This window comes from Mercenaria mercenaria, chromosome 13 (genome assembly GCF_021730395.1).
Source record: "Mercenaria mercenaria strain notata chromosome 13, MADL_Memer_1, whole genome shotgun sequence".
NCBI classification, from domain to species: domain Eukaryota; kingdom Metazoa; phylum Mollusca; class Bivalvia; order Venerida; family Veneridae; genus Mercenaria; species Mercenaria mercenaria.
Genome location: NC_069373.1, coordinates 29,600,252 through 29,843,525, shown reverse-complemented (window position 1 = coordinate 29,843,525; position 243,274 = coordinate 29,600,252). Strand labels below are relative to the sequence as shown.

The 243,274-nt window shown below is 36.3% G+C and overlaps 8 protein-coding genes, 2 long non-coding RNA genes and 1 other non-coding gene across 15 annotated transcripts; 6 read left to right on the top strand and 5 right to left on the bottom strand.

The window, feature by feature from the left end:
- The first annotated feature begins 19,930 nt into the window (after positions 1–19,930).
- On the top strand, positions 19,931–33,218 carry LOC123529052 (cilia- and flagella-associated protein HOATZ-like). 2 transcript variants are annotated; one of them, XM_045309242.2, is made up of 4 exons: positions 19,931–20,143; positions 26,478–26,516; positions 30,665–30,798; positions 31,728–33,218. In XM_045309242.2, the coding sequence occupies exons 1-4, from the start codon at positions 19,963–19,965 to the stop codon at positions 31,893–31,895; spliced, it is 522 nt and encodes a 173-aa protein (XP_045165177.2). In that variant the 5' UTR covers positions 19,931–19,962; the 3' UTR covers positions 31,896–33,218. The 2 variants fall into 2 exon arrangements, with proteins under 2 accessions (XP_045165177.2, XP_045165178.2); XM_045309243.2 differs by having other exon boundaries at positions 19,938–19,990.
- Positions 33,219–47,252: 14,034 nt separating this feature from the next.
- Positions 47,253–51,365, bottom strand: LOC123529053 (polyubiquitin-C). The gene is made up of 3 exons (XM_053521407.1): positions 51,208–51,365; positions 48,789–49,704; positions 47,253–48,405 (listed from the first exon to the last, which is right to left on the bottom strand). The coding sequence occupies exons 2-3, from the start codon at positions 49,696–49,698 to the stop codon at positions 47,486–47,488; spliced, it is 1,830 nt and encodes a 609-aa protein (XP_053377382.1). The 5' UTR covers positions 49,699–49,704; positions 51,208–51,365; the 3' UTR covers positions 47,253–47,485.
- On the top strand, positions 50,470–80,071 carry LOC123530455 (fibrillin-2-like). Its single transcript, XM_053520797.1, has 10 exons — positions 50,470–50,502; positions 59,718–59,878; positions 60,390–60,402; positions 62,250–62,398; positions 63,001–63,137; positions 64,712–66,495; positions 66,707–66,836; positions 68,038–74,576; positions 77,284–77,384; positions 78,284–80,071. The coding sequence occupies exons 1-10, from the start codon at positions 50,470–50,472 to the stop codon at positions 78,435–78,437; spliced, it is 9,201 nt and encodes a 3,066-aa protein (XP_053376772.1). The 3' UTR covers positions 78,438–80,071.
- A 5,722-nt stretch (positions 80,072–85,793) lies between these two features.
- On the top strand, positions 85,794–99,137 carry LOC123530456 (neurogenic locus notch homolog protein 2-like). Of its 3 annotated transcripts, none has more exons than XM_053521404.1 (11): positions 85,794–86,561; positions 89,521–89,675; positions 89,886–90,018; positions 90,641–90,792; positions 92,420–92,556; positions 92,776–92,898; positions 93,195–93,533; positions 93,853–96,522; positions 97,299–97,420; positions 97,883–97,983; positions 98,193–99,137. In XM_053521404.1, the coding sequence occupies exons 1-11, from the start codon at positions 86,508–86,510 to the stop codon at positions 98,368–98,370; spliced, it is 4,164 nt and encodes a 1,387-aa protein (XP_053377379.1). In that variant the 5' UTR covers positions 85,794–86,507; the 3' UTR covers positions 98,371–99,137. The 3 variants fall into 3 exon arrangements, with proteins under 3 accessions (XP_053377379.1, XP_053377381.1, XP_053377380.1); XM_053521406.1 differs by having other exon boundaries at positions 85,824–86,561; positions 93,853–94,503; XM_053521405.1 differs by lacking the exons at positions 85,794–86,561; positions 89,521–89,675; positions 89,886–90,018 and having other exon boundaries at positions 90,682–90,815.
- A 2,639-nt stretch (positions 99,138–101,776) lies between these two features.
- On the bottom strand, positions 101,777–120,881 carry LOC123529055 (ankyrin repeat, PH and SEC7 domain containing protein secG-like). 2 transcript variants are annotated; one of them, XM_045309247.2, is made up of 5 exons: positions 120,820–120,881; positions 115,739–115,974; positions 110,791–110,984; positions 109,619–109,747; positions 101,777–108,834 (listed from the first exon to the last, which is right to left on the bottom strand). In XM_045309247.2, the coding sequence occupies exons 2-5, from the start codon at positions 115,932–115,934 to the stop codon at positions 108,628–108,630; spliced, it is 726 nt and encodes a 241-aa protein (XP_045165182.1). In that variant the 5' UTR covers positions 115,935–115,974; positions 120,820–120,881; the 3' UTR covers positions 101,777–108,627. The 2 variants fall into 2 exon arrangements, with proteins under 2 accessions (XP_045165182.1, XP_045165181.1); XM_045309246.2 differs by lacking the exon at positions 120,820–120,881 and adding an exon at positions 116,450–116,839.
- LOC123529056 (uncharacterized) lies at positions 120,859–148,016 on the top strand. Its single transcript, XM_053521403.1, has 10 exons — positions 120,859–121,014; positions 132,543–132,660; positions 132,888–133,555; positions 133,899–133,976; positions 135,590–135,727; positions 137,761–137,869; positions 139,313–139,398; positions 140,179–140,398; positions 143,304–144,335; positions 146,082–148,016. The coding sequence occupies exons 1-10, from the start codon at positions 120,976–120,978 to the stop codon at positions 146,129–146,131; spliced, it is 2,538 nt and encodes an 845-aa protein (XP_053377378.1). The 5' UTR covers positions 120,859–120,975; the 3' UTR covers positions 146,132–148,016.
- Trnaa-ugc (transfer RNA alanine (anticodon UGC)) lies at positions 121,403–121,475 on the bottom strand. Its single transcript has one exon. It is a non-coding gene; the product is annotated as a tRNA-Ala (tRNA).
- An 8,848-nt stretch (positions 148,017–156,864) lies between the features above and the next one.
- LOC123528837 (eukaryotic translation initiation factor 4E type 3-like) lies at positions 156,865–191,662 on the bottom strand. Its single transcript, XM_045308863.2, has 7 exons — positions 191,514–191,662; positions 189,654–189,726; positions 177,281–177,375; positions 167,821–167,881; positions 166,295–166,361; positions 165,110–165,265; positions 156,865–164,575 (listed from the first exon to the last, which is right to left on the bottom strand). The coding sequence occupies exons 1-7, from the start codon at positions 191,660–191,662 to the stop codon at positions 164,532–164,534; spliced, it is 645 nt and encodes a 214-aa protein (XP_045164798.1). The 3' UTR covers positions 156,865–164,531.
- Positions 191,663–217,545: 25,883 nt separating this feature from the next.
- On the top strand, positions 217,546–221,756 carry LOC123529174 (uncharacterized). The gene is made up of 5 exons (XM_045309397.2): positions 217,546–217,736; positions 219,342–219,491; positions 220,385–220,464; positions 220,688–220,747; positions 221,370–221,756. Exons 1-5 carry the CDS (start codon positions 217,700–217,702, stop codon positions 221,445–221,447), a joined length of 405 nt encoding a protein of 134 aa, XP_045165332.1. The 5' UTR covers positions 217,546–217,699; the 3' UTR covers positions 221,448–221,756.
- Positions 221,757–225,594: 3,838 nt separating this feature from the next.
- Positions 225,595–228,770, bottom strand: LOC128547858 (uncharacterized). The gene is made up of 3 exons (XR_008366709.1): positions 228,693–228,770; positions 227,823–228,075; positions 225,595–227,402 (listed from the first exon to the last, which is right to left on the bottom strand). It is a non-coding gene; the product is annotated as an uncharacterized LOC128547858 (long non-coding RNA).
- A 2,205-nt stretch (positions 228,771–230,975) lies between these two features.
- LOC123529402 (uncharacterized) lies at positions 230,976–236,428 on the top strand. The gene is made up of 4 exons (XR_006682124.2): positions 230,976–231,104; positions 235,098–235,277; positions 235,682–235,781; positions 236,217–236,428. It is a non-coding gene; the product is annotated as an uncharacterized LOC123529402 (long non-coding RNA).
- Positions 236,429–243,274: the final 6,846 nt, after the last annotated feature.

Genomic DNA, 243,274 nt, shown 5'->3' with positions numbered 1-243,274 from the left:
CTGTAAATAAAGACCATCCCCCAATAAAGACCACATTTTGGCTTTCCCAAGGGTGGTCTTTATAGACAGGTTTGACTGTAATCAGGACATTTATATTTTTAAGGTTTGTTAAATTACATGTACAACACCATTGCATAGGCGTTTAATCAAATTAATCAGTTTCAGTTTTAGAGATACTATGTCACCTAAGCCTACAATAAAGTAAAAACAAGAGCTGTCTCCATAGGATGACACATGCCCCCGATGGCACTTTGAATGAGTAGTTATGGCCGATGTTAGAGTTTAGGACCTTTGACCTACGGAGCTGGGTCTTGTGTGCGACACATCGTCTTACTGTGTCACACATTCATGCATAGTTATTTTAAAATCCATGCATGAATGACAAAGATATGGACTGGACATGCCCAATAATGCACTATCATGAAAAATGATCTTTAACGTCTAAGTGTGACCTTGACCTTTGAGCTACGGACCTGGGTCTTGCGTGTGACACGTCGTCATATTGTGGTACACATTCATGCCAAGTTATTTGAAAATCCATCCATCGATGACAAAGATATGGACCGGACACGCCCATCAATGCACTATCCTTTAACGTCTAAGTGTGACCTTGACCTTTGAGCTACGGACCTGGGTCTTGCGCACTGCACGTCGTCTTACTGTGGTACACATTCATGCCAAGTTATTTGAAAATCCATCCATCGATGACAAAGATATGGACCGGACACGCCCATCAATGCACTATCCTTTAACGTCTAAGTGTGACCTTGACCTTTGAGCTACGGACCTGGGTCTTGCGCACTGCACGTCGTCTTACTGTGGTACACATTCATGCCAAGTTATTTGAAAATCCATCCATCGATGACAAAGATATGGACCGGACACGCCCATCAATGCACTATCCTTTAACGTCTAAGTGTGACCTTGACCTTTGAGCTACGAACCTGGGTCTTGCGCACTGCACGTCGTCTTACTGTGGTACACATTCATGCCAAGTTATTTGAAAATCCATCCATCGATGACAAAGATATGGACCGGACACGCCCATCAATGCACTATCCTTTAACGTCTAAGTGTGACCTTGACCTTTGAGCTACGGACCTGGGTCATGCGCACTGCACGTCGTCTTACTGTGGTACACATTCATGCCAAGTTATTTGAAAATCCATCCATCGATGACAAAGATATGGACCAGACACGAAAATTGCAGACAGACCGACAGACTGACAGACCGACAGACCGACAGACAGACGGTTCAAAAACTATATGCCTCCCTTCGGGGGCATAATTAGTGTGTTGTCTCCATTTTTTCCAAATATTTTATCATGCAGGATCTTTTTTCTTCAGCTCAAATAATTCTTTTTCAGAAAATGATACTTTTTTTCAGACAGTGTACTTTGATGCAGTTAGCTACATATATATTTAAAACTGATAGTGCTTACCTAAAGTTTGTATTTTTAGTTCCAATGCCTACATACTTACATCAATTCTCCGATTATTCTTGTCAAGCACCCTGTCAACAGACAGCTCTTGTTTTATAAATTTACCAGTCGGAAGCCATGCAATAAATACTTAGACCAAGATAATCCGTAAATAGCCAATCGCAAAGCAGACTTGTACCCGTCTATATTTCATATACAACAGTAGCGTTGTATATATATCGGGGGAAACTTGGGCAAAAAACGCGTGAATTTCGTATCAATTTACCATCTAACAATACAGCCTAACGCCGGAGGTAAATGACCTTGCAATATTCTCACCAGTTATCAATGGGATAAGAAATAAGACTGACATGGAGGTAAATTCGGTTGACAACGTCTAAATATTAAAATCGTAAAAATGACCCCATGTTATTAGATATCAATAAAATTGAATTACAATAAACTACATATTTGTAGTGTAGGACCAACTGGGTAAAAATGTAATTTACACATTCACTGAAACATTTCCAACAGTTGTAACTTTTTATATTCACATGTTATAAAAAAGACATGTCAGCACGATCCTCACATTTGCAATCAACTGGATCCAGTTGTTCGAAACTATAACAGGCGATTGAACTTTATCAGTACATTTTGACAGTTTAGAAAACTTAGAAAATCAAATGTACTTGTTAAGGATTATAAACACTAAACCATCTTTACAGTAAAATTAAAACATCATACTAGTGTTTCCCACCCACCAAGACTAGTATCTTGAATAGAAATTTAACAGGCGGTTAGTTTAACAGCTTAATGCAGTGGTCGTGGGTTCGAGCATTATTGGGGTCACGAGAATGACTTCTCATATGACCCCAGTACTAGTTTTCATAGGAAACGGACTCGAGAGTGGTTACAATAAGCTTAAACAGTTAAAGCTTTCACCACAATCGAGCTAAAACAAATAAGTATAAAATAAACTAAACTAAATTACAGCCCGTTAAAGTTTCGAACAACTTGGCCCAGTTAGAAAGTAAAACAACTACATCATTCTTACAAGAAGAGCACGATATAGTAAAAGGTATTCGTAGTCCTACGAGCATCTACGCACTAACTATATCCTGATAAACAAAGTAAACAAATAAAAAAATAACTAACCAACTAAATAAATAAATGAATAACCTGGTTATCTTCTTGAATCAACGCATCAACGAATCAACGTATCTGTCATCGTGTTTCGCCAACATGCAAACTCCTCACAAAAACTAATTGTTCAGCATGCAGTCCAATTTTGAGTATTTTTGAGAAATCCATATTTAACTGTTTAGCACTAATTTTGTGATTGCAAATAAATGACTCAAAGTGTTAATGAACGTTAAATCTTAGTAAATCCGGTATTTGAGTAAAACTGAATTTATATACCTGCATTCTTTCATGTGCCCCACTGACAATTAAGCGCTAACGGTACAAAGATGATATTACTCTTATAAAAACACATTAATCCTTATTTCTATAGAACGCGTGGGAGAGTTTTCAATAATTGCAGTTTTTATGTCACGTGGTCTAAGTCGGATAGACAACTTGTGCCGTTGTCTACGGGATATATACAACTCGCTTTCCTCGTTGTATATATCCCATAGACAACCGCACTCGTTGTCTATCCTATACTTATTTTTGATAGCTTACATATTTTTTTAACATTTGTTGTCAAGTTTCCTTCGTTAAAAAGGCAGTAAAGGAAACAGATGAAAATCAATAGATTACCCATATAACATATCCTTATTAATTCTTGTTTCTCTAAACAACACCACAGTTCTAAGGTATCTTTAATTAAAGCCTTGGAAACCTATGATGCATAATCACTCTTCTTTTAAAAGTGCTCATGATCTTTCTAAAATTGTCAGTTTATTGTCCTAGATTCAATATAAAAATCAATTGTAAGCAAACTTTTGATATTTTACGCACATCTCTTGACTTAATAATTGTATTCTTCTCATATTTTCCATCTTCTTTAGAAAAACTGGTATGGCAAGGTTTGGAAATATAAAACAAGAGGCCATAATGGATCCAAGTTGCTCACCTGAGGAGGACTGTGACCTTTAGACACTGCTTCATAGCTGTCAAGGCTCTACAAAGGCCACGAGAGTGATTGGGGTTCAATGGGCAGTTGCCCCTCATGGGGGTCTGGGGGACAAAGTCCCCTAGATGCCGGCGATGCCCTCACATGGAAAATTATATGTTTTTTTCAACACATAATAGACCTGGTTTTGAATAGTCTCCCTCCATATTTACTTTTCGTGAAGTTTATTCATGCGATAGAAATTACAAGTTGCACTTGTGAATGTAAAAGACAAGTATTAAACACTATGAAAACTTGGAATAGCAGGCGTGTGAGCATGATCTAGGGCCGAAATGTGTGTGACACACATGCAATATGTGTGTCTTGACAGGCATGATGCTTTTGACAAAATTTGATGCACATCTGAGTTAAGCATGCATACAGTTTATTAAGTTATTCTACTGTTTATTGTGGCAGCCTCAAAAAGCTGCCAAATGGAACCATTGAAAGGTGCATACAAGAAAACCAAGCTAAAAATGTAAAGATCCATCAAGTGGTTCATGAGAGGAAATCATTTAAAGATTTCTCTCTCTTAAGTTCTATTTTTAGCTCTAGCAGCCCCTTAAAGAGGTCAAGCAGAATAATTTATTAAAACTGACAGAAGACCATAAAAAAAGCTGCTATCAAATAACATACCAAGTTTTGTAAGGATCCTCTAGTTCCTGATAAGAAGTTTTCATTGTATTTATTGTTTTTTAGATCTGGCAGCCTCTAAAAGAAGCCAAGCAAAAATATTTTAACAAACTTGAGAAAAGACTGTACAAGGATGCCACATATCAAGTTTGTTGAAGAGCCATCAAATGATTCATGACAATTTAAAAAGGTTTTTTACCTTTTACCTCTGGCAGCCCCTAAAAGAAGCCAAATCTATTTGAATGAATCTAAACAAGGAATATACAAGGATCAGACAAAACAAGTTTGGTGTTGATGTATTGATTGATTTTTGAGAAAAGATAAATTTTTAAAAGTTTGTAGATTTAATAGCTCTAGTTGCCCCTAAAATATTATATTGAATGTTGTTTAAGACATATTAGACAGTTATAAAATTGTATAAATTAAACAATAAAGTGTATAATATTGTGAGAGAACATTTTCCTGTCACATGGACAAAAAAAATTAGAAAAAGCCATTCTCAAATTCTAGTTTCTGTTGGAACCAAAACTGCCTGATACTGACCAGATCTGCTGAAGTTGCATTCTGCAGAGATGAATTTTGCAACAGTGACACATGTCTATGACTATTATAATCACAGAAAACTTTAACAGTCATGACACCATCTGTTCTACTTTCAACTAAAAAGCAACAGTAACTGCAAAAAACATTGTGTTCCTTCACACGATTGTGACAAGATAAAAGAAACGTTTTCTAATTTTGGAGAAAGTGTAACAAATTTTACAATAAAAAAAACTTCCAAAAGGTAGAGATCTATACTAAATGGCTTCCATATAGGTATAGACTCGCTACTGACTAGATAATCTTCTATAGTTTTTAACAAATATTTTTCTTAATTTCTACTTTCTAACGCAATTCCTCTGTGTCACATAGTTTCACTAGAGAGTGTTAATTAAGCCTGCCAGCATTTCTATTCTGTCAATGGTTTGGTTAGTTGGAGAATTTGTTGTAATGTTTAGAGCGGCCTGCATTTTAAGCTGATTGAGAATACCCAAGTAGACTGTACCGTATATAAACGGGTATTTTTTACTGACTGCTAATTCTTCCTATTTTTAGCTCGACTATTCGAAGAATAAGTAGAGCTATCCTACTCACCACGGCGTCGGCGTCGGTGTCGGCGTCAGCGTCACACCTTGGTTAAGTTTTTCGTACCAGTCCACATTTTGACAAAGTCTTTTGAGATAAAGCTTTGAAACTTTCAACACTTGTTTACCATCACCATGGCCAGTTATAGGCAAGAGTACATAACTCCATTAGGGATTTAGGCTGAATTATGGCCCCTTTCGACTTAGAAATCTTGGTTAAGTTTTTCGTACCACTTCATATTTATTCAAAGTCTTTTGAGATAAAGTTTTGAAACTTTCAACACTTGTTTACCATCACCATGTCCAGTTATAGGCAAGAGCACATAACTCCATCAAGGATTTTGGCTGAATTATGGCCCTTTTTGACTTAGAAATCTGGGTTAATATTTCTTACCAGTTCATATTTTGACAAAGTCTTTTGAGATAAAGCTTTGAAACTTTCAACACCTGTTTACCATCACCATGTCCAGTTATAGGCAAGAGTACATAACTCCATCAAGGATTTTGGCTGAATTATGGCCCCTTTTGACTTAGAAATCTTGGGTAAGTTTTTCGTACCAGTTCATATTTTTTGTAAAGTGTTTGACATATGGCTTTGAAACTTTTATCACTTGTTTAGTATAATAGTCTCTATCTGTAGGAAAGAGAACATAATGCTGTCATTTATTTTGGCTGAATTATGGCCCTTTTTGGACTTTGAAATTGGTTCTGTTTTCATACAAGTCCATGTTTTGTCAAAACTATTTGACATATGGCTTTTAAACTTTGAACACTTGTTTATCATTATGATTTCCATCTGTAGGCAAGAGTACATAACTATTTTGACTGAATTATGGCCTTTTTTTTTTTACTTTGAAATTGGTTCATATATTGCCATTTAGTTGCAAGACTTATCGAAATCAAAGTAATACAGGAACATTGTTTGTCTAATCTATTTATTTCTTTTGTCTGAATATCCATGGAAATATTTTGACCCCATTCTTCAATCAATTCTTCCAATAGTCGAGCGCGCTGTCATCAGACAGCTCTTGTTTACGACCAAATCAGATTCCTAAACATTGGCCTCATATAAATTTGCCGTGTTAATGTCAAACAAATTGGTAGACCTTGTGATTTTGGCGTTTGCAATATGACTTCTTCTCGGCGATATATAACCATTTTGTGTCGATTCACCGTAAAACCCAACTCAATCACTCACTCGTAAATTTTAAAAGCATATATAATAAATTCTAATATGCTCGTCTCTGCTAAAACACTCTTACGATAGAATGATGACATGTTAATGTGCGGGGACGTCAAAGTTTTTGTTGCAATCATTAAGAAAGAGCGCTTCTATATTTTATCTACTATTTTAGATTAAAAAGCCGTGTTTTAACACTATTTATACACTCAGGCGGTAATAAGTCGCACAAATAATTTCACTCGTGAAATTATTACGCCCGACGTATAACCGCCCATTGTGCATAAATATATAGTGTTAAAGCACTCTCGGTGCTACAAGTTATTTCTTAAATCATGTGTTTTACCCCAAATCCATAAACTTAAATTACAGCAGTAAAAATAACCCATTATACTGTATCTATCAGTAATTAAAAGTCAGAAGAATGTGTCACTGCTGGAAAGTTCCATAAAAGTCTAACCAGGGATTTGTAAGGACATTGACAGGGTTTATTTAGGGCAATAACTTGTAAGATTTAACTAGAACATTCAATGATTCTATCTATATTTCACTGTTTAGTCTGAGGTAAGTGCTTATATAGAAATATAATTGACATGATTAACTTTGCAGAAAACAAGAGATCAATACATACCACCAAAGTACATTAACGGCAACATTTTTGTGTATTTCAAAAAAAAAAATCTACTACAAAAAAAAAAATAATAATAAAAATATGATAGTGTGGGATATGTTTCCATGGAAACAAGTGGCATAAACTTCTAATTAACAGATAGTTCCTTGACATTATTCTAAGAGATTTTTCTCTGGTATTATGATCAGGCAGTCATTAAACAAAATGAAATAAACATGTTCACTAGATGCCATCAACTGCACAGTTCCTAGTAAAAAAAAATTTAATTTATGGCAGTATTTCTGAGAATTCAGTAAAAATAGTAACAATTCCTCTTAAAGACCGCTGAGACTTAATGAGAGTTTATTGGAGTGTTATTAAAGAAGACCTGAGCTAAAAAGATAAGGACATTTTGTAACAGTATACATGTGCAATTTCAGCAATTATATAAGGGCATGCTGGAAATTACTGGAAGACCTGCCACCTACTAAATTACATACTATTTAGCTTAAGTAAAGTTGTCTTACTCGATAAAGGGGACATGATTTTATAACTTTGCCATGCAAAAAGTCTCATTTCAGGGTAGGTCGGGATACTGGAAACAAACAATTTTTTTTACGCCTTAACATTTATAAGGTTAACTTGTGCATTTTATTTGCACTCCTGTGTCTCCCTTTGGCATTGTCTGTCTATCCATCTGTCTGTCTTTCTTTCCCTCTGTCAGACATAGTTTAATGGATTTTAATTACACATGGTTGAAATGTTAATTGCTTAAGGAAAATGCAGACCTGCAAGTTTCAGTGCAAGTTTCAGACAGATTGCATAAAGAAAATGAGATTTATGGCCCTTTGTACTTATATCTATAATGTAGTGTTTTTATTCTATTTTCTTCCCTCCAAAGTCATTTCTTGGACATGGTTTGTAGGATTGTAATAATGTTAATTGTTATTGTAGTCCTGTTAGATTCAGGAACACTTGACTGTGTTATAGTCCTGTTATAGGACATTTCTTTATAAATTTAATGTCATTTTAAGGTTAATATGTAACCTTTGGCTATTAACCTTTTAAAAGTTATATAGTTTATGCTTTTGGTTTCATTGAAACAAGAAAGATGAATGTTGTGCATTTGAGAATCTAAGAGACACCAAAACACTTACGTGGTGTGCATGCCCGAAAATAATGTTTTCAACTATAGAGATAAAATGCTGTGTAACCAAAATATGATGTTGTGTGCTTGATGTAAGATGCAATTATTGTAAAAGGAACACTTTCAAACTTCTCACATGTTTTTGACATCAGATGACCTCACAGGACAAGATACATTACTCTAGCTTTTACTTTGTCAAAATTATGTCCCTTTTTCACTTAGGATTTTAGGTTAAAGTTTTGCAGGTAAGCAGATCTCTATAAGACCAAATGCTTTAAAACTTCACAACTGAATTCAGCATCATGGAATTACTTTACCTGGCAAGTAACACAACTCTTGCTTTAATTCTGTCAACATTATGCCCCTCTGTAACATAGAAATTTTGAGTGTAAGCATGGTTCTCAGGAATAACTTACCAATTGAGTTCAGATTCTACATGCCTGAGACTCTAAATGTTTTTTGGCCTTGGAGAATATTTTTTTCAACTTTTTGACAGAGAGTTGCAAAACTGCACTTTTTATGCTTTAAACATGCTCATTGATGTTAGAAATCAATTACTGATGCTCTGAAGGCATAACCCCCTTGTTTGTATCCAATTTTTGACACAAAAATAATTTCTGACAAGTCTCCCTATAATAAAAAAAAAATCCAAAAACAAAATGTTTTCCGACCCACCTACCCTAATTTTTTTGAGCATGTTACCGGAAACAAAGAATTTTTTTTAGGCCTAATGGAAGTCACAACTTTATGCACATGACTTGTTCATTTAAAGTTGTTGATATATACAAAGTTTCATTTCAATCTGATGGTAACTGTAGTATAAGTTGAGCTGGACTCAACTAGCTGGCCTAAACACAAAATGTATGACTGTTGTGTTACATGAAAAAATAGAGTAAACTTAACTAGAGCTAATGAATTTTTCATAAAGGTGATGAATGTCCCCCCCCCCCCCCCCCCCCCCCCCGCACTGACACGTACATGCAATTTGACCACACAAGATTGCATAATTATGGATGTATGTTAAGATGTATTACTATAAACAAAACAAGTCTAATGCAGATATTATCAAAATGACTGCCCATGCACAACTAGGGTTGGTACTGATCACTTGTGTGAAGTTTCATTAAATTGTGTGTAAGGGTTTGGTATATTAGGCACGCACAAGATTGCATATGCAGACTGTTTGTACATATACTTAACAAGAAACAAAGTCCCATAACTCTGCAATTTTTGTCGCTGAAAGAACCTAACATGGCCCATGCACAACTACTGTTGTTACTGATCACTTGTGTGAAGTTTCATTAAATTGTGTCAAGGGGATGAGGAGAGATGGTGCGCACAATATTGTGTCTATGTATATAGTATAGTAACAAAAAAACAAAGTCCCATAACTCTGCAAATTTTTTTTCTGAAAGAACCTAACATGCCCCATGCACAACTACTGTTGGTACTGATCACTTGTGTGAAGTTTCATTAAATTGTGTCAAGGGGATGAGGAGAGATGGTGCACACAGATTGTGTCTATGTATATAGTATAGTACAAAAAAACAAAGTCCCATAACTCTGCAAATTTTTTTTCTGAAAGAACCTAACATGCCCCATGCACAACTACTGTTGGTACTGATCACTTGTGTGAAGTTTCATTAAATTGTGTCAAGGGGATGAGGAGAGATGGTGCACACAAGATTGTGTCTATGTATATAGTATAGTAACAAAAAAACAAAGTCCCATAACTCTGCAAATTTTTTTTCTGAAAGAACCTAACATGCCCCATGCACAACTACTGTTGGTACTGATCACTTGTGTGAAGTTTCATTAAATTCTGTCAAGGGGATAAGGAGAGATGGTGCGCACAAGATTGCGTCTACGGACAGACAGACAGACGGACGGACAGACAGACAGACAGACAGACAGACAGACAACCTGAAACCAGTATACCCCCCCTTACAACTTTGTTGTTGGGGGGTACAATAAATTCAAAGCTTAGACTAAACCACAGAATGACTAAGTACTACAGCAGAAAAAGACAGGCAAAAAGTAACAGGATTTTTAATTCTGAATGTAGTTCTACATTTACAAGACCAATGTCTGCTGGGCAATAATTAGGAATCATTTTGTCCTGGTCTGAAATATTTTGCTTGTAAAATACTTCTGGACCTGATTAAGACATCACTTTGAAATTTATAAGATTAGGCTTCAAAGTCATGAACAAAGTTCACATATATTTACTAGGATTCACAACTTTGACTTTTCTTTTGACAAAGATTATTTCCCTCTTTGTCTTCAAGAAATATCTGTCCACCCACCATTTCTGTATTATTTTACTTTTTAAAACATCTACAGAACTGAATATCACTTTATTCTGAAACAAAAAGCAAGCTTAAAGGATCATGAGACAAGTTCATACACAGGTTTCATAATCCTTGACTTTTTCATTTCACAAAATTATCTCCCTTTTGCACTTCCCATTCATTTCTGTTACAGTAGTGTTTATCTTGAAAATCTCCAGAACTGATAAAAATATTACATTTGTAACTTGCAACAGACTTTAAGGATCACAAGACAAATTCACATACCAGATTATCTTAAGTTAACCTTTTCTTTAAACTAAACTATATCCCTTTCTAGCAGTTTCTGCACTTCAAAATGTTCCCCTTCCCATCATTACTGTAATTTGCTTTCATTGATGCCTCTGGAACTGGTAACATTTTAACAGGTTTTAAAGGTGGGTTGATCAGCTTTTGATCAAGTTCACATGAATTTGTCTGAAACTTAACCTACTGCTTATTTACTCTTATTTGTGTTCACCAAGTTCTTTGATTTTCACTGGAAGTATTTTAAAAACTTGATTTTCCTACCATGTTGCACAGCCAAGATGGACTTTTTTCAGAATAGCTATAAATTTAATAAACATTTTTCCAACAGAATAATATGAATATAAGCACTTTTATATTAAAGCTGTCAAACATTTGTATTGACAAATACATATTTTGCCAAAATTCATTAGAAAATTATTACCTCCCTTTGTCTATCTTGGTTCCGGAAGCAAGATTAATTGAAAATAGATGAAATCTAAATTAAGCTACAAACTGTTTTAAAACTGGCTTCGTTTCAGGTAGTTAAAATGTCCCAATATTTATCCACTGAAAATGTAAATAGAAATTGTATTGAAATCAAAGGAAATATTCACTTTTTAAAACTTTCATATTAAAGGGAGGTAATAACAAAACTTCATTTAAGAAGTTATAATGCAGTAATTTGGTCAAAAATGTGCTTCCGTGGTGTAGTCGAAAGAAGTCCCTAATAAATAGATCCTAATTTTTCCATTTTTTCGCGCATTTGCGCATAAATCAGGGGGCCAAATGGGCGTTATTTCACTTTTGGAAAGAATTTTACATAAAAAAGAATGGGGGGGGGGGGATCTAAGAAATAATACAAGTTAATGTGAGGAATGTTATTTCTTTGGAAAGGGTGCAGAGAAGGTGGTTTGATTTTCTAGGTTTAATACCTAGAAATCATGAGCAAAATATAATATACAAGAAAAGTGTATGAACTTTAAAACTTTTAAAGAAAAGTTTTTTTGCAGTATTTTGGTAGGTGTAGGAAGAGGGTGTATAGGCTAGGTGAGTTGAGGCAGTGAGTGTATGAAGGAATATAAAAAAACTGTATAATATATCTTTTTATATTCCCTCATACACTCACTGCAAGTGTGAGAGGAAATGTAAAAGGAATTTTTATATATTATACCTGCTATTCAACAACAATACATTTTGGGTAAGTGCAGATAGCTAGGAGTTAAAAATGGGGTAGGAGTGGTAGTGGTACAAAGAAATATAATGAGATGTAACCTGAAATTGAGAAGTGAAAACAAAAAACCAACATTATTACAAAATCTTACCCCAGTGTCCTTATCTTCAAGGTACCTGACCCTAAACCAAAATGTGTCTGCCACTGTGAGGTTTGATGATTAACGAAGCGAAAGTCAAGAAGATGATATTATGGTGAATATTAAAAAAAAGTAAACTGGTACTATTACAATTATTACATGTGACATTGACTTTTGAAGTAACTAACCCTATAATAATAAACAAAATTAAAAGATCTCAAACATCTCTGACCCTTACAAACATCAATCTTCTTGTGAGGTTTGACGAGGATTGACGCAGCAGTGAACTTGAGAAGCTTGCCATAAAACTTAAACTAGCACTTTTACAACACTTGACCCAAGTGGGTCAGCTTACCATAAAACTTGTGTAAAATTTCAGTCAAAATGATGATAATAATGATAATTTCAAATTACAATTTTGTCCGACTTTTAAAATTGATCAAACATAGCCCCGAAACTTTAAAAATCTTTTAAATATATTCACAAAAGTCCTACCGCTCCTAAAAACAATGTATGGATTATATCTGCATTTCACCGTCAAAAATGAAAACAAGGATTAGGTGGTTCAGAATCAAACTGGAGTAACGCGAAAACGTGTACTTACCCGATTTGAGCATGATCTGCACGTTGTTATATTGATGTGGTACGTATGCACTATCACTATATTTAGTGTCACCAAACATAAAACTTTGAATATTTCCATCTTGACTTAGTTCTAGCAGTAATCTGCCATAAATTGTTTGTGTCGTCTGCTTTCATGCCTGTATATAGCTTTTAATATCGATCCGCAGCTATAAGACAAAGATTATCCGCATTGAGGCACCTGCGCCAGTTAGACCTTCAAACTGTAGCCTACACATTCATTGGATGCTCATAACTGAACTCGTTATAAAATGATATAGGTACTAATTCTCGATATACTTCTAAAATCAATTTAATGTGGTGCAAGTAACACACGCACGTGCAAAATGGTCAACCAGTCGTCTTGTTAAAGGCCCACCATGGAATAACTGTATTGTGACAGTAATTATACATGAATTGCACCAAAAAATGCGATGTACAAGAATCTAGTGTAAAGGTAATTGACTCTAAACTTGCCTGACCATGTCAATGCAAAATATTTGTAACTAAACTACTGAATGTGTAAACAGGTATTATATTACCACAATATATAGGACGTATGATAAGCGGGTAAATTTTAGTAGGTCAACATAAATTATCTACCGCAAAATCTCTATGCAAATATTGTTGTTTAGACAATTATCAAGCTTTGATTCTATGCCGTCAATTTTCATATGCACGGCCGTTGATTTGCATTAATAAATTCAAGAAAATAAATGTAGAAGAAATATTAGTGGTTTTTTCAAATGATCTGTCACTAGACAACGAGACAAGGCAAACATCATTGTCTGTCTTTAGGTCTCTTGAGAGAGCTGCTTACCATTCTTTCTTTTTAAAATCTCTAGTTAGCATTTTCTGATTATCTTTGGGGAGGCCCCCCCCCCCCCCCCCCCCCCCGGCCATGATCCAGTAGAAAGAGTATTTTATAGGAAAAAGTAAATGTCCTTGTTCCAACGTTGACCGTCATGATAAAAATATCTATTCGCAGCATATATGCATTCAGTGTCATGTATGGCATTTTTCGTCTAATTCTAATTGGTTTCTTTTCGCCTCGCGGCTTTGAAATTCTCCATCAATACCGTAAAAAGCCCCAGTAGTATTCCTTAGCCTAGGGAATGAGATTCCAAAAGAAGCGGTGACTTTGAGTCTGAATATACAGATACGGTTGAACTAACAGACGGAATAAGTTTAAAATTTACTTCCGTTTACAAGCAGTAATAATACCATGTATATACGAAAGTCTTACGATTTGTCTTTTTTCCAGCACAGGCGAACCTAACAAAATCGGGTTTTTATCCTTTATATGACTTCTCTCATAATATTAAGCACCTTTGTGCGCAACAGTATAAGAAGGAAGCAACGTGCTTATCAAATCAGTTGATAAATAGAAACTAAAGTACTAACTAACGGACGCACCATCACATAATACGAACAGTTGACGGTAACCATGACCTTTGACTAAGAACCTCGTAATCAAGACAGGTCAATGGTAATTGTGTTTTAGCTCGACTGTTCGAAGAATAGTCTAGGTATCCTACTCACCCTGTCGTCGGCGTCGGCGTCACACATTGGTTAAAGTTTTGCATGCAAGTACATATGGCTATCAGTTAAAGGCATATAGCTTTGAAACTTATTTTTTCTTTTTCTGGGTCAATTACCAACCGCAACGGGTCAAGTCCCATAACTCTGACATGTATTTTAGCCAAATTATGCCCCCTTTTGGACTTTGAAAAGGCTGGTTAAAGTTTTACTTGCAAGTTACTATCTCCAAAACTAATGCAGATATAGAATTGAAACCAAATGTATCTTTGTGGTTATGAAACTAAATGATATCATCTAGTCCCGTAACTCTGACATGCATTTTGGCCAAATTATGCCCCCTTTTGGACTTAGAAAATCCCGGTTAAAGTTTTGCGTGCAAGGACATATAGCTAATACTTAAAGGCATATAGATTTGAAACTTATTTTTTCTTTTTCTAGGTCAATTGCTAACCTCACTGGATCAAGTCCCATAAATCTGACATGCATTTTGGCCAAATTATGCCCCTTTTGGACTTTGAAAATTCTGGGAAAAGTTTTACATGCAAATTCCTATCTTCAAAACTAATGCAGATATATTGAATTGAAACTTCACATATATCTTCGGGGTTATGCAGCTAGGTGATAGCATAAAGTCCCATAACTCTGGCATGCAATTTGACCAAATTATGCCCCCTTTTGAACTTAAACTTCTGTTTAAAGTTTTGCATGCAAGTTACTATCTCCAAAACTAATGCAGCTACTGGATTGAAACTCTATAGATATTTTAACATTTAGGGTAATATTCCTGCTTCTGGGACAATGATTTGAATAGTAGAGCATTGGTAGTCTTACGGACAGCTCTTGTTATAATAACCGTCACAGTTACACTGACCTGCGGCCCTCTGACATTAAAATCATTAGGGGTCATTTAAGATGATGATGAGAAATATGCTGACGTTCTGAAGATATTGAGCGGAAACGGTTGTTATAGTAACAGTACCTTAGACCTTGACCCTTGATCCACAGACATCAAAACCGATAGGGTCATCCTCTGCCATGTGGCTGCCAAGTTTGAGGACCGTCCGTTAAAGACGCGCCACAGAATAACTGTATTCTTTTGTATTTCCATGATGGTAATTATACATGATTTGCACGAAAAGAATGGGAAATACAAGTATTTAGTTACAAATGACAGTGACATGCTCCTGATAAAATAAACAAACGTGTTTGTAAACATTGCCGGTTCCAAACTGAAGGGGAAGAAGCGTTACAGCACCGATCCATGCTCAAAAATAATGACAAATTACAATACATATTGCATATCCATAGCCCTGACTAACCTAACCGGGCCAGTCTATTTTATAAGTACAACAACACTGTTGACCCATTTAAACGAGGAGTTTATTAGGCTTAGACAAAGTGTTTACTTTCCAAACATTTTTATTGAATGAATGTAGCATTATGCATATAACTTTATGTTTTAAGTTGAGTTTAGACCTCACTCTGTTTCTTCAGTGTAAGGCAGTTAATATACCCCCACAAACGAAGTTTGGGGGACGGGCGGTATACAGGAGTGAGCTTGTCTGTCGGTCGATCTGACGGTCCGTTGGTTTCATGGTTTCCGTACAATATCTCACGAAATGCTTGACAGATCTAAACTAGAACTGTCACAGGAGTGACTCATACCCCCACCATACGGTCTTGTCACAGAAGAATGGCAACAATACGAAATCTTAAAAATACTTAGAATAATATAAAAATGTCAAAAAAGCTTAATACTTGAAAAGAACTTTACTCGTCTTTGCAGTACTTCATCCTGGGCTTCCACATATAAGTAATACTAGTATAATACCAGTATAGTAATACTAGTAAATATAAAAAATCTCTAATATCAGAGATACACTAAAAATGAATACAAAAAGTGTCTTACCGACCCATGTTACCACAGAAATATGTATTTATTTTTTACACGGGACTTATAATAAAAAAGTTAGAAAAATACCTAAAATACTGAAAATCTAAAAATAGGATTTCTAAAAGTAGACTAATTCCTGGAATTTAAGGGGAAGAAACTCAGTACAAAAGTTAAAAAAAGGTTACTTCCCTTTGCCTCTAAGCCAATCAGAATGAGATATAGTGAAAATAAATCAAAATTAACCTTAAATTCTAAGTAAAAGGGGACATGATTCAAGAAAAATTGGTGTCAGAGTTATGCACCTTGTGTCACATAATGTGGGTGATGAGGTGGAACATCTATTTTAAGTATGAATCAAATCCATTTTGTAATAACTGAGATATAGTGAAAATAGATCAAAATCAACCTTAAATTTAAGGTAAAAGGGGACATAATTCATAAAAAATTGATGTCAGAGTTAAGCACCTTATGTCACATGATGTGGGTGATGAGGTGGAACAACTATTTTAAGTTTGAATCAAATCCATTCAGTAATAACTGAGATATAGTGAAAATACAACAAAATTAACCTTAAATTCTAAGTAAAAGGGGACATAATTCATGAAAAATTGGTGTCAGAGTTATGCACCTTGTGTCACATGATGTGGGTGATAAGTGGAACATCTATTTTAAGTTTGATCAAATCCATTTAGTAATAACTGAGATAATAGATTTCGCGGGACGGGACGGGACGTGACAAAACTGACTCCCCCCCCCCTCCCACCAAACATGTTTGGTGGGGGTATAATAAATTTTGGTACCCAGGTGTAACATCATAGAATACAGGTCAGGTTCGACTTTGGCTACAAACCGCCAATTTTTTGACGTAGTTATGGCCCCTTTCCAACTTAAATTTTGCCTAAATCATGTTTTCCGGACAATAACATTATTATCATATTAATACATTTTGATAGACAGGTGTAACATCATAAAATACAGGCCAAGTTCGACTTTGCCTACAAGCCACCGTTTTTTTGACGTAGTTATGGCCCCTTTCCAACTTAAAATTGGCCTAACTCATGGTTTCCGAACAATAAATCATGAAAGAATTTCATACACAAAAGTATCAAACAACATACAGGTAAATCAGTATTCCATTTTTTCCCGGATAACGTTACAGCATATGGAGGGTAATCGCTGTTGTTGGTTTGTTGGCCAAAGAAATGATGTTTCAATTTTATTTACTATTCTGGTGTTATATCGTCTAAACTTATTCCAAAAAGTATCATTCTAAATCTGTAACACATCCCGAAGTAGCACCCCACATAAATGTCATCAAGTATAATTATTGATTATAAATGTAGAAAAGTGAAAATAATAAGAGTGACACACAAAGACTTGACGAGAATGGGTAGATGGTTGATATTATCCATTATTCAAAACATTTGGAAGACTCAATGAACCTATAGACTAATTTGAATAGTGTTATGTTTATATTATCTCATAGCTAGGGAATGCCAAAGAGTAATAAATCAGTAGTGATATCAATATCCGAAGCAACTGAATTAAAATCCTCCAGTAGAACACTTCTTTAATCAATGTAAAACGGACATGACAAAGAGTAATGAAAATTGGATTCCTCACTTCCTCATTGACATTGCGGTGAATTCATGTAATATTTCTAGCAAACAGACGCGCATTCAATGTGCGCTACATCCATTACCCAAACGGGTATGTAGAACTTGAAGTTTTCTAGGTCCGAGTAAACAGTATGAGGGAACTTTTGGTGGCTGATTTATGTTACATTAAAGGTTCTTCAATATATACAAGGACGGGACATTTCTTATTACGTTATGTAATGAGTTCCAGGCTCTAATAGTAGACGAAAAGAAAAGGTTATAAAACAATGAAGGTTGACTTATTCATGGCTTTGGGTATTGTATAATCACCCCTTTGATATGGTGCCTGCTTTTTAATTTTGTCTTTTGACAGTTCTTGTGATATGCAGGCTCCGTAACCTCAGATCTCCTTTCTAAATTCCAGATTGTTTAGTTCTGGCCATTGTTTTCTCGTTTAGGGCAAAACCTATTATTTTAACTGGGTACCATATGCCGCTTTTCATGGGATTACACGTTGTGTATCATTGAAGGTTCCATGTGCACCGCCGTATGAACACATCTGCTGATGTCTCTAAATTTTTTTGAACTTGTAGCATGTATAAATGTTGAGTTTTGCTTAATCCGGGGCTAGAGGGCGTGGATGGAAACATACATTTCCACTACCGTCCATGAACAGGCTCAATCAAACCGAGCCTGCAACATTTTTGTTTTTGTCGTGTTGAGCGACCTATGTAGTTTCCACTTCTTCTTTTTTGCTCTGTTGGGGATGCAATCTGGATTACGAAAAGATTTATCTGGGCTCACTCATTCTCGTAGGGAAAAGCCAGAGACCAGAGAATGCTGAATCTTGTAGAATAATGTTAATTTATGAATGTAACGTCTATTTTCGGCGAGGGTTTGCCAATCTGTTTCATAATAAAGTTTTTTCAAGTGAAACTAATCTGGTTGTACCTGTCACTATTCTTGCCGCTTCAGTCTGAATTTTGTTTTTCATATAAATAATAGTTATTAAATACAACATCACTGTATTCTATAAGAGGCCCTATGAAAGAAAAGTAAATAGTTTCTAATGGTTTTCTATCATGTTTAAATTTAAGTGACCTCATAACATTTACCCTGCCTCATACTTTGTCCAAAATATAACTAATATGCGAGCGCCATGTACAATCATTTGAAAAAAATATTCCTAAATGTTTATGTTTAGTTATATACGTCCGTAATTTGTTGATCTGTCATGACTATCGGTGGATGAAATGGTTTATTATTTTTCTTAGATATAATCATAGACTTTGTCTTTTTGGGCATTAAAAGAAACCAATTTAGCCCACAATTCCATGGATTTTCTGTAAATCACAATGCTTGAATAGGATTGTTGCTCAACAATCGACAGGCTGGTATCTTCAGCAAAAAGTCTTATGTTTGCTTGAATATCGCGTACAATGTCATTAATATGGCATAAATACAACCTTGAGGAACTTGCCACTTCAATTTTCGCCGACCCTGATGATATACTATTAAGTTAATTGCACTTGCTGATATCTATTTCAAACCAGGAAAGAACTTTACTTGACAGACCTGAACAGCATTCAGTTTTAAAAGTAGTCTCTTGTGCAATACTTTATGAAAGGCTTAGCCCGGCGTTTTATTATTTCATTCAGCTCGTATGAAAGGACACTCATGTAATGTAAGCTTAAAATTTAAACAACCTCCGCGTACCCTATGACAAAGACATAAAAAACGAGCAGAAAAGCCTAAAAACATACGCATTCGGCAAACAATTTTAAGTTTGGTCAATAATGATGCTATATATGATAAAAAAAAACATCAGTAGACAGTCCATGAATATGATGACCCAAAAATAAATCCAGCACTTATTTACGTAGTCTGGCTAGCCTACCGACTAGATATTTTTTTTTAGAATTTTTTTTTTTTATATATTCTGACTTCATCAGTCTTGGCTCTGATTATCTATGTTTTGAGAAGACAAGGGACATAATTATACAAAATTTGAATAGCTTCAGGAGTTATCTCCTTTGACTGAACACAGACTACTATTTAGGATATATTGACTGGGTAGGGGTCCGGTAACTTATTTTTTTCCGACCTCTAAACTTTTATCATTTTTTTTGACGGTTTAAGCGAGCTGCGCAAACGATATGCGCAGTTATTTGTTTACATCGGTAACCGAAAATGGCAGCAGTGGTGGATTTGACAAAAGGCGAGACAACAACCTTTTTTGGCTCATCTGCGGAAGATATTAGCTATGCAACTAATTTTTGGCAGTCTATTCAACTTCATCCTCCAATGGAGTCCCGCCTCGTTTCAAGTGATATCAAACAACGTTTGAAAGTTGCGCCTCCAAGTTCACAAGGTTTCTAGTCCAACTAATACTAGTAATAGTACAACTAATTTGACGCGATCCTAGGAAATATTGAGATAATTTTTTTTTCATATGGCCAATATCCCCACTCGCGTCAAACACTCCGAAGACCAAAAGTAGTGGAAGCAATTTCGGATGAAATTTTCATCGCTGCCGACGCTTTAGCATTCTGTAGGTTTAAATGCTGATTATATGTCACGAATTGGCCATAAATTCAAATAAAACTTACATGTATCGACAGGGGATTCAATTCCTTATTTAGTTATGTAAAAATTATCAAATAATATACAAAATTACAAATTTTCTGGTGATTGAAACTATGTAAATACTGTTTACAATTAACATTTACATGCCATATGCGCAAGCGATAAAACCAATAACTTTACATGATTGTGTACTGTGATTTATCCTCCATTATTTTGGTCCTTCAAAGTTTTGACATTGAGATTGCCAGTCACAAATATAAAACAATGAGCGTCAAATTATTTTGACTAGTCCAGCTAATTGTACGAGAGTCGCGATATTGTGATAATTTTTGCAAGTGATAGTACAGGGGAGGTAATTCAAAATTTCAAATTAAAATGATTCCAATGAAATAAGCTGCACAAATTTTTAGATAATGTTGATAACATGGCTATCAAAAGAACTGAAAACATTTCAAGATTAAATTTTCTTCTGATATCACTATCAATTGGGGTGTTGTCCCCAAACATTTTTTTTCCAAATATGTACATTACATGCTAGTGATATCTGGTTAACCACAGACTAGCTAGCCTTTGAATTCAAGACTGCCCTGATGGGTTACATTAATATCAGGATCAGAACAAGATTAAAACCCTAGCATCAATACTATGATTAGTTTGATGAATTATGTCCAATCTTAAAATTTCATGTTAAGGCTGTGATGCAGTTTTCCTCTATTGCAGTTATTATGCCCCCTTTCGAAGAAGGAGGGGTATATTGTTAGCTCACCTGTCACATAGTGACAAGGTGAGCTTTTGTGATCACCCTTTGTCCATCGTCTGTGCATGCATGCGTGTGTCAACAATTTCTTGTCTGCACGATAGAGGTTTCATTTATGATTTTATTTTAACCAAACTTGCACACAACTTGTATCACCATAAGATTTCAGTTCCTTTCTTGAACTGGCCAGATCCCATTATGGGTTCCAGAGTTATGGCCCCTGAAAGGACCAAGATTAGCTTTTTTGACCTTGTCTGCACAATAGCAGCTTTATTTATGATTTGATTTTTACCAGTCTTGCACACAACCTGTATCACCATAAGATCTCGGTTCCTTTATTGAACTGGCCAGATTCCATTATGAGTTCCAGAGTTATGGCCCCTGAAAGGGCCAGAATTAGCTATTTTGACCTTGTATCCTTATATCAGTAAGTACTTATAGGACTTATTTGAAATTTCATTATTGTCATTAGTTGGACTGGGACAATCAGGGTAGATAACTGTGGACTGATTTTATGTCAAATTACCTCCCTTTATTTCAGATAAAAATGGGTATATCTCCGTAACTAATGAAGATACTGATCTGAAATTTCATTTATGTCAACAGATGGTCTTGGACAATCAGTGAAGATACATATTGACTGAATTTATGACAAATTACCTCCCTTTATTTTTTATCTAAATGAATACACCTTAGCAGCTTCTAATGAGATTGGTTTGAAATGTTATTTATATCTTCCATGGTAAGAAATAGTCATATTAGATAACTCTTGATTGAACATTTATCGATATGAATACTTTACTAATATATTGTTGTATAGGCTTGTACTTTGTAACTTCTACATGCATATACCAGTGCATGATTACCTCCCCTGATTTTAATAAAAATGGATTTATCTCGGAAAATATTTATAGAACTCATTTGAAATTTCATTATTGTCTTTAGTTGGACTGAGGCAATCAGGGTAGATAGCTATGGACTGATTTTATGTCAAATTACCTCCCTTTGTTTCAAATTAAAATGGGTGTATCTCAGTAACCAATAAAGATACTGATTTAAAATGTCATTTGTGCCATCAGATGGACTCGGACAATCAGTGTAGATAACTTTTGACTGAATTTATAACAAATTACCTCCCTTTATTTTATGTAAACAAATATATATCAGCAGCATCTAATGAGATTGGTTTTAAATGTTATTTAAGTCTTCCAGGGTAAGGAATAGTCATGTTAGTACAAAAATGCAGCATTTGAGCCTAGGACCCTCAAACTTGATATGGAAATTGGCCCTGACTAGGTCAAAAGGGACTGTTACAAGAAAATGTTAATCCTGATGATATTTAATGTGTATGTCTATGTGCTCTATGTCAAAACTTGATCATTTCATTTTGAGCAATGATACTCAGGTGAGCAATGCAGGGCCATCATGGCCCTCTTGTTTTGCAGATGTCGGTCGGTCTGTCGGTATGTAGACCAATCGGTTTCCGGATGATAACTCAAGAATGCTAGTTGATAGGGAGGTTGATCATAGCCAGCAGATGACCCCTATTGATTTTTAGATCAGTAATCAAAGGATAAGGTCACAGTGACCCGGAACAGATAAACGGTTTCAGGATGATAACTCAAGAACGCTTGGGCCTAGGATCATGAAAGTTGATAGGGAGGTTAGTCATGAACAACAAATGACCCTTATTGATTTTGAGATAAGTAGGTCAAAGGTCAAGGTCACAGTGACCCCAAACAGTTAAACGGTTTTCTGGATGATAACTCAAGAATGCTTGGGCCTGGGATCACGAAAATTGATAGGGACGTTAGTTATGAGCAGCAGATGACCCCTATTGATTTTGTGGTCAGTAGGTAAAAGGTCAAGGTCACAGTGACCCGGAACAGTTAAATGATTTCAGGATGATAACTGAAGAACGCTAGGCCTAGGATCACAAAAGATGATAGGGAGGTTTATCATGACCAGCAAATAACCCCTATAGATTTTGAGGTCAGTAGTTCAAAGGTCAAGGTCACAGTTACCCGGAACAGTTAAACTGTTTCTTGATGATTACTTGAGAATGCTTTGGCCTAGGATCATGAAAGTTGATAGGGAAGTTGATCATGATCAGCAGACGACCCATATAGATTTTGAGGTAAGTAGGTCAAAGGTCAAGGTCACAGTGACCTAGAACAGTTAAACGGTTTCCAGACGATAACTCAAGAACACTTGGGCCTAGGATCATGAAAATTGATAGGGAGGTTGATCATGACCAGCAGATGACCCCTATTGATTTTGAGACCAGAGGTCAAGGTCACAGTGACCCAGAACAGTAAACCAGTTCCAGACAATAACTTGAGAATGCTTGGGCCTAGGATTGTGAAAGTTGATAGGAAGGTTTATCATGACCAGCAGCTGACCCTTATTGATTTCGAGGTCAGTAGGTCAAAGGTCAAGGTCACATTGACTCAGAACAATAGAACTTTTGTGCTCAGTGACCAAATAATTTCTGTTCCTAATGTGCAATTAATGAATGCATCAAGGGGGCATTTCGTGTTCTACGAGCTCTTGTTACTAAATGGATTTGATTCAGATTTATACTTTTTCCACATTTTATGTCACATGATATGACACATGGAGCATTACTTTTGCAGAAATATTTAATGAATTATGTCCCTTTTTATGCTTAGTAAATGTTTTGATGCTCTTTCACTGTACCAGGCTGTATTTGTAATTACTATATACATTTTCCTCAGACTTAAACTATTGTCAAATAATTTTATCCACATTGGAGCCATTAAACACTCAAATGATAATCCCAGCTTCCTCAAATATGCCAGATTTCATTATCAAACTTTGAAATAGTCTATGCTGTCTTCTATGACAGCACTTGTTTACAAGGAAAAGTTTTTGATATGTCAATTTTATCTGCAGTACAACCTCTCCAGAACGGCCCTCTATTAAGCAAAACCTTCTCTATAACAACACAATTCAAATTTCCCTATGCTAAAATATATCAAATTTACCTCTCCAGAGCAACAACCTCTACATAACAGTCAATACTTGTATTTCCCAAACGGTGTTGCTCTACAGAGGTTGCACTGTATATGTTTTTTAGCTCACCTGTCACAAAGTGCTGCGTCCGTCGTCCGTCCGTGCGTGTGTCAGTCCGTAAACTTTTGCTTGTGACCAATCTAGAGGTCACATTTTTAATGGGATCTTTATGAAAGTTGGTCAAAATGTTCACCTTGATAATATCTAGGTCAGGTTCGAAACTGGGTCACATGCCATCAAAAACTAGGTCAGTAGGTCTAAAAATAGAAAAACCTTGTGACCTCTCTGGAGGCCATATTTTTCACAAGATCTTCATGAAAGTTGGTCTGAATGTTCACCTTGATGATATGTAGGTCAAGTTCGAAACTGGGTCATGTGCCTTCAAAAACTAGGTCAGTAGATCAAATAATAGAAAATCCTTGTGACCTCTCAGGAGGTCATATTTTTCATGGGATCTGCATGAAAATGGTCAGAATGTTCATCTTGATGATATCTAGGTCAATTTTGAAACTGGTTCACGTCCGGTCCAAAACTAGGTCAGTAGAAAAACCTTGTGACCTCTGTAGAGGCCGTATTTTTCATTGGATCTGCATGAAAATTTATCAGAATGTTTATCTTGATGATATCTAGGTCAAGTTTGAAACCGGGTCAACTGCGGTCAAAAACTAGGTCAGTAGGTCAAATAATAGAAAATCCTTGTTACCTCTCTAGAGGTGCATATTTTTCATGGGATCTGCATGAAAATTGGTCAGAATGTTCATCTTGATGATATTTAGGTCAAGTTCGAAACTGGGTCACGTTCAATCCAAAACTAGGTCAGTAGGTCAAATAATAGAAAAACCTTGTGACCTCTGTAGAGGCTGTATTTTTCATTGGATCTGCATGAAAATTGGTCAGAATGTTCATCTTGATAATATCTAGGTCAAGTTCGAAATTGGGTCAACTGCGGTTCAAAACTAGGTCAGTAGGTCCAAAAATAGAAAATTCTTGTGACCTTCCTAGAGGCCATATTTTTCTTGGGATCTTCATGAAAATTGGTCAGAATGTTCATCTTGATGATATCTAAGTCAAGTTTGAAACTGGGTCACGTGCGGTCCAAAACTAGGTCATAGGCCAAAACTAAGTCATTAGGTCAAATAATAGAAAAACCTTGTGACCTCTCTGGAGGTCATATTTTTCATGGGATCTGTATGAAAATTGGTCAGAATGTTCATCTTGATGATATGTAGGTCAAGTTTCAAACTGGATCACATGCGGTCAAAAACTAGGTCAGTAAGTCAAATAATAGAAAAATGTTTTGACCTCTGTAGAGGCCATATTTTTCATGGGATCTGCATGAAAATTGGTCAGAATGTTCATCTTAATAATATCTAGGTCAAGTTTGAAACTGGGTCACATGCGGTCAAAAACTAGGTCAGTAGGTCAAATAATAGAAAAACCTTGCGACCACTTTAGAGGCCATAGTTTTCATGGGATCTGTATAAAAGTTGGCCTGAATGTTCATCTTGATGATATCTAGGTCAAGTTTGAAACCGGGTCAACTGCGGTCAAAAACTAGGTCAGTAGGTCTCAACATTGAAAGACCTTTTGACCTCTCTAGAGGCCATATTTTTCAATGGATCTTCATGAAAATTGATTAGAATTTTTATCTTGATGATATCTAGGTCAAGTTCAGAAGTAGGTCACATGAGCTCAAAAACTAGGTCACTATGTCAAATAATAGAAAAAAACGACGTCATACTCAGTTCATGTGGGGGCAGGTGAGCGATTCAGGACCATCATGGTCCTCTTGTTTATTTATAGTCCCCTTAATTATCTCTCTTTGTTCTGAGAGTTTTGTCTTTTCGTTTCCATCTGGTCAGATTAATGCTCTATATCTGCACTTGGGGCACTTGTGCAGCTGCCATTGTATGTTCATCATCTGAGTGCAAAGCACCTTCGAATCATGAAAAAGTTGCAATGTAAATATTGTATAGTATAATATTTTACACTAATTAAATTTTGTCATGTAATTTATTTTTAAGATGATAATTCATGTATATTTGAATGAATAGATCTCTCTTGATGCAAGCAATTGCTTGCTACATTAACCTTTTAGTGAATCTGCTTTGCGACCAGTGCAGACCAAGATCAGCCTGCACATACGTGCAGTCTGATCATGGTCTGCACTGTTCACTATTCAGTCAATAAATATTCAGTAAACATCCCTTTGAATAGTATTAGTAATAGAATTGGATGATTGACAAGTCCATTTTAGAAATCCTATAGGGTAAGGTTGATAAAGAAAATGAAATAATTACTCAAATGGCTTTTTCTTGTGTTTCAGCAAGGAACATTCCACAGTCAAGACAAGGAGACTCTTCAGGTGACCATTCTTGTTATGTATTAACTTTTAAATGAAGATTCTGTAGAAAATGTAATAGTTATGTGAGAAATGAACAGCAAGGAACAGTCGCTGAAATGCAATAATTAATCTACACTTACTGAAAACTGACATACAGTACTATATAAGTATTATATAACTACAAATGTACAAAATTCTGTCTCAAATGCAGCATCTATTGCACTTATTATTACAAAACACTATTCATCTCCCATCGGATATGGAAAATGAGGTGATGATGGTGTCTCGATGTTCCATGCATCAAAAAGTTCACGGTTTCAGTGTTATTAATTTAAGATTACAGTTAAGTCAGTTTTAACTGATATAACTGTAGAAACAGGGGTATGTATATGATAAAACGGTCATCAAAACAATACCTTGTTCTGGCTCATGGGATACTGGCCTGACAAAGCCCACTCACGAAAACAACATTGCAGATAGATAAGTCTGTTTTATTACCAGAATTGAAAATAGTCATGAAATTTATCTGATTGACAAATTTGTGTCTAGTAAAAAATTTAATTCAGTCTAACAAACAAAAATGGAAATGTTACAATAGATATAGAAGGAATTTGATTTTTGGTCTGGTAAATGCAACAGATTTTTCTGCTTAACTTTGTGGTAGATAAGGTGTACCACATGTTAGGGGTTTTTTTTTGTTTTTCTTTTTTTTAGCTCACCTGTCACAAAGTGACAAGGTGAGCTTTTGTGATCGTGCAGCGTCCGTCGTCCGTCCGTGCGTCCGTTCGTGCGTGCGTAAACTTTTGCTTGTGACATCTCTAGAGGTCACATTTTTCATGGGATCTTTATGAAAATGGGTCAGGATGTTCATCTTGGTAAATTCTAGGTCAAGTTCGAAACTGGGTCACATGCCATCAAAAACTAGGTCAGTAGGTCTAAAAATAGAAAAACCTTGTGACCTCTCTAGAGGCCATAATTTTCAATGGATCTTCATGAAAATTGATCAGAATGTTCACCTTGATGATATCTAGGTCAAGTTTGAAACTGGGTCACGTGCCTTCAAAAACTAGGTCAGTAGGTCTAAAAATAGAAAAACCTTGTGACCTCTCTAGAGGCCATATATTTCACAAGATCTTCATGAAAATTGGTCAGAACGTTCACCTTGATGATATCTAGGTCAAGTTCGAAACTGGATCACGTGCCGTCAAAAACTAGGTCAGTAGGTCAAATAATAGAAAAACCTTGTGACCTCTCTAAAGGCCATATTTTTCATGGGATCTGTATGAAAGTTGGTCTGAATGTTCATCTTGATAATATCTAGGTCAAGTTCGAAACTGGGTCACATGCGGTCAAAAACTAGGTCAGTAGGTCTAAAAATAGAAAAACCTTGTGACCTCTCTAGAGGCCATATATTTCACAAAATCTTCATGAAAATTGGTCAGAACGTTCACCTTGATGATATCTAGGTCAAGTTTGAAACTGGGTCACGTGCCATCAAAAAGTAGGTCAGTAGGTCAAATAATAGAAAAACCTTGTGACCTCTCTAAAGGCCATATTTTTCATGGGATCTGTATGAAAGTTGGTCTGAATGTTCATCTTGATGATATCTAAGTCAAGTTCGAAACTGGGTCACGTGCGGTCAAAAACTAGGTCAGTAGGTCAAATAATAGAAAAACCTTGTGACCTCTCTAGAGGCCATATATTTCATGGGATCTGTATGAAAGTTGGTCAGAATGTTCACCTTGATGATATCTAAGTCAAGTTCGAAAGTGGGTCACGTGCCGTCAAAAACTAGGTCAGTAAGTCAAATAATAGAAAACCTTGTGACCTCTCTAGAGGCCATGCTTTTCATGGGATCTGTATGAAAGTTGGTGTGAATGTTCATCTTGATGATATCTAGGTCAAGTTCGAAAGTGGGTCACGTGCCATCAAAAAGTAGGTCAGTAGGTCAAATAATAGAAAAACCTTGTGACCTCTCTAAAGGCCATATTTTTCAATGGATCTTCATGAAAGTTGGTCAGAATGTTCATCTTGATGATATCTAGGTCAAGTTCGAAACAGGGTCATGTGCGGTTAAAAACTAGGTCAGTAGGTCTAAAAATAGAAAAACTTTGTGACCTCTCTAGAGGCCATACCAGTGAATGGATCTCCATAAAAATTGGTCAGAATGTTCATCTTGATGATAACTAGGTCAAGTTCGAAAGTGGGTCACGTGCCGTCAAAAAGTAGGTCAGTAGGTCAAATAATGAAAAAACGTTGTGACCTCTCTAGAGGCCATATTTTTCATGGGATCTGTATGGAAGTTGGTTTGAATGTTTATCTTGATGATATATAGGTCAAGTTTGAAACTGGGTCAACTGCGATCAAAAACTAGGTCAGTAGGTCTTGAAATAGAAAAACCTTTTGACCTCTCTAGAGGCCATACCCTTGAATGGATCTTCATGAAAATTGGTCAGAATGTTCACCTTGATGATATCTAGGTCATGTTTGAAACTGGGTCACGTGCCTTAAAAAACTAGGTCAATAGGTCAAATAATAGAAAAACCTTGTGACCTCTCTAGAGACCATATTTTTCAATGGATCTTCATGAAAATTGGTCAGAATTTTTATCTTGATAATATCTAGGTCAATTTCAAAACTGGGTCACATGAGCTCAAAAACTAGGTCACTATGTCAAATAATAGAAAAAACGACGTCATACTAAAAACTGGATCATGTGGGAAGAGGTGAGCGATTCAGGACCATCATGGTCCTCTTGTTTTACTGTAAAGTTACCTCCAGTAAAGACAGGCTGACCCTAAAGCAAAACTATTTTTTCCAATACTGAACTTAAAATTTGGATAATGATTTTTTTAAAGTATTTTAAGGTTTTTTTGTTTGTTTTTCAGTAGTTTTGTTACCTTTCATGCATACTTAAGTCAGTTAAGTATTTACTGCTCCCACATTTCAGAATGTTATCATCAGAAATTTTGTATTAAGCAGCCAGCCAATACAGTGTTTAAGGCAGGTGGTCACTTAATACAGGTGACTGCAAAGGCAAGTTCAACTGTATACATGTATAAAACTGCAAGTGTCAATTTTTCCCACAGTCACCAAATTTAAAAAAAAACAACTAATAAACCTAGGATATATAGTATATTTTATGTTGAAACTTTGTAGGATCATTGGACATGCAGAGTAGATAACCCCTATTGGTTTTGGGGTTCACTCTATCAAAGGTCAGGGTCAAAGGGACCATTCAGCCTGTCAAACTTCATTTTCGATCAATTTCTGGAGAACCATTTGACATAGAACCTTCAAAACTTCATAAGGTGATAGGCGTTACATAGTAGACCCCTAATATTTTTGGGGTTACTAAATCAAAGGTCAAGGTCACAAGGGCCCGAACAAGGAAAACCGTTTCTTATAAATAACTTGAGAACCACTTGACCTAGAATGTTGAAACTTCATAGGATGATTAAACTGAAAAGTAGATGACCCCTTTTGATTTTTGGATCACTTGATCAAAGGTCAATGTCACAGGGACCAGAACATGGAAAATGGTTTCTGATCAATAACTTGAGAACCATTTGACCCAAAACATTGAAACTTCAAAGGATTTTTGGGGTCACTTGAGCTAAGGTCAGGGTCACAGGGGCCTGAACATGGAAAACTCTTTCAGATCAGTAACTTGAGAACCGCTTGACCTAGAATGTTGGAACTTCATAGAATGATTCGACTTGCAGAGTAGATGGCCCTATTGATTTTGGGGTCACTTGATCAAAGGTCATGGTCACAGGGGTCAAAACATGGAAAACCATTTCCAATTCATAACTTTAGAACCACTAGGCCCAGAATGTTGAAACTAAGTGGGATGGTTGGACATGCCAAGTAGATAATCCCTATTGCAGCCAACCAGCTGTGTCTCTTTGACTTTCGCTCCTATACCCTATTGACTTCCTGCCTATTACGACTACGCATTGGGGGAGACATGCGCTTTTCTACAAAAGCATCTTCTAGTTTAAGTTAATATTAATTTAAGCCCTAAACTTTTCACATAAAAGTAACTATGAATTAATGTGCTAGCTTAAATATTCCCAAAACTGTGGGGAAAAAAAAAACAAAAGGAAAATCATCAGTACCTCGCAGTTATTTCTGAATTACTAGTAGTTTGCTATTTGATGTTTCAGCCGTTTTACAAGATTTTATATCAAGAGCAAGAACAATGGAACACTTGGAGGAGTATGCTAAACTACAGAAGTTTGCCGAGGCCAAGGCTCAAGACAAAACAATCATGATTAAGCATAGAGAAATCAGAAAAAAGGTACGCATACTGTATACTTTGAGATATACAGACGAGAAATATTTATAGCTGGACCATGTGAGATATATTTTATGGATATTTTAAATAATCTAGAAGTGTCTTGAAACTACATTTTTTCATCCTCTATGATTTGAAAGCGTCTTCTGACTATACCTTTGAAACTGTAACGGACGTAATTCTGAAAGCAGAAATCACAATGAACAAAAAACCTGTTCATTTTATATCCATTCAAACATCTTTCACAGAAAAGTAGATATAATAATACTTGTTAAATATCAAAGATGAATAATCATTCATACAGCTATGTAATATCCATTTTACAATACTTGTTCAATACCTGTTTAATTTATCTTCAAAAGCTGAAGTCAAGTTCTGTGTAAAGTTAGACTATATTATATTCTAATACAAGATGTGTGTTTGTCAGGCTGCAGCATATTTAGAAACCTCTGACAATTAACATAAACAGAATGAAATTAATGTACTTTTATTTAAAAATATTTAAACAATCACAAAATGAAAACACACATATAAAAGACTGAATGGTTTAAACAGCCACACGGGTAGAATTAAGCAACATTATGTTCTGTTTTATGCCCCCGAAGGGAGGCATATTAGTTTTCAACTGTCCGTCCGTTCGTTAGTCACCATGTTAACTTTTTGCATGAAGGCACTTTACTCGCAAACCACTACACCCAGGACCTTCAAACTTCACATGCTGATAGTACTTATTGAGTACATGACCCCTACTGACTTTGGGTCACCAGGTCAAAGGTCAAGGCGCTGCGGGGGCATTTGTCACCATTAGTGACAGCTCTTGTTTTTTTTTCTCTGTCAGACTTTAGAGATGAAAGCCTTGGCTTCTTTTAGTATATAACATTACTACTGAGACTATAGTCTGGTTTGTACATTTATTAACATTTTTCTTACAGAAAGAGGAAATTTCCAGAAATAAAGGGATAAGACCATTGGAGAGGAAGGTGGAGAAGATGCCAAAAGAAGATTATATTGTAGATGAGGAAAATGACACTGATGTTTTTAAACAACTGAATGAATTTGAAATAGAAAAAATTGGAAATGATGATTCTGACTCAGACTGAGATTATATATCACATATTGAATTGGTGACATGTTTTCTCCTGAAAAAAAAAAGTTTGTGAGTGCAAATTTTATATTTTAATGGTTAAGATGATGCTGAAATATCACTCTTTTGAGCTAAAAGCATATAAAGCATATTTGAAGGACAACAGTGACACTAGCTTACTTGGAATAGTTGAAATAAATGACATATACTATAGTTAACACTTAATTATCAGAGATGTAAAAAGTTTTAAGTGCTGATGTCTCAATGTTTCTTTCATCAATATGTCAGTTCAACTTATTTCCTTCATCAAGCTAAAGTCTTATGTTAATAAAATAATCATGGTGGTGCTGCTTTGCAGAACTCCTGCCGTCAATTAAGGGCACCATATATAGTTGCTGGAGATGCGCTGAATTGGTGTGAAATGCATTTTTTTTCAATCATTCATCAACTTTTTGTAAACATTTAGTGAATATCCATAGGACAGTCTATTTCATGTACAAAAATTCTCTGGAATAGGTGCCTCTTTTCCCTAGCTTTTTTAATCATTTTGAAAACCAACACTTTGTTAAACGGATCACTTTCATTTAGCAATCAATCTCGATTCATTTTTTTTCTTTAAAATAATTATAAGGTAATGAAAAAAGTTATTTTATGGGTTTTCTGGGAACAATCAAAACTATTTTTGTTCTGTACTTTGGAAAACATTTCGATTGATTGACATCATATCCTATTGATCTTTAAGTCACTACTTCAGGAAAATGGTTCTTTTTCCACAAGTTTCCATTAAATAAAAATGCAGGTAGATGTAATCGTCCTGAAATATATGTAAACTGGTGACAGAAAATATCCTGAAATACTGATTTAACATGATAAAATACAATCAAACTTTGTTAACTTGAACTCGTCTGGACCGATAGAATTTGTTCGAGTTAATGGCAGTTTGGGTTATTGAACAATTTACATTACACCGGAATATTGCCGAGACTTGGAGTGAAGGGTGGTGTTTGACATATCTGAGTTTGAGCAAACAAAGTTTGACTGTATTGTCAGAAGTACAAAGTTTGACTGTATTGTCAGAAGTATAAAGTTTGACTGTATTGTCAGAAGTACAGAGTTTGACTGTATTGTCAGAAGTACAAAGTTTGACTGTATTGTCAGAAGTACAAAGTTTGGGAGATCATGTTAATTATAGTTTTTGTCAAATTTATTTAAAGCTCATTGCTGTTTTATTGTTTGAGAAATAGTAGCAGTATGTAAGTGACATTACAAATGAACAATTAACTGTTTATTTTTATGTAATGATATGTTCATTGATTTTAAATAAATGTTATTGATGTTTTTTTAATTTCTTATTAATTGCTGCATTTTATTTTATTCAAGACCTCCTATTTTGATAATTAAATTTTTGTTCCGCACCAAAATTTTGCAGATGTTTGACATGACAACATACATTTTGACTTTTGGTCATTATTGAATCAGGCAAACAAAAATTACAGATCAAAAACATGTTTGTAATTTTTGTTGTTCATTTTTGCTTTAAATTTCAAGGCTATTTTGAGCCTTCTGGTAACTGGTTGAAATTGTGCTGGGTCTGCTTTTTAGTACAACCTTTCTCATTAGGTCTGGATCCCCCTGACAGCTATGACTTGGTCTCACTGGTTGCTACTCTTGATCCTTCTGGCAGCAGCAATCTGGTCTCATTGATTGCTAGGGCTGGATCACCCTAACAGCTATGACTTAGTCTCATTGACTGTTAGGTCTTGATCCTTCTGACAGCTTAGATGACCTGATCTCATTGGCTGCTAGGTTTTGATCCCTCTGCCAGCTAACTTGGTCTCATTGACTGCTAGGTTTGGATCCCTCTTACAGCTATGACTTGGTCTCACTGGCTGATAGGTCTTGATCCCTCTGACAGCTGTGATCTAGTCTTATTGCTAGGTCTGGATCTCTCTGACAGCTAAAACTTGGTTTCATTGACTGCTAGGTCTTGATCCCTCTGCCAGCTGTGACTTGTTCTCACTGGCTGCTAGGTCTTGATCCTTCTGACAGCTATGACTTGGTCTCATTGATTGCTAGATTTTGATCCCTCGGACAGCTGTGATTTGGTCTCATTGGCTACTAGGTCTTGATCTCTCTGGCAGCTAAGACTTAGTATCATTGGCTTCTACGTCTTGATCCCTCTGACAGCTATGACTCGGTCTCATTGACTGCTAGGTCTTGATCCCTCTGACAGCTATGACTTGGTTTTTATTGACTGCTAGGTCTTGATCCCTCTGACAGCTGTGATTTGGTCTCATTGGCTACTAGGTCTTGATCTCTCCGGCAGCTAAGACTTAGTATCATTGGCTTCTACGTCTTGATCCCTCTGACAGCTAGACTCGGTCTCATTGACTGCTAGGTCTTGATCCCTCTGACAGCTATGACTTGGTCATATTGGCTGCTAGGTCTGGATCTCTCTGACAGCTGGTCTTGATCCCTCTGACAGCTATATCTTAGTCACATTGACTGCTAGGTCTTGATCCCTCTGACAGCTATGACTTGGTCTCATTGACTGCTAGGTCTTGATCCCTCTGATAACAATGACTTGGCCTCATTGACTGCTAGGTCTTGATCCCTCTGAAAGCTATGACTTGGTCTCATTGGCTGCTAGGTCTGGATCTCTCTGACAGCTATTACTTGGTCTCATTGGCTGCTAGGTCTTGATGCATATGACAGCTGTGATCTGGTCTCATTGATAGCTAGGTCTGGTACACTCTTACTGTTGACTTGGTCTCATTGACTGCTAGGTTTGGACCCCTCTTACAGCTATGACTTGGTCTCACTGGCTACTAGGTCTGGATCCCTCTGACAGCTATGATTTGGTCTCACTGGCTGCTAGGTCTGGATCCCTCTGACAGCTGTGATTTGGTCTCATTGGCTGCTAGGTCTTGATCCCTCTGACAGCAAAGTCTTTGTATCGTTGGCTGCTAGATCTTCATCCCTCTGACAGCTGTGATTTGGTCTCAACAATTGCTATGTCTTGATCCCTCTTTCAGCTATGACTTGGTCTCACTGGCTGCTGGGTCTGAATCCCTCCGTCAGCTATTACTTGGTCTCACTGGCTGCTAGGTCTGGATCCCTCTGATAGCTTATAACTTGGTCTCATTGACTGCTAGGTCTGGATCCCTCTTACAGCTATGACATGGTCTCACTGACTGCTTGGTCTTGATTCCCCGACAGCTATAACTTAGTCTCATTGACTGCCAGGTCTGGATCCCTCTGACAGCTGTGATTTGGTCTCACTGGATGCTAGGTCTTGATCCCTCTGACAGCTACGACTTGGTCTCATTGATTGCTAGGTCTTGATCCGTCTGACAGCTGTGATTTGGTTTCATTGTCTACTAGGTCTTGATCCCTCCAGCAGCTAAGACTTGGCTACTTGGTCTCATTGACTGCTAGGTCTTGATCCCTCTGATAGCTATATGACTTGGTCTCATTGGCTGCTAGGTCTGGATCTCTTTAACAGCTATTTCTTGGTCTCATTGGCTGCTAGGTCTTGATGCATATGACAGCTGTGATCTGGTCTCATTGATTGCTATGTCTGGAACACTCTGTTGACTTGGTCTCATTGACTGCTAGGTTTGGACCCCTCTTACAGCTATGACTGTCTCGTTGGTTGCTAGGTCTGGATCCCTCTGACAGCTATTACTTGATCTCACTGGCTTCTAGGTCTGGATCCCTCTTACAGCTATGACATGGTCTCACTGACTGCTAGGTCTTGATTCCCTGACAGCTATAACTTAGTCTCATTGACTGCCAGGTCTGGATCCCTCTGACAGCTACAACTTGGTCTCATTGATTACTAGGTCTTGATCTCTCTGACAGCTGTGATTTGGTTTCATTTGTCTACTAGGTCTTGATCCTTCCAACAGCTAAGACTTGGTTTCATTGCCTTCTAGGTCTGGATCCCTCTAACAGCTAAAATTTGCCTTCATTGACTGCTAGGTCTTGATCCCTCTGACAGCTATGACTTGATCTCAATGACTGCTAGGTCTTGATCCCTCTGAAAGCTGTGATTTGATTTCGTTGACTGCTAGGTCTTGATCCCTCTAACAGCTATGACTTAGTCTCATTGACAGCTAATTCTGGATCCCTCTGACAGCTGTGACTAGGTCTCACTGGCTGCTAGGTCTTGACCCTCTGACAGCCTTGACTTGGTCTCACTGCCTGCTAGGTCTTGGTCCCTCTGATAGCTACAACTTGACTTCTTTGACTGCTAGATCTTGATCCTTCTGACAGCTATGACTTGGTCTCACTGGCTGCTAGGTTTTGATCCCTCTTATAGCAGCAATCTGGTCTCATTGCTTGCTAGGTCTGGGTCCCTCTAACAGCTATGACTTGGACTCATTGACTGCTATGTTTGGATCCCTCTTACAGCTATGACTTGGTCTCAATGGCTGCTAGGTCTTCATCTCTCTGACAGCTGTGATCTGGTCTCATTGTTAGGTCTTGATCTCTCTGACAGCTATGACTTGGGTTCATTGACTGCTTGGTCTTTATCCCTCTGACAGCTATAACTTAATCTCATTGACTGCCAGGTCTGGATCCCTCTGACAGCTGTGATTTGGCCTCACTGGATGCTAGGTCTTGATCCCTCTGACAGCTATGACTTAGTCTCATTGACTGCTAGGTCTTGATCCCCCTGACAGCTATGACTTGGTCTCATTGGCTGCTAGGTCTGGATCCTTGTCACACCTATAACTTAGTCCTACTAACTGCAAGGTCTGGATCCCTCTGACTGCTGTGATTTTGTCTCATTGATTGCTAGGTCTTGATCCCTCTGACAGCTGTGATTTGGTCTCACTGGCTGCTAAGTCTTGGTCCTTCAGACAGCTTAGACTTGGTCTCATTGACTGCTAGGTCTTGAACCCTCTGATAGCTATGACTTGGTCTTATTGGCTGCTAGGTCTGGATCTCTCTAACAGCTATTTCTTGGTCTCATTGGCGGCTAGGTCTTGATGCATATGACAGCTGTGATCTGGTCTCATTGATTGCTATGTCTGGAACACTCTTACTGTTGACTTAATCTCATTGACTGCTAGGTTTGGACCCCTCTTACAGCTATGACTTTGTCTCACTGGCTGCTAGGTCTGGATCCCTCTGACAGCTATTACTTGATCTCACTGGCTTCTAGGTCTGGATCCCTCTGACAGCTATAACTTGGTCTCATTGACTGCTAGGTCTGGATCTCTCTTACAGCTATGACATGGTCTCACTGACTGGCTGCTAGGTCTTGACCCTCTGACAGCTATGACTTCGTCTCACTGTCTGCTAGGTCTTGATCCCTCTGATAGCTACAGCTTGATCTCTTTGACTGCTAGGTCTTGATCCCTCTGACAGCTATGACTTGGTCTCACTGGCTGCTAGGTTTTGATCCCTCTTACAGCAGCAATCTGGTCTCATTGCTTGCTAGGTCTGGATCCCTCTAACAGCTATGACTTGGTCTCATTGACAGCTAGGTTTGGATCCCTCTTACAGCTATGACTTGGTCTCAATGGCTGCTAGGTCTTCATCTCTCTGACAGCTGTGATCTGGTCTCATTGCTAGGTCTGGATCTCTCTGACGGCTATGACTTGGTTTCATTGACTGCTAGGTTTGGACCCCTCTTACAGCTGTGATTTGGTCTCACTGGATGCTAGGTCTTTATCCCTCTGACAGCTATGACTCGGTCTCATTGACTGTCTTGATCCCTCTGACAGCTATGACTTGGTCTCATTAACTGCTAGGTCTTGATCCCCCTGACAGCTATGACTTGGTCTCATTGGCTGCTAGGTTTGGATCCTTCTCACAGCTATAACTTAGTCCTACTGACTGCAAGGTCTGGATCCCTCTGACTGCTGTGATTTTGTCTCATTGATTGCTAGGTCTTGACCCCTCTGACAGCTGTGATTTGGTCTCACTGGCTGCTAGGTTTTGATCCTTCAGACAGCTAAGACTTGGTCTCATTGACTGCTAGGTCTTGATCCCTCTGACAGCTATGTCTTGGTCTCATTGACTGCTAGGTCTTAAACCCTCTGATAGCTATGACTTGGTTTCATTGGCTGCTAGGTCTGGATCTCTCTAACAGCTATTACTTGGTCTCATTCACTGCTAGGTCTTGATGCATATGACAGCTGTAATCTGGTCTCATTGATTGCTACGTCTGGAACACTCTTACTGTTGACTTGGTCTCATTGACTGCTAGATTTGGACCCCTCTTACAGCTATGACTTTGTCTCACTGGTTGCTAGGTCTAGATCCCTCTGACAGCTATTACTTGATCTCACTGTCTTCTAGGTCTGGATCCCACTGACAGCTATAACTTGGTCTCATTGACTGCTAAGTCTGAATCCCTCTAACAGCTGCGATTTGGTCTCATTGACTGCTAGGTCTTGATCCCTCTGACAGCTAAGACTTTTTATTGTTGGCTGCTAGATCTTCATCCCTCTGACAGCTGTGATTTGGTCTCATCAATTGCTATGTCTTGATCCCTCTATTAGCTATGACTTGGTCTCACTGGCTGCTAGGTCTGGATCCCTCTGACAGCTATTAGTTGGTCTCACTGGCTGCTAGGTCTGGATCCCTCTGACAACTATAACTTGGTCTCATTGACTGGTAGGTCTGGATCCCTCTGACAGCTATGACTTGATCTCATTGACTGCCAGGTCTGGATACCTCTGACAGCTGTGATTTGGTCTCACTGGATGCTAGGTCTTGATCCCTCTGACAGCTATGACTTGGTCTCATTGATTGCTAGGTCTTGATGCTTCTGACAGCTATTACTTGCTCTCATTGACTGCTAGGTCTTGACCCATCTGACAGCTGTGATTTGGTCTCATCAATTGCTATGTCTTGATCCCTCTTTCGCTATGACTTGGTCTCACTGCTTGCTAGGTCTGGATCCCTCTGACAGCTATTATTTGGTCTCATTGACTGCTAGGTCTTGATCCCTTTGACAGCTATAACTTGATCTCACTGGCTGCTAGGTCTGGATCCCTCTGACATCTGTGATTTGGTTTCATTGGCTGCTAGGTCTTGAGCCTTCTGAAAGCTAAGACTTTGTATCCTTAGCTGCTAGATCTTGATCCCTCTGACCTCTGTGATTTGGTCTCATTGATTGCTATATCTTGATCCCTCTTTCAGCTCAGACTTGCTCACATTCACTGCCAGGTCTTAATCCCGCTGACAGTTATAACTTGATCTTATTGACTGCTAGGTTTTGATCCCTCTGACAGCTATCACTTGCTAGGTCTTGATCCCTCTGACACCTGTGATTTGGTCTCATTGATTGCTAGGTCTGGATCCCTCTAACAGCTCTATGACTTGGTCTCATTGATTGCTAGGTCTTGATCCCACTGACAGCTGACTTGGTCTCACTGGCTGCTAGGTCTTGATCCCTCTGACAGCTGTGATCTGGTCTCATTGATTGCTAGGTCTGGATCCCTCTGACAGCTATGACTTGGTCTCATTGACTGATGGGTCTTATCCCCCCTGACAGCTGACTTGGTCTCATTGACTACTAGGTTGGATCCTTCTTACAGCTATGACTTCGGTCTCATTGGCTGCTAGGTCTGGATCTCTCTGACAGATATGACTTGGTCTCTGGCTGATAGGTCTTGATCCTTCTGACAGCTTTAACTGGTACCATTGATTGCTAGTTTTGATCCATCTGACAGCTATGACTAGGTCTCATTGACTGCTATGTCTGATCCATCTGGCAGTTATGACTTGGTTTCATTAGCTGCAAGGTCTGGATCCCTTTTACAGCTAGTATTTGGTTTCATTGGCTGCTAGGTCTCTGCCATTTTGTATTGAAATCCTACAAACATATTCCGAGATACGAATCCAGACAGACAACATCGAACAAGAGCTCCGCCAAGCTGGGCATTATACGCCTGAAGGGTTACAACAGAGGATGGGAGCAACATTTAAAGAACTTGGAGTGTGAAGCTGGGCAAAGGACAGGAACAACAAAGGGAAGAAATTCCAAAAAAATTCTAAGTCCACAAAAAAATCATTACCAAGTAAAGGTATGTCAAATTACACCTAAAAATTGGAGATACCATCCATGTTGTACTACAGAAAAGCGGCCTCGGTTTTTCCCTACGGCCAATAATAAAAAAGTTTCAAAATAAGCTATTTATAGTAACATAAAAAGGAAGTAATTCAAAAAGAATTTATTGTAAGTGAACAAAAGAGGGATCTGCCAAATAAAAACAAGAGCACTGCAATAAACATAAAGCAAAGTCGTATATGACCTTTGACCCCTATGTGTGATGTTGACCTTGAAATGAGTCATCCGGAACATGCCCTCTGCCTGTCGTCTCGGTGTGGTGAACATTTGTGTCAAGTTTCTATGAAATCCTTCAAGCAGTTCAGAAGTTACAGAGCGGACACGAAACAAACTGATTTGACCTTTGACTCCTAAGTGTGACCTTGACCTTGAAGCGAGACTTCCAAAACATGCGCTCTGCACGTCGTCTCGGTGTGGTAAACATTTGAGTTTCTTTGAAATCCTTCAAGGGGTTCAAGAGTTACAGAGCGGACACGAAATTGCTAACAGACGGACACCAGCGTCATAACATAATATGTCCCTTCGGGCGTATAATAAAAAGGCTATAAGTAATTGCTAAGGGCCATAAATGTCTTCCTCAGCTAATCTGAATGGAACTTGTAGGCTCCTTGGCCCTAATGCACTTTTCCACTGTATTTTATTAAAATCCTTCCATGTCCAAGATACAAACCATGACAAACAGAATATGGACTATTAATGAATTACAAAGGTAAGTACAAAGGGCCATAAATCTTGTCTTCAAGAAACTTGCAGGACCGCATAACTTTACTGCATTTAACATTTCTACCATGTGTAAGTGAAAACTTCTTAAGTGGTTTGACTCCAGACAAAAAATGGAATTAAAATATAGAATTGCAAAGGGACATAATAAAGCTTGTTTTCCAAAACCAATCAAATTGCAGGGCCTTATTGCCCTATAGCAGTAACTGTTAATCTTTCTACCTCCTTCCATCTATTCTGAGGTTTGACTTCGGATGGACAGAAAATGGAACAAGAGGGCCATGATGGCCCTATATCGCTCACCTGAGTACCATTGCTCTTAATGATAAGACCAAGTTCTGACAAAGATCACATAGGCATACACTTTAAAATATTATCAGGATAAATATTTTCTTGAAACCATCCCTTTTGACTCAAGGGTCACGTACTAGTCATAGCCAATCTCCATACCAAGTTTGAGGGTCCTTGACTCAAATGCTGCATTTTTGTACTAGCATGACTTTTCCTTACCCTGGAAGACTTAAATAACATTTAAAACCAATCTCTTAGATGCTGCTGTGGTATATTCATTTACATAAAATAAAGGGAGGTAATTTTTCATAAAAAAAATTCAGTCAAAAGTTATCTACCCTGATTGTCTGAGTCCATCTGATGGCATAAATGACATTTCATATAAGTATCTTCATTTGTTACCGAGATACACCCATTTCAATTTGAAACGAAGGGAGGTAATTTGACATAAAATCAGTCCATACTTATCTACCCCGATTGTCTCAGTCCAACTAATGACAATGAAATTTCAAATGAGTCCTATAAATACTTGCCGAGATAAATCCAATTTTATTAAAATCAGGGGAGGTAATCATGCATTGGTATGTGCATGTAGAAGATACAGAGTACAAGCCTTTACAACATTACATTAGAAAAGTAAGTAAAAGTAGAAATTTCTTACCATGGAAGACATAAATAATGTATAAAACCAGTCTCATTAGAAGCTGCTAGGTACCCTCAATTACATAAAAAAATAAAGGGAGGTAATTTGTCATAAATTCAGTCAATATGTACTTCACTGTTGTCCAAGTCCATCTGCAGATGGCACAAATGAAATTTCAGATCAGTACCTTCAGTAGTTACGGAGATGTACCCATTTTAATTTGAAGTAAAGGGAGGTAATTTGACATAAAATCAGTCAATAGTTATCTACCCTGATTGTCTCGGTCCAACTCATGACAATAATGAAATTTCAAATGAGTCCTACCAGTACTTACTAATATAAATCCATTTTGATTAAAATCAGGGGAGGTAATCAGATACAAATTAACTCCAGAACCTATGACTGGATCTGACAGATTCATCATGATTTATTGCTGTTGAAGATATTTTACAAGTTTGTTCCAAATTAAACCATAAATGAAGTCTCTACACAGCCACAAAAGCCAAAATAGCAAATTTTGGACCTTTTAGGGGCCATAACTCTGGAACCCATGATTGGATGTGGCCAGTTCAAGAAAGGAACCAAGATCTTATGATGACACAAGTTTTGTGCAAGTTTGATTAAATTCAAATCATAAACGAAGCTGCTATTGTGCAGACAAGGTCAAAATAGCTAATTCTGGCCCTTTCAGGTGCCACCACTCTGGAACCCATAATGGAATCTGGCCAGTTCAAAAATGAACCAAGATCTTATGGTGATACAAGTTGTGTGCAAGTTTGGTAAAACAAATCACAAATGAAGCTGCTGTTGTGCAGACAATGTCAAAATAGCAAATTTTGGGCTTTTCATGGGCCATAACTCTGGAACCCATAATGGGATCTGGCCAGTTCAAGAAAGGAACCAAGATCTTATGGTGATACAAGTTGTGTGCAAGATTGGTAAAATTCAAATCGTAAATAAAGCTGCTATTGTGCAGGCAAGGTCAAAATAGCTAATTCTGGCCCTTTCAGGGGCCATAACTCTGGAACATATAATGGGATCTGGCCAGTTCAAGAAAGGAACCAAGATCTTATGGTGATATAAGTTGTGTGCAAGCTTGGTTAAAATAAAATAAATGAAACCACTATCGTGCAGACAAGGAATTGTTGACGGATGCACGCACGCACAGGCTACGGACCAAGGGTGATCACAAAAGCTCACCTTGTCACTATGTGACAGGTGAGCTAATAAAACTTGCTATATATGCAATATACAAAGGGCCAAAAATCTTGTCTGTAACTCGTGCAATCTGACCAAAACTTGCAGGGTGGCATTCCCTATACACCTTAACATTATGCTGTCATTATTAGTGATAAATGCCCCCAAAGCGTGCCCAAGAATGCTACAGTTGTCTGCGCAAAATATTCCAGAATAGTTTAGGTATGAATCATTTTGTGACAAGACGAGAAAAAAAATTATCCAAAGGTGACCTTGACCTTTGAGCTAGCATGGTTCATACAGACCTTAACAAAAAAAATTCAAGTAGTTTTCAAGGAGTTTTCAAGTAGTTTTCCTCCATTTTCAAGGACTAAAATGGGTGCTATGTCACTGTTGCTGAGACATGAAATAACCAATTTAAATCCAGTTTAAGACAAAATTAAAGAATGTAACACCAGATTTACCTTCAACGCATCACGGATGAATTACACAGTGTGAAAATTACTTGAAAGAGCATAAACCCGTGAAGTACAGTACCGTACTATCGTCGACTCAGTGGCAGGCCCTAATGGCGGCAGTGGTTGTTTTTTTTGTCGTTTTTTGGTTTATTTTGGCCCGTTTATAATGTTTGTCCGTTTTGACTTTGCACACAACGAATTTAAGGACTATTTGCCATCTTTTGTACGTTTTTTCCTAAATTCAAGTAGTTTTCAAGTAGTTTCTGACTGATACAAAATTCAAGTAGTTTTCAAGGGGTAGGCATCAAATTCAAGGACTTTTCACGGCCTGTGCAAACCATGGCTAGGTTTCTGGGTCTTACGCATGGCACATCAACTCATTATTGGGAACATTTGTGCCAAGTAATTTTAAAATTCCTTGATGATTGGCAGAGTTATTGACCGGACAAGAAACAGACCCTGTTAAGGTAGTTCTGCACGTTTGAAAAACCGGAAGTGATGGCGTAACGTCACTTATCCAGAAAACGTAGAATAATGCCTGGATTCGGCGTACGGAAACGAAAATCAGTTTATGAATTAAGGGCAACCTGTGAATAAATGTATTTAAATGGCACTGTTACTTTCTTTCTAAAGTTAAAATATGATATTAAAACATATTACACGTTAAATAATTCAAAATAATGTCTTAAAATTAGCTTGAAATAGGCGGTTCACTTTAATCGTAGCCAAATATCTCAAAAATAAGCACACGGACCTATACATTTTATTTCACCATATTATAGGCCATATATCTAATTATGACTGTGAGAAGTTTCATTAAAATCTACATTGTAGAAATATTTCTATTCGCGAAAATGTTTTGAAAATTGCGTTTTTCCCATAGACTCCCATTATGAAAACTTGCGTGAGGTTGAAATTTTTCAAATCGGTCTAGCAAAAAATCAAGCACACGACCCTATCTTTTTTATTTGCTCAACTTTCTTAGTATATTCCGAAGTTTTGAAAAATCAGAGTTTAATCAAATTCTACTTTGTAGAAAAAATTTCGATCCTAACGTGCAGAACTACCTTAACCTTTGACTTCTTAGCAACCTTGAACTTAGAGCTAGGGATTTGGGTCTTGTGCACGACATGTCACCTCAATATAGGGAAGATTTATGCAAAGTAGTTTTAAAATGCCTTTATTGATAGATGAGTTATTGACTGGACAAGAAACAGACCATGTTAATTAATGAAACCTTGATGTTAGGACCATGTGCAATGACATGCTGTCTCATTATGGGGAACATTTATGCTAAGTAATTTCAAAATCACTTAATGAATGGCAGACTTATAAACCGGACACAAAACAGACCATGTTCACCTTTGACATAAGTGTGATCTGTGAACTAGCAAATTGGATAAATATATATCCCCTGTCGAAAGTTGTTTTTGTGAATGAGGGAACTGTATTTTGATTTTTAACTTCCATATGCAAGCAAGTTATGTATGATAAAACTGCGTCTCCACAGCCTTCCAAAAATCATTGGAGTTCAAATGTGAAGGAATATCACTAGGCAGCTCCAGTGATAAAATAATACACATCTGAACAACAATGATATTTTTCAAGAACAAATCACTAATCAGATTCCAACACTTTACCAAGTATATCCTCTACAACATCCGTCAAATTTATGCCTGTTTTCTGTTAGTTTCTTTTCAAGCGCGCTGCTATACAGTTAACTGTGACGTCAGAAAAAGGAATTGCTCTAAAATAACGCACAAGTTTCAGATTTCTTTGTTCAACAGAAAAATGAATCAAGGCGTTTTAGAATTCATGATTATCTGTCTATCGATTAGTTTAAGTGAGTATTTATGGACTTAAAATCAAAGGTCCAAAACTCGTGTCACTGAAGCGATCCTGACAAGTGTGTGCACCACCGCCCTATCAACACCACCGCCCTATTTGTGTGAAGAATCCTAAAGATCCATTAACGGCTTGCTTGGACGCAGTCAATTAATATTTATTTTTTACAAAATCAAGGGGAAAAACTTGGTTTTACTGGATCAAGGAAGATAATACAGTATGTGTGCAAAGCTCATTGTGCTAATGAATAATTATGCAAGGTTTGGTGATTCTAACTAAACAAGAGCTCGTAGAACACGAAATGCCCCCCTTGATGCATTCAGTAAATGCACAAGAAACAGAAATTATTTGGTCACTGTGCTCAAAGTTCTACTGTTCTTGGTCAAAGTGACTTTGACCTCAAAAGCAATAGGGGTCATCTGCTCATCATGATCAACCTCCCTATTAAGTTGTGTGATCCTAGGCCAAAGCGTTCTCAAGTTATCATCTGGAAACGGATTAACTATTCCGGATCACTGGCCTTCTAATTTCAAAATCTATAGGGGTCATCTGCTGGTAACGACTAACCACACTATCAATTTTCATGATCCTAGGCCAAAGCGTTCTCGAGTTATCAGCCATAAACTGTTAAACTGTTCCTGGTCACTACGACCTTGAACTTTGACCTCAAAATCAATAGTGGTCATCTACTGGTTATGACCAACCACCTTATCAACTTTCATGATTCTAGGCCCAAGCATTCTTCTGGAAACAGATTGGTCTACATACCAACTGACATCTGCAAAACAATATACCCCTCCTTCTTCAAAGGGGGGCATAAAAAACTGCATTTTCAATTTTGGACATACAGTCCCCACCGAAACAATATATCCCTCAGGGCCAAGTTCAAAACTTTAACAGGTGATTAAGGTAATGGTCGATAACTTTTAGAGTTATACTTCGACATTTTAGAAAACATAGAAAAACAAATGTACAAGTTAATATTATGAACACTAAAATGTCTTTACAGTAAAACTTTAACATCGTACTAGTGTTTCCCACCAAGACAAGTATTTTGAATCAAAATTTAACAGGCACTTATTTTAACAGTCTGTTTGGACAATGGGGCCTTGGATAAATATATGACCACAAAAAGAATGTCCAAGCTCTGTCAGACTTTTGCCAGATTATTTTGAAAACAACCTCATTGGTTAGAAAGAGTACACACTGTGTGTCACATGCACAAGGGACGAGTAGCAGAAATGACTGAATTAGACCAGCATTCAAGATGAATATCATTATATTGACTTGCAAATATATTGCCTTACACAGACTGTTTTAATTTGCTGTTTATCAACCTGTTTTAAAACAAGAGATGGCCCTAGGTAGCATACCTGAGTAACATAGCACAACAGTGTAAACATGCTTGACCAAGTGATTTCATGGAGACAAATATTCTGACCAATTTTCATTAAGATTGGACCAAAAAATGTGGCCTCTAGAGTGTTAGCAAGCATTTTCTTTGATTTGACCATGTGACCTATTTTTTAACCCTGCATTATCCAGATTCGTACTTGTCCAAGATTTCATGAAAACAAACATTCTGAGAATGTTTCAGGAAGATTGGAGCAAAAAAACTGACCTCTGGAGAGTATACAAAGTTTTTCCTTTGATTTGACATAGTTTTTGAGCCCACATGATCCATATTTGAAATCATCCAAGACTTCATAATAAACATTCTGACAAAGTTTTATGAATCCAAAATGTGGCCCCAGAGTGCAAAAAAAGCTTATTCTTTAATTTGACCAGATGACCTAGTTTTTGACCCCAAGTTAAAGATTCACCCGAGATTTCATGCAGACAGACATTCTGACCATGTTTAATGCACATTAAATGAAAAATGCAGCCCCTATTGCATACATAAGGTTTTTCTCGCTACAACCAATCTTATTTCTAGCCAGACAGACGAAATTTTTCCCCCTGTATGATATGCAAGAAAAAACATTCCCTATACCCACACAAAAAACTTTGGGTTGCGTTAGCACAAACAAATATTTCTTTAAGGCCTTAATAATAATAATAAGGTACACTGGTAATCCTGTATTAATTATGGTGAATGTGGCAAACATGGCTAGCAAATAATAGAACTACTTTTGTTTTAATTTATTGCACAATTTTGTTCAACTTTTAACTACAGCTTACAGAAAATAGATAAAAAAAATTTAAAATCCCAATGTGAAGAACAGATTATGTAACTTTTAAGTTTTTTAAAGCATAAGCTTCAAGAAATAAACCCATTAAAACGAAACAAATTTGAAGATAGTTGGCCTTCATAAAATGTCCAAAAACTGTTACAATGCCATTTTATTTACTGAACATATTCACTGGCCTCCTCGGAGACGGAGCACAAGATGGAGTGTGGACTCCTTCTGGATGTTATAGTCGGACAATGTGCGACCATCTTCCAACTGTTTGCCAGCAAAGATCAATCTCTGCTGATCTGGGGGAATGCCTTCTTTGTCCTGGATCTTGGCTTTCACATTCTCAATAGAGTCTGATGGCTCAACCTCAAGTGTAATGGTCTTGCCAGTGAGGGTCTTCACGAAGATCTGCATACCTCCTCTTAGACGGAGCACAAGATGGAGTGTGGATTCCTTCTGAATGTTATAGTCTGACAGTGTGCGACCATCTTCCAACTGTTTGCCAGCAAAGATCAATCTCTGCTGATCTGGGGGAATGCCTTCTTTGTCCTGGATCTTGGCTTTCACATTCTCAATAGAGTCTGATGGCTCAACCTCAAGTGTAATGGTCTTGCCAGTGAGGGTCTTCACGAAGATCTGCATACCTCCTCTTAGACGGAGCACAAGATGGAGTGTGGATTCCTTCTGAATGTTATAGTCTGACAGTGTGCGACCATCTTCCAACTGTTTGCCAGCAAAGATCAATCTCTGCTGATCTGGGGGAATGCCTTCCTTGTCCTGGATCTTGGCTTTAACATTCTCAATAGAGTCTGAAGGCTCAACCTCGAGTGTAATTGTCTTGCCAGTGAGGGTCTTCACGAAGATCTGCATACCTCCCCGGAGACGGAGCACAAGATGGAGAGTGGATTCCTTCTGAATGTTATAATCTGACAATGTGCGACCATCTTCCAACTGTTTGCCAGCAAAGATCAATCTCTGCTGATCTGGGGGAATGCCTTCCTTGTCTTGGATCTTAGCTTTCACATTCTCAATAGAGTCTGATGGTTCAACCTCTAGAGTAATCGTCTTACCAGTAAGGGTCTTTACAAAGATCTGCATACCTGAAAAGTAGTTAAAAAAAACATAAGCATATATATGAACATTTAAGTTACAGCAGGTCTGGTATAATCAATTGTTCTACATGCCCAGCTTGTACCAGGGCATATACAGACAAACAGTATTTCAGCCATTTACTATATAACCATTACCAACTGACAGAGAGCTCTTAGAAAAATAAAAGGCAAACCAAAATCAGATTTCACTGCCATCTCAAAATTACTATGACATTTTGATCACTTAATAGAAAATCATTTCTCCAGAGAGTCTTAACTAACAAGTCTTACCATATTAGAACTCAGCAATTACTTTAAATTGCGAGTAGATAAGGGTAAAGTTAAATCTTGCAAGATATGTATTTTGAGGAAACAAGTATATGAATAATTACCTCCTCGGAGACGAAGCACAAGATGGAGTGTGGATTCCTTCTGGATGTTATAGTCGGACAATGTGCGACCATCTTCCAACTGTTTGCCAGCAAAGATCAATCTCTGCTGGTCTGGGGGAATGCCTTCTTTGTCCTGTATCTTAGCTTTCACGTTCTCAATAGAGTCTGATGGCTCAACCTCAAGTGTAATGGTCTTTCCAGTGAGGGTCTTCACGAAGATCTGCATACCTCCCCGGAGACGAAGCACAAGATGGAGTGTGGATTCCTTCTGAATGTTATAGTCTGATAATGTGCGACCATCTTCCAACTGTTTGCCAGCAAAGATCAATCTCTGCTGATCTGGGGGAATGCCTTCTTTGTCCTGTATCTTAGCTTTCACGTTCTCAATAGAGTCTGATGGCTCAACCTCAAGTGTAATGGTCTTGCCAGTGAGGGTCTTCACGAAGATCTGCATACCTCCTCTTAGACGGAGCACAAGATGGAGTGTGGATTCCTTCTGAATGTTATAATCTGACAGTGTGCGACCATCTTCCAACTGTTTGCCAGCAAAGATCAATCTCTGCTGATCTGGGGGAATGCCTTCCTTGTCCTGGATCTTGGCTTTCACATTCTCAATAGAGTCTGAAGGCTCAACCTCGAGTGTAATGGTCTTGCCAGTGAGGGTCTTCACGAAGATCTGCATACCTCCTCTAAGACGGAGCACAAGGTGGAGTGTGGATTCCTTCTGGATGTTATAGTCAGACAATGTGCGACCATCTTCCAACTGTTTGCCAGCAAAGATCAATCTCTGCTGATCTGGGGGAATGCCTTCTTTGTCCTGGATCTTGGCTTTCACATTTTCAATGGAATCCGACGGCTCAACCTCAAGTGTAATGGTTTTTCCAGTCAACGTTTTCACAAAGATCTGCATGGTTCCCTGAAAATAATGACAAAGTAATTTAGTAAATATGTTTGTCAAAAAAGCATACCTTAAAAAGATTTACATGCTTTTTTTCTCAAATTATGTCAATGCAATTTCAATTTTAACAAATCATAAGTAACATCAGTCACACAAAACTGATTGGAACAACAATGTGCAGCACCAACTATAGGAGACAATTTTTGAAACACTGAAAAAATGTGTTGGAAGAAGCAGGATAAATACCTTTACTTCATAAATGCCCAATCCGATCTTTAGTCTAACTTATAAAATTAGGTGTGTTGCCCAAAATATGACGAAATCACCCATGTAATCAGGTCGGAGATTTCCCCTGGATTGAGAGACAGTCTCTAGATCTAAACACTGTCTCTCGTTTGAAAGACAAAATGTCTTTCGATCGAAAGACTGTATTTAGCTTAAGTGTTGAAAAAACATGAAATCATTATTAAAACAATCATTTCTTTACAGTCACATTATTTAATCATTGAAACAACTTGTTATTTCAAGTAAACTTTACAAGAAACACATTGTCATAGAAGCTTGCTTAAGCATTATAATGCTTAAACAAAATTCCCAAAATAATTTAGATTTTGAAAATTTGATAAAAGAAACATAGTTTTCTATATTTGAAATAAATTTGCGCATTCTAAAAAGAGAGTTTTAATTACTCTTTCAATGATTTTCATTGCTTAAGCTAATTTGAGTCTTTCGAACGAAAGACATTTTGTCTTTCGAACGAGAGACAAGGTTTAGATCGAGAGAATGTCTCTCAATCCAGAGGATGTCTCTGACCTGGTAATGTCTTGGCCAATATTATAATATATACTTTAAATGGGCTAGATCTACAAGGAAAATTAATTTATAAATAAACTGAGGGTCCAGTAAATACCATATTAACCCCTTTTGCTGGAAATATGGATTAAATGTAAACAAAGACTAGAACATAGAGCTATAAAAATAAATAAAATTAATGTATTTTATACTTCTTTGACTAGAAAAATGATCTGATGTGTGAAATAGTATCTGAAGAGAAGTTCGAGAAGGAAATAAGAAGTATTAAAATAGTAAAATATAAATCTAGTTTGAAATCAGCAGTTGATCTAGACACAATTTGTTATAGAAACCTATAGATCTAGTATAAATTAACATTTTCATATGACCTCTATCGTCCGCCATCTTGAAAAAGTTCGATCTTTGCTAGGTTTACGTCGAAATTAACGGCAATTCGTTTTTATTTGTTTGATTAGACCATCCTGTACTCGTAAGAAGTTAAGTTAGCAATTAACAGCCATTTGAATAATTTTATTACAAATCTACATCTAAGCAAACGATCTCATGGGTTTTCAGTATTTCCTCGATCAGATTATTTCCGGCTTCGTCTCGGTGAACTGTTTCCAATTTTCTTTATTATTTCAATTTGTGACTTTTCATTAACTTAATACTATAGATCAACATAAATTTTACATTATTCAGAAGGCAAAAAAACATATTGCGACTTACCTTTGTATTTCTTCAATATCGCTGCGAATATCAGTAGTCTGTACGTGTTGCTTTGTTGTGTATTTGCGGCTGTTCTTCCTGAACTACGAAAATTTCGTTTATTTATACCACACAATCACGTGACGTTGTTTGTGATTATTATTGGAAGATTCTCGAAACATAACAATGACGTCATGCCTAAAATAGAGCACCTGACACAGCCAAAGGCCACGCAAGGTTATTGTGCAATTTTCAGATAACAAAGCGAACAAGAAAATTTCAATGTCGGGCATATTTTCGTGACGATAATAAGCTACATAAAGATAGACTATAATTATACTATAACACAGATCTATTTCATATGGTGGCATATTTCTGCATATGATAACTAGATAAGTTTCGCGAAAATGTATCGAGATTTTACGAAAAACAGAAAAAATTTCGCGAAAACATAAAAGCTTTTCACGAAAAGAACTGCAAATATTAAATGGAAAAAGATTGCGTTAGTGCTCACTACTGCATAGGGAAACCAGATAAGTTTCGCGAAAATGGACTAAACTTTCATGATAAACGGGAAAGTTTTCGTGAAAATAAAATGTTTTCGCGAAAATAATATTTTATTTTCACGAAAACTTTACCGTTTTTCATAAAAATTTGGTCCATTTTCGCGAATCTTACCTGGTTTTCTTATGCAGAAGTGGGCACTAACACAAATTCACCCACTTAATATTTGCAGTTCCTTTCGAGAAAAGCTTTTAAGTTTTCGCGGAAAGCTTATGTTTTCGCGAAAATTTTTATGTTTTTCTTGAAAACTCGATACATTTTCGCGAAACTTATCTGGTTATCGTATGCAGAAATATGCCACCATAATTTCATTAACAGAGATTTTTTGATTATTAAATTTTATCGTATTGATAAATATTATCTAGATCTAGATCTACTGTAGTATAGAGAAAAAACCTTCATATCAAGCAAAAAAATTATTTGGATAAAACATGGTGTGTTATGTGTATATATAGAGAATCTATGGACTCCCTGGTCGTGACATAACGGCCCTCACAATATCTCCACACTCACCGCTAGCATATGGGATCCCATGCGGGCCCGATTATAAATGCGAGATACATGAACACACTAAATATATAGCTGAACTTGTTGTTTTTTTCTACACAAAAATGTTAATTTTTTAAAAGAAACTTACACTAATAAATGTATAGTGCGCCCACCGTTATACTAAACCCTAGAACCATATATTATCCCCACACAACCTATTTTCAAACACAATCTATTTTCAACCGCCTAGGACTTTGTATGATAAAACTATTTACAGGCCAAATTTATCAGTTGTGATTGTTTCACTGTTTACAGCAGAGACAGAACATGTTAGGAACCTATTCGCCTTCAGTTTTGGTACTTAGAAAATTATATAAATTCCATTTATGTAGCAGTACTATGTTTTCATGAGGTTTTTCTTATTACTAAAAAACCTGCATCTTTCCTTGTCTACTACCTATTCTTGCTTAAGCCAATATCAGTATTTATATATCTTTTGCACTAAATGTTTATTGCTTAACACATGCTTACTGCCAGAATTGTGAAGCATATTATTATTAAATTATTTTGACAATACAATCATGATGCCTGTCCTTGCAACATTTTTTTCATTTTCTAAGCAATTTGAAATGCTTAGCAATTCATGGGCGTAGGAGCGAGTTTAACTTTGGGGTGGGTGGGGGTGGGGGGGGGGGAAACCTTTTCGACCGGCGGTTTGTGGGGGGGGGGGGGGGGGGTGTTAGCGGCAAGGTATCCTCGGTGCATTATTCGTGACAAAGACTCAAAGCCTTGTACAGGGATTAATTGGGCCATAGGCCCCTCAAACCTTTATGTTTTAGCAATCATTGAGTTATTCTGATGATACTCATACGACTAGGCACTGAACTGTCTTAATCAGTCATATTATGTATTGTTCTAATTAAGTGTGCCATTTTTTTACATTCTTCTGTTGAAGCCCTGGACATACAATCAATTAGCACTGCATTTGTCTAATTGTGGTATAAAGTTGTGGAAATATCATTTCCCTTGAATGGACAATGAAAAACAAAAACAAAAATACATAACGTTTACATGCGTGAACAGGCTTAATAGTTAGGCCTACATTGATTTTGCAGACGCTCAAACCGGAACTGTAGTTGATTGCGCTCAATGATATATTATTTTTATAAAATGTAAAAAATTCTTGGCGTGGCGCGTACAGATTTCAGTACTCACACTACGGAAAGAGACATTTTTAGTCAGAATACAAGGGAAGGCCAAATGCAATTCAGAAATCAGGTTGAAAAGAATTATATGATGTTAAGTAAATGTTATATTAGACTGCAATTTATATCTCTTTTCCAAAATATTCGGGGGACCAAACTATACTTTGCCCACCCCCCCCCCTCTCCGAGCTTTGGGGGGGGGGGGGGGCTGGCCCCCGCTGCCCCCCCCCCCTTGCTCCTACGCCTATGCAATTATATAATACATTGTCATATGTGACAGCTATCAATGTAGCAGATGTGACACCCTGGTTCTCTGGAGTAATTGAGCATATGATATAGTTTTTTAGATAATGCACTAACTTTTGGCTGCCATTTACTTTACCCTACCCCCTGTAATTTAGGTGCCAATTTAGGCAAGTGTACCTACAGTATATTGATCTGCCATGTTGGTTTTAGTGTTTGTTGCCAGACTTGAATTTTGGGTGTATTATGTTTGCCATGTTGTATTGAAACTACAGTAAAAGTTTAGTGCTGTTTCATTTTGTTGGAAGGAAAATACCACCTGTGGTTGAATTTAGGTTGTAAATTTTCAGCATGACTTCCTACTGATGGCTTTCAAAATCATCCTGCCTGGGATTCGATCAGTTAGAAACTTGAAACTTAAATGGTATGGTATGCTTTTATAGCACTTATCCTGATAGAAAGTGTTAGACAATAAACCAAAGATTTGGACTTGCATTTGTACAAAACTGCACAGAAAACTTGATAAGCGGTTGAAAACTGGTTGTGCCGGGATACAATCGAACGGGTTCAACCCGGGATCCTTCACACCTAAGGCGGACACTCCACCACGTCGCTATAAAAGATAGCTGGTATAGCGAGGCAGTATAAGACACCCTTATGCTATACCCTACTACAGAAAAGTATATCGGGTCATGTTTAATTCAAAAGAATTAGTAAATAGACTTTGCTGCCTAGGACTTTGTACGATGACAGTATTTCGCCGGATGTGACGTCGTGGAATGTAGTCTATATTGATCAGTGCCTAGTAGAGCGGACTCAGTGGTTCAGTGGTAACACTTTTTGACTACGAAACCAATGGTTATGAGTTTGAGCCCAGCTGCTCCAAAGAAAAAATACAAACATTGGGATAAGAGTTCCATGTATGAGTTCTTTAGGCCCTACACCTGGCACGCTAAAGAACCAAACAGAAAGAAAACAGAAATTCCCGTTTTCTTGCCAAAGATAAACTTTAACAAATGACTGTGTCTAAAATCTCTACCTACGTACATGTGTAGGCTAATATTTAGCGTTTTTATCACGTCACGTACGTGGCTATTGTTTTCTTGCATTATGGCTAGCTTGTAGACAGACCTTTAAAACAAAATCATGAAGTGATCGAAAAGCTGGAAAAACTGATAAAAATATATACTACTTTTTATAGGAATATATTTATACAGAACACAACATTGAGTGTCTTATATTTTTTGCGGGGATCTACTTTGGAATAGGTACTCGGGTACTTAATTATAATTTTGATCTAACAATCATTTGGTGCAAAATGCGTTAAATCTTAAACTGCAATCATACCAAATACAGCAACTACAGTGCATGATAATACTACGGTATTACATGGCACTGCTGCTGAGGTCGCGCGTCACTGGTATTACATGGGGCTGCTGCTGAAGTATCGCGTCTCTATAGTATTACATGGGACTGCTACTGAGGTCTGGTGTCACTATGGTATTACATAGGAATGCCACTGAGGTCTGCATGGCGTCAATATGGTATTACATAGGAGTGCTATTGAGGTCTGGCATCACTGTGGTATTACATAGGAGTGCCACTGAGGTCTGGCATCACTGTGGTATTACATAGGAGTGCTACTGAGGTCTGGCGTCACTATGGCATTACAAAGGAGTGCCACTGAGGCCTGACGTCACTATGGTATTATATATAGGAGTGCTATATTGAGGTCTGGCGTCATTATGGTTTTGCATATGAGTGCTGTTGAGGTCTGGCGTCACTGTGGTTTGACATAGGACTGCCACTGAGATCTGACGTTACTATGGTATTACACAGGAGTGCAGTTGAGGTCTGGCGTCATTATGGTATTACGCAGGACTGCTACAATGGTCTGGCGTCACTGTGGTATTATGTGTGACAGCTACTGCGGTCTGACATCTCTTTGGTATTACATGGGACTGCTACTGAAGTCTTGCGTCTCTATGGTATTACAATGGACTACTACTGAAGTATCGCATCTCTATGGTATTACATGGGACTGCTGCTGAGGCCCTGTGTCTCCAAGGTATTACGTGGGACTGCTGCTCAAGTCTCTAGTCAATATGGTATTACACGGGACTGATGCTGAGATCTGGCGTCTCTATGGTATTACATGGGACTGCTGCTGAGGTCTGGCGTCACTATGGTATTACATGGGAATGCAGCTGAGGTCTCGCGTCACTATGATATTACACGGGACTGCTGCTGAGGTCTCGCGTCACTATGGTATTACGTGGGACTGCTGCTGAAGTATCGCGTCACAATGGTATTACACGGGACTGCTACTGAGGTCTGGGGTCACTATTGTATTACATAGGAATGTCACTGAGGTCTGCATGGCGTCGATATGGTATTACATTGGAGTGCTGTTGAGGTCTGGCGTCATTATGGTTTTGTATATGAGTGCTATTGAGGTCTGGCATCACTGTGGTATTACATAGGAGTGCTACTGAGGTCTGGCGTCACTATGGTATTTGATAGGAGTGCTATTGAGGCCTAGCGTCATTATGGTTTTGCATATGAGTGCTGTTGAGGTCTGGCGTCACTGTGGTATGACATAGGACTGCCACTGAGATCTGACGTTAAGTAGTACTATGGCATTACATAGGAGTGCTATTGAGGTCTGGCGTCATTATGGTATTACGCAGGACTGCCACTGAGGTCTGGCGTCATTATGATACTACGTAGGACTGCTACAACGGTCTGGCTTCATTGTGGTATTACGTGTGACAGCTACTGCTGTCTGGCAACTCTTTGGTATTACATGGGACTGCTACTGAAGTCTGGTGTCTCTATGGTATTACACGGGACTGCTACTGAAGTCTGGCGTCTCTATGGTATAACACGGGACTGCTACTGAAGTATGGCGTCTCTATGGTATTACATGGGACTGCTACTGAAGTCTGGCATCTCTGTGGTATTACATGGGACTGCTACTGCGGTCTTGCGTCTCTATAGTATTACACGGGACTGTTACTGAAGTCTTGCGTCTCTATGGTATTACACGGGACTGCTACTGAAGTCTGGCGTCTTTATGGTATTACATTGGACTGCTACTGCGGTCTGGCATCACTATGTATTACAAAGGGACTGCTACTGAAGTCTTGCGTCTCTATGGTATTACACGTGACTGCCGCTGAGGTCTGGCATCTGTATGATATTACATGGGACTGCTACTTAGGTCTTGCGTTTATATGGTATTACATGGGACTGTAAATGAGGTATGACATCGCTATGATATTACATGGAACTGCTACTGAGATCTTACGTCTCTATGGTATTACGTGTGACTGATACTGCGGTCTGGCGTCACTGTGATTATTATGGGGAATGACACTGATGTTTAGTGCTTCTTCAGTTATACTGCAGACTGACACCGCGGTCTGGTATTACTTCGAATAAACTGCGGAATGACATGCTGTCTTGTGTCATTGTGGTTATACTGGAGATTGCATGACACTGCGGTCTGATTAATACTATGGATAAACTGCGAACTGACATGCTGTCGTGCGTAATTGCGGAATACGGAAGACTGACATGCAGTCTTTTATAATTAGGACACTGACACTGTGGTCTGGCGTTACGCCGATTATACTTTGGACAGACCTTGTGGATTTGTGTCATTGAGGTTATACAGGGCACTGGCACAGATGTTTGTGTCACTGCATGTGGTTTAACAAGGGAATGGACTGACATGCTGTCTTGCGTCACTGTGGTTACAGGAGACTGGGACAGTGGTATTGTGTCAGTTTGATAATTCTTGAGACTGACATTTTCTTTCGTCATTCTTTTGATAAAGGGGACTCACACAGCGGTCTTGCCTCACTGTGGTATCACAGGGGACTGACACAAGAGACGATATGCAGTGGACTGACACAGTGGTCTTGTATCACTATTATTTAAAGGTGACTGACACAGTGGTCTTGCGTCACTGCTACTCTACAGGTGGCACAATCCCACTGAGTCAGTACCGTGCATAAAATGTGGTCATGCGTCAATGTTGTTATACATGGAGATAACTGACATGTTGTGTCGCTGTGTGACACTGCAGTCTTATGTTACACTGGTTATACAGAGGACTGGATACTGTAGTTACACTGACACGGGACTGACAAGCGGACCTACGACACTGTGTGTGCACACGGGACTGACAACCGGACCTACGACACTATTGTTACACTGACAAGCGGACCTACGACACTAAGGTTACACTGACACTGGAATGACAAGCGAACCCACGACACGGTGGTTACACTGGCGATTGATTCTGAGGTATTACAATGGGAACTGATACTGTGATCTAGTTGCACTGTTTTCACACTTTGGACTGGTACTACAGCGTGATGTCACTGTGGTTGTACTGGGTACTGCTTGTGCAGTCTCACTGGGTGTCGGTTTGTATACAAACATCGTAGACAAATAGTGGACGCAGCATTGACTAGAAGAGTTATATTATCTGTCATGAAATTAGAATAACAACATTCGGACAAGAGACCCCTATGTGGCTGAAGAAACAGGGAAGCTTTTGGAAATGGAGCGGTTTTTTTTGTATCCTCTACTGTCTTCTTATATGGGTTACTGGAAGCGAATATAAAAACGCTTAAAACAAACAACAGAACCTGTAGTCCGGTTACACATCGAGACTGATATTGGGGTCGGTTTCGCGGTAGCACATTGGGTTATACTTAGTCAAATGTTACTGTGATGATGATATTGGGTAAAACATTGCGCCTTATAATTGTCAGACCTATGAAATTTTCGACATTTTTATGCAATCTGGTTAAAAAAAGAGATAAAGAGATTCGCAAAAAAGCGTGAGAACATTTCAAATATTATACAAAGCCTGTTTGTGCTTTTTATCATTTTTACCACAAAACAGATTATTTTCTTTGAAGATATTTCAAATAGCTAAAACATACACAGCAAAACAACTACAAAACTTTTATTGCAAAGGATGCAGACTGCAAAAACTCAAAGATGAACGTAAAAGTTCAAGACCTTAAAACGTTTATTAAAAGTTTTGCAAAAAAAAAACTTTTGTCAGTTAAAGAATTTTATAAGCTGATTTTGTTTACTTAACTACAGTCTGAGCTCGAGATTTCGTGCATAACGTTTGACTGCAGGGCTCAGTGATAGAAAATATGAAATTGTGAAAACATTTCAAAAATTGGAGCGTTTTCAGTATCTTTCTTTATTCGCTATTTGCAGCGATTTGTAAGTAACATACTAAACACTAGTGTCAGTCATACATGTGCTTGACAAATGTACAATAAAATGTGTAGAGATGCGCGCTTTAAAAAAAAAAGCTGCGTACTAAAATTATAGAGCTTACTATAACTTTTTTTTTGTTGATAAAATATTGAGTCAAACAGAAACAATAAGATATTGAGAAAATCATTTATATTTTGGCGGGGACACGTTTTCCATTCGTACTTTAATGTTTTCCATTTTGTTTTGTTTTTGCCATCATCAAACTTGAGGCTCCTGTCAAATTTTCGCCGTCCACACCATTTGATGGTCACGCACTGACGTTACGGGTTTCTGTGTGCACAATTAAGATAAAACGCCTTCAATAAAAGGATTATGAGCATTAAAACATACTTTCAGCTTTGTTTCTTTTTAACTATTTCTGTCCACGTGAGTATTTTTCGTTACTTTATTTTTTTTTGAAAGGATCACTTAGATTGGATCCTTCTAAAAAACAGATATATTCTAAACGGAATGGTAAAATGCGTTTGTATGAAGGAGTTGGTCCAGGGAGCGGGGGCGTGATCGACGTTGCACGTGTCCATTACCACTTGGGGTGATACTTGGGCACATTTTATTTCTTTTAGATTTTATTCATTGAAGAGATGTAAGCTTACAACTCAGACGTCAATGGAACGTCAGTCAGACATTTAAAAAAGTTTAAGCATATTTTAGTTTAATCTAATTCAGTATTTACGTAATAATAATGATAATAATAAAAATGATAATTTTCATGTTCAGATGATCCAAGCTCCCGGAAAGGTTGAAATACACATGATCAAGTATGTCAACCCGAACGGACTGACGGCAAATCGTCGTTGCTGTGACCCGGTGAGGGGCAGCAGAAAGTGTGAGGGGGAATGTGACCATGCATTTGTAGTATGTTTGGATAAAAGAAACGGGTACGTAAACTGGAGACAATAAAACTAGAATTGTACATGTGTATCAGAGTTAATTCCACCTCTTATTTTTACAGCAAATACAAAGGAACTTTTTCAAGGCGATTTCGTATTTTCAGGGAAGAAATGTTCTAAATGTTAAAGGACATTCTATAATATTGTGGCATATTTATCAGGCTGGCCAACCCACGTAACTTTTGGATACTATACACGGTAGCATTTTACCTATATTTTCCCTTTTTCATGAATGAAGTGCGTCGAAGACAGCAACTGAATGTTAGCTTTTCTCCGCACAAAGCGTCTGCCACCCGTCCTCAGTACTTTTCTCAAACACTTCGCGCATGACTAACTGTATAAATAACGTGCACACTTTCGAAATGGGGCGAAGTGTTTGAGAAACGAAATGAGAACTGGCCCCGATTTCACGAAAAAACTTAAGTAATTACTTAGCTAAGTCTGTTATTTCAAATGCCTGTGTTTGCTCTTTATGTGTCTTTAATGTTGACTTTTTCAGCTATAACAGAACCGTATGTGTCTATTTCATTAATTAAAAGACAACAATTATGAATTCTAAAGAAAAAAGAGTATAAAAATAAAAAATATACTAAGAAAATACTTAAGTTCGTTATATCGTGCTTAAGTAGAAATGTGATATTTGCTTGACTAAAATAAGTACTGCAGACAAAAACTACTAACAATAGTATAATTTAGCTACAAATAAATTGTTATAGAAAAAATCAACATGAAATAACAAGAAATTAAGCAATAGCATAATTTTGAAATAACATACTTAACTAAGTAATTACTTAAGTTTTTTCGTGAAATCGGGGCCTGATCGTAGACGTTTTATGCAGAGAAAAGTATTCATTTTTCTGACTTCGAGGGTCTTAATACCTTATGAAAATCCGTCAAGTAATAAGGAAAATATAAATAGACAAAGTGATAATTTTCTCCATGCGTACAATATCTAAGGGTCACGTGGTTTGGACTCTTTTATCGAAATCCCGATTTAAATCTGACTTTAGTAAAACAATAAAAACGTAATAAGGAACCAAGAACCATATAATTTGTTTTTAATGATATTTATTGCTTGTCAAATATCAGTATCTACAACGTGAATGAGTTGAATCCTACAGCAACATAACATGAAAATCTGCGTTTTTTTAATTACATAGATATTTTCTGTAAAAGTATTGTTTTCCATACAGTCCGACCAGCACGTGGGCGTGTCCATACGGTCGCGTGATAACTGCAGGAATAAACGACAAAAACACTATCGTCTTCGGGGATACAGTAGGCGGCAAGAAAAACCCGATGATTTTCCCGTTCGAGAGATGGCCGGTAAATGCTTTAAAAAACCTTCTTTAACCTTTAATTAACACAGTATAACAGACTTTTTAAATGCACAGGAGCCAGTATCAAACTTGTTGTCTATAAGGGTCTTTATTGTATTATTGGCGGGGGAGGGGATGGGGGTGAGTAGTGGAATGACCTATATTACAAACATTTTGGTGAATTGCCATTCTACCCTACAAAAAGTTCGATACCTGCCACTATGCTTCATTACCCATGTACGTGCTTGCTATGAAATCGAAAAGTTGGATATTTTCAACAATAATCTACGAGGTAGCAGAAGAGAAGTGACACACGCCAGCGAGGCTGATATGGGAAATGTTATTACACCCGAGGCGCTATTTGAGGTTGTTGCGATTTTTTTGAAGGATGACACGTTCGAGGAAAGATTTTAAGTATTATTGCGCGCGTGAATGTAGAATTAAGATAGTTCAGGGTCCTGATAGGGGTAAATTTGATCCTTTTCTAAGACAAAAAAACATATTGATTATTGTAAAAGAACACTGAATGAATTCACTGCACTCATTTCTTCGGGTTTGACTCGGAAGTTTGGGTAACGGGTACCGCCAATTACACCTCATCTTACTTTATAAAATAATTATTCCATATTTTACTTAATCGTCATCAATGTTGTGTTTGTACTTGTTGATCGTTTGTGCCGATAAAACCCTGTGTCAACACTTTTTTTTTATACCGGAAGAAAAAAAAAGATGTTTCAAATGTACATTCGAGATGATTTTCCTTTCCGTATGTCAGGGTTAAGCTTTATTCTGTTATTTCCGAAGCTTAGATGAAAACAGCTCTCATACAACCATTAAGAAAAAAAGAATAGCTTAGAATGAATTTAAAGAAAATAATATTAACATTTTTAACAAATATGTTACAGAACCTGTATTTATTTTTATGACTATAATGTTACTTTTAATCTTAGATTTAAGATAAAAATCTAAAATAGTGTTGGAAGCTTATATATGAAAATAAAATCTGAGAATCTTTATGAATAGTTTAATATTTCTTCCAGGGTTCTATGAAGTTTAAGGTACGGGTTGAAGACCACGATCCCGGCAGAAATGATTTTGTAGAACTTCTACGTACATACTTAGACATAACTCCAGACAGGTCAAGAGAGAAGTCAACGCCGCATGCTGTCAACATCAACATGCGAACAAAGTATGTCCATACAGCAAGATTTGTTTTTATCACTTAATGTAACGCAAAAAGTTTTGACGCTGATCGGATTTGACAGCCCAATCTTATGACCAATTACATAAAATAGCAAATTTTGTATTAAACTGATTTTTCACCTTAATGTTATTTAACTTTATGATATTATATACTTTTGACTTTTGTCAAGATCCGATTACATACATAAGTATAAAAAAAATTATTTAATGTTATGTCGCCAAAAATCTGGTGTTTAAGTAAAAACAATTTGTCGAACTAAAGGACCCGTATTCGTCTGTATTTGAGACTTTAAATGGTGAACTTTTTATTTACAACATTATTGTCTTTTACCAAACGATTTTGTGAAATGTGGTCCAAATATATCTCTTTAAAATACAGCTACAAAGATTTCTGAAAATGCCGACATTGCCGTAGCACATTAAATAAAGTTATGACAAGCTAGAATTTCGGCGTTCCTAAGTCTAATATGACGGAACAAGATCTTAGTGCAAGATGGAAAAGTATGCCTACTACTAGCGATTTTGTTCTGTTAGAATTTTTGTCGAACAGATAACTTTCTGAAAGGATTTTTTTTTATCTATTTACAGATTAGAAGCCACATCTAGAGTCTATTGCGACCAGTTTTATCATGGTCCACAGTGCATGTCATTCTGCGAGCCTCATAACAATGCTAGCGGCCACTACACCTGTAACGAGGCCAACGGCGAGAAAATTTGTATGAAAGGTAAACCAGGCATTGTTCAGTTCTTGCAGGGCTATGCTTAACATGGTTCAGTTCTTGCGGTGCTAGGCATAACATGGTTCAGTTCTTGCGGGGCTAGGCATAACATGGTTCAGTTCTTGCAGGGCTAGGCATAACATGGTTCAGTTCTTGCAGGGCTAGGCATAACATTGTATAGTCCTTGCAGGGCTAGGCATAACATGGTTCAGTGCTTGCAGGGCTAGGCATAACATGGTTCAGTTCTTAGGCATAACATGGTTCAATTCTTGCGGGGCTAGGCATAACATGGTTCAGTTCTTGCGGGGCTAGGCATAACATGGTTCAGTTCTTGCAGGGCTAGGGATACCATTGTTCAGTTCTTGCTGGGCTTGAACTAACTGCGTTGCATATATGTACTGTAATAAAAGTCTTACCCAAACCCGAATTCAATATGAGCATGCCTATATTATGATTGAAAATAAGCAAATCTAAAACACTGGAAAATTTCTTGAAAATGTACATTGTGGAAGTTTTATGACTAGGTCCAAATTCTTAATTTTTCACAATTCGCCAAATACCAGTTGGAGTCCTAACATTGCTGATTATTCTAATGTCGTTATTTTGAGTTATTTTACATCAAAAGAAACACATTAGCGCTGACTGTTTAACATGGGATATAACAAATTTCCTGGCAACACAATTGCTACCCGAGTAACGGCTACCATGTATTTTTTTTATTCAAGCCTCTTATTAGTAAAACATGTAGAGCTACTTTAATAACTGTTATTAGTCACACCTCCATTTAATAAAAGAAAAGTCAAATACTTTCCAAGTCTAAAATCGTAAATGTATTACAGGTGTCATTAAATAAATACCAGAATTCTTTTCGCAAACAACTTCATTGCATTTGTGGGAGAGTAACTGCCCTGTATGATGTTGTGTAACTGCCTTACGTGGATGTGCTTGCCTGTATTGGCAAGTGCTGGAGTTAATGGCCGGGGTAGCTGCTCCATCTTAGATGAAGCTATACAGTACGGTTTCATAGAACATGCTCGATAGGAAGGTATAAATGACCAATAAATGTCAAATTGTTTTCGGATCACCACGAATGAGTCACTGCTTCAGCATTTTTTCTTTGATGACAAAGTGATCAATGAACTTTTGTTTGTATGTTGGACAGGTCTTGTGTTTTTCTTTTTTGTTTTCCTCCTTCATTAATTACGCCATTAACACCAAAAGCTGTTTCAGCGGGGTTTTTTTTTTGCAACCAGGCATAAAACAATTTAGAAACTGATATTTGAACTTCTGCAAAATTGGCCAGAGTTTCGATATCATACAACGAATAGTCATATGAGCCGCTCCATGAGAAAACCAACATAGTGGCTTTGCGACCAGCATGGATCCTGACCAGACTGCGCGGATGCTAACAGTTTCTCTAATTGCAATAGATTTTGAAAGCAAACAGCATGGATCCTGACCAGACTGCGCGGATGCGCAGGCTGGTCTGGATCCATGCTGGTCGCAAAGTCTGTATGTTGGTTTTCTCGTGGCGCGGCTCGTATTCTGTGTTAATTATTCTAATCACACATTTTACATAGTAGTAGCAACAACAATAGTAGTGCTTGTAGTACCAGCAAGTAAAACAACGTTGTTACCAGTAGTAACAGCCACATTTGTTGTAGGCCTAATACTTGCAGTAGCATCATCAATAGAGCCAGAAGCAGTAGCAAAGGTAGCGCTAGAAGTGGAAGCAATAGCAGGAATAAAAGTGCTAGAAGTGGAAGCAACAGTAGGAATAACAGTGCTAGAAGTAAAAGCAAAAGCAGGAATAATAGTGCTAGAAGTGGAAGCAACAGCAGGAATAACAGCGCTAGAAGTGGAAGCAATAGCAGGAATAACAGCGCTAGAAGTGGAAGCAATAGCAGGAATAACAGTGCTAGAAGTGGAAGCAATAGCAGGAATAACAGCGCTAGAAGTGGAAGCAACAGCAGGAATAACAGCGCTAGAAGTGGAAGCAACAGCAGGAATAACAGCGCTAGAAGTGGAAGCAACAGCAGGACTAACAGCGCTAGAAGTGGAAGCAACAGCAGGACTAACAGCGCTAGAAGTGGAAGCAACAGCAGGAATAACAGCGCTAGAAGTGGAAGCAACAGCAGGAATAACAGCGCTAGAAGTGGAAGCAACAGCAGGAATAACAGCGCTAGAAGTGGAAGCAACAGCAGGAATTACAGCGCTAGAAGTGGAAGCAACAGCAGGAATAACAGCGCTAGAAGTGGAAGCAACAGCAGGAATAACAGCGCTAGAAGTGGAAGCAACAGCAGGAATTACAGCGCTAGAAGTGGAAGCAACAGCAGGAATTACAGCGCTAGAAGTGGAAGCAACAGCAGGAATAACAGCGCTAGAAGTGGAAGCAACAGCAGGAATTACAGCGCTAGAAGTGGAAGCAACAGCAGGAATAACAGCGCTAGAAGTGGAAGCAACAGCAGGAATTACAGCGCTAGAAGTGGAAGCAACAGCAGGAATTACAGCGCTAGAAGTGGAAGCAACAGCAGGAATAACAGCGCTAGAAGTGGAAGCAACAGCAGGAATAACAGCGCTAGAAGTGGAAGCAACAGCAGGAATAACAGCGCTAGAAGTGGAAGCAACAGCAGGAATAACAGCGCTAGAAGTGGAAGCAACAGCAGGAATAACAGCGCTAGAAGTGGAAGCAACAGCAGGAATAACAGCGCTAGAAGTGGAAGCAACAGCAGGAATAACAGCGCTAGAAGTGGAAGCAACAGCAGGAATAACAGCGCTAGAAGTGGAAGCAACAGCAGGAATAACAGCGCTAGAAGTGGAAGCAACAGCAGGAATAACAGCGCTAGAAGTGGAAGCAACAGCAGGAATAACAGCGCTAGAAGTGGAAGCAACAGCAGGAATAACAGCGCTAGAAGTGGAAGCAACAGCAGGAATAACAGCGCTAGAAGTGGAAGCAACAGCAGGAATAACAGCGCTAGAAGTGGAAGCAACAGCAGGAATAACAGCGCTAGAAGTGGAAGCAACAGCAGGAATAACAGCGCTAGAAGTGGAAGCAACAGCAGGAATAACAGCGCTAGAAGTGGAAGCAACAGCAGGAATAACAGCGCTAGAAGTGGAAGCAACAGCAGGAATAACAGTGCTAGAAGTGGAAGCAATAGCAGGAATAACAGTGCTAGAAGTGGAAGCAACAGCAGGAATAACAGTGCTAGAAGTGGAAGCAATAGCAGGAATAACAGTGCTAGAAGTGGAAGCAACAGCAGCATCTAGTGACAAGCACAGTAGCAACATGTATAGAACAGACGCACCAGCGGAATGTAGAGGTGGAGTTGTTACAACAAGAATAGCAGCAGCAGAAGCAATGATGGTAGAATAAATGTCAGTGTATTAGCTGTTTGCTAACAGAAACAGTAAACCTAGTCACGGCCGTTAGTCATTGATAATTGGTAATTGAGTTAAAAGTGGTAGTCATTTTTGTAGCACCATCAGCACCAGACGTAGCAACAGATAGGTCATGCAATTGAAAAAACTGAATTGTGGTGATACATTTACAGCATTAATACTGTTTTCTTCCTTAGGTTGGTCTGGCAGAAACTGCGACAAAAGTCCTAACGACTGTATTGGTCATACATGTGAGAATGGGGCAACATGTGTCGATGAAGTGGATTCTTATTCTTGTAAATGCCTTCCACGATATAAAGGTTTCCAGTTTTATTATGTACAGAGTTGCTTAATGTTGCCATTTAGTTATTTTAAAGTTATTGCGATGTTGTATTATGTACATAGTTACTTTATGCTGCAGTTAAGTTGCGTGTTAAATTATGTACAGAGTTACTTTATGCTGCCATTAAGTTGCGTGTTGAATTATGTACAGAGTTACTTTATGCTGCCATTAAGTTGCGATGCTGAATTATGTACATAGCTACTTTATGCTGCCATTAAGTTGCGATGTTGTACTATGTACAGAGTTACTTTATGCTGCCATTAAGTTGCGTGTTGAATTATGTACAGAGTTACTTTATGTTGTCATTAAGTAGCGATGTTGAATTATGTACAGAGTTACTTTTATGCTGCCATTAAGTTATCTGGACTTTACTGCAATGGTGTTTAATGCCCAGTTTTTAGTCCCCTACTGATGGAACACTGGATAGGATTATAGGAATGCCCTCCGCCCGTCCGTTCGTCCATCCGTCCGTCCGCCCGTATGTCCGTCCGCAAATCTGGATTCTGCAATTACTCAAAAAGTATTCAAGCTAGGTTCATAAAACTAGGTATGTGAATAGAGGACAATATGTTGATTATGCACGTACATGACTTATACTTGTTGGTCAAAGGCCAATGTCACTATTGAAGGTCAAGTAAAAATTGTTTCTGATCGATAACTTTTATATGCGTTGATGTATTATCTTAGTGCTACATGCAAACGTTCCCCATCATGAGACAATGTGACAACACGACCTATGTTTGTCGGTTAAAGGATAAGGTCACTGTTTACGGTCAAGTAAAAAATTGTTTCTGCTCCATAACTTTTAATTGCATAGAAGGATTTTTTTATTGCTAAACAGAAATGTTCCCCATGATTAGACTATGTGTCGCGCACATGACTCATGGTTGTCGGTCAAAGGTCAAGGTCACTAATTAAGGTCAAGTACAAACACTAACAAAGTTTGTCACCGATAGGGGACTTTTGTATTGCCACTGCAATACTCGGTCACTTGTTAATGCTGTCATTAAGTACTTTGAAGTCTTAAAGATAGTGGTAGTTAAGTCCTCTTGGAAATCTTCGAAACACTTTTATAATTTCATAAACTTGATTCTGTAACTTCAGATTAATATTTTATCATTCTATAAGTATATAACGGAAGCAGAAATGATAAAAATTTGAATTCTTTAACCCGTTTTGTTGCAGGAAAATACTGCGAAACCTACCACGACTTTTGTCAAGATTCACCTTGCAAACATAATGGTGTCTGCGAAAATATAGAACGCGGTTTTAAATGCACTTGTGCCTTAGGGTATGTAGGAGACAAATGCGAGTTTGAGATCAATGAATGTGATCCTAACCCGTGCCAGAATGGTGCTGTTTGTCATAACTTGATAGGAAAGTTCGAATGTGAGTGTGTTGGATTTAAAGGCCTAACATGTACCGATGACGACGATGAATGTTTGAAAAACCCGTGTAGTAACGGAGGTACTTGTCAGAATACGTTGGGTTCATACAACTGCAAATGCAACGAAGCATGGAAAGGAAAAAATTGTGAAATTGATATCAATGAATGCGCGAAAAACCCGTGCAAGAACAAGGGAAAATGTATTAACTACATGGGAACATATATTTGTAAATGCGCCGAAGGCTTTACTGGTAAGCACTGTAAAACTGATGTGAATGAATGCTTAGAATCACCATGTGGTGCATTTGGTACCTGCCAAAACACACATGGTTCTTTTAAATGTCTATGTGCTGAGGGATTTTTTGACAAACTTTGCAATGCGGACACTGATGAATGTGTCAAAGATCCGTGTTTAAATGACGCGACATGTGAAAACACTCCCGGTTCATACAGGTGTATTTGTGCGGAAGGATTTCATGGCCAGAACTGCTTACAAGATGTAGATGAATGCAAAAGTTTAGAATGTCATAACAATGGCACTTGTGTAAATACTAAAGGATCATTTCACTGTGACTGTAACAGCAATTTTACTGGTAAATTTTGTGTAGAGGATATAAATGAATGTATAGTGTCGCCGTGTGAAAACAGGGCGCGTTGTAAGAATACTATTGGAGGATTTGAATGTCAATGTGAACCAGGGTGGCGTGGCCCTTTATGTAATGCTGATATAAATGAATGCGATCTTGATACCTGCAAAAATGATGCGACATGTGTAAATTCACGAGGATCATTTCAATGTATTTGCCAAGAAGGTTTTGAAGGAAATGTTTGTTCAGTTGATACAAACGAATGCGACTTTGGCATTTGTGAGAATAAAGGTACATGTACGAATACATATGGTTCTTTTGAATGTAGGTGTGCTGATGGGTATAGGGGACAGACTTGCAATGAGGATGAAGACGAATGTTTAAAGATGCTATGCATCAACGGAGCTACATGTCACAACACTTTTGGCTCTTACCGCTGCGAATGTGCTACAGGCTGGGAGGGAAAACATTGCGAAACTGACATCAACGAATGTACAACGCACAGTCCTTGCGAAAACGGCGGCGAGTGTATAAATTATCTTGGAACGTATGTTTGTAAATGTGTCGAAGGTTTTTTGGATGAACATTGCGCAACAGATCTTAATGAATGTGATCGGAAGCCATGTGGCAGCTTCGGTTCATGTGAAAATTCACATGGGTCCTTTATTTGTCATTGTAATAGCGGATTTCAGGGAAGTCTGTGTAACTCTGATATTGACGAATGTGAGAATAGTCCATGTAAGAACAACGCTACATGTAACAATATACATGGCTCATATTCATGTCTATGTGCTGACGGATTCTTGGGACATGACTGTATGGCGGACAAAAATGAGTGCTTAGATAACCCATGCATTAATAACGGTTCATGCACAAATTCCATAGGGTCATATAACTGTCAATGTGTTGACGGTTGGCAAGGACAACACTGTGAAATTGATGTTAATGAATGCAATGAAAATCCTTGTAAAAATAAGGGTAGCTGCAAAAATGTGATTGGATCATACCATTGTGAATGTAAAGATGGATGGACTGGAAACTTGTGTCAAAACGACGTGAATGAATGCGATTTAGGAGCATGTAAAAACGAAGCAACATGCGTGAATTCAGAAGGCTCATTTAAGTGCATCTGTACCGAGGGCTTCAAAGGAGATACTTGTAACAATGATGTTGATGAATGCGAATACAGTATTTGTGAAAACAACGGTAAATGCACCAATACTTATGGATCGTTTCATTGTAAATGTGCAAGTGGTTTCAAAGCACTGACTTGTAATGAAGATATAGATGAATGTTTAGAATTTCCCTGCAACAACGATGCTACGTGCACTAATACTGTCGGGTCCTATACATGCTCTTGTGTATTAGGGTGGGAAGGAAAACATTGTGAAAATGACGTAAATGAATGCACGGAAGTTCCATGCGGTAAATACGGAGAATGTAAAAATTTGGTTGGAACATTTGAATGCCAGTGCTATCCGGGATGGACGGGAAAACTGTGCAAGAAAGATGTGAACGAATGCATTTCAGATTCATGCAAAAACGGAGGAACGTGTATAAACTCACAAGGATCGTTCCGATGTTACTGTCCTGATGGGTTTAAAGGTTCGGCTTGTTCAGAAGATGTTAACGAATGCCACTTAAATGTTTGCAAAAATGGCGGCAATTGTACAAATACACACGGTTCGTTTTATTGTAAGTGTAAACCTGGCTTTGATGGTTTAACTTGTAATGAAGATATTGATGAGTGCTTGACAAAGCCGTGCAGCAATGGTGCAACATGTGACAACACCATCGGCTCGTACTATTGTCAGTGTGCCGAAGGATGGCACGGGAAACATTGTGAGATCGATATGGATGAATGCAAAGAAAATCCATGCGGTAGACATGGTAAATGCAGAAATCTCGTCGGTTCATTTGAATGTGAATGTAACCCCGGTTGGCGAGGACTTGTGTGTCAAAAAGATGTTAATGAGTGTTATCAGGATATATGTAAAAACAATGCCCCTTGCAGAAATTCAGTTGGTTCTTTCACTTGTTTTTGTCCGGATGGATTCAAAGGCGATGTTTGTGAAGAAGATGTAAACGAATGTGATTTTGGAGTTTGTAAAAATAATGCCACGTGTACAAATTTATATGGCTCATTTGATTGTAAATGTGAGCCAGGATTGTTGGGCCTTACCTGTAATGAGGACATCGATGAATGTTTGACAAATCCGTGCAACAATGGCGCTACATGTCATAACACATACGGATCGTTTTACTGTGAATGTTTAGAAGGATGGCAGGGCAACAAACACTGCGACAGCGATACAGATGAATGTCTGGAAAATCCATGCAAAAATAATGGGATCTGCAAAAATTTAGTTGGCTATTTTGAATGCGAGTGTCAACCAGGATGGACAGGTTCACTGTGTTCCAAAGATGTCAATGAATGCGAATCAAATTCTTGCAAGAATGGCGCGATTTGTAAAAATTCAGTAGGCTCGTTCAGTTGCGTTTGTCTTGAAGGATTTAAAGGAAAAATCTGCGCTGATGATGTAGACGAATGCAAATATGACATATGTGAAAACAATGGTACATGTACAAATACATATGGTTCATTTGACTGCAAATGTCAGCCAGAATTTACGGGGCTTACCTGTAACAACGATGTTGATGAATGTTTGACGGATCCCTGCAGTAATGGAGGAACTTGTTATAACAGCGACGGGTCTTATATATGTAAATGTGTAAAAGGGTGGCACGGAAAACATTGTGAAATTGATACAGATGAATGTGATAATAATCCATGTAAGAACGAAGGAATATGTAGAAACCTTGTTGGGTCATTTGAATGTGAATGTAAACTAGGTTGGAATGGCACTGTTTGCTCAGAGGATGTCAATGAATGCGTTTTAGATGGGTGCAAGAACAATGCCTCATGCAGTAACTCAGAAGGGTCATTTAGTTGCTTCTGCTCTGAAGGATTTCAAGGGAAAATTTGTGCAGATGATGTGAACGAATGTGCATATGGCATTTGTGAAAACAATGGTACTTGTACAAATACATACGGGGCCTTTGACTGCAAATGCGAACTCGGTTTTAGAGGGTTAACTTGTCATGAGGATAAAAACGAATGTTTGAAAAATCCGTGCAGTAACAATGGCATCTGCACTAACACACATGGTTCGTACATGTGTACATGTGCTGATGGCTGGCAAGGTATGAACTGTGAAATTGATACCGACGAATGCACTGAAAATCCTTGTGAAAATGGTGGAACCTGTAAAAATTTAGTTGGTACTGTTGAATGCGTATGTACCCCAGGGTGGAAAGGAAAAGTGTGCGATGTAGATGTTAATGAATGTCATAAATCTATGTGTAAGAACAATGCAAGTTGTGTAAATACGCAAGGATCATTTAATTGTCACTGTACTGAAGGTTTTCATGGTGCAATTTGTTCCGAAGACGTTAACGAATGTAAATATGGAATATGCGAGAACGGCGGTACTTGTACAAACACGCATGGATCTTTTGATTGTAAGTGTCTAAGCGGATATATGGGATTAACTTGTGGTGATGATGTAAACGAATGCACGGAAAACCCATGCAGCAACGACGCTACATGTAAAAACACCATAGGGTCATATACATGCGCATGTGTTGATGGATGGCATGGAAAACATTGCGAAATTGATACTGATGAGTGCAATAAAAACCCGTGCTTTCATGGAGCAAAATGTAGAAATATGGTGGGTTCGTTTGAATGTGAATGTAAGCTTGGATGGACAGGTGAGCTCTGTGAACAAGATATGGACGAATGCAGTATGGATATGTGCAAAAATGGCGCGACGTGTTTAAACTCCCATGGATCGTTTGTTTGTTTCTGCTCTGAAGGATTTCAAGGAAATGTTTGTTTGGATGACGTCAATGAATGCGAGTATGGTATATGCGAAAACAACGGAACATGTATAAATACGTACGGTTCATTTGATTGTAAATGTGCAGGGGACTTTTCAGGTCGTACATGTAATAATGATATAGATGAATGCCTCAAAGAACATCCATGTAGTAATGGAGCAACATGTCATAATACTGTGGGATCATACAGCTGTGAGTGTGCAGACGGCTGGTATGGTAAGCATTGTGAAATCGACGACAACGAATGTCTCGAAAACCCATGTGATAATAATGGCATATGCATAAACACATATGGCTCATATACCTGTAAATGTGTGGACGGTTTTTCTGGCTTAACCTGTACTGAAGACGTTGATGAATGTTTGGTACGTCCTTGTAACAATGGCGCTACCTGTAGCAATACGTTAGGGTCATACTTCTGCGAATGTCGCAAAGGCTGGCAAGGAAATCATTGTGAAATAGATGTAAATGAATGCAATGAAAATCCTTGTGAAAATAACGGAACGTGTATAAATACATACGGTTCGTTCAAATGTATCTGCCAACGAGATTTTTCAGGTTCTATATGTAATAATGATATTGATGAATGTCTACAGAACCCATGTGGTAATGGAGCCACCTGTCACAATACCATTGGCTCATATTTCTGTGAATGCAGCGAAGGATGGATTGGTCAACACTGCGAAATAGACGTTAACGAATGCAATAAAAATCCTTGTGACAACAATGGCATTTGCACCAATACCTATGGGTCATTTAACTGTAAATGCGAACGGGGGTATTCTGGATTCAATTGTAATGAGGATGTAGATGAATGTATACAGAAACCATGTAATCATGGTGCCACCTGCACTAACACTATGGGATCATATGAATGCGAATGTGCCGATGGATGGCAAGGAATGAACTGTGACGTAGACATAAATGAATGTGGAAACGATCCGTGTTTTAACAATGGTACGTGTATAAATTCTCTCGGGTCGTACATATGCCAATGTACTGAAGGCTTTAAGGATGCTGTTTGTAAAACTGATGTCAATGAATGCGACAAAGGACCATGCGGAGATTTTGGGACTTGTGAAAACACATATGGTTCTTTTTCTTGTAAATGTGCGGAAGGATTTTACGGCAAACTATGCAATTCAGAGCATAATGAATGTGCAGACCATCCATGCAAAAATAATGGAACGTGTTACAATTTACCTGGTACATACAGTTGCAAATGTGTAGAGGGATTTTCTGGTAAAAACTGTTCCTCTGACGTCAACGAATGCGAAAGTATTGAATGCTTTAACAATGGTACGTGTGTAAATACATTTGGATCATTTTACTGCAAATGTTCTGACACATTTTCTGGTGCACTCTGTGATGACGACGTTAATGAATGCCTCTCCTCGCCATGTAGAAATGGCGGCACATGTAATAACATTGAAGGGTCTTATGAGTGTCTCTGTAACGCTGGTTATGAAGGTTTCTTTTGTCAAAATGACACAGATGAATGCTCGACATTACCTTGTGGCGGGTACGGTTCATGTCTAAACAGTTTTGGCTCGTACTCGTGTTCATGCCAAACGGGATTCTTTGGTTTTCACTGCCACAAAGATGTAAATGAATGCGAGGACAGTCCATGTAGAAATAATGCTACATGCGAGAATGAACCGGGGTCTTTCCGATGTTCTTGTACTGACGGGTTTTTGGGCAAACTTTGCGAGGAGGACCTAGATGAGTGTTTACAGTCACCGTGCATCAATGGAACATGCAACAACACGTACGGTTCGTTCGAATGTGATTGTTTCGATCGTTTTCGTGGCAAGCTTTGTGATACCTACGTTAGTGCTATTGTGAAGGTAAGTACATTGTAATACAAAATACATATATTTACTTGTACTTTTTTAAAAATAAAAATCACTATATAAGTGTATGTCATTAAGTAGTTTTATCACATTTAGATATACTGGCCCCAATATCACGAAAAAAAAAAAACAAACAACACCTTTTTTCTATTTCTATTATTTCTATTTAAGTACGATACAAGGAACTTAAGTATTTCCTTCAGTATTCGTTTTCAGTAAAATTCAGAATTGTTGTGTTTTCATCTATGAAAATTAGCCACGTACAGTTCCGATATAGATTATCTGAAAAAATCAATATTGAAGGCAACAAGCATTTAAAATAACAGACTTAGCTAAGCAATTACATTAGTTTTTTCCCCATAAAATTGGGGCCTGATGTACTAGTATCTATCAGTAACGTTCTTGTTGTTGATAATTTATAACTGATATAGGCGCCTACTGATTAACACTAAGGGGACCGATAACCGAAATCATATTTGCCTGAATGTCTAGTATATCTATATCACATGATCATGATGATGGCTTTATGTGCGTAACACCTCAAGCTATAAATAGCATATGATATATATATATATATATATATATATATATATATATATATATGTTATCATAGTCCTAGTTTAAAGTGTTGACATAAAATAAGATCAGGTGACGAAGGTAATAAAACAGTACGTTTCTACAACATAATGCAATGCATGTATCTTAAACGTACTTATCAGACTAGAGTGGAGTGGCTATGAAAGATATTAATGTTTTCAGTATCATACACTATCTTTCTATACTTTAAAGCCTGCATATATACCATTTAAACTAATTGGCCCCAGTTCAAGAATTAGAATAATGGTTACTTAAATAAATTGAAATAAAACAAAAACATGCAACGCTGGATTTTACCAAAACAGGTGGAAATACCTGCGTAATTGATTAATTACATGCTGTGATATGTTTTTATTTATAATCATTTTATGGTGATCAACCAAAAAACATGAAGTAAAGATGAAAGGCTCCATAAAGACGTGATATGTGTTGTTATATTTTAGTAATAAATGCGTCTCAATAGTGGAGGCGTTCTGCACTTGGTGCGCCCCTTCCCCCTCAGATCTGTCAAGCATGTGTTTTTACGGGTTTTTTTTCTATGCAATGAAAAGCTAATGACATGACGATGAAAACTTTTCAGCTCGCCTCGCTCGCACATCAATAAAATTATTTTTAACACTATGAGGTGCGATGTTAAATTTTCTGTCTTTGTTATCAACACAATTTAATTAATGCATAACACATGTCTCGCACGTCATCATTCGCTAAAGACCGTTTGAAAGTTTAAAATACATACGTTCCGCTATCTCATCATACAACCACCAAACGATATTAATTTGATATCTACGCATATGTCCTTTTGGGACAAAATGTATTCCAGCGTAAGTCGTGTCTCAACGATAACATGTGACAACATCTCAACAACAATTGTTACGGTGTTCGTCGCTCCATGCGATATTGTTGACTCGATTATTATGTGTAATAAAACATTGATTCTTCGTTTTTATGAGTAAAAAGATGATTTTAAGTGAGATTAGCTATGTTAGCTATATAACTAGCGAATAGAATTATACACTCTACACAAATGTTGCCATCAGCGTCTCACATACAGTGTTACAGAGTCTCAACAACATAATTGTCATTGAAGCAAATATTTTTAAAATTAGTAAGACAAATCAGGAAGACAAATAAATCAATCGTCGTTCACAAGCTGAACTGTTATTCTACAGTATAGTCTTGCAGGCCGGATAAAAAGTCTTCGTAATGAGTGCATACAACTATATAATAATTCAGTTTTAGCATAAATTAAAACATATAGTTATAATGTTCTGCGATAAAACCAAATCTCTTCGGGGTTTGTGAAAACGCTTTCATTTTAAATACCACTGAATGCTGCAAACACTGCTGGTGACTGCTGCAGAAATGATTTTATTCAGCTGAAACACTACTTTTACATTCAGTTCTAAAGTGTGTGATGCATACCTATGTTTACAATTTACGTTATAAAGCGGGTAGTGAACCTGAAACAAAAGGGGAATAACACAGTATTGTGTAATTTGTGTCACAAGCTTCTTTTTTTTTTGCCTCTTATATAAATAAGGTTTGGTATGTCAAATCAAATGCGATTCATTAAAACATACTTACACCCAATACAAAATCGCTTTTATGATACATTTAGACTTTATTAAGATATTTGGAAAATAAAGGAAAAAATCGTGTTAAACCCACCGGAGTTCTTTAGATTAATATACATGTACTACAATTGGTATTGCCTTCTGTCAAGGGACGAAAGCCCCTGGACAAGTTACATTCTTTGATCACTATCTGAATTATCGACATAATTCTTTTCATTTAGACTTGTTGATATAATTAGCTAAAATATAAATAAAAAGTTTGTAACACTTGTCTGCGTTTTCGTAGCATCATCGGTTAGAATGTGGAACATGATATTAAATAAAGATTAGCGGTTTTAAAAACAGGTGCAGACAAAATTATTCACCTGGAAGAATCTCAGCCAGGTCGTATTGAGCGATACCTTAACCAATTGCCGTTGAGATTTTGTCACATATTAGCGTTGAGACACGACAGAGTAAGAACGTACCACTCCAGGGGTGATAATTATACGTGTATTACCTATTACATTCATTTCTTTTTTATATTTCAGAAACCCTGGGCGGTCACACATTGGTACGCTATTCTAGTCATTGTCACAGGCGGGGTAATCCTTTCCTTGTTACCTGCAGTCATTTACGTCAACAAAAGACGGTAATTTTAATGTGTACTTTCATTATGCATACATTTGACTTCCACTTACTTTTGTTGTAACAATTTGTATGTCTGAGACAGAATTTGTTATATTTTCCGGTCCTTTTCGAACATGGACTTTATTCATGTTATTTGTTTAACAGAATTCAGATAAAGCCGTGGATAGGAAATATTAGGGTGTTGCACATTTCATTGCTTCCCATGAATTGTAAAAACCGAGTGTACTATTGTTTTGCTTTGTTGCATTCTTTGTTTCCAGCGGATTTTCTTACATATTTCAGTCAATGATGTACCATTTAGAGTTGATTATTATGTCTCCCCCTCCACCTCCTCCCCAACTGTTGTTTTTGCCCTGTTCATCCGTCCGTCCGTCAGCCAGTCTGTCCGTCCGTCACACTTCCTTTCCGATCAATAATCGAGAACCATTTGATCTAGAACCTTCAAACTCCATACGATGGCAGAGCTTATGGAGTAGACGACCCCTATTGTTTTTTGGGGTCATTCCATTAAAGGTCAAGGTCACAGGGGTCTGAACATGGAAAACAATTTTTGATTAATAACAAGAACCATCTGACCCAGAATGTTGAAACTTCATATGATGATTGGACATGCAGATTAGATGACCCTTATTGATTTTGGGGTCACTCTGTTAAAGGTCAAGGTCACAGGGGCCAGAACATGGAAACCCGTTTCCAATCCATAGCTTGACGGAACCACTAGGTCCAGTATGTTGAAACTTCATGGAATGATTGGACATGCCGAGTAGATGATCCCTATTGCAGCCAACCATCAGTCGCTCCTGTCCTCTATTGATTTCTTGCCTATTACTACATGCGTTTTTCTACAAAAGCATCCTTAAGATTGTTTTCAGTTTATTGACGTATTGTTTTGTGATTCAGAATACAGATGTCAAGGACGAATGGGAGTGTGCGAAAGTGGGTATCCCCGGAAGACCTGACTTCTAACGGGTATGATAACATTGTTCATAATGGCGAAACTCCACAGTATGGTAGAATAATCAGGTATCTTACTCCACATCGTACGCACAGATAAACAGACACGGTGAAGAGAAGCGACAAAAATAAACTCCTTTGAGGCAGGATTTTTGGCAACTCCGTAAAATGAAAACACACGCGTTTCTCTTTAATTAACGATAATATTACCTTCGTTTGTAAGAACTATTTCTTTTGTGACATTTTTTATTCTAGTCGATATATCTATGTATGCGTGCACTGTAGTTTTTGCGCTATGTCTATATTTTTTAAAAAAAATATTTAGTGTTTGATCAAATTTTGAAGCACTTTAAAGAATTTTACGTGAATTCACTTGTTTCACCAATTGAACATGTTTATGTTATATTGCCACCCAAAGAACACAAAGGTACAAATAAAAAGTTTTAAATCAATGATCACATTTAAGTCTATATGTATATGCCAGTGATATCAGAGTAAGAAATTTAAAATGCACATGTTTCCACGTACGTACTGTTGCTTGAACAAAAAATGAAAAGACCCTCTGGAAGCATAGAGCAACCTAGAACTGGTGAGAGGTAATGAAAGTGTGCAATCCGCCAGCGTACAAAGCATCCCTGATATACGTTTGAATGGACTGCACCGGAAATATAATGAATGGAATCCGTGAATCCAAAACAACAGAAATAATACTAGCAAGAAGAAAGTTTGGGACAATTTTACTGACACCTCGCAACACCCTCGGACCACTGTTGTGAATGTTGAGTTAATGAAATCTGCAGTCAAACAGTATATATAAATATAAATATATATATATATATTACGTTGTTTATACATGTCCCGGTATGTCCTGATTTAAATCTGTCGGATTTCAAGCACACAATAGGAAACATCATAAACTCACTAAGTGTATTTTGAAGAATGCCCTTGATAAAATGATAACCTATATATATTCTGGCACGTATACAGAAACTCTGTATCTTTTATCCCAATGTCACTTTCCACAATCGTGATCGTATCGCATATATTAACTGATATGTCATCATTTAACAAACGACAACAAGTTAACAAACCATGTCAGCAATGCAGCTATGTATAAAGTGTTCCATATAAAGTTCTGGTTCAGTTCTAATTAAGAGCCTCAGAAAGACACTCTTCAAGCAACGGGTGCCGAGACTTCCGGGATTCGAGCACACGGCCTATGGACCTGAACTCCGGTGCTCTTTCCTGATTTTAAATGGGTGTATTTGGGGCACAATCAGCTAATGTCACAGTCCCTACCATTATGAGGTCTTCGTTTCAAACTCACAAGGCGATTCAGTGGAAGGGAGACAATTGCGGTGAAGAGGTTGGAAAGAACGTATAACATTTGTGTGCTCTTGATTTTCATAATCTTGCCAGTTTTATCTTAATTCTGTTTCAGTAAACTTGTTTCCTTAAGTCACAGAAAGCTTCTCTACACGGATCAGAGATATCTTGAATATGTTATTTACTGATTTCAGTTAGATGTCGTAACCTGTTTAATATGTTGTTATATTTTCTGTTTTCAGTTGGATTTCTCAAACTTCTGGTTATGTTATATTCTTTTTGTATGTTTGACACGCTGGGCAGAAATGACAACCATTGCCGAATCAAATGCATTTTCAATTTCTTAAGTTTTATTTTTCTGGCCACAACTAGTCATCTTATCAGTGTAGGAATACATGTAAAGTAACATTGTTCATTCGTGTTTATTTTCTTATAATATCTCGGTAGTCCTTTGAAATTCTATCATTATTAATAACTATATATCCCCCACGACTTAAATAATCACTATGTTGCTTTTATTTACATGTATCTACATGTTATAGTTTCCATATTTCATTATAATAATGTTTTTTTCAAATTACGTCAACAATGTAATTATTGATCTCGAGTGAAAATGTTCAAGGAATTTGTGAGAGGATAATATTAGAGTAATGTTTATTTTAGTTACCTGAAAACACTGACTTGCACGGGTATTACCAGGATAAGTTCTTACCAAAATATAAAATACTGTCTTTTTACGTCAAGGAACGAGCTGTTTGTTCAAAAACACATTATTTTACTTCATTTTTTTTTATTGATCTTTACAATCGTATGTTTAAAGGTCCATAATGCTTTAAATTTCTATTTTAAAAAAACAGATGAAACAGCTTTCCAAATAAATGTTATATGTAATTACATGGTTAGAAAAGCACTACTTTTGATATTGCACTTGAACTGTTATAGTTAGGGCCCGATAAAGGGAGGTAATAAAAACAATATAATCAATACAACATTCTAATATATTCAGCAGTATTTAAACTTTCGACAAATGTTTTAGAAAGCATATATCGATAATAGGATTTAACAAAAATCAATGCATTTTATGTTCAAAACAGAAAATGTGGCAGCCACATTTTATACAAATGCATTATGAGCCTTTAAACTTGAGAACCATATATTAGACTGACTTACATGTTTTCCACTTTTTAGCAATACCATTTCAAAGAACGTTACACACTAGAAAAACTTGAGAAATACATGTTTGCATCTGAACCGAAACTAGCAGTTACATGTAATGGTTTTACATGTCAAATTTCCATTAATGTCACTTATACACTTCTGTTTTATCAAAACCTAAATTAGCGTAATGCTCGAAATATTACTTAAACATTCTAACCAATGACGGTACATTTAAATTTTGGCTTCTTCATTATTCGTTTAAACTGAATAAAATTCGGATTAAAATACTCAAAATATATTCTTTTTAATTGACCTTCCTGCATTTTCTTTGAAAAGTGTCAACTTAAGTCTTTAAAAGGAAAACTGGAAATGTAATTTTTACCGAAAAAAAAAAACAATAGGCACTTATCCACGAAGCTTAATCACATACGTGTTCTCGGAAATCTTAACACTGTATTTCGGTGCTTTAAGTGCGCCAACACGTCAGTGCGACATACCATACAAGTACCTGTCGCGTCTAAAGGGCGCCAAACACATCAGAAGGAAAAATAAGTGCGCCGATATTTGTACCCTGCGCGCTAATTTATCTTCCTGGCTCTTCAAACACGCCAGAGCTAAATGGCTGGAGTCAACCACCATAGATTTATGAAATATAAGTGGTTTCAAGGTCCAATAAAACATACAAGGAATGGAACAATGCTGAGTACTATTTTTACCTTCTATTCAATTTATGAATTATAGAGTCTTTCATCCTGTTAGCACAAGGAACTCTTATTGGACAATCGAATAACAAACTTATATCAAGGTGAGTAAAAGATTCAAATAAATAGAAATCACTAACTTGAGGTCGCCAATATAGATGTAACGCAAATTTGCCAGCGAACGGCAACTGTATAATGGCACATATTTCCGTTTGTTTAATTCTTTAACGTTTTTCTGTACTAATACTAATATGTCGTTTTATATATCTTACAAAATATCTATTGAACTTATTTTTAATTTTTAGATATAACGTATTACTTTTCAGATACTTACAGTCTGTTTGTTCTGGGAAGGGCCCTTGAGAATAATGGAATAACTTTTGGCCTAACACATTTTATAAATGTGACGTTTGCATGCGTGTGTGTATATATATATATATATGGGTCCATGTATTGTTTAAAAAAGATCCAATAAATGGCAAAGAAGACTCAATATATATACAATAAACTGAGTATAAACTAACTCAGTCACCCATACAGCTCTCCACAGGTTAACAATTGATGCTAATTTTATGGAGCTCTTCCCAGGGGTTAAGAAAATTCTGAGCGGACACGAAGTTCAGCTATTTACCTTGGACCTAGGGACCTTGGTCGTACGCTCTGCACATCGTTTTGGTGAGGTAACAATTCTTGTCAGATTTATGAAAAATTTCCAAGCTAATTTTTAACAATATAGATCAGGCAAGAATTTACGCTATTTGACCCTTGACATCAAGTTGTGACCTTGACATTGGACCTAGTGTACTGCACGTCATATTGATGAGGTTAACAATGGTGCTAGTTTCATGAAAATCTACCCTAGTCCACACCAAATTGATTACTTGGTCCACGGATTTCCCTCTCCATTTTTTCACTGTATAGGTGCCTTTTTTACGGTGTAGCGAAATGAATTCATAAGATTTAATACCTTTGTCCATTAGAACACCAGGGAAACATGTTTTAGCCTTTGTATTTGTCTCAATATGCAAAATTGACAACCGATATGACAGTTAGATTGTGTAAATAAATCTGGAAAAGGTCATTAGGAAGAGTTATCGCGAGTCATTTTCTTCTCAAGATGGACATCAACATTTCATTATTTAAAACAGTGTCATCAAATAATAATTGGTGATAAGAACAAAACTTTTGCTGCTATCCTTAAATGCATATATGTACATGATGTAACACTGAATATGTAGTCCAAAATTGAAATTTACCACCTGTTCATAATTTAACTGCAACCAAATTATTGAAATTTCATTCTGTATGTTTGATACAATAGTAATTATTTCTGACATCTATAGTAATAACAATTCTATAATCAGAAATTTGGTTGAGATTACACATTATTCCATTAGTCCTCCAGCAAGAAGGCAGTAGGTATTGTTTACAAACTGCCAATTTCGCTAAATCTCGTGCAGTTTCTGAATATCCTCACATGATTTGTCCATTCTGAAATGTTGTGCAGATTGCCCATCAAAATTATATTGGTTTCGAGTGAAATTTCAGTTTTGTCAATTTTTATAAAATACATGCTTTTGAGTTTATTTATGGTTCAACAATCACCTATTCCTAAAGTTATGCAGAGTCAGAGGCATAAAATATTTTGTTTGTCTTGTTGTTTACCCTCATAACTTGTAAGAAATAATTAAAGTATTGTTGACATAACTTTGATTTTAAGAAATGGTATATTGCTTCTATCAGCTATGTAAAATGAGCACAATTTTCCAGCGGAGAAGGAGTACGCACATGGAACTTATTTAGGGCAAAAGAATCCTAAAGAGCTTACAAACTCTCAATCCAAGAAAACTTGCATTAAAGGCTTACTTTCAAATCCTTTATTGTTATGACTTGCAGCATCAAAAGTACGTCTTTCCTTTTCTGCGAAAGTTAAACAGAAACTGCAAAATTAGTCATTGAATTTACAAGTGAATTGGACCATCAGTGGATGATGGATTTCCTGGCATCTGGCGAAATTGCATCATCCTGATGTACTGTTGAGGTGATTGCAGTGTTTTCCATATATAAAATGTTTTCTGTTATACACTACATGAGAGTAACAACTTTCTTATTCTTATGTAGTGGGATAAAATCCAAGGAGAAACTCTTTGTTTATGTGGCTAGGGCACTGGTTTGCCTAGGATACAAATACACTAGTTCTATACACTAGAAATATGGTTAAATTGCCAGATTTTCTTGTATCCGCCTGCTGTCCTTTCAGCTTTTTTACATCTCTCAGTCAGGTGTTGAGTGGCTGCCATGTATTTTTGGGGCAGTTTGTCATTAAACCTTCACTATTTAAGGATCTTTGGTTCTTTTATGTATTTTCAAGCCTTTATGGTATGCTTTGACAGTGCTTGTTGATTCTTGTGACAAGTTTTTTTACTTCAAATCGCTCCTCGCCCGCTCCAAAAATAGGTGAAATCAAAAAAGAAAAATATATATATATTTTTATTTCGCTCGCTCGCTCCCATTTTTTTTCGAAAATATCCAATGACCAAGACATTAATTTGGTGTGGCCCTACGGTTAAGAAGATATGGAGGATACACGACGGACGGACAAATGAACCAACTGACGGAAATCCGTTACTCGCGACGTACGGGCGGATAAATGAAACAAATGACGGACATCCGTTACTCGCGACGGACAAATGGACCAATTGACGGAAATCCGTTACTCGTGAGGGACGGATGGTCAAATGGACCAACTAACGGAAATCCGTTACTCGCGACAATCTGACGGAAATCCATTACTCCAACATAGCCCCCATAAACTTTGTATCCAGGGGTATAAGTCTATGGGTATAATAATAATTCCTGTTGGAATAAATTGTGATATCGGATATCTACGCCGTTTCCTTACTAAAGGAGCTGTAGGGAATTATGCATGCAATTGCTTCAATCACGACATTTTTCATTTTAAACATACTTTGTATTCTGTTAGAGATTTATTTAAAGGAACAAAAGGGCCCATTTCAAAGAGAAAGATCCCTATTAGAAATGTATATTTTACTATCTTTATGGAATTTGGGATTACGCTCTTTTAGTACGAAAGTATTGAAAAAAGTGCACTATCGCCTTTGATTTCAATATGATTTCTGATTTTACATCTGTGTTTGATAGACACTGGGATATTTCAACAATCTAAACCAAAAGTGTATAGCTTCGAGTTCGTATATTTTCAATCTAATCTGGTTGCGCAACCAAGATATATAAAGGAAGGTAATAATACTTTTTCAAACTTACATTTCTAATGAATTTCGGCTAATTACATGTTTGTCAACGTAAATATTTGACAAATATAATACAATAGTTCTTATATCTCCCATGATTTCATATAGGCAAGGTATATTTATTATATTTATACATAATTATGCTTAAATATTTCTATCTTAGTTTGGCAACAAGGAGAGGGAAGCCTAATTTTAAAAATACCCCAAGTGTAATTTTAATATGTATGAAGCAGATGATTTGTTGCACTTGTGACCAAATCTCTTACTTGATCAAAGTTTGATTAACCAACTTTAAGACCGACATTTTGTTAGAATTCAATAACGGAACTGTGACGCAATTGTACAAAAAAATGAGGCAGCTGGAAAACGTTTTCAATTATATACATTTTATGTTTTCGAAAATACATTTGTATTGTGGTTTCAGGAATTCTGATGGAGGTTTCATTCAACGTAGTTACTGGTCTGTCTTTTTTTCCCTGTGTTAGAAGTTTTATCTACGGCAGAAAATTTTGATCTCACAAAGCAAGCATATGTTTTTAATTCATTGATATAGTCGTTACATCTATACATGCAGAGGGATTGGGAGTTTCAAAGAATCTGCAGCTGTTTCGTAAATGAGAAAAATGCATTCTCCTCTCGAATTCATTAGACTATATCATACAGTTTTATAAATGTTCATGAATAATTGAGCCGCACCATGGGAAAACCAACATAGTGCATTTGCTACTAGCATGGATCCAGACCAGCCTGCGCATCTGCGCAGTCTGGTCAGGATCCATCCTGTTCGCTTATGGTTTCTCTAATTGCAATAGGCTTTGAAAGCGATCAGCATGGATCCGGATGCGCAGGCTGGTCTGGATCCATGCTGATCGCAAACGCACTATGTTGGTTTTCTTATGACGCGACTCATTTACTGAATAATTAAAATGCAATACACATAATGCATTCTAGTGAACAAAGATTTCAAATTAATTGTTGAATGATCAATCAACAAACTTATACTTTAACGGTCTATTAATATTTATATCGTGTACTGATCTTACGCGAGTCACGAAACAGCACGTGTTTACCATAATGTGAAATAACACTTCCGTCAACACATTACCGTGATATTTGGAGAATTATTTTTTGTATAGGAAAAATTGGAATTTGAATCTGAAATAACTTTGGCTGGACTTAAAATGTTACACAATGCTTAACACACAAAGGACATTTATAAGCGATATAAAAGTGTATTTTTTCTTATAATTGCTAAAATATGTTATCTTTTTTGTTAATATGTCATCTTTTTTGTTAATATGATGATAATGGATAGTACGTGATTCTTTGAAACTTTAGAAGAAAAAAATGCGTGGAAACCAAGAGAGGCCCACACTGCAAATAACAACAGTTCTTTTTTATAACAAGGATCTAAAAAATCGACAGATTTTCAGTCCACACAAAGGAGGGATCTTAAGAGAAAGGAAGGAAGGATGACATTTATTTACATAAAACCGAAAGTGTTTTATTTTTCTGTGAAGTGCATAGTCCTAATGGGAGGTCAGACATAAGTGGAGTTTTGCATAATTACTGTGGATGTTGTTCACTTGACTTTTAACCAGTAATAGAAGTGAAAAGTTAGGATAGCAGAGCTACAGAACAACCAATTCAAGTGTTATCAATACAGAAGTTTTTGTAACTTCATATTGTTAAGGATTTATATGTCTAGCTCTGATGGAAGGCTGCAGGTTTTGGAATTTGGTGTTTCTTATAACACTGCGGATATCTGTAAGTAAATGTCTATCACAATTTATCTGCACATTACAAATCTTCTAACGCAATACCTACGTTTTTGTAATTTGGCAGACTTACTAAGATTTTATCAAGTTCAACATTGTTCTGTAGCGTGTATCTGCGCTGCTAGGATTATTAAGACTGCGGTTTAATGAGCACAATTGAACGGTTTGAAGTCCACTCTATTGTTTTTGCCCCTGACTCCCCATTTAGTTGTTCTTTATTTTATGCCTCTGACTCTTCAGCGGTGTTTTTTTGTTTGCATCAGACTCCACCACTGGCTTTTCTGCCTCTGACTCCATATTGGTGTTTTGCCTCTGTATACCCAGTGGTGTTTTGCCTCTGTATACCCAGTGGTGTTTTGCCTCTGTACACCCAGTGGTGTTTTAGCCTCTGACTTTCCAACGGTGCTTTTACCTCTGACTCTCCTGTGGTTTTTAACCTTTGATTCTCTAGAGGTGTTATTGCCACTGATCAATTCTACTTTGCCTCTGACTCTCTTACCCCTCAGGAAGACTGTTAGTAATAGTGGGAGGATAGTGCAGGATACAGAAGACGCTCGAATTCTGAAGCTTCCCTGGTTTTTTAGGTTATAACACACTAAATAGTTGTTGTTTTTTATTCTATTTAAAATTGACATATTTCCAATGGCCGCAGCACACATCAGGATCCATTTTAAATGTCTGTGACCTACATTTTCTTGAAGAATATTGTCAGTGCTAAATAAAAATCAAAAGAAAAGTGGGGGTTGTGTTTGATGCAAGAAAAAAATAATTTCAGTCAAACACACAAACTGCAAAATCAGCTAAAAAATGAGACCCCAAATTATACTGATGATGTATGATCTAAGTTTCCATGCAAAACAAATTGTCATGTTGTTATTTCATTATGAAAATGTTACCTACATGTCAAGCATAGATCTGTCATATGATTTAAGCAAAAAAAATGCAAAGAAAATAAGGAAAATAGCTCTACAGAGCAAAAAAAACAACAAAAAAAAACTGAGGACTATTTGTATCCGCCATTATTGTATCTACCTTCTTTTTTTCGCGCCATTTTTCTGTTTAGTGTCTGTATGCCTTTAGCGTGCCAGGTGTATACACTGGACTCTTATCCCAATGTTAGTAATTTTAGTTGGAGGAGCAGAGGCTTGAACTCATGACCCCTGGTTTCGTAGTCAGACAGTGTTACCACTGGACCACTGTGTCTGCTCTTTACTAACCTCTGGTCATGTAACATATCTAAACCATGCTTACTGCTTTCATAATGAATTATACATTACGACATATCACTTCAATACATACTAAATGTACGTAAATCTTTTCGAGTCGCATTTTTTGAATTAAGTGCAAGTCATAATAAGCCGTTATTAATTAAAACGTTTCTCCGAATATTCTCACGTGTCTGGTTTTGATAAATTCCGCACTTCCGGAATTAATGTCCTGTAAAGATAATACATTAAACTGTTTGAACATTTCTGAATTCTATTTATTGTCTTTCGTCTGATTTTGTTTTTATCATAAACAGTTGTTAATAATTACTCTTTCTTTATTGATTTGTTGAAATTTTGACAAGTCCGTTAGCTCTAGCCCAGTACGGTGTTACCTATGTATGTTCTATTCCATTGCTCAAATTCCTCAGATGTGAAATTTTGTGCACTGTCTGAAACTAATTCCTCCACTAATCCATGAATTGTGACTATATTCCTGTGTTTATTTATGATCGCAGCACATGTTGATTTTATAATTTCCACTTCTGGATATCTGGATTAATCATACACTTTCTCCTGTCGGCAAAGGTTCTGTAAGGACATTTGCTACCTTTTTCAATGGCCCGTCGTGTAACGTAGACATCATTACTTATGGGTGTTTTGGTGGGCTTGATACCATTTGACACGGGCGACGGTATTGTATAAGTGTCGATATTCGGCCACCATAATTCTGGTCTGACCAACAGAAAATCGGACCAAACCCCAGGTACAAAATTTCACATGCTGAATATTAGTCCAATTATGTGTCATGGCCCTACGTCAAATTAATACATTTTAAGATACGTGCGATTCAAACTTTTATGCTCTTTTGTGCATTTTTTTTTTACTAAGTCAAGGGCTATAACACTGGTCTGTTTGAGATCCCAGTTATAACACCAGGTACACAACTTCACATGCTAAAACAATCCTGCGAATTTTGGTGATTCTGGGTCGACACAAGTTCGGACAGACGGACGGACGCCCCCACGATTTGGTATTAGGTGGTCATTTCGTTTTTTTTGTAAGTAAAAGCATTAAGTGGTTACGGAATGAATACAATAGATTCCCATTGTCCTAGGCCAAACTTCCTACCACCAAAGGTATCATCAATCGTTGACAAGGGCAGCTATATGACCCAACCTCTCAAAAGAATAATTGGGGGCGGGAATATTAAAAGACTCTATGAAACTTGGATATGCTAACGTATTGGTCTGAAATTATATACCATTTCAAAACAAAATCTGTCCCGTATGTAGTTTTTAAGCATTCGGAAAATTATTATGTGTTGCGTTAGAATATTTTAAGTGTACGCGGATAATTGTCATTCGCCTTGTTATACAGGACCGTTTAATTAGTTTCAATATTTAGTCCTATTCAGAATATGGTTGGCTTACATGTACTTGATATGAATCAAAAGAATGCAAGAAAGTATAAGTTTTATTGACAACTCCAGTCATGCAATTATTAAATCGTTATTCTAATGAAGTGAATTTTAGATGTCCCCTTCTAATTTGACGAAACACCTTGGCCTTGTTTTTAACAATTTCAGTTTTTGAACTTAATATGTAACACATCAAAACATATTTCCGTTTAGGATTCCTATTATATTCTATATATTCTACCTTTGCTTTAGGCATTAATGAGTTGTTGTTTTTTTCTCTCAGATGTAACGGTTAAGCGTAAATTGTTTCATATTTATTACAGATAGTTTTATGTGGGGGCAAAGTGGAGATCCGTTTACAAAGATATGTTAACCCAGACGGTGAGGGTGCAAATGGACACTGTTGTGATGGGCGCTCTATATTCTGCTTTGGAGAATGTGATCATCTCTTCATTCTGTGCTTAGACAATCGCAACGGGTAAGCCTTAGAGTACAAGACACATACAGATATTTAGAAGTCAAAAATGCATGTACTAATACCAGCTTAAACTTAGGTTACGTTTCCAGGACTGCCAGATTTTTCTTCCGTTTACAAAAAAAAGAAGACATAAACATGAACTCACAAACAATGAAAATATGTTTGTTACATATTGACTACTGTAACCAGAGTTTACTTTTAACGTTTCAGACCGCCCAGCACATGGAAATGCCCGTACGGCCGTGTTAAAACGGGAAGAATCGAGAATGATAACTCGATCACTTTTGGAAGCAGAATCGGGGGCACTAAAAACCCGATGGTGTTTTCATTTCGGAAATGGCCTGTAAGTACCGATACATATGATGGATAATAATTATTATTATTACTATCATGACTAGATTTATATAGCGCCCTTTTCATGATAAACACGTTCAAAGGCGCTTTACATAGCACAAACGCAGCCACCCAGGGCGCGAAATTCACCCTCTACTAGTACAGACACAGAGCAATCTGACCAGAGGGACAGAGTGAGATGAAGCCCCTAGAACAGATAGAGAGAAATCCTTTTTAGATACATGCCTGTCCAGCTAACTTAGTCTAGCTCTTTGCCGGAATAGACAGTCTGGTTCTTTAACGTGCCCGGTATATAGAACCGATAGAAGCGAAGCCGTCTTTCCTGGGAAGAACCAGTACAGGCCTCTTAGTTAAGTGGGAGACACCCAAGAACATCTCGGAAATTTCCAGTGGCTGGACCGGAGTAATGTATTGCAAATAGAAATAGACCGCTACTTTGTGACACAATACATGTATACACATTGTCTGATATAAGTACGAATGATTGTATGCTTATTTAGCCCTTTTATAAACATAAATTAAATTCATATGTACACTTTTATTTCATTAGAACTTCCATATTAATTAAACTTTATTTGTACCACAAGTAATAAATTTGTCAACTTTGCAAGGGATCCATGAAGTTGAAGGTTCGTGTTGAGGATCATGACAACGACAATGACAATGACTTTGTGGATTTGCTCCATACATATTTAGACAAGACCCCAGCGGATTCCAGCTCGACTGCTGTAGTAAGACGTGTAAATATTAACATGAGAACCAGGTATGCTGAACCAGCAACAGCATGCAAGTATCAAATAAACTTCTTTTCATTAAATTACATCCAAAAAAAAAAAAAATGAAAAAAAAAAAATGGTTGAAACGTCCATCAGGAATAACTTGGAAAAATATAAAAATGCTATGTATTAAGAAATATACAAATTATTTTCCTGCTGAACTGCTATTGTTTTGATGAAAATTGTTCTATCTCAAACTCTGACATACCTCGCTGGATTTGTTTTTTGTTGGATCTAAAGTCACATCGGCACAATTATATATCACATGGCGATCTCCCAGCTTGTGGTGATGAAAAAAACTCCAGGTGCCCTTGTGAGCATTTAATTCAAGCGCCTCGACAGAATTACAAGCCAGCACATGAAAAAAAAATTACCTACAGGCTTCTTTATTCCGATGAGGTCTACACAAAAATCTCAAGTGCCTGTGGTGGGAATCGAACCCGAGTCGCTCCGATGCTAATCCAGTGCTCTAACCAATAAGCCAAATTGTCGACACATTTATGCATTTGTCAGAGATTAAATTTAAATTATGCGTAAGCCACCGAAGCAATGCAGTAGAATCATGAGAAGTCCGTGCATGACATTTAAGGTGAACGCGTGATTGACTCCGTAAATATAGTATCAATTGTTTCAAAAAGTACGTTTTAATTGAAAAAAAATTCGGCCAGTTTTACATATCTTGAAAATTGATCTAAACATGACTTTACTGTAAAATTTTAACATTCAATTCTAAGCAGGTCTTGATATTTGTCAGAAAGTTAAAACGAGCATACTCTTCCGTCAGAGTGGAGAATGCTTCATGAAACAGGACATTTTATTTTACATAGAAAAATATTGACAATGATATAATTGCAAAAACTACAAACTACACACATTTCCTCCAAGTTAATTAATAGTCTGCAAATGAAAATTGTGACGATTTTCTGTACAGTTAACATGGAACATACATTCCGAGCATGTCTGAAATAAGACTGACAGTTTAAACATATTTAAAGGCAGTTTTTAGGTAGTGGAAATTGGTGGGAAACTGGTTAAAGTACATTTCTTGTTTTCTGAAAAATGTTCTAAATTTGCTAAATGTCTTTAATTCATATCGAACTAACATTTGACATTTTTATGCCTTTAAATATTATTAGATATTTTGCATTGTACAAGTTTTCATTGATTCTATACTTGTATTGACATCCACACGTACATAACTTCTACACGTGAATCAGGTGTGGATAAACAAAACGACATTAAACTATATAATGTTTATTCAAATCGTTGCCAATCTGGACTATGTAAAACAAAGAAGCATGTAGGTAAGTCAGTTATCATTCTCGGAATAGGTCTGCATTGTGTTTATAGACATGTGAGGAGATTTGAAAACCTCGCTCGCTACGCTCGCTCGGTTCACAAATCCCTCACAGGTCTATAAACACAATGTAGACCTATTCCTCGAACAATAACTATTATACTTACACCCCTATTGATGTTTCGAGACAGTGGCGGTGAGTGGCAACGTATTTCATTGGAATAGCATTCCAGTAAAGTAGTGCTACTCCTATATTAGTTATATGTAATGACTTCGCATGTTACAAATTTATAAATGATTCATTTTCCGCTTTGCAGGTTGTCCCTGACCACCAAAGTCTATTGTGACCCGATGTATTATGGCCCGGACTGTACAGTTCTATGTCAACCAAGAGACGATTTCAGAGGTCACTACACGTGTGATAAAAGAACAGGACGGAAAGTTTGCATTGCAGGTAAACACATGACAAATTCCGTAGTCTTAAGAGGAATATCATGCATTGTACTTGAGTGATTCTTGTTTCCAGAGACGTAGAATTAGTCAGAAGATGCTAATTGTGTAATATCAAGGTGTTAAGTGAATATAGCTCTAAAACCAACTTACATTGACCGACAAGTAAAGGAATACGCAGACGTATTTTCTGCAGGTTAAAATGAGAGTTACTATGTTGCAGGTTGGACTGGACTTGACTGCAAGAAAAGCATAGATGACTGTATAGGTAACACATGCCAGAATGGCGGGACATGTATAGATGGGTTTAGATCATACACCTGCAGATGTATGAAAGGATTTGAAGGTAACGAAATGTTTGAAAGTAACATCACTAAGACAGCTGGCATTGTTAATCATGTCAAACTAACTCGCGCTATTTCTTCTTCTTTTCCCTGTGAATGCTTGTTATTTTATTATAAAGTTACGCTAAGCCAGTGCTAAGGGTCGAATAGAATGCCATATTTGATTACCTTTAATTAACAGATTTCTTTCGCCCAGTTTACAATTGTTTTGATGCATTTGATTGTCAAAACTATATTACTGACTCGAAATATTCTGTACATACTGTAAATGAGACCGGCATAAATGTATATGTTGTAGGGACCCGATGTGAGCAGGATGTTGATGAATGTTTAACTTTTCCGTGCAAACACAATGGTACATGTTTTAATTTTGACGGTGGTTTCAACTGCACATGTCTTATACAATGGACTGGGCCTGACTGCACAGAGGCGGTCGACTTTTGTAAGGATGACCCGTGTAATAATTCAACATGTATTCCTCTCGAAACAAGCTACTCGTGCAAATGTAAAAATGGTTGGACGGGAACACATTGCGATGCTAATATTGATGAATGTCAGAATAACCCGTGCATAAATGGTGCTACGTGCGTGGATACTGCCGGAAGCTACATGTGTACATGTGTAGACGGATTCCATGGTACATTTTTGTATATCAATAACTTAATTAATTCTTTCATTCATGCTTGGTTGCGCTCTGTTTTCCAAAACATCGTCTTAATTTCTTCCCATTTGCTTTTTATTCTTTAACCTTCATCTGTTTACTTATCGTTTTTGCTGGCGTATCGTATGATACTGATTAATCATCGTACGATGCTTTTATATATGTATTTCCGTTCTACTTCCTTTAAATAAAAACATATGAAGAGATTTCTACTGATACATGAGAATGTATTGTTTATCACGCAGTGCCATTAAGTACTTGACATTTTCAGAGAAAGTTTATTTTTACATTTTAGGGCAGCACTGTGAGACTGACAAAGATGAATGCGCCAGTCTTCCTTGTATGAATAATGCCACTTGTACTGACCTAATAAACCACTTTAAATGTCAATGTACAAGTGGCTTTACTGATCCCCTTTGCCAAACGGATATTGATGAATGTACGAGCTCTCCATGCAAGCATGGTTCGGTGTGTTTAAATCATGTAGGTGGATTCAGTTGTAACTGTGTCAATGGTACCACAGGCGAATTGTGTGAAATAGATATCAACGAGTGTGAAGCCAATACATGTGAAAATGGTGGGATATGCGTAGATAGAATTGGAATGTTTGAATGCAAATGTGTCGATGGTTTCTCTGGTACAACATGCATAGATGATATCAACGAATGTGCATATAACGACACCTGTTTGAATGGTGGTGAATGTATTAATACGCATGGATCATTTAGATGCATTTGTCCTGCAGGATTCCAAGGACTAAATTGTGCGATAGAATCTAATGAATGTGAATCTAATCCTTGTAAGAATAATGGAACGTGTCTTGATCTAATTGGGGCATTTAATTGCTCATGTGTGAATGGCTTTTCTGGAATCTTGTGTGAAACTGAAATGAATGAGTGTGACTCGAGCCCTTGCAAGAACAGTGCAACATGCCTTGACTTGATCGGTAAGTTCGAGTGCGAATGCAGTTCGCAGTGGACTGGCCAACTATGCAATATAGACATTAATGAATGCCTGCTTGATGTTTGCAATAATAACGCTACGTGCATGAATCTGCATGGCTCATATAAGTGTGAATGCTTAGATAGCTTTCAAGGTCAAAACTGCTCGGATGATGTTAATGAATGCGAAATGAATATTTGTGAAAATGAGGCGGAATGTAGGAATTCGTACGGTTCATACCAATGTATATGCAGCAAAGGTTTTAGAGGACAAACTTGTTCAACGGAACTCGACGAATGCTTAAGCAACCCTTGCAAAAATGGCGGGATATGCGCAGACCAGATCGGCAGCTTCAGTTGCACGTGTAGACCTGGATTTAATGGAGAAACGTGTGATAATGAAATAGACGAATGCAGAAACAAACCATGCGAAAACAATGGTACTTGTATAGACCTTATCGGCAAATATGTATGCGTATGTCCTGTAGGATGGACAGGTGAAACATGCCAGGTAGATGTGAATGAATGTAGTACTGGTAGCTGCAAAAATAACGCAACCTGTTTGAATACTGACGGTTCGTTCATTTGTAACTGTCCCGATGGATTTTATGGAAATGTCTGTAGTGATGATATGAACGAATGCGAAATTGAAATCTGTGAAAATAATGGTACCTGCACAAATAATTATGGATCATTTGACTGTAGATGTGCCGATGGTTTTGTTGGTGAGACGTGTGATGAAGACATCGATGAGTGCCAAATAAATCCGTGCAGAAATGGTGCTACTTGCTATAACACGCTAGGCTCATACCGCTGTGATTGCAGAGAAGGTTGGCACGGTGATGAGTGTGACGTGGACAAAGATGAATGCCAGGCTAATCCTTGTGAAAATGGTGGCAAATGCAACAATACTGATGGGTCGTACATGTGTACCTGTCCTAAAGCGTTTCATGGAAATACATGTACGGGCGATATAAATGAATGTGAAATTGAAATCTGTGAAAATAACGGTACCTGCACAAATAGTTATGGATCATTTGATTGTAGATGTGCTGATGGTTTCGTTGGTGAGACGTGTGATGAAGATGTTGATGAGTGCCAAATAAATCCGTGCAGAAATGGTGCTGCTTGCTATAACACGTTAGGCTCATACCGTTGTGATTGCAGTGAAGGTTGGCACGGTGATGACTGCGGTGTGGATAAAGATGAATGCCAGGCTAATCCTTGTGAAAATGGTGGCACATGTAACAATACTGAGGGGTCCTACTTGTGCCAATGCACGGAGGGATTTATGGGTGATCACTGTTCGAATGATATCGATGAATGCTCGGCGTTACCATGTGGCAAACATGGTACATGTGAAAACATGTATGGGACTTTTTCATGTCACTGTACTGAAGGGACTACCGGACAGTTTTGTGACAACGGTATTGATGAATGCTCTGCAAGTCCTTGCGTAAATAATGCTACATGTCAGAACAACCACGGAAAGTTTACTTGTCTATGCGGAAGAGGTTTTACGGGTGATACTTGTTCAATAGATATAGACGAATGTGAAAGCAATGAATGCAAGAACAATGGCACATGTATTAATAACCATGGTTCTTTCCGCTGCGAATGCCCGGGCACATTTTCTGGTATGTTATGTGAGGAAGATGTTGACGAATGCGTTTCCTTGCCATGTAAAAATGGTGGAAAGTGCACGAATATATACGGTTCCTTTGCATGTCAATGTATTAATGGTTTTGAAGGAATTCATTGCGAAAGAGAAACTGACGCTTGCAAAGGTAGTCCATGTGAAAATGACGCAACCTGCGTTGATGCTGATGGTTCATTTTACTGCGTTTGTAACAAAGGTTATACAGGAACCACATGCATGGACAGAATTGCCAGTTGTTTAGATAGTAACTGTAGAAATAAAGGAAAGTGCATAACACGAAATCAAACTTCGATATGTGACTGCCCAGAGGGCTTTACTGGAACCTTCTGCGAAATCACTTCTGCTGGAAACCCCATAGTAATGGGTGGGTATATAGTAGACAGCATGTTTGTCATTCCTTTGAATTCTGTTCACTAGTTATCTATATAGCTGTAAGAATAATTGCATTGCATGTTTAAACTTATCTTAATAATGATGGTCACATTTTATGATTTTTTTTTTCAATTTGCTTTTATACTAGTCTAGTTTTCTTAGTTAGGTTACTCTTTTTAAAATGACATTTTGCAAAGAAGATGCTATTATGGCAAAACTACGTGACAATGAGAGAGCTTTCGAAAGAAGAATTTACTTGTATATATAACTACAAATGTACCTTGTAAGTCGCTACAATCTAGCATTACCCTTTTGTGACTGTTAATCATTTATTTGCGGAATACACACATACTGCTACGAAAACCTGGGACCTGTTTGACGAAGTTTCATAATTTAATTTCTCTCTTCAGTGTGGACTTTTAAAACACATTTATTTCATGTACCATTTCAAAAAGGTGTCATTTTATAAATTTTATATGGATTGACCGTTTTTCTTCTGCTCAGATTCTTAGAATTGCCGAATAATTAAAATGAATCGACTTGAAAGTGATGTTCGTGAAACATCTTACTCCTAATTTCTAACTTTGTCCTTATCAGGCTTCGTGAAACGAGCCCCAGGTCACTTACAACAATGTTTAAGTCAGATATTGTTAAAACAGCAGCAAAAAAAAAAAACAAAAACAAAAAAAAAAAAAAACAACAACAAACAAACGTTTATATGACATATAAGCCTAAATATCCCTATTTTATTATGTATTCTTTAAACAGGAAAGCAAGACGATGATGGTACCGAAACTGCAGGAAAACCTGGTATCGATCAAATAGAAAATACAGATAAGACGACTGGGAAACAAGGCGCACAATCGCTACAAACACAGAAAATTGAAAAGGTAACAAAACGTTTTGAAAGTGATTTTTATGCACCAAGCATCTAGTTAAGTATGATATTGTAACTGACTTTCAGTAGTCCCACAATGGAACGGGCATACTAAACATTCTGGGCCTCCTGACTTCAAATCACTTGCCCCTAACCGATGTGGATTCGAGCCTCACCTGGCGCGTTGAATTCTCCATGCGAGGAAGCCATCCGGCTGGCTTACAGGTAATCGGTGGTTCTACCCGGATACCCGCTCGTGATGAAATAATGCCCGGAGGGGCACCTAGGGGTTTCCTCCACCATCAAAGGAAAGTCGCCATATAACCTATAATTGTGTCGGTGCGATATTAAATCCAACTAAAAACAAACAAATCTTTGCAAAGATATATTTTCTTTAATCACTGATTTGTCCAAGATGTATCATTTGTGTCATTAAAGTTCATAGTCCCATGTTGTTGTTGTTGTAATATTTCAGGACAGTTGGGCGAAGACCCATTGGTACGCAATTCTTATCATAGCCGCTGCAGCGCTCGTATTCTTTGCAATACCTGCTGCAATATACTACAAGAAAAGAAGGTAAACTATTCTAATCTTAGGTAAAGGTGCTATGAAGATTTAAAAATATATTCTACCCAAATTTATATTTAAAATTATGAGTACTCGTGTAAATTAATATTATAACTATATCATATGAGTGTAACATATGCTATGCAATACTTGTGTATTTTCTCGCAAATTCGAATGATACAGATTAAAATGTAAGTCTTTCTATCGTTAACTCGCAGAGCCAACAAGAAAAAGACGATCGACATGGTGCAGTATTGGCCTACACAAGAGGCGATGTCAGTTCACGGATTTGACAATGTAACATATGGTATAGAATCACTGCCTCTGTATGGCCAAACGACAGAATACCAGCCACATCAACAATTTACGCCTTCAGAAATAGACCACCCCAGATAGCAGAACAAAAGGAAAGGCTGCTGTGTCTACAAAATTTTTTCTTTTCTTTTCGTTTATTTTCTGACAAAAGTTTTGTTATTAGTTTTATTCTAAACAAAGACAATAGGAAGGACACCTGCATACAATTCCTGACACGAAACGCTGCTGCAGTGACGGTATGTGTGTATAAGTGATCAGCTGATAACATCATGCAATTGATAAAGAATGTTTCAATGTGTATTTATATGCATTTTATATCTGTTTATTCAGTAGTTGATTTAAAATTTTGAAAAAGAGCTCTCAAATGTGAAGCATGTATAATTTACATCATCAGATTTTTGAAAAATCTGCCCAAGCACTATCTTCTGACTTTTATATTGCAGTTGGGGGTTTAAATAACAAAATATACGATATGTAAAGAATAAAATTGCTTTAAGTAAAACAATATATAAAATACAAACCTGGAGAGCCATATTCGCATGTACAGAAGGTGGACCAATCAGTTAAAATAATAATACTTTAAAATCGTATTATTTTTTGTTTTGTTTTGTTTACTTGAAACAGTTGAATGTATGTGGAGGTTGTAAATATAGATTGCTTATGTTTCAATATATTGTTTCTGCCTAGATTTGCTGAAAGCTGTTTGTATAATATTGTATCTGCGTTCGTGCTGTAAAGTTCCTTTGCTGTTGGGGCTTACATATATTTACATTCTATGTTTATTTTTATTTGAGCGCTGTGTAATATGTGTATTAAATAATATGTTACAATAAAATATAAATGCCAAATTTTTATTCACACACCAAGAATGGTTTAATTTTCATCTTTTTTTGTTGCTAGACATGTAATTTTTAGCTTTTTCCGATTTAAACATAAAGCGTACTTAATTTGGCAGCGACTGTGTTGCCTTCTGGCTTCATCAATTTCTTCACTATTTGCTAAAATCGTGGTAATCTAAGGTCAATGATCTTTAGACGTTACTATGATTTCAGTAAACCGTCGGCCGTGCCTGTGACGGACTTGCTTACCAGGGGAGAAGAGGACACGATTAACACTACATTGCACATCCAAAGAATCAACACAAATGATTCGGGGCGGGAGTGTGGGGTGGGGGGGGGGGGGGGGGGGCTTTCTGTCGGTCACTGATCTCCGACCACAACGACTTAACGTCGCTTGTAACCAACATATGACATGAGCTTCAAAAGCGTTTGCGCAGCAAACTGGGTATCCAGTAACAGATACATACCTGTGCTTAGTGACAAAATGGGACAGTATTATTGGTACCGTAGAAACAGTTATTTGTTTCAAAGTGTCAGAACAGTTTGTAACCATGTTGAATAATATACCGTTATTCACAAGAATAATTAAAGCATCCTTAACTTCCCAAAAGAAAAAAAAAGAAAAAGCTAAGTCATTCTCCTTAAGGTGCAGCTTTAAAACGATTATATGTCATACAACACTGCAGTCCAAAATTTGGTCATTTCATGTTTCACAATTCATTACGGCCAACTCATTCACCTGAATGCAAAATATATGTGGTTTATACATTCTTATCAATAACATTTAAATAACATTTTACGAAACTGTAAATCATACAAGTTGTTTTATGAGATTATGATACAAGTTACACTGTGCTGCTGATGTTAACTAAAGGCAACAATCCTTATGAAGATGCGACAGTTGACGTTTTGTGACGCAAATTGTCTCGAGTGAGATGTAACTCTGACCTTTGTCTAAATGTCCCTAAAACAATTGGGGTCCAAATGGCTGTTGTATGCCTGAGCTTTCACAAATTATTAATAACATTAAATGGTTAGTGTATATTTCCTGGCACCCCAGAGCACAGCAAACACCACCAGTGTCATACATGGCAAAGTAGGGCTGCCACAGATGGAAACTGTAGCGGAAAAATTAGCAGACGGCCAACAGCAAGTACATTTTAGTTAAAAAAAATGGGGATGGGGGAGAGAAAGGAGTATTGGCGGAAGGGGAAAAACAATGATGACTAGTTAAAGGGAACCGTTTCAGACTCAATGTCACTGTGATATTGACTTATGACCGACCTAAGACTTTAAAAAGTTTTTTAGAATATAAACATTGATAAAAACGGACATAGACCTTTCTTGTTCTGACCCTCGAAACAATACGAGTCATCAACTAAATAAAAGCAATTATCTTTGGACGTTCGGGTGCTATATCTGAAGGCCATATTCCTAAGCTTGACAGAAACAGTTTACGTATTAAGGTCACCTTGACTTGTGTGGTACTGACTTACTGCATCATCAAAAAAATCATGAAAGGAATTTATGAGATAAAGACATTTCTGGATTTTTTCTGGAGGCCTAGTCGAAAATTATGGTAGTTCATACATGAATGATTTTAACTTTGTATGTTTAGTTCTGGCGATTCAGTCAAGCAGAACCAAGTTATTATTTTTAAAGGCATATGTGAGGATTCTTCTAGTCATTTGATGAACAGCACGCCGATCATGAGTTGTTTACAGGATTTTTATTCAGTTCATGGGGTCCCTGAAATTTCCCAAGAAGAACCATTTGAACAAAATTGAGAAAGAACCATATAAAGATGTTACAGACTCAAGTTTGGTGATGATCCTTTAAACGGCGTGGGAAAGGCGTTTGTTTCAAGGTTGTTTACCTATGGTGGCATCAGGGCCAAGCACAATCAGTTAAACAGAATTGATATAAAACAAGTTTGCTGGAAATCAACGATGCTGGCGGCCTCTGAAGGAGCCAAACAAAACTGAGCGATGACATCCACGGATACTACAGTTTGATAAAGATCCACCAAGTGGTACTTTGAAAGCAGTTGTTTAAAGGAGTTTCAGTTGTTTGAAAGCTTCAAAATTTCCGATTATAGGACGTTGCAAGGATGGTACAAATCAAGTTTCACGAGGAAGAAATTAAATGATTTTTTTCTATTTCTAGCATTGACGGCCACATATATGGCCCCAAAACAAAACTTCCCACACCTTTCGTTTTTTGTATCCTGGTTACCAAGTTTGGGAAATATTCATTATGTGTTTAAAAACTTGTTTAAAGGTTGTTTCCCTGTTTAACCACCAGAAGGGGCCAAGTTGGACGAACTGAACAAAACTGAGAGGAGTCTAAACAAGGACGCTACAAAATTTAATAAAGATCCACGACGCCTTTCAGAAGATGTTTATTTTTCCTATCTCATTCACATTGAAAATAAATGAGGCATGGAATCGAATTTTTTATACATGCTGGAATCACAAAATTACAACCAAATGTTCAAACCCTATTGTTTGCTTGCCACTTATGATCATTTTATGGCAAGACAGCGGATACACAAGTTGTCCCCGAATCACAAAGGAGACCACCAATATTTGATGCTCACATTCAGCCAATATTTCATTAATAGGGCTAGTAAGTTAGAACAAAGTCTCTTGATTGTCATTTATTTTATTGTAGACATATATATTTCAAAGTTTGGGAAAATTCAATAGAATCATACCTAAAACAACAAAAAGGGTAAGTATCACTTAAAGAACAAAGTACCAAAAACATTACCATACATTCTAGTAGCAAAATACAGAATCATATATAGCAACAAATATTAGCACTAATTCTAGCATCTGGCTGCAACAAATAAACTCTTACTGGAAACGTATTGCACAAAATATTACTGGTATGAAATGACTGTTAAATCAAATTTACTCCAGCCATCTTTAATATAGGCTACCGGTACTGACAAGGGAAGTAAGGCATAAATTATCATAAGCGGATTCTATTGTATATTAAACAGTAGTTGCAAATATATAAAATTGTCCACAAGTATTAGAATATCGTAAAGAAATAATCTCAGCAATGAAATCATGCCAATTTCTTGGAAGTACAGAGGCAAAATAGGCATTATAATGGCTTCTTTTTGAAAAGTGCAGTAATGCAATATCGAATAAATTTGTCAAAACATCTTTGTGAATTATAAACAGCTTTCAAAATGTTACAATAACTTAATATACTAAAACAGCTAATATGCCAGCAGTTCTTTTGCCAGTAATCTAAAAATTACTGGAATTTGGTCTAGGCTTAGAACAATATGGTGTTGATAATTAAGTTTTCACAATTTCCAAAAAAAATCAAATTATGCAATCATATTAATTCACTCATTTTACGACTTCAATGCATCTTTGAAAAGTCACAAAAATACACTAAACATCTAGAAATTACAAACTAGCGAAAACTGTTATGAGGGAAGAAAATGACTTTCAGTGACAGCAAATGGTAGCTCTTTGGTTCAGTATATTCAAGCTGCTGTATATATTGATTCAATGTAACTGTAACACTAAAATAAAATTCAAACATTGCATCCCTTTTTTTAGTGTTGCAGATAAAACTATTTCAGAAGGATTAAAAAAATATATGTTACTATAGCAACTTTCAAAGTGTGAACTTTATGTACAAGTATATGTACACATTCACTGTAACTTAAAAACTTTGCAATAAGATTCAAACATTGCATTCATTTTTTTAGTGTTGGAGATAAAACTATTTCAGAAGAATTGAAACAAGAGGGCCAAGATGGCCCTAGGTCGCTCTCCTGAGTAACACACCATAACAGTGTAAACATGTTTTACCTAGTGATTTCATGGAGACAAATATTCTGACCAATTTTCATTAAGACTGGACCAGAAACGTGGCCTCTTGAGTGTAAACAAGCATTTTCCTTGATTTGACCTAGTGACCTAGTTTTTTTACCCCATATTCAAACTTGTCCAAAATTTCACGAAAACAAACATCTGACAAAGTTTTGCGAAGATTGGGGCAAAAAAGTGGCCTCTAGAGTGTATACAAGCTTTTCCTATGATCTGACCTAGTGACCTGGTTTCTGACCCAACGTGACCCAGATTTGAAATCATCCAAGACTTCATAACATTCTGACCAAAATTTATGAAGATAAAAACAAAAATGTGCCCCCTAGGGTGTAAACAAGCTTACACTTTGATTTGACCTGGAGGCCTAGTTTTTGACCCCACGTGACCCAGATAAATATTCATACGATATTTCATGCAGACAAACATTCTGACCAAGTTTCATGCACATCAAATGAATGTGGCCTCTAGCTTGTTAACAAGCTTTTCCTTTGATTTGACCTGATGACCTAGTTTTTGACCCGACATGACCCAGTTTTGATCCAGGCCTAGAGATCATCAAGATAATCATTCTGTGCGCGTTTTATCAAATCAAAGCATAAATGAAACCTCTTTATGGCTGAAAGGGCCAAAGTAGAAAATTTTGCCCCTTTCAGGAGCAGTAACTCTGGAACCAATGATGGAATCTAGCCAGTTTTCGAAAGGAACTGAGATCTTATTGTGACTTAAATTGTGTGTAAGTGTGGTTAAAATCGAATATAAAATGTCACTTCTATCGTCTTCACAAGGTAAAAATGACCAAATTTTGGCTCTTTTCAGGGGCCGTAACTCCGGAACCTATGACTGGATCGGACAGATTTATCATGGAATCCAAGATTTATTGTTGTTGAAGATATTTTGCACGTTTGTATCAAATCAAACCATAAATGAAGTCTCTATATGGCTGCAAAAGCCAAAATAGCAAATTTTGGCTCTTTAAGGGGTTCATAACTCTGGAACCCATGAAGGGATCTGGACAGTTTTCGAAAGGAACCGAGATATTATGCCAATACAAGTTGTGTGCAAGTTTTATTAAAGTTGCTTGCAAAATGTGGTCTCTATCGTGTTCACAAGCCAAAAATGGCAAATTTTGGCCCTTTAAGGGACCATAACTCTGGAACCCATGATGGGATCTGGCCAGTTTTCGAAAGTAACCGAGATATTATGCCCATACAAGTTGTGTGGAAGTTTGATTAAAATCAAATACAAAATGTGGTCTCTATTGGGTTCACAAGGAAATTGTGGACGGACAGACGACGGATGGACAAAGGGCGATCACAAAAGCTCACCCTGTCACTATGTGACAGGTGAGCTAAAAAACATGTGTCACTATAGCAACATTCTAAGTGTGAACTTTATGTACAAGTACGTGTAGACATTCACAGTAACTTGTTTTGCAGTGTGAGGGTGTGAAGATATTTTAACCCAGCAATTGGTTTATTCCCTTTCCAAATGAGAATTATGTGTACTGACAACATAGTCTTGCACAATGCGAACAACTGCCAGAATATATATAAGGTTGACTAATGAATTTTAGAGGAAGTGTATGACAATATTTTGAAATAAGAACATTAGAAAATATTTAATTTCCTACAAAAACACTAAAAAGCTGTCTACTATCCTAGTAAGTTTAAATGCCTATGCACCTAATTTCAATAATTTACATGACTGGTCAATATCATTCTGTATAAACATGTACAACTGACATATCCATGCATGGAACAGTTTTTAAACTTTTACCCTGCAAATTTTTTAAAATGGACTGATCCATCATTAAATTTGGGCATTACCACTTCTTATTCAAAGGGGTGTTCACTGAAAATTTACTGAGTGAATAGTGAATAATGCAGACCATGTCTGTGCAGGCTGATCTTGGTCTGCGCTGGTCGCAAAAGCAAAATCACAATCACTTACCTCCAACAGGCTAAAGGTTAATTAAGTAAGTTAATCAAAACTTATAGAAAAATGCAGAATCTCAATATACACACTGTAAAAAAACCCAGATAAATATATAAGAGAAAGATTAATTGAGAGCTAGCTTAATTCTGGGTTTGGAACACATTTAAATTCTTGCAAATCTGACAAGACCTACCACAATTCTGAAAGTGGTAAAAATTTACTATCTTGCAAAAATGATAAGACCTGGCATAATTCTGGAAGTAGAATTCATTCACTTTCTTTCAAATCTGACCAGAACAAAGATAATTCTGAAAAAAAAAAAATTGATTAATTTTCTTGCAAATCTAAGTAAAACACACACTACAAATTATTGTAAAAGATCACAAACTGAAAATGAAATGCTGTGTAAAATGCCTTAGCATTATTGTTTACATTTTGATTATAGATCCTATTTTATTACTGTGTCTCAGCATAGCATATTTTCAATTTTCATGTTTTTTTAAATTGACAACTTTACAGATTTACAAACAACTGATATAAAAAGCTATAAAAAAATAGATGGACTACAATACAATAATACAAATACTGGCAAAATTTGCTGTAGATTAGTTGCAATAAACATGTACCGTATATATATTTTATCATTAAAACCATTCCACTTAACTTCCACATAAATTATTGTATCAAAAGACCACACAATGGACCACAAAAAAAAGTGGTCTCTTCAAAAAAATGCTGAACTGCCGATATACAATGTGCATAATACTATAAATATTGTTAAAATCTGTTGAAATTATTTGTTTGCTGAACAATAAGAAAGGTTAAGTACATACATGTGCAAACCTATCCGCTAAAATTCCCATTTGATAAAAACTTCTGCAGGTAACTTTACTTGCTGGGGCCAGTTTTATGTGGGCCCTTTTTGTGTAATAAAAAAAATATTGTTAAATAGGATATATTTATACAGTAAAAATGTTTGACTTGATTTTAATTGTTCGTTTAACAGAAAAGTTGCATATACAATGTCCACTGTAAATTAAAGAATATATCACTTATTTATCAACTTAAGATTTGCATTTTATGTCACATACAGGCTTATGCATTTATGTGAACACATTGCACATTTAAATGTATTATTTCACAACAAAAAATAAGGGATAAAAAGCAATGTTCAATCAATTAATAAATATAACAAGAGGGCATGACCGGCCTATGTCACTCGCCTGACTCATAATGGGTACATTTTGGCCCTTGAGCCTCCAAATGCAAGGAACTATTTTAAAGTTGTACAAGTGGTGTTTGTAATTTTTCTTATTTTCGTTAACAATATTGGTAGAGGGTCAAACAATAACATTTTTGTGAAATTATCATGAAACTGTACAAGCAGTTTCTGACAAGAAAATTTTCAAAGATCCCAATATACACACATATATATATAGGGAAAAGTGACCATGCCCTCTAGCAGCCACATTTTCAGACAAATTTGAAAAATTTGAACATTCTTAGTAGAAGGTCACCTAAGGAACATTTCTGTCAAATTATGGTTAAATCGGACATGTAGTTTCAGATTTTTATGGGTTTTTTTTTTCCACTGCCATGGCAACTAGAATTCTGCATGGAAGGAAGTTCTTTGAAAGTCTTAGGCAGAGGACAATCCTGACCATGTTATATCAACTTTCACCAAATTGTTCCAGAGGAGATATTACCATATTTAGAGACTAGAATGTGTCTGTAGGACACAGGGTGTGCCCCCCATTGGTACATTTGTCACAAATAAGGGGCAATAATTCAAATGTTTGCAGTGTTAATGGGGTTTACCCTAAACAAACATTTTATAAAAAGGATCCATTATTCTAGGCCATATATTTTTGACCTATGAGCATCACACACAAAAAATCCACTATTTTGGCTATTTAAAGGGCCATAACTCTGTAATAAGCGTAAAGGTTCTCAAGAAGAATTCATGTGTGAAAGGTCACATCATGATAAAGACTCAAGCAAGGTTTCATGAATGTACATTAAATACTTTTTGAGCTAGGCACATAATAAGGGGAAAATGTGCATTTTTTTGCTATTTCAGGGGCCATAACTTTAAAAATAGGGGGTGGAGTCAGCCAAAAAATAAGAGGTGTGCAAGTTTATATCATGATAAAGACTTATACAAGTTTTAAACCATTTATATTAAACACTTTTTGAGCTAGGTGCGTCAAAAGGTGAAAATGTGCATTTTTGTGTATTTCAGGGGCCATAACTCTGAAAATATGGGGCGGAGCCAGACAAAAAATAGGAGGTGCACAAGTTCATATCAAGATAGAGACTCATACAAGGTTTAATCAATTAATATAAAATACTTTTGAGCTAGGTGCGTCACAAGGTGAAAATGAAATACTTTTTGAGCTAGGCGCGTCACAAGGTGAAAATGGGCATTTTTACCTATTTCAGGGGCCATAACTCTAAAAATAGGGGACGGAACCAAATGAAAAATAGGAGGTGCGCAAGTTCATATCATGATAAAGACTCATGCAAGGTTTGATCAATTTATATCAAATACTTTTTGAGCTAGGCGTCATGAACTCGGACGGACGGATGGACGAACAAGACCAAATCTATATGCCCCCCACCACTCATGGGGGGGCACAAAAAGTGTCGATGGGTGGCAAGTGATCATAATAACTCGACTGAGCACTCGATGAGCTAAAAATGCACAATTTAAATCCCAACATATAATTCTTTCTTTATAAATCATGAATTACCATTTTGAACAACATTGTTTCAAGTAAAGGAGTATAAGTAAATGCATAACATAAACATCAAGTCACATTTGAAATCATATTTCCTTCCTAGAGAAGAACAAAAATTATGGCACATTTCAATATATATTCATACAGATTTGTTTTTAATATTGTTTATTTTGTATGTATATGATAATTTGCCATGTTATATAGAATTTTTATACATTATATGTTGAAATCAATCAATCAATCAAAGCTTAAACAACCGGAATGTGAATATTCCCAATCCAAAATATTTGACATACAGGGAGTGATTTCTTGCCATTTCAAAAATCTGATATTACACTTGTGTTACAATATTTTGATGTCAACTTCGTTTCAAGTAAAGGAGACTATAGAAGGTATCTGTAAAATTTACTTTGCCTGTAATAAGTAAAGAAAGAAAGAAAATTCTGATATTTCAGCAGAAAGAAATATGATAAAAAGAACATATTAACATTTCTGTCTTTCCACATCAAATTTACTAAACTCATTGAATAAAAATCATAAAATGCTCAGTGGAACTTCGCATTTTATCATTTTATTCAACTCATTCAATAAATTAAATTTGAAAAGACACTCATACTATACTCTACACATGTATATATTCTTAAATATACATAGCAAAATTATAGAGACATACAATATAAGCTGGTATGATATATGAAATTAGAGAACCGGCCTGCTGCAACATATTCCTTTCTGAATCATCGTACACATACATTCCTTAATAATGTTCTTAATCACATGTTAATTAGCATTAAAAATGACTGTTACGTGAATTGTTTCACAAACTAGCGCACATCAACAACATTCAATAAGGCATGACCAAGTTATGACATTTTTTCTTGAAGCAATTTCCCCCTTTCTCACATTCAGCATCTCCTAATCAGATAATCCTGGATGTAATCAGAAAATTCTGTTAAAACAAAAAACTCAATCAAACTCTTTCAAGGACACAAAATCTTTCAGTTGTCGTGGCAACTTAAGGTCATGAAGTTTGTGTTGTGGAGAAGCGCCAAGCTGATGTCGTATTTTAACACGACATAACTGCTGCAATGTTGGTGGGTTATGAGACATTGAAATCAGTCTATCACAGAATTCTTTGTGTTTCAACAACTCTTTTGGAATGTCACCAGTTTTCTAAAAATATAAATACAAGTTTTACATAACAGTAAGGTAATACAATATCATTTTTTGTAGAAAATTTACTTGCCATGTTGTTACAAATATCTTATTTCCAAATGCTAAACATTCTAAACGTTTTATTTTCAGTGTATTAAGTGTGCAGCAAGTCTTAATTATTTTTCGCTATTGGTGCATTTTTCAGTGTCAAAGTTAACAGCCACCGTATCAAAAAGGACATTCAATGGAAGTTATAATCATATGTCATTAGATTTTTAGATTGAGCTCTGCAGTAGAAATATTGCACAACTTTAGGAGTGCAGTACTATTTGAGCCGCACCATGAGAAAACCAACATAGTGCGTTTGCGAACAGAATGGATCCAGACCAGCCTGTGCATCCATGCAGTCTGGTCAGGATCCATGCTGTTCGCTTTCAAAGCCTATTACAATTAGAGAAACTGTTAGCGAATAGCATGGATCCTGACCAGACTGCGCAGATGCACAGGCTGGTCTGGATCCATGCTGGTAGCAAATGCACTATGTTGGTTTTCTCATGGTGAGGCTCATTTCATGAAATAACAAGAACATACTTCTTAGTGCAAATTTAGTATGTTCAATTTTTAATAAATTTCTTTTCATAATACCTGGTCCTCTGTAGTGTTTGGTCATTTATAGTCCTGTCAAATAAGGTGCATGAAGATTTAATACCGGTACTGCGCAAGCTTGAATTACCATATTAGGGCATATTCATTGTGATAATGTATTATTACTGAGTTTGAAGATAAACAGAAAAAGACAAACCAAATTTCTGAATGAAAGTTGTGCCCCTGCAGCTACAAGGTAACGTATAACCTCAGTCTGTCCGCCTGATGCTGCCAGGTACATGGGTGTTACACCCCAGTTGTCGGACACATTCACATCTGCTCCATGCTGTATAAACAATTAAAAAGACAGAGTACACTGTAGCTTCCCCATCAATATTATTTAGCAGGATGGTGGGTTAAATCCAAAGTAAAATTCCCTGATAACTTCCTAATTAAAATGTGGTTTTCCCTGATCACTTCTGACAAAAACAATTCACAGCTTCTTATATGTATGAGCATCAGCCTCCATCTCTATTAAAACAACCTCTTGGGTTTTTTTTACATGCTGTGTGGATATAGTCTGATATTTTGAAAATTTGTCTACATTTACAGGTTGCTTTACAACAATATCACAATCAGTATAAAGAAATAAAGTCATTTTGATACTGACTGATGAGAAACCACAAAAAGTTAGTTACATTTTTCACCAATTTTTGTAAATTTCCCCGAAAAATCCCTGATTTTTCTAAGTTCCATGACTTTTCCCCGGAGAAGATTTTTATTCTCCCTTTCATGTTTTTCAGAGTCTGTGACCACCCTGTCTAGTCATGTTTTAAATTAAAAATCTGCTTAGTAAATCATGGAGGAGTCAATAAAAGTTTTGTAATTTTCTTCATTTAGAAAATACAGTATCTGGAATAAAAACTTTTAAAATAACCCTTGTTAATAGATTGTTCATAGAAAGATTAAGTTTGAACAAGTAAATAATGGTCAATTACTGCAAAAAATAAATCTTATTTTCTGAACAGATGATTTACTAAATAGGAAAACTTATCCATTGTTTGAAATTTCACACTATGAATGGAACACAGTTGAAAATGTCAGTCTCTTAGAAATTTCCAGGTTTCGAACAAAATATATGAGCCATGCCATGGGAAAACCAACATAGTGGGTATGCGACCAGCATGGATCCAGACAAGCCTGCGCATCCGCGCAGTCTGGTCAGGATCCATGCTGTTCGCTAACAGTTTCTCCAATTCCAATAGGCTTTAAAAGCGAACAGCATGGAGCCTGACCAGACTGCGCGGATGCGCAGGCTGGTCTGGATCCATGCTGGTCGCAAAGCCACTATGTTGGTTTTCCCATGGCACGGCTCATATAGTCTCTTACCTTGATTAAGATTAAGGCACATTCAGGATATACGCTGACAACAGCATGTAGCGGTGTTCCACCATGTCGACATTTTGTATTCACAGAGGCACCAAATTTGATAAGTTCTTCCATACATGCTTTATGTCCCTTGTAAGCTGCCCAGTATAGAGGAGTTTTGCCATAATAGTCTTTTCTGTCAATATTCACTGTCCCTGTATAAAAATAAGTAATAGTTTGGTTGCTTTTTTGTGTGTTTATTTTCTGCAACATTAAAGATATCCAATGGCTATCTTTCATGAAAATATTTTACACTTTGTGATTCTTACTTCAAAAGTAGAAAATCCTGATCTGATATATTGAACTTTACAAAATACCTAAATAAATTGTGTACGTAGAGCTACATTCATAATTAAATGTCATGCAGTAACTGTTGATTGTTTCAAGAAACTTCCAGTTTTTTAGTGGTAGTAAACATTTATAATTTGTTCAGCTATACAGCGTGCACTATTTTTACCAAATGCATAATATTGTTAAAACACAAACTTGTTAATTTTATGTTAACATAAACTACATATAGTATCTGTTCATATTTTCAAATATGAAATTTGGGTCTAGTATACCTTTAACTAAAATGCTTTAAACTTAATCAGCATAATTTGCAAGTGCAATTCTATTGGTGGATACTGAACCATCAATCCTATACCACTTGTAAACATTTGATAAGGTTAGCCATGTTCAACTGATTCCAACCTACCTTAGTGTAGCAACCACTGTAATGCAAGAAATACTAACACACAGTGTCCGACAAATTTCTGGTAGCCCGCGGGCTCCGGGCAATGGATTTGTCAGACACTGAACACATCAACAATATTCGTGTGGCACTAGTTTTCACAGAGTATGTTGCTGTGTACATCTAGAAATTAAACCCCTATAAAGTCACAAAATTCATTAATCTTTAAATTTTGAAATGAAAGTCATGCCACTACACACCAGAATAGTCAAAACTATGAAATTTTATGCAAAACAGTTTAAAGATTTTAAAACTGTATCAATTCTGAAATTCAAATATTATTTATGATTTCTTTTAGTAGATATATCTGTCTTCAGTTACTGGTTTCCCTTATTTCCCTGACAGGAACAAGCAACTTGTGATTGTGAGGATCAATGATCATTTTTCAGGTGCATCCACATTTCTGGCATCTACATTCCTACCATCCACATTCCTTTTACCTAAATTATAAGCACATGTACTATTAAAATTCAAATCACCCAAAATACTAGCACCAAGATCCATATTCCTAGTAACAACTTTCCTAGCACCATGCAGGGTTTCCACTGGCCCCAATTTTTTTCCGCCACAAAATATCGAAGTCAACGACACATAGGGGGAGGGGGTGTCCAGTGGGTGTATTCTCCAATACACTGTGCATGTTGCAACAATTTGTCATTTTATATTTGACTGTAAAACTCTTATTGGGGGATGGGGTGTGGGTAGGGGACTCTCTCCTTGCAAATTTTTGAAATTCAGGCATGAAACTCAGGTTTCTGGTGCATGTTTATGTTCAAAATTTTGAGATAATGGAGAGGTTAGTACCCTTTTGATGAGTGGGGGGGGGGGGGGGGGGGGGGGGGGGGGGTCAGGGGGCTTTCCCCCTGGGACATTTTGAAATACAAGCATGAAATGGTGGCCTCTGGTGCATTTTAAGGTCAAAAATTTTGAGGTAAAGGAGGGTTTTTTTTGTCAAACAATAATAAACAAAATTCCTTGAGGGCAAATAGGTCACAGAGGTAGGATATCCGCTATAGTAACTATCGTTTGAGACATTTACCTTTTATACGGGATATAGCACATTCGCTTTTGATAACAAATTAAAGAAGAAACTTTTTATTGATTTCTATTTCTCAGCAATTTTAAAGGTGGTTAATCAGATTTTGGTCAACTTTCAGATTTTTTAAAAACTTTACCAACTGATAATTTACACTTATTTGTGTTTATCAAGTTCTTAATACACATCAGATTTTCACTGGAAGAATTTTTAAACTATGATTTTCCTATCCTGATTGCCCAACCAACATACATTGCCTAAAGAATGTTTTGAATATAAGCACTACTGTATAAGAGTTGTAAAAGATTTGCATTGACAAGAACATATCTTGCCAAATTCATTAGAAATGCAAGTTTATAAAATTATTATTACCTCCCTTTGTCTATCTCGGTTGCGCAACCCAGATAGATTTAAAATAAATCAATTCCAAAGCTACACTTTGTTTCAAAACTTGCCTTTTTTCAGATAGTTGTAATATTCCAATATATATCAAATGCAAATGTAAAACTAGAAATTATATTGAAATTAAACGAAATAATCCACGTTTTAAACACTTTTGTATTAAAGGGAGATAATTACAAAATTTCTTAAGAAGTAATAAATCATACATTTCCAATAGGTATCTAACTTTATGTAATGGGTCTTTTCGTTCTTTAAATAAATCTCTAACAGAATATATAAATACTGAAAAATGTCAGAAAATGTTCCTCAAAATTAATGTGATTGACTACCTTTAAGAACCGATGCGGTACGATCAAACAGTGATGTGTCACATGGCGCGAAAAAACATGACGTAATGCCATAACAATCTCGAGCAAAAATACCGCTTTGATCTCCACTTCAGATGTCAAGATACTGACACACTTCTTTTAGCTCTTTGAGGGGGTGTAAATTGATCATGAAAACAAGGTCAATTACTTAGTTTATCAACTGAATAATTACCGATAATCTTTAACGTTTTTTTCATCTCTTTCAACACGGGTGGATGGACGATGGTTATTGTGTCCACATTTTTTAGACACTTTTCAAAATAAATATTTTTCGGGAAATAATACTATTGTACATAATACTCCTTTCATAAAAGTGACAGTATTAAAAGTGTCAATTATTAGGGCGAGTGGCTGTTCACTAAGGGCGAGTAGATATTACTGGCTATTAGTCCTGCAGGGCGAGTGGTGTGAAAATTTTTTTTACACCCCTGAATTTAGTCTAAATTCTTATATAAATGCTCTCTCAAATGGGCTTTTTCTGTTAATTCTAGGAAAAAAAAAAACTCTTGTTTTAATTAAAAGTGCGGGAAACGACGGGGAGGTAAGATGGAGGGGTGGGGGGCAAAATACATGCTGTACACCGGGTGTCCTTCAGGTCCCGCTGCTCCTACGCCTATGTTACACTTTTTGCTTATCATTTTGATCATTCTATCATATTTTCTTCGATCGCGCACCTCGTCACGTGCCAAATGTTACACGTGTGAGCACCGGCCGAAAAGAAAAGAATTATCAATCTGTCTCCGTGGACCTTATTAACAAGACTTTGTGCCAGAGACAATAATTAATCTGTGCTCGTTAAATCCAGAAAAAAAAATCTGAAGTTACGTAACCCTTGCGACGACTGCGCTCATACCTTTGTGGAATTTAAAAGTATACTCCAGACTGCAAATTCAACAGGAATATAGGATATATAAAAATAATGATTAGAAACAAAAAGAAAATATCAAACCTTTGTTAAAAAAAACCCTGACTGGAGTAATGTAAGACTAAAGAAAAACTTTAACGGAAAGAAAACAAGTTTCAGCTCGCATTAGCGTTAATTATTCATGAATGATTTGAAAATAGTTTGTAAATGTTTAAATCTGTTTCTGGACATCGTAGCTCTGATGGACAATAGAAGTTGATAAATGATAGTTCGGGGATATTTTTTTATAATTGAAATCGGCGGTTATGAATAACAATATTTTACGTTCTATGACTGTTGTCTGGACTTTTTACCAGTTATTTAAGTCAAATGTAAATCTGGCATAATAAAGATAATAATAATAATTTAATAAAAACAGAGAATGGGTTCACGATCCGATTTCGCTTTTAAAAAAGGAGATGCTTCCATATAAACAGCAACATTATAAAAAAAAATAAAACAGATAGGTTGACGAAATGATAAAGAATTAATCATTGTTTAAACAGATCTATAAATTTCAAAAAGTAAAATATGATTATAGCATGACACACGTCAAGATTTCTATCTTCTATCGGCTGATTGTACACCTATGTAAATTTTCCTTTGTGCGCCTCATATAAATCTGCATAGTGCCAGCAATACTACGTCATTTATCTCATACGTCATAAGTTTCTTTCAAAGAAAAAGAAGCATACACAACTGGGACTCGATAGGGTGAATATTGTGTTCATTGTGAAAGAAATTGGATATGTGGCGGACTGTAAATACTTCATTAAGGATGCTAAAATACAGGTTATCTTTGAACCATGCGTTTGGAAATGATGTTAAATTGAACAAGTCATCGTTTTCAAGGGCATGGTGCGATTGATGCCTGAATTTCATCGATGTGTAAAAGAGCTTGTTTGTTACAACTGATTCATGGAGGATTGGATAGAGCTATTGAAGACTTGGAAGAATTTGGAGTGTTTACAACTTTGATAGGTTAAAAGTGAGTCAATTTACATTTTTTCTAGATCTAAATAACATGTTTTTTAAACACAAAATTTCATTTCACCCATGCATTCACTTGTAGTGAATTGTGAACGAAATGAGTTTTGAGTCGCTCCCGATAAAATTCACGAGAATTTTCCCGCAATACTTCATATTAGAGAGCAAACTCCAATGGCGACAAGAAATTACAATGGGAGACTGCCGTTGAAAATATAAATTTGTCATTTATTTGGATATTTGGCAAAGCAGAAAAAAATCGTTAAATTTCTCGAGGGTGACTTTTTTTTAGTTTATCAAACCATGTTTACTTTGCCGGTAAGTGTCGTAGTTTTGTCATATGACTCCAAAGTTGGGGTAAACCTTTGGAATGGAACAGACTTTAATATCCACATCCCTAGCACTAATATTCCTGCAATCCATATAAAAAATAAAAAAGTGACATTCCCAACATGAGGAAGTACAAAATTAAAACTTACCAGTTTTATGAATGATTTCATGGATTCGTCTAACATTGCCATGACTTGCTGCATAGTGTAGATCAGTCCAGTTGTGGTTATAACTCGGAGGTGGCACCTTGTAACAGTAAAAATAACTAGCAGGCTTGTCTTCCCTTGGCAGCACACTGGAGCCGTTGTATTCGCACCACATCAAGCTGCTAGCTTTTACACCCATATTCTGTCATTGTGCTCATTAGGAATGCTCTCTAAGAATTCTATAATACAGTAAGTATGGAACAATATATCAACACAAAGAAATGTTCTCCAGCAATTCCGGAATCTGTAAGTATGAATTATAAATTTACCTAAAGGCTCTGGAATATGTTAAGTATGAGAACTGAAGAAGCACATGTATAATTCCCATTAAGCCTGCAAAGATTCATTGCATTTCAAATTAAACAATGTTTAATAAAATAGCTGGAAATAAGGAATGCTGAAGGAATTGGATACAGCAGACTAGAAAATAATTAGGATACTAGACTACAGGTTATCTTTGCACCATGCTACTGGCAATGATGTTGAATTCCATGAATCATCGTTTCAAGAGCATTGCACTAGCGGAGATGATCAAAGAAATAAGTCTTATGATGTTGTCAAGGAAACTGACAGTTATGAAATAGAATCTACGTTCGTCATTTGTAAATTTTGGAGGGGATACAAGTTTGGAAGATTAACAGTGAGTCAGTTTACCTTATAAAAGTTCATTTTAGTTTTTAAATAACGTTTGTCTTTTTGTTTATTCAGAACCCGACAATTTTCAGCACATCTGCATGTATCTTAAATTAGTTTCCAGTCATACGTGCGAGTCATGGAATTTGTGAGGAACTATCTAATTTGCATATTTCCCATGATGCCTTGTGGTCAAATTCAACATGGTGTCACACATCGATTTCGGGTTGCGACTGATACTGGAAAACAAACTAAAAGCATTCATCCAAATATTCCCAGAAGAGTCGGCTCGACAGAAATGTAGCAAACATTTCAATTAGTTAGCCAAGTTAAAAGTTTTTGGGCAAAATGCATGAATATGACACAAATTAGCCTGATATAATTTTCATATTTTTTAATGGAAGGGAATAGAGCTCTGACTGATGCCCAGTAGTACCCCCATTCTCGATATCGACAAATAGGATAAATCCCGTTTTCCAGTATTAACCACCAATAAACCCCGGTCCCAGTTTTACCGTGAGGTGGGTATCGGCCATTACGCTACATGGCGGTAGTGTTTAGATTATCCTTTTTTTCAAGTTTTAAACAAAGAAAATGAATAAAAAAGTATTGCAGATTATCATTAAACATTGTTGTAATTAAGATGTAGCAAAAATATCCTCAAAGTTTACTTTATTTTTGAAATTTTATCTTTTAATCTACATTGCTGCTTCCGTGGCTCGATACCGAAGTTCTGCGTATTTTTCAAGGTAAACAGATTATTTTTGAAAAAAAAATGTTGCCGAGGTCGTAGAATATTATTTCCATTGTGGGAAAGTAAGAACTTTCCTAAATCCTTATCTTCTGGCAAAAATAATCGCTAATATTGTACACGGTCTTTATATCGGTTAATCTTGCCAGCCCTGCTGACCCTATTTACGGAAATACCGGAAAACGGGATTTATCCATAATGTCGATATGGTCAATTGAAGTTGAAATGTTGATGATAGGCCCATACACTGGCACCAGAACAGAAAGAAAATGCCTCTGTACATTTTATACCCTACCCCTAGGTATTCTATAAGAACCATGGTCATGAACAGGAAAATATACTAACTCGTTGCAATCGCGCAATTCATACCTAAAACACGTAGTTCTGTAAATGTGTACTATGGATATCAAACATGTGGAAATTTATCTTCCATTGTGTACCAGTCACATTTCTTCAATACATCTTGTCTTAGAAAAACAATGCGTAGTTTATAGTTATTTCAACGTTACACAAAAAACTTGCTTGAACTTCCCTGTTGAAGTTCCGTTCTAGATTACAAAACCATCCTGATTGGCTAATGTGAAAATGTATGTCAATTGTCATTTTACTACACGTGCTCGCTAAAATGTGAAAATGCAGCATAAATGTGCAAATTGAATAAAATAAACAGAACAGATGCAGACCAATGTACGATTTCAAATTAAAGATCCTATACAAGATGAATTTCATTCAACATTTCGAGTTTTATTGTAAACGTGATTTTTTGTTAATTCTGTTTTTGTCTGTTTACATTTCGCCAAACATGTGCACTCTGCCGTGACCTCTAGACCGGATGTTCATTAGGGAAGGTCAAGCAAGTTTTTTCTGTAACGTTGACAGAAGCATAAAATATGTTGATAATCTCAGCAATATGGAATATTGAGATAATGTGACTGGTGCACGATGGAAGATAAATTATTGCTTGTTCAATACACTAGGTACCCATTCACCAAACTGCGTGTTTAATATGAGAAATTTACGATTGAAACGGGTTAGTATATTTTCCCATTCATGACCATGGTTCTTATAGAATACCTAGGGGTAGGGTATAACATGTACAGAGGCATTTTCTATCTGTTCTGGTGCCAGTGGGCCGCTAGCAAGACATTTCGACCCCAAGACATTACAACCCCAAGAGACAATTCCACCCCAAGACATTTCAACCCCAATTCCTTGGACATTTCGACCCCATTCAATGATATGTCTGAAAACATCTAAGAATGTCGTCGTTATTATAATTAAGTTTTAATCTATAGATAACTGAGCGATTTCAAAATGTAATAACGCTTAATTACCAATTAAAATGTTAAAATAAGGTTATGAAAAATGAGTGATTTTTATCTCACAATAACGAAATAATCATCATTTATAAATCATTCTTTTATTGACGAAAATAATGGGATTTATTTATCAGCCGCGTTTATTACGTAAATAATTTATGAAGAAATCGTTCTGATTATCAGTCTTAAAATAACATTCATATAATATATGTTTATACTAATTTTCAAATCATCAAAGGCTATATTCCAAAAAAAAAAGAAGATTTTTAAATCATGTGCCAATTTCGCTGATTTTAATTACGAAAATAACTTTAATAAAGTCACATCCTTAATACCTCTTTATTTACTTATTTATTTTTATTTTATTTATTTATTTATTTTTTTGGTGAAAGATATATGCATCTTATTTCAATGGGATTCAACCAAATATAAATAATTATAACGTAATTCATAGAAGGTTAAGATGTCACCATATTCATTATATTGATATTTAAAATCATAATCAGAAAAACGTGATATATATGCAGAGATGCAGGTTACGCATTTCAATTATGGAAATAAGAATTACTTCTTTTAGGGTAATTGCTACAACAAACAACATATCACTTTTGATTGGATTATCACGCCTTGATTAATTGTTTGTTGATATACAGCACGTGTATATTTATCGGCAGTGCGCATGCAATTAACAATCAATTAAGCAATTGTGGTGACATCGTATATTTATAAACATGTGTCAACTTTATCTTTAATTTGGGTGAAAGTGTAAAGAAAACAATAGGAAATTAAACAACATATTGCTTATTTTCGCATTTAATGTTATATTCGTAAGCAATTTTGACGCACACATCTTAAGTATTTGCTTTACAGAATACAGAATAAAATTTCTGTTATTTACAAAGTGCAAGATTCTTGTCTTTGAATGACATTTCTCCCAGTTGTAAAATATCAAACACGAAATCCCCGTTACTGCGACATATAAGAATATGCGAGTACTGTTCTGTTAAGTACGGGGAAAAAAGTTATCATATTTTATATCTTTAAGGAAAATGTGGCAGCCGTATTACTTTTTTCTATATTAGATATTTTAGCAAATACACGTGATTTAAAGTATGATTTTAACAAGCGATTATATACTCATAATATAGTCAGGGTTTTCCCGGACGCAGGTTTTCTGCGTCCCTGACGCGCTTTTACTGCTTTGAACTCGCATTTTTTAGTGCCTCTGCGTCCCACTGGACCCGCAAAATCGGTCACGAAACTCCTTTGCACTGAAGCCTCCTTTGCGCAGATACCCATATAAAATGCGCAGTTTTTTACCACCGGGACCATCCCCGAATCGTGGGTGCTCATTATACACAGGTATAGACGATTTTCTAACTTCAAAACAAGTTTTGTTATCGATGTTCGCCATTTTGGTAAAGGGAAACTACTTCTCCGCGCTAACTGTCACCGCTAAAATCTAAGATTGCCGTTACGTTCCGTAAAAGATCGAATGGTTTATTTTTTTATTAAACAAAATTAATTTCATATAAATTTAAAGTATTTTGATGAAAAAATATTAATAAATCACAGAAATTATGATACTAATTAAGGATCGAGTATTATCTTTAACCGAGATAAAACTGTGAACAACATAATTGACACGAGGTGACACGTTAATTGCCGGTAATTACTGGCTATTTGATCATAACAAAAAGACTATCACACCTTTTGTAATCAGTCTGAATTGAGAAGCTCATGCCATTTTGAAAGATACCATTCCGAAATATTGAATCAACTGCTGTCTAAATTAAAAAGATACAATTAAGTTCATTCGGTTTTAGGGTAAATTTTTATAGTAATAATGTCCATTTTCAAGATCAATAATTTGTGGACCCCCAAAAATTATTAGGGACCCTTAAATTAGCAGCCATGGGAGTCCATGGACTCCCAAATAAAAAACCCGAGGGAAAACCCTGATAGTGTATTTTACTTTTTTCTATATTAAATATTTTAGCAAATACACGTGATTTTAAGTATGATTTTAACAACTTCAAGCGATTCTGAGGGGTCGAAATGTCTTGGAGTCCAAATGTCTTTGGGGTCGAATTGTCCAAGAAAATTAAAATTTGGGGTTGAAATGTCTTGGGGTCGAAATGTCTTGGGGTCGAAACGTCCAAGATTCAGTGGGCCCATGCAGGCATTTTGAAGTGGATAAACCCATAAACAAGGTAGTGTTACTGACGGACGGATTGACAGACGGTCAGTTCAAGCACTTTGTGTCTCGCGGGTATTCCACACCTGGGGCATAAAAAATAAAAACTCACAGGCAGGTTTACCTCAAAAATATAAAATCTACCATTTGCTGTCAATTTACAGGAAGTTGATTTTGTACCTCTTCACCGCCGGAAGTTGACAAATACAGCGGCAGAATTAGAAAATGGATAAAATGCGAAATGTGACAATTTTCAAGATTTAAATAGTTTTAGTAAAAAATGTTTGAAATTCCAGATGATGACGAAAATTTCTGGAACGTAAGTATTCACAGCTGCGGTGTATTTTGATGAGAAAATCATCTACCTAGTACCTGGACTTGAACACTACGACCTCCTTGCAAGTCAGGTACTCTACCAACTGAGCTAACCGGACTCCTGGTTAACCAGAAGCCTCGAATCACTACAGTCCTCCTCACTTAAATTTTGAAGGCTTAAAATTTATCGTGGAACCATAGAGCGAGGCATCAACTGATACAACTGTCTGCGTAGCCTTCCTTCACAGTGGATTTGCAGAGCGGGGCATCAACTGTTCAGCTTCCAACAGAGTATAGCTTCTGCAAACCACGTGCTCTACATAAAATGGTCACTGTAGCTCACACTTTCCAATTTAACTCGTCGCCAATTGTATTTTGGTGAGAAAACCATCTACCTAGTGTAGGACTCGAACCTACGACCTCCTGCTTGCAAGTCAGGTGCTCTACCAACTGAGCTAACTGGGCTCTGGTTAACCAGAAGCCTCGAATCACTACAGCTGTTACAGTATTTGGCAAATTAACCCTCTGGCAAATCACAACGGGAAGTCAACATAATTTTGTGGCTATTTATCATGTCAGGTCTTCTCCTTAAGAACTGCCCTGTTACCCGCAGCGGGGTAAAAGGGATTGCAGGCAAAAACTACATGGCTGCTTTGGCTAGAAAACTAATATTAGTAATAAGAGCTTACTAACTCATACCTGAAGTTCTGAAATCCTGTTTGGACCATGTGGTATGTTGTCCGTTGCGCTTTGAGGTCAACGCACAACAATGCGACACACATAGTGACAATGTGACATGACACACGACAATGTGACGCAACATCGGGACAATGTGACACAAAACACGACAATAATATTGCAGTGTCATGTCACATTGTGACTGTCACCTTTCAAAAGCGCAATATTTCGCATTGTAACATCGCATTGTCGGGATGTAGTGTCGCATTGTGTTGCGTCGCAGTCTGACTTGCTGCTCGCGATGCACGTCAATGCGACATGACAACGCGAAGCGACACCTGACAATGCAAAGCGATATTTCGCATTGCCGTTATGAAATATCATGCGTCATAACTCTGCCGGAATCGTGAAACACGACAATTCAAATGACACATGACAACAAGACACACGACAACGTGATGCTTGACAATGTGAAGCGACATTTAAATAATGTCATGTGGCGTTGTCGTGTGGCACTGGCGTGCGTTGATCTCAAAGCGCGACGGACGACATACGACTTTTTAGTGATAAATGTAGGAGGAAGAACTTTTCTAAAAAAGTATTTTACATCAACTAAGGCTCTAAAGTAACACACTTTGGTGTATATCAATTATTTCTTTAGAAATAAAAAATAGTTTTAGTAAGTTTTGTCCATCTCAGGGTTCGCACAGACTTGAAAACTCCTTGAATTTCAAGCTGCTAGATGAAAAGTGCTTGAATTTGCAAAAACCTCCTTAAAACTCCTTGAATTCGTTTCTTGCCTTGAAAACTGCTTGAAAAGTGCTTGATTTTATGAGAAAAGTCCTTGAATTTCCTTCTTCAGAAATTTTGGTCAGCTTAATAAAAATAGATCGTAAAAGACGCTTTGTTATATGTACGCATCGCCATGTTTTATGTCTACATAACCTATGTGTACCGTACGAAACGGGTTTTAAACAGACTGGGACTAGGAAAATTACAACGTGTAAAAATTACGGACACCATTTCCGTTACCGATATTCAAGAAAATGTCGTGTATTTTGAACAAAAAGTGGCTTGTATCCTATCCATGGCTGGTCGAGCACGAAAACAAACGGAAAGCCATGTGCAAATATTGTAACAAAGGTATTGACATTAGTTCAATGGGTGAATCGGCGCTGAAATCGCACGTCAAGTCTGAGAAGCACAAAAAATTGTACCTAATCGAGGGTCACCCACGGCCACTCTTGATGTGTTTACTATTCCACCTTCGCCCCCAGCAGCCAGAGGCACCTAAAACTTGATCTTATATGACATGATAAGTCGCTGTTGATGTAAGAAGTGTTGACCAATTGTTTGCCAGTCATTTTGTGTGTGATAAAGTGTTGATCAATTGCAAATTGGAACTTTATAGAAAAACTTATATCACGTGATAGTCATTTTGGATGTAAGAAGTGTTCACCAACTGTAAGACAGTCATTTCGTGTGTAATAAGTGCTTGTTCAATTTTTTGCTTATCCTTGAAAACGTAATAAAAGTCCTTGAAAACTCCTTGAAAACCCCTTGAATTTTTTGTTAGTCTGGCTGTATGAACCCTGCATCTGTACGATCTGTAGACTTGCTATAGGGACCATCTAACGCTAATTTTGTCGCATTTATCAAATATTTGATTTTCATCAATTTATTATAAAAAGCATTAGGAGTAAGATATCAAACTGAAATTTCTTCTAATAAGTAGTTGGAAATATTGTCAAAAGGAATATGAATAACACCTTTCTTCCTCGACGGACACACTGTCGGGATCATTTGCTGATCTTTGCCATTTTTGGCTTAAAATATTAGCTGTAAAATAAGGTAAAAAGTGCTTATAAAATATTCATTTTTGGTAAATAACTGCAAATAAAAACTTATTTTGATAGAAAATGACAAAATGTGAAAGTTTGTGACACATACAAAAAAAACAACATTAAAACAAAATCCCCAACAACATTAATTAATTTTGTTCGTCTGTCTGTACGTAATTTAGGATAAAAGCTGTATTTCTGCATGGGAAAAGTCCATGTTTTTCATTAACTTCAAATAATTGTAGAATGTTCCAAACACAAGATATTTCTATGAAATAATTATAATTATTTATTAAATCTTAATATTGTCTAAACAGATATGTAATTTGTATATTTTTACTGCCAACGGTTTTTTCAGGGGAACGTCTCAAAATGTACCATTTTTCGTGAAAAATGCATACTTCTTCATATATTAAATAGAGGAGTCATATCTTCAAAACCTGATGTCCGATTTTTATAAATGATACCTTGTTGTAAAGGACAAGCCAGTACCTAGAGAGAACAGGCCAAGTTGGGTTCGAACCCGGTCGGCTAGGGGTCAAGGTCATAGGTAAAAGTCTGGTAATATTCTCAAAATATGAACTTTTCAGAGCAGTCAAGGCAGTCCTGAAAACTCAAGCACTGTCTTCACTGAGTCCAACGACTCCGTTGGAGCAATACTCACGGCTCCCCGGGTCAGGCCAACTTAGTCTTGGCCAGCACCCTACCACATAAAATAAGTTTAGTCATTTTCTGATACCTGTCTTGAGCTGTGATGGCATCATATTATGGACTTGTAAGTAGCTTAAATGTGAAGCTAAGACATCTGCAAACATCGTCATATATGGTATAGGTAAGTACATGGGGTGTAGAGACTCAAACAGGGTTCATTATTAACTGAAATTCAGTTTATTATAATAATGTACCTCCATGTATTACCGTCCCTGACACCAATGGCTCACCCAGTTGTTAGAACATGGTCTTAATCTGTAGCCAGGACCCATACACAGTGTGCCCATACCACGTGACTTTGACGTCATTTTATGGCTAAGACGGCAAGTCAAATTCCGTCGATTCGATTCTTCAAAGTGGCGTAAGTTCTTTATTTCTTGATAAAATATGACCAAATAAAGCGCAGGCTAAGGAAAAAAGTGAGTACTTCACTCACAAGTAAACTGTTTTATCAATAGATAAACAGTTTTGGCCTGAAAACGGGAAAACTTTTTTGTTTAGAGAAAATGAGCATGGTAAGACGGCAAGCAAGGGCCCTTTTTGACAGAAAAACGGATGATTGTGCACATCAGAGGTGTCGCACGTATTACCGATTCACAGGAATTTAATGCCGGCTCTGTTGGAGGCCTTAATTGACAAAAATGTAGCAGGATTATTTAAAAACTTTTTAAAAATCCAAAATACGCTAAGACGGCAAGTCCGCTAAGACGGCAAGTCATTTTTTATAGTAATATCGTCTATGGAGTCGCACTTCTCTACAAGCGGTCATTGGATGTTTACCAATAGTAGATCATTCTACTTCTTGTCAAAACTATAGGAAAACATCAAAGAATCGTTATATAAGTGAAGTCATATGATGTTTTGAACTACATTGTACGTTATATGCTTTTTTTTTTTTTGGTACAGTTGCTAAATTGTGAGGCTTAATAGATAAATTAAACGAGAATTATGATTTGCTCTAGCAGGATTGGCATATAAGTGAGAACTGTTCTAGAAAGGTTAAGAATTCAAAAGCTACACATGTATACCATCTTGGATGTACCTCTGCATGTCGGTCTTTGGATTAAAGTATGTTACAGCGTTTCGAAAACTAAAGAACAAATAAACAGTTAGCAGCAGGCAACAACAAATAATACACATTTTTGACCTAATCAATACTACTTTATATGTTCACAAGTCTGTTGTACATATAATGTTTGAGTGAATGTTTTCTTGACAAATCGTTATGTATTAAAAATAAGGCTACTTATTAAGAAGAGTCATTTTGTCAACTTCCACAAATCAAAAACACAATTTTCAGATATATAGAATAATGTTTTGACAAATAAGAATCTTATTCTTAACTCAGTCTATAAGCAAGAAGACATGCTTTAAAAAGTATTTCTATGTAGCTGTGTTCAAAGTATTGAGTAGAATAGAAAAATCTTATTTTTTCCCCCAAAATTTAACACGATATCATATATTAAAATAGAAATAGTGGAAACTCCACAGGTCGCTCAATACAACAAAAACGAAAATGTTGCAGGCACGGTTTGATTGAGCCTGTTCATGGATGGTAGTGGAAATGCATGCTACCGTCCACGCCCTCTAGCCCCGGGTTGAGCAGAACTCAACATTTACACATGCTAAAAGTACAAAAAGCAATTTAGAGACATCCGCAGATGTATTCAAACTATGATGAACATGGAACCTTCAATAATACACGTGTTGAGGCGTGTAATTCCATGAAGAGCGGCGTTTGGTCCACAGATAAAATAAAGGGTTTGCCCCAAACGAGAAAACAATGGGCAGAACTAAACAAACTGGAATTTAGGAAGGGGATCTGAGGTTATGGAGCCTGCGTATCACAGGAACAGTCAAAAGACAAAATTAAAAAGCAGGCACCATATCCAAGGGGTGATTAAACAATACCAAAGGCTATGAAAGCGGGAGTATTGGAACCACCCACAAATACACCAACTTTCACAATTCTTGGAGAAAGGTTTGTATAATTCTAAACATTTCTGCAAAACAACTTCTTGTTTAGCCGAGCCTAATAAAATAAAATGTACTGATGTCACGACTTATATATTATAAAGTAATCGTGACACCAAAACATTAAAAATGTTGCAACCCTACTTCCTTAATTCATGGGTTGTTGTCTTTAAACTCCACTACCTTCTTAAAAATGTTTGTACAAACGACCGATCCTGCTACAACAACAGTAGAAGTCAGTGGGGTCCGCCAAACTGGAAACTAGACCTGTATCTACCCCAAGATCCCGCTGTTTCGACTTCCGTGCAGTTTTGAGATAAGAAAAAGAACTATACACATGAAAATCATCGGGAGAAGACGCAAATGCCCCGTTGATATGCTTTGATTCAATTTTGCTTAAAAGAAATCAAACAGTTTCATTTATCGGGCACACATACTTAGAAACTTCACATCAGGCAGACACCAACATTTGATATACTAAGATAAGATTTATTAATTGAGTCGGAAAGTCAAATTACAAGTAACATTAGCTCTGATGAGATTTTTAACCGACTATAAATTCTGGTTATGTACTGTTTTGATTCTATTTTCTTCATAATCTATTTTAAAAACTCTGTAGCTTTTACTCTGTTTTATTAACGTTTATCAAAATGACAACTTTCATGTAAATTTTTCAATTCAATAACAATTATAATAATCCGGAACTGATGTAATGTTATTAAAAGTCATAGTAAAGTACCCCTAACATCTAAATGTATTCAGGATTTGCAAGGAATGTCAATTATTTATCTTGTAAGTATTAATATAGAAAACTAGAAAAAATGATTAAGATCATATGCTGTTTTATTACTGACGAGTGCATTATGTATTAAGGCTAAACTAGAGAATTCTTTCTTATACGTTTTGAACTATTTTTTCACGGCATATTTTCATGCGTTTCGGTCACGTCTGCGGTTTTTCTGAATTGTTTTAAAGGAATACACCTTCTCTTTTCAACTTAGTCATGCTCGATGGATCAACAGACTTAAAAACATAATTTTAATACGAAATGACGCATTCTTTAACCTTATTGTATTTACATATGTATGAAAATATCAACCGACTGTAGAACAATGTTCAGAAAACATCAATAAGAATATATGTCGATTAGCCCGAAAAAACGGGCAAAAAACCTTACTGCAGATTAATCTGTCTTTTTTAAGTGAAAATGGTTAGTCTGATATTTTTGCAAGCTCTGGAATACGGTAATTATAGGTCTCAACCACTTCGTGGTTTCAACCTAAAAATCAATTTAGCAACATCCGATGATGTATTCATTCGGCGATGCATATGGTAGCTTCAATGATAGTGTGTAATTCCACCAAAAACGGTGTATGGTCCAAAGTTAAAATAATTGTTTTGCCTTAATGAGAAAACAGTGAGGATAAACTGTTCATATCTCTTTTGCCCAGCACTAGTGATTCAAGGAGAAGATGAAAGATGACCAATGAATGTCACTGAACTTTTATGTAAGTGTTCATTGAAGGTTCCATGTCACAGTCACTGCCGTTTGAATACATCTGCGGATGTCTCTTAACTGTTTATTGTACTTTTAGCATGGGTAAATGTTGAGTTCTGCTCAACCGGGGGCTAGAGGGCGTGGACGGTAGCATGCATTTCCACTACCGTCCATGAACAGGCTCAATCAAACCGAGCCTGTAACATTTTCGTTTTTGTCGTGTTGGGCGATCTGTAAAGTTTCCACTTTTCTCTATTTTATTTCACAAGCATTGATGAAACATAGTAAAAATGTTATCAGGACGGATTGATAGAAGGATGGACGGCCTGTAACCACGGAAGTGTTGAATTACGTAAGTTGGTGCAACCAGGTATATCTAATAAAAATGACTTGCCGTCTTAGCGGACTTGCCGTCTTAGCATATTTTGGATTTTTTAAAAGTTTTTAAATAATTCTGCTACATTTTTGTCTATTAAGGCCTCCCACAGAGCCGGCATTAAATTCCTGTGAATCGGTAATACGTGCGACATCTCTGATGTGTACAATCATCCGTTTTTCTGTCAAAAAGGGCCCTTGCTTGCCGTCTTACCATGCTCATTTTCTCTAAACAAAACAGTTTTCCCGTTTTCAGGCCAAAACTGTTCATCTGTTGATAAAACCGTTTACTTGTGAGTGAAGTACTCAATTTTTTCCTTAGCCTGCGCTTTATTTAGTCATATTTGAACAAGAAATAAAGAACTTACGCCACTTTGAAGAATCGAATCGACGGAATTTGACTTGCCGTCTTAGCCATAAAATGACGACAAAGTCACGTGGTATGGGCACACTGCATACCTAGTCAACCATGTATGAAAGTGGTACAAGTTTAGGTTAAAAAGGACATATCTGTTTAGACAATAGGTAAAGGTCTTGTTTATTATAGTCTCACCCCTATTGAAAGGTCCAGCCGATTTGGCTTATGAGACACTAAATAATAAGATTTAATTAATGAAAGTTATTTCATAGAAATATCTTTTGTTTGGAACATTCTAAAGTTATTTGAAATTTATGAAAAACACAGACTTTTCCCGTACGGAAATACAGCTTTTATCCTAAATTACATGCAGACGGACGAACATTATGTTGTTGGGGTTTTTAGCTCACCTGAGCCAAAGGCTCATGGTGAGCTTTTGCGACTGCTCACTGTCCGTTGTGTGTTGTGTGTTGTCTGTCCATCAACATTTTTAGCTCACCAGAGCACGAAGTGCTCAAGGTGAGCTATTGTGACCAGTCATTGTCTGGCGTGCGTCGTCCATCTTCAGTCGTCCGTCAACATTTGCCTTGTGAACACTCTAGAGGCCACAGTTGTGACCCAATCTTTATGAAACTTGGTCTGAATGTTAGTCTTGATGATCTCTAGGTCAAGTTTGAAACTGGGTTATGTGGGGTCAAAAACTAGGTCAGTAGGCCAGATCAAAGGAAAAGCTTGTGAACACTCTAGAGGCCACAGTTATGACCCAATCTTAATGAAACTTGGTCAGAATGTTTGTCTTGATGATCTCTAGGTCAACTTAAAAACTGGGTTATGTGGGATCAAAAACTAGGTCAGTAGGCCAGAACAAAGGAAAAGCTTGTGAACACTCTAGAGGCCACAGTTATGACCCAATCTTTATGAAACTTGATCAGAGTGTTTGTCTTGATGATGTCTAAGCCTTGTTCGAAACTGGGTCATGTAGGATCAAAAACTAGGTCAGTAGACCAGATCAAAGGAAAAGCTTGTGAACACTCTAGAGGCCACAGTTACGACCCAATCTTTATGAAACTTGGTCAGAATGTTTATCTTGGTGATTTCTAGGTCAAATTCGAAACTGGGCCATGTGGGATCAAAAACTAGGTCACCTGGTCAGATCAAAGGAAAATCTTGTGAACACTCTAGAAGCCACAGTTATGATCCAATGTTTATGAAACTTGGTCAGAATGTTTGTCTTGATGATCTCTAGGTCAAATTCTAAACTGGGTTGTGTGGGGTCAAAAACTAGGTCACTAAGCCAGATCACAAGAAAAGCTTGTGAACACTCTAGAGGCCATAGTTGTGACCCAATCCTTACGAAGCTTTGTCGGAATGTTTGTTTTGATGATGTCTAGATCATATATGAAACTGGGTCATGTTGGGTCAAAAACCAAGTCAGTAGGCCAGATCCAAGGAAAAGCTTGTGAACACTTTAGAGGCCACAGTTGTGAATCAAAAATTATGAAACATGGTCAGAATGTTTGCCTTGATGATCTCTAGGTCAAGTTTGAATCTGGGTCATATGGGGGTCAAAAACTAGGTCACATGGTCAAATCAAAATAAAAGCTTGTGAACACTCTAGAGCATCTACTCTAGAGGCATTAATTGTGACTCAATCTTTATGAAACCGAATCAGAATGTTTGTCTTGATGATTTCTAGGTCAAGTTTGGAACTGCGTCATGTAGGGTCAAAAACTAGGTCACTAGGCCAGATCAAAGGAAAACCTTGTTAACACTCTAGAGACCACAATTTAAGTTTGAAACTCATGCGAATTAGTCAGAATATTAGTCTTGATGATCTATAGTTCAAGTTTGAATCTGGGTCATGTGGGATGAAAAATTAGGTCACCTGGTCAAATCAAAGGAAAGCTTATGAACACTCTAGATACCACACTTGTGAACCAATCTTTATGAAACTTGGTCAGAATGTTTGTCTTGATGATCTCTAAGTCAAATTCGAAACTGGGTCATGTTGGGTCAAAAACTAGGTCAATAGGCCAGATCAACTCTGGTGAGCGATATAGGGCCATCATGGCCCTCTTGTTTAAAAATATCTTCTCCTTGAAAACTACTGGGCAGATTTACACCAAACATCACGGGAATGATCCTTGGGTGGCCCCCTTTCAAAATTATTCAAAGAATTGAATTCCACACAGAACTCTGGTTACCATAGCAACCAAAAGCAAAAACTTTAAAAATCTTCTTGTCCAAAATCGCAAAGCATAGAGCCATGATATTTGGCATGTGACATTGTCTAATGGTCCTCTGTCAAAATTATTCAAATTATGCCCCTGGGGTAAAAAGAGGCCCCGCCCTGGGGTCCCCAGTTTTACATAGACTTACATACAGCCAGCACGGCACCTTCATTTGAACACCTGTCGCCGCGATTCCAATTCGGGTGTTTGTTTTTACTGTTCGCTGCGAAAAACTCTTAAAAATCTTCTTGTCTGAAACCACAAAACCAAGGCCTTTGATATTTGGTATGTAGCATTGCCTTGTGGTCCTCTACCAAGATTGTTCAAATTATTACCCTGGGGTGAAAAGAGGCCCCGCCCCAAGGTTCCCAAGTTTTACATAGACCCGTTGTTTATATGACTGAAAAATTGTTGAAAAAGACATTAAACCCAAACACACACACACTTTGCATAGACTTATATAGGAAAAAACTTTAAAAATCTTCTTGTCTGGAAGTTCAAGGCCTAGGTCTTTGATATTTGGTATGTAGCATTGTGCAATGGACCTCTAACAATATTTTTCAAATTATACCCCTGGGGTGAAAAGAGGCCCACGCCCGGGGGTCACTTGTTATATGAGTAATATAGGAAAAAATACTTCAAAAATTATCAGATCATATTTCCTAGACTGTTTGATTATAATTACCTGATGATCCCAAGTGATTAGGGGTCACCTAACTGTGACCTTGACTTACTGACCTACTTTCTTGTTGTTTTTTTAAGATACAGCCTTGAAATTTGGATGACATGTACAGTTTTGCACATCGATCTTAAAACTGACTTTCAGTGACCATGACTGTGACCTACTGACCTACTTTCTAATATTTTAGCATCAGTTTGCCATTTTAAACATGTGACTCATATTACTCAGGTGAGCGATTCAGAGTCATCATGACCCTCTGTTTTTATTTTCAAAATCATATGTTCTCCCAAAAATATTCCAAGACCCATTTTGTATATATATCTATGCTCCAAAGGAAACCCTTTTCCAGGGGAAACCTTCCCCTTTTCGCAAGGCATCATAGTTTGTTGATATCATTATTTCTCTCTTTTTATATATACTCCGGTACAATAAAGTCCGTCATAAAACATATCATTTCAAATGTGTCTTAAGTCTGGGTGTTTTATAGTGATTTTAAAGATGATTAAAAATTAGGTGGAATTAATGGAATTATTTCAGTTAAGATACTTTTTAAAGGACAAAAGAGAATGTATAAGTTAATCCCTACTGCTTAGTCTATCAAATTGACGTAACCACCTTCATAGAATCATACTTCTTGGGAAGGTTTCACATATTGAAAGTAGTTGGAGCTTATGTTATGCTATCATTCATTCTATCAATAAAATCTGTAAAAAGATCCTTTGGAAGCAAAGAATGCAACCAAGAAGAATAATAGCAGACTCAGTTTGATTGAGTCTGTTCATTAGAGGTAATGAAATATGCAACACCTCTCATGCCCCCTAGCACAGGCTTAAGCAGAACTCTATAACACATATTGATTGACTCCTTGATTAGCTTGTAAATTGTCAGCAGGTCAATAGTGGATGATAAAAAATCTGGCAACTTGAATTTCGCTTTTATGTCAGATTAAAGCAAAGTGGGTAGCTCCAGAGCAACTATATTGCTCAAGCTGAAGCCCTAGCCATTTAGCCATTGCCTGTGGTAGATTTGAAGTCAAGGTTTGTGTCTTAATAAGGAACAATGATTTTATCACAACATTTATTTCTGAATTTGTGTGCACACAAATTGCCTTAAAACAAATGTTTCTACATGTGCTTTTAATTTTAACCTGTACTTCTTTATTTAAGTTCAGTCCTTTGTTCTAGGATGTTCCATTAGAAGACAACTTCCTGTCAAAGCCTGGACCCCTGACAGGTAAAGAGAACAGGCCACAGTTGAGAGTACCAGATACAGCATGCACTGGAAATCCTGCCAAAAGATTATGTATGTTGAATCATTTTTTTATGACTTATTTTATTTGCATACTTATCCTCCCTTGTCAATTTCCCAGGGAATCAGGAAATCTGATACCTCTACCAGAATTAGAATCCATATTCAGAATCATATTTCATTGTTTTGCTGTCAGTTTTTGGTTCTCAGACCCGGGTGTTATATATTATGTGACTGCAAATACAATCGCTGTTGATATTTTTGTTTTCTTTGTAACCTAGGCACTGACTTCAACAGGGATGGGGCATTACCAGTACAGGCAGAGGTCAACAAGTCACAGCCATGGTTAAGAGGTATTGACAGTATAAACAACAACAGGAGTAGCACTGTAGGGAATACTGGCACACCAGTACAAGCTGAGGTGAAAAAGTCACAGCCTCGGCTTAGAAGCATCAGCAGTATAAAGAACAGTAGCAGTACTGTAGGGCATACTGGCACACAAAATGTTCCCACACAACAGAGCAACAGGTCCAGTGTATACCAAGAGGCTCCAGTGCATATACCCTTTCCCATGCAAGCACCATGTTCAAACATAGAGTCTAGTATACAGCCAGAATACAGAGGTTCAATGACTTACGTAAATACTGACAAAAACAAAGGAGCTTGTTCACATCCAACAGGAAATGGTGCAGATATTAGAAATATTAACTCACCTGGTAGTAAAAGTGATAAAAAGGTGCCTGAAAGAATAAGTTGCCCAGTCAGTGAAAATGGAATTCAGTCAAACAAAGAGTCTAGTATACACCCAACCTGTTTACAGAAAGAACCTTCTAGCACAGATGGTGGTGGAAAAAGGAGGTCAAGGTCAAGTGAGAGTGAGGCTGGAGATCATGTGACACCAAAAAGGAAAAGAAAATTTCCTGGTCCTGCTGGCATTCTTCCAAAACTGGTATGGTAGCACTTTGTGGTGTCAGATATTGCTGGGGCCCTGTTTGAGAATGAATAAATATCATTTTGTTACCAGAGGTATGTGATTGATGTACTTCTGAAAGGATAGATCAGTGTAAAGGGTCAAACCTTAAACAAGTTAAAAGTAGTTTTTAAAATGAAGAAGAATGAATATTTGAGAAAGGGTTGCACTGGTGAAATTATGATTTCAGTAGTACATTGTAAACATTTGAAAAACTTTTTAAACTTTGAAAGAAAGAACTCTTGTTTTTAATAGGAATATTGTGAAACCTTTTATGCAGAACAGAATTTCTTTTCAAATTTGAAATGTCTTATGTTTGCAGGGTCCAGGAAGAAACCTAGATACAATGTCCCCAGCAACACTGAATACATCCACACCAGTGTCAGACAAATCCCCTCCAGTAAATATTCTTGTTCTTGTTAGGTTTTGATTTTTAACTTAAATATGTTTATGTAAAAGTGAAATAAAAATTCTAGCTTTGCAGGAAGCAAACCTACTGTCTGAAATACCAGGCTTATGATTTTGCATCAGTTTTTGTAAAGTTGTTCTTCAAAAATATCAACATGTTGATACAGTATTAGTCATGTATCTGAGGCACTTCCTATCATAGTTTCATTCTTTAATACCAATCAGAAAACTTAATCGTCACAATCATAATTACTTTTATTGAATCCAAGAACACTGGTGAGGTTAATTGACAGCCTTTACAAAACCATATATAGAAAAAAGTAGTTTAGAATATATCAAATATATAGGATATTTGTTTGTTTAAGTGTAAGATCGAAACACATTTCATTGAGTGTCTTCAACTTCATATACAATATTTTCGAGAGTTGCGCAGCCACTCGTGAAAATGTAAATTATGATGTTCACAAGTGAAATGTATTTCGATCTTACTCTGAAACAAACTAATGCTGTCTTTACTTTATGTATTTTCAATGCTTTCTAGATTTTATAACGATGGAATGTATATCTTTGTGATCCTGTTAGTATTTATATACATCTATACTCTTTACTAAAGTACTAATCCCCAATGATAACGCGATTCCCGCCGAAACGCGAGGACGAGTCTATTTCATGATAACTGACGAAATAATAATTCATAATGGTTACCAATTTACTTGACAATTAAATATTGGTATTTCTTTCATTTTAAATAGTTATTATGTATATGGCAACATAGCTCAGTTGGGTAAACTGCAGACAACATTTGGATATAAGTCGTTTTGTGGGTTCGAATCTTCATAAGAGTTTTTTTTTCAGATTTGTTTTTTTTTCTATTCGTTTTCATTTTTATTTCATTACTTTTGTTTGTTTCTTTCTTTCTTTGACGGTTTGAATTTGTATATATGTCTTTATATAACACAATAGCATGTTCATTATTTGCATGACTTGAGTGCATGCATTTAATCTATCATCTTTGATATATAATAAACTATTCTGATCTGCCATATCGGCTTTAGATACCTCTCTGTCGTATTGTCACAGAGCTCATGAAGGAAACCTAATTTTTATGCAAAAGTGAAATAAAAATTCTCAATACTGAGTTTCGAACCCACACGGTAAAAGATCTGTTGACCATGGACATCATGCTTTACCACTGAGCTAATTTGTAATTTGAACAAAATCCGGAAATATTTAGATTGTAACATGCTAGAAAAATGCTGAATTCCCTATGTTCCATTTTAATCTATTTATAGTCATGTTTGTAAATATCAAGTTATCGTTGGGGCATAGTATATTTTGCAAGGAATTACCAATTATTTATAATTCATATTCTTTCGCATTCAAGTGTAGCTCCTTACTACTGAAAAATAAAAGGATATTTTCACTGTTTGGAAAATTGAAAATTGAAAGTATTTCACTGAAAAAGAATTAGATAAAAAGGAATAACCATTATTTCACTCAAAAAAAAAATAAAAAGGAATAACCATATTGTTAACTGTTAGAACTGAAGATTCATAAAGTGTGATTGTATATTTACAGGATGACAGTGTGATTGTATATTTACAGGATGACAGTGTGATACTATGTTCTCAGCAAACAGATGATATATTTAATGAACCTGCGTGGCAAAGTTTGCTCACAGATATGGGAGAGGATGGCCAGAAACTGCTGAAAAAATTCTCAATCTCTTCAACAGTTCTCAAGGTTTGCTCTATGTATTGGACATTTCAGTGCTTACTAGTAACATAATGCTTGTTAATATTTAGATTATAAAATTAGGTAAGATTTTTATGCCCCTGGCATCAACTGATGTGGGAGGCATATAGTGATTGTCCTGTCCGTACGAGGTTAACCAAATGGGACCGTTTCGTCTAGCATCAATACCCCTAACTAGAATGACTTGATACTAATGCAGATGTAACCTGTGACCATTCCTCATCTTCAGACATCACCTGACCTTAGTTTGACCTTGACCTTGAACTTGACCTCGTTTTGGACTTCGTTTGCTTTGTAATGACAAGGATGCCACCGGGGGCATCAAGCGTTTATTGAACGCAGCTCCTTGTTTTCTCAGTACCCCCTTAGTTCATTTAGGAGGATATAAAGTAGGAAGGAGATCGGTGGCACTTTTATAGAAACATATGCTGTTGTTATGTGATGCTGAATAGAATGGTTTACGGTCAATATATTTCCCTACTGGTGTTTCACTGGAGGGTACTTAAGTTTGCATTTGGTCAGTCCGTCCATCCGTCAAGTTGGTCGGTCGGTCAGAAAAGCGGATCATGCTATAAATTGAAAAGAACAAGATACTTTTTCATAAAGATAAAGGGCAATATGGAGAATAAGTTCCTCTGTCATCTCTGGAAAGGTGGACCCTATCATACATTTAAAAGCAGGGGCCTCCGTGGCCTAGAATTTAAGGTTGCTGACTTCAAATCACTTACCCCTCATCGATGTGCGTTCGATCCTCACTCGGGGTGTTGAATTCTCTGAGGAAGCCATCCAGCTGGCTAATGGAAGGTAGGTGGTTCTACCCAGGTGCCCACCTGTGATGATAATGCATGGAGGGGCACCTTTGGTCTTCCTCCACCACAATAAAAGCTGGAATGTTGCCATATGACCTGTAATTGTGTCGGAGTGATGTTAAACCCAACAAAAAACAAAACTTTTAAAGCGTAGGAGATATTTTGCATGAAATGTAGAAAATTTTAGTTAAGAAGGCTGTATCATTTATCTTTTTCTTTCTATCTACCGGTCAGTCCCTTTGTCAGTTTCATAAAAAGAGATGTTTTAATGAAATTTGGTGTATTTGCTTTATATGTACGAGAAGCCAGCGAGCACTTGTAAACAGGGACATTGATGGACAATTTACTGAAAGTTTTTCATTTTTAGCTCATCTGATTTTTTGAAAAAAAATGATGAGTTATTGTCATCACTTGAGCGGTTGTCGGCGTCGGCGTTGCCTGGTTAAGTTTTATGTTTAGGTCAGCTCTTCTCCTAAACTATCAAAGCTATTGCTTTGAAACTTGGAAAACTTATTCACCATCATAAGCTGACCCTGTATAGCAAAAAACATAACTCCATCTTGCTTTTTGCAAGATTTATGGCCCCTTTTGTACTTAGAAAATATCAGATTTCTTGGTTAAGTTTTATGTTTAGGTCAGCTTTTATCCTAAACTATCAAAGCTATTGCTTTAAAACTTACAACACTTGTTCACCATCATAAGCAGACCCTGTACATCAAGAAACATAACTCCATCCTTCTTTTTGCAAGATTTATGGCCCCTTTTGGACTTAGAAAATATCAGATTTCTTGGTTAAGTTTTATGTTTAGGTCAACTTTTTCTCTTAAACTATCAAAGCTATTGCTTTGAAACTTGCAACACTTGTTCACCATCATAAGCTGACCCTGTACAGCAAGCAACATAACTCCATCCTGCTTTTTGCAATAATTATTGCCCCTTTTGGACTTAGAAAATCATTTTCTTGGTTGAGTATTATGTTTAAGGCAACTTTTCTCATAAACTATCAAAGCTATTGCTTTAAAACTTGCAACAGTTTTTCACCATCATAAGTGGACACTGTACATCAAGAAACATAACTCTATCCTGCTTTTTGCAAGAATGATGGCCCTTTTTAGACTTAGAAAATCATGGGTAGGACAATATTTCTATTATACAAAAAAAATCAGATGAGCGTCAGCACCCGCAAGGCGGTGCTCTTGTTTTGTATTTAAGGCTGGAAAGAAGCAGCTGATGCAGGGAAAAGCAGCACTAATATTTGGTGTAATAGATTCTATAGAAAGTCATGGGTCTGAAGCTAGTGTTACAATTAGAGATAGATCAGGTAATTTTACCTTTAGTATAAACATTATTTTGCATTTGAAACAACAGATTCTGACAACATTGCTAAATGTTATAATTGTGGTGATGTATTAGATTCTTTTGATAAGTACACTGTGTGAAGAAACGAAACATGGTGTGCTTTAGAGTTTATCGTAGTTTAAATGAACAGATATAAAAATAAATTGGAAAATTGAAAGTTCAAGGTAATTATGTCTCCCACCACACAGTGGTGTGGGAGACATATTGATTTACTCCAGTCCGCAAAGCTTGTCCGCACATTTCTCATCCGATTTTCACCAAACTTGAACAAAATGTGTTTGACCATAAGACCTTGGCCAAGATCGATAACTAGCCAAATCGGTCCAGGCATTTTGGAGTTATGGCCCTTGAATTACCAAAAATCGGTCTTTTTACTCTTGTCCGCACTCTAATTCGAATATTTCTCATCCAATCTTCACCAAACTTAAACAAAATGTGTTTGACCATGAGACCTCGGCCAAGATCGAAAACTAGCCAAAACGGTCCAGGCATTTTGGAGTTACGACCCTTGAATTATCGAAAAATCGGCCTTTTTCTCTTGTCTGCACTCTTAAGTCGAACATTTCTCATCCAATCTTCACCAAACTTGAACAAAATGTGTTTGACCATGAGACCTCGGCCATGTTCGATAACTAGTCAAATCGGTCCAGGCATTATAGAGTTACGACCCTTGAATTACCGAAAAAATCCGTCTGTTTACTTTTGTCCGCTCTCTAAGTCGAACGTTTCTCATCCGATCTTCACCAAACTTGAACAAAATGTGTTTGGCCATAAGACCTTACCCAAGTTCGATAACTAGCCAAATCCGCTCAGGCACTTTTGATTTATGGCCCTTGAATTACTGATTGGATCCACTCATCCAGACCATCTAATTGGATCCACTCGTCTAAAACATCTAGAGAAACTAACATTTTTCAGAGGGGCAGTTGTGGGAGACATGCACTTTTCTCAAAAGCATCTCTAGTTGGTATTTAAAAACAAGCCCATAGAGAGAACATTGGTGATGATTATCAAGTAGTTAATTTATCATTGCCTAGCGTTCAGCGTAACTAAGGGTTATTAGGGTTCAGCATAAGTAAGGGTTATTCACTTGACAGAATTGAACAGGAAAAAAAAAGTAAAAATCCCTGACAGTGGTTTCAAAGAAATGACCTTAGGTGGTCCATTGCAAGAAATTTGCAATTTTTTTTTTGGAAAGCAATGTTTATGTGTATATGTTTTTGAGTCAGTTTATACTGTTATGTTGTATTACATATTTTTCTTGGTCCTTGGTACTGAAAGCATAACTCCAAGATTTTTTTCCTGCTCTACTAACAGGCTTTCAGAAAAAGATCTAAACTGGAAATACTGCTATGGCTGATAAAAATGAATAAAACTTTTATTTTGATGTTTTTGCATATTATAGGTAGAATGCAAGGCACTATACACCGTGATCTGTTAAAGGATCACGAGTCAGACTTACAGATTGGAACTGTCCTTGTATTGAAACAGGTAATGCTGATCTCCATTATAAGCATTTTCACAGCGAATAGATCTCTTTGAATAATTTAAACAGTTTAACAGAATGATTTCAGAGTTTCTAGTTTCCCATTCTGCCCTTTAGAACATGCATGAAACTTTCAGGCAATATTAAGATTTGTGACAATTTGGTAATAGACATTGTGTCTGTAATCTTTTGTCCTCCACTTCTGTTTCATACATTTGGGGAAGTTGGCAGTTACTTGTGGAGAACAGGTTCGTACTGGTACAGAATCCAGGAACACTGGTTAGGTTAACTACCTGCTGTTACATAACTGAAATACTGTTGAAAAACAGTGTTAAACCCAAAACAAACAAGAAAGTGTTAAAATTTATGTCTGTGGAACAGGGTTTAATTTAGGATGATTAGAAAAATTTCCTTTGAATTAAAACCCCTTAAACTAATAATTGGTACAGCCAAAATTGAATGAAAGACGAGTCCATTTTAGAAATTTAGCAGGGGAAAGGTTAAATTCCATTTAGAGAAATCTATAGCTTTAGAGAAAATTGCTGATGCTCGAATCTTCGTTTTGTTGGATTGAGCAAAAAAAACCCCAGCCAGTCCTCTTGTATGGAACAGTAACTTCTAAATGAGAGAGATAAGTGCAGTAGGAAGAAACATGAGTGAACAATATTCAATCTTTTCAGATTAAGAACACACTGGAAATGGAAAGTATTTTAGTTAGAATGTTAGTTCCAGTTTGACTTTTTTCCAGTGTCTAACAGTTTGACTCATGTATTTCATTTCATCAGGTCAGCATCATAAGTTTATCAAACAGAAACCATTACTTGAACATAACACCAAATAATGTGGTGGTGTTGTATCGGGGAGGTCAGAGTTCACTGAGATCACTGAAGTTCCGTGGTAGTGAAGACTCCCTGCAGTCTGTGTTGTCGGCTCTCGAGAAAAAAGCAGCAGCTCAACAAAGTAACCTGAATAACAGTCTCTCAATGACACCATCCAGTCTTACAGGTAATAACATAGATAAATAGCAGCCTCTCAATGACACCATCCAGTCTTACAGGTAATAACATAGATAAATAGCAGTCTCTCAATGACACCATCCAGTCTTACAGGTAATAACATAGATAAATAGCAGCCTCTCAATGACACCATCCAGTCTTACAGGTAATAACATAGATAAATAGCAGCCTCTCAATGATACCATCCAGTCTTACAGGTAATAACATAGATAAATAGCAGTCTCTCAATGACACCATCCAGTCTTAGAGGTAATAACAGATAAACAGCAGTCTCTCAATGACACCATCCAGTCTTACAGGTAATAACATAGATAAATAGCAGTCTCTCAATGACACCATCCAGTCTTACAGGTAATAACATAGATAAATAGCAGTCTCTCAATGACACCATCCAGTCTTACAGGTAATAACATAGATATTACATGTGCTAAGTTTCCTTTGATAGATAGTTCCCGATTTTTGCACTGTTATCTCCCTTGAAACAAATTGGCAGCCATTTTAGGGGTCAAAATTCTAGATACCTAATAAAGATAGTTGATGAAATCAGCAAAAATATTTGAAAGGTAAAAGGACACTGGAAATTTCCTTAACATATGTAGCAGCAATACAAGAATAAAGTTTTATCAGTAAGCAGAATTTCACTGTATCTAATCTGTTTCAGATTTTATGGTAGGAATGAGCCCCAAAATGGTGGCTAGGGGAGATAATATGTGCTATGTGGAAAGCATTGTAGGAGGAGGTACATCATTTGTATGAAAGTGCAGTTTCATAACTTGCTTTATTAAGTATTATATAAATTTTTAGATGATATAGAACTTTAAAATAAAACTTCACAGAAAAATATGGATCTGGACAGGGCCTCGAGCCTGGGGCCTTGAAATACTGTTTCAATGCTTCATTGACTGTCAGTCTGAGTTTCAGTTTCTTTCCAATTTGATGATGAGTTTTTGCACGATGACAGTTGTGTCATAGAAACAGCAGTTTTGAGGAAAAGAGTTGTTAAGAGTTAAATCCAGGTTTTGGAATTTTCTTTTCAAACATCACCAAATCGTAGAAAGAAAAAGTTTTACATGAAAATTAAACAGCATATAAAACATAATATTATATATAAGTTTAAAAGCATCATCAGTTTGCTCACATATGTATTTAATTCTGGAAAGGGACTGCATAAGAGTCCATACTTCTGGACAATTCAACGCCTTTAAACACTCCACATTTTAAAGAACTGTTACATGTCTTTGTTCTGATGTAATTGCAATAATGTCCCAGTGCTTAAACTTCACATAACTAACTTAAACTTAAATTTGAACAATTGTTTGCTTTTATTTCTTTACAAATGGCATTCTTTTATAAAGGGGGACAACTTTTGAGAATATTTTAAGTATCCAGTGGTACAGGACGGTAAGGTAAAACATGTATTAGACAGGTAGATTGTTGGTAAAAATGTTATTCCTTTACCAAATATTTCTGTGATTTGGTGATACACAGCTAAACCTTAATACCTGGGGTAATAATAATCAGTAGTGATATTGTAAAGAAGTTAAATTTAAGTACTATTTTAATAGTAAGAGTTAAATTAAGCCATTACTTTTTAGCTCAACTCAAAAAGTAGAGCTATTGCACTCGCCCCGGTGTCGGCGTCGACGTCACTGTTGGTTAAAGTTTTTGATAAAGTCAAATATCTCTGTTACTGTCAAAGCTATTGACTTGATACTTAAAATAGTTATTTACTATCAAAGTCTACACCAGGAGAAACAATCTCCATAACTCTGATTTGAATTTTGACAGAATTATGCCCATTTTTAACTTAGAATTTTTGGTTAAAGTTTTTGATAAAGTCAAATATCTCTGTTACTATCAAAACTATTTACTTGAAACTTAAAATACTTATTTACCATCAAAGTCTCCACCAGGAAAAACAATCCCCATAACTCTGATTTGAATTTTGACAGAATTATGCCCCTTTTTAACTTTTTGGTTGAAGTTCTTGATAAAGTCAAACATCTCTGTTACTATTAAAGCTTTTGACTTGAAACTCAAAATAGTTATTTGCTATCAAAGTCTACACCAGGAGACACAATTCCCGTAACTCTGTATTTACCATCAAAGTCTACACCAGGAGAAACAATTCCCATAACTCTGATTTGAATTTTGACAGAATTATGCCCCTTTTTAACTTAGAATTTTTTGTTAAAATATTTGATGTCAAATATGTCTGTTACTATTAAAGCTTTTGTTTTGAAACTCAAAATAGTTATTTACTATCAAAGTCTACACCAGGAGACACAGTTCCCATAACTCTGATTTGAATTTTGACAGGGTTAGGTCCCTTTTTAACTTGGAATTTTTTTTACTGGCAAAGCTCTAATTCAGAGTCAAGCACTGAGAAAAGTCGAGTGTGCTGTCTTACGGACAGCTCTTGTTTGTCTTAAAATGAGAGAATATTTTGGAAATTCAAGAAACGTTTAGGGATTGCGTAAAGAAGGGTTTGTCACAAAATTTTAAAATGAAAGTTATTCCTTTTTGCAAAGGATTTTAAAAAAGTTTATGTTGGAAAATTGTTGTATGATATTGCAAGTTTGAAGAATCTCTAAGTATATCTGAATTAAGTGTATATACCTTTTAGAAGTGTTGAGTTCAGTTTTCAAGTGTACTTTTGTGATGATATATTGAGGTTTGGTCTGGAAAAATTGTTTGGTTTCTGGAATCAAGGGGATCCTGTTTACCAGGGTAGCTTTCAAATGAAATAAGAAAGCCAAATTTAACCTCTACATAACATGACCTTACCTTTTGTTATTACAATTATTATAGCAGTTCATGTTGGAGAGAGGTGCATGATATATAATAAACATAAAAGTGCCTGTGATTATTCTTCCATCTATTTTGTATTTCAGGTAGTGCAAGGCATTCATTAACTGGTTCTGGTACTGGTACTCCTCAGCTCTTTGGTGCTTCACCACTGACTGGATTGGGTACCAGCACACAACGATATGGTGCATCTTTAGGTACTCCTGTACCAAATCAGAGACTGTTTAGCCCTCAAACACCTGTCACAGGCAACTCACCGAGTATACAAGGATCTGCGCCTACAGTTGTCAGAGATGTTTCTGTTGTAGAAAGAAATAATACAGAAACTTACACAAGACAAAACACTTTGACACCAAACTTTAACAACACCAGATTTCAGCAACGAATGAGTACACCTATAGGAAGTACAAATCATAGATCAGAAAATGCTGTATCAGACAGTACATTTTTCAGTACCCCTAATACAAACTTTAAGGTTGTCCCTGTCCAGAATAATACAAATTTGTCACATCTCAATACAAAAGGGAATTTATCATTGACTAACCAAAACAGAGGAATAAACACTGCAGAAAATGACACAAGATATGACACAGGGTCATCAGGTAATGCTGTAACTAGTGTTTCTGTAGCAAACTTTCAGCAACACAATGTCTCAACAAATCCAGTGTTAAATACACCTAGCACAGGTGGAAAGTCAAAATGGAAGTTCAAATCTCCACCAAGTAGAAGTGGTAGCCTTCCTGTATCACCTGATTTAAGTGCCATACCTGGGAATTCTGTAAACAATGGGGTAGGAAGTATAAATGGGATTAAACCCAGTGCTCAAACTAACACAGTCTCTTCAGGAAATATGAATAGAAAAGGTACCTTTCAGTTTTCCCCAGGAAATATAGCAAACAGTAAATCCAGTGGACCTGTTGGTAAATCTTGTCAGCTGAATGGCAGTCAGAAGACTGAAAACAGTTCAAGAGTTAATTCATCTCTAAATAGTGGAACAAGTTCAGCATGGTCTTTTAAAAGCTCAAGGATTGTGCCAACAGTCAGTAAGATGGAAAGTTTGTGTGGGCAGACAGACAAGTCTGTAACACATTTTAGTGAAGATAATCTCTGGGAGGATGGTAAGTGAATTCTCTGTGTTTATGTTAGAATGTATTTATAAGGAAAATAGTTCATTTACATGAAGATTGTTTATTGAAAAATTTCTAATATTTTTAGCTCACCTGAGCACAAAGTGCTCATGGCGAGGTATTGTGATCATGCTGTGTCCGTCGTCCGTCCGTTCATTAAGTCATCCATCCGTCGTCAACAATTGTGTTTAAATGACATCTCCTCCAAAACCACTGAATGGATTTTGATAAAACTTTACACAAGTGATCTCTGGGTGGCCCTCTTTCAATATTGTTCAGATGGTTCCAGTTATTGAACAGATGGGTCATTATGGTTAAAAATAGGTTTTCAGCTATCAAACTTTAAAAATCTTCTCAGAAGCAGTAATAGCTAGAGCATTGATATTTGGCATGTGATATCAGGGTTTGACTGTTTACTGTTACTATTCAAATTATTGCCCTAGGTTAAAAAATGACCATGCCCATGTGTGTGACATGTAAACCTTATATAAACCTAACTCAGTACTTGAACTGTTGTGTTATACAAACACATATGAAGTCTTTTACACAGGTGAGCACTTTTGGGTCAGTGACCCTGATCTTCTTAAAACTTTGTTGACGTGTTTCTCTCTATAAAATCGAGGTTAAGTTCAAAATGGGTCATTAGGTCATGGGATCAAATCATGGGAAAAAAACTTGTTAATACAGGAGACTCTTCTGGATCTTCAGGATTCAGTTTCAGAGATGTGAGGGTTGATTAAGCAACAGTGTGGCAGTAGTTAAAGAAGGGCAGGGCTTGGCACCCTACTGCATCACAGTAGAAATAGCACTATGACAAAAGTATGCTTTATTGTGCGTTTTCATTTCAGTGTGGAATTTATCTGGTAATTCAGCAGGGAAAAATGTATTTGATATTTTTCACTAGAATAGAACTGGATCTATGATATTGTTCACATTTATTTGATTGGTAGCTTGTCAGTAAACAACTTTTATAATACTGGTATATATGAAATGCTTCTATGTTATCCTTGGAAAAGGCTTTTAAAAGAGACTTCCTGGATGTATCGTTTAGGCACTGTGTCTCCACAAGGAATGAATTCAAAAATTCTGTATTAATGCCTTTCTGAAATACTTGTTATATACGTATATATTATTACTGTGTATGTTTTCCATAATCAGTTTTTACTGGTGCCATTCCTTAATCATTGCACTTATACTGCATTTTTTAACCAGTATTTATGTATCATACTATGATCCTGTTTATGATTTTTACGCCAAACTCTTTGTTTAATTTTGACGTAGTCGTCATTGACGTCGTTTGACGTTGACGTTGACGTCACTTCCTTTGTTATGTTTATTTTGAACCCTGAAGAAGGCTAATGTAGCCAAAACGTTGGTTAAAAATAAAGTGACTTGTTTTAAAAAGTTTTTGTAGTTTTGACTACTTTTAATACTTATATGTATGTAACTGTATAACTTGTTGCACCATTTGATATTGTAAAATTTATGAATGTAATTACGTACATTTCCAAAGTAATTAGATTTTAAAAATTTGGTTTCTAAGTTTAACAGTTTATTCTAAAACATATAGAATTTTAGTTTAACAGTTTACAGTACAAGTGTGATTAAATAAATTACATTTCAAAGTAAATGACCCCAAGTCTATTCACAATGTAGGAGTAAGATGTGAAAATGAGTGATTAATATAATCAGTGTTATAATTTTAAATAAGTGACACAAAACCTTATGTATTTTCAGATCTGACTGATGATCTGTTGTCACAGTTGTCCGAGGATCTTTCTTCATGAGAGAAAAAGTTGGAAGACTTCAATCAACAAACTGGAATATTTGAAAACCGAAGAGTTTCAAATAACATCTACCAGAAAATACTCTCCTTTCTGTTTGTCTACTTTTATGTAAACATACTGCAGGATTGACTTACAGAAGTAAACTGGATAGACTTTCATTCAGAAAAAACCTCATTTTAGTCTTGAAACATTTTTTGCAAAATTAGCAAACTTGCCAGTATAGATGTCATAACAGTATGATGTAATAAGTGTGACATCATACACAAGATCATAACACTTGGTCAGATAACAAAACCTCTGCATTTTTAGCTAGACTATTCAAAGAATAGTCTAGCTATTCAACTCACCGTGGCATTACCTTCGCTGTCACCTTGGTTAAAGTTTTGAATGCAAGTACATTTTTAGCTCATCTGCTTTTTTGAAAAAAAAGTGATAAGTGATGAGTTATTGTCATCACTTGATCGGCATTGGCATTGCCTGGTTAAGTTTTATGTTTAGGTCAGCTTTTCTCCTAAACTATCAAAGCTGTTGCTTTGAAACTAGCAACACTTGCTCACCATCAATAGCTGACTCTGTACAGCAAGAGACATAACTCCATCATGCTTTTTGCAAGAATTATGTCCCCTTATTTGGTCTTAGAAAATATCAGATATCTTGGTTAAGTTATGGCGTTTATGTTAACTTTTCTTCTTAATGGTCAAAGCTTTTGTTTTAAAACTTGGAGCAGTTATTTGCCATTAAAAGCTGACTCTGCACAACAAGGACCGTAACTCTACAGTGCTTTTTGCAAGAATTATGGCCCCTTTTGGACTTAGAAAATCATGAGTAGGACAATATTCCTGTTATACAGACAAAAAAAATCAGATGAGCGTCTGCACCCGCAAGGCGGTGCTCTTGTTTTGTACATACAGCTATCATGTAAAGGCATATAGCTTTGAAACTTATTTTTTCTTTTTCTTGGTCAATAAGCAACCTCACTAGGTCAAGTCCTATAACTCTGACATGCATTTTGGCCGAATTATGCCCCCTTTTGGACTTGTATAGAAAATTCTTGTTAAATTTTTGCATGCAAGTTGCTGTCTCTATAGATATTTTAACATTTAGGGTAATATTCCTGCTTCTGGGAGCATTTTATGGACAGCTCTCTGTTGTTGTTTTTTTCAGCTCACCTGAACATAAAGTGTTCTTGGTGAACTATTGTGATAATGTTGTGTGTGTTGTCGTCCATCTGTCGTTAACAATTTCTTAAAATGACACCTCCTCCAAAACCACTGACTGGATTTTAATGAAACTTGGCCAGGATGTTCCTTGGGTGGAACTCTAGATCAAAGTAATGTAAACGATACCGCTTTGTTGCACATAGGGGCCGCTAGAGCTAAAAGTAGAAAAAGCTTCAAACAACTCGATAGATTTACAATGATCTTAGAATTGAACAAGGAAGACGTCAAATCTGGATTTCCAGTTTAATCTAGAATTTATCATTCCTAAATATCTTCAACCTTGTATGCTCATTTTTTCTGTTGATTTTTTTTTTATGTAGACTTGACTGTTTAGTTTGAATCAGATACAAGTTTGTAGTTAACAAAATGTAAGAAATCTATGCATAATGCTATTAGTCCTATCATGGTTTAAGGTAAAGAAATTAGCTCAGTTTGCATGACTTTATGTTGTTATTATTTGTCTAGTCAAAATTGTTTTTCTTTGATCATGCTTCTCATTGTATGGAGATTACATCAGTCAACAACATTAGTCTCTGTTGCTTTGAAGTTTGAACATGTTGATTTAATGAAATGATATTTATTGCAGTAAAACCAATAATAGCTGTAGATGGTACTGTAAAATTCTTTATGTTCCAGTCAAGCATTGTTAGATATTAAGAGTATTTTTTTACCATTGTTACAAAAACGAAGATTTTTCTTCTGTACACTGTACATTTTTAAAAAAATATGTTGTGCTGTATTGCATTAGTTGTCATATGTCAAGAAAAAAAGGAACATGTTAAAATAAACAGAAAAAATAAACGCAGATTTGTTTTAGTCACATCTCAGGAGTCTGTGTCACAGCAGCTGGCCTCAACTTGAATCCCTCCTGAAATGAAATTTTGGTCCAACTTAATTTCTGTAAAATTATTTAAGATAATGGAACATTAAGGAGTTATTGCGACATGGGCATGGGGACTTTGCCTAGTAACTATGCATATCATTCAGCTATTGTAACCAAACACATAACAAGAGTGCAGGACTGTCACAATGTGTGCCTACTGTTTACTTTTAAAATACTTTACTCATTGAGCAGACTACTTGTCAATTTTCTCAGTTTCTATTACTAATTGGACATAACTTCAGAGTGACTAAGAGCATCTGGCTGGTTATCAAAATTAACAAAACATTACATGCCCATAGACATTCTAAGTTTGATAAATATTGGATAAACTAGAATTTGTCTGTAGGACACAGGGTGTGCCCCCCTCTGGTACATTTGTCACAGATAAGGGGAAATAATTCAAATGTTTGCAGTCTTAATGGGGTAAAGCCTCAACAAACATTTTATGAAAAGGATTCATTATTCTAGGCCATATACTTTTTGAGCTATGAGCATCACAAACAAAAAATCCTCTATTTTGGCTATTTCAAGGGGCTGTAACTCTGTAATAAGCGCTAAGATTCTCAAGAAGAATGCCAAGTACGCAAGGGGTGGGGGGGGGGGGGGGGGGGGGCAAGGTTTCATAAATTTGCATCAAATACTTTTTGAGCTATGCACATAATTAGGTGAAAATGATCATTTTTTTTACTATTTCAGGGGCCATAACTCTGAAAATAGGGGGCGGAGGCAGACAGAAAATAGGAGGTTCGTAAGTTCATATCATGATAAAGACTCTTGCAAGGTTTAATCAATCGATATGTAATACTTTTTGAGCTAGGTATGTCACAAGGTGAAAATGTGCATTTTTGACCATTTCAGGGGCCATAACTCTGAAAATAGGGGGTGGAGGCAGACTAAAAATTGAAGGTGCGCAAGTTCATATCATGATAAAGACTCATTCAAGGTTTCATCAATTTATATTGAACATTTTTTTAGCTAGGCGCGTCACGAACTTCGGATGGACGCACGCACGGACGCACGCACGGACAGGAGGGGTGGGGAGGTGGTACAAAAATGCTTCAGTTATTAAAGTTCAATAAGGTTTTTAATTTTATGCGAAAAATAGATAATGCTGCTGTCCAAAGAGAGACTACACATAACTGAATACTTACAAAAACGCTACTTTCAATATTACACGTGAAACTAGGAAGTCAGTCATAAAAGGAGATAATCAAAACAGTACATTTTATAGTACTTTTTATTGTCAAACCTATGACAAAACCTGCCCGCTTTGCTCAATAGGGAGAGTGCCTATCTATTGATCATTCCAAAACAAACAAACCTATGACAAATAAAGGTCGACCACGTTTTTTTGAGCCATGACTAATTTATGCAGGACAGTTTATTCGCCATAAAAGGGTAGGAACATATATTAATACATACTACAGCAGTATAAGTTATCATTGAATGTACAGGAATGCATGGCCCAAAGGATATGGTGTTGACTTAGATCTAACAAACTTGTTTTTCGTGGTTCAAACCTTGTTCAGCACATTTTTTTTAATCGTTTGTTTCAATAAACATTGTACGAGAAAATTGTGCAGTTCATTGAATCAATTAGTTAATGATGTGTTTCTTCGTCAGCGTGTAATGGTTTCAAGGCGTTACAGGAGAAGAGGAGAAGACAAATAATGGGTTGAAGATCCCATTGCCTCGCAGTATAAACGTGTTTCAACACTTACCAGTATAAGCCGTGCAACAGTGAAACGTGTTGCTGCAGAATTTAGTGTACCTGCATCAGAGGATGAAAGAAATGAATCATACCATTGACGAATTTGACAAAATTGACTAAAATAAAATAAAAATAATGTATACTAGAGAAAATATACGGCGGTAATCTGGGCTTGAACTCGCACCTCACAGTCTGAAGTCATTGCGCTTTACCAATTGCGCCAGCGATATAATCAAATTCATTGTAAACAAAACTTTTCAGCCAGGTATGGTCTGAATATCTATATAACCCAATTGAAAAAGTGTATCATTCCGTCACGGCTTAAAACACGCAGTCGAACTATACATGAGAAAACAATTATCAAACATTGGATTTAACAGGAAAATAATATATATTTTATGTTCATGGCAAAAAATATGGCAGCCACATTTTAATCAAAGGCATTATGACCCATTAAGTGGACACCGTCTGTTTTAAGTTCTTCAAGGGCCATAACTTAAGATTGACTTGCAGTATTCAGCTAGTTATTGAACTTGTACGAGCTATGCCCATGAATGTTGTGACCATACTTGTTGAATGTTGAGTACAAACTGCACAAAAAGATAGCAGATGCTGTCAATTTTCATGATTTGTAGCCATTCGAAGGCCGTAACTCTAGAGCAACTTGGATAGTCGGGGAGGTCATGGAACTTGGCCAAGATATGTCCATAAACATTGGAACCAAATTTATTGAACATCGATAAGAACTATTTTAGGTAGGGAACAGACACTCAAGTTTAATTGGCCATAACAACAACTGGGGCAATCAAGCTGATTATGGAACTTGTCTGTGATATGCCTTATAAACTTTGTGACCAAATTTGATGAAAATTAGGTTCGAATTGCGTAAGCTAGTCAGCATATGAATTTAGTGGATGTTGTCTGCCTCCCTCTATCACCACAGGTGATATAATGATACATCTAGTTTCATGGGCATGACTTTGTAGTAGTTAACACGGGGTAACACTGATATATTTGAACTTTGTAGCAGAATATCAATGAGGGGTGTATATTTGTAACAATACTGATTACTGACTGTAGACTAGATTGCTTGCGAGTCTTCTGAGCTTGCTGCTCTAGGTCATATAAAAGAGGTGTGTCTTTAAAGTGTGCCCAGTCTTTGACAGAGAACAGGTTTAAGGTGTCTTAAAGTGGCATTATGCGCATCTTACTGCACATAGTGTGTTTTTATGCCCCCGAAGGGAGGCATATAGTTTTTGAACCGTCTGTCCGTCTGTCAATCTGTCAGTCTGTCGGTCTGTCAGTCTGTCAGTCTGTCCGCAATTTTTGTGTCCGGTCCATATCTTTGTCATCGATGGATGGATTTTCAAATAACTTGGCATGAATGTGTACCACAGTAAGACGACGTGTCGCGCGCAAGACCCAGGTCCGTAGCTCAAAGGTCAAGGTCACACTTAGACGTTAAAGGATAGTGCATTGATGGGCGTGTCCGGTCCATATCTTTGTCATCGATGGATGGATTTTCAAATAACTTGGCACGAATGTGTACCACAGTAAGACGACGTGTCGCGCGCAAGACCCAGGTCCGTAGCTCAAAGGTCAAGGTCACACTTAGACGTTAAAGGATAGTGCATTGATGGGCGTGTCCGGTCCATATCTTTGTCATCCATGGATGGATTTTCAAATAACTTGGCATGAATGTGTACCACAGTAAGACGACGTGTCGCGCGCAAGACCCAGGTCCGTAGCTCAAAGGTCAAGGTCACACTTAGACGTTAAAGGATAGTGCATTGATGGGCGTGTCTGGTCCATATCTTTGTCATCCATGGATGGATTTTCAAATAACTTGGCATGAATGTGTACCACAGTAAGACGACGTGTCGCGCGCAAGACCCAGGTCCTTAGCTCAAAGGTCCTAAACTCTAACATCGGCCATAACTATTCATTCAAAGTGCCATCGGGGGCATGTGTCATCCTATGGAGACAGCTCTTGTTGGTGAATGTTTTACAAAAGCAATTTTTAAATGTGTTAAATTAACAGTAATGACGTGTAAGTATTTGAAGTTGATGCTTTAGAAATAAAGAAATCAGACTAATAGAATACTAGTTCTTTTCTTCAATCTTCTTCCTTTTTGTAGAGATTTCTGTTGTTAAAGGGGAGCAACTCCTGCGTGCAGTTTGACTTTTCTTAAAAAGACTGCCCGTCAAATAAGAAAAGTCATATTTGGAAACTTATTATTTCGTACTGGTAACAGGAAGTTTGAAATATTGGGTTAAAAACTATAATTTCCTCCACACTTTTTACTTGTACATCTATTTCAGCTGGATTTTTACTTCAAAAATGTGCATTTTTCCACTTTAATGAAATAAAGAGGATGTGTTTAGTAATAATTCAAGATTGTTGAAAATGATATCAAAATGGGGGAGTAATATTCAGCCACAATGACTTTATCTAAACTGTCATGGAGATATGATCTTGTTAACTTATTACCTTCAGTGGTCTGCAAATTTCTGAAACTTCAATGTGTCATACCTTTTACAAAATTATGTTTTAAGATTTTCCTGCATTACAAAGGGCTGAAATTGGGGCTCAAAATAAATTCTTGTACAAATCTAATATTGTACCCCATTCCGTTTACAAAAATATGCATTTTCTATGTAATATTACTTGTGTTACCAGTCAAAGGGGAGGTAAAAAACTAAGGACAAGCACAATGTAACATCTAAAATTGAATCCCCGAGTTGGACCTCTGTGACAGATTACTCAAGGTCACTGACTTTGAATCACTTGCTTGGAATATAAAATTCTTTCATGTGAGGAAGCCATCCAGCTGACTCTGGGAAGGTGAGTGGTTCTACCCAAGTGCCCATCTGTGCCTGAAGCATAGCTCAAAGGAGCTCCTGTGGTCTTCATCCACCATGAAAAGCAGGAAAGTTGCCATAATATTATGATGTATAATTGTGTCTGTGTGTCATTAAACACGAAAAAGACAACAAAACAAACAAGAGGGCCATGATGGCCCTATATATCGCTCACCAGAGTTAATCTGGCCTACTGACCTAGTTTTTGATCTCACATGACCATGACTTGAACTTGACCTATAGATCATCAAGACAAACATTCTGACTAAATTTCATAAAGATTTGGTTACAACTGTGGCCTCTAGAGTGTTCACAAGCTTTTCCTTTGATTTGACCTACTGACCTAGTTTTTGACCCCACAGGACCCAGTTTCCCTAGAGATCATAAAGACTTACATTCTGACCAAGTTTCATAAAGATAGGGTCACAAATGTGGTCTCTAGAAAACAAACAAACAGAAACTATGGATTTTCTGTATTTTAATTTTTCAATTTCCAACAATTGTTTAGCACAACTTTAGTCACATACATACAAAAAATACAAGTAAGACAATATATCAGAGGCAGTATTAAATAGGTAACATTGTTTTCAATAACTTTGCCTTGGAATTATATTTTGTTGTTACTTCAAACTATAGGGATTCACATATTTCTTCATAGCAGAGATGCATAAATGTGTATTATTTGTATAATTTTGGTTAAATAAGTTGCATAGACTGAATAAAATTTTGTAATTTGACTGGATGCATTTAGACAGGAAACAAATTAATCACTGTTTATAATCCAGTCCCTGTTTGTTTGGTCATATTTCTGATTCTTCATTAACAGGGGAAGTAACTACAGCAGGTTGTTTCTATACTCACATTTTTTTATTGACCAAGGCTCTGGACATAGGTGTATTGTTTAGCCATCAGATAAAAAGCGCTACTTTAGAGGCTTAAAAGTAACTTGTAAAATGTTTAAAGAATTAAAAAAAATAACCATGCAGCCAGGGAGCCAGGTTAAGTATAAGCCACAAATAGGTGTGTTTAACAAGACAGATTTCTGCCTAGGTCATGTACCTTGTCATTGAAATTATAACACATACTATGCAATTTCATATGAAGGTTCTTCAACTATGCAACTTGGAACCCATTCCTTCTAAGAGTATGACGAGTTGAACACACAAAATTTCTTTACTACACCATATATAGTGAAAAACACTGGTCAAAATGGTCCCAGCCCATCCTTTATAGTCATATTCAGATAAGATTGTGCAACTGAGCAACTCTGAATTCATGTGCAACTAAATTAGTCTGTCATTCATTTATTTGATTTATACAAGTCAATCCTACAATGTTTTTGCTTCATCCCTCCATTTTAAAGAAGTGAACGATCTGTCTTATAGACATAATGCCACTGCTGACACTTGATTGAAATCTATTTTTTGGTTAACGTTAGTCCCAAATGCTTTTTATCATTTCCTAGCTTATCATTTACACGTCAGCATTAAACAACATGTTATGCGTGATATTGCAAAAACATTCTAGCTGTTTTCTTGGATTTAGTCACTCTGGCGCGACTGATGTCATTATATACTAGAATTGTGTCCATAAGGACACGGGTGGTTCTTTAAACTGCGCCATCATTTATGGTCATATTCAGATAAGGTTGTGCATCTGAGCAGCTTTAAATCTATTCCTTCAAAAAGTGTATGAGGAGTTGAACACACCAAATTTCTTCACTAGCGCCTTTTTTGTGAAATTAAGAAAGGGCCATAATTTTAGAAAGATAGCCACTGAAAAAAAAAGTCCATTATTTATGGACATCTTCACATCAAGGTTTTCATCTGTGAAACATTCAAGCATATCCTTATAATAGAGTTTCAGGAGTTGGACATATACTGGTAAATCTTTTCTCTATAAAGCCAAACTATCAAAGGACATAACTGCAGTAAAAAAAAAGTCACAGCAAAAGTTCCTTTATGGTGATTGGCATGTCATCAAGCTTGTTCATCTGTGAAAGTTTTAAGCAAATGAGGCAAATAGTGTCAGACGAGTATATATTCTGTAATGCAAAACTATCAAAGGGCCATCACTGCTGTAAAAAAGTCACAGCAAAAGTTCCTTCCTTAATGGTCATCTACACATCAAGCTTGTTTATCTGTGAAAGTTTGAAGCAAATAAGGCTAATCGTGTTGGAGAAGTTGAAAACAATATTTTGGGACGTACGTACAGAAAGCAGCAATGCTATATGTCCCCCACATAACTGCGGGGGCATGTTACATATCCTAAAAGTAAAATACACATACAAAAGATAACAGAACATTTATAACAATAATAGTTTAATAAAACAATATGGCAACCAGACACATCTCTAACTTTTAATACCTAGTCTACTGTTTCAGTTACATAACAAAAATATAATAATTATCGTAAGTAATTGTTTGTTCTAATTAGTACATTTGTTTTAACAGATCAGAAATAAGCAGTCACTGATATCATGTTTTTTTCTTATATTCAATCCCTAATCCTTAAGATGTAGGGAATATTTAAGAAAAAAACCCAATTGAATTATAAGAATGAGCGGGGAGGGGGGGTGGGGATTTGGGAAATTTTTAAGAAAGGCATGCAATTTATTTCATTGTATTTGAAATATTCATGTGTGATAATTTTTTACAATTACTAACAATAACATCTACAAAATAACAGAAAATGTGTGTGTGTTGGATATTTGCCAATCTTTTCAAGACCTTCAAGCAATGTCATTATTTCATTGATAATCTTAATTAATATTGCAAATGTGTGTATTAATTTTTTAGTTTTCAATGTGAACGTAACAGTTTTTGAACATCATTTACAAAAATGTATACACAAAATAATATTAGTCAATTAGTCCATAATACTTTTATGGTATATTGCAAATACCCATCAAGTGGTAAACAATTAACAACTTGTATTTTGAACCTTAACGTAGATCTGACACAGCATTACAACCCATACCACCAACACACCTTCTTCCATATACAAAATACAAATCCAAGTTACAGCTGCTGCTGTGCAGTAATTATAAATTAAAATTCTATCTAAGTCTTTATTACACTGCACCTTATCTGAACATATTTAGATAGACACTTAAAGTGACCAGGTTTATAATCATTTTCACTGAATTAATAAGTAGCCTTAATAAAAGTTTTTGTTCTACAGTCCTGGTTCCTTTTCACTTGTTAAGACAACAATATACTGGATACCAGTACAATGAAACAAAGAGACACTTGAGGTCGCAACAGCAAAAGGGAAATGCTCAAGTAATCAAGGATTTCAAGCGATCTGAACATTAAAAATATAAGGAAACCTGCAAGACAGGACCACAAAGCCCAGGTGCTTCAGGCACCGACACTTGATTGAGCAGGCAGACTTTGTCTGATAAACTGACTTGGATGACCATTTAAGATCTCACTAGTACATGTGTACATTTACTGTAAAATTTACTAAGTAATTTACTCAATATTTAGCAAAAACACAAGCAGCAATTAATCATAATAATATTATATGAGCCGTGCCATGGGAAAACCAACAAAGTGGCTTTGTGACCAGCATGGATCCAGACCAGCCTGCGCATCCATGCAGTCTGGTCAGGATCCATGCTTTTCACTAACAGTTTCTCTAATTGCAATAGGCTTTGAAAGCCTGGATGCGCAGGCTGGTCTGGATCCATGCTGGTCGCAAACCCACTATGTTGGTTTTCTCATGACACAGCTCATATGTTTTGGAGAAAAATATAGCAGATCTTTGATACAAAAAGCACAAGAAGAAGAACAATTGCACATACAATAACTTTATCCCACACAGAGCAAGTACTTACATGTAGAAAATAACTCGTACAGAATATATGCAAATTCAACTTTTCATATCAGTTGTTATATCAACATTAAGTTTTACAGGCACAGAACAACTTGCGTAGTGAAGACAAAAACAACAGAAAATTAGGACATGTCACCTATAGGATCATTTTCGAGGCAGGTGTATGGAATGATGAGAGTGGGCTACAGACGCTGTATATAAAATCACAACACTACCAGAAACATGGAGATTTTTAATAAATCAGCACACCTCATTTATATCAAATTTCCATGAGTTCTGTAAAACTGGCCACTAGAAAAATCTGTTACCTTAGAAATAATGAAAGCCTTCCAAAATTTCTCAATCATCCCCTTCACCCAAAACTGTAACACTAAAAGACATGATATGCTAGATGTACCTGTAAACTCTCTGAAACTTTTTTCATCATATATGACACGTACACAAACATCTATATAAATTTCTTTTACACATTATCATTTTACATTGCACACTTTAAGCTTTTACCTGCCTACTTTATTATTTACAGACTCGGGCATTCTGCATTATACAAAACTTAAAGAGGTAAATTTATCCAGAAAAAACCCCCAATATATACAGTATGCACAAAAACTGCAATACTAATAAACACAGAACAACTGCACTTGTAAGAAATGACCCTGAATAATGACTGTCTATTGTGCACCTTAGGTTATAATAATTATGTAGCTTCACAATTGTTTTCCCATGACATTGAAACACAGTGACAAAACAATGGAACAATAAATGGAATTTTTAGTAAAGCTTAGAAAGCTAAAATATTACTTGCTGCCAAGAAGTGATAACATGGTTTCTCACTTGCAAAAAAAAAAACTACTGACTTGTTAAAAATACAGGCTAAAATAACACCATATCTTAGTTAACCCTTACCCTGCTATATTTCTATAATGGACTGGTCCATCTTTCAATTTGGACAGTACCAATTATTATTCAAAGGGGTTTTCACTGAAAATTTACTGACTGAATAGCGAACAGTGCAGACCATGATCAGACTGCACGGATGTGCAGGCTGATCTTGGTCTGCACTGGTCGCAAAGGCAGAATCATCTGCCGCCAGCAGGCTAAGGGTTAAGTGTCCCTCTCACCGTATTCCTGTTGAAAACTAGATTTCTGGAAAATAAACACTGAATTATATCATCTGTCCTACTCGTAGGTAATGTGTGAATGAAAACTCTGAGACAGAAAAATATAATCCCATCATGCGTGACTAAGAATGTCTGTAAATGAAAGTGTCATGTTGGTGTCATCATTTTATTATTATACCAATACAGTGTCCTAATCTTTAGATTACAGTATATATAGTATATGCTGTAACATGGCTTAATATAACTTTCACAGCGCGATATTTTAGTGAGGTTAAGTACAGAACATTCCAATAGAATTGTACTGGAGAACAGAGGACTAAATTTGATTTAAATTCTCTGATTATGAAACTTCCTATGCATCCATCAACATAATCAATTACTACAGCTCACACAGTCTTTGCCTTACCAAACAATTAGCTAAACAAGAATACATCAATCTCTCACAATGGATCTGGAAACACTTGATGAAGTAAATTAATGTACTAACATTCTACTGGTAAAAAAGTACCATTATTGACATTTCCAACAGAAAGCAAAAAAACAATTATGTAAAAAACGGTGAGAACAAAAAATGCTCTTTTATCAATACTGGCTACTTGCTGGAAGTTCATATAACTGGTACTTATTGTACATGTATACCAATAAAATACAATCATTGTTTATGTACATCAATAAACATATTAGAACAAAATCATAGTTTAAAGTCCATAAAGACAACAAAATCAACCATTAAAGCTGTATTTCCTACCCTCACCTCAGGGGCTGTTTAGCAAAATGAATAATATAACTAGAGCGATCTGAGGACAGCAGTGCTCGACTATTCAAAAGCCTTGCCGCTAAAACATTAAAAGAACAAATACCAATAGCTGTCTATTTAAAGTGCACTCAACTCTTTGAAGCCCTTCTACCAAAATTCTAACTTTAATACAAAACCTTCATCAAATTTTCTAAGTTGAAAAAAGGGGCATAATTTTGCCAAAATGTAAGCAAGAGTTATGAAACTTGCCATGTTAGGTCAACTCATAATGCCAAACATGTGTGGTAAATATGAAAACATAAAATTCTGGTCAAGTCGTTCATGTGAAACATGTTTAATTGCATAACTTTTGCAAAATTTCTGTTACAAAGGGGTATAATTTTCACACAAAATATAAGCTAAGTTATGTAACTTTCCCTGTGAGGTCATCCCATGATGCGAAAGACTTGTAAAATCTGAAGTAGTTTCTGAGAAACCTGCTTACATGCAAAACATTAACCAAAATTTATAAGTAAAAAGAGGAATAACTTTGACAAAATATAAGTTATAAAAGTTTGTAAGCATTTGGCCTGAAAGTTTAAGATAGTTCTGCACGTTTTGGTCGACTTTTTTTCTACAATGTAGAATTTGATTAAACTTTGATTTTTCAAAACTTCAAAACATACCTAGAAAATTCAGCAAATAAAAAAGATAGGGTCGTGTGCTTGATTTTTTGCTAGACTGATTTGAAAAATATGGACCTCATGAAATATTTCATAATTGGAGTCTATGGGAAAATCATAACTTTCATAACATTTTCGCAAATAGAAATTTTTCTACAATGTAGATTTTGATGAAACTTCTCAGAGTTGTGAATAAAGACATGGCCTATAATTTGATGAAATAAAATGTATAGGTCTGTGTGCTTATTTTTAAGATATTTGACCATGATTAAAGAGAACCGGACATTTCACGCTAATTTTAAGACATTATTTTGAATTATTTAACGTGTCATGTTTTAGTACCATATTTTGACTTTAGAAATATATCAACAGAGCCATTGAAGTAAATTAACTTACAGGTTGCGATTAATTCATAAAATGATTTTCATTTCCGTACTTCGAATCCAGGCTTTATTCTTCGTTTTCCGGATAAATGACGTTATGCCATCACTTCCGGTTTATCAAACGTGCAGAACTACCTTAAGTAAAACCTACTTACATGTAAAATTTCTGTAAAATGGAAACTGATGTCGACAAAAGACTAGAAAACTAAGGCTATACTACATGTATTTGAAAATTTTCATTTCAAATAGTCAAGCTAAGATGGGGCCTAACCTTGTGAAAAGCAAAAAAAGAATTACTGGGGTACTGCATGTCGGATCATCGCAGTGAATAAGTTTGTGAAGTTTAAATCCATTCCAACAGTTGGTTACCGAGATACCAGCTTACAAAAAAGGCTTAACCAAAAACTGCCATTTCTTAGAAGGGGAGTAATTTTGTAAAATCCCAAATAATTATGAAACCTGTGCACTGCATGTCATTTAAACATAGTGTTAAAGTGTGGGAAGTTTCAATCCTTCCCCCCCAGTGATTACTTAGATACAAGCGTACATACAAAAACAACCAAACTGGGACGCCCACAAAAATGCCGACAAATGGGCGAGTGCAACGGCTCTAGCTCTTTCTCAAACTGTCAAGCTATATCCAATATCAACAGTTTCCTGCATTAAAGCAGTTAATTTGGCTCTTAAACTTAAAGCTATACTAACGGAATTCATACAAAAGATAGACAAAATTCCCTTCTGAAGGAAGAAAAAACATAACAAAAATCTAAAGGCATTTTTGTTTTGGAGAAATCTGGTAAAAAATGTTCTTTATACTTTTTATAATTCACAAATGTATATAACAGCTGGTGCCTAAAGCTCTCAGTTGTCAAGTAAAAAAAAAAACAACAATAAATAACAAACTAATAAAAAGACCCTCACATGTAAGTGTCAATGCACAATGATATATATGTTTAAGAATTGCTGCAGTTGGATTCAGAAATATCAAAGTTCTGTGTATAATATAGGTATATATACTGATACAGCAGGAACATAAAAGCCAGTTTTATATGACCTGCAACACTGCTTCATAGACTACCTTGAAACAGAATTTCCTGGTGAGACAAGTTTTTCTATGTGTAAGACATTTTGTGCAAGAAAAAACCCATATAATTCAGATTAATCACTCATTCTGACTATAATCGTATGTAACATTTGCCCTATATTCTATTCCTGTTCACATGTGTGACTTTTTGGCACTGCAAATTCACATGTAGGAGAATATTACAGTTCTCACTTTTAACAACATGTAAATAACTATACACTAATGGTCAGATACTACAGTGTTTGTAGTATACTTCTATGTACATTTGTATTTAAGTAATTCTAATTAATTTTAGCTTTTTAATGCTATGTTGAACTTCAGTAAGTTAACTATTTATACATGATCATTAGTACAACACCTGAAAAACTTTTTATTACATTTCAAACTAGAGCTATCACTGAAGGTGATGAATGTACCTCCTGCATGCACCGACACAGTACATTGCAATTTGATGCACGTAAGATTGCATAATTATGTGGACTGTATGTATATAGTATAGTAACAAAAAACGAAGCCCCATAACTCAGCAGAATTGTTTTCTGAAAGAACCTAACATGCACAATGCACAAGTAAAGTTGGTACTGATCACTTGTGTGAAGTTTCATTAAATTGTGTGCAATGGTTTGGGAGATTAGGCACGAACAAGATTGCATATGCAGACATAGCGAATAACACAGCAATGGGCAGCATTGTGCAAGAGCAATAGACACCTAAAGACAGATCTGACTGTGTTGGACAACATGCTTGAAGGATCCAGCAGATGTCCCAAACTGAACCCGAGGCGCACTACACCAATGTATTTTGACTGTTTATATTACAGATACAAGATTTCAACCAATCAGCAGCATTTTGAAATACATTTTTATGAACCAATCAAAATCATCTGTGAAAAGTGCAGTTACATCCCTTATTACAAGGCATATTTTTTTTTCTCAAGGTAAATGTAAATATCTCCTAAGAGCAGTTAATCTTTATTGATCCCAGATATTTAATATAATCTTTATTCATTGCTAGCAAGTACTTTTACTAAGATGGTACTTCAATGTTTGATTTGGTGGGCTGAACATTGGAAAACATTGATTGTTTGAGACAATTCCCAGTGGCAATCTAATCAAATTGTTAAAGAAGAAAATCAGTGTTGCATCTCTGAATTATGGTGAATCTCTAATGGATGTGAAAGCAGATACTGAGTAAATGATTGCCTATCTGACAACATGGCACGACAGTGTCATACATTCATAGATTGAAGGATTTTTCAGTTACTGAGCAAGAATGGAATTTCTACTGAGACACACAAGATGCACCATCACATAATACATTCATTTGGGCGTGTAAAAAAACAGTTACTGTAAATAATTGAATCAAATCATTCATAAAACATCCTGGAGTTTTTAAAATGCATCACTGATACTCTAACATTACTCTATCAGTTTATTATATACCCTATTTTTTAAATTTTTTAAACAATATTAACACACTGCAGACAAGTTTAATATATAAGGATTTCATACAATAACCTCTTATTTCAGAATCAGACAAACATGTATACTATACTATATATTTTTGACATATTTTCCTAAGCAGACATGTATCCTATTGTTTGTGACATATATAGACACACATATACAAGACACATTTATATATCCCCTTACTTTCTGTAAGAGAAGTAGCTTAACCTTTAGCCTGCTAGCAGCAAGTGGTTCAGCCTTTGCGACCAGTGCAGACCACGATACAGGCTGATCATGGTCTGCACTGTTCGCTATTCAGTCAACACATTTTTAGTGAACACCCCCTTTGAATAATAAGTGGTATTGCCAAAATTAAATGATGGACCAGTCCATTTTAGAAATTTAGCAGGGTAAAGGTTAAGTTAAAGGATTTACCTGAATATAAGCCTGAGATTTCTGCCTATTCAAGAAACCTATTTCTTATCAGTGAACAAAATATAGGAAGAGTTCAGATGCATAATAATTAGATCACAAATGCAAAGAAAAGGTGACTTAATTATTCTCATTCAAATAAGTGCCTATATTTTATTTGCAGATAAAATATAGAAACAATTTTATTATTTCCATTATAACCACGCAAAATTTTTCGCCCTAACTCTGAACTACATTTTAGCATGCGGTCTACAGGCTGTTACAATTCACACCATGATAAGAAAGCATAGCATATCAGAATTTTGAGGAGTATTGACAAACTAGAAATTACACAACTTGCTAACTATCAAAGAAAAAAAAATCTTGTTTTTTGAGCCATTCAATCATTGTTATTTTCTAAACTTTTAAATATGTGTGATGTGATATCGTCATGCCATGATATTTTTTGGTGTATCTGCATTACAAATTTCGCAGAGATCAAAACATACAATTTGCCATCCACATACCGGTAAGAAGATATGGTATTTTCTCATAATTGTGCATTTTTGAAATGTTGTTTTAATATTGTTTGGCATAGGAATAGTTTAAATAACACAACAGAGGTAGGACCTCCTATGTTATAATTGTATGGGGTAAAATGTAACAGCCAAACATATTTTATCATAGATTTTAACACGACCCGATTCATGTTCCTATGAAACAAAGGAGGCTGAAAATTGTGTGTTATACAACAATTCATTTTTCTGATGTCACAATTATTATGTCATAGCGGCGTGCTGGGAAAGAAACCAACAGAAAACAGGAAAATATTTGATGGATGTCATCAAGGATGTACTTGAAAATCCTTTGTAACGTATTAGAATCGAAATTATATATCTCATTTCTCGACTTTCTGTTGAATAAAATCATTGTCATTCAGATGTATATTATCATATTACTCAGGCTGCGCCCTCATGATATAATTCCTTCGCATCTGAACTCCAATGATTTTATTCAATGACAAATCACAAAATGAGATACATTGTTTCTTAGATCATACATATAGGTTGTTTATTAAATGTCAATATAGCAGCTGCTGCAGATCATGTTAGAATAATCGTTCTATGAATCAAAAAAACTCAACTTTTTACACACATTATGTACACTGTAATGGGCAAATCAAGATGATATTTTGTTGTGATAAAGCATGGAGACAGGTCCGCCTCCCTGGCTGAAGTTATCTGAAATCCTGTTATTTTTCATTACCCTGTTGCTTACTATGTTAATTTTCTATATATTTTGATAAATATTACTTAAAACTCCTGGTTATGCACTGTTTTCACTTTGTGTTTACAATTACTAAGGCGTAAAAAAAATTGTTTGTTTCCGGTAACATGCTCAAAATGATTAGGGTAGGTGGGTCAGTAAGTTTTTGTTTTTGAATTTTGTTTTATTAAGTGGGACTTTTCAGAAAATATTTTTTGTCAAAAAATGAATACAAATACAGGGGTTATGCCTTTAGAGCATCAGTAAGTTGATTTCTAACATCACTGACCATGTTTAAAGCATAAAAAGTGCAGTTTTTCAACTTTTTCTTAAAAAGTTGAAAAAAAAAAATCTCCAAGGCCATAAAAACATTTAGGGTCGGGCCAAAAATTTAGTGTAGGTTGGGATACTGGAAACAATCCATTTTTTTTTACGCCTAATATAAGAAAATTTCTCATAAATCTAGAGGCAAGTTCTTTAAAGGCCAGTAAACACTGAAATCTTCTTATTACATGTACTTGCATAAATATATTGACCAGAATAAATCCTGACAGCCAACAAAGATCTCTGATTTGACACATATCACATAAAGGCAATATTATTGAGGACTGTCTTTACGTGGACCAGCACATCTCTAAAACATGCTCCCTAACACACCAGTGAAACCGTACAGATTTTGAATCTCTCATGCGTTGTGGCGAAATAATATACATCTTCGGCATTTAGAAAGTCAAATATCACATTGGGCAAGTTCAAGATCTTTTGTAGCCTTCAAAAGCCTGGTGTGTCTGAAATGCTGAAATAAAACATGACAAGGTATACAACACAAACAATATACTAGTAATCTGAGGAGTATTCTATACATTACAAGCCAAACATCAGGTCAATGTAACTGCTGGATACTTGCATTCTTCTGACAAAGTAATATGTTTCATTGGAGTACACTACTAGTAGGACCTGGTGTGAGCCAACTACGTAAGTTTTACATTTAATTGTTGTCAATGCCACTACTGTAGTGAAAATCATCCTAGCATGAATGATACCACTGCTAATGACCTGGCTAGGACAACAGAACAGGTTTTGATTTCCTTTTCTGTGCAGCACCAAACAATCACATTGACTACTGTTTAACATACAGGAGCTGACCCAAGGTGCACCTGCAATAATGGTTAATAAAGGTGCAAGGGTAAAGTAATGTACAGACCTTCAACAAATCAGCTAGATAGCTCCTCCCACAAAATGATACACAATCAACTAAGTAACTCCTTTAGAAATGTTTTTAAAAAGACATTAATGAAACAATCTGGGAGCATATCTGTGTGTCACCTACCTTTATAAAATGCAGCTGTAAAATTGACTTTAGGTACTAGCTCTTTAACTTTTTCTAACATTTTTGATTGTTCAGCTAAGTCTGATCTTGTATTCCATATAGTGACAATGTCATCCCTCTCTCGAATACTCACACTTATACCACCTATCTCATCTCCTGTAAGGAAACATAGAACAGAAATTCCTATATTTTGACAAGATTCAAATTTAAAGTTTACTAAAGACAAGACGCATCACAAATTTTATTGTTGCATCAACATTTTAACCTCTAATGCTGACACGATGTTGTGTAAAATCTTGTGCCATGAAAAACACTATCAGCCTGGCAATGCTTTTACTAGCAATCTTAATACAAGAACTTTTCAACTTATTTCTTATCAAACTTGCACTTTTATGGGAATAATTCTAAACAAGTTATACTTTGTTGCTGACTAGATAAGTTTTAAATCAGTGATATAGTGAACAGTGATGTACTGTTAGCATGTACAGTTTCTGATCCATTCAGTTTCAATGATACAGTGAACAGTACTGTTTACAAAATCAGTTTCACATCTATGCAATATGAAAGATATATTTAAGAAATAATCTATAGCAAAACCGTGCTTTAACACTATTTATACACAATGGGCGCAGCCCGAGTGAAATTATTTTGTACAACTTATAACCACCCGAGTGTACAAATAGTGTTAAAACACGGATTTGCTATAAATTATTTCGATTCTAATATATCTTTTATTGTATAATTTAGATAAAATATGATAGAACTGTTTATTGGCGAATGTATGGCGCCAAATGGTAGGTTGTCACGCTCCTTTGTTTATACACTTCAGGACCAGAAATGGTAATACGCCTTGCGGAATAGTTCCATTAAGGCACAAATGATGGTGAATTATTCTGCACAGCTAATAACCAACTCCGTTTGTGTGTAAATTAATTAAGACAGTTATGCTTTGTGACATTTCATTTTAAACATGTTTTTAGGTAAATCATTTGATCAAATTTGAAAGCGATATTTTTCGATGCGTATATGGTGCTAAATATCACGTCGACGTGACGTCAACATAATACTGTTGTGATGATTAAAGCACTGTTAGTCATATAAGAATAAACAATAATTTTCAGCTGAAAAAAATTCTCATCTATAGTAAATGATAAATCTCAACTTGAAAACAAGTAACATAGTTACCCTCCATAAGAAAATCTGATAAATGTTCCCCTATTGCTGCCAGCAGCAATTCTTTCCACACTTGAGGCTGTAAATATACAACACAATATGGAATGCTTACTCTTATTAATAAAATTCTGCCACCGAAGTATTTAAACCTCAATATGTGGTTCCTTTAACACTGTCTTTAAGCACTGACAGCAAAAGATAATGAATCTATCTGTACTGGAGGTGTATCTGTATAAAATTGTTCAGTCTAATAAAGTAAATTGATCTTTCTGTTGTCTTACCAATACCAATATTTCTAACATAGAAAACAGACATTATTCCACTTTTTTACAAAGACTGTCTTTTTGGCACTGAAATCAGGCTTACCTTTTAACAAAAATCCTGATCAGGACATGAACCAGAAATGAAAATGTATGTCTCCAACCACTTAACACACAGACATTGTAAAATGCCACAAATTATGGGTCATAACTTCAATTAAAATCACTGAACCATAACATTCTAAAGATACAGACAACTTGGCTTGGCACTGATCACTCCTGTAAAGTTTGGTGGAATTCCAACCAGTATAATAGGAGAAGTAGCGCAGAAATTACAGAATTTTACAAATCACAGGTCTTAAATCGTTAAATTGGAATATGTCAATGATATGCACAACTGCACTTCACACCAATCACTCTTGAGGTTTGATGAACTTCAGCCCAGTGGTATACATCAAGTAGTGTAAACACTGTAAAATACAACAAGTCAAGGGCCCTAACTTCACTGAAAATCAATGAACTGGAACTTGCCAAAAATATGTACAATAATGCTTGGCATTGATCACTCCTGTAAGATTTGGTGGAAATCCTCCCAATGATATAAGGGAAGTGGCCAAAACATCATAAAATTTGATGAATTAAGAGCCATAACTCCACTGAAAATCAACGAACCGGAACATGCTGACGATGTGCAAAATCAGGCTTGGCAATGATCATTTTTGTAAAGTATGGTGTAATTCCTCCAGTTTATATTGGAGCAGTTGCATGTACAAGGGAGAATACAACAAATCAAGGACCATAATTCCACTAAAAATCACTTAGCCAGAACATGCCCAATGAAGCTTGCCACTGATCACTCTTGTAAGGTTTGGTGGGAATCTGCCCAACAAGACAAGAGCAGTGGCCAAATAATCATGAAATTTGATGAATCAAGGGCATATCTCTACTGAAGATCATCAAACCCGAACATGCCAATGATACTAGTATGCACATCTAGGCTTGGCAATGAACACTTTTGTGAAGATTGGTGTAAATCCGTCTCATAGTCTGTGTCGGAGCAGTTGCACGTACAAACTTTGTGACATACAGACAGACAGCACTAAATTAATATGTCTCCCTCATTAAATGTGGGAGACATACGTACAGTGTAATATAATTCTGCTGCAAAGATCTTGATCCGGACAGATCGATAGACGGATGTGAACCTTTTTTATCCAATTTATTTGGAAAAATAAAAACATCAGAATATAAATTCAGCATTATAATACAATATCTTACTGTATCCCATTTATGGCACTTCATTCTCCAGTTTCCACCATTACAGTTATCCTTGTCTTCCCTGAAAAGAAAACAGCTCCTTTCTGTAAATAACAAAAGTCTTGTACAGCGTATGAGCCAATGCAGAAAAAACCAATAACTTGTCCTTTTTGTTTACTTTTTTTTTTATTAAAGACAGAAATATTTAATAAGCATAAATGGGTATCATACTTGCTGATATGCAAATGTTAACTGATTGTTTACGCTTCACAATATATATCATTGTTTTGAATGTCACTGTAATGACATGAAATTGTGGCTCAATTTTCTGACAATTTAACATCATTGCAGAGCTTTTCAGTTCACTGACCAACTATCAAATATATATACAACAAGAGATGTTGGAGGAAAGCAGCACTTGACTATTCAACAGCCTAATACCTGCATACATACAAAAACTGAACCAACAAGAGCTGTCTCCATAGTATGACACATGCCCCCGATGGCACTTTGAATGAATAGTTATGGCCGATGTTAGAGTTTAGGACCTTTGACCTACGGAGCTGGGTCTTGCGCGCGACATGTCGTCTTACTGTGCCACACATTCATGCGTAGTTATTTTAAAATCCATGCATGAATGACAAAGATGTGGACCGGACACGCCCATCAATGCAATATCATGAAAAATGACCTTTAACGTCTAAGTGTGACCTTGACCTTTGAGCTACGGACCTGGGTCTTGCGCGCGACACGTCGTCTTACTGTGGTACACATTCATGCCAAGTTATTTGAAAATCCATGCATGAATGACAAAGATATGGACCGGACACGCCCATCAATGCACTATCATGAAAAATGACCTTTAACGTCTAAGTGTGACCTTGACCTTTGAGCTACGGACCTGGGTCTTGCGCGCGACACGTCGTCTTACTGTGGTACACATTCATGCCAAGTTATTTGAAAATCCATCCATTGATGACAAAGATATGGACCGGACATGCCCATCAATGAACTATCCTTTAACGTCTAAGTGTGACCTTGACCTTTGAGCTACGGACCTGGGTCTTGCGCGCGACACGTCGTCTTACTGTGGTACACATTCATGCCAAGTTATTTGAAAATCCATCCATCGATGACAAAGATATGGACTGGACACCCCCATCAATGCACTATCCTTTAACGTCTAAGTGTGACCTTGACCTTTGAGCTACGGACCTGGGTCTTGCGCGCGACACGTCGTCTTACTGTGGAACACATTCATGCCAAGTTATTTGAAAATCCATCCATTGATGACAAAGATATGGACCGGACACGAAAATTGCGGACAGACTGACAGACCGACAGACAAACAGACGGTTCAAAAACTATATGCCTCCCTTCGGGGGCATAAAAATTGCTAAGTTGAAAAAGGGGCATGAATTTGTAAAAAAGCAAAAACCAAACTAGAATGGTTACACCTGTGCACTGCAAGTCAGTTGATCACAGTGAATAAGTGTGTGAAGTTTCAATTCATTCCTACAAGTTGTTTTTGAGATACCAACTTACATACAAAAACTTTTAACCAAATCTGGACGCCCACAAGGATGTAGACGCGATACTGTAGAATTGATGAGTACTATAGCTCTACCTATTTTTTGAAAAGTGGAGCTTAAAAGCTACATGCCAAACATTTTCATCCACATAGGATTACTTTAATGTTTGATCCACATAGGATTACTTTAATGTTCGATTCACATAGGATTACTTTAATGTTTGATTCTCGTAATCCTCAACAGTTTTTGGTGAATTTCGGTTTTATTATGAAAAATCTAAATATAGATTAAACTCATTCTAACGGATATCCACGGCAGGAAAAAGGAACTCTCTGAATTGAATAGTGTCAAGTTTATAGCCAACAAGTGCTGTCCATAAGACAGCCAAGCTCGACTATTCGAAATATTGTCACAGAAGCTGGAAATTATTACCCAAAATGTTAAATATCAAAAGAGTTTTAAGTTCAAAAGGGGACATATCAGAGTTATGGGACTTGATGCTATCAACTAGTTTTATAACCCCGAAGAAACATGTTAAGTTTCAATTCAATATCTGCATTAGTTTTGGGGATAGTAACTTGCATGTAAAACTTTAACCAGAATTTTCTAAGTCCAAAAGGGGGCATAATTTGCTCAAAATACATGTTAAGAGTTATGGAACTTGACCCAGTGAGGTAGGTAATTGATCTAGAAAAAGAATAAATAAGTTCCAAATCTATATGCCTTTTAGTAATAGCTGTATGTACTTGCACGCAAAACTTTAACCAGAATTTTCTAAGTCCAAAAGGGGGCATAATTTGGCCAAAATACATGCCAGAGTTATGGGACTTGACCCAGTGAGGTAGGTAATTGATCTAGAAAAAGAAAAAATAAGTTTCAAATCTATATGCCTTTTAGTAATAGCTGTATGTACTTGCACGCAAAACTTTAACCAGAATTTTCTAAGTCCAAAAGGGGGCATAATTTGGCCAAAATACATGCCAGAGTTATGGGACTTGACCCAGTGAGGTAGGTAATTGATCTAGAAAAAGAAAAAATAAGTTTCAAATCTATATGCCTTTTAGTAATAGCTGTATGTACTTGCACGCAAAACTTTAACCAGAATTTTCTAAGTCCAAAAGGGGGCATAATTTGGCCAAAATGAAGGTCAGAGTTATGGGACTTGGTGCTATCAACTAGTTTTATAACCCCGAAGACACATGTGAAGTTTCAATTCAATATCTGCATTAGTTTTGGAGATAGTAACTTGCATGTAAAACTTTAACCAAAATTTTCTAAGTCCAAAAGGGGGCATAATTTGCTCAAAATACATGTTAGAGTTATGGAACTTGACCCAGTGAGGTTGGTAATTGACCTAGAAAAAGAATAAATAAGTTTCAAAGCTATATGCCTTTAAATGATAGCTGTATGTACTTGCATGCAAAAACTTAACCAAGGTGTGACGCCGACGCCGACGCCGACGCCGACGCCAGGGTGAGTAGAATAGCTAGACTATTCTTCGAATAGTCGAGCTAAAAATGTATATTTTTCCCTGTATGATCAGGTGGTCATGCTTGACTGTCAATCCAGAGGTCAGAGGTTCAAATCCTGGTCCAGGCACTTGAAATTTCTAAGATGCTCTTTAATGTCTTCCACCCAACAAAGAGGCCAGTCCTTGTTCTTCTAATGAAAACAAGAGCTGTCCGTAAGACAGCCAAGCTCGACTATTCGAAATATTGTCCCAGAAGCAGGAAAATATTACCCAAAAAGGTTAAATATCAAAAGAGTTTTAAGTTCAAAAGGGGGAATAATTTGACCAAAATGCATATCAGTTATGGGACTTGCTGCTATCAACTAGTTTTATAACCCCGAAGGCACATGTGAAGTTTCAATTCAATATCTGCATTAGTTTTGGAGATAGAAACTCGCATGTAAAACTTTAACCAGAATTTTCAAAGTCTTAAAGGGGGCATTATTTGCCCAAAATACATGCCAGAGTTATGGGACTTGATCCAGTGAGGTTAGTAATTGATCTAGAAAAAGAAAAAATAAGTTTCAAATCTATATGCCTTTTAGTAATAGCTGTATGTACTTGCACGCAAAACTTTAACCAGAATTTGCTAAGTCCAAAAGGGGGCATAATTTGGCCAAAATGAAGGTCAGAGTTATGGGACTTGCTGCTATCAACTACAATGTAGTTTTATAACCCCAAAGACACATGTGAAGTTTCAAATCAATATCTGCATCAGTTTTGGAGATAATAACTTGCATGTAAAACTTTAACCAAAATTTTCTAAGTCTTAAAGGGGGCATAATTTGCTCAAAAACATGTCAGAGTTATGGGACTTAACCCAGTGAGGTTAGTAATTGATCTAGAAAAAGAAAAAATAAGTTTCAAATCTATATGCCTTTTAGTAATAGCTGTATGTACTTGCACGCAAAACTTTAACCAGAATTTGCTAAGTCCAAAAGGGGGCATAATTTGGCCAAAATGAAGGTCAGAGTTATGGGACTTGCTGCTATCAACTACAATGTAGTTTTATAACCCCAAAGACACATGTGAAGTTTCAAATCAATATCTGCATCAGTTTTGGAGATAATAACTTGCATGTAAAACTTTAACCAAAATTTTCTAAGTCTTAAAGGGGGCATAATTTGCTCAAAAACATGTCAGAGTTATGGGACTTGACCCAGTGAGGTTAGTAATTGATCTAGAAAAAGAAAAAAATAAGTTTCAAATCTATATGCCTTTTAGAAATAGCTGTATGTACTTGCATGCAAAACTTTAACGAGAATTTGCTAAGTCCAAAAGGGGGCATAATTTGGCCAAAATGAAGGTCAGAGTTATGGGACTTGCTGCTATCAACTACAATGTAGTTTTATAACCCCAAAGACACATGTGAAGTTTCAAATCAATATCTGCATCAGTTTTGGAGATAATAACTTGCATGTAAAACTTTAACCAAAATTTTCTAAGTCTAAAAGGGGGCATAATTTGCTCAAAAACATGTCAGAGTTATGGGACTTGACCCAGTGAGGTTAGTAATTGATCTAGAAAAAGAAAAAATAAGTTTCAAATCTATATGCCTTTTAGAAATAGCTGTATGTACTTGCATGCAAAACTTTAACCAGAATTTTCTAAGTCCAAAAGGGGGCATAATTTGGCCAAAATGAAAGTCAGAGTTATGGGACTTGCTGCCATCAACTAGTTTTATAACCCCGAAGACACATGTGAAGTTTAAAATCAATATCTGCATTAGTTTTGGAGATAGTAACTTGCATGTAAAACTTTAACCAAAATTTTCGAAGTCCAAAAGGGGGCATAATTTGCTCAAAATACATGTCAGAGTTATGGGACCTGACCCAGAGAGGTTGGTAATTGACCTAGAAAAAGAAACAAGAGCTGTCCGTAAGACAGCCAAGCTCGACTATTTGAAATATTGTCACAGAAGCAGGAAATTTACTACCCAAAATGTTAAATATCAAAAGAGTTTTAAGTTCCGAAACGGGACATAATTTGACCAAAATGCATATCAGAGTTATGGGACTTGATGCTATCAACTGGTTTTATAACCCCGAAGAAACATGTTAAGTTTCAATTCCATATCTGCATTAGTTTTGGAGATAGTAACTTGCATGTAAAACTTTAACCAGAATTTTCCAAGTCCAAAAGGGGGCATAATTTGCTCAAAATACATGTTAAGAGTTATGGAACTTGACCCAGTGAGGTTGGTAACTGACCTAGAAAAACAATAAATAAGTTTCAAATCTATATGCCTTTTAGTAATAGCTGTAAGTACTTGCACGCAAAACTTTAACCAGAATTGTCTAAGTCCAAAAGGGGGCATAATTTGGCTAAAATACATGTCAGAGTTATGGGACTTGATTCTATCTACTAGTTTTATAACCCCGAAGACACATGTGAAGTTTCAAATCAATATCTGCATCAGTTTTGGAGATAATAACTTGCATGTAAAACTTTAACCAAAATTTTCTAAGTCTTAAAGGGGGCATAATTTGCTCAAAAACATGTCAGAGTTATGGGACTTGACCCAGTGAGGTTAGTAATTGATCTAGAAAAAGAAAAAATAAGTTTCAAATCTATATGCCTTTTAGTAATAGCTGCATGTACTTGCACGCAAAACTTTAACCAGAATTTGCTAAGTCCAAAAGGGGGCATAATTTGGCCAAAATGAAGGTCAGAGTTATGGGACTTGCTGCTATCAACTACAATGTAGTTTTATAACCCCAAAGACACATGTGAAGTTTCAAATCAATATCTGCATCAGTTTTGGAGATAATAACTTGCATGTAAAACTTTAACCAAAATTTTCTAAGTCTTAAAGGGGGCATAATTTGCTCAAAAACATGTCAGAGTTATGGGACTTGACCCAGTGAGGTTAGTAATTGATCAAGAAAAAGAAAAAATAAGTTTCAAATCTATATGCCTTTTAGAAATAGCTGTATGTACTTGCATGCAAAACTTTAACGAGAATTTGCTAAGTCCAAAAGGGGACATAATTTGGCCAAAATGAAGGTCAGAGTTATGGGACTTGCTGCTATCAACTACAATGTAGTTTTATAACCCCAAAGACACATGTGAAGTTTCAAATCAATATCTGCATCAGTTTTGGAGATAATAACTTGCATGTAAAACTTTAACCAAAATTTTCTAAGTCTTAAAGGGGGCATAATTTGCTCAAAAACATGTCAGAGTTATGGGACTTGACCCAGTGAGGTAAGTAATTGATCTAGAAAAAGAAAAAATAAGATTCAAATCTATATGCCTTTTAGAAATAGCTGTATGTACTTGCACGCAAAACTTTCACCAGAATTTTCGAAGTCCAAAAGGGGGCATAATTTGCTCAAAATACATGTCAGAGTTATGGGACCTGACCCAGAGAGGTTGGTAATTGACCTAGAAAAAGAAACAAGAGCTGTCCGTAAGACAGCCAAGCTCGACTATTCGAAATATTGTCACAGAAGCAGGAAATTTACTACCCAAAATGTTAACTATCAAAAGAGTTTTAAGTTCCGAAACGGGACATAATTTGACCAAAATGCATATCAGAGTTATGGGACTTGATGCTATCAACTGGTTTTATAACCCCAAAGAAACATGTTAAGTTTCAATTCCATATCTGCATTAGTTTTGGAGATAGTAACTTGCATGTAAAACTTTAACCAGAATTTTCCAAGTCCAAAAGAGGGCATAATTTGCTCAAAATACATGTTAAGAGTTATGGAACTTGACCCAGTGAGGTTGGTAACTGACCTAGAAAAACAATAAATAAGTTTCAAATCTATATGCCTTTTAGTAATAGCTGTAAGTACTTGCACGCAAAACTTTAACCAGAATTGTCTAAGTCCAAAAGGGGGCATAATTTGGCTAAAATACATGTCAGAGTTATGGGACTTGATTCTATCTACTAGTTTTATAACCCTGAAGACACATGTGAAGTTTCAATTTAATATCTGCATTAGTTTTGGAGATAGTAACTTGCATGTAACACTTTAACCAGGATTTTCTAAGTCCAAAAGAGGGCATAATTTGCTCAAAATACATGTCAGAGTTATAGGACTTGACCCAGTGAATAGGTAATTGATCTAGAAAAAGAAAAAATAAGTTTCAAATCTATATGCCTTTTAGTAATAGCTGTATGTACTTGCACGCAAAACTTTAACCAGAATTTGCTAAGTCCAAAAGGGGGCATAATTTGGCCAAAATGAAGGTCAGAGTTATGGGACTTGCTGCTATCAACTACAATGTAGTTTTATAACCCCAAAGACACATGTGAAGTTTCAAATCAATATCTGCATCAGTTTTGGAGATAATAACTTGCATGTAAAACTTTAACCAAAATTTTCTAAGTCTTAAAGGGGGCATAATTTGCTCAAAAACATGTCAGAGTTATGGGACTTGACCCAGTGAGGTTAGTAATTGATCTAGAAAAAGAAAAAATAAGTTTCAAATCTATATGCCTTTTAGAAATAGCTGTATGTACTTGCATGCAAAACTTTAACCAGAATTTTCTAAGTCCAAAAGGGGGCATAATTTGGCCAAAATGAAGGTCAGAGTTATGGGACTTGCTGCTATCAACTACAATGTAGTTTTATAACCCCAAAGACACATGTGAAGTTTCAAATCAATATCTGCATCAGTTTTGGAGATAATAACTTGCATGTAAAACTTTAACCAAAATTTTCTAAGTCTTAAAGGGGGCATAATTTGCTCAAAAACATGTCAGAGTTATGGGACTTGACCCAGTGAGGTTAGTAATTGATCTAGAAAAAGAAAAAATAAGTTTCAAATCTATATGCCTTTTAGAAATAGCTGTATTTACTTGCATGCAAAACTTTAACCAGAATATTTTAAGTCCAAAAGGGGGCATAATTTGGCCAAAATGAAAGTCAGAGTTATGGGACTTGCTGCCATCAACTAGTTTTATAACCCCGAAGACACATGTGAAGTTTAAAATCAATATCTGCATTAGTTTTGGAGATAGTAACTTGCATGTAAAACTTTAACCAAAATTTTCGAAGTCCAAAAGGGGGCATAATTTGCTCAAAATACATGTCAGAGTTATGGGACCTGACCCAGAGAGGTTGGTAATTGACCTAGAAAAAGAAACAAGAGCTGTCCGTAAGACAGCCAAGCTCGACTATTCGAAATATTGTCACAGAAGCAGGAAATTTACTACCCAAAATGTTAAATATCAAAAGAGTTTTAAGTTCCGAAACGGGACATAATTTGACCAAAATGCATATCAGAGTTATGGGACTTGATGCTATCAACTGGTTTTATAACCCCGAAGAAACATGTTAAGTTTCAATTCCATATATGCATTAGTTTTGGAGATAGTAACTTGCATGTAAAACTTTAACCAGAATTTTCCAAGTCCAAAAGGGGGCATAATTTGCTCAAAATAAGTTTCAAATCTATATGCCTTTAAATGATAGCTGTATGTACTTGCATAATTTGGCCAAAATGAAGGTCAGAGTTATGGGACTTGCTGCTATCAACTACAATGTAGTTTTATAACCCCAAAGACACATGTGAAGTTTAAATTCAATATCTGCATTAGTTTTGGAGATAGTAACTTGCATGTAAAACTTTAACCAGAATTTTCAGTCCAAAAGGGGGCATAATTTGCTTAAAATACATGTCAGAGTTATGGAATTTGACCCATTGAGGTTGGTAATTGACCTAGAAAAAGAATAAATAAGTTTCAAAGCTATATGCCTTTAAATGATAGCTGTATGTACTTGCATGCAAAAACTTAACCAAGGTGTGACGCCGACGCTGACGCCAGGGTGAGTAGAATAGCTAGACTATTCTTCGAATAGTCGAGCTAAAAATAAGTTTCAAAGCTATATGCCTTTAACTGATGGCTGTATGTACTTGCATGCAAAAAATTAACCAAGGTGTGACATCGATGCCGACGCCGACGCCAGGGTGAGTAGAATAGCTAGACTATTCTTTGAATAGTCGAGCTAAAAAGGATTCATGTGTATTGGTGCTCCACATCGGCTCTAACTTTTTGGTATACATCCAAGCTGGCTGAAATACTCTATCAAAATCTGTTCTTGATGACTTATCTAAAACTTATCAGGATGTAGTTGAAAATTTATAAAGTTTTTATCACTCTCAAAAACCTTTAGTCTAAGAGTGATGTATAATATAAAAGTAACGTCTTATAACAAAGAAAAATTAAAAAGAACCTTGAAACTGAAACGTTGGGTCACACAGTAGTGCTCTACAAGGTCTTGTACATCATTTTAGGAAAAGGAATAAATTAAATATGGCTTACAGATTTATTGGGTCACTTACATCCTGATATAAAATGAATAAATCAATGATTAAATTAACAGTCATATATTCTATCAATAGTCTTGTAGCCTCAATATCCCAGCAAAAATAAGGAAGTAAACATATAGGATTATAAAGACAGAAACTTCCACAAGTGTACCAAATAGGTCTTCTCTCAAATCTCATCAGGTGGTAACTGTATCTGGAATTCAATTTGCTCACATCTGGTATGTTGTTATACACACTCCAAAATCCCTGCAAATACAAAATCAAAGTTTTGTAACTTAGAAGTTACTTATTAGAGTACCTGGCATGTAACAAGAACTGTCTAATGACAGCATGCTCAACTATCTGAGATCATTCTAAATGATACTAGCTTACCAAAATTTGTCTAAGCAGACACAGAGCATAATTTTGTAAATTGTAACCCGTCTCTAGATTTGTTACCTAATGCCACTCTTTGCCACTTATTTCCATGGAAAAAGGGTGGCAACTGGTGTAAATAGGTAATTTAGCTGGCGTTTGGTGTAATTCAACTCTATTTTCCACATAAGTAAGGTAAATTTGCCACCAAATGCTACTTTATTTTGGTGGCATTTAGGTGGCATTAGGTGTAAATTTGAACATAGTTTTTCTTTATGGTGGCAAAAAGGTGGAAATTGGTGGAAAGTAGAACATAGTTTTTTTTTCATGGTGGAAATTGAGTGGTGTTTAGTGGAAAATAGGGACTTAGAAAATTTTCTTGGTGGCGAATAGGTGGAAAAAACTTAGAAATTTTTGTGATGTTTGATTTAAAAGCGACACTGTAGAGTAGAACACTGTAAGACACTGGATTACCCTGTACAAAAATCTTCACATGGAATCAGGTTGGAATCAAGGTGTAATGGACACTAAACTTCAAACTTCAGGCCTAATTGACACGGACCCCGACTTTGCTAAAACTCCACATTGACAACAGCTCGTAGAACACAAAATGCCCCCTTCTTGATGCATTCAGTAACTGTACAAGAAACAAATATCATCTGGTCACTGTGTATTGGATGTTGGATGTACTGACCTCAAATCAATAATTATGGGTCATTTACCAGTCATAAAAGACTTCTGTATCAAATGTGATCTTAGACCAAAGTATTCTCTAGTTATTGGGCAAAAAAAGTTCTAGTGTTCTGGGTCAGTATGACCAAGACCTTTGGCCAACTGACCTCAAAATCAATAGGGGTTATCTGCTGGTCATGATCAACCTCCCTTTTTAGTTTCATGATCCTAGGTCTAAGTAAGAGTTCTCAAATTAACATCCAGAAACAGCTTAACTGTTCCACCTCACTGTGACCTTGATCTTTGACCTACTGAACTCAAAATCTATAGGGGTTATCTACTAGTTACAATCAACCTTCCCATTTACTTTCATGATCCTAGGCCCAAGAGTACTAGAGTTATCATCTGGAAACTGTTTAACTGTTCCAGGTCACTGTGATCTTGACATTTGACTTACTGGCCTCCAAGTCAATAGGGGTCATTGATGGTCATCACCAACCTCCATATAGTTTCATGATCTTAGGCCCAAGCGTTTTTGATTGGTTTCCAGATGATAACTCACAAAGGCTTGGGCCTAAGATCTATTAGGCGTAAAAAAAAATTTGTTTGTTTCCGGTATCCCGACCTACCCTAAATTTTTGGCCCGACCCTAAATGTTTTTATGGCCTTGGAGAATATTTTTTTCAACTTTTTAACAAAAAGATGCAAAACTGCACTTTTTATGCTTTAAACATGGCCAGTGATGTCAGAAATCAACTTACTGATGCTCTAAAGGCATAACCCCCTTATTTGTAATCATTTTTTGACAAAAAAATAATTTCCGAAAATTCTCCCTTAATAAAAAAAATTTCCAAAAAAAAAAAAAAATTTCCGACCTAGAGCGGGGTCGGGCATTTCCGACTGGCGTGTCTGAGCCGAACATTCTTACATGACCTCATAACTTTTGTCATAAACCGGCCAAAACAATTAAAATTGGAAACCTCACTCGGTTTCTACATATTGATTTTACACACACGTTACAGTGACGCTTAAACTTCGACCCAGTAAGTATACCAGACACTGTTAATAACAATTACTTAAAACGATAAGGTTGTGAACATCACGAGTTAAGGTTTTGTGTCTAAAGCATTTCTGTTTGTGGCTTTTATAAGTAGATAAACACATTTGTATACATTTTACTATGTTTTCACGGCTGTTGGAGATCAATGGACCACTTTAAATGATGTAATTTGTGTGTTCGGAAATACACTAATGAATTTTCACAGAGCGTCTTTTTCCGAACACAGTTTGTATTGTATTTAGTACTAGACCGAACGTTATGTTAACTGTCTTATAAAGTACATAGATCTATGTATGTCCAGCTGGCTGAAAAGTTACCCATACTCATCAAACTTACACACATTTATTTCGGCAAAGAAATAATATTTTCTCAACAAGAGCTGTCGGAGGACAGCAACGCTCGACTATTCAACAGCCTTGTCAACTGAATGAATATGATATGCGGTTCGTGGGCGTGAACGTGGGCGTTGGTAAAACACCTCGCTAAGACAACCAATAATTAGCCGTCTCTGAGAGGAGAGATGTAGCTGGAAAATATCCAAGAACACAGTTTTTAAAAATTGACGTAATCACTTTATTAGGTAGAAGTCATCTGTGTAAAACATACATTACATAAAATCAATATGAAAGAATTCATACAATTAAATTTGTTTAGGGAATTTAACAGAAATTAACATACACAATCATTTGGGGAAATGCTCAAAGAATTAAGTAGAGATATGATTATTTCGACAACTCGCTTCTATGAGAGTCAGCGCCAAAGTTTTAAAATACATTCTATGCATGGTACATATTATTATTAGTGGGTGACATTTCTTTTCAAGTCTTTTTCTTTTTTTTTTTTTTTTATATATATATTTTTTTATGAATAGAACATATTTACACAATATATATACAATGAATTTTTTTGCAATATGATATTTTCTGCTTATATCAATGAAACTTTGTCAGAGCATGAAAATGCAATATAGTGCCAAATTTAACAACAATCAGCCATAAAGATTTCAGCTACTTAGAAATTAATACCAATTGTTGATTTACTTTAACAGAAATAAGGATACATCAAATATCATATTCATTCAGCAATAATTGTTTTAAATCAATGTACAAAGTTTGATGATAATACAGAAATATTTTGGACACCTTTATGAAAGGTTTAATTTTTATATGCTGAAACAATGATTAAATGACTGAAATAATAAAATAACAGACAATAATTCTATACTTGTTACCGTTACAGAAAAATCATGAGAAAATTCAATATAAAATAAGAAAATGTCACATACCTGGAAAATATCCAAGAACACAGTTTTTAAAAATTGACGTAATCACTTTATTAGGTAGAAGTCATCTGTGACTTCTACAACTGGCTCTTGGTTTTTATTAGCAACTTGATTTCCAGGTGACAAAATTGAGTAAACAGAGAACATACTCCAGGAAATGAAACAATCACAGTTTTTCTTTCAAAACTGACTAAAAGTAATTAAAATTTGATAAGTTATCACCTAGAGCTAAGTGCTTAGCTTAGGTTCACATCAAAAGTGATTGTGTAACAAACACTGTAGAAGCCAACAGCAAAGTTCTCAGACATGTTCGTATAATCAAGTAATTTGTGACATAATATGAAAAAAAGGTTTTTCTTTTAAAGTGGCAAATATGTTTTAGCACCTATTAACTTTCTCCTAAGTATGTGATCTTAATAAGTAAACATGGTAAAGTTTGGGGGGGAAAAAATTGTCTTACACAAGAATGCAAAACTACTAAGAAAACAAATATTTACAAAATATGTTAAGTATCTTAACAAATAAAGACTCATATGAGACAAAAATATTTTTTTTTTTTTTTTTTTACAAATTCTTACTTTTATGAATAAAAATAATTATAAGGAATTTGCACAAATTTTGGGGCATAACAAATACAAAAGTTGAAAAAGGGGCATAATTTTGTAAAATGCAAAGTAGAGGTATTGAACCTCTGTACTGCATGTCATATCATGACAGTGAACAAGTGTGTGAAGTTTCAATCCTTTCCAATTTGTGGATACTGAGATACCAGCTTACATATAAAAACTTAACAAACAAGAGCACCGCCTTGCGGGTGCTGACGCTCATCTGATTTTTTTTGTGTAATAGAAATATTGTCCTACCCATGATTTTCTAAGTCTAAAAAGGGCCATCATTCTTGCAAAAAGCAGGATAGAGTTATGTTTCTTGATGTTCAGTGTCCACTTATGATGGTGAAAAACTGTTGCAAGTTTTAAAGCAATAGCTTTGATAGTTTATGAGAAAAGTTGACTTAAACATAATACTCAACCAAGAAAATGATTTTCTAAGACCAAAAGGGGCAATAATTATTGCAAAAAGCCGGATGGAGTTATGTTGCTTGCTGTACAGGGTCAGCTTATGATGGTCAACAAGTGTTGCAAGTTTCAAAGCAATAGCTTTGATAGTTTAAGAGAAAAAGTTGACCTAAACATAAAACTTAACCAAGAAATCTGATATTTTCTAAGTCCAAAAGGGGCCATAAATCTTGCAAAAAGCAGGATGGAGTTATGTTTCTTGCTGTACAGGGTCAACTTATGATGGTGAACAAGTGTTGCAAGTTTTAAAGCAATAGCTTTGACAGTTTAGGATAAAAGCTGACCTAAATAAAACTTAACCAAGAAAACTGAGTTTCTAAGTCCAAAAGGGGCAATAAATCTTGCAAAAAGCAGGATGGAGTTATGTTTCTTGATGTACAGGGTCTGCTTATGATGGTGAACAAGTATTCCAAGTTTCAAAGCAATAGCTTTGATAGTTTAGGAGAAAAGTTGACCTAAACATAAAACTTAACCAAGAAATCTGATATTTTCTAAGTACAAAAGGGGCCATAAATCTTGCAAAAAGCAGGATGGAGTTATGTTTCTTGCTATACAGGGTCAGCTTATGATGGTGAACAAGTATTCCAAGTTTCAAAGCAATAGCTTTGATAGTTTAGGAGAAAAGCTGACCTAAACATAAAACTTAACCAGGCAACGCCGACGCAGACGCCGACGCCGACACCGACGCCGACGCCGACGCCGACAACCGCTCAAGTGATGACAATAACTCATCATTTTTTTTCAAAAAATCAGATGAGCTAAAAACTGCTAAGTCAAAGGGGCATAATTTTGTAAAAATGCCAAGTAGAGTTATGGGACCTTCACAGTGCATGTTAGATCATGACAGTGAACAAGTGTGTGAAGTTTCAATCCATTCCAATTAGTAGATACTGAGATATCAGATTACATACAAAAATTTAACCAAAAACTGCTAAGTCGAAAAAGGGGCATAATTTTGAAAAAAAAGAGAGTAGAGTTATGGGACTTGCTTAGTGCATGTCAGATCATGATAGTGAACAAGTATGTGAAGTTTCAATCCATTCCCATTAGTAAGTACTGAGATACCAGCTTACATACAAAACCTTAACCAAAAATTTCTAAGTCGAAAAAGGGGCATAATTTTGTAAAAAAGCAAAATAGAGTTATGGAACCTGTGCAATGTAGATCAGTTCATCACAGTGAATAAGTGTGTGAAGTTTCAATCCATTCCCACAAGTGGTTACTGAGTTACCAGCTTACATACAAAACCTTAACCAAAAATTTCTAAGTCGAAAAAGGGGCATAATTTTGTAAAAAAGCAAAATAGAGTTATGGAACCTGTGCAATGTAAGTCAGTTTGTCACAGTGAATAAGTGTGTGAAGTTTCAATCCATTCCCACAAGTGGTTACTGAGATACCAGCTTACATACAAAACCTTAACCAAAATCGGGACGCGGACGCGGACGCGGACGCCGACGCATGGGCGAGTGCAATAGCTCACTATTCTATGAATAGTCGAGCTAAAAATTAGACCCCCAAAAATGCACCAGATGCCACCATTTTAAATTTTCCAGGGGAGAGCCTCTCCAGGGAGTATCCCCTCCCTTAATATTTAAACAAAAAAAATGCACCAGAGGCCACCATTTCATACCTGCATCAGAATTTCTAGGAAAGAGATCTCGAGCTCCCTGATGCCCAATAATGAGGTGGTTACCCTCTCCAGTATCTCATAATTTAGATAAAAAAGGCACCAGAGGCGGCCATTCCAATTACCTGTATTATAAAAAAAAACCTCCAGGGCGTGAACCCCTGGCCCCCTAAAATGACAAGAATAACCCTCCAGTACCTTAAAATTTAGTCCCAAACACGCACCAGAGGCAACCATTTCATACCTGACCCCTTCTCCCACCCTACTCCCTCAAGAACCTCAAAATTTACACCAGAAAATGCACCAGAGGCCACCTGTAATTCAAAACTTTGCAGGGGAGAACCCCCTGACCTCCTAAACTGACAGGAATATGCCCTCAAGTACCTCAAACCTAAGACCAACAAGAGCAGCGCCTTGCGGGTGCTGACGCTCATCTGATTTTTTTTTGTATAATAGAAATATTGTCCTACCCATGATTTTCTAAGTCTAAAAAGGGCCATAACTCTTGCAAAAAGCAGGATAGAGTTATGTTTCTTGATGTACAGTGTCCACTTATGATGGTGAAAAACTGTTGCAAGTTTTAAAGCAATAGCTTTGATAGTTTATGAGAAAAGTTGACTTAAACATAATATTCAACCAAGAAAATGATTTTTCTAAGTCCAAAAGCGGCAATAATTATTGCAAAAAGCAGGATGGAGTTATGTTGCTTGCTGTACAGGGTCAGCTTATGATGGTGAACAAGAGTTGCAAGTTTTAAAGCATTAGCTTTGATAGTTTAAGAGAAAAAGTTGACCTAAACATAAAACTTAACCAAGAAATCTGATATTTTCTAAGTCCAAAAGGGGCCATAAATCTTGCAAAAAGCAGGATGGAGTTATGTTTCTTGCTGTACAGGGTCAGCTTATGATGGTGAACAAGTGTTGCAAGTTTTAAAGGAATAGCTTTGATAGTTTAGGATAAAAGCTGACCTAAACATAAAACTTAACCAAGAAAACTGATTTTCTAAGTCCAAAAGGGGCAATAATTCTTGCAAAAAGCAAGATGGAGTTATGTTTCTTGATGTACAGGGTCTGCTTATGATGGTGAACAAGTATTCCAAGTTTAAAAGCAAAAGCTTTGATAGTTTAGGAGAAAAGCTGACCTAAACATAAAACTTAACCAAGAAATCTGATATTTTCTAAGTACAAAAGGGGCCATAAATCTTGCAAAAAGCAAGATGGAGTTATGTTTCTTGCTATACAGGGTCAGCTTATGATGGTGAACAAGTATTCCAAGTTTCAAAGCAATAGCTTTGATAGTTTAGGAGAAAAGCTGACCTAAACATAAAACTTAACCAGGCAACGCCGACGCAGACGCCGACGCCGACGCCGACGCCGACAACCGCTCAAGTGATGACAATAACTCATCATTTTTTTTCAAAAAATCAGATGAGCTAAAAATGCACAAGAGACCCCATTTCATATCTGTATAATAATCCTTAGGGAGACCCCCTTCACATCCCCTCCCCAACAGTGGCTGACCTATTTCATCTTTGTGAAAGCAGGTCACTAGGTTAATAACAAGGTCAAAGTTTTTTTCGGTACACAAACCTATGCATGTGGTCCAAATTTGAAGGCTGTAGCTACAGAAATGTGAAAGTAGGTCACTAGGTCAAGATCAAGGTCAACTCATGTCAAGGTTCATCTTGCAACTCAAAACTATACATGTGGTCCAATTTTTAATTTGAATGATTTAAGTTTAATGGACATGAAGGTTCTAAGTTTTTCCCTATATAAGTCTATATGAACCATATGACCCCTGGGGCGGGGCTATATTTGACCCTAGAGGGATAATTTGAACAAACTTGGTAGAGAACCACTAAATGATGCTACATTACAAAATACCGAAGCCATAGTCTTTGTGGTTTGGACAAGATTTTCAAAGTTTTTCCCTATATAAGTCTATGTAAACCATGTGACCCCCAGGGCGAAGCCATATTTGACCCTAGGGAAATAATTTTAACAATCTTAGTAGAGGACCACTAGATGATATCAAAGCCCTAGGCCCTGTGGTTTTGGACAAGAGGTTTTTCAAAGTTTTTTCCTATATAAGTCTATATAAACCATGTGACCCCCGGGGTGGGGCCATATTTGACCCCAGGGAAATAATCTGAACAATCTTGGTAGAGGACCATTAGATTTTGCTATATACCAAATATCAAAGCCCTAGGCCCTATGGTATTGGACAAGAAGATCAGAAACCGTTTTAACTGTTCCTGGCCAATGTGACCTTGACCTTTGACCTAATGACCTCAAAATCAATATGGGTCATCTGCTGGTCATGGCCAACCTAACTATCAATTTTCCTGACAATAGGCCCAAGCGTTCTAGAGTTATTGCCTGGAAACCATTTTACTGTTCCTGGTCACTGTGACCTTGACCTTTGACATACTGACCTCAAAATCAATAGGGGTCATCTGCTGGTCATGACCAGCCTCCCTATCAACTTTCGTGACCCTAGGCCTAAGCCTTCTTGAGTTATCATCCGGAAACTGTTTTACTGTTCAGGGTCACTGTGACCTTGACCTTTAACATACTGACCTCAAAATCAATAGGGGTCATCTGCTGGTCATTACAAACCTCCCTATCAACTTTCATGATCCTAGGCGCAAGTGTTCTTGAGTTATCACCTGGAAACCGTTTTACTATTCAGGGTCACTGTGACCTTGACCTTTGACATACAGACCTCAAAATCAATAGGGGTCATCTGCTGGTGATGACCAACCTCCCTATCAACTTTCATGATCCTAGGCCCAAGCGTTCTTGAGTTAACATCCAGAAACGGATTGGTCTACATTCCGACCGACCGACCGACAGACCTACCAACCGACCGACCTACATCTGCAAAACAATATACCCCTCCTTCTTCGAAGGGGGGGCATAAAAAATAAGATTGCACTGACAACACCCTGATCCTCGTGTTCAGATCTTTTGTGATTTCTTGTGAAGGGTCTTTGATTTTTGCATAAAAATAAAAAATATATTAATATAATTTGATTTTTGCTTACTACTGATTTTTTTTCAGATTCAGTAGGTGCAGCCGATTTCCACTAGTTGCCACGTATTTTCCACCTATTGCCAGCTATTTGGTGGCATTTAGTGGAAAATAGGACTGCAACCATAGTGGCGTTTTGGTGAAATTTTGTCCACTTAATGCCATCTGTTAGGTGGCAATAGGTGGAAATAAGTGGCGTTTGGTGAAATAGATTTACACCATAATGGTGGCATTTTAGTGGTAATTTGTCTAAATACTCCACTTACTGCCACCATGAAGGTGGCTATTAGTGGAATAAAGTGGCAAACAAATTTTCCACCATAATGGTGGCATAATGGTGTAAAACTGTCTAAATACTCCACTTATTGCCACCTAAAGGTGTACGCAAGTGGAAAAAGGTGAAATTTAGTGGAAAATAGGTTTGCCACTGTCCTGTTCATTTTTTCACCATTTTAGGTGGCATTTTGGTGGAAAATTGTCTAAATACTCCACCATTGAAAAGGATGGCATTATAGTGGCAAATCTAGGGACGGAAAGTCAGAGATATGAAACCTGGTCCAGAAGGATCAAAGAGTTTTGAAAGCATTTGGTACAATAATTCCTCAGAAATCTGCTTACATAGAAAACTTCCATAAAATTTCTTTTAAAAAGGGGTATAATTTTGACAAAATGTAAGCCTGATTTATAAAACCTATTCTGTGAGATCACCTCCTGATGCCAAAGACTTGTGCTGAGTTTGAAAGCATTAAGTCAAGTAGTTTCCGAGGAACCTGCTTATATACTTTCGTAAAACCTTATGTTAACAAGAGCTGTCCGTAAGACAGCCAAGCTCGACTATTCGAAATATTGTCACAGAAGCAGGAAATTATTACCCAAAATGTTAAATATCAAAAGAGTTTTAAGTTCGAAAGGGGACATAATTTGACCAAAATGCATATCAGAGTTATGGGACTTGATGCTATCAACTAGTTTTATAACCCCGAAGAAACATGTGAAGTTTAAATTCCATATCTGCATTAGTTTTGGAGATAGCAACTTGCATGTAAAACTTTAACCAGAATTTTCTAAGTCCAAAAGGGGGCATAATTTGCCCAAAATACATGTCAGAGTTATGGGACTTGATTCTGTCAACTAGTTTTATAACCCCGAAGACACATGTGAAGTTTCAATTCCATATCTGCATTAATTTTGGAGATAGCAACTTGCATGTAAAACTTTAACCAGAATTTTCTAAGTCCAAAAGGGGGCATAATTTGCCCAAAATACATGTCAGAGTTATGGGACTTGATTCTGTCAACTAGTTTTACAACCCCGAAGACACATGTTAAGTTTCAATTCAATATCTGCATTAGTTTTGGAGATAGTAACTTGCATGTAAAACTTTAACCAGAATTTTCTAAGTCCAAAAGGGGACATAATTTCCCCAAAATACATGTCAGAGTTATGGGACTTGACCCAGTGAGGAAGGTAATTGATCTAGAAAAAGAAAAAATAAGTTTTAAATCTATATACCTTTTAGTAATAGCTGTATGTACTTGCACGCAAAACTTTAACCAGAATTTTCGAAGTCCAACAGGGGGCATAATTTGGCCAAAATACATGTCAGAGTTATTGGACTTGACCTAGTGATGTAGGTAATTGATCTAGAAAAAGAAAAAATAAGTTTCAAATCTATATGCCTTTTGGTAATAGCTGTATGTACTTGCACGCAAAACTTTAACCAGAATTGTCTAAGTCCAAAAGGGGGCATAATTTGGCCAAAATGAAGGTCAGAGTTATGGGACTTGCTGCTATCAACTAGTTTTATAACCCCGAAGACACATGTGAAGTTTCAATTCAATATCTGCATTAGTTTTGGAGATAGTAATTTGCATGTAAAACTTTAACCAGAATTTTTTAAGTCCAAAAGGGGGCATAATTTGCTCAAAATACATGTTAGAGTTATGGAACTTGACCCAGTGAGGTTGGTAATTGACCTAGAAAAAGAAAAAATAAGTTTCAAAGCTATATGCCTTTAAATGATAGCTGTATGTACTTGCATGCAAAAACTTAACCAAGGTGTGACGCCGACGCCGACGCCAGGGTGAGTAGAATAGCTAGACTATTCTTTGAATAGTCGAGCTAAAAATGGGCATAGTTGATAAAATAAAAGCAAGAGTCATGTAGCTTGTCTTGTGATCTCAAAGACATGTGTAAAGTTTGCAAGAATTTTCTGAGAAACCTGCTAACATGCAAAACTTTGTGATGCTAATGTCCACACCGATGCCAACAGCGACAAAAGAGAGACAACAAATTTTAGCTTTCATATTAGCTAACAAAACCAATTTATGTCTGAACATTTTGTTTTAGCTCAACTTAACCTTTAGCTTGCTGCTGACATGTGATTCTGCCTTTGCGATCAGTCATCTGTGCAGGCTGATCATGGTCTGCACTGTTCGGTATTCAGTCAGTAAATTTTCAGTGAACGCCCTTTCAAATAATAAATGGTGCTGCCCAAATTGAATGGTAGACCAGTCCATTTTAGAAATTTAGCAGGGTAAAGGTTAAAGCTCTAGCAGCAGCTTAACCTGGTATTTATCTCTAGGTCCTCTGAACTGGTCTGCATCTTGACCAGACTTTTATAATCTTAACCTTTAGTCTGCTGGTGGCAAGTGATTCTGCCTTTGCGACCAGTGCAGACCAAAAGCAAGGCTGATCATGGTCTGCACTGTTTGCTATTCGGTCAGTAAATTTTCACTGAACACCCCTTCGAATAATAAATGGTACTGCCCAAATTGAATGTTGGACCATTCCATTTTCGAATTTTAGCTGGGTAAAGGTTAATTATTATGGTGATTGTATTCTGTTTGTTAAAAATACCAATGGTGATTCCAGTATGTATACCAGTATGTTAGGTCCAGTTTTTATCTATTGACTTAAATTAATATATCCTGAATTCATACAGGGTCTCATTTTTCATGCGATTTATTCGTTAAATAAGGTATTTGGGCTAACAGGTGAAATGCAGCATCCAGTCTTTTCTTGCAGGAACCAGCTACTAAAGAGCACCTTCTTACAGATTTTACTCAGAAATTTAAAAACGAAACTGTATTTTGGGAAACACAAGCATCTGTAACATCTTTTCACATACTGACATTTGAATTTTTACAGCCTATTTGTAGTCAAGCATGCACATGAGCCGGTCATCTATATAGGTCATGGACCCACAGTAACAATCGGAAATTTCACTTTGATTATAAATTCTCCAGCATACATGTATATGATTTTTGCAATCTCCAGTATGAACTGAAAGCCAGGAGCTACATTACTGCACAAGAATACGTAATTGCAGAGAAATTACTGACTGCCTTACAGGTGTACTACCATAAACATGATAAAGTTTTGTAACTTTACAAGAAGAAAGGAAACTATTGTATATACCTGAACTGTACTGACGGTGTATAGTTTTCTGAGACACGCCTCATACTCTGCTGCTGATGTACCTGGGGTAGATCTGTCAATATAAACCATAGTGCAATGACTAAGTGAAAATTACAGATCTGGTATTATTTAGTTATTTAACATTATTCTGCACAACAGGATAATAAATTTGGACTAGTACCCATTCTAAAAGAATACTGGATGTGCCTTAACACAAGTCCTATATGCTTCTACTTATTAGTTCAAATATATCTTGTATTATACAGGAAAATATTATTTTGTTTGTTATAGGTTTAGCCCAATTCTTAAACAGAATTTCTGTTTATTTATTTTTCTTTTTGGGTTTAACGTCGCACCAACACAATTATAGGTCATATGGCGACTTTCCAGTTTTCAAGCGGCTTTGGTGGCGGAGGAATACCCATTAGGGTTCCTCTGTGCATTATTTCATCACAAGCAGGCACCTAGGTAGAACCACCGACCTTCCGTAAGCTAGCTGGATGGCTTCCTCACATGAAGAATTCAACGCCCCGAGTGAGGCTCAAACCCACTCCGATGAGAGGCAAGAGATTTGAAGTCATCGACCTTAACCACTCAGCCACGGAGGCCCCTACAGTATTTCTATGAGCTAATTATGTAGTTGAATTGATGACCTCAGGGATGAGCAGCCAACATCTTAACCATTAGACCAAAAATGTTGCTCCCCTCTTCATACTATCATATTAAATAATTGACAAATTGGTGGAGATTTTTTTATTTTGGAGTTTGGGTACAATTTTTGATAATAAAATTCTTACAACTGAAGATCTATCCTGAATCACAACTCTAGATAATGTAGTAGGGTAGAGTATAGGGTGCACTTAATGACTTATAAATACTTCCTTGCTATTGAGCTAGCTTTTTAGCAACGTGGTCGACTGTCCGCCTTAGCGTTAGGTATGAGAGGTCCCGGGTTCGATTCCCGGTCAGGCCTGAAAGTATTTTCAGCCTGTTATAGTAAGCTCTATTTAACGTTGCATATAATCCAACATACCTACAAATTGTAGTTGTGCGACAAAATAGGTATCCAGTAACTTACCTCTGCTTATTCAAATAACCAGTTACACTGATTTTAATCATAAACTGATAGTGACGCAATACTAAATGACTATATGGGAGTGGCCAAGCCATTTGGGCACCCTCTCCCATCCATGCACAATATGATAAATTGTATCAATGGTAGACAATACAGTGCTTTAGGGTATAGCGGATAGCTAACTAATTTTTTCTGCATTCCAATTCAAAGAAATGAAAATAGTAGGTTTTTCTTTCAGTATATCAGGCAGAAAACATCTATTCTTCTTAAAACATTCAGCTTTTCATAGAAATTCATGTCGTTTTTCTCTCCAAGCCATTGTTTACATATGAGCTGATTTAGGGTGTACAGGATAGTTTTGGTCATTTTTTCCATTATTAGCTTAAAATCCACATCTTAACAAACTTTCCAAGATTTCTTTACTATAGATCAGAATAATAATGTATTCTCTCTTCAAAAACATTCAGCTTTTTAAATTACTATTAAATACTTCTCATTCACCGGCGTTTTTTTCACATACACTGATTTAGTCTATAGGGGATAGCTTTATTTTACATTTGATGACATACGAAAAATAACACAACAAGCAAATATTTAAAATGTATGTCAGAATGTCTGTTTGGATGCCAGTAAAAGAATGATATGAAAATTTATACAATAATTCAAGTCTAAATATAAAATTTATCAATCTATCCTCTATACCCTAAAATCCGCTATACCCTAAAGCACTGTACTGTGAAACTGAAAGCTGAAAAGGTTTTTTTTTGTTACAAAGTGTAAAGTACTTGTCCAAGTAGAAAGTCCATGGTGTATTTAGAGGGACGCCAGTCTCTTCTGAAGTGTGGATTTCATTAATTGCAGATCGGGCAAGCTGTGGACTTGGAGTGGCAACTTTTTCGGGAGCATCTAGATTTTTGACACTGGATACCGCCATTTTGTACCCCAAAGTGTATCTGATCACGTGATCAAAACAAAATTCTACACTTGATTTTATGAAAGGATATAATACGAAAAGGAACATGATAATCAAAGCATTTTAAATACTGTAGGACGGATTGTCTTAAAATGTCCAATGTATTGATTCTGTCCGGTCCGAGATCAGCAATCCTCTTTCTGTTTGGAGTGTTAAACTAGTAAGTATCTTTCTCGGTTGTCTTTTACAACAGTGTAACCATTTCCATGCCAAATTTCTATATTCATTGTGAATTTAATGACTAAATATGAACAATGCAGACTATCATGAACAGACTGCACGGGGTGCATGTAGACACATACACACAATTACAAAACAATAATACATTTTGTAATAACTATTGGGCAAATATACATCAAATTATAATAACATGGGAACAGAACTGAAATACATTTTAAGGTCACAAATTATAGCAGGGACGATCAGACTTTTAAGGCATACATATAACTGATTACCGTGCTGCAAATTAAAACAACAGACTGTAATAGCCAAATCATTTGAGCATGAAATATTTTTATTTTTCTCTATAATAGTAATAACTTTTACAGATTTACTAAGAGCTAAGTAATACTATATTCGGCAATATAATAGATTCCTTTCTCAATAAATTTCCAAGTATCATAAATAATTGGAAAAGTCTTTTACTTCTTTTGATTATCAAAAGCATCAATCAAAGTACTATTATTCTATTTCACTTCTTTGTGGTGATTAAAAATAACAAATATCTGAGCTTTTACTTCCCCTAAATTCTGAAGTTTTCAGTACATCTAATTTATTTGTGAATTCCATTGATGTAAAATCTTCAATGAAAAATCCGTTATCCAGCGATAAGAACACTGTCTCGTATATAAAGTGGCTTAGTTTATTGATCAGTCAATAGCTATACATAGCTAATGTTGTCTGTATATTTAACACCGACTTTAAATAAAATTTGTATCTTGTATCTTGTATCAGCGGGCACATCGTCTGCTCGAGTTTATACTACACTGATCCCCTGCATTCAATTAATGCGCGCAGTGAAGCGTGGTGTTCATTAGAGAACTATTTTCTTTCGGCGGAGTGTGAAATATATGGCGGTTATCAAAAAATCGTTATCAATGAAATTCGTATATGTATTATTGTGGTTCCACTGGACAATCCGTCCAATAATGAAATACTTATTTTAAAATATTTAAAACATCATAAAATGAGGCATAATCTTGAAACATTATATGTAGAAATAGATCTTTAAAAATACGATTATCAGAGGAAGGCTATGAACATTTAGTCTTACTCATTTGACTTATCGGGATGACTTATTATATGATCTGATATAATTATAAATATAATTTGTCATCCCTCTAAAAGTTATCACGCTGTCCCGAAACGTCCTATTATTTGGACTAATGTACACTGATCTAAATAGAATTTGACAAGAAATACACATACTGTCATATAACAGATTGATGTACAATTAAGATTATACAGACGAAATTGGTTGTTGACTATCTAACTTTATCCACATCACAATTAAAACTGAGCTTCATGATGATAATGACTGAATTGGCAATTGGCTATCTTGAACTGTATATCTTATTTAACTTTCAAAAAGTCTACCCTGACTGTTGTTGTAACAGTTAAATATAAATTTGGAGAAAATGTCAATATTCTCTTTATCAATATTCATTGTTCATATAAACCTTTGCTCAATTGATAATCAATTCTTTAACAGCTGCACATACTTTATAGATATTTTCTATCATTTTCATAGCATTTACATAGTAATTATAGTATCAGGAAGGTCTAATACGTATCAGTTGTTCCAGTTAGTATGAAGTACAGCTCACCCTAAACAGGGTTATCACTGTATTTTTACAATATCTAAGATTAGAGTGTTCCTTTTTATTGGCCATTTTTTTAAGTTTAGAAAAGTAGGATTTAATCTAAAAGATCTATTATACAAGGATGACACTTTGCGAAGCTATAATGTTTTTTTTATACTTTGGCCGAACTTAATCTCATACTGGCATAAAAGAGAAGCAGACACTTAACACGACAAAAATGAAATTGTTACAAATCACGTAAAATGCAGAACCTGCATGATACCATGTTGTTATATTTTCATTTGAGGTGTTTGCTTTTTTTGTGATTTTTGGAGGTGGGTGAAGGGGTATTTAATGCTACATATCCGACACAATTGTAGATCATATGGCGACATTCCAGCTCTTGCTAGTGGAGGAAGGCCTAAAGTGCTTTTTTAGCATAAGTAAAAATTTGATATACTTTGCATAACGAAAGATATCAATTCCGTTCCATCATTAGGATCAACATCTATATGTTTAACATAAATTCATTAAAAATGCATGTTTGTAAAATCTTTATTACCACCATATTGTCTGTCTTGTTTGCGCATTGGAGAGAGATTGTAAATAAACTAATTTTGAAGTTACATACTGTTTTAACAATTGCCTTTTAGTTAGAATTGTTGAAATATATTGATATTTCTCAAATGGAATATAAAACTGGAAATTGCATTGAATTCAAAAGAAATACCTCAGGTCAGCTTTTTAAATACTTTTATATTAAATGGGGATAATCACAAAATATTAAAGACTATAAATGATATATTTCTGGTCGAACTCTAATTCTATGCAATTGAACTTTTTGTTCCGAAAATGATTTCTTAGCATACTATACAAAAAAGTGAAACATATGTCATAAAATATTGCTTACATGAGATTCACCATCCTTTAAATCGCACACAGTTTCACCAATTACCGATTCTACACGGGACACATTACAATTTAAAAAATACTAATATTTTTACAGTCATCTGTAGAAGAACTTTGATTTACTGTGCATATTTTCCATCTTCGACAGTAGAACTATTTGAACGCTGATCTAAAAATGTTTCGTTTTGTTTGGTTGTAAGTCCAACCAAAACATATTCGGTCTTGAGGCGAAATCATTGATTTTTCCCCCTACTTTTTAATCTCAATATGTTCTTCTAGAACAGATCTGGGATCGCATGCATTCTATTAAACAGTAACATATCATCAAGAACACGTGCTTGTGTTGATCCAAGATTTTTGGCAAATATACGTGAAATTCATAAAAATTTGAGTACTACACATGATTGACAAAATGTCCTTCTCCAAATTAATATAAATTAAAAATGCAGAAGTCGCCATGTTTCACGTATTACATTCAAGAAACATATGAAATTGATCTATATAGAAGGTTATTTGCTAAATAAAAAATTCAGCAGTGTGTAAATGGCGTCATAAACACACTAAAATGGCTGCCTCCATATTCAGCCATTTTCTGGAATTTCAAACTGCCATATCTTTGTCAATAATGGTCCGATTTTGAAAATTCTTTCAGCGTTTTGAAAGGTTTGAGGATGGCTTTCATATAGACTAAACTTATTGTCAGTCATTCATTGCCCTTTAATGAGAGTTTGTATTTTCCTGGTGTTTAAGCAAATTAAATACTTCAATTCAATTCAGTTCAATATCTATTTATAAATATTGTCTGTAAGGCCCTAAACATAATAACATTATAAACATTAGCCATACTGTATATAGCATTTGACCGACATACATGTCTGACACTGTTGTAATATATCTCGAGCCAAAGAGCTATAAAAATAAATAGATCGGCAACTTGAAAGGCATATAGAGCAAATCTCGCTAACATCCCGTGACAACTGAATGAGATCTCGTTTACTGGAAGTGACGCTTTCTCCACGCGCCATTTTGTATGCGAAAGGAATTATTCAACGGTAAATTAATTATCACCGTATGACCACGCTTCTTTTGATGGCAAGAAACGTGTACTTTGTGTCTTAAGACTATTTCACATTAAACTAATGTTGTTTTAGAAGCCAACATGTATTTTAAATGTAGTTTTAAAGGTACAAATTGTAACTCCATGCTCGCCGATGTTTGTTTTTACTGAGATAACGCCGATTCACGCTCTGACACGAGATCACGCGAGATAACAGCCAGTTGCCATTCTGTGTATTTTATACTTCTTTGCTCGAGCAAAGTGATCGAGCTGATTTTCACTTTTAAAATGGCTGATATATGAACCCTGCTTTTAGGGCGGTTCATGCTTATGAGATGGGACCTTCGATCTAATCAATATTATTGTGTGTGTAGTTGAGTTTATTTATACTCGCTGCCGGGAGTCCCATATGAGCGAGAGTATTCGCGCCTTCACTGTCCATCATAGAGCGTCAGCGGGCGTCTTGTCATGCTGGCTCTCGTAGTCCTTGCTGAGTACCAATCTCAGCGTTCAGCGTGGAAGATGACAATACAAGCTGAGGAGGTAAACGATCCTTTTTAGGGCCACAGCCCTCGCCCTTAGTTGTGACTCTACCGGCTGTCCTCAATATATTTATGATCACTTCCGGTAGAGCCGCATGCCTGCTCCGCGACGTGCACGCGGCGAGAGCTCAGGAGCGGGCATGACTAGATACCGGAAAGGGCCCTTTCCGTGATATTTGATCGGAAAGGGCCTAACATGATCGGAAAGGGCCTGCCATATGTTTATTATTGGAATTGATTTAACTATTTCTTCATATTTCATTATGACATAATAAAAGAAAATAAATTACGAAAAAAAGTTATCAATTTGTTATTTTTAAATGAAAATACGAGTCATGGCATAAACCGGGCTGATCGGAAAGGGCTTAACATGATCGGAAAGGGCCTGCTATATGTTTATTATTGGAACTAATTTTATTATTTTTTCACATTTCATTAAACAAATGAAAAAGAAATTATTTAAGATAAAAAAATTATCAATATTCGATTTTTAAATGAATTATGGACAAAATACGGGTCATGACATAAACCGCGCTGATCGGAAAGGGGTTAACATGATCGGAAAGGGCCTGCTATATGTTTATTATCGGAAATTGTTTATTTATTTATTCATATTTCATTTATCAAATCAAAAAGAGAAGAACATACGAAAAAAAATATATGAATTTTTGATTTTTAGATGAATTATAGGCAAAATACGCGATAATTAACGAACGGACAGGTTATTCATATGTCACCTATCAATCAACAAGTTGTGTAAACACTGATTGCTACGTGTCAATCAAAATATTTAAAGAGGGTTAGATGTTTTTACGGCTTTTCGTTGACAAAATAATTTGCCATTGAGTAAATGATGCTTTATTCAATAATATAATATATAAACCATAGACTGATTACAGAAACGCAACATTCGAATAATAATGCTATATTTGGTGACAGTTACGTTACACGCCTAGAAAAGCATACCAGTGGCAATATGCATTTCAAATATAAATGTGCCTTCTATGGTGTATCTGGAATGTCAACACGTAAAAAATTCAGGCCAATGTATGATAGATTATTAAAGGACAAACCAAGGTAAGAAGTAAATTTCTATTTTTGCTAAATATTTATAATATTTTCTTTCGGTGAAAGAACAAGACATTATAAACTTTTGCTAATCTAAGTAATGGAAATAGTTACAATCTGTAAACCACGTACTATCATAGTAAACAAACATGTGCATGTTGGTGCACATGCCATGCACGTGCATAATATGCAACACTGTTACGCCTTATGTGTTACTACCGTGAGTTGCCAAAAACACATTATAATAATAAGCTTCAGTACCTATTCAAATGTTGGTATGTGAAATGACGTGTAGTGAATACATACATTATTAACAAAATAGTGATACAATATAAAATAAAAGCATCAATACGACGTTTAGAAATAACATTACAGATTGGATATACCAATTATTTTTTTTATATCTACGAATACGTATTATTTTTATAAACGTATACGATAATGATTTTTAAATACATATGTTTTATATTTCAGGTATGTCTTCTTAAACATCGGAGGAAACAACATTGTCAACTACTGTTCGCCGGCTGATATATTTACGGCTTTATAAGCATTTCTTGTGCAAAAATAAAAATACTACCAAATGTACTTGTTTTTTTTTCTTCAATTCTTCAATTTGCAGGAATAACGACAAGTATTAAAATTAGATAAAAGCTTATCATATTAACTGCACTTACCTCACAGAATATACAGTTCGTCTTACACTGTTCCGTGCAAACGGTACACACATTTTGCTTAAGAAACATGCATGCTAAGAATCAGGTGACTTTTTACCCAAAACATTTAGCGGCATTGTTTGAAGAAGCAATGAAAGTCAATAAAGGCTATTATCTGTCCAAAAGGCAAAGTGTATAAAAATATTGTTATAATATAAAGACATTATTTGTCACATGGCACTTGTGTGTGCTTACAAATATACTGATTAATTGATATAATCAATAGGTGTGATAATCCAATCAAACTCTATCAGGACTAATCAGAGGCACGTGTTTGTTACGCCGCATATATTCAAAGGCCGGTCCTTTCCGATCAGCGCGGTTTATGCACTGACATGTGTTTTGTGTATAGTTCATTTAAAAATCGATAATGATCTTTTTTCTTAATTTATTTTCTTTTGTTAAACGAAATACGAAATCTGAAGAAACAATTAAATAATTTCAAATAATAAACATTTGACAGACCCTTTCCGATCATGTTAGGCCCTTCTCGATCAGCGTAGTTTATGTCATAACCCATATTTTGTCTATAATTCATTTAAAAATCATAAATAGCTATTTCATAATTCATAATTTATTTTCTTTTCTATTTCATAAATGAAATATGAATAAATAAATAAATAAGTTCCAATAATAAACAAACAGCAGGTCCTTTCCGATCATGTTAAGCCCTTTCCGATCAGCGCGGTTTATGTCATGACCCGTATTTTATCTATAATTCATTTAAAATTCGAGTATTAATAATTGTTTTATTTAAAATTATTTTCTTTTTCATTTGTTAAATGAAATATGAAGTAATAATTAAATAATTTCCAATAATAAACATGTGACAGGCCCTTTCCGATCATGTTAAGCCATTTCCGATCAGCGCGGTTTATGTCATAACTCGTATTTTGTCTATAATTCTTTTAAAAATAACAAATTGATAACTTTTTTTCGTAATTTATTTTCTTTTATTATGTCATAATGAAATATGAAGAAATAATTAAATAATTTCCAAGAATAAACATGTGACAGGCCCTTTTCGGAACATGTTAAGCCCTTTCCGATCAGCGCGGTTTATGTCATGACTCGTATTTTGTCTATAATTCATTTAAAAATAACAAATTGATAACTTTTTTTGTAATTTATTTTCTTTTATTATGTCATAATGAAATATGAAGAAATAATTAACTAAATTCCAGTAATAAACATATGGCAGGCCCTTTCCGATCATGTTAAGTCCTTTTTGCGGAAAGGGCCCTTTCCGGTATCTAGTCATAGCGCTCAGGAGCAGCTAATCAATATTATCATCAAGCATGCCATTTTATCGGATCATATGACATACCACGTGATACATATGACTTGTCAAGATGGCCGACAACATGTCGTTCTTTCAGCTAATATTTGTTATTTTCTGTAGCTTAATACCTGGCGTGGCAGCTTTTGACGCCGGTGATGCTATAGCTTTAGTTTTGGGACTTATCATTGGAATTCTCGGCATATGTGCCTGTTTAGGATATTACGCAAGAAAAAGACAAGGATAGCTGAACATGTATGCAATATTTTGAGGGGTGTATCGTGAATGGATATTTCCACGGGGAATTTTATGTCTTTTTGTCAACATTCCATAGCCATATGAACAACTGATAATCAGAATGAACGTAAGGATGTGTGAGGAAACTGCTGAAATTTGAGACTTTTTTTGTGTACTAGAAAAAGGATGTTATGTGACGTATGGATTAAAAGGACATTTTCCATGTCCTGGTATTAAACACTGCTTGATAAACTGACTCGATGTATGTGATATGACACTGAAAATTGCCAGCATTCAGAAAACTTCACTTTGTGCCATTGCATCAACACATTGCAAATTGTTCACACTTAAAATTGTTTGAAGAAAGAAGAAAGACCATGGCTGCAGTTATTATTTAAACCACCAGACATTTATAACAATGGGACAACATTTAAAAAAAATGCTTAATAGCATACTGATTATTTGAACTGCTAGTGATTGTGTTGCTCATTATTAATTTAAGTTATTTGCAAACTTCTTATAGTTAATTTGTTAAGAAATCTTAAGTATCAATTACTGAGTTAGTGAAATATTATTATGTTCAGTTTTAAACTGAAAACATGTCAGTTACAATGCTCATTACTTAATTTATTATATGCTGTAAAGGCAACTTTTTAACCTCTGTTACCTAGTTTTTAGTTTTAAATACAGTTCTGTAATTTCATCTGTACCTAAAACATATTATATCCGTGTGGTTGTTGAATATATGAAGTGTTTGTGTTAAATATTTTGTAGATGGATTAACATTCTACTTTGATCATGAATATTTTAGATTATAAAAACTATATGAAGTCATACTATCTGGAATTCAGTTGTTAATACTAACACAATTGCTATTTACCTATTAGTATTTATTGTATTCCCACCAAAAAATTGAGGGCCATGACTATATTGGAATGAAGCTGTCCCCTCTTTCCGTCCCAAGAACTTTTTTCTCCACTTTTAAAAGGCAATTTAAAGACATGAAGAGAAGAAGGAGGAGGGGTATATTATTTTGCTGATGTCGGTCGGTCGGTCCTTATACTAGTCGGTTTCTGGATGATAACTCAAGAATGCTTGGGCCTAGGATCATGAAAGTTGGTAGGTAGATTGGTCATGACCAGCAGATAACCCCTATTGATCTTAAGATCAGTTTGTCAGATGTCAAGGTCACAGTGACCCAGAACAGTTAAATGGTTTCGGGAAGATAACTTAAGAACGCTTGGGCCTAGGATCACAAAACTTAATAGAGAGGTTGATCATGACCAGCAGATGACCCCTACTGATTTTGATGATGAGTTGGTCAGTTGGCCCAAAGACAATCAGTTTCTGGATGATAACTCAAGAATGCTTGGGTCTAGGATCATGAAAGTTGAAAAGAAGGTTGGTCATGACCAGCAGATGACCCCTACTGATTTTAATATTTTGATGATGATCTTGAGATCAGTAGGTCAAAGGTCAAGGTCACAGTGACCCTGAACAGTTAAACGATTTCCGGATGATAACTTGAGAACACTTGGGCCTAGGATCATGAAACTTAACAGGTAGGTTGATGAAGGGGGTATATTGTTTTGCAGATGTTGGTTGGTCAGTTGGTCGGTCGGTAGATCAATAGGTTTCCGGGTGATAACTCAAGAACGCTTGGGCCTAGGATCATGAAAGTTAATAGGGAGGTTGATCATGACCAGTAGATGACACCTATTGATTATGAAGATCAGTAGATCAAAGGTCAAGGTCACATTGACCCAGAACAGTAGAACTTTTTTGCCATATAACTAGAGAATGCTTTTGTCTAAGATCACATTTGATACAGAGGTACGTCACTTATATAAATGACTGGTAAATGACCTATAATTATTGATTTGAGATCAGTACATCAAATGTCCAATGCACAGTGAGTAAATAATTTCTGTTCCCTGTGCAGTTACTGAATGTATCAAGGTTCTACGAGCTCTTGTTCATTTTTATTGGTTCCTGAAATGAGACATATTGTAAATTCAAGTGGGAAACAGAAAGCAAACAGTGTCCTTTTGTAATTTGAGCTTGGTTGGAATGTTTATGGACATTATATCTAAGCTTGGTAACTAGCCTGGGATGAATACCTAGATGCCTTTGTGAAATTTATACCAACATAATTATATTTGTGATTCTCTAAGGCCTAAAAAAACTTCTTTGTTTCCGGTAACATGCTAAAAAAAATTAGGGTAGGTCGGAAAAAAAATTTTTTTGGGGATTTTTTTTTTTAATTAAGGGAGACTTTTCGGAAATTATTTTTGTGTCAAAAAATGAATACAAATAAGGGGGTTAGAGCATCAGTAAGTTGATTTCTAACATCACTGGCCATGTTTAAAGCATAAAAAGTGCAGTTTTGCCACTTTTTGTTAAAAAGTTGAAAAAAATATTCTCAAAGGCCATGAAAACATTTAGGGTCAGGCCAAAAATTTAGGGTAGGTCGGGATACAGGAAACAAACAATTTTTTTTTTTACGCCTAAAGTATATATTGATTCCTTTTGTTTTATTATGCCCCCCTTCTATGAAGGATGGGTATATTGTTTTGCAGATGTCGGTCAGTCGGTTGGTAGACCAATCCGTTTCTGGATGATAATTCAAGAACGCTTGATGACCCCTACTGATTTTGAGATCATAGGTCAAAGGTCAAGGTCATAGTGACACAGAACAGTTAAACGGTTTCCGGATGATAACTCAAGAATGCTTGGGCCTAGGATCATGAAAGTAAATAGGGAGGTTGGTCAGACCAGCAGATGACCCCTATTAATTCTGAGGTCAGTAGGTCAAAGGTCAAGGTCACAGTGACCCAAAACAGTTAAACGGTTTCAGGACGAAAACTCAAGAACGCTAAGGCTTAGGTTCATGAAAGTTGACAGGGAGGTTAATCATGATCATCAGATGACCCCTATTGATTCTGAGGTCAGTAGGTCAATGGTCAAGGTCACAGTGATACTGAACAGTTAAACTGTTTCTGGACAATAACTTGAGAATGCTTTGGTCTAAGATCTCGAAACTTAATAGAAAAGTTAACCAAGGTCAACAGATGACCCCTATTGATTTTTGGGTCAGTAACATGGTTCGCACAGGTCTTGAAAAGTACTTGAATTCGATGCCTAGTACTTGAAAAGTATTTGAATTTGAAACTGCCAAAAATTCCTTGAAAAGTACTTGTGTTTTGAAAAAAAACGGGTAAATTTTGATAAATTGTCCTTGAATTGATGTTCTGTGAATAAAAAATCAGAAAAAATAACAGGTCAGACCAAAATATCGAAAATAAAAGACAGATCTATCTTGGACAGGGCTTACCAACGAGTAAATGATAGTATGGTTCAGTACTGGGATGGGTTTTAGTACTCTAAACGCAATTATCACAATCTGAAATTTTATCGGTGCTGAATTGGAGGTCATTTTTTGGTTATTGTCGCGTTGATTATTTTGTAGAAAATCGACAGAATTCGTCATGAGTAAAAAAAATAAATGCGACAAATGCGATTTTGTAGTCCTTGAAAATGGGGAAAAATCCTTGAATTTTGTTTTGAAAGTTCTGTATGAACCATGAGTATGTCAAAGATCAAAGTCACTATGACGCGGAACAGTTAAACAGTTTCTGGATGATAACTCAAGAACGCTTGGCCCTAGGATCATGAAAGTTGAAAAGAAGGTTGGTCATGACCAGCAGATGACCCCTACTGATTTTAATATTTTGATGATGATCTTGAGATCAGTAGGTCAAAGGTCAAGGTCACAGTGACCCTGAACAGTTAAACGATTTCCGGATGATAACTTGAGAACACTTGGGCCTAGGATCATGAAACTTAACAGGTAGGTTGATGAAGGGGGTATATTGTTTTGCAGATGTTGGTTGGTCAGTTGGTCGGTCGGTAGATCAATAGGTTTCCGGGTGATAACTCAAGAACGCTTGGGCCTAGGATCATGAAAGTTAATAGGGAGGTTGATCAAAACCAGCAGATGACCCCTATTGATTTTGAGATCAGTAGGTCAAAGGTCAAGGTTACATTGACCTGGATGGCTGGAACAGTTAAACTATGTCCGGATGATAACTTGAGAATGCTTGGGCCAAGGATCACGAAACTTAATAGGGAGGTTATCATGACCAGCAGATGACCCCTATTGATTTTGAGGTCAGTAGGTCAAAGGTCAAGGTCACATTGACTAAGAACAGTAGAACTTTTGTGCACAGTGACCAAATAATTTCTGTTCCTTGTGCAATTACTGAATGCATCAAGGGGGGCATTTCATGTTCTATGAGCTCTTGTTACTTAAAATTCTTAATGTACATGAAGTGCTCAAGGTGAGCTATAGTGACCGGTCATTGTCTGTCATCGTGCATCGTCTGTCAGCATTTGCCTTGTTAACACTCTAGAGGCCACAGTTATGAACCAATCCTTATGAAACTTGGTCAGAATATTTGTCTTGATGATTTCTAGTCAAGTTCGAAACTGGGTCACGTTGGGTCAAAAACTAGGTCAGTAGGCCAGATCAAAGGAAAATCTTGTTAACATTCAAGAGGCCACTTTTGAGATCCTATCTTCATGAAATTTGGTCAGAATGTTTATCTTGATGATCTCTAGGCCAGGGTTGAATCTGGATCATGTGGGGTCAAAAACTAGGTTACCTGGTCAAATCAAAGGAAAAGCTTGTTAACACTCTTAGAGGCCTCATTTATGACCCTGTCTTCATGAAACTTAGTCAGAATGTTCATCTTGATGATCTTCATGCCAAGTCTGAATCTAGGTTGTGTGGGGTCAAAATCTAAGTCACTATGCCAGATCAAAGGAAAATCTTGTTAACACTGTAGAGACCACATTTTAAGTTTGAAGCTCATGAGAATTGGTCTGAATGTTAGTCTTGATGACCTCTAGGTCAGATTTGAATCTGGGTCATGTTGGGTCAAAAACTAGGTCACCAAGTCAAATGAAAGGAAAAGCTTGTTAACACACTAGAGGCCACATTTATGTATCTATCTTCATGAAACTTTGTCAGAATGTTTATCTTGATGATCTTTAGGCCAAATTTGAATCCAGGTCATGTGGGTAAAAAACTAGATCACTAGGTCAGATCAAAGGAAAAGCTTGTTATCACTCTAGAGGCCACATTTTAAGTTTGAAACTCATGAGAATTGGTCAGAATGTTTGGCTTGATGAAAACTATGCAAAATTGGAATCTGGGTCATCTGGGGTAAAAAAACTAGGTCACCCAGTCAAATCAAAGAATCAAAGCCTTGAGATGTCTGGTGGTTGCGGGTTTTGCTAGAGTTATTTTCATTTTAAATGCCAATCTATAAATATACATGTATAAGAAACAAATACTAATGTGCCTCATATCTAAGATAAACTCTGCCTGACCGTACATGAACAGCTGGAAGTCAGTGATGTAACCATGGGCTGGAATACTTAATCATTGACAGATCTTATATAATCTAAATGGCCAGTGTGAATGGATAGAGGATGAATAAGAACTGCTTGATCATTGATAATTCATCCGCATTGTTCATGAATGGGACTACTTTGTGTAGCACATGAACAAATTTCTTTGGATGTGATTTGGAATCAAATAAAGATGCTACATGATTGTCAGAAATACACTTAACTTTGGTAGCGGGATAAACCCGCAACCAAAAACTATGTAGTGGGGCTGCATTTTTCAATGGATACTCATGAAATTTGATCAGAATGATGTTCTTCATGAAATCTAGGTCAGGTTTGGAACTGGGTCATCTGGGGTAAAAAATTAGATCACCTGGTCAAATCAAAGACAGATCTTGTGTATGCAATAGGGGCTGCATTTTTATGCCCCCGGCATCTACTGATGCGGGAGGCATATAGTGATTGTCCTGTCCGTTTTTCTGTCCGTCCATTTGTTTGTCCGTCTGTACGAGGTTAACCAAATGGGACCGTTTTGTCTAACATCAATACCCCTAACTAGAATGACTTGATACTAATGCAGATGTAACCTGTGACCATTCCTTGTTCATCTGATGTGGATGAAACTTGGTCAGAATCTCAAATGATTTTTAGCTCATCTGAAAAAAAATGATGAGTTATTGTCATCACTTGATCGGCGTTGGAATGTCAGAATGATTGCCTTGATCAAATCTAGGTCAAATTCAAATGTAGGTCATCTTGGCTCAAAAACTAGGTCACTTGGTCAAATTGAAGAGAATGCTTGTTTACACTTAAGAGACCACATTTTTGGTCCAATCATAATGAAAATTGGTCAGAATATTTGTTTCCATGAAATCACTAAGTCAAACATGTTTACACTGTTATGGTGTGTTTCTCAGGTGAGCGACCTAGGGCCATCTTGGCCCTCTTGTTGTAAGAAATATGGCCCCTTTTGGACTTAGAAAATATCAGATTTCTTGGTTAAGTTTTATGTTTAGGTAAACTTTTCTTCTAAACTATCAAAGTTTAATTGCTTTGAAACTTGCATCAGTTGTTTACCATCATAAGCTGACACTGTATATCAAGAAACATAACTCCATCCTGCTTTTTGTAAGAATTATGGCCCTTTTTGGACTTAGAAAATCATGGGTAGGACAATATTTCTATTATACAGAGACAAAAAAATCATATGAGCGTCTGCACCCGCAAGGCAGTGCTCTTGTTAGCTCATCTGATTTTTTGAAAAAAATTATGAGTTATTGTCATCACTTGATCGGCGTTGGCGTTGCCTGGTTAAGTTTTATGTTTAGGTTAGCTTTTCTCCTAAACTGTCAAGGCTATTGCTTTGAAACTTGCAACACTTGTTCAACATCAATAGCTGACCCTGTACAGCAAGAAACATAACTCATCTTGCTTTTTGCAAGAATTATGGCCCCTTTTGGACTTAGAAAATATCAGATTTCTTGGTTAAGTTTTATGTTTAGGTCAGCCTTTCTCCTAAACTATCAAAGCTATTGCTTTAAAACTTGCAACATTTGTTCACCATCATAAGCTGACCACGTACGGAAACAAACATAACTCTGTCCTGCTTTTTTCAAGAATTATTGCCACTTTTGAAATTAGAAAATATCAGATTTATTGGTTAAGTTTTAGGTTTAGGTAAACTTTTCTCCTAAACTATCAAAGCTATTGCTTTGAAACTTGCAACAGTTGTTCACCATCATAAGTTGACTCTGTATATCAAGAAACATAACTTCATCCTGCTTTTTGCAAGAATTATGGCCCTTTTTGGACTTAGAAAATCATGGGTAGGACAATTTTTCTATTATACAAAAAAGTCAGATGAGCGTCAGCACCAGCAAGGCGGTGCTCATGTTTTTCTAGGTCACGTTTGGTCAAAAACTAGGTCACCAGGTCAAATCAAAGAAAAAGCTTGTTTACACTCTAGGGGCCACATTCTTGATTCAATCTTCATAAAACTTGGTCAGAATGTTTGGTATCATGAAGTCTTGTAAGATTTTGAATCTGGGTCATGTAGGGTCAAAAACTTGGTCATTTGTAAAAATCCAAGGAAAAGTTTGTTTACACTTTTTTGCTCCAATCTTCACGAAACTTTTTCAGAACGTTTGTTTTCGTGAAATCATGGACAAGTTCTGATCTGGGTCATGTGGAGTCAAAAATTAAGTCACTAGGTCCACACTGGCCATAGCTTTATCAGATCAAGTGGTTCCAACGTTGTTTGAGCGGTGAATTTTACGCCGATCAGATGGAGAAATATGGACGATACTACAAATATCCGGAATTGTAAGTATGATTTAAAGGAATTTCTACCCGTTAAATAACGAATCAAATGAAACCGATGGGTGCACCTGGAGCGCAAATGTGTCTATATTTTAGCACATGTGTCTATTTAGCTGAGATTTGTGTCGTTTATTTAAACACTTCTGTACAGTCCGGCGGGGGAAGGAGATTTTTGACAGTTTTTGACAATATCGCCTCAAATTTAGTGTTTTTCGGGAGCAAGTAACTGTTAAAACACTTTTTATGTAAAGGGCTACCTCTTAAAACAAAACGTGTGCATTTTCATAGAATTATTCAGGGTTGTTTCTGAACAATTGGCCGAAAACCTAATGCAACGCCGTTTCGAGTGGGTCGCTATGCAACGCAATCAAGTGGATACCGTTCTGTGTCTTACTTGCGAAGTCTTATTCGTCTTAAAAACAGTCATTAAAGCCTAACAATGAATAAATTTAGTGAGTTTTATATCATTATAATGATCCCGCCATTTCTAATATCTTGTACTAAATATATATATAATACATTTTTATGCTCGCTTAACATTTAACATATTTTTGCATTGTCAAAAACATCAACACAAAAACATAAAGCAAGGATGAACATCGAACAATATCATTAAGTAAATGATAGTAATAGTTTGTAAAAACAAGAACCAGTTCAAGGACATTTATCTCCTCCACAAATGGTATACTGAACAGCATGTCAAAAGCGGGTTGACTCTTTATGAGGATTGTTCAAATATGAATGCATCTGAGCACATAAAAATGTATCCTTGATAGATTTCAATTAAAATTTTATTTGGTCCCCTCGAAGTATTCACCTCCAACAGATTTGCAAAATTTCAGTCTTCTAATCCAATCCTTGAAGCCTTTTTGAAGACACAGCTAAAGTGAACGGATTTTAATGGGTGTGGTATCAATGTATAAATGTACAAATAAAATACAGACACCAATGAAAGAAAATAAACGGACTAGCAATACTAAGAGAGACGTGTTACATTTGTACTATTTAACTGTCTCCAACAAAACTTTTTTTTTCATTGGTGTCTGTATTTCATTTGTATTTTCATTTTTAAACGGCGGCCATAGAGTTTTATTACATCGTTTCTGTTTTCTGGAGGACAAATAAAATCTTGCCTTTTCCCTGGCCAATTTTAACGGTCTCTGTGATTTATCTCTCTGAAAATAAATGAACGTTTCACCAGGAATATGAATGAAAATATATACAAACAACCGATCAATACTTTTATCATGGACCAAACTTTATTTATTTTGTATGAACAGCTTAAATGCACAACAAATCAGTAATGAAATCACAATGTATTGGTTTTAAGGGATTAAAAGTGACCAACTGTAACTATACTGATTTAAAGAGCCAACCCGATTTCGGCATGCTGTTCAGTTCCATTCGTGGGGGAGAAAAATATCCGTGAACTGGTTCTTGTTTTAACGAACTAATACTATTATTTACTTAATGATATTGTTCGATGTTCATCCTTGCTTTATGTTTATAAATGTGTTGATGTTTTTTGACAATGTCCGCAAAAATATGTGAAATGTTAAGTGAGCATAAAAATGTAAAAGTACAATATATTAGAAATGGCGGGATCATTATGATGATATAAAACTCTCCAAATTAATTTATTCATTGTTAGACTTTGAAAATAATGACTGTTTTTAAGACGAATAAGACTTCGCAAGTAAGACACAGAACGGTATCCACTTGATTGCGTTGCATAGGGACCCACTCGAAACGGCGTTGTATTAGGTTTTCGGCCGATTGTTCAGAAACAACCCTGAATAATTCTATGAAAATACACACGCTTTGTTTTAAGAGGTAGCCCTTTACATAAAAAGTGTTTTAACAGTTACTTGCTCCCGAAAAACACTAAATTTGAGGCGATATTGTCAAAAACTGTCAAAAATCTCCTTCCCCCGCCGGACTGTAAAAGAAGTGTTTAAATAAACGACACAAATCTCAGCTAAATAGACACATGTGCTAAAATATAGACACATTTGCGCTCCAGGTGCACCCATCGTTTTCATTTGATTCGTTATCTAACGGGTAGAAATTCCTTTAACTCATACTTACAATTCCGGAAATTTGTAGTATCGGCCATATTTCTCCATCTGATCGGCGTAAAATTCACCGCTCAAACAACGTTGGAACCACTTGATCTGATAAAGCTATGGCCAGTGTGAGGTCAAATCAAAGAAAATGCTTGTTTTCTTGTTTGTCTAATCTTAATGAAAATTGGTCAGAATATTTGTTTCCATGAAATTTCAAACGTGTTAAAAGTGGGTCCGGTCGGGTAAAAAAGTAGGCCAAAAAACCTCAAAAAACAAACACTAGAGGCCACACTTTTGCTCCAATCTTCATGAAACTTGATCAGAATGTTTATCTCCTTGAAAACTTAGAAGAGTTTGAAACTGGGTCATGTGGTTTCAAAAACTGGGTCACTAGGTCAAACATGTTTGTTATGTGTGTTACTTTGGTGAGCCACCTAGGGCCATCTTGGCCCTCTTGTTTAAAGGCATAAAGATTTGAAACTTACTTTTAAAATTTCTTTTTCTAGGTCAATAACCAACCTCACTAGGTCAAGTCCCATAACTCTGACATGTATTTTCGGCAAATTGAGCCACCTTTTGGACATAGAAAATCCTGGTTAAAGTTTTGCATGCAAGTTACTATCTCCAAACTTAATGCAGATATTGATTTTAAACTTCACATGTGTCTTCAGGGTTATTAAAGTAGGTGATAGAATCCAGTCCATAACTCTGACATGTATTTTGGCCAAATTATTCCCCCTTTTGGACTTAGAAAATCCTGGTTAAAGTTTTGCATGCTAGTTACAAAATGTACCATCTCAAAAAGTAATGCAAACATTGAATTGAAACTTCACGTGTTTAGTGTTAGTGACCTTCAGGTTTATAAAACTATATACGTCATAGTATCAAGTCCCATAACTCTGACATGTATTTTGCAAAATTATGTCCCCTTTTGAACTTAAAAACTTCTAGTTAAAGTTCTGCATGCAAGTTGCTATTGTGGTGAAGTCATATTTATTTTACATAATTTTAACCTTTAAACACACATTGAAACTTATTAGAAACACTTTATATACAAAAACACCATCGTAAATTATATTCATTTTATCATTCCAAGGCACAGTTTATATTTATTCCATTTAGATTATTTCCACATGATTTAATGCAGTACAGTATAGATGATACCACTTCACAAATTTTGCCTTAAACATTTTCTAATTTTTATATGCTGGCAAACAAGACGAGAGGAGCAGGCTCCTCTATACAAAGTTAAATAGCACAAAGAAAGGAGTCTTCTCCAAAGAGAGGACTTTTCATTCAGTGTCCACTGATGTAACTATATATAACAAGAAGTCTAAATTTAGTAACAGAATGTGAATATGCAAACATTATTCAGACTATTAATCAAATACAAATGTACTTTTGAATTGTAAAATTAAAGGCTTTATGATGTTCACAACAATAATCTCAAAAACTAATGCAGATACTGGATTGAAACTTTAACGATATTTATCATTTAGGGTAATATTCCTGCTTCTGGGATAACAATTAGAATAGTCGAGCTTTGGCTGTCTTACAGACAGCTCTTGTTTTAATACATATTTCATTCAACAGAACTTCATTACGATAAAATACAATGACAAAAAACTTACATGAATTTTTCTTTAATGTAAATATGTAATTCACAGCTGTAAACTTGAAAGTATTTTTCATCAGTTGAATAAGCTTGGTGATCTTACTACATGTACCAGCTTTACCTGTGTGCCCTTCAGCTTTGTAAACTTGCTACCAGCGTTACATTTGTGCACTGACATCAAACTTAGTGATATTGCTTCCAGCTTTACCTGTGTGCACTGTCATGAAGCTTGGTGAGCTTCCTACCAGCTTTACCTGTGTGCATTACCATGAAGTTTGGTGACCTAACTTCCAGCTTTACCTGTGTGCACTGTCATGAAGTTTGGTGACCTAACTTCCAGCTTTACCTGTGTGCATTGCCATGAAGTTTGGTGACCTAACTTCCAGCTTTACCTGTGTGCACTACCATGAAGTTTGGTGACCTAACTTCCAACTTTACCTGTGTGCATTGCCATGAAGTTTGGTGACCTACCTTCCAGCTTTACCTGTGTGCATTGCCATGAAGCTTGGTGAGCTTCCTACCAGCTTTACCTGTGTGCATTACCATGAAGTTTGGTGATCTAACTTCCAGCTTTACCTGTGTGCACTACCATGAAGTTTGGTGACCTACCTTCCAGCTTTACCTGTGTGCGCTGTCATGAAGCTTGGTGAGCTTCCTACCAGCTTTACCTGTGTGCATTACCATGAAGTTTGGTGATCTAACTTCCAGCTTTACCTGTGTGCACTACCATGAAGTTTGGTGACCTACCTTCCAGCTTTACCTGTGTGCACTGTCATGAAGCTTGGTGAGGTTCCTACCAGCTTTACCTGTGTGCATTACCATGAAGTTTGGTGATCTAACTTCCAGCTTTACCTGTGTGCACTACCATGAAGTTTGGTGACCTACCTTCCAGCTTTACCTGTGTGCACTGTTATGAAGCTTGGTGAGCTTCCTACCAGCTTTACCTGTGTGCATTACCATGAAGTTTGGTGATCTAACTTCCAGCTTTACCTGTGTGCACTACCATGAAGTTTGGTGACCTACCTTCCAGCTTTACCTGTGTGCACTGTCATGAAGCTTGGTGAGCTTCCTACCAGCTTTACCTGTGTGCATTACCATGAAGTTTGGTGACCTAACTTCCAACTTTACCTGTGTGCATTGCCATGAAGTTTGGTGACCTACCTTCCAGCTTTACCTGTGTGCATTGCCATGAAGCTTGGTGAGCTTCCTACCAGCTTTACCTGTGTGCATTACCATGAAGTTTGGTGATCTAACTTCCAGCTTTACCTGTGTGCACTACCATGAAGTTTGGTGACCTACCTTCCAGCTTTACCTGTGTGCACTGTCATGAAGCTTGGTGAGCTTCCTACCAGCTTTACCTGTGTGCATTACCATGAAGTTTGGTGATCTAACTTCCAGCTTTACCTGTGTGCACTACCATGAAGTTTGCTGACCTACCTTCCAGCTTTACCTGTGTGCACTGTCCTGAAGCTTGGTGAGCTTCCTACCAGCTTTACCTGTGTGCATTACCATGAAGTTTGGTGATCTAACTTCCAGCTTTACCTGTGTGCACTACCATGAAGTTTGGTGACCTACCTTCCAGCTTTACCTGTGTGCACTGTCATGAAGCTTGGTGAGCTTCCTACCAGCTTTACCTGTGTGCATTACCATGAAGTTTGGTGACCTAACTTCCAACTTTACCTGTGTGCATTGCCATGAAGTTTGCTGACCTAACTTCCAGCTTTACCTGTGTGCACTACCATGAAGTTTGGTGACCTAACTTCCAGCTTTACTTGTGTGCACTGCCATGAAGTTTGGTGACCTAACTTCCAGCTTTACCTGTGTGCACTAACATGAAGTCTGGTGACCTAACTTCCAGCTTTACCTGTGTGCACTGTCACGAAGTTTAGTGACCTAACTTCCAGCTTTACCTGTGTGCACTGTCATGAAGCTTGGTGAGCTTCCTACCAGCTTTACCTGTGTGCACTACCATAAAGTTTGGTGACCTAACTTCCAGCTTTACCTGTGTGCACTACCATGAAGTTTGGTGACCTACCTTCCAGCTTTACCTGTGTGCACTGTCATGAAGTTTTGTGACCTAACTTCCAGCTTTACCTGTGTGCACTGTCATGAAGCTTGGTGAGCTTCCTACCAGCTTTAACTGTGTGCACTACCATAAAGTTTGGTGACCTACCTTCCAGCTTTACCTGTGTGCACTACCATGAAGTTTGGTGACCTAACTTCCAGCTTTACCTGTGTGTACTACCATAAAGTTTGGTGACCTAACTTCCAGCTTTACCTGTGTGCACTACCATGAAGTTTGGTGACCTACCTTCCAGCTTTACCTGTGTGCACTGTCATGAAGCTTGGTGAGGTTCCTACCAGCGTTACCTGTGTGCTCTACCATGAAGTTTGGTGACCTAACTTCCAGTTTTACCTGTGTGAACTGCCTTGAACCTTTGTTACCTTGCTTCCAGCTTTACCTATGTGCACTGCCACTACGCTTGGTAACCATGCTTCCAGCTTTACCCCTGTGCTCTGCCATCAAGCTTTGTGACCTTACTTCCAGCTTTACCTGTGCATACAGCCATCAAACTTGGTGACATTGCTACCAGTTATACCTGTGTGCACTGTCATGAAGCTTGGTGACCTTCGCTTCCAGCTTTACCTGTGTGCACTGCCATGAAACTTGGGGGCCTTGCTTCCAGCTTTACCTGTGTGCTCTGCCTCGAATCTTGGTAACCTTGCTTCCAGCGATACTCTGTGCACAGCCATAAAACTTGATTATCATGCTTACAGCTTTACCCGTGTGCTCTGTCATCAAGCTTGGTGGCCTTACTACCAGTTTTACCTGTGCGCACTGCCATCAAGCCAGCCCTGGTGTCCTTGCTATCAGCAATACCTGTGTACACTGCAAAGAAGCTTGGGACATTGCTGTGCACTGACATTTAGCGTCGTGACCTTGCTACCAGCGATACCTGTGTGCACTGCCATGAAGTTTGGTGACTTTACTTCCAGCTTTAGCTGTGTACTCTGCCGTGACGCTTGGTGACCTTAATTCCAGCTTTACCAGTGTGCACTACCAGCAAACTTGGTGACCTTACTTCCAACTTTACCTATGTGTACTGCCATGAAGCTTGGCGACCTTGCTAACAGCTTTACCTGTGTGCACTGCCATGAAGCTTGGCGACCTTGCTTACAGCTTTACCTGTGTGCACTGTCATGAAGCTTGGTGACCTTACTTCCAGCTTTACCAGTTTGCACTGCCATCAAGCTTGGTGACCTTATTTCCAGCTTTAGCCGTGAACTCTGCCATGAAGCCTGGTTACCTTACTTCCAGCTTTACCTGTGTGAACCGCCATGAAGCTTAGTTATCTTGCTTTCAACTTTACCCGTGTGCTGTGCCACCAAGCTTGGTAACCCTACTACCAGTTTTTACCTTTGCGCACTGCCATCAAGCTTGGTGACCATGCTGCCAGTTTACCTGTGTGCTCTGCCAAGAATTATGATGACCTTGATTCCAGCCTTACTTGTTTGCTCTGCCCAGAAGCTTTGTGACTTTGATTCCAGCGATACCTGTGAGCACTGACAAGAGGCTTGATGACCTTGCTACCAGCCTTAACTGTGTGCTCCGCATTCAAGTTTTTGACCTTGCTACCAGCGATACATCTGTGCACTGCCAAGAACCTTAGTGACCTTGCTACAAGCTTTGCTTGTGTGCTGTGCCATCAAGCTTTTTGACCTTGCTTCCAGCGGTATATGTGTGCATTGCCAAGAAGCTTGGTGACCTTGCTACCAGCGATACCTGTGTGCACTGCCAAGAAGCTTGGTGACCTTGCTACAAGCAATACCTGTGTGCACTTCCAAGAAGCTTGGTGATATTGCTACCAGCGATACATGTGTGCACTGCCCAGAAGCTTGGTGACCTTGCTACCAGCGATATCTGTGTGCACCGCCATGAAGCTTAGTGACCTTGCTACCAGCGATACCTGTGTGCACTGCCAAGAAGCTTGGTGTGGTGTCATTACTACCAGCGTTACTTGTATGCACTGCCCAGAAGCTTGGTGACCTTGCTACCAGCGATATCTGTGAGCACTGCCAAGACGCTTGGTGACCTTGCTAACAGCGATACCTGTGTGCACTGCCAAGAAGCTTGGTGACATTGCTACCAGCGATACTTGTGTGCACTGCCCAGAAGCTTTGTGACCTTGCTACCAGCGATACCTGTGTGCACTGTCGTTGACCCTGGTGATCTTGCTACGAGCGATACCGGTGTGCACTGCCAAGAAGCTTGTGATCTTGCTACAAGCGATACCCTGTGTGCACTGTCGTTAAGCCTGGCGACCTTGCTACCAGTCTTACCTGTGTGCACTGCCAATAAGCTTGATGATCTTACTTCCAACTTTACCTCAACCTCCGCGCAGGAATATTGTCAATCTACTGTACCGATAAGGGGAAGTAACACTGTATTGGAGTTTGGCTTTACCTGTTTGCTCTGCCATCAAGCTTGGTGACCTTGCTACCTACATTGTGCACCACCGTGAAGCTTGGTGACCTTGATTCCAGCGATACATGTGTGCACTGCCAAGAAGCTTGGTTTCCTTGCTACCAGGTTGTCGGTGCGACGTTAAACCTAACAAATAAATAATATTGCTACCAGCTTTATAGTGGACGCAACTTGACCCCGATGGTTGACCTTTGTATTATAATACGTAATAAGGCAGAACCTATTATTGAAAAGGAGTGTACGTAAAACACGAGCTGCATGAGAAAGTGGAAATATAAATTTGTGTATTAGTTTTAACTGATCAGATGTAAGTATACATATTTTGATACTGCACTGTGTACAAACTTATTCTATTAAAATATACATGGTTACCCTAATCGCCCTTTATTTCTATAATTAAATAATCGATATGAATAATCAGCCGAAGGTCAACCATCGCGGTTAAGTTGCGACTACTATACCTGTGTGGACTGCAAAGAAGCTTGATGACCTGGCTACTACCGGCTTTACATGTGTGTACTGCTGTGAAGTGTTGTAACATTGTGCATTACCAGCAATACCTTTGTGCACTGCCGTAAAGCTTGGTGACCTCGCTACCAGCTTTACCTGTGTGCATTGCCATCAAGCGTGGTGACCTCTTGCTACCAGCGATATCTGTGTGCACTTCCGTCCAGCGATACATGTGTGCTCTGCCATCAAGCTTGGTGACCTGGCTGTCAGCGATATCTGTGTGCATTGCCGTAAAACTTAGTGCCATACTACCAGAGATACCTGTGTGCTCTGTCATCAAGCTTGGTGACTTTGCTCCTAGCTTTACCTGTGTGCATTGCCATGAAGCTTGGACTTTGCGGCTGCCCGTGATATGGATTACCATTCATGCATAACGCACTTAAACATTGTTATTTCTTTATCCAAGGATATTCAGTGGTGCTTTAATGATCTGCAGATTCCGAGCATTAAATTGAATCCAGAGGTTGGAGACAATACGTACGAAACAGTACATTTAAAGCAATCGAAGAAAATGTTTTGTATATCTCTTTGTTGTAAGAGCATATGAATCAAACTCGAGACAAAGCAGGTTGAAATTTTTCTATCCGCGCATTAATTCAAACTCAACTGTAGAAGCAACGGCTGTTTGAAATCCCGGAGTCCTTCAATAATAATAATGTCCCTCCTCTGAATTTGTGTCGTGCATGTCAAAAAGTATTTGATCCAGAGTCAAAACATCCTAAAAAAGTGTCATTCATCATGTGAAGATGTGCACCTATAAGTACCGCACAGTATTATGGCGTTTTTATTTTTTGCAACATGTAAATAAACAATCAGTACTTAGCACTCTCTTTCAAAACAAAAGATATAGGAAGTAAGTTCAACAGTTGGTTTGATGGCGCAGTAAGTTGAGTGGATAGTCATGTTTTGTAGTGATAGTTTTTATGGTCAAACATGGGGAATATTATTCAGCATCTCATAAAGGCATACAGACACTAAATAGAAATATGGCGCGAAAAAAATGGTAGCTTAATGGCGGATACAAATACAATGTAGTCCTCAGTTTTTTTGCTCTGTAGAGATATTTTCCTTATTTTCTTTGCAATTTGTTTGCTAAAATCACATGACAGATCTATGCTTGAAATGTAGGTAGCATGTTCATAATGAAATAACAACATGACAGAATTTTTCATGGAAACTTAGATCATACACCACCACTATAATTTGGGGTCTTTTTTTTTTAGTTGATTTTGCAGTTTGTGTGTTTGACTGAAATTATTTTTCTTGCACCAAACATGACCCCCACTTTTCTTTTGATTTTTTATTTAGCACTGACAATATTCTTCAAGAAAATGTAAGTTACAGATATTTAAAATGGGTCCTGGTGTGTGCTGCGGCTATTGGAAATAGGTCCATTTTATATAGAATAAAGAACAACAACTATTTAGTGTGTTATAACCTAAAGCCGTAAACCATTACAATATTGTTTCATAGCATGTGTTCTGTTTAGGATTTCAGTCCAGAGTAATCGGCTTTGACTTAGTAAAAATAAACATGAAGCGCTTAAAAGTTTATGAAAAATATTTTTCAGGAAGCCACGAACAGTGATAGGAATTAAGGGGGACGTCAATGTCCTATGACATCTTATTTAAATTTATCTTACTTTTACTTACTTATACCTTATATCGTTTCTTACATCCCCCCCCCACCCCAACGCCCGCACCTCCTCCCCCACTATCTCCTCGAAAACGTTATTTGTAACATTTCTCACACTTAATCTTATACTGTCTGGGTAAACGTTTACTTTATATTGACTCTCGATAAAACCTATGACATATCGATCGGTCGTTTGAAAGTTCAATATCAATGGCAAGATCGTTAATGCATTAAAACTGATCGATTTTAATCTAGCTACATGAACACATTGCTGTCTAAATACGCTATATATACATTAGACAGTCACATTGTTTATGATTTGAAAACAAACGGATAAGGGATATGGCGTTAGAAGTCTCCCCCAGTCAACTGCAGTTTGGTATGTAAACTTTTTTACGCTAGCTTTAAAAGATCTCCACTTACTACATACTGAATAGTCTGTGGCGAAATTTATACCGGTAGAGTTTTTGCTATATTTTGAAAAGTTATTTTTTACGAAAGCTTATGTGTCAACACTTAAGAATTTCATTGGCCTCGGCCAAGCGGTTAAGGTTGTTAGTATTATGTCACCTGACCACATGCTCTGTTGGTCCGAGCCCTTCTCAGGTTATCATGCGAGCCATGCAGTTTCCTTGTGAAAGGTCAGCGATTCTACCAGGTGGCTACCCATGCCAGAAATAATGACCGGAGGGACACATTGAGCCTTTCTCGACAGTTAAAGTTAGAAATCTGCCACATGTCCTTAACTGTGACGATGTAGTGTAGAAGCTTAAACATGCATGTACAACATAAAATTGTCTTCAAGAACTGGGCAAGGAAATTCTGTTTTGTTGGGTACTAGAATTATGTCACGTCAAAACAATTTAGGAATATGTCAATCTTCCAGATTTGAATGTTAAATGAAGACCGGGAATTATTATAGGCATGGGCAGGTGCCTGGGCAGAACCAGTATCTCCGGTATTAAAGTCAGCTGTGTCGCTTTCTCACGTGAAAGAATTCTTCGTCACTTAACGGGATCCAACCCCACAGAGGTGACGGAAAAGTGATTCGAGATTGTCGTCATTGAATAAAAATATAACATCACAAAATGCGCATTAATTTGATAATAATAACAACTATTATATCTTACAATTACTTCCCTTATATCATATTAATTTTATTTAAGTAAAACTTTTAGAATAAAGCATTGTGTATCACACAGCCGCAATATGATTTATTTAGCTCAAAAATGGTACAATGTGAATGTTCATTCTAAAATATCTAGATATATCTCTCGCATTTTGTAACAATCTCCCCCTTTTTTTTATTAAACCAAAAAAGGTAAATGCATAACATATAAAGTTTATCTTGACTTATTTCGTATAATAAATGCAATCATTTTACTGAATATTGCATAATTTTGATAATAATATATGATGCAAAAATAGAAACTGCACTATTTATTTTTTACCTCCCTTTATTTTGTCTTTATCGCTTTACAGATGTGCTTTAAATATTTAATATTATCTTACAAGACATACAGTATGGTTGGTTGATTTAAACATATTTTGTTTGAAAGAATATTTTTAAAAAGTATTAAAGGTAAAGTTACAGTTCTTGTGCTCTCTAAGTCCATTGATGCTCTTAGTTTGATTAAAATCACTTCACTTGTTTTGAAGTAAAATTCTGACGGATAGAATGAGGACAGCATGCAGGAATTTCGGATGTACACACTTAAAGGCGGACAGTACGACATCTACAGGTTTAGGTGGACCATAATATGTTCGAATGGCTATCCGCGTTAAATAAAGTTATTATTATTGTTATTGTTATTAACCCTTCTTGGGGCATAAGAAGTACAAATATAGTCTGTATCCAGGTGTGTACACCATAAGAATGTCTTTATTTGATACACATGTATATAATATATGTAGCTGATATAAGTTCCTTGTTGTTTTGTTACTCTTATAATTGTACATGTGAACTGTCATGTACATTTTACAGAGAGTGTGGAAGAACCATCCCAGATAGAACTTACATTGAACAATGGATGCAGCAATGCAGTCACGTACAGATTCCGTCTTCAGTCCAAGGCGATCATAATCAACCATCCAAAGGGCACCCTAGAAAAACAACAAGCAAAAACGATCTTAGGTCAGTAGTACAGAGCGGTAGTTAGGTTTCATGAAAGTGCTGTTTAGTGCAAGGTACTTCGCAGTATTCCGCTCTTCTCCCGATTGTTACGATGCCAGTTAGTGATCATACTGATGTGATTATATAAAATATCGTTTTATTTTTCAAAGAAATATATATCCGAAATAAAGTTTGTTCATTTATATAATTGACTTAAACAAATGATATGTATTTGCTTCCGTAACCTTTACTTTACATTGCTTACATATTGTACACATACAACATTTCTCTTACCGGGGTTTTCCAGTCTATTTTATAACATTTTGTCACGGTTTCAAAGTATTATTATTATTATACCAGATTTATATAGCGTCCTTTTCATGATAAACCCGTTCAAAGGCGCTTAACATAGCACAAACGCAGACACACAGGGAGCGAATTTCATCGCACAGAGCGATTTTACCTGGACAGTGAGATAAAGCCCCCAGAAGAGGTAGAGAGAAAACCTTTTTAGATACAGGCCTGTCCGGCTAACTTAGCCTAGCTCTTTGCAACTAGACAGTCTAGCTGTTTCTTTAACGTGTCCGGTGTATAGCACCGATACACGCGAAGCCGTCTTACCTTGGAAGAACCAGTGCAGGCCTATTAGTTAGGGGGGAGACACTCAAGAGCATCTCAGAAATTTCCAGTGCTTGGACCGGGATTCGAACCCCGGACCTCTGGATTGACAGTCAAGCGTGTTATCACCAGACCACCGGCCCATCTTCTGGGTTGGTATGATAGCCGGATGAATGAAATTAATTTAAACAGTGCACATTTGCAGTAAATAATACTTCACAAAAACATCAGAAAGTGCAGTTGAAAGGAAATTCTACATACTTGATAGCTAGCGACATGAACTTTCTGTTTTTCAGTTGACTACGATCCAAATTTGAACACATCCAAAGACATTCTGCTAAGTATGCAGCTAAAATCTTCCGAGGTACAGGATGGGGTAAGTTGTCTCGGACATAATGACGTTTACTCTAAGATTTATCAGGGATTTATAGTACAAAAATTTAACGGATAATATGCTTTCACTGAGTTATGACAGCCGAGATCAGTATACAGACATTTTCCTAGTGGATATTGTAATGCAGTTTAAGTGTAGATCTATAGATGATAGAGTTTGTATTAAGCAGATTTTATACAAACGTTTTGTTTATTTATTTGAACAGAAACCAGGAAAGGAGCATACGAAATTAATACCGATTAGCTTCCTTGCAGAGAAAGACATGGTATGTACCCAGATTAAAAGATAAATGGTATTGTTTTTGGATGGTAATTAGTTGATTACATACATTAATTTTTGCCTTGTGGCATGACGTGCAATGCCCACAGTTCCAGCAGCCACCTAATCCTTTCTACATAGGCACAACTTAAGGTTAGCTTTTTGTAAAAGCTAGTCAGCGGCCCTTTTAATATGCTTCTGTTCAACATACCTTAGACTGAAAGGTCTGTGAAGTTTATAATTATACTGGTTATACCATCGACCACTTACGCCAAAAAGGAAACAACTTTCATTTAAAAAGAGTCTCGTTGAGTTAATATGATTGAAATAGCAGGTTCTCAGCCTGCCAAGTTAAAAAAAAAAGCCTCCATGAATTCGACACTTTTGGTCTTTTTTGTTGTTTTAAACAAAAATCCCATCGTAATAAACGGGCCGGAAATAGTAGGCTTATAACAATGTACATGTAAATGAAACGGAAATATCGGTTTGGCTGACTTTCATTAAGTTTTGATACGTGTGGAGACCTTCGGCTCGTTTTGTCTTCTTTTGAACTACAGTTCATTCTACTTTAAATATATTCACAATGCATGTAGTATATCTAATGTTTATCATTTCCTTTACACCTGCAGGAGGACGAAATGTTTAAATCACCGATGAGTTCCGAAGTAAAACAGCAGCGGACGGACGGACGATGGTGGAAAAAGTGAATCCAACATTCAGCGTTTTTTTTAAATCTCAAACAGACTATGTTTGCAATGGATATGGAATTGATTTGTATTCAATTGTGTTTTCGATTTACTTGATAAGATGTTTTACAATGTAACCAGATATTGCAAATGTTGGACTCAATGGGAAATTGATCTGGAATATTAAAATTATCTGTCCTTATGTGAACAAAAAATAATATTAACATAAACATGTTAATTTTATATCTATCTGACAATTGCTGCAAAATTATAAATATACAATACCTTCTGGTGCCATATCCGGTCACTTAATAAATTGTAATGACTAAAGCGTCTTCGTTCTGTAATTAAAGAAGCATGGCACTTATAGCCAAAGGCCTGCGACCTCACCCCCCCCCCCCCACCCCACCAGTCGGCTGAGAGTGACCTACACTCATCAAAGTTTAGCAGAGGTCACCACTTAAGACCTCTATTGCAATACTTTTCTGAAACCCCGTCCCCTTTTAGGAATGAGGTTCTTATGTAATCCAGTTATAAAAAGGTTGAATAAATTGTTATGGCTTTGGCGGATCGCAACCTTACTTTCACAAAATAGTACATGTATTACAATAAGTAGCCGACGTTTATTCTTGTCACGATATAGCACTTTGATTTAATATTTTAAAATGCCCCGACTTTTTACAAGAATTAAAACTAAAACTTTAAGGCAATCCTTTCCAAGCATAAAACTCAACCAAGCAACCTATAGCATACTTGGTTTCGTTAAGTCTGTTCGTAAGTGGCAATGAAAAGCATAACACTCCTCATGTCCCTTGACCTAAGAGAAAATTAAATGTGTTGCTGTATCCCAAAGGACCAGAAAATATAACAACACTAAGCCCAAGTCCATATAAACAGGGGTGGTATAGTACGTCATCAACAGGTGCGCGCAACACTTCCCGATGCGGCTTTTTTATGTCAAAACACCTCGATTCGGTGAGTAAACTTACGATTATTTCATTCACGGTGGGGAAACCAAGAATGCAACGTCATCAAAACCCAGCGCAAATGAGCTGGCCACACACAAATTTACGTCGATTCAGGTAAGAAAAGTCTTGTAACTTTTTTATTACTGCAGCTTTCGACTCGAGATAAAGAGCACCGTACCCGGCCTGGAGTATACTATACTATTCTGCGGTAGTGTTCCATGTTGTACGTATAGCTTGGTTTTTGCTCGAAAATGCGAACAGTTGGCAAAGAGGGTATGAGCTGTACCACACTTTTGTCTAAGAAAGTGAGTTTTGATCGTATTTTCGTGAAATGAGGACAGATTTGACGCTCATTTAATATCAGTGACGAGCATAATAGTCAACCACTGTTTTATTTTGCTATTTACAAGGATATCTGACGATATTTTATTCAAAACAAACAACATTATTAAAATGAGAACATCCACACTGACGACTTTGTTGGAGAACATCCACACTCTTAATTACCATTATTGCAGTTATCATGAGTTATTCTTCCTAAAAGCTATGTCTTAGGCAGTCAAGCTACGTTGTTCAACAACCAGTGTCGTCTATACATACAATCAGCAGTTCTAACCATTCACCTCGAGTCTAGACCAGTTAAAATAGATCTGCCTAATCATATGGCAATGGCTGAGCACATGTTAGGCTAACATTAATCTCTATGTATAGTGTGGCATAAGGACACGGTGTTCAGATTGGTTGCATCTTAGGAAAAAAAATATTTTAAGATAACAAGACAAATTTGCATAAAAGTCCTGCAAACAAAGTTTCAAAGCAAATAGAGGATTGAAATAGTTATTGTATTGTTATTTTGTTTATAACTATATCCGCCCCAAAGTGCATAAAACACGGATAGTTAGTACTTTAACTAAATATTATAACTAAGATATTTTAAATCTAATTTCAGCAAATGGAAGTCTCTTTCAAATATCAAATACAATCCAACCTTATACATAAAATGGGCATTATCACTTAAGGTGATTATGCACATTTGATAAACCGGCAGAAAGGCATACAATGTATTATCATTGCGTAGACTAAAGCCTTGGTTCTGCATACGGAACTGAAATTCATTTATTGAATGGTAATCCCATGACAACAATATTATATTTCTAAAGATAAAACGTGATATTAAAATTGTTCGAACATTAAATAGTTCTAAATAGTGTCTTTAAATCAGCTTGAAATGCGCTGATCTCTTAAAATAAAGGCAACGTCTATAGCCTAGTGGTAGAGGGTCCGCTTCGAGCGCGCGAGGTCGTGGGTTCGATCCCCGGCCGCGTCATACCAAAGACGTGAAAAATGGTATCAGTAGCTTCCTTACTTGGCGCTCAGCATTAAAAGGGAAACTGGCCTCTTCTCTCATACCCTCGTGGAGATTGATCCTATCAGAAATGAGGGGTCGAGAGTGAATAATATAAGTTGTAGAACTTCCTTCACAATCGACCTAAAATGAATTCTGTATAAACTAAAATAAAGGCACACGTAAGACCGTAGCTTATATTTTCGACTGAGAAGATTCATTAAAAGCTTCATTGGGGACAATTTACTTTTGAAAAGATGATTTCCTATAGGCACATATTACAAAATGTTACTTAAGGTCAAAACATTTTGTTAAGCAGAAAAAGTCACATGACGCTATCAATTTACATTTGCCAAAAGTTGCAAGTTTATTCTATAATTTGGAAAAAATCGGAGTTTTATCGAATTTTAAATCAGTGAAGAAAAACAAATGGATCAGAACTTGTAGAACTACCTTAGGCAACATACGGGAAAGATTTTCATGTGACGACTTCAACTTTCGTCAGTATTTTATACGCCTTTCCACACTCCTCACATCCTTGGTTTTCTCTCTCCGCTGTGACTGTCTTAAGTGATCCCGCAGAGCAGGTTTTCTGGCTGAAGCTTAGCCCCTAATATCGCACTTCAATCAAATGCTGATTTATTAAAATAAATTTCCCATAATTTGAAATGTACTGCAATGCTATTGGACAAAAATAATTTCAAACATTAAATACTGTTACAACTGTATTAATAAATTTACTAGTTGCGGACACCTTTTGATATTAGCAGATCTTAATAATTTCAAACTATTTTATAGAGCTTGAGCCGTATTGTTCATTAATAGTAGTGTTTAAGTATAGGTTTGTGGTTTGGCGAAAGAAATTTACATATACTTTGTTATCTCGCGTATGTAATTGGTGCCAAAATTATTTAAATGAAATGAGAAGATTTATTTTTCTAATTATTGGCTACCTGTTTAGTATTCAAAATTATTTTGTGAACAAATTTAAGCTCCGCATACAGTATGTGACTTACCGGGTAAATAAACGACTGGAAGTAAATGTTGATGGTTTACCAAAATTAATTTCCCAACGACATTTGTTGTTGAACAACGTAGCTTGACTGCCTAAGACATAGCTTTTAGGAAGCATAGATGCAATAATTGTAATTAAGAGTGTGGATGTTCTCCAACAAAGTCGTCAGTGTGGATGTTCTCATTTTAATAATGTTGTTTGTTTTGAAAAAAATATCGTCAGATATCCTTGAAAATAGCAGAATAAAACAATGATTGACTATTATGCTCGTCACTGATATTAAATGAGCGTCAAATCTGTCCTCAATTTATGAAAATACGATCAAAACTCACTTTCTTAGACAAAAGTGTGGTACAGCTCATACCCTCTTTGCCAACTGTTCGCGTTTTCGAGCAATAACCAAGCTAAACGTACAACATGGAACACTACCGCAGAATAGTATACTCCAGGCCGGGCACGGTGCTCTTTATCTCAAGTCGAAAACTGTGGTAATAAAAAAGTTACAAGACTTTTCTGACCTGAATCGACGTAAATTTGTGTGTGGTCAGCTCATTTGCGCTGGGTTTTGATGACGTTGCATTCTTGGTTTCCCCACCGTGTCATTGGTAACGAATAGATTTGGAAATGACATATAGTCTAAAGTACCCGCATGTGTCTCTAGTTTATCACTGGCGTTTGCATTTTTCAAGAAAGTCTTACGTTTAAGAGAACATTCGAGCACAATGCACTTCATGGAAACACTTCCCCATTCACCACACCATATTACATCGCATAAAAAGAGTTTTCTTACATTTCTAATGACTAAATGCTTTGACGGGTGTTCTTTTATGGCAAACAGATGTCAGTGATATCTTAATTAATTATTGCAATCTATAGTTTCAAAGAAATCAGTAATATAAAATTTCGCCTTCCCGGTTCACCAGGTAAAACGATGCACTTCCCGGCTCACCGCCCGTGTGGCATCGTGTTATATGTAGCCCTTCAATTTATTTTGACGCATGGTACTTCGGTTGCCATACTAGCAAAACTAGTATTAAGCAATGAACGTTTATGTCAGTAAAAACAGTGTTTAATTTACCTTCAAGGGCTATATTATGACAGATTTACTCTTTCTTTTTCAGATCACAACAGAAACACCGGAGATATTCTGTTTATCAGAATTAAATTATGAAGCTAAACATTTGGGGTTTAGCAGTATGATATCCGTAGACAGATGAACATAAACTGCATATAGTAATACATGCATTTTTTGGGAATAAAATGACAAGTAAAAAAAAACAGAATTGTAGAAAGAACAATACCCGCTTGTTGTGGATGTTTGTGAAAAAGTCAGAAATGAAGACCACAAAAGTAGTCGTTGTTTGAGGCTCATTCACTGGCAATATGTGCAGACACCGTTTAAAACAGCTCACTGTTACGTGTGACCACTACCGTACAATAATTAGCCATGGACAGCTTTTGTCAACGGAATTTAATGTGATTTTGCGTGACCAAACAATTGTGAATTTTTATTGAAACATGTTTTGTTTTGTCTGTCTGTGTTGAAGTCACAGAGTCTTGTCAGTGCCTCTCCTTTCTTCTAAATAACATTTGACAGATTTTGATGAAAGGCAACAGCAGTATTAAACTTTGTATGAAATGTAGTTGACACTAATGCTCATAACGGGTAAAACACAACAATGTTAATATTCTTGTTATCTCTATGTTTCGGTCAATAAACGTTCACAGAATATACTACATTGCCACTTTATCAATTTGCGTGTGTTTTTAATGAAATTTCTGAGTTATAATTAGCGTAGTTGCGCAAAACCTCAACATTTACCAGTTTAATGGTTTCAAGACCTATTATATTCTGATTTTGTTGATCTCCACTTCATGTCTTTCTGTGGTGTCTGACTATTTCCAATTGTTGAGAATATGTGACATAGAGATGTACACTTCTTTTTGATCGAAGAAAATTAAAGCATACATTGTGGAAAGAATGTGTCAGATATTCGATCTTATGAAACTTAAGGTGAATTTCATTTTTTTAAATGTTGAGTTATAAAGAATTACGTCCAAAGTTAATGAAACGTTATCATTATACTCGTATTTATAAGTGTGTATAAAATTTAGAATTGCTACAATCAAGTAATAAATCTACTTTCGTTGATTTGTGTAAATATATAACATTAGCTGATAAAAAGGAAGATGTTGCTATGTCTTGAGAGTGTATGTGCGTATTGTTTATGTCACAACGGCTTCCACTGTGTAAGCGTTTAAATAAAAAATCAGTAAAATTTCCTGTTTTAAATAATCTTTTATACAACAACATTTTCAACAACAAAACAGTTTAAGAAAAGCAAAATAATTTACATTGCAAGTAAAATTGTTCTACCACTGTTCAAGCTCACTTCGAGTTTTAACATGTAATTGGGTGCACTAAGATTTGCAAGCAAAATCTGAACATTAGTCAAATGTTAAATCCTGAACCGTTTTCTAGTGTAGATTCAATCGATGTCCCATTCTACTACGTGGTAATTATAATTCGGTTGCAGTCACTCTTGGTCTTTCCCTACGCACATCTAAAACTCTTTAATAAGAACATTTCGTTGGCGCGATACAGTAATTTCTCATTTTTCCCGAGCAATTGTGATGATCACGTGGCCCTGAAACGTTAAACAAAATTAAATAGTAGCATATCATTAAAAACTAAACTGCATTGGTGCGACTTTATACCTTTAAAAATATATTAAAAGATTGCTCCTTTAAAAAACAGCACATGATAATAATTTAACTGTATAATTTTGAATTACTTAGCATAATTATCAATGCAAATTCTTATTTGTCTCGTCGAGTCTTGCCTTTTACTCAAGTTCGGAATCAAAGCCATCATACTCGACTATTTTCGATGACACGCCATATATAGTTACCATGAAAAACAAATTAGAGTAACAAGTTAACTAATGGTTTCCAAAATACTTTCTATTTATATTATCATGTGATGAAGTGCCTATCTAACTATACCCCTTATTAAGGTTTATCTACTGTAACATTATTGAAATTAAATCAGTTATTTATATCCATACCTTCAAGCAGCAACCGACATAGTCGTGACAAAGTTTGGTACGGAGACCTAGTTGAGCGTTGAAATCCTTGTCTGGGGTAATTCCTTTAGAGGATGTTCTCCACTTCTCAAATATTATGTCGTACAGCTTTTGGAAAATATAATACGTCAATTATGTCTTGCATGCCGATCACTCAGCAATCCTTTTTAACATATAATGACAATTCCATTGATGCAGACTAGAAGTTTTGTTTCCTTTTTCATCTTTCATGTACCTAAAATAACAAATATAAGGAAATGATAGAACACAATTATATCACACATATGCACGTTTATAGTACACAACATATGTTCAAGATATGCCTCGTTCTTTTAATATTATCTTCAAATGCTTAAATGAAGTTTACGGACCATCTAGTGCAAGCACTCTAACAATCAGTTATTCGAATTAATAGAACTTCCAGGCAAGCGTGATCACATTTACATGAGCACCAGCCCGATGTTAGTCATGCTGGAAATTGGTGAGCCGGGAAGGACATCAATTCAGTTGGTGAACCGGGAAGGCGAAATTTTAGTTTACTGATTTTTCGGAAAGTTTAGATTCTAATGACTAATCAAGGTAACACTGACATCTGTTTACCATAAAAGAACACCCGTCAATGCTTGGATTTATCAGAAATGCATGTAAACTCTTGTTATGCGACATAATATGATGTGGTGAATAGGGAAGTGTTTCCATGAAGTGCATTGTGCACGAATGTTCTCTTAAACGGAAGGCTTTCTTGAAAAATGCAAACGTAAATGATAAACTAGACGCATGTGCGGGTACTTTCGACTATATGTCATTTCCGAATCTATTAGTTATCAATGTAATAATCGCAACTTTACTCACCGAATCGAGATGTTTTGACACAAAAAAGCCGCATCGGGAAGTGTGGCGCGCACCTGTTGATGACGTACTATACCACCCCTGATAAAGATTCTAATTAACAGACACTGTTTCTGAAGATTTGGACAATTTCGAAGAAAATGACTGAACATTGGTAATTGATACCCCGTCTTCAACATGTAATCATAGTTTATTTTTGTAAATGTGCACTGTGAATTTTGTATGCAAGTGTGGAACGTCTCGTGATAGAATTTCAACGGTCATTCTTCCCTTAGCATAAAAAGATCAAATTATCATAATTATAATAATCATAAATGAACATAAAAATTTTTGGATATAAATTGCATGAAATAAATATTTGACATATATGGATGTTACGGTTTTAGCTCACGTCAGTGTATGACATAAAGTTATGAAAAGTTTAAATGACCGAAAAAGACATCTAGTGATAACGTATTAATGAAATATGATTATGAAATAACTAGTTTGGTTATTCTCTTTCCTAACTTGATGTCTACGAACCAATATAGTTCTTACAGTAATCTAGGGGAAATAACCGAGTTTGTGCAGGTAATGGTCGTGAAAAACTCCGATAATATTAAACAGTAGAAGCCCAGCAAACACACAACGTTAAGACAACGTTGTGTTTTAGTTGTATGTTAGTTATGTTATTTTACAACGTTGTGACAACGTTGTAACAACGTTGAGAACTATTCAAAGTAGTGATTTGAAATGTATAGGAGAAAGCCCTATGCAAGCAATGTGTGAATGTACTGAAAAGACCCTATAAAAAGACACACTGAGTTTTTATCTGAATCTTGTAAAATCTACAACGTTAGTACAACGGTGTGCAAACGTTGGGCTACAACGTTGTGTACGTAACAGTGCTGTAACGTTGTCACAACGTTGTTAAGTAACGTTGTCACAACGTTTTACTCAAGTTTGAATCACAACGTTGTTAAGGTAACGTTATATTAACGTTTTTACAATGTTGCCAATTTTCAGTGAAAGAGTAGTTATGAAAGTATATTCAAAACTGACAGTTGCCTAGAAAAGCCTGCCTACTAGTGGAGCTATCGAGGTCGCCTGCTCAGCAGCTGTCAACTGCCTCATACAAGAACTGCTTTGCTACTCCCTTATATACTAATTTTTTTCGCTCGATTGTGAAGAATAAAGCTTTGAGTCCGTATCCGGGAAAACCTTCGTTGGAATGGCGTTTAATGAGGACGTTAACTGTCATGACCCATTATTAGGGTTCAAACCCACGTCTCCGTGGTAAGCAGCCGGCACCTTGTCTCCAACACCACCACTCCCCTTCTGCCGCAAAACAATGCCAATTTTATAGATAATTTGTACAGCATATGCTGTATGCAGGTCTAGAATTTTCTCCTTTTTTTTATAGATATTCTGTAAATATATGTACAATCCATATAAATCTGAAGTCCAGAAGATTTTTCAGTATAAATTTATTTAGACTGGTTGTATGAGATCTGTTAAAATTACAATTTAAATCATAACTACAAGTTAAAATGAAATTTTTCACTCATTACATTAGCATGTAGATCTAGATTAAAAACATAGAAATTATTTTATACAGATGGATCACTTTATTTTTTTCACATTTTCCAAAAATTCAAAGTTGTCAATATTGACAGAAAATCACACAAAGAAACCTTCATATGCATTCTAAGTTTATCCCTGCAGTTTTGACTAAACTGTAATTCAGATATCGATACATGAATACACCAAATCTTTAATTAAATTTATTGACCGAAAGATGTTTAAATTTTCGGATAGAATTGAGCTTCTTCTAAAGAGCAGTTCAGCTCAAAGGAGAAATATACTGTCCAAGTTCCCGAATATTACTGCGAGTGTCAATTTTTAGAAGAATATGCCCCCGGCCCCTACCCCACCCCCGCCCTATCATACCTAGGCTTAAGCAAATTATGTATTTATGAGGGTACATCAGAAATACTGATGACCTGAACTTCAAACTTCTGAAAAATAAGCTTGTTTCTTGAAATAAATTAGGTTATTTTAGTGTCAATATTTTGTTGTTGTTGTTGTTGTTGTTGTTGTAGTATTTCATTATGTAAAGCTGACTTCGTAGCGATAGGTTCGAATCTATATTTTGCATTTATAATTTCGTTTATTTTAATTTAAGTTGTCGAATATACTGTAATATCATTGAACTTAAATATTTTTTCGTAAATTTACTTTGAGTATCTCCTTCTTAAAAAGAAACGTTGATTCGGATGTACTGAGACCTGAATATCTGCATGCGCGCCCATGTTTACAAAAGGAATGTCCAGTATTTTTGGTGTCTTTCGGTGATACTTTTACACATTAGAACAACTGAATAAAATCTCCTTTCAATTAACTATCGATATATCTATTATTTTACGTAAGACTGAGGTAAGTACATATAAATTATAATACTTATACTCTGATCTATCTTGATAATTCTTAAATTCATTTTGGCGCAAATTTAAGTTATCCCAAGATTTGGGCCAAGTCAAGATTTTGTTGCAGATCAAATAACCTACATATGCGTTCGTTAACAGCAACATGAAATTTATTCAGTAAAAACCCTAAAGTCTAGTTTCTGTAAAGAAAAAAAAAGAATGCAAATTGCTGCCCTACCCCACCGACTTCTGTTAAACAAGAAACTTTCCATATAATATTCAGCACTGGTAAAGGTAAGTTTTATTTACCGTCGCTTGGTGAAACAATTAACATAAGCTCTCTAGAGCTTTTCTGCAACCCTATATTAAGAACAGTTAAAACCAATTATACCTCACCCCCTGCAATTTGCTGGTACCCATTTACAGCTTGGTCGACAGAGGCAATCGTGATAAAAGTGCCTTGCCCAAGGACACACCGCAGTGGGAGTAGCCAGGATTCGAACCAGGGGCCTTCACCTCCGTAGGAAAGCGTCTTAGCCCTTTCGACCAATGCGTCCGCAACTATTTAATTTCTGTTTCGAAGTCTTTCAGTGCTTTCACGGGATCTACTTTTCAGATTATATTTACAGCACAACAGCACAATGTTATTTTATCTACAGACAATAAAATAAATATTGATTTGATTTGTTAAGTGCTGTGTGGCGGCCATAAAAAAGTTGCCCCAACTTCATTTCAGTGTTGATATATTTTCAGGTCCTTCGGGATCATTGATTTCAACTCATTTACTGATTTAGATTTGAAGTTTGAATACTGCTTAAGCTGGTGATAGGGGGCGTGGGCAGTGTTGCATTATCCATAACTGCTCATGAACAGACTCAATCAAACTGAGCCTGCAATTTTCACTGTTTGTTAAAATTGTTTTTTTCTCGGTGCTTCCAAGGGATCTACTTTTCAGATTATATTTATATTTTTAACTATATAAGTATTAAATCAGAGCTTCAGATAAGCTGCGTACTTATGAAAATAAATTTTCAGAAAACCTGATTGAATTAATAAAATTAACACAAGGATGTGTCTAGCCGTCCGGGTTTCCGAATGCCTAGTCTGAGATTTAGCCGATCTAAGATCCCTTTAGCAGACGGCTAGCAAATCCTCAAGGATTTTCTAACCATCTGGTAATAGATTTCCTAATGAATAAGTAATGATACCTGTTATTTACTAAAAAAATATAGATGTCGATACTCGTCTGCAAACAAAACTTTTGTGTGAATACATACTACAGATTTACTTTTAATCGTGCATGTAGATACGAAGACTTGCATGTCAGTACTAAGGTTATATTATAAACTCATTCTAGTGTGAAAGCTAAGTCAGGTTTCTTTGTAAATCTTCAGGCCTTTTTACATGGAGAGGTGGCAAATACCTTAAATGGTATGATCCTCATGCCAAGTGGGACAGGAGAGGTCGTACAAATGCATGTAAATACCGAAACTTGCATGTCAATTCTAGGTGCATCAAACATGGTAAACTAATTCAAGTCTGAAAGCTACCTAAGTACGTCATACATAGTAAAACCAATTCAAATCTGGAAGATATCTCGTGTTTCTTTGTCAATCCTCAAGCCTGTTTACATGGAGAGGTGGTGAATACCTTAATTGGTCCAATCCTCATGCCAAGTAGGACAGGAGAGGTGGTACAAATGCATGTAGATACCAATATTTGCATGTCACTACTTAGTATGTCATTGTAAACTAAATTCAAGTCTGAAAGCTACAGTAAAACCAATTAAAATCTGGAAGATATCTCGTGTTCCTTTGTCAATCCTCAGACCTGTTTACATGGAGAGGTGGCAGATACCTTAAATGGTTCGATCCTCATGCCAAGTAGGACAGGAGAGGTGGTACATATGCATGTAGATACCAAGACTTGCATAATGTAAATACCTAAGTACGTCATACATAGTAAAACCAATTCAAATCTGGAAGATATCTCGTGTTTCTTTGTCAATCCTCAAGCCTGTTTACATGGAGAGGTGGTGAATACCTTAATTGGTCCAATCCTCATGCCAAGTAGGACAGGAGAGGTGGTACAAATGCATGTAGATACCAATATTTGCATGTCACTACTTAGTATGTCATTGTAAACTAAATTCAAGTCTGAAAGCTACAGTAAAACCAATTCAAATCTGGAAGATATCTCGTGTTTCTTTGTCAATCCTCAGGCCTGTTTACATGGAGAGGTGGCGAATACCTTAATTGGTCCGATCCTCATGCCAAGTAGGACAGGAGAGGTGGTACAAATGCATGTAGATACCAACATTTGCATGTTACTACTTAGTATATCATAGTAAACTAATTCAAGTCTGAAAGCTATAGTAAAACCAATTCAAATCTGGAAGATATCTCATGTTTCTTTGTCAATCCTCAGGCCTGTTTACATGGAGAGGTGGCGAATACCTTAATTGGTCCGATCCTCATGCCAAGTAGGACAGGAGAGGTGGAACAAATGCATGTAGATACCAAGATTTGCATGTCGCTACTTAGTATGTCATAGTAAACTAATTCAAGTCTGAAAGCTATTACATGTTTCTTTTGTCAATCCACGGGCCTGTTTACATGGAGAGGTGGCGAATACAATGTACCGTAAATGGAATGATTCTTGTGCAAAGTAGGACTGAGAAGAGGTGGTACAAATGCATGTAGATACCAAGACTTGCATGATGTAAATACTTAAGTACTTCATACAATATAGTAAAACTAATTAATTTATTTAGGTTTTACGGCACACCAACACAGTATAGGTTAAAAATATTCAATTCAAATCTGAAAGCTATCTCATGTTTCTTTGTCAATCCTCAGGCCGGTTTACATGGAGAGGTGGCAAATACCTTAAATGGTTCGATCCTCATGCCAAGTAGGACAGGAGAGGGTGGTACAAATGCATGTAGATCCCAAAGATTTGCGGGATGTAAATACCTAAGTTTGTCATACGTCGTAAAAACCAATTCAAATCTGAAAGATATCTCGTGTTTCTTTGTCAATCCTCAGGCCTGTTTACATGGAGAGGTGGCAAATACCTTAAATGGTTCGATCCTCATGCCAAGTAGGACAGGAGAGGTGGTACAAATGCATGTAGATACCAAGACTTGCAGGATGTAAATACCTAAGTTTGTCATACATCGTATAAATCAATTCAAATCTGAAAGATATCTCGTGTTTCTTTGTCAATCCTCAGGCCTGTTTACATGGAGAGGTGGCGAATACCTTAAATGTTACGATCCTCATGCCAAGTAGGATAGATTAGGAGAGGTGGTACAAATGCATGTAGATACCAAGACTTGCATGATGTAAATATTTAAGTATGTCATACATAGTAAAACCAATTCAAATCTGAAAGCTATCTCACGTTTCTTTGTCAATCTTCAGGCCTGTTGACACGGAGAGGTGGCGAATACCTTAATTGGTATGATCCTCATGTCAAGTAAGACATGAGAGATGGTATAAATGCATGTAGATACCAAGCTTTGCATGATGTAAATTCTTAAGTACGTCATACCTAGAGATCTAGTATCATGGCTATATATGGGAGTCACATCAGTCTGTCCATCTACAGTTAGGTCTCCTAAACTGCTCTCTAAATTTTCAAATAATTTTACATGCACATCACCATCATGAGCGCAAGGAACACGTGCATTTACATGTAACTTTGACCTTCACCTTGACTTGAGATACTTTTTAAAGTCAGTGTCTTCAGAAAATAAGCAATTTAGGTGCCGTATGATATGAAGGTATTCATCACCTTCAGTGATAGCTCTAGTTATTTAAATTTTAAAGATTTAATGACTGAAATTGAATCATTTGATACCATTAATGGCATAAAAAGTTTATTCAGTGAGTACTGTCTTGTTCTTATAATGCGATCTACTTTTGTCAATACGATTGCTGTAGAACTGATTGGACCTACATATTTACAACAGTTTAACTGTTTTGTTTCCTTTTTACAGTCCCAATGTTATTGCAATTCGGTAGCAAAGATGTTGACATCACATGTCGTCTGATGATGAGTTTTACAGGATCGAATAAGGTTTGGTCATTGTATTCCCTGAAAGGAACAAGAGGAGAAAAGAAACTGGAAGACCTGCATGCCTATCCGCAGCCCAATGCTGGCTGCAGGTCAATATCGAGTAAGTTCTGTATACTGTTACAGTGTGGAGTAAATTTGTTTTTAACATGTCCAGAGAAAGAGGATAGGTAGCTTGGTAATTAAAAAAAAAACATGTTTAGAATATTGATAACATAAATCATCATCATTGACAGGTATTTTTTTAGGACAATTCAGAAAAGAAAAAACTCAGCTGGGCCTCATGTTCTCAAACCATTTTTCAGTCTCATTTGTTGTTTTATCTAAAACATAATCAATCGGGAATCCATTTAAATAGCTGTTTTAAATCTCATTTGTTGTTTCATTAATAGAATATAAGATTTAAATTAACATACATGTGAGCATGGCGCCTAATGTGGATGCCTTTTTTGTGATAACGGCAATTTGATTACAACTTTTACACCACTGTAATGATTTTTTTTTCAGATGCTTTTATGAAAACTCATAAGACAATAACAAAAAAAAGAAGCTGAGGATGCTGTTTTTGAAACATGTTCCATTCAAAAATGGTGGATTGAAATTTAAGGTAGGCTTATAGATTCTATTGCTTTTCTATTGTTCAGTGTTGATGCTTTTTGGATAAGTCGGAAAATTTACAACATTAAAACAGCACTTGCTTTGAAGGGCAAACTGACTTAGGTTACAGTTAAATGTATCTTAAGATCAGTGTAACTTGAGCTCTTGATAATCTTCAGCTTAACTTCTTTATTTTTGGTGTTGCACTAAAAAGGCCAGCATAATTTGATTCAGAATTTACTGCAGGATTCAGGATGGTTGAACTGATATAAAATTAAAGAACCAAATCTTCATCCTTAAAGATTGCTTAAAACATAAATTTAAGTTTCAGAAACAATTTAAACAAATAATGTGTCTTTGCTCCAGAATCATTCTATCACTGACATTGTTTTACACAAGTACTTAATGAATTATATTAAAACAAAAACATTCAATATTATTACAGAAAGGTGTGACGGGTGCGGCTACTGCAGGCAGGGAGGATTTGACGGTCAGCCAGAGGATTTGGAGATATACTGTAATGTCTTTAATGTGGACTTGCGTGTGATTTAAGTTTTCACAAGGGTTTTAGTGTGTGTGATAGTATGTCAGTTTTCAAAATTGAGCTATGACAATTTGCTCAAACTACATAACTCAAAGAACTTTGAAGCGGTCTTGTAGACGTCATGAGCTTTTGTTTTATACCATTATTGGTGATATAGGCCCATGATTATATACTGTAGAAAGTGAACAAGTTCACTGCTCGATACAGATAATCATATGGCCTGATCTCTGAATGATATTTATGAACCAAAAGAAGGCATACAATAAAAACATACTGTAGTGATTTAAATTATTGATATTGTTAAACTAGATCTGGGCCTGTATTCATAAAGGATCTTAGTAAAAAAAATGATCTATAACTTAATATTCTTCAATTAACTCAAAAACTTTTCACGCTCTCATTACCAACTTTTAGTAACATCGATCCATCGGAAAATCGATAAATTTGCCTATATAAACAAAGAAGGAAAAAATCACTTAAACTTAAGTAGAAAAAGTTCTATTTGGAAAACAAAAATTCGATACCCCACAAATTAAAGTTTAATCTATTCCGGATATTATGAATATTTATTTTAAAAAATATTTTAATATTTGGTTGGTCCTTTTTTACTTTAAATAGACCCACCTCAGTTCATATAGACTCTGTAGGAAACGGGTTAAAAAATTTGACTTTTTCAAATATAACAGATAAAATGAGATATTTTCCGCAAATAATCAAAAATTCGATACCCCTAAAAATGTAGAAAAATTATTCAATTTTCGTTATGTGTAATTTGTTTTAAATTTGATAACGGTTTGTTTGGTCCTTTTTGCATTTTAGTGTGTACAGTGAACATTTCTTTAAAAATCCGGCTTTTTCCGCCGTTATCCGTAAGTACTCGGAAGCTGTTACGGAAAATATTGTCGTCTGCTAGCCTGACTTTGTCGATTCAAGTTGTTATAGCTCAAAGCCTATGAATTGTAGGCAACTTCACATTGACAAAAAAAAAAAAAAAAACAACAAAAAAAAAAAAAAAAAAACAACAAAGAACTCAGATTGTAATAAGACAAATTAAAACAAATTAATTGTTGAACTCAGAAACTCCGAAACCTAGATCTGCTGTCGTTTAAAATAACGCTATGGGGGATTAAGTGTTCAATTCGCATTTATAAAATATACAAATGCTTTTAATTTTCACCGCAAAAAAAAAGATACTTAAAGCAACTAATTCTCACGTGTTACCGTAAAATATAGTCTGTCAGTAATTGAGTTTCAAAGCATTCTTAAGAAATATAGCGATAATTAATTTCCAGATACCTATAGTACCTATATTATTTTTTGCCTCTGGTGACTTTTTTATTGCCGCGGCGGTCAGGGTCCGATCTCCAACGCGGTCAACTTTTTTTCCTCATATGGGATTTTTCTAAATAATTTTGAAACAAAAAAAAATCATTTTCTATTATTCATAATTTGACCAAACTTTAATTTGAAAGATAGCCTTGATGAACTGATAATTCTGCTTCTTTCCGAATCTACTTTGTATATATTATTCTGTATTCTTAAATTAATGCATGTTTTTGGTACATTCTTAAATCATTCGTTTAAAAAAATGCGATATCTATTATTTGTTTTAGTCCCAAGATTGCACACAATCACATCAAGCATAAAATAATTTAATTGTAACAAATATCTTAAAATTACCCTTTGACTTTTATTGTGTATTACAATATTGCCTAGGGGTAAACAGTATCCGTTCAGTGTTGTTTCAAGCCGGGTCATAAAAATATGTTACCCCACTTACTACAAGTGATAGGTATTTTTATGGTTTTATGGTTTTTGCGTTTTAATATATTTATTTCACTTTCTTCTGTCTTTATATAGTCTTTTCCCTTTCTTTCAGGAACTCTGTTTTTACGATTTTTACACTTATTTCATGAATCGTATGACAGTACAAATTTAGAATTCACGTCGTTAATAGAGCTGTTCCGTAAATATTTACTGAGTAAAGCTCTTGGCCCAAATTTCACGAAAAAACTTATAATTGAGTAAGTCTGCTATTCTAAAATTGAGATATTGATTAAGTTATTGTTATTTAATGTTGATTTTTTCCTGTAACGATATATTTATAGTTAAAGTATACTATGGTAGTAGTATTTGTGAGCAGTATTTATTCAAGTCACGCAAATATGATATTTCTATTTAGGCACGATATAAGAAGCTTAATCCTTACCATGCTAAATTACAATAATAAACTTGTCAATCTTTCAATTTGGACAGTACTATGAAAAGGGTGCATACCAAAAAGTTACTGGTTGAAGGCAGACAGTGCAGATGATGATCAGTCTGCACATCCGTGCAGACCTGCACATCCATGCAGACTGATCATGATCTGCACCGATCGCAAAGGAAGAACAAATCGTGTCCAGCATGGTAAGGGTTAAGTATTTCCTTTTAAAAGTATAAGTTTTATTTCTATACTTCTTTTTCTTTAAAGCGACTGGTCTCCAAATCGTTCGACAACAAAAATACTTTTTAGATATCTTGAAAAAAAAGCTATATTTCTTATGAAGGCTTCAAAATTTAATTACTGACAAACTTTATGTTACGGAAATACATGAGAACTTGCTGTTTTACTACCCTTTACGATAAAAATCGAAAAGCGTTTAAACTTAGTGATTTAGAATTTTGAAAATATTTTAGAAACAAAAGCTCATACTCTAATGTTCATAATATGTTATGTGAAAGAAAGCGCGTATAGAGGAAGTATATACGCTTTCTAAATATTTTAGATAACATGTTCATATTCATGAATATTTATTTTATTTACAGACAGTTTCTTGTGCGTAAATATTTCTTTTCTGTAAATATATATATGTTAGCATGATGTTTCATGTATTAACAAGAAAGTAAATCTATGTGTTCGATGTATAAAATGTAACGATTTCTAAATATTTCAGATAACATATTCATATTCTTAAATATTACTTTTATTTGACAATTAATAAAGTATTATATAATGATTTTCACTTTAATAATTATTAAAACTTCATTCAGGTATATCATATAGAAAACCGCCCGCCTGTAAATGCATCAGATAATGACCAAAGCTGTTAACTATCGATTTTTGCCCCCGTGTTACTACAACAACAACAATTAGTACGGAAATCAACGAATCCGTTTGGTAGCGATGATATTGGATTATTGGTTTTATTGATTTTATGATAGGTAGATCTGCCCCGCTTTATCGGTTTAGAGATGTTACTAAAAGTTGGTAATGTTTAATATTTCACAGCATGACTACAAACTTGTATATTATACCAAAGAAAAATAGATTGGCAACTTGAAAGGCGTATAGAGCAAATCTCGCCAACATCACATGGCAACTGAATGAGATCTCGTTTTAGTAAGCATATTTGATCACAATTGATCATCAGCAAATGCTTTGAAATAAGAAAACTTGATCGTTTGTGTATAATGCTAATGGTACTTTTTTAATAATGTTACCAGTATTTTCTACACAGGAAAGCAATGAATTTTTGATTGGAAGTCTGAGAAATCAACAGTTGTTGTAAAATGGGCTCGATTCGGTTTATTACACGCCAGTGTAACATTAAATACTGACCACGTTGAAAATTGACCCCATAGATCCTTTTCAACGTTGAGAATTGACCCCGTCAACATTTCAACATCAAATTTTGATTAAAGGGTCATTTTTCAATGTTGAGAATTGACCCCGTCAACATTTCAGCATTAAATTTTGATCAAAAGATCCTTTTTCAGCGTTGAGAAATGGCCCAAACAACATTTCAACATTAAATTTTGATCAATGGGGTCAATATCTAATGTTAAACTGGCTGTACTGCCAGTTTAATACTTCAGTAAGCATCTGTTGATTTGATCACGACTGATCAAATCGGCAAACACTTTGAAATAATATAACGCGCTAACACGAGCTGATGCAAGACTCTCCAGTTGCCATATTACTGTCAAATCGCCAAATAGTGGAGCGCGCTGTCTTACAGACAGCTCTTTTTGTTGAGACCCCTTAGAGAATTTCAAATTTGTTGTCGCAAATCTTCACTCTGATGTGTTGCACACAAGTTGCATCCATATAACCATGGTCAAGGTCACACTTTGGTCAAAGGTCAAAAGAGAGTTGATTCTAACACATTCTTTGTTTATTCTTTTACTATTTTTTATCAGAAAATCAAATTATTGATCGTCTGCGTTACTTAAATTTTGTTTTTTTCAAAAACTGTCAAAGGTAACCATTTGAAACTTGGAAAACTTGTTCACTTTTACACATTTTATTCATTGCAATGCAGGTAACCCTGTGATTTGTTTTTACAGAGGTAATACCTCTTACTGCCTGTCAGTCTCCAATTTTTCAATACAATGTAACAAGGTATTTTTCTTCTTTACAGTGGTGACCTCATTCTGCTGACTAGGTGACTTTCAATGATTTTTTTGTTGAGCTATTGCACTTTTTCGACCTTAAATTTTCAGTTTTTTTTTTTCAATCCAATTACCCAGTATCTTATCATAGGTATTGTCATGATACTAGACATAATTTATTGTGATGACCCAATTTGTTAGACAAGAGGAGGTAACTCTATAAAGGATCATTTTCTAAGAATTATTGCCCTTTTTATACGCCCGTTTGAAAAATTGGACGTATTATGGGAACGCCCCTGGCGGGCCGGCAGGTGACGTCCGGAGCATATCTTTTTCATGCATGGAGGGATTTTGATGAAACTTGGCACAGTTGCTCACCATCATGAGACGGAGTGTCATGCGCAAGAACCAGGTCACTAGGGCTGTTCAGAGTATGTGCATCCGTGCGTGTGTCCGGATTTGATTGTCCAGACTGTAACTTTGACATGCATGGAGTAATCTCGTTTATATTTGGCATGAATGTTAACCTCAGTGAGACGGAGTCATGTGCAAACCACAGGTTCCTATCTCGAAGGTCAAGGTCACACTTAGAGGTCAAAGGTTAAATTCAATAATGACTATCCGGAGCATTTCTTCTTCATGCATGGATGAATTTTGATGAAGCTTGACACAATTGTTCACCATCATGAGACGGAGTGTCATGCGCAAGAACCAGGTCCCTAGGTCTAAGGTCAAGGTCACAATTAGAGGTCAAAGAATACAAGAATGAAAACTTTGTTCGGAGCATTTCTTCTTCATGCATGGAGGGATTTTGATATTACTTGGCACAAATGTTAACCACCACGAGACAGTGTCATGTGCAAGAACCAGGTCCCTAGGTCTAAGGTCAAGGTCATACTTAGAGGCTAAAGTTCAGATACAAAAATAACATTGTCCGAAGCATTTCTTCTTCATGCATAGAGGGATTTTGATGTAACTTGGCACAATTGTACACCATCATGAGACGGAGTGTTATGCGCAGGTCCCTTATTTAGAATTACCTTCCTTTGTTGTTACTATAAATAGTTTAGGCCTAAAAAAATTTCTTTGTTTCCAGTAACATGCTCAAAAAAATTAGGGTAGGTAGGTCGGAAAATATTTTTTTTTTTATTAAGGGAGACTTTTCGGAAATTATTTTTGTGTCAAAAAATGGATACAAATAAGGAGGTTATGCCTTTAGAGCATCAGTAAGTTGTTTTCTAACATCACTGGCCATGTTTTAAACATAAAAAGTGCAGTTTTTCAACTTTTTGTTAAAAAGTTGAAAAAATATTCTCAAAGGCCATAAAAACATTTAGGGTCGGGCCAAAAATTTAGGGTAGGTAGGGATACCGGAAACAATTTTTGTTTACGCCTTATATTGCAACTTTTTCATTACTAGTCGTAGGGAAAAATGGAGATCACTTTTCTGTAGTGCAACATGCATGATACATCCAATTCTGAGATGTATTTTGACCTGTCTCTACCTGGTAAGATTTTTGTGTGGACTTGCAATTTTTTTTTTTGAGGGGGGGGGGGGGGCGGATTTTTTTTTTAAAGATTAACTTCCCTTAGTTGTTACTATAAATAACTTTTTTGTAATTGATCATATGGAAAAACCAAGACCACCTTTTTGTGGTACAGCATAGATGTTTTTTTCAGTCAGTAACTTGAGAACCACTTTACCTAGAATGTTAAAACATAATAGGATGATTGCACATGCAGAGTTTATGACCCCTATTTATTTTGGGGGTCACTGGACCTGAACATGAGAAACAGTTTCCATTTCATAACTTAAGAACCACTAAGTCCAGAATTTTGAAACTTAGTCAGATGATTGGACTTGCCAAGTAGATGATCCCTTTTGCAGCCAACCATCATTGTCTCTTTGACTTTTACTCCTGTCCCCTATTGACTTCTTGCCTATACGACTATGCATTTGGGGTGACATGCATTTTTCTTCAAAATCATCTTCTAGTTCACCTTTGCTGATCTTGCAGCTCATGAAGTCTGTATTTACCTTGTTCCTGTGGGCATGTCATTGTATTAGATTTTGTTATCGTTTAACTACATAAGCTTTTTGTATTTAATTAAATTGAATTATCGTTATCGTTAAACTACATAATCTTTTTATAATTTTGGACTTGAATTATCATATATTGTTAAACTACATAAGTTTTTTGTATTTGATGGATTTAAATAATTGTTACATATGCTTTAAACTATATTGTATTATCAAGGGGTGCGGTATTCCCATATACTGCTTAAGGGATTACTTTCGTTGTTTCTGAACTTTAACAAATATTTTAGTAAATTTTATAATTAGATCTTGAATTAAAATATGTAATTGAAATTTTGTTTTGCTTATTTATTTAAACATGAGCTGTCAAAAGTAGGTTGTATTTTGGTGGTTTCACAACGTTAACCAACAACGTTGTCACAACGTTGATACGACTCCACATTTTTACGTTGTCACAACGTTGTATCTGACTGCAACACAACGTTATGCCACAACGTTGTCGCAACGTTGACACGACTCCACACTTTTACGTTGTCACAACGTTGTT

Coding starts and splice junctions, on each gene's coding strand:
- LOC123530455 (XM_053520797.1), top strand. CDS start 50,470: ATGTCTCTCAATCCAGAGGATGTCTCTGACCTG. Junction 62,399..63,000: donor AACATCAACATGCGAACAAA/GTATGTCCATAC, acceptor ATCTATTTACAG/ATTAGAAGCCACATCTAGAG. Junction 66,837..68,037: donor CCACGATATAAAGGTTTCCA/GTTTTATTATGT, acceptor GTTTTGTTGCAG/GAAAATACTGCGAAACCTAC.
- LOC123529053 (XM_053521407.1), bottom strand. CDS start 49,698: ATGCAGATCTTTGTGAAAACGTTGACTGGAAAAACCATTACACTTGAG. Junction 48,406..48,788: donor TGTGCTTCGTCTCCGAGGAG/GTAATTATTCAT, acceptor ACTACTTTTCAG/GTATGCAGATCTTTGTAAAG.
- LOC123530456 (XM_053521404.1), top strand. CDS start 86,508: ATGGAAGGCTGCAGGTTTTGGAATTTGGTGTTTCTTATAACACTGCGG. Junction 93,534..93,852: donor ATGTGTAGACGGATTCCATG/GTACATTTTTGT, acceptor TTTACATTTTAG/GGCAGCACTGTGAGACTGAC. Junction 97,421..97,882: donor AAACACAGAAAATTGAAAAG/GTAACAAAACGT, acceptor GTAATATTTCAG/GACAGTTGGGCGAAGACCCA.
- LOC123529055 (XM_045309247.2), bottom strand. CDS start 115,934: ATGGGTGTAAAAGCTAGCAGCTTGATGTGGTGCGAATACAACGGCTCC. Junction 109,748..110,790: donor GTGCCTTAATCTTAATCAAG/GTAAGAGACTAT, acceptor TTGTTTATACAG/CATGGAGCAGATGTGAATGT. Junction 108,835..109,618: donor AACTTTCATTCAGAAATTTG/GTTTGTCTTTTT, acceptor TTATATTTTTAG/AAAACTGGTGACATTCCAAA.
- LOC123529056 (XM_053521403.1), top strand. CDS start 120,976: ATGTTTGAAATTCCAGATGATGACGAAAATTTCTGGAAC. Junction 121,015..132,542: donor ATGACGAAAATTTCTGGAAC/GTAAGTATTCAC, acceptor CCTTTGTTCTAG/GATGTTCCATTAGAAGACAA. Junction 133,977..135,589: donor TGTCAGACAAATCCCCTCCA/GTAAATATTCTT, acceptor GTATATTTACAG/GATGACAGTGTGATACTATG.
- LOC123529052 (XM_045309242.2), top strand. CDS start 19,963: ATGGCAGCAGTGGTGGATTTGACAAAAGGCGAGACAACAACCTTTTTT. Junction 20,144..26,477: donor TGCGCCTCCAAGTTCACAAG/GTTTCTAGTCCA, acceptor CTTGTGTTTCAG/CAAGGAACATTCCACAGTCA. Junction 30,799..31,727: donor ATAGAGAAATCAGAAAAAAG/GTACGCATACTG, acceptor TTTTTCTTACAG/AAAGAGGAAATTTCCAGAAA.
- LOC123528837 (XM_045308863.2), bottom strand. CDS start 191,662: ATGGCGGTATCCAGTGTCAAAAATCTAGATGCTCCCGAAAAAGTTGCC. Junction 177,376..189,653: donor ACACCGTCAGTACAGTTCAG/GTATATACAATA, acceptor TTGTATTTGCAG/GGATTTTGGAGTGTGTATAA. Junction 166,362..167,820: donor AGTGCCATAAATGGGATACA/GTAAGATATTGT, acceptor GTATATTTACAG/CCTCAAGTGTGGAAAGAATT.
- LOC123529174 (XM_045309397.2), top strand. CDS start 217,700: ATGGCGTTAGAAGTCTCCCCCAGTCAACTGCAGTTTG. Junction 220,465..220,687: donor CTTCCGAGGTACAGGATGGG/GTAAGTTGTCTC, acceptor TTATTTGAACAG/AAACCAGGAAAGGAGCATAC. Junction 220,748..221,369: donor TCCTTGCAGAGAAAGACATG/GTATGTACCCAG, acceptor TTACACCTGCAG/GAGGACGAAATGTTTAAATC.